The sequence below is a fragment of the Schistocerca serialis genome, chromosome 3, assembly GCF_023864345.2.
Source record: "Schistocerca serialis cubense isolate TAMUIC-IGC-003099 chromosome 3, iqSchSeri2.2, whole genome shotgun sequence".
Lineage (NCBI taxonomy): Eukaryota > Metazoa > Arthropoda > Insecta > Orthoptera > Acrididae > Schistocerca > Schistocerca serialis.
The window spans coordinates 825,176,379-825,464,736 of NC_064640.1; the positions used below are offsets into that span (position 1 = coordinate 825,176,379).

The 288,358-nt window shown below is 42.6% G+C and overlaps 1 protein-coding gene across 1 annotated transcript; it reads left to right on the top strand.

The window, feature by feature from the left end:
* Nucleotides 1-25,673: 25,673 nt before the first annotated feature.
* Nucleotides 25,674-222,107, top strand: LOC126471248 (heat shock 70 kDa protein 14-like). Its single transcript, XM_050099365.1, has 9 exons — nucleotides 25,674-25,834; nucleotides 25,980-26,214; nucleotides 124,635-124,833; nucleotides 166,299-166,460; nucleotides 183,531-183,789; nucleotides 193,934-194,149; nucleotides 213,741-213,932; nucleotides 221,641-221,699; nucleotides 221,956-222,107. Exons 1-9 carry the CDS (start codon nucleotides 25,799-25,801, stop codon nucleotides 222,044-222,046), a joined length of 1,449 nt encoding a protein of 482 aa, XP_049955322.1. The 5' UTR covers nucleotides 25,674-25,798; the 3' UTR covers nucleotides 222,047-222,107.
* The last annotated feature ends 66,251 nt before the right edge of the window (nucleotides 222,108-288,358 follow it).

A 288,358-nucleotide genomic window follows, 5' to 3' on the forward strand; every position in this document is an offset into this window, starting at 1 on the left:
AATGTGAAGGTCCTGGGGTAACAGTAAAGCTGCCGTTGTGCCTCGGAATCCACTATTGTACACCCAGGAAAAAGCACAGGCTGATTGATGCGTTACACCCACCGGATATAAGTCGGCTTTGTGATATTTTGTATTCAATCCAGATGGAATTTGTGTGTTTAATTGTCAGTATGAATGTAGAAGGTATACAGTTAACCCGCAGTGGTGCATCGGAATCTAATACTGGACTCCCAGGAAAGTTTCAAATTACACACTGTTTGAAGCGTTACTCCTCCAGGTCAGAAGTCGGCATTTTGTATTTTGTATTCACTAGAGATGCAATTTCCGTGCTTCATCGTCAATGTGAAGGTCCAGTTGGTATAGAAATACTGCAGAAGTGTATCAGAATCTAATACTGGGCTCCCAGGAAAGGTTCAAAGCTCAGTGTATGAAGCGTCTCTCCCTGTGGACAGAAGTCGGCATTGTGCTTTTCGTATACAATCACGATGCAATCTCCTTGATTTATCCTCAATGTGAAGGTCCAAGGATTTCGGTAGACATGCAGTGGTGCGTCGGAATCTACTACTGGATTCCAATGAAAGGTTCTAATCAGACAGTTTGAGGCGTTACTCCCCCTGGACAGAACTCGACATTGTGGCTTTTGTTTTCAATCACGATACAATTTCTGTGTTTGATCGTCTATATGAAATTCGAAGGGCTACAGTAATTCTGCAGTGGTGCATCGGAATCTAATACTGGACTCCCAGAAAAGGTTCAAAGCACAGCCTGTTTGAAGCGTTACTCCCCCTGCACAAAAGTTGGCATTGTGTATTTTGTATTCAATCCACATGCAGTTGGTGTGTTTCATTGTCAATGTGAAGGTTTAAGGGTAACAGTAAAGCTGCAGTGGTGCAACGGAATCTACTATTGTACTCAAAGGGAAGGTTCAAAGCAGCGACAGTTTGAAGTGTTACTCCCCCTGGACAGAAGTTGGCATTGTGCCTTTTTCATTCAATCGCGGTGCAATTTCTTTGTTACATCGTCAATGAGAAGGCCCAATCGTTGCTGTAAACATGTCGTGGTTAATCAAAATATAATACTAATATCCCAGTAAAGATTTTAACACAGAGTGTTTGAAGGGTTACTCCCCCTTGACACAGGTGTGTATTGTGCCTTTTGTATTCAATCCTAATGCAATTTCTGTGTTTCATCGTCAATATGACGATCTAAGGACTACTGTAAACCTTACAGTGGTATATCGGAATCTACTACCAAACTCCCAGATAAGATTCAAAGCACACACTGTTTAAAGCGTTACTCCCCCTGGAAAAAAGTTGGCATTGTGCCTTTTGTATTCAATATGGATGCAGTGTGTGTGTTTCATCGTCAATGTGAAGGTCCAATTGATACAGAAATGCTGCAGAAGTTTATCAGAATCTAATTCTGAACTCCCGGAAAAGGTTCAATGCACAGACTGTTAGAAGAGTTACTCTTCAGGACAGAACTTGGCATTGTGCCTTTTCCATTCAATGCAACGGAATCTACTATTGTACTCAAAGGGAAGGTTCAAAGCACCGACAGTTTGAAGTGTTCCTATTTTAAAAAACGCAGTTGAGATCCTTTTGACCTATGGCAGCGCCATCTAGTGGGCCAACCATATTGCCATCTGGTTTTCCCCTTCAAGCTAGACAAGTTCCATTCTTTGTAGTTTTCTTCGTTTGACGCTTATTTTGTGAGATATTTGGCCCGGTCACGATCAATGGACCATCCTGTATATGAGTATCTGTTAGTACTGACTTAAGGGTTAACGACCATATAAACTCGAGCCTTGGGAAGAAAGATGCAAGACTGGTATTTAAAGGAAGAGTTTCATCGATGCATGGGCGTCTGTAGAAATTTACCTAAGTATGAATGTAAGGAGGGGCGAGTTCAATTAATAGACGTTTTAGTTTAGAAGCGAAGAATACCATCTTCTCTGTGAGAAAATACCGGTAATGAGAGAGTCGAAACAAGGCACTCGATTGTGGAGGGCTGATTTCTTTCCTTTGAGGTTCTTTTCTCTTCATTGTTTTTAAACTGACTGCTGTTTAGCTTAAGGCTAAGGGTAAGGCTATATGGGCGTTTTTCACTGTAGCAGTTTTAGGAAAAATGCCGCAACGTTTTCTTACTGCAGATACGTGGCTATACCATACGTTAAATAACGAGTTTTGTGCAATAAAGGACACAGGTTAGGGAGCATACCGGCTACACCATGTATTGTTGACGTACCGGGTGGTTATAATTAAACTTTCCCTACTTAAAACGTTATAACACGGAACTATCAATCAATCTTGGAAGCATTAATGTCAAGTACATGGGAAAGAGAAATAATACAGATTCACTTCAACTGAAACACTTTTAATGTGCTGCTATCTTTACATAGCAGCATAACATTCGTACCTGTACCATTACTGCTACAAAAGGATCTCAATATTTCACTATTTCACTGTCACACTTCCCACAATTTGCATTTTTTACCACAAAACTGTAACTTTTTTTCGCTTGATCACTATGAACAACCACACTAGACGGCACCTTGCCTGAGTATGTTGTCAACTAATTTCCAAGTGATTTATTTAATTATTCTGGAGTTTGAGATAAAATATCTCTCAAGTTCATTGTCTATTATATATAAAACTTTATCATATACTAAATATTTGAAACCAGTTGGTTATACAGGTTCCAGACTGTCTTTATTCAGCAAATCACAAACCTATTAATCACGATGTTTTGGCAGCTTTCGAATTCTACCAAGAAAAGCAGAGTCTTTGGGAACATCAGCACCTAGTTTTGTTGCCATATCTACACTCTCTTTCCATACACAAGTGAAACCTAAGCCTGATCTATGCATTTGGTTGAAATGATCACTTGTAGCTTCTACTAAGTTGATTGCAGCAACAATATCACAGTCTTTGCCCTGAAGGAAACCATATACTGATGCACTTTTCTAGCAAACTTGAGAACAGACATAAAAGAAAAAGAAAATAAAAATTGAACTTTGCACAAAACCCTAATGCTTCTAAATCTCGTTCTGAATTTTCTGTCAGAATGAGTATTAGGGTTACAATGGTACCTTCAACTGTCTTATACATAGCCAAACATAAGCCATAGTAACAAGTCCATCTAGTGTCACAAACTTTTTAATTTCATTTCTCCCCTCTTCAGTTTTCTTGTGCATCAATAAACATTTTCTGCACTGCTCCCCTACTCATAAAAATTCCTGCAGTGTCATACAAAAAGAATCTGCTGTGTCTTGATCCCTCCACATGTTGCTACTATGATGAAATTCAACTTATGGTTCATACAGCATGTATATATGGCTTGTGTGACTTCCCTGCTTAAAAGAGCTTGAACAACTACACAAGAACCACTCAGAACTGTAGTTTGTGCAACACAGTAATTTAAATTATCTTCACAGTGTGCTACTTTTTTTTATATGCAGACTATCAAAGGAGACGCGTGTAGTTATTTTGATGGTTCAAAGCCTAGATACCTTCGAGCGTGTTACCATGTAAATAGTATTCAAAAATGGCTCAAATGGCTCTGAGCGCTATAGGACTTAACATCTGAGGTCATAAGTCCCCTAGAACTTAGAACTCCTTACACCTAACTAACCTAAGGACATCACACACATCCATGCCCGAGGCAGGATTCGAACCTGCGACCGTAGCAGTTGTGCGGTTCTGCACTGAAGCACCTAGAACTGCTCAGCCACCGTGGCTGGCAAACATTATTCAATTACAGTTGATAGTTACTCAGTTTTTGAACAGTCTTTTGACTCATCAACTCAGAATACTGGGCTTGTTTTGCTTCATCTTGGATATGTTCTAGCACGATCATGATTATGGTGCTAAGAATTTCATTTTGTAATACGATGACCGGAGCGAGTGTCGTGGTTGGGGTTGTAAGGCGTGGCTGGGTAGAAGAAGGTGGCTGTTATTAGCTATCTTCCTCTTTATTGTTGGTTCTCCCAATACATTTTCCGATAGCTCAACCCCACCGCTCGTGTCGTGGTGGAGACATGCTGATGCGCGCAGTCCGGGGAATGCGACGCCGCGCTGGGTCAGTGGCTGCGCAGGCGTTCTCATGCTACTTATAGGGAGAATTAGACCCAGTTGCTCTTTTGCAATTACTGAAACACTCACTCATAAAATTAACCAATTCTGTTTTTCTGTCTTCAGTTTGGGCATGCAATAATCGATACATACAACAAAATGCAGCATCATGTATGATACTATATTCCAGCCATGGGCGAATTTCGTACCAACCTGGCTGGAATTTTCATTTGTCTCAGTACAAGTGAAAAGGAAAATGCCATAATAGAGGTTGTTTTGATTCATCAGTAGGTTTTGTGGATGTATCACAAACTCAAGCAGATGCTGGGGCTATTGCTAGGAATAGAAAATAAATTGTTAATTTTATTTTCATTCAGATTTTCATTTTACAACTGTTTTAATTCTTCTGCTACTGTTTCATGATGATAAAAAGGTTTTTATATACTTCATTTCCTGGATCGTGAAATTTAAACTCTTCAGTTACAGACAAAGAGATTGTAATGTCCTAATTTGGTTTAGTAACTTTTCGTTGGCGGCTCAAGAAAACTGATATGCTAAGCTGTTCTGTCATGTTACTATGATCACATACAATTCACTACAATAAACAAATCACACACCATGATGATACTAAATATGATTATATTGTTCACAATTAATGCAAACTATAAAACTTACGTTCCAATAGAAAACAAAAATTGGGGAAGAACTGTTGGTTCGATAGATCGATCGACTGGTTTGTTCACTTGTAGCTCAGCATGTAGGCATCAATATATAGGTTGACGTTAGCTTTTTTCATAAAATTCACTTCAAATATATTTGTTTCGGTTTACAGCTGTAATACCGGACAATACAAATCTGTTTGACAAATTGATGGAGTGCTTTACCTGATGCCTATAAATATATACAGTTTATTTTAATTTTAGCTTTAGTCTTTTATTCTGAAATTTGACCATCTTTTTTGTGTACATCAGAAGGTGGGCCAAGAAAATTATAAGTGAGCCTGGGCCCACCCTGTTTAAAGTCCAAACAACACAAATCACCACTTGGGGCACCATCATGAGAGAGGTGCCAATGTGGAAGGGGCATCAGAGGCGTCACAACCAAATATTTCTATACACGAAATATCACAATTAGTCCTTTTGCTGTTGCAGACATGCTCTCTCCATTATATGGCGAGGGAGGCTTTTTTTACGGCTCTACTACTCACTAAATGTTGGAATGCCCGTGCTGAGAGGTAGCGTTCTGGCCGATACGAAATAGTTACTCTGGTGTCACCGCCAGACGCCACAGTTGCTAGGTGGTAGCCTCTAAATCGGCCGCGGTCCGTTAGTATACGTCGGACTCGCGTGTCGCCACTATCAGTGATTGAAGACCGAGTGCCGCCACACGGCAGGTCTAGTCTAGAGAGACTCCTTAGCACTCGCCCCAGTTGTACAGCCGACTTTGCTAGCGACGGTTCACTGACTACATACGCTCTCATTTGCAGAGACGACAGTTTAGCACAGCCTTCAGTTACGTCATTTGCTACGACCTAGCAAGGCGCCATATTCAGTCACTATAATTACTGTCTTCAAGTATGTATTCTGAACAGATAATATTGTGAATCATGTAAGTCAAGAGCGACGTTCATCATTAATGGATTAAAGTTAAGTATCAAACTAATTACGTCCGCTTTCTGAATTCTCATTCCTTGCCATGTTCCAGACCTCACGTCAGTATAGTTCTTACCTCCTCACGCCAGCCTGCGTGAGCTAAAACGCGTGCATTTCGGCCTCCACTCGTAACACGGTGTTGGCTCTTCTGCTAACACAAAAGTTACCATTCGATATTTCGAAAACAATCAGATGAAAAAAATTGATGTTTGCGCATCTTATAGTCGGATATCTTCACTCAATAAGGATCTGAATTTCTTTTCGCTATCCATCATACTTACTGCGCGACGTCAAATTAAGTAAAACATTGCACAAAGTTTTTAAGAGTCTGCAGAGGTAAAAGTGCATTGCGTCAACGTTGTATGTGGTTAATTTTAGCCCTAAAATTGCTGGGAATGAAATGTATGTAGGATATCGAAATTTTATTTAAAATTGAGAGGAGAACAATATCTCATTTCGTTCACTAGTTATTGGGTTTTATATCCGACGGACGGTCGGGCGCAATGAACTCTTTCACATCCTTGCACATCGGGAAACATGTGGTCATAACAATAGTCATACCTCATAAACGATACAAGATATCGAAACGACGTTTTTTGCGAATGATAACACGCACTAAGGCACATACGTTGTATAATAAATACACCAAACATTTTTATTCAGCAAGACGTGTAAATAACTCGTCCACAGCAGCGGGAACTCAACAGGTCATGACGCAGAAGTCCACAGCGCAATAGGAAAGCCCAAACGGCGAGCTTATACACGTCCACAGCACCTCGAGATCGGCATAGCAGGATGTGTATACACGTCCTCAGCAGAGAACGGGTTAGTAACGAAAACTAACATGGTCAGATGAGTATGATAGAAAAGGGGAAGTGAGGTGGGGCACCAAATCATGAGTCACTTGTGTGAAAAAATATTCTCAAACCAGAGATGGGTGAGACACACTCATCACGAAGTATCACTACAAGTAAGAATTTTCAAATTACTAACATATGATAAAGATCACAGCATTCATGAGTAAATGATTTTCATGAGTAAATGATTTCTATTCGAAATATTGGTCTTTCTTCAATGTGACTGACTCCGTACATATTTTTGTAGTTTATCAACAAAACATTCGTTTCCAGACTAAGTTGTCCAGGTCTCACTACTTTCCTACAAAATTGACAGGTGCAATTCTCTAATACAAGACAGCGATTGTTGAACACTGACACTGTATTGAGCTAATAGTGCTAGGGACATCAAAAGTGGAAGTAGGTCACTGCATCCACATTCCTACTCCCCATAGTGGGAATGCAAATTTTGACAGGGACAGGGATTCCGAACAAGGCAACTGCAGTATGTAAAGAGGCATCTCACACCCTCTTGGTAGGAAGTTCAAAATAATCCTATAGACCAAATTAGCAACTGTGGATAAAATTTTGGCAGGGGCAGGAAAACTCGAAACTAGTTCATGCGTACTTAGTTACAATGGAAGATGACCAATATCACCAAAACTTATGCCAATGCCTGGGAGGCCCTTGTTCAGTATTAGGTGATAGTATTTTTAAAAATTTTAATTTTTCTTCTATTACCCATGTTTCTGGTATTTAACGAATGGTTACGAATGTCTTCTTATCTCTAACCTATCAGGATTGTTTCTCAAATGATAGATTAGAGTCTCAGTAATGGTATTCTACCTAAATGCTATTGGTGGTCTTAAATTGTAGAGCAAAGCAATTTCTGGGACAAAATGTTTCTTTGTATGTTACATCACGGTCCAAGAAAATGGTAAGCCACGTCCTCTTCCTAAGCCCTCCCCTCTCCAATCCCTATCCTTCTCCTCCAACCACTGCCCAGTATTATACTGGCTATTAAAATGGAACAGCCAATGATATCCTAGTATTTTACCAACCATTGAAACGAAATAGCTAGTCCTTATCTTTATTCCCTGTACCTCACAGTGGTCAGTGAGCATAGTTCGATCTGTATACTACTCTTGGTGCAGGGTATACTGAATGCTAAAGTTAAATATTCTCACATCTAAAATATCTTTATAATATATCAAAATGCTTCTGACACTACCACTGATCAAACTTGCAGATTAAGCTACACTTCACAAAGACCATATTTCGATCACTGCACCTCACTTGGTGTAAGGCACAATGGACCCCCAAATTAAATATTTACACATCTAAATTGTCACCAAATGAGGTAGCGCAGTGGTTAGCACACTGGATTCACATTCGGGAGGATGATGGTTCAAACCTGTTTAAGGCCATACTGATATAGGTTCTTCATGATTTCCCTAAATCGCTTCAGGAAAATGCCGGAATTGTTCCTTTGAAAGGGCACAGCCAACTTCCTTCCCCATTCTTCCCTAATTTGATGGGACTGATGACCTCGTTCTTTAGTCCCTTCTCACCAAATCAAACAACCAATCTAAATTGACAGTATTATTATTCTGTAGCTGTACAAAGCACATGTTAGTTAAAATAATATGCCTATCAAAGGTCATAATGTTAATTTCAAGTCTAAAATATATCTAAAAAAATACATAAGCTTCATTAGCAACATAATGTTTATGGTGATATTTCCATATCCAAAATGTCTGTCAAAAATACATAAAGTGTGTAACTTGCAGTACTTCCATGTCTTGTAGTATTTATCAATAATTTCTAAGCACAAACAATTGTTTCCACGTTTATATCATCTGTATTATTGATCTATAAACACATGTTAGTTAAAATGATGTGTCAGTTACTGAAAGAGTGCAGTTATTGTATAACTTACACTTGACACTTAAAAAATGATTATGGTCTCTCAAATTAAGTGTCATAGTGCTATTTCCAAGTCTAAATTGTCTATATTATTAGTCTACAAAACACGTGCAAGCTATTATAATGTGTCAGCTACAGCAAGAGCGCAGTTACTGTGTAACTTGGACCTGACGCATAAAACACGACTGTTGGCTCTAAAATTAAGTTTGCAATGCTATTTCTATGTCTAAATTTTTCGATAATAGTACAAAACACATGTGGCTGAAAATAAAATGCTGCAGTAGCCGTTGACGCTTCATCCTACACCTAATTGAGGCTGTGTTGCAAATATAAACTGAGCAAGCATCAGTTTAGGAGAAAAGAAAATAATGCACCAAGAAAAATATAATTAATGTTATTACCTGGCTACTATAGCTTTTTCAATTACTTTTGATCTGGGATCTATCTTTGGTAGCATGTTTAGATACCATTACGTTTTCTGACCCTTGAACATACCATACTGCATCAAAAATGGCACAGTTTAATGAGCTCTTTAATGCGTTGTATAGCTTAAACTGCAACACACAAGTATAACTATGAAAACTGGATAAGGTTCCATACAGAGCGGAAATTTCGATACCCCAAAAATTCGATTATTGCACCAAAATAAAATGACTTATGAAAATATGTAAAGATTTTTTGTACAAAACACACATGGACTGTATATCATAATATGCAAGTATAAGTGCAGGTCACTGAGCATGGTCGAAAATTCAGTCTTTGGACCAAAATAAAATCGTCTGTTTTATTTATCAAAATATGTAAAGGTTTCACTTACCAAACATACATGTCAGTACTGTCAAACTTTATATTGTTCTATAACATTTTAAAAAAATCACATGGTTCACTTATTTGGACTACTGACATAAGTTATAGGCAAAACTGCGCTTGGCAATGAGTCTAAATCGATTGTTGTACCACACTTTAAAAACATTAAAAATTGTCTATATTATTTATCAAAAAATATTAGGGTTTGTTCCATAATTTTACAAAACACACTGTCACTGTTGCTGATCTAACTTATAGCTTAAAGTGTGTACTTGTTGAGAACTGCTGTCTCACAGTGGAAAATACATGACACTTTGATGAACTAGCACACTGAACAGTAATAATAGACATTCATATAGGTAAAAAAATGCGGGTTGTTAAGCTGTTGACTACCCACTTTCAACAACTTTTGAGTCATCCAAATACTATAGTGACTCCAAGTTAGTGTATCAACTTCATTTTGCAGTACAAAATGTTTGGCATCTTCTGCTGATAATGCTAATTTATGATACTGCACAATGGAGAGTATATGACAATTTGCCCCATACATCGCCATTTTACAGTAAAATAGTAACAAATTGACCCACTACACTGCTGCGCAGTCGAGGGCGTCTGGCCATGGTTTGCACTGCTCCCTCCGTTGCAGGTTCGAGTCCTCCCTCGGGCATGGGTGCATGTGTTGTCCTTAGCATAAGTTAGAGTAAGTAGTGTGTAAGGCTAGGGACTCCCCCCATGAACCATAGACCTTGCCGTTGGTGGGGAAGCTTGTGTGTCTCAGCGACACAGATAGCCGTACTGTAGGTGCAACTGCAACGGAAGGGTACCTGTTGAGAGGCCAGACAAACGTATGGTTCCTGAAGAGGGGCAACAGCCTTTTCAGTAGTTGCAGGGGCAGCAGTCTGGATGATTGACTGATCTGGCCTTGTAACATTAACCAAAACGGCCTTGCTGTGCTGGTACTGCGAACGGCTGAAAGCAAGGGGAAACTACGGCCGTAATTTTTCGCGAGGGCATGCGGCTCTACTATATGATTAAATGATGATGGCGTCCTCTTGGGTAAAATATTCCGGCGGTAAAATAGTCCCCCATTCGGATCTCCGGGCGGGGACTACTCAGGAGGACGTTGTTAACAGGAGAAAGAAAACTGGCGTTCTACGGATCGGAACGTCGAATGTCAGATCCCTTAATCGAGCAGGTAGGTTAGAAAATTTAAAAAAGGGAAATGGATAGGTTAAAGTTAGATATAGTGGGAATTAGCGAAGTTCGGTGGCAGGAGGAACAAGATTTTTGGTCAGGTGAATACAGGGTTATAAATACAAAATCAAATAGGGGTAATGCAGGAGTAGGTTTAATAATGAATATAAAAATAGGTGTTCGGGTAAGCTACTACAAACAGCATAGTGAACGCATTATTGTGGCCAAGATAGACAGGAAGCCCACACCTACAACAGTAGTACAAGTCTATATGCCAACTAGCTCTGCAGATGACGAAGAAATTGATGAAATGTATGATGAGATAAAAGAAATTATTCAGGTAGTGAAGGAAGATGAAAATTTAATAGTCATTGGTGATTGGAATTCGAGAGTAGGAAAAGGGAGAGAAGGAAACATAGTAGGTGAATATGGATTGGGGCTAAGAAATGAAAGAGGAAGCCGCCTGGTAGAATTTTGCGCAGAGCATAACTTAATCATAGCTAACACTTGGTTCAAGAATCATAAAAGAAGGTTGTATACATGGAAGAACCCTGGAGATACTAGAAGATATCAGATAGATTATATAATGGTAAGACAGAGATTTAGGAAACAGGTTTTAAATTGTAGGACATCTCCAGGGGCAGATGTGGACTCCGACCACAATCTATTGGTTATGAACTGCAGATTAAAACTGAAGAAACTGCAAAAAAGTGGGAATTTGAGGAGATGGGATCTGGATAAACTGAAAGAACCAGAGGTTGTAGAGAGTTTCAGGAAGAGCATAAAGGAACAATTGACAAGCATGGGGGAAAGAAATACAGTAGACGAAGAATGGATAGCTTTGAGGGATGAAGTGGTGAAGGCAGCAGAGGATCAAGTAGGTAAAAAGACGATGGCTAGTAGAAATCCTTGGGTGACAGAAGAAATACTGAATTTAATTGATGAAAGGAGAAAATATAAAAATGCAGTAAATGAACCAGGAAAAAAGGAATACAAACGTCTCAAAAATGAGATCGACAGGAAGTGCAAAATGGCAGTAGACGAAGAATGGATAGCTTTGAGGGATGAAGTGGTGAAGGCAGCAGAGGATCAAGTATGTAAAAAGACGATGGCTAGTAGAAATCCTTGGGTGACAGAAGAAATACTGAATTTAATTGATGAAAGGAGAAAATATAAAAATGCAGTAAATGAACCAGGAAAAAAGGAATACAAACGTCTCAAAAATGAGATCGACAGGAAGTGCAAAATGGCAGTAGACGAAGAATGGATAGCTTTGAGGGATGAAGTGGTGAAGGCAGCAGAGGATCAAGTAGGTAAAAAGACGATGGCTAGTAGAAATCCTTGGGTGACAGAAGAAATACTGAATTTAATTGATGAAAGGAGAAAATATAAAAATGCAGTAAATGAACCAGGAAAAAAGGAATACAAACGTCTCAAAAATGAGATCGACAGGAAGTGCAAAATGGCTAAGCAGGCATGGCTAGATGACAAATGTAAGGATGTAGAGGCTTACCTCACTAGGGGTAAGATAGATACTGCCTACAGGAAAATTAAAGAGACCTTTGGAGAAAAGAGAACCACTTGTATGAATATCAAGGGCTCAGATGGAAACTCAGTTCTAAGCAAAGAAGGGAAAGCAGAAAGGTGGAAGGAGTATATAGAGGGACTATACAAGGGCGATGTTCTTGAGGACAATATTATGGAAATCCCCCTGCGGGTCCGGGGTAAGAATAGGCCCGAGGTATTCCTGCCTGTCGTAAGAGGCGACTAAAAGGAGTTTCAACCGTTTTGGCCTTTCATGCGATGGTCCCCCTTGGGGTTTGACCTCCATTTTTCAAAATTCTACGGAAGTACGAGCCTTTTGGGGAAGGACGCTTTACATGGTGTCTCACTGGTCCTCAGTGCACTAAGACCTTGGCTCTCAGCATTGTAATGGCATTGTAACCACACCCACTATTCCTCAAATTGGGCCTAAACGCCTGATGTGTTGCATAAGTTATGCCCATAGTGCGTCCCCATCTGCACCTACGATCATGATGGACTTTCCATGGCACCCGAAATCCAGCATGGTAGCCAGCCCGTTGTGGTGGGGTCGTCATGTACCCTCTAGGTTATAGCCCCCTGACAACACAGGGATCGTACTGCCGATAACTGAACTGCACCCTCCCCACGTCGGCCAAGGAGTAGATGCCCGTCCCCTTGGGGCATCAGGACTCCTGGCAACGGTCATCCTGCCAGGTGGCCCTTGCTGAGGCTGGGTGGCGCCTGTGGGGAGAGCCCCGGGTCGGAGTGGGTGGTATCGGGGCGGACGTTTCGCAGATGAAACGTCAACATGTATCAGGTTGCTCTGTGGCCGAGTCTTTTAAAAAGAAAGGTACTGTCTCTGGTTCTGGTTCTCCTGCCCTTTCCCTCTTGGCCACTCCCTGGGAGGAAGGACAGGCCCGCCGGCTTGGGGCGAAGTACTTCCCCCGCTATTTAGTCTGTTCTCGGACCGATGGGGGGACGTTCGCCACCTCCAAGCCCTTCCGGCGAGTCCAGCGCAGCCCCAAAGACCGTCGCATCGACACCGGGGCATTTATCCTCGCCTTTGAGGGGGACGTTCTCCTGGAGAAGGTAAAGGTGATGTGCTACCGGTGCGACGTGCGACCTTACGTCCCACCTCCTATGCGCTGCTTTCGGTGTTTGCGCTTTGGGCACATGTCGCCTCGGTGTGAGGCTGAGCCCCTTTGTGGCGATTGTGGACGTCCTCTTTGTGAGGAACATACATGCACCCCAACACCTCGGTGCGTCAATTGTCCTGGCATCCACTCGCCTAGATCTTTAGACTGCCCTGCGTATCAGATGGAGATGAAGATTCAAAAATTAAAAAGTTTGGATCGCCTCTCTTATTCTGAGGCCAGGAAGAAGTATGACTGCCTCCATCCCATGACGTTGACAACTTCGTTTGCCTCAGTCGTGTCCACTCCTTCCACAGTATCCTCACCCCTATCCTGTCCCCCCTCTACCTCCTCACCCCATCCGGGGTCTATGCCTCCGCCTCCCAAATCCCTCCCTTCCAAATCCTCCTCCCTCATTGCCCCTGCCCCCTCCGCCCAGGGGCCACCCTTCCTCCTTCTCCCCCTCCACCGCCTGAGGAGCGATCTTCTTCTCAGGCGTCCATCGGGGAAACGTTCTGGACCCCGGCTTCGTAGGTCCGGCGTTCCAAAACGGACCACGCGCGTGAGGACCTCCTTTGGGTCCAGCCCACCATCCCCGTGCGTCATCAGACTTCCCAGAAGGCCTCCAAGAAGAAGTCTTTATGCACCTCTCCACCCCGGCGCGTTTCGTCTGACGCTCCATCCGTGAGTCGCTGCTCCTGGCCGTCCTCAGTTTCGCTGGGACGCTCTGCTGCCAGGCGCTTAGCTGGCCTCTCGTCGGCGAATGATGCTGCCCCTCCTACGCAACCCGGGAAAGCGGCCGCAGCTGGCGACGACTCGATGGAACAGGATCCGCCTCCCGCCGGTTGTAGCGTTGTTCCCTCGAAACCTGGCCCTCCGTGGCCGTCGAGGTGACCAGCTCTTCACCCGTTTCGTTCCCCCTTTTTTTCTGACTAGCGATGGCTTTGTTACATTGGTACATAAGAGGTATTCGATCTAATTGGGAGGAATTACAACTGCCCTCCGCCTGCACTGTCCGCTCGTCCTTGGTCTCCAGGAAACCAAGTTGCGCCCAACTGACCGTTTTGCTTTTCCCCACTGTACCTCGGAGCGGTCTGACCTCACCCCTGTGGACGGTATTCCAGCTCATGGTGGGGTCATGTTGCTCGTTCGGGACGATGTCTATTACCATCCCATCCCATTGACCACCCCACTCCAAGCAATAGCTGTCTGTATTACTCTTTCTGCCTTTACTTGTTCCGTTTGTACCATCTACACTCCATCGTCATCCGCAGTTAGTCGGGCTGACATGATGCACCTAATTCTTCAGCTTCCTCCGCCGTTTTTATTGTTTGGCGACTTCAATGCCCATCATCCCCTTTGGGGCTCTCCTGCATCCTGTCATAGAGGCTCACTCTTGGCGAATGTCTTCAACCATCTCCATCTTGTCTGCCTCAATACCGGCGCCCCGACTTTCCTCTCGGACTCTACTCATACCTACTCCCACTTGGACCTCTCGATCTGTTCTACCACTCTTGCCCGTCGGTTCGAGTGGTATGTCCTTTCTGACACCTATTCGAGCAACCACTTCCCCTGTGTCGTTCGTCTCCTGCAGCACACCCCATCCCCACGTCCTTCGAGCTGGAACATACCGAAAGCTGACTGGGGACTTTACTCCTCCCTGCCGACCTTTCCGGACCACGACCTTCTCAGTTGTGACAGTCAGGTCGAATACCTCACGGCTGTTATCATCCATGTTGCCGAACGTTCCATTCCTCGTACTACCTCTTCTTCACGTCGCATTCCCGTCCCCTGGTGGAATGAGGCTTGTAGAGACGCTATCCGTGCTCGACGACGTGCTTTACGCACCTTTCGCCGCCATCCTACGTTGGCGAATTGTATTGAATACAAACGACTCCGAGCGCAATGCCATAGAGTCATCAAAGACAGCAAAAAAGCTTGTTGGGCCTCTTTCACCAGCTCCTTTAACAGTTTTACTCCCTCTTCTGTCGTCTGGGGTGGCCTGCGCCGGCTGTCGGGCATTAAGGCCCACTCCTCGGTACCTGGCCTGACTTCAGGTAATGATGTCCTTGTTGATCATGTGGATGTCTCCAATGCCTTCGGCCGCTTTTTCGCGGAGGTTTCAAGCTCCGCCCATTACCACCCTGCCTTCCTTCCCAGGAAAGAGGCAGAAGAGGCTCGGCGACCTTCCTTCCACTCGCTGAATGTGGAAAATTATAATGCCCCCTTTACTATGCGGGAACTCGAACGTGCACTTGCACTGTCCCGGTCCTCTGCTCTGGGGCCAGATGCCATTCACGTTCAGATGCTGGCCCACCTTTCTCCGGCAGGCAAAAGCTTCCTTCTTCGTACCTACAATCGCGTCTGGACCGAAGGTCAAGTCCCCATGCATTGGCGTGACGCCGTTGTTGTTCCTATACCCAAACCCGGGAAGGATAGACACCTTCCTTCTAGTTACCGCCCCATTTCTCTTACAAGTTGTGTCTGTAAGGTGATGGAGCGCATGGTTAACGCTCGGTTAGTTTGGATTCTTGAATTTCGATGGCTACTTACCAATGTTCAATGCGGCTTTCGTCACCGCCGCTCCGCTGTTGACCACCTTGTGACCTTGTCGACATTCATCATGAACAACTTTTTGCGAAAGCGCCAAACGGTAGCCGTGTTCTTAGATTTGGAGAAGGCTTATGATACCAGTTGGAGGGGAGGTATCCTCCGCACTACGCACAGGTGGGGTCTACGCGGTCGCCTGCCCCTTTTTATTGATTCCTTTTTAACGGATCGAAAGTTTAAGGTACGTGTGGGTTCCGTATTGTCCGACGTCTTCCTCCAGGAGAACGGAGTGCCTCAGGGCTCCATCTTGAGCGTAGCCCTTTTTGCCATCGCGATCAATCCAATTATGGATTGCATTCCACCTAATGTCTCAGGCTCTCTCTTTGTCGATGACTTTGCGATCTACTGCAGTGCCCAGAGAACATGCCTCCTGGAGCGCTGCCTTCAGCGTTGTCTAGACAGCCTATACTCATGGAGTGTGGCAAATGGCTTCTGGTTCTCTGAAGAGAAGACGGTTTGCATCAACTTTTGGCGATATAAAGCGTTCCTTCCGCCATCCTTACATCTCGGTCCCGTTGTTCTCCCATTCGTGGACACAACTAAGTTTCTAGGGCTCACACTGGACAGGAAACTTCGTTGGTCTCTGCACATCTCTTATTTGGCTGCCCTTTGTACATGTTCCCTTAATGTCCTTAGAGTTCTTATTGGTTCATCTTGGGGAGCGGATCGCACTGTCCTGCTTTGCTTGTATCGGTCCGTAGTCCGATCAAAGCTGGATTATGGGAGCCTCGTCTACTCGTCTGCTTGGCCATCTATCTTACGCCGTCTCAACTCCATCCACCATTGGGGGTTACGTCTTGCGACTGGAGCATTCTACACTAGTCCCATCGAGAGTCTCTATGCTGAAGCTGCCGAATTACCATTGACCTACCGGCGTGACGTACTGCTTTGCCGGTATGCCTGCCGGCTGTTGTCAATGCCCGACCACCCCTCTTATCAGTCCTTCTTCGCCGATTCTCTCGACCGTCAGTATGGGTTGTATGTGTCTGCCCTGCTGCCCCCTGGAGTCCGCTTTCGTCGCCTGCTTCGACAATTGGATTTTGCCCTCCCTACCACCTTCAGAGAGGGTGAGAGCCCGACACCACCGTGGCTCCAGGCTCCGGTTCATATTTATCTCGACCTCAGCTCGCTCCCAAAGGAGGGTACTCTGGCTGCAGTGTATTGCTCACGGTTTGTCGAACTTTGTGTGTGACTTGCCAGTCACACCTTTATTTACACTGATGGCTCCAAAACTGACGATGGTGTCGGCTGTGCCTTTGTCGTCAGTGCCGGCACCTTTAAATACCGGCTCCTCGACCAATGTTCGAGCTTTACGGCCGAGCTTTTTGCTCTCCATCAGGCCGTTCAGTATGCGCGCCGCCACCGCCATTCATCGTATGTACTCTGCTCTGATTCACTCAGTGCTCTTCAGAGCCTTGGAGCTCCATATCCGGTCCATCCCTTGGTGCAACGGATCCAGCAGTCACTCCATTCTTCTGCTGCTGATGGCTCTCCTGTCAGCTTTCTGTGGGTTCCCGGCCATGTAGGAGTACCTGGGAATGAGGCTGCTGATTCTGCAGCCAAGGCTGCAGTCCTCCTGTCTCGGCCAGCCTCCCATTGTGTCCCGTCATCTGACATTAGTGGTGTTGTTTGTAAGAGGCTTGTGTCTTTGTGGTGGGATACTTGGTCATCACTTCAAGGAAACAGGCTCCGGGCAGTAAAACCGTTCCCAACTGCTTGGACAACCTCCTCCTGACCATCTCGGCGAGAGGAGGTCCTTCTGACCAGGTTGCGGATTGGGCATTGCCGGTTTAGCCTACCTGCTCTCCGGTGACCCAGCCCCGCAGTGCCCTTGTGGTCATGCATTAACAGTGCGCCATGTTTTATTGTCGTGTCCCCGTTTTAGTCAGTCTCGTGTTGTCCTGTCTCTGCCATCTACTTTACAGGATATTTTAGCTGATGACGCTCGAGCAGCTGCTCGTGTTCTTTGTTTCATTGCTTTGACTGGCTTGTCCAAAGACATCTAACTCCTTCACTTATTTTATCTGCATCTTTGTAAGAACTTTCTAGGGTCCCCCCCCCCCTTTAGTTTTACTAGATTCTATGTGCTCTAACACTTGTGACTGGGCGCTAATGACCTCAGTAGTTGAGCGCCCTTAAACCCCAAACAAACAAAAAAAAAAAAACAAAAAAAAACAAAAAAAAACAAAAAAAAATTATGGAAATGGAAGAGGATGTAGATGAAGATGAAATGGGAGATATGATACTGCGTGAAGAATTTGATAGAGCTCTGAAAGACCTAAGTCGAAACAATTCCCCGGGAGTAGACAACATTCCATTAGAACTACTGACAGCCTTGGGAGAGCCAGTCCTGACAAAATGACAAAACTCTACCATCTGCTGAGCAAAATGTATGAGACAGGCGAAATACCCTCAGACTTCAAGAAGAATATAATAATTCCAATCCCAAAGAAAGCACACGTTGACAGATGTGAAAATTACCGAACTGTCAGTTTAATAAGTCACGGATGCAAAATACTAACGCGAATTCTGTACAGACGAATGGAAAAACTGGTAGAAGCTGACCTCGGGGAAGATCAGTTTGGATTTCGTAGAAATATGGGAACATGTGAGGCAATACTGACCCTACGACTTATCTTAGAAGAAAGATTAAGGAAAGGCAAACCTACGTTTGAAGCATTTGTAGACTTGGAGAAAGCTTTTGACAATGTTGACTGGAATAATCTCTTTCAAATTCTGAAGGTGGCAGGGGTAAAATACAGGGAGCGAAAGGCTATGTACAATTTGTACAGAAACCAGATGGCAGTTATGAGTCGAGGACCATGAAAGGGAAGCAGTGGTTGGGAAGGGAGTGAGACAGGGTTGTAGCCTCTCCCCAATGTTATTCAATCTGTATATTGAGCAAGCAGTAAAGTAAACAAAAGAAAAATTCGTAGTAGGTATTAAAATCCATGGAGAAGAAATAAAAACTTTAAGGTTCGCCGATGACATTGTAGTTCTGTCAGAGACAGCAAAGGACTTGGAAGAGCAGCTGAACGCAATGGACAGTGTCTTGAAAGGATATAAGATGAACATCAACAAAAGCAAAACGAGGATAATGGAATGTAGTCGAATTAAGTCAGGCGATGCTGAGGGAATTACATTAGGAAATGAGACACTTAAAGTAGTAAACGAGTTTTGCTATTTGGGGAGCAAAGTAACTGATAATGGTCGAAGTAGAGAGGATATAATATGTAGACTGGCAATGGCAAGGAAAGCGTTTCTGAAGAAGAGAAATTTATTAACATCGAGTATAGATTTAAGTGTCAGGAAGTCGTTTCTGAAAGTATTTGTATGGAGTGTAGCCATGTATAGAAGTGAAACATGGACGATAAATAGTTTGGACAAGAAGAGAATGGAAGCTTTTGAAATGTGGTGCTACAGAAGAATGCTAAAGATTAGATGGGTAGATCATGTAACTAATGAGGAAGTATTGAATAGGATTGGGGAGAAGAGCAGTTTGTGGCACAACTTGACAAGAAGAAGGGATCGGTTGGCAGGACATGTTCTGAGACATCAAGGGATCACCAATTTAGTACAGGAGGGCAGTGTGGAGGGTAAAAATCGTAGAGGGAGACCAAGAGATGAATACACTAAGCAGATTCAGAAGGGTGTAGGCTGCAGCACGTATCGGGAGGTGAAGAAGCTTGCACAGGATAGAGTAGCATGGAGAGCTGCATCAAACCGGTCTCAGGACTGAAGACCACAACAACAACAAGGCAAGGGACCGATGACCTTTGCAGTTTAGTCCCATAGAACTTGACACAAATTTCCAAATCTACCCCATACACAGGCCTGTTACAGCAAAATGGTAACAAATTGCCCTATGCATCATTATGTTACAGCACATTTGTAGCTGATTGCCACAATACATCACCATGTTACATAAAATTGTAACAAATTCCACCATACCCCAAATCAATGGTGACAGTGTGTGTATGTGATATAACCAGAGAGTGGGTGTCAGCTACTGAATCCCAAATAGTATTCTTAACACTGGCGGCTGCCATTATCCCAATTAAGGTGTCTACCATGAGCTGAAACGCGTGTTGGATACTACTGGTGTCATGATAGTAAGTTTACATGATGATTGCTATTATCCTGATCAGTACAACTACCATTACTTGTAATGTATGATTTTACTCAACAATTAAAAAAATAATGCCCTGTCAGTTGGTCTCAGCTACTGGATCTCAAAACTGTATTCTAATACGAAAAGCTTGTAGTGTATGTGGCATAACCTGACAGTGAGTGTCAGCTACTGGGTCTCAGCTATTGGATCTGGATCTTAAATAGTATCCCAAATACCAAACAAAATTCAAAAAAATGGGTCCATTCATCAGCACTACTTTACAAAATTGTAACAAATTGCCCCATACATCTACGTTGTTGCACGAAAGTGCAAGATATCACAACTCTTACACAAAATTATCAAAAATAGCCACATACATCAACATTCTTGCACAAAACTGTTGTAGTCAGCCCTTTTCATTGTCATTGTTACACAAACTGCTAAGAAATTGTTTCATACATTGTCATTTATGCTGATGTCATTTATACATATTCTTAGTTAGCAACATATGGTGCAATGTGTTACAATTTCATGTCATAATGATGACGTACGATACAATTTGTTAGTTTTGTGAAACACAAGGTGTATTGGGGCAATTTGTTATAATTTCGTGTACCAATGACAATGTATGGGGCAATTTGTACAATTACATTTTTGCCTAATCTATAACTGTCTGCCTACATAAGTGACTGGTCAGCATAAATGGTTGGCACACAGAGGACCTGGGTTCAAGTCCTCCATACTGCCAAGGATTTTTCCTTGGTGGAGGACTTGTATGGGATGTACTCAGCCTTGTGATTGCAACTGAGGAGCTACTTGACTGACTAGTAGTGGCTCCACTATCCAGAAAATCTGCCAAAAGGCCAAGATAGCAGTGCGCTGATCACATGTCCCTCAATAACACATCTGCTTGTATGTAAAATGGGAGAACTGGTTACAATTTTGCTGTGTCATGGTGACATACAGGGTATTACAAAAAGATACGGCCAAACTTTCAGGAAACATTCCTCACACACAAAGAAAGAAAATATGTTATGCGGTCATGTGTCCGGAAACACTTACTTTCCATGTTAGAGCTCATTTTATTACTTCTCTTCAAATCACATTAATCATGGAATGGAAACACACAGCAACAGAATGTACCAGCGTGACTTCAAACACTTTGTTACAGGAAATGTTCAAAATGTCCTCCGTTAGCATGGATACATGCATCCACCCTCCGTCGCATGGAATCCCTGATGCACCGATGCAGCCCTGGAGAATGGCGTATTGTACCACAGCCGTCCACAATACGAGCACGAAGGGTCTCTATATTTGGTACCGGGGTTGTGTAGACAAGAGCTTTCAAATGCCCCCATAAATGAATGTCAAGAGGGTTGAGGTCAGGACAGCATGGAGGCCATGTAATTGGTCTGCCTCTACCAATCCATCGGTCACCGAATCTGTTGCTGAGAAGCGTACTTATACTTCATCTGAAATGTGCAGGAGCTCCATCGTGCATGAACCACATGTTGTGTCGTACTTGTAAAGGTGCATGTTCTAGCAGCACAGGTAGAGTATCCCGTATGAAATCATGATAACGTGCTCCATTGAGCGTAGGTGGAAGAAACTAAAATGAGCTCTAACATGGAAATTAAGCGTTTCCGGACACATGTCCACATAAAATCTTTTCTTTATTTGTATGTGAGGAATGTTTCCTGAAAGTTTGACCGTACCTTTTTGTAACACCCTGTATAGAGGCAAAGTGTCAAGTAGCCTCATACCCTAACAGTACCCATCATACATTCAGGGTAATGGTAGTCACAATGTCAAATGACAATCATTACGCTCAGTAGTATCAACCATGGCAGTCACCATAATTAAGGTTGTGGCAGTTGCAGTCTACTGTTCAGCATGTTATTTCATCAAAGATTCTTGTAGTCTCCACTATGTAATAGCATAAGTTAGCAATGTCAGCAGAAGATCAAGGGGGGGGGGGGGGGGGGGAGTCAAATGGGGGCTGAACTGCACAATAAATCTGGGTTTGGTGTGGGGCGGCAGTGGGGTGGGTGGTCTGTTGTGGGGTTGTGAACTGTTAGGGCTATGGCAGGACGAAGCCTCTCCATCGTTTCCTAACTGCCAACTCTGGCAGCACAGGCTGGAGTGCAACTATACTGTGAGATAGAAGCAGTAATTTGAATGGGGTGAGGGAAGGGGAAGTGCTAGCAGTGTATAGGTTAGGGAAGAAAGGAGTGTCATCTTGCGAGGTGTGCAGGTACTAGAACGCTATCACGCACAGCGTCAGGAGGTTGTGGAGCAGGGAGGTGGGGAAAATGGAATGAAAAAGGAGAGGAGCAGAGAAAGATGGGCAGGTGCATTAGCAGAGGATGACAAAGAAAGAGTGTAGGTGATGAGAATGGGGAGGAGGTAACAGGACAGAGAGGGTGGGAAATGTTGGGTGGAGTGAGTCCGGGATAATTACAGGATCACAGAATGTGTTGTAAGGGTAACTCCCATCTGTGCAGTTTAGAAAATCTGGTGGTGGATGGCTTGGTTGGTGAAGCAGCCATTGAAATCAGGCATGTTATGTTCAGCTGCATGTTGTGCCACAGGGTGGTCTACTTTCCTCTTGGCTATAGTTTGGTAGTGGCCATTCATCCAGGTGGACAGCTGGTAGGTAATCTTCATGTAGATTGTTCTTATTCCTATGACATTTAACTGGTGAATAAATAATGCTGAAACTTGTAGTGCAATGAAAGATAGATAGCTCCATGTCATGCATTTAAAAATGTATTAGTCATTTACAATAAAATTCAGGTACAATGTGAGATATACAATCACAGCACATTACAATGTGTAAATACTCTGATTTCCTAACCATATACAAATTACAGGGTGGTATTTCTGTTGTCACAATAAACTGCCAGCACATACAAAAATAAGAACTTGGAAAAAATATATATAAACCAGGCCAAAGATATAGCTTGTTAGCCACGCTTTAAAGTTCTCTGTAGAACATTGTGTGTGAATTCCCAGTTATAATTTAGTTATCAGAGGAAGACTAAATTATTTTTATTTTGGGATATATCTACTTTTGCATGGATGGGTACACATACAGCAACCTAGAGCACTTAATACATTACATTACATTACCTGAAATGTCAGCAGCTGTTTCCAAAGTGGTAGCTTCAATGTGAGCAATGTTTGACATTCAACTAAATCAGTTTCCAGAGGATTAGATCAGATGAGGGGAGGAAGGCGGGAAGTATTTGCTTCATTCTGTGAGGAATGTAATGAAAAAGGACAATAGTGGATCATTCTATGTAAACAACACAAAGCAATCCTTTCAAGTTAAACATCTCTGATTTCTGCCACATTTTCTATGTTCAATCATCTTGGTAAGAGATGAACAGCTACCGATCTCTGCCATACACTGTCAGATGGCTTGCGGAGTATGGATGTAGATGTATATGAGAACCCTGTGGAAATTACAGGCCTGCAAACTGAAACTAAAATTTACTAGACTTGTGATTCTAATCTATATAGAGCAATGGACTTACCACCAAAAAATTAATTTAGTAGGCCCTTGCATTAATATGCGGTATGACTTCACATTCTCCAATTAATCTTTTCCCTTCCTATCCCAGACTGTCACCAGCCAGCAGTCAAGGTGACCCCGGGTGTAGGGGAACCTTTCTTAACTTAAATGTGTTGTCTCCTAGAGACTTCCATAGAATAACATGAAAGTGTGTATATGTGCCACTTCCATTTTCATTTATCAGTGCAATATAATGAAACTATCAGGTTTCTTTCCATTCGGAAGGAGGTGTGCTTAGTAACTACTAATTTCAAGTAGTAAAGGGTACCCCTTACTACTTGACATTGAAACTAAACAACTCAAAATATACCACACACAGAATATATAAATATACTTTTATAAGGATTGGATAGGAAATTTACGCTTGTATTATAGATTTTAATTAAAATTGTACCAACCATCTACATCTCACACATTATCATTGGCACTTTCGTCAGTGAAATTAATTTCATAATTACGTTCTTGAATGCACAATGATAGAACAAGCAGTGGCAATGGCCAACCTAAAGTATTTTTTTTTTGTTTTGTTTATGCCTTCTGGCTGGATCAACGGAAGCGTCCGATTCCACCCGTCTGCTTTGACCCGTGACGTAATGGTATTGTGGTGTGTGACGTCAAGACGATGTGGAGTTTTTGAGTTGGTTGTGTTTCTAGGTGCCATGTTGTTATATTTGCTGGTGCCCTCTGCTGGTAAAAATAGACGTGCTGAGTTTAACGGGTAACATTGTGTTCATTTGAGTTTGGGTTGTCATCATGCTAAAGTAGTTTTGAGTTTCTGTTGTTAGTGCGATAACGTGTGTTGTGAAGTATTTTCAGTGAATTATTTAGGCGAATAGCCTAGGAAGAAATTGACTCCTTGCGAGAAAACGTAAAAACTGAAAATTGTGACCGGAATGTTGCGGCATTTTTTGTAACACAACTAGAAAAAAAAGGAAGACCTTAAAGAATATGGTACCATTGTCTAGGTGAAAGATACGTATGCATGAGACAATACAAATTTAGGCTGAAGTTCTGTAGAAGCCAAATTATTTTATTGTTGCCAGTGCCACATAAGCTTTCTGTGTATGTGATTCACACACTTTTAACTTTTGCTGCAGAGTTTTAAAGGTGGAAAGAGAATGTAGCAACGCATCAGGAACATTCGTTATGGTCATACAGTGCAGTATTTGTTTCATGCAGTCCCGCACTGCTAGTATGTTCTTACATCCATGTCTCAATTATTAAAGCACGATAAGATGGGTTGGAATGACACTGACGAAATTACATACAAATAGTGTTTAACAACAGAGATCAAGGTACTGCGGTGTTTGCTACGACTTTAAACAGCTTCTACAACACTAATTTATCACCCAGCAGGAGCTGGAAATCTTTCGGATACTAAAGACGAACGCAAAGTAAAATGATCTCGCGTTCGTAATACGCAGGTATCACAACAGTTCACAGGGAAAAATTCACCCATTACAAATGCAAATACTAATGAGGTCTGTCATATATGGAAATATCCGACTTATTTCATTACACATTTCTACATGATCCCACTCTTTTGTTCTTTAATTTTGGTGAGATGATAACAAATAAATAGGCAAAACGATTTTGGCTTATTTATGCACAGCCTTGACTTATCCGCGTTATTACCGACAGACATTCCTTTATGTAATTAATTATACTAAACGAGTTGATGGAAAATTGCGCTCATTGCAATTAACAAATATCAGATTTTTAAGCTACACAGAAAAAACACCATGAAACGCTAAAGATAATGTGGATCACAATTTCATTTTTGTTTTTTATGAAAATGTTTTCAATTAACAATTTAGTATTGATATTTTTATTTCTTTAATAGTGCGCTATTTTGCTAGTGGCATCTGGAAAAATGAAATTCGTACTAATTACTTAACATTTTCGTATTTCTTATATTTATGACTGACATATCTCCCCTTCTAACATCCTTGATTACGTCTTTGACAGCAGAATACTTCTTTGAACGCTATGCAGAGGAAAACAAAGACGCATGAATATTTGAGTTTTGGCGGCAGTAGTGTGTTGTTCGCGCATCGTGTACGGTTTGTTGTCGTCGAAGACTAGCAAAATGGCTGGTGTTTTTGGCATTCACGTGGGTAATTCATCAGCCTGCTTGGCGTATTGTAAGGTTGGTAATGTTTTTCATATTTGTTGTTCACTGAGAACTTCTAATGTGCCAGAAGTGAAGTCATAAACGATTATTCTTCTAGCTCGAATGTATTCGTGAGAAACGTTCTAATAAGATCATATCAATGTAACTTTGACATTATTTTACGTTTTGTTTCTCAGGATGGGAAAGTTGATATTATAGCCGACGACAGTGGCAACAGAATAATGCCTGCAATAGTCGCGTTTGTAGACGGTGAAGAGGTAAGGAAATTTTGTACTAAGCAGCAGTTTATTTGAATAGTGCCCTCTAAGCTGAAATTGCCTGTTACTTCTTAATTTAGTTGGTTTACCACTGTTCCGTAATTCCGCTTCGTGATCAAAATTTAAGAGATCGAATGTGTTTCAGACTGTTGGACTCCCAGCGAAGGCAGCTCTTGTTAGAAATGCCACATGTACAATCGTTCGCAATAAGAAACTCTTAAATGACAGTATTCCTGACGACGAACTTGAGCATCATATAAAGTCAGTGAAATGTAAAATAGTGACTGAAGGAGGCCTGAAATATGAAATCCGAGATGAAGACAAGATTGCTGTGTATACCCCAGAAGGAGCCATGACATGCATATACAAAAAGCTGTTTGGTATGTAGAAATGTTTTTATGCGTATCGCTCCGATTTCATATTCCTACGAGTAGCTAGTGTGGTTCATTCCGTGTAATCTCACAGGGGGTGAAAATGTGGCTATTTCAGAATTTAGTCATATTTGGAACATGGATGCCCACATGTCTCAGTAGTAAAACTGCCAAATAGCACTGTTCTAACTCTTACCATTTTTGATAAATTCAGGTTTGAAGATTCATGGATGGGTACCCAGTCATTAGTCCGTATTCTCAGACACTTGCTATTCAGTAATGAGGTGACCTACAGACATCAAGTATTTTAGTCATGTACTGTGTGAGTCATTAAGTTGATATATTGCATAAAAAGTAGGATACATCTCTGTTTTTTATGAATAACGTTGAGAATTGCTCTTTCTCCGTGATGTGCTTTACATGTGTGATTTTTTAAAAATTATAACTTCACAGAGGGAAAAAATGCAGACTTCATCTTACGCACTATAACTCTTTAGTGCTAGCATTAAGTATAAATAACAATGACAAGCTTTTGGCACTGAAATTAGTAGTTCTTACCTTCACTTAATGATGACTCCATCACAAAAAAAGGGCAAATTTGACGAATTTCAAAGTCCTGTGGGGTACATAGACAATTGAATCACAATATTATTTTTTGCTGAAATGTTTATATATCTGTCAGCAATCTTATCTGCAAAGAATACAGGGCATTAATAATAAAAACGTGTATTCCATGAAAAATTGACCTGTAGGTCAGAACTGTAAACAATTTAGAGCTGAAAACAGTTATGAATCATTTTTCTCAGTGTGTATGTTGTATTTCTCTGTTAAGTGTCTTTCCTGTGTAAAGTATTAAGGGACAATGTGGGTGCACAAATGAGGTGATACATCCATATTCTGTCACTGCAACTTAAAAAGACAAGTTAAATGAAACATAAGAAATGGCGTAAGCAGTAATGAGACACAGTAATAACTTTAAATATGTACTTATATGTACAGATATAAAAATTTTACAAAGAACATTTTGATAAACAAATTCAAATATAAAGAAGGAAACTAACTTTAAAACCCTTCCACTTTGCATATAACTGTTTTCCTCGACGTCTTGATGCAGAAGCAAAATGAGTTCACTTAAATGTGAGAGATATTATTTTTTTCCGAAGCACTTGTTGTCATGTTTATACAACTCCTCACTGTGTCTTTGTAATGATGGGAATCTGCCTGACATGTAGTAGCATTGGATAAGGGGACCAAAACAGCATCATTCCAAGCTAGCCATGAAGGGAATTGTAAATCAGCAGTAGGCATGCAGTTAATCTCAACATCTTTAAACTCATGTGATGCCTGGGAAATGGGTCCTGTGTGCCAGATTTTGTTGTATTTGAAAGCCACGTTCTGCCTGACTTGCAACCTTTTCTGCAAACCATTTCATGAGCTCCCATTGCGACACTGCTCCTTTTTTATATGTTGGAAGTCTCTTTATTATAAAGGTGTTAATTGCAGTGAGTAGTAATGTGTGGTGCAATCATATTACAGGAAATGTCATTGCTATACTGTACCTGTGTTCTGAGAAACCTTAATGTTACTTGATCTGTGAAGAAGCAGAGCATATTAGCACCTTGTATTGTCTGGAGTGCCCTGTGAACAATGCAACCAATTTTCCGATATAAGGAGCTCCTAACTCAGAAATGTAGAATTCAGCTCGTAATGGACAGTTTCAAGTTTTTATTGTCTGCTCCACCTTTATTAAGTATTGTCAGAGTAACTTCTACTGTTGGTGTCCTAGAGCACATCGGACTTGGAGAAAGAACAATTAAAGAGAGTCATGGTTTAATTGCTGCTCCAGAATGCAGGAGTGGTCAAAAGATGTTACCTGGAATTGTCAGAGCAGAAGTAGTGATATCTTACGAAAATGATAATATTTCAAGACTTTGTGCAAGGAATTAAAGACGCCTTCCACCATGGTTCATAACAAGAAGATTCACATAAAATTGCATGAAGGTTTCTTGAAATACAGGTACAGCGCAGTGACAGTTTCAGAAACCCAATTGAAACAAGCATTTCTAGTCATTGCTACTATCACCTTTCTAATGAAGAGACTTCCAATGAATGCAAATGGGAGCACTGTTGCTATGGAAAGTCGTGAAAATGCATTTTGGGAACAATTGCAAGTTGAGCAGAATGTGGCTTTCAAATACTAAAAAATCTGGTACACAAGACACATTTTCCACCAATCACGTGAATTTAAAGATGTTGAGATTAACTATATGCCCCCTACAGATTCAAAGTTCCTTTCATGGTCCAGTTGGAATGATGCTGTTTGGCTACCCTTTGCCATTGTGACGTCTAAGGCAGATGTCCTATCATTACAAAGACATGGTGCACAGTTTTATAAACATGACAATAAGTGCTTTGGAGAAAAATCATACCTCTCACCTTTAAGTGAACTCATTTCATTTTTGCATCAAGATATCAAGGAAAACAGTTATATGCAAGGTGTGTGTGTTTTAAAAATGCAGTTTCCATCTTTGTATTTGATTTTTTTATTTTTTTTTATGAAATTTTTCTTTGTGGAGGTTTTATATCAGCATATACTGGTATATATTCAAAGTTCTTAACGTCTCTCATTGTTGCTTGCTGCTTTTCTTACTTTTCACTGAAGTTTGTTTTTAATTTACAATAACAGAATAAAAATATATCACCTCATTTGTGCACCAAAGCTATCTATTGTAATTCTTTACACTGAAAAGACAACTAACAGTGAAATAATAATAAAAAATCCCGTGGAGGCCCGGGAAAAGAATAGGCCTCCAGTATGTTCTGCCAGTCGTAAAAGGCGACGAAAAAGAACAAACCACTAATAGGGCTAATCCCCCTTTTAGTGTGATTAGTTGGTTCAGGACAGAACGAAAGAAGCCTCGGACAAGCGCCGTCATGGTCGGGGATGACGCTTGAACCCTATGCCTGCCCACAATGGTAATGACACTGCTAGCCAACTGGAAAATGATTCAAATCCAAATAGAGGTGTTTTGCAGGATATGCTTCCTGCAACCACCCTAGAAGGAAAACAAAAACAGAGGATGAGATGGTCAGATGAAGTTAATCGACACCTCATGCTCTGTTATTACCAAGCAACAAACCTAGGAACCAACACAACTGGATACAGATCACAAGTATACACAACATTTATAATCAGATACCCAGAATTAAAATTTTTTACAGAACGACGACTAGCTGATCAGATCCGTGTAATAATAAAAAATAACAGGATACCCCAGTCAAAATTTGAAAACATCAAACAACAAGTACAACAAATACTGGAACAAAATAATGTGCAATCAGAAGAAAAAGAAAATACAGTAATGGACTCAAACATCCCAGAGCAAACAAACAAAGGACAACACGCATCAATTAAACAATCAGAGGAAAACTAAATCTTAAGACAGCCACCAGAACAAGCACAAATAGAACACGAAGTGACACACATGTTAGATATAGAAGAAAAAATTCAGCTGACATATATAGAATACAAAGACACAAATACAGACATTAGACCATTCTTGCATAGACCACCAAATAACCCACAAGTCGAAACAACAATAAAAACTATCAACACAATCATACACAACAAAATAAATGAAAACACAACTATGGAAGAGTTACAACTACTGGTTTATATAGGAGCACTCACTACACTAAATATACACACTAGGCAGAGATCAGAACCAACCAACACACAGAAGAAACCCACAAAACCAGCATGGCAACACAGGCTACAGAACAGAATAGAAAAACTGAGAAAAGACATCGGACAGCTAACACAATTTATAAGAAATGAAATGTCAGAAAAAAAACGGAAAAGGTTAGGTAAAATCTCAAAACAAGAAGCGATAGAGCAATTAGATGAAAAGAAGCAGAAATTACAAGCATTGGCCAAACGACTTAGAAGATACAAAAAAAGTGAAAATAGAAGGAAACAAAACCAAACATTCAACACAAACCAAAAGAAATTTTACCAGACAATAGATAACACACACATTAAAACAGACAATCCACCAAACATAACAGACATGGAACACTTCTGGAGCAACATATGGTCAAACCCGGTACAACATAACAGGCATGCACGGTGGATACAAGCAGAAACAGACACATACAAGATGATACCACAAATGCCTGAAGTGATAATTTTGCAACATGAAGTCACCCAAGCAATTAATTCTACTCACAATTGGAAAGCCCCTGGAAAAGATAAAATAGCAAATTTCTGGCTGAAGAAGTTCACCTCAACACATTCACATCTAACTAAATTATTTAACAGTTACATTGCAGACCCATACACATTCCCTGATACACTTGCACATGGAATAACTTATCTGAAACCTAAAGATGAAGCAGACACAGCAAACACAGGTAAATATCGCCCCATAACATGCCTACCAACAATATACAAAATATTAATTTTAGTCATTACACAGAACAAAATTATAAATGAAGAACAAAAAAGGCTGTTGCAAAGGAGCACGAGGATGTAAAGAGCAACTGATAATAGATGCAGAGGTGACATATCAAGCTAAAACTAAACAAAGGTCGCTACACTCCGCATACATTGATTACCAAAAAGCTTTTGATAGTGTACCCCACTCATGGTTACTACAAATATTGGAAACATACAAAGTAGATCCTAAATTGATACAGTTTCTAAACATAGTAATGAAAAATTGGAAAACCACACTTAATATCCAAAGAAATTCAAATAATATCACATCACAGCCAATACAGATTAAGCGTGGAATATACCAAGGAGACTCATGAAGTCCTTTCTGGTTCTGCCTTGCTCTGAACCCACTATCCAACATGCTAAATAATACAAATTATGGATACAATATTACTGGAACATACCCACACAAAATCACGCATTTGCTATACATGGATGATCTAAAACTACTGGCAGCAACAAATCAACAACTCAACCAATTACTAAAGATAACAGAAGTATTCAGCAATGATATAAATATGGCTTTTGGAACAGACAAATGTAAGAAAAATAGCATAGTCAAGGGAAAACACACTAAACAAGAAGATTACATATTGGATAACCACAGCGACTGCATAGAACGATGGAAAAAACAGATGCATATAAATATCTAGGATACAGACAAAAAATAGGAATAGATAATACAAATATTAAAGAAGAACTAAAAGAAAAATATAGACAAAGACTAACAAAAATACTGAAAACAGAATTGACAGCAAGAAACAAGACAAAAGCTATAAATACTTATGCTATACCAATATTGACCTACTCATTTGGAGTAGTGAAATGGAGTAACACAGACCTAGAAGCACTCAATACACTTACATGATCACAATGCCACAAATATAGAATACGTCACATACATTCAGCAACAGAAAGATTCACATTAAGCAGAAAGGAAGGAGGAAGGGTATTCATCGACATAAAAAACCTACATTATGGACAGGTAGACAATTTAAGAAAATTATTTCTAGAACAGAAGTATTCAGCAATGATATAAATATGGCTTTTGGAACAGACAGATGTAAGAAAAATAGCATAGTCAAGGGAAAACACACTAAACAAGAAGATTACATATTGGATAACCACAGCGACTGCATAGAAGCGATGGAAAAAACAGATGCATATAAATATCTAGGATACAGACAAAAAATAGAACGAGCAGAAACTAGCAAAATACACAAAGCGATCACTCGTATAAATACATCGACTACACCACTGCAATTTCATAACCACTTCTACAACCCTTTAGATCACATAACATCAACAGATACGAAGAAAGTAAATTGGAAAAAGAAAATACTACATGGCAAGCACCCGTATCATCTAACACAGCCACACATCGATCAAGACACATCCAACACATGGCTAAGAAAAGGCAATATATACAGTGAGACGGTAGGATTCATGATTGCAATACAGGATCAAACAATAAACACCAGATATTACAACAAGCATATTATTAAAGATAACAAAACCGCAACAAATAAATGCAGACTTTGCAAACAACAAATAGAAACAGTAGATCACATCACAAGCGGATGTAAAATACTAGCAAATACAGAATACCCCAAAAGACATGACAATTTAGCAAAAATAATACATCAACAGCTTGCCTTACAACATAAACTTATAGAACAACACGTTCCCACATACAAGTATGCACCTCAAAATGTACTGGAGAATGATGAATACAAATTATACTGGAACAGAACCATTACAACAGATAAAACAACACCACATAACAAACCTGACATCATACTCACCAATAAAAAGAAGAAATTAACACAACTAATTGAAATATCCATACCCAATTCATCAAATATACAAAAGAAAACCGGAGAGAAAATTGAAAAATACATCCAACTGGCTGAGGAAGTCAAGGACATGTGGCATCAGGATAAAGTTGACATTATACCAATTATACTATCGACTACAGGAGTCATACCACACAATATCCACCAGTACATCAATGCAATACAGCTACATCCAGACTTGTATATACAACTACTGAAATCCGTAATTATTTATACATGTTCAATTACCCGAAAGTTCCTAAATGCAATATAACATATACCGCACAGTTAAAAGGAAGTCATGCTTGATGAAGGTCCGCGTCACTTTCCATTTTTGACCAGACATAACGTCTGAGAAAAGAAAGAAAGAAATAATAACAATAATAATAATAATAATTTATTATCATTCAGCTCTTACAGCAATAGACAGTCATAAGCGTACATTTCTATATGAACTACTATATCAATGTAATTTAGTTTACATGAAATAGGTAAAACTAGAAATTATATGTTAGAGAGCAGCATTTTCATTTCCAAAACATTTGTCAACTGGGTAAAGAGGTTGTTTACTAGTAGCTTATACAGAAGCGTCTGATTTCACCCGTCTGCTTTGACCCATGACGTCACAAATATGGCGGAAACGACCGTCCACTATGACTCCAATATGGCGCCTATGACTTCATTACGTAAACATGACGAACATGAAAATACATCGCACACACACACACACACACACACACACACACACACACACACACACACACACACACACACACACACACACACACTCTAGGAAATCAAAATTGCAATCAAACACTTCCCTTGACCTGTTATCCTTACGACATATCCACATATAGCCATCCCTGGTCAGAGACGCCAAACCTTTAGTAAGTCTCATTGCTTCACGACACACTGAACACTTCACGACTTCAGCCAACAGCCCGCATTGCTGAAGAAATTCTATTAGAGACAACGCACTGTCCCCCATCATCGCAGACAACCAAAAACTGTTGACCTTGTCAGTCATATCCATACCTACCAAAGACATAAGCAAAGAAATTTACCAAAATTTACACATGAACAGAAAAGAAACTACAGTAACATCATCATAACAAAACCAAAATCATTAATTCATTGAAATATATTCCACTGAAGGCACAGTCATCACTGATACTACACACATGCAATGCTACCACACAAGTGAACCCCATATGCCACATAACACGCTACCCATAGACACACCACCAGAGAGAACCACCGACCGCAACAATACGCCACCTATAAACACGCCACACACACACACTAAACCAAAAACATCACCTAACATACAAATACACCACTGGAGACCACCACCGATCACATCAAAACAACGCCTACAAACACGCCACTCTCACAAACTAAACTCCGCGCCGTGGTGACATCACACACCACAACAGCCTTACGTCACGAGTCAAAGCCGACGGGTGGGATCGAACGCTTCCGTCGACCCGCTTATACAATTTAGCTTTAAAAATATTTATAGGCAATTCTGTAAAATCTACCCTTGGCCTATTAAACATCCTTAATCCAAAGGCTAGGTAGGAGTTACGTGATTTAGATGATGTGTGGTATGGTATGTCTACATGTGTGCTGTTTCTAGTGTCAAAACTATGTACATCAGTTCTCAGTGTGAAATTAGAAACGTTGTTTCTAACATAGAATAAAACATTATAGATGAATAAGTTTACTGTTGTCAGACATTCCAGTTTAATGAACAGAAGTTTACAATGTTCTGTTTTATCAGAATCTGTCATTATTCTTATTACTTTCTTCTGCAACAATAAAATGTCATTTGCTTAACAACTGCTACCCCATGAAAAAATTCCGTATGATATGATACATTGGAAGAGAGCAAAATTTTGTGATCTTGCATAGTTATTTGGAACATATCTTTTTAAATTTGTGGTTATGAATATAATAGAGGGAAACATTCCACGTGGGAAAAATATATCTAAAAACACAGATGATGTGACTTTCCAAATGAAAGTGCTGGCAGGTCGATAGACACACAAACATACACATGAAATTAAAGCTTCCACAACAAACTGTTGCCTCATCAGGAAAGAGGGAAGGAGAGGGAAAGACGAAAGGATGTGGGTTTTAAGGGAGAGGGTAAGGAGTCATTCAAATCCCGGGAGCGGAAAGACTTACCTTAGGGGGAAAAAAGGGGTATACACTCGCGCGCGCGCGCACACACCCACCCATCTGCACATACACAGACACAGCAGACATGTCTGTGTATGTGCAGATAGATATGTGTGTGTGTGTGCGCGCGAGTGTATACCCATTTTTTCCCCATAAGGTAAGTCTTTCCGCTCCCAGGATTGGAATGACTCCTTACCCTCTCCCTTAAAAGCCACATCCTTTCGTCTTTCCCTCTCCTTCCCTCTTTCCTGATGAGGCAACAGTTTGTTGCGAAAGCTTGAATTTCATGTGTATGTTTGTGTTTGTTTGTGTGTCTATCGACCTGCCAGCACTTTCGTTCGGTAAGTCACATCATCTGTGTTTTTAGATATAAATTTGTAGTTAAATAAATAACTCTTGAAAAGTCTAGAAAATTTATTTTTAATATGTGGTTTCCAGGCCAATTTATTGTCAGTAAGAACACCTAAAAGTTTAGTAGTTTTTAATTCATGATGGTTAGGAATCTCTTAGAGGCTAAAATTAAGTATGTGTGTTTTACTTTCATTTAGTAAGAAAACATCGCAGTACCCACATCCTGCGAGGCCTCACTCAGTGAAAACTAACCAATATGCAAAGATGTTTTGTGTTGGCCTTGTAGGTACTGCGATGTTTGCATATGTCTGGTTATGATTAACCAATCATATCCGCTCATCTGAAGATAGATTGAGTCGAAAGTTGATCGAAAGGTAGCGATTTGAAGGGCAAAAGGGAAAAAAGTGCCAAGGCAAGAGCCAAGGGAAAGAAACCTGTGTGATAGTTGGGTCAGATTTTACGAGCAGTAGCAGTTTTCTTGCTGTCTGCAACAGGTCACGCAAGGCTAGATTTTTATTCTAGTGGGTATCTTGCATGCAGATGCCTTTGATGTTGTGCAGTGGTGTTTCTCGGCGGCTGCAGCTTCTTGGTCAGTGTCAGCATACCAGTAACAGTTAGGTTCATCATCATTTAGTGTCTTGATAGGTTGTATATTGGATTAACAGTGTAGGGCGGTGTTGGCGGTTTCTTTGTGCGTTAGTGTGCGAGCTTGTCAGCTTCCCTGTTGTAGCCTGTTGGTCGGCTATAATAGCAACTGGCATATCCAGTCAATGTTGCTGATGTTGTCATGTGAGAATTTATAAATAAACACGGATTAGTAATAAAAACAATAAAGGTCTGAACACCGATCCTTGTAGCACTCCAGGCCTAACATAAACCAAATTTGACTTCTCGCTATCAATGCACACAACTTGGTGTGTGCCCCCCTGCGGGTCCGGGGGTTAGAATAGGCCCGAGGTATTCCTGCCTGTCGTAAGAGGCGACTAAAAGGAGTCCCTCCCCTTCAAGGGGGTAGTTAGCGCCTGTGTCCTGAGACGGATGGTTCCACGACCTATATTTGTGGTCATTTTGGTTTTTCACTTCTTCTCGTTTCTTCCTTCCATTGTTGATTCCTTTCTTTGTTCTTCTCCATCTCACTGTCTTCCTTACTCTTTCCCTTGCCTTCTTCTCCTTGCCTTCTTCTCCTTGCCTTCTTCTCCTTGCCTTCTTCTCCTTGCCTTCTTCTCCTTGCCTTCTTCTCCTTGCCTTCTTCGGTCTCCGTCTCAGGGTTTGAGACAGTCTGTCCTCTCTCTCCCTCTCTCTCTTCTTTTTCCTCTTCTTCCTTCCTCCCTGTGCGCGCCTGAAGGCCGACCCACACGTTCGCATGCGTAGCCGGTGACGGGGTAACGCGTAATTCCCCGCCCTGGGTAGACAAGTAAGGCACGCACGTACCCCCTGGTAAAGGCCAGGCCCAGGGAGGGGTGATTGCCTGAGCTGATACCTTCTGACCATGCCGATTGGTCCCTCTGTCTGTTTCTCGGGAGGTGTGACCTGAGGTGTAAATATTCACTTAAGGCGGGAGTGCCCTCTGAGAGGGTCCCCACAAGGAAGGAGCGTGCCATCGGAGACGCTGGCAATCGTGGGGGATTCCTCCGCAATGGATTTCTCTTCTTCTTCTCTCTCGACTTCTGCCCACAAACGGAAACTTGACCAGCCACCAGTGACAAAAGTACTACCGCCTGCCCCACAGTTCGTGGTAGTTTTTCGATCTGAGGACGGAAAGGATTTTTCCTCTGTCAACCCTTTCGTTATCCAGAAGGGCGTAGATGCCATAGCCGGATCGGTCAAGTGTTGTACCAGGTTGCGTAATGGTACCTTGTTACTGGAAACTGAGAGCGCCTTTCAGGCACAAAAACTGCTTCGGGCCACACTCCCGTACACGTTCCCTGTCCAGGTGGAGGCTCACCGCACTTTGAATTCGTCTCATGGTGTTGTATATACTAGACCACTCGACGGATTGACTGACGAGGAGATTCAGTCTTTCCTCGCTGAGCAGGGCGTGACGGCTGTCCGTAGGGTCATGAAAAAGGTCAACAATGACCTTGTACCGACCCGGACACTTTTCTTGACCTTTGATAGTGTTCAGCTGCTGTCGCACATCAAAGCGGGCTACGAGGTTATTTCTGTTCGCCCCTATGTCCTGACACCTACGCGCTGCTACCAGTGTCAGCATTTTAATCACACTCGCCAGTCTTGTTCCAATGCGGCTAAATGTGTCACTTGTGGCAGGGATGGCCATGAGGGTGACTGTCCACCTCCGTCTCCTCGTTGTGTGAACTGTCATGGTGCCCATGCAGTGTCCTCCCGCAACTGTCCCATCTACAAGGAAGAACGCTGTATCCAAGAAATTCGGGTCAAAGATAAAGTGTCCACCTCGGCTGCTCGCAAGCTATTTGCTAGTAGGAAGCCCACGCTGCTCCCAGCGGGGAGATACAGTACTGTCCTTGCCTGTCCTCAGACTACCAGGGAGGTGGCGACACAGGCATGCGATCTGACCTTCAGCACCACGGTCGTCCGTTCGGCCAGTGCTAAGATCGCGCGGTCGATGTCTCCTCTTCCTCCCGTCACCCCTCAGACACAAGCACCTTCATCAGCTTCTGCCAAGACGAAGACCCAGAAGTCAGATGCATGGGCCTTCAAGAAGGAACCGTCCCGTGCAGACTTCCTACGTACCTCGAACTCCCAGCCATCAACCAGTACTTCAACTAAACGACCTTCCAAGAAGGCTCATAGGAAGCACAGTTCTCCTTCTCCGCCACGGCACATTTCTTCTCCTGCACCACCACCGCCCGGCCATCTTAACAAGATGGCTGATGAACCTATAGAACCAATGGACGATGACTGTCTGCCTACTGATAGCGGCGGCAGAGCTCGCTCGAAGCCAGGCCCTCAACGGCCTTCGAGGTGACCCCTTCTTTCATCTTCCTTTTCTTCTCACGATGGCACTTATTCACTGGAATATTTGCAGCATTCGCTCGAACCAAGAGGACTTAAAGTTGCTGCTCCGCTTGCACTGTCCGCTCGTCGTAGCCCTCCAGGAAACGAAGCTACACCCATGCGATCAAATTGCCTTGGCACACTACACCTGTGCGTTTTGACCTACCCCCTGTGGTAGGTATTCCGGCTGATGGAGGGGTTATGTTGCTGGTCCGGGATGATATTTACTACGATCCCATCACATAGCACACCGGCTTGCAGGCAGTTGCCATCCGAATTACTCTCCCCACTTTTACATTTTCCATTTGTACCGTTTACACTCCATCGTCGTCTTCCGTTACCAGGGCAGACATGATGCAAATTATTGCTCAGTTATCTGCACCATTTTTGTTAACTGGAGACTTCAATGCCCACCATCCCCTTTGGGGCTCTCCAGCATCCTGCCCGAGGGGCTCTCTGTTAGCAGACCTTTTCAACCAGCTCAATCTTGTCTGCCTCAATACTGGCGCCCCTACTTTTCTTTAGGACACATATCACACCTATTCCCATTTAGACCTCTCTATATGTACTACCCAACTTGCACGCCGGTGTGAGTGGTATGCACTTTCTGATACATATTCGAGCGACCACTTCCCGTGTGTTATCCATCTCCTGCATCATACCCCCTCTCCGTGCTAAACTAGTTGGAACATCTCCAAAGCAGACTGGAGGCTCTTCGCTTCCAGGGCGACCTTTCAGGATCAAACCTTCACAAGCTGCGATAGTCAGGTCGCACACCTCATGGAAGTCATTCTCACTGCTGCTGAATATTCCATCCCTCACACTACTTCTTCTCCACGTCGCGTACCGGTCCCCTGGTGGACAACAGCATGTAGGGACGCTTTACGTGCTTGTCGACGTGCTTTATGCACCTTTAAACACCACCCTACAGTGGCGAATTGTATCAATTATAAACGATTACGTGCGCAGTGTCGTCATATTATTAAAGAAAGCCAGCTGGGCTGCTTTCACAAGCACCTTCAACAGTTTTACTCCTTCTTCTGTTGTCTGGGGTAGCCTGTGCCGGCTATCTGGCACTAAGGTCCACTCACCAGTTTTTGGCTTGACGGTCGCGAATGACGTCCTTGAGGCCCCTGAGGATGTCTCCAATGCCTTTGGCCGCTTTTTCGCAGAGGTTTCGAGCTCCGCTCATTACCACCCTGCCTTCCTCCCCCGAAAACAGGCAGAGGAGGCTAGGCCACCTAACTTCCGCTCCTCGAATCGTGTAAGTTATAATGCCCCATTCACCATGCGGGAACTCGTAAATGCACTTGCCCGGTTACGGTTCTCCACTCCAGGGCCTGATTCTATTCATATTCAGATGCTGAAGAACCTTTCTCCTGCGGGTAAAGGTTTCCTTCTTCATACTTATAATCGCGTCTGGATTGAGGGACATGTTCCCGCATGCTGGCGCGAGTCTATTGTTGTACCGATTCCTAAGCCGGGGAAGGACAAGCACTTGCCTTCCAGTTATCGACCCATCTCGCTTACCAGCTGTGTGTGTAAGGTGATGGAGCGAATGGTTAACTCTCGTTTGGTTTGGATGCTCGAATCTCGACGCGTACTTACCAATGTACAATTTGGATTTCGTAGGCGCTGCTCTGCTGTTGACCATCTGGTTACCTTGTCGACCTTCATTATGAATAACTTCTTGCGGTAGCACGCGACCGTGGCTGTGTTCTTTGATTTGGAGAAGGCTTACGACACCTGTTGGAGGGCGGGCATTCTTCGCACCATTCATACATGGGGCCTTCGCGGTCGCCTCCCACTTTTTATTCGTTCCTTTTTAATGGATCGACAGTTCAGGGTACGTGTGGGTTCTGTCCTGTCAGACACCTTTCGCCAGGAGAATGGGGTGCCACAAGGCTCAGTTTTGAGCGTCGCTCTCTTCGCCATAGCGATCAATCCAATAATGGATTGCCTCCCAGCTGATGTATCAGGCTCCCTTTTCGTGGACGATTTTACCATCTATTGCAGCGCGCAGCGTACATGTTTCCTGGAGCGCTGTCTTCAGCGTTCTCTTGACCGTCTGTACTCCTGGAGTGTCGCCAATGGCTTCTGTTTTTCTGCCAAGAAGACGGTCTGTATTAACTTCTGGCGCTACAAAGAATTTCTCCCACCATCCTTACGACTCGGTCCTGTTGCTCTCCCATTCGTGGAGGCAACAAAATTTTTAGGTCGTACATTTGATAGGAAACTTAGCTGGTCTCCACATGTGTCATATTTGGCTGCCCGTTGTACCCGTTCTCTACATGTCCTCCGTGTTCTCAGTGGTATGTCATGGGGAGCGGATCGAACCGTCCTACTTCGCCTATATCGGTCGATCGTCCACTCCAAGCTGGATTATGGGAGCTTCGTATACTCCTCTGCACGGCCGTCCATCTTACGCCGCCTCAACTCCATACAACATTGGGGTTTATGTCTTGCGATCGGAGCGTTTTGTACTAGTCTTGTCAAGAGTCTTCATGCCAAAGCCGGTGAATTGCCACTCACATACCGGCGCGATATACTGCTTTGTCGGTATGCCTGTCGGCTACTGTCAATGCCCGACCACCTGTCTTATCGTTCCTTTTTTGACGACTCTCTCGACCGTCAATACGGGTTGTATGTCTCTGCCCTGCTACCCCCTGGAGTTCGCTTTCGTCGCCTCCTTCAACACCTTGATTTTTCACTCCCTGCATCCTTTAGAGTGGGCGATAGCCACACGCCACCTTGGCTCCAGGCTCAGGTTCGCGTTCACCTTGACCTCAGCTTGCTCCCAAAGGAGGTTACCCCCGGTTCGGTATACCACTCCCGTTTTGTCGAACTTCGTTCGAAGTTCATTAATATGACCTTGATTTATACAGGTGGCTCTAAGACCAATGACGGGGTCGGGTGTTCTTTTATTGTCGGGGCACAAAGTTTCAAATACCGGCTCCATGGCCATTGTTCGGTCTTCACAGCTGAGCTCTTTGCCCTCTACCAGGCTGTTCTTTACATCTGCCGCCACCGACATTCTGCTTATGTCATCTGCTCTGATTCCCTGAGCGCCATCCAGAGCCTAAGTGATCCGTATCCAGTTCACCCTTTCGTGCACCGGATCCAACGCTCTCTTCAGCAGCTGGTGGACGACGGTTCTCTGGTTAGCTTTATGTGGGTTCCTGGCCATGTCGGTATCCCTGGGAACGAAGCTGCAGATGCTGCAGCCAAGGCTGCGGTCCTTTAGCCTCAGACAGCTTCTTGTTGTGTCCCTTCATCAGATTGTAGCAGGGTCATTTGTCGGCGCATTTTATCGCTGTGGCATGCTGATTGGGCTGCACTTACGAACAACAAGCTTCGGCCCCCCAGGGGGTCCACAACTCTTTTGTGGATACGTGCGTAGCGAGCACGGGACCCCGAGCTAATATGGCCCTCCTTCCTATCCGGGCTGCATACCTTCCTTTTCCGCATCCTTCCCTATCCCCCGTCTTCGCCCCCCTCCCCTCACCTCTGGCTCTTTCCTTCCATTTCTCCCCCTCTGGGAGTATGGTTTGTGCCTACGTCCGGTGACGGACGTTCGTAAATGTAACGCATTCTTCGCCGTCTCTGCTTGTATGTCTTCATCCTTCCTTTGTCCTTCTCTTTTCCTTACCTCTTCTCTTTACCCTTTTCTCCGCTGCGGCGTTTGAGACCTCTCTTCTTTCCTTTCCCTTTCTTTGTTTTTCCCTTTCTCTTTATTCCTCCCTGTGCGTGTCTGAAGGCCGACCCACGCATTTTCGTGAGTAGCCGGTGACGGGGTAACGCGTAATTCCCCGCCCCGGTTAGACAGGTAGGACACGTACATACCCCCTGGTAACAGCCAGGCCCAGGGAGGGGTGATTACCCGAGCTGATACCTTCCGAAAGTGCCGATTGGTCTCTCCGTCCGTTTGTCGGGAGGTGTGAACAATCACCTAAGGCGGGAGTGCCCTCAGAGAGGGCCCCCACAAGGGAGGAGCGCGCCATTGGAGACGCCGGTAATCACGGGGGATTCTTCTGCAATGGTTTCATCACCTTCCACTATGTCTGCTCACAAGCGTAAGTTCACTGAGTCTCAGCCACAGACAGTTCTTCCATCGTTACCACAGTTCCTTGTTGTTTCTCGGTCTGATGAAGGTCACGACTTCTCCACGGTCAACCCTTTCATTATTCAGAAAGGTGTCGACGCAATTGCAGGTCTTGTAAAGTCTTGTTCCAGATTACGGAATGGCTCCTTGTTGTTAGAAACAGTCAGTGCCCTCCAGGCACAAAAATTGCTGCGTACTTCACTTCTCCACACCTTCCCTGCCCACGTGGAACCGCACCGTACTTTAAATTCCACGCTTGGAGTCGTTTATACACGCTCCCTCGATGGATTGTCTGACGACGAAATTCAGCACTACCTGTCTGACCAGGGTGTAACGGCTGTTCATAGAGCTATGAAAAGGGTTGACACGAATATCATTCCAACCCGCACTGTCCTCTTGACATTTGACAAAGTTCAACTCCCATCCAAAATCAAAGCAGGCTATGAGATAATTTCCGTTCGCCCTTGCGTCCCAAACCCTACGCGTTGCTATCAATGTCAGCGGTTCAATCACACCAGCCAGTCCTGTTCCAATCTGGCCAAATGTGTTACGTGTGGCAAGGATGCCCATGAGGGTGCTTGTCCATGTCCATCCCGTCGCTGCATCAACTGTATGGGTGACTACGCTGCTTCCTCTCGAGATTGCCCCATTTTTAAAGACGAAAAGCTCATCCAGGAAATCAGAGTGAAGGAAAAGCTGTCAACCTTTGCTGCTCGAAAATTATTCGCCAGTCGACAGCCCACCATGCCTCAGACAGGAAAATACAGCACTGTCCTTGCTTATCCGCAGCCAACAAAGGAGGCGGCCACGCGGACTTGTGACCTCACCTTTAGTGCCACGGTCGTCAGATCGGCCAGCGCAAAGATCGCCCGTTCAACCTCACCACTTTCGCCTGCCCACTCTATGGCTCACTCTTCATCGGGTTCTGCTAAATCTCGAGCCCAAAAGTCAGACACCAAGACTTTGAAAAAAGAGCGTACTCATGAAGATTTTTTACGTACCCTAACTTCACAACCATCGGTTCCTCTTTCATCTAAACATCATATTTCCAAGAAGGCTAATAAGAATCCCAGTTCATCTCCTTCTCCACCAAGGCGTGTCTCATCTACAGCACCACCTGGCGGAAATCGCCCTCGGCCGTCTTCTGTGTTGCCGAGGCGCACTGCTGGCGGCCGATCAACCGGCCGATCGCTGCTCCTGAACAACCTATGGATCAGGATCTTCTGCCTTCGGCTGAATGCCATTCCATGCTGTCGGTCGCAAGCTCTGAGCAGTCGTTGAGTTGACGGCAACCTTGGTCACATTCCTCCATTTTCTGTTCACCCTATGTCCATTATACACTGGAATATCCGCAGCATTGGAGCCAATCGGGATGAAATGTCGATCCTCTTACGATCCTACTCGCCGGTCATCTTCTGTCTTCAGGAAACAAAGCTGCGTCCCCATGACCGCTTTGTTCTCCCCCATTTTTCAGTCCGTCCGATTTGATCTCCCCTCTGTTGAAGGCGCTCCAGCCCATCGAGGACTCCTGATTCTTCTCCGTGATACTCTCCATTATCACCCAATCCACTTAAACACTTCCTTCCAAGCTGTCGCTGTCCGTCTTTCCCTTTCTGGATATACCTTTTCTCTTTGTACTGTATACATTCCATCATCCACACCAATGGCACGAGCTGATCTCCTTCATCTTCTTGGTCAGCTTCCACCCCCCCTATTTGCTGGTTGGGGACTTCAATGCCCACCACCCGCTTTAGGGATCTCCACATCCTTGTCCACGTGGCTCACTATTGCTAGATGTCTTCCACCAAGCGGATCTAGTTTGCCCCAACACTGGGGTCCCTACATTTTTGTCTGCCTCTACGATAAATTTCTCTCATTTGGACCTTTCGGTCGGTACTGTTCCGCTAGCTCGGCGCTTCGAATGGTTCGCCCTTGATGATACACACTTGAGTGAACACTTTCCATGTGTCCTTAGACTGCAGCCCCAACTGCCCTATATGCGCCCGCGACGCTGGAAGTTTGCCCAAGCCGATTGGACACTTTTTTCGTCTCTAGCGACATTCGATGACCGTCACTTTCCCAGCGTCGGCGATGAGGTCTCATATATTACCGACGTTATTCTTACAGCTGCGGAACGTTCAATACCACGCACCTCTGAATTGCCCCGGCGCCCCCCAGTTCCTTGGTGGAACGAGGCATGCCGTGACATAATACGTGAGCGGCGACGTGCTCTTCGCGTTTTCCGCCACCATCCTACTTTGGCCAACTGTATCCGCTATAAGCAGTTCCGTGCGCGATGCCGTTGCGTCATCCGTGATAGCAAGAAGGCAAGCTGGAAATTCTTTATTAGCTCATTTAACACCTTCACTCCCTCCTCCGGAAGTTTGGAGTCCGATTCGACAGTTATCAGGCGCGCCTAGTTTCTCCCCGGTCTCTCGGCTCACTGTCGCGTGTGATACGTTAGTGGACGCCGTCGCAATTTCTAACTCCTTGGGTTAACACTTTGCTGAGATTTCGAGCTCTTCAAATTAGCCACCAGCGTTTCTCCCGAAGAAACATGCAGCGGAAGTGCAACCTCTTGCTTTCTTCTCTCAAAGTCGCGAGAGCTATAATACTGTTTTCTCCATGCGGGAACTCCAACATGCACTCTCTTCTTCTCGCTCCTCCGCCCCAGGACCAGATGGTATCCACATCCAAATGTTCCTGCATTTATCAACCCATAGTCTGCGTTACCTCCTTCGCCTTTATAATCGAATTTGGACCGACAGTACTTTTCCCAGACGATGGCGGGAAGCTATCGTCGTTCCTGTTCCGAAACCTGGAAAGGACAAACATCTCCCCTCTAGCTATCGCCCCATTTCTCTCGCGAGTAGTGTATGTAAGGTTTTGGAGCGTATGGTGAATTGCCCTTTAGCTTGGTGGCTGGAGTCCCGCAGTTAACACCTGCCCAATGCGGTTTCCGAAAGCATCGTTCTGCAGTTGACCATCTTGTTTCTCTCTCCACTTATATCATGAACAATTTTCTCCGGGAATGCCAAACAGTAGCAATATTTTTTGATCTGGAGAGAGCATACGATACCTGTTGGAGGACAGGCATCCTCCGCACACTGTTCTCTTGGGGCTTTCGAGGTCGGCTGCCCCTTTTTCTTCGCTAATTTATGACAGAGCCCACATTTAGAGTGCGGGTGAACACTACTCTCTCCCGTACTTTCTCCCAAGGAAACGGGGTACCCCAGGGCTCCGTGCTAAGTGTTGTACTGTTTGCTATTGCCATAAATCCAATTATTGATTGTCTCCTTCCTGATGTCTCGGGCTCCCTCTTTGTGGACGATTTTGCGATCTTCTACAGCTCTCAACGGACCAGCTTTCTTGAACAACGTCTTCAAGGATGTCTCGATTGCCTCTACTCTTGGAGCACCGAAACCGGCTTCCGTTTTTCTCCCAGTAAGACCGTTTGTGTTAATTTTTGGCGACGTAAGGAGTTTCTTCCACCGTCTTTACATCTAGGACCTGTCAACCTTCCATTTTCGGACGTCGCTAAATTCTTGGGTCTTATGTTTGACAGAAAACTGTGCTGGTCCTCCCACGTTTCCTATCTTTCGGCTCGCTGTCTGCGATCGCTCAACACCCTCCGTGTCCTGAATGGTACGTCCTGGGGAGCAGACCGAGTGGTCCTTCTCCGCGTCTATTGCGCCTTAGTGCGCTCGAAATTGGACTATGGAAGCATAGTTTACTCCTCTGCTCGCCCGTCTATTCTTCGTCGTCTCGACTCTATCCACCGCCGAGGATTACGTTTAGTGTCTGGAGCTTTTTACACCAGCCCTGTGGAAAGCCTTTATGCTGAGACTGCTGAACCTCCGCTGTCCAATCGGCGAGCAGTCCTTCTGAGTCGTTATGCTAGCCATCTGTCTTCCATGCCTGCTAATCCAGCCCATGACATTTTTCTCGACACCTCCTTTGATTTAGGGTATGCAGGCCGCCCCTCCTCCCTACTACCACCGGGAGTCTGCTTTCGTCAACAGCTCCATTCTCTTTCCTTCCGCTTTCCTAAAACCTTCCTGACAACTTGGGGTACAGCACCGCCTTGGCTCTGTCCCCGGATCTGCCTGCTCTGTGACCTTTGTCAATTTCCCAAGGATGGTACCCCTTCACTTGTTTATCGTCGGGCATTTGCTGCTCTATGTGCACAAATGAAGGAAGCCACATTTATTTACACTGATGGCTCGAAAACATCATTAGATGTAGGGAGTGCCTATATTGTTGGCGACACCCTAAATCAATTTCGGCTTCCTGACCAGTGTTCGGTTTATACTGCGGAGCTTTACGCTGTTCTCCAGGCTGTCCACTACATCCACCGCCATCAGCGGATACAGTATGTTATCTGCTCAGATTCTCTCAGCTCTCTCCTCAGTCTCCTAGCTCTTTACCCTGTGCACCCTCTGGTCCACCGGATTTAGGACTGTCTGCGCTTGCTCCACCTGGGGGCGTCTCGGTGGCGTTCCTCTGGCTCCCGGGACACGTTGGTATCTGTGGAAATGAGGCGTCTGATATTGCGGCCAAGGCTGCAGTCTCTCTTCTTCGGCCAGCTATTCAATCGATTCCCGTCGCCGATCTACGGAGCGTTTTATGTCATCGTGTTGTTCTTTTATGGCACGCAGATTGGTCGACACTTCCCCATAATAAATTGCGGGACGTGAAAGCTCTTCCTTGTGCTTGGACCTCTTCCTCCCGAACGCGTCATCAGGAGGAGATAATTTTAACTAGACTCCGGATAGGGCACTGTCTTTTTAGCCATTGACATCTTTTAAGCGGCGATCCTTCCCCACTCTGTCCCCACTGCTCTCAACTTTGGACGGTAAGACACCTTTTAATTGAGTGCCCCCATTTTACTCCGTTACGCGCCTGTCTACAGCTGTCGCCTGATATATCGTCGATTTTAGCAGATGACACGCGCTCGGCCGATCGCGTTCTCGAGTTTATTAGTGCCAGTGAAATGACGTCAGTCACTTGAAGCTTTTTTTTGGGGACAACCAACCCCTTTCTGTAGTGGATTTTTAAGCCTTCCTTCTGCTTTTAGTTTCTCCAATTTTTTGAGTTTCGTTCCCACTTCTCCTGGTTTCCATTTTCGGTTTTTACTGTTTCCTAAGTCATGGACCGGGCGCTAATGACCATAGCAGTTTTGCGCCCTAAAAAAAAAAAAAAAAAAAAAAAAAAAAAAGCTTTGGGCCTTGAAACCTCTTCCCGCAGCTTGGACGTCCTCCTCACGCCCTTCTCGGCGGGAGGAGGTCGTTATGGCCCAGTTACGAATTGGACACTGCCGGTTCAGCCATCGCCATCTGCTGACGGCTGCGCCGCCGCCGTTCTGCCCACGTGGGCAATTGCCGACGGTCCGCCACATTTTAACGTCCTGTCCAGATTTTAATACACTGCATCTTGATCTTGGCCTGCCATGTACTCTAGATGCCATTTTAGCGGATGACCCAGGAGCAGCTGCTCGCATTCTTCGTTTTATCAACTTGACAAACCTGTCTAAGGGCATTTGATTATGCTGTTTTTTAAATCCTATGCCTGTCAATCTGTCTTTTATCGTGTTTTCCCTTTTAGTTGCTGTTTTAAACTTGTGCCTCTGCTGTTTTAAACTTGTGCCTTGTACCCCTTAGCCTCGAACACATCTAGGACAAATTTTACTAGAGAATCCATTGCATCAGTTGTGGATTTACTAACGTAGTCTGGGCGCTAATGACCATTGACGTTGTGCGCCCTAAAACCACAAAAAAAAAAAAAAAACTTGGTGTGAAGTTCTCTAGCAAAGATTGAAACATATTTAAGCTGTTGCCATCAAAACCATAGTAGAATAGCTTATTGAACAAAGTATCATGCTCTGTGCAGTCAAAGCTCTGCTCAGGTACAGAATGTAGCTTGGGAATACCCCTTAGCCTCGAACACATCTAGGACAAATTTTACTAGAGAATCCATTGCATCAGTTGTGGATTTACTTTTTCTAAATCCAAATTATTTGTCACTAATTGTATCCAGTTTGTCCAAGTAAACACTAACTTGGAAGAAAGGACAGATTGCTGCTTACCATAAGGAAGATACATTAAGTTGCAGACAGGCACAGTTAAAAGACAGCCTTCATCAGTAAGAGAGACACACACAAACATCGTTCACACACACAAGCAAGCACACGTGACCGCCAACTCCAACATCTCGAGCCAGAATGCTGGAGTTGGTGATGGCGGTGTGTGTGTGTGTGTGTGTGTGTGTGTGTGTGTGTGTGTGTGTGTGTGTGTGTGTGTGTGTGTTTATATATTCCTACCTGCAGTTTCCATTGTTTGATAAACACTAACTTGATCATAAAAAATTTTGTAGAGTACAGGGATTATGGATATAGGCCTACAACTAGCAGGACTGTTCTTTTTGCCTTTTTTATATATAGGCACAACTCCAGAAATTTCTAGTAGATCAAGAAACTTACTATCACCTAGACATATATTTTCACAGTAAGTTAGGGGATAAATTATATAGTCAATAACGTCTTTCAACAAATTGCAAGACAGTTTATAGGTATCAACACTAGCTTAGCTTTTGAAATTTTTCACTGTTTTCGGAATGGTTTTTGGACATTCTTCCGTGTAAGTAAACATGCCCAGGGGATGCTTTTCGAACCAGTTATCCATTATACTAAGTGCATTTTCATGGAGGTTTATTTGTGGTACTACTAATATTTTCAATAGATTGGATGCAAAATTTATTAAATTCTTCTTGGGTTATGGCAATATCATTTTTTTTCGTGTGTACAATAGAGTTGATTACACTCCTGGCTTCTTATGTTTGTTATGGGACTTTTCAGTTTGCTATATTATGTAGTTCATTTGCTTCATCGATTACCTATCTATACTTGTATATAGGCACAATAAAAAAACACACACAAACACACACACACAAAATTTCGAGCTTTCGCAACCCACGGTTGCTTCGTCAGGAAAGAGGGAAGGAGAGGGAAAGATGAAAGGATATGGGTTTTAAGGGAGAGGGTAAGGAGTCATTCCAATCCCGCGAGCGGAAAGACTTACCTTAGGGGGAAAAAAGGACAGGTATACACTCGCGCACGCACACACACACATATCCGTCCACACATATACAGACACAAGCAGACATATTTAAAGGCAAAGAGTATTGGCAGAGATGTCAGTTCCCCCTAAGGTAAGTCTTTCCGCTCCCGGGATTGGAATGACTCCTTACTCTCTCCCTTAAAACCCACATCCTTTCATCTTTCCCTCTCCTTCCCTCTTTCCTGACGAAGCAACCGTGGGTTGCGAAAGCTCGAAATTTTTTGTGTGTGTTTGTGTGTGTTTTTTTATTGTGCCTATCTACCAGCGTTTTCCCGCTTGGTAAGTCATGGAATCTTTGTTTTTAATATATTTTTCCCATGTGGAATGTTTATTTCTATTTTATTTATACTTGTATATACCTTTATACCTATATATACCTTTAGCATACAATACTTTATGCAGTTCAGGATAATTTTTATATTTGTACCAGAATACATTGACAGTATTGTTCAATTGCCCTAACTCTGGAGTACACCAATCCTTTTTTTTTTTTTTAAGCTGCTACTAATATTCCTGTAATTTTTCCAGAGGAATGTTGCTTTCAAACATATTTAAAAACGCAGAGAAAAACTCAGTGAAAACAATATCAGAGGAACAACGTTGAAGCCTACTGAAAAGGGAGTCCCAGTTTTAACAAGTGAGGGCATGTCTAAACCTATCAATCTTCTCTTTACTAATTGCTCTAGTAGTCACAGTTTTAGATTTTGGTTTGGAGGTGTTGGAAGTTACAATACTACATCTAATAAATACTGCATCATGATTGAGAAAGAGACACTAATTACATTAGAGGACATAAAAGTTCTCTTAGTATTTGTAAATATATTACCAAGACAGGTAGGGCCTCTAGTAGGTTTACAGTTAACATACAAAAGGTTAAGTTGTTGAAGCACATGTTTGAGCTCAGTCACAGTTTTTTTGTGCTGCAGTATGTCAAAACTTGAACTGACATCCCCACTGATGAGAATTTGTCTGTTTCCCATTTTGGTATAGTACAGATGTACATTAAGAGGCCATCAGTGGCCTGTACACTACTCCTACATCTAGCTCAAGACTCTGTTACTAGATGTGATATTTCCAATTGCATTAATGCATTTCAACACAGAGTGTTGAGATATGACCTACCACAGTTTGGCCCAAGAGATGTTTTTATGTGTATTGCTACCTCCTCCTCCCCCCCCCCCCCCCCTCCTTCCCTCATGCAAGTGATGAAGACGAGTCCTCTATTATACCAACTAGGTAATGTGTAATCATTCAGTACTTTGTACCTAAGCCCTTCCTTTTTACACCAATGTTCACTTAAATATAAAATGTCCAACATGTTTTCATTTGAAAAATCATTAACTATTAGATTTGTATCTGCCATACCTTGAACATTGAGGTAGCCTGTCCTAAACTCTACTTTTGGCATTACTTTTTTCGTATATACTTAATTGACGTAGGCCAATGTTACTATGTAAAAGTTGATCAGGTTGTGTTCATGTGGCACTGGAACATCCAACCTGGTCTAATCCTGTAAGTTTTTTATCATCTCAGTTGAAACATAACCCAGAGTATTGATCTGTCTTCCTACCTAAGTTTATCCAATAATATTCTTAGACTTGCATCACTTAAAACACATTTACCTAGTTTGTTGAGATGTTGGCCATGCTTGGTATGCCAAACTCTGCGGTAACTACTAGTGTTAGGTAAGGAAACATTCCTAAAGTGTTTACAGATAGCTTTGTACTTCTTCTTGGTTTGCTCCACTTCCTTAGTCACACATGACTACTGAGGCAAATCATGTTGATGAAGCACATTGATGATAATCATATTGGTGTGAGTTAACACTTAGTGTCTTCTTCAGTGTCAATGTAGCTGTCTTCCTCTCATTTCTGCTGATGTTGTTCGCTCCAGCCATTACAACTACAAAGTCTTTGTACTAGGGGGCTGTGCTGCCTTTCTTAATAGATGTTGAAACATCTTGCAAACCAGCCCCTAATTTAACAATTCCTTCTATTTTAAACTCTTCCGGCACAGAAGGCCCACTTTCCATTAACATAACTGATAATCCTCGCGCATAACTGTCTGTGTTAATCTTGATTTTACATTTCATCTTATATACTAGTTTGCTATTTACTAAGTTTTGAGTGTCTTGCATTGCCTTATCAGATGATTGTGCTGATGCAATTTCAATATCATCCATGTTTTGCAATGAATTGTGTTTGTTGTTAATTGATAGAACAAAATCCTTGTCATGTTAATGGGTTTGTAAGGACTCCTCTTTGATTTCATAGTTTCCCATGCTCTGCTGGACCTGTTATTGTGAGTTATTAAAGTCCTACCCTTGCTTTCTGGCAATCCTTCTGGTTTAGATATATTGAGACATACCTGATGATTACTCTCTTCCAAGGTATGCTGGAGTCTTTGGTTTTCATCACTCAGTATTTTAAGTACTCTTGTAGCTCAGCAATAATTCATAACAAAGAATGTTTATCTTCATCAGATAAGTTTTACAATGTTACCTAGGACAAATCCACTCTGTGCTTTCTTCAGGTTGGTCATTTGTGGTAATGTTTGCACAAGTGAAGTGATTCCAATGATCCCACAAATCACCCAAGATACCATTTCTTACATTTCTGTTACATTTTACACACATTTTGGATCAACCTGTTTTTTACGGTAGCTGAATCACTACCTACTACTTCGATCAGTGCCATGTTGTGCAACATATGTACTGAGAAAAAGACTGATAACTGTTTTCAGCTCTGAAGTGTTTACAGTTCTTATCCACAGGTGAACCACATATATATTTAGGGAAAAAAAATCAAAGAATACACGTTTTTATTTATCGGTGGCCTGTAGTGTTGAATGTGGATGGCATGTGTAAGTGGCATTTTCATTTTCTTCTTTGCACCTAACATTGTTTCCCGATATGTAAAAATTTCAGCAAAAAATAAAGTTGTGATACAGTTGTCTATGTACCCCACAGGACTTTGAAATTCGTCAAATTTGACTTTTTTTGTGATGGAGTCATCTTTCAGTGAAGGTAAGAACTACCAGTTTCAATTGCCATTTATACTTGATACTAGCACTAAAGAGTTACAGTGCATAAGATGAAGTCTGTACTGTTCCCCTCTGGAATGTTATGATTTTAAGAAATCACAAACGTAAAGCACATCATGGAAAAGTGTGTTTCTCAACATTTTTAATAAAAAACTGAAGATGTATCCTACTTTTTATGCAATATATCAACTTACTGACTGGCGTAGCAGATGCCTAAAAAACTTGAGGTCTGTAGGTCACCTAATTAGTAAGTAGCAAGTGTGTGAAAATACAGAAATTGGTTCTTTACTAATGACCAGTACACAGCATTGTGTCTTCAAACCTGAATTTATCAAAAATGGTTAGAGTTATAACAGTGCTATTTGGAAGTTTTCTATTAAGATATGAAGGTACCCATGTACTGAATATGACTAAATCCTGTCATGGTCGCCTTAGGAGCTACCAAAATATAATTTTAAAGGAATGACCCGTACTGCTCTTGGATCACAGAGATGTATTAGTTTTCTCATCTTGACATTAAGATTTATAAGAAATATAATTATCAGCTTGAGCTAAATTTTCTTCTAGGTATGGCTGCTTCACACTATTTAAAATTAGATCACCAGCTGCTGGCTGGAGTATGGTAGTGCCACCTATCCCGAAACAGTGATTTTCATGACAGGTTTACATTAATTTGGAAGGCTGCAATTTGATCGTGAGCAGGCAAAGACAACGAATGTGTATCAAACATAAAGATTTTGATAACAGATTGATATACGGTGTAGCCTGATGTGTACATTTCCACCATATCTAATGCACTTTGGCATATTTGACCTTTCTTGTCATGCAAACTAGAACTGGCGGCTGAAGTCTAAATACCTTTATTGAGTAATAGACATATCTTCTCCTAGTATTCTGGTACGTACAGTGTGGGGCAAATAAAAGTAGCTCGGGCAAGAATATATGATTAGACGACCATTTGTGGCAGCATTGACAGAGAGGGAAAAGACATACAGTTACTTCCAGCACGATGGAGCAACTCCCCATACAGCCGGCTGAACCTTTAGAGCACATTTACACAGTCTACATGCCTTACTGAGTTGTTAGGAGAGGTCAGTCTTGTTGTGGCCCTGGCTGGCCAAGCAGGTCACTCGATCTATCATTGTGTAATTAATTTGTGTGGGGAGCCCTCAAGTCTAAGGTGTATTGCCACAACCCTCGTTGTCTTCAAGAACTGCAGCAGAACATATCAGATGATATTGCAGTAATTCCAGCAGATCAGCTTCGATCCATCTTCAGCACCTTGCTGATAAGGGCCCAAAAGTGCCAAGAGATAAATGGTGATTACTTTCAAGATCTGCTGTTTTCTGTTAGTACTGTATTTCCTTTTCTCTGCTGTGTTTCATTGTACACTGGAACTATGTTCCCAGTGCTACTTCTGTTTGCCTCACCCCGTAGATTGTAAATGAAATTTAAAAAAAATTGCAAGAGAAGGGGTAAGTTATGTTTCCTGAAAATTTTTTATCCAGTTTAATTCTAATGCACAGGAAAGGGGGGGAGGGAGGGAGGGAGGGAGGGTGGGTATGGGTAATGTCTGACACTGCAAATTTTGTTTTACTAGTGATGCCAGTTAAGGGAGATTTGGCGAAGAAAGTTTGATCATAACCAAATCTCTCAAAACTAACTGAAGCTTCCCCACATTTGATGGTTAATCAACTGATTCAAAACCATGTGGTGGTCTGGGTAATGTATCACTACCACTCCAGTGTCTGCCAGAAAAGTCTTCTATAGTAGCATAGCTAAGTTGGTGGTGAGGAGGAGAAGGTCAGTTCTCCCTGTGCTACATCTACATCTACATTGATACTCCGCAAGCCACCCAATGGTGTGTGGCGGAGGGCACTTTACATGCCACTGTCATTACCTCCCTTTCCTGTTCCAGTCGCGTATGGTTCGCCGGAAGAACGACTGTCTGAAAGCCTCCGTGCGCGCTCTAATCGCTCTAATTTTACATTCGTGATCTCCTCGGGAGGTATAAGTAGGGGGAGGCAATATATTTGATACCTCATCCAGAAACGCACCCTCTCGAAACCTGGCGAGCAAGCTACACCGCGATGCAGAGCGCCTCTCTTGCAGAGTCTGCCACTTGAGTCTGCCACTTGAGTTTATTAAACATCTCCGTAACGCTATCACGGTTACCAAATAACCCTGTGACGAAACGCGCCGCTCTTCTTTGGATCTTCTCTATCTCCTCCGTCAGACCGATCTGGTACGGATCCCACACTGATGAGCAATACTCAAGTATAAGTCGAACGAGTGTTTTGTAAGCCACCTCCTTTGTTGATGGACTACATTTTCTAAGCACTCTCCCAATGAATCTCAACCTGGTACCCGCCTTACCAACAATTCCTTTTCAAATCGTTCCGCACGCATACTCCCAGATATTTTACAGAAGTAACTGCTACCAGTGTTTGTTCCGCTATCATATAATCATACAATAAAGGATCCTTCTTTCTATGTATTCGCAATACATTACATTTGTCTATGTTAAGGGTCAGTTGCCACTCCCTGCACCAAGTGCCTATCCTCTGCAGATCTTCCTGCATTTCGCTACAATTTTCTAATGCTGCAACTTCTCTGTATACTACAGCATCATCCGCGAAAAGCCGCATGGAACTTCTGACACTATCTACTAGGTCATTTATATATATTGTGAAAAGCAATGGTCCCATAACACTCCCCTGTGGCACGCCAGAGGTTACTTTAACGTCTGTAGACGTCTCTCCATTGATAACAACATGCTGTGTTCTGTTTGCTAAAAACTCTTCAATCCAGCCACACAGCTGGTCTGATATTCCGTAGGCTCTTACTTTGTTTATCAGGCGACAGTGCGGAACTGTATCGAACGCCTTCCGGAAGTCGAGAGAAATAGCATCTACCTGGGAGCCTGTATCTAATATTTTCTGGGTCTCATGAACAAATAAAGCGAGTTGGGTCTCACACGATCGCTGTTTCTGGAATCCATGTTGATTCCTACATAGTAGATTCCGGGTTTCCAGAAATGACATGATACGCGAGCAAAAAACATGTTCTAAAATTCTACAAGAGATTGACATCAGAGATATAGGTCTATAGTTTTGTGCATCTGCTCGACGACCCTTCTTGAAGACTGGGACTACCTGTGCTCTTTTCCAATCATTTGGAACCCTCCGTTCCTCTAGAGACTTGCGGTACACGGCTGTTAGAAGGGGGGCGAGTTCTTTCGCGTACTCTGTGTAGAATCGAATTGGTATCCCTAATGTCTTCTTCTACATGAATTGCCAATTAGTTGTTTGCTCATCCTCTGACTATGTATGCACACTGTTGCTGCAACTTCATTTTTACAGTGATTGCTATTCAAATATCGCCATAAGGAGACCATGCCTTTCAGTGGCATACTTATGTGACACTACTTCATCTGATTCATACAGCTGTTAGTGGTACAGTTTTAATTATCTGTTGTTGGTGATTCAGTCATATGTGTGTAGACTGTTTGCAAGTGTTCTTTTGCTGTGATAGACCAAGTGATTTGAACCACCATCCTCCTGAATGCAGGTCCAGTATTTATTACTGGGAAAGACCAAGTGGAAGTTGAACTTTCTTTCTGAAAGATTGTGGTTCACACAATCATCCAATCATTCAGATACAGATCTTCTGGGGTTTCCCTAAATTGTTAAAGACAGATGCTGGGGTTGGTCCCTGTAAAAAGGATGTAGCCAACTTCCTTCCCCACCCTTCTACTTCCAAGCTTGTGCTTCATCTCTAATGACATTTTATTGTGAGACTTTAAATCCTACTATTTGCACAGAGAGAAAAATGTGTTCCCTCTCTTAATGTCCCAAATTCTCGGTTGATTACAGTTTGCTGCACTTTCTTAAGAGAAAGCTAACTTTCCAAACTTGTTCACGTATTCTATACTGTTTCTTAATTTTGAGTCAGCTTGAATCAGTCCCAAGATAAATGTACACAGAGGGGGAATTACATAGGAAGTGTATGAATTTATTTATTTTTTTTTTATTTTCACCTCAAGCTCCGTATGACCAAATTGAGGAGGAAATCTCCAAGGTCATGGAACATGTCAGTACATGAAATTAAAACATAAAAGTAATAACAGATAAAAATAAATGCTTATGAACCCGAAAAAAGTTAGTCCATAAATTTAAGTAAACGCAATCAACAATACAACAAGAAGCAGCTTAAGTTTTCAAGGAACTCCTCAACAGAATAGGAGTAGTGACCCACAAGGAAACTCTTCAGTTTTGACTTGAAAGCTCGTGGATCACTGCTAAGATTCTTGAATTCGAGTGGTAGCTTATTGAAAATGGATGCAGCAATATACTGCACACCCTTCTGCACAACAGTTAAGGAAGTCTGATCCAAATGCAGGTTTGATTTCTGCCAAGTATTAACTGAGTGAAAGCTACTTATTCTTGGGAATAAGCTAATATTGTTAACAAGAAATGACAGTAAGGAATATATATATTGAGAGGCCAATGTCAAAATACCCAGGCTCGTGAACAGGGGTTGACAAGAGGTTCGTGAACTTGCACCACTTATTGCCTGAACTGCCCATTTCTGAGCCAAAAATATCCTTTTAGAATGTGAAGAGTTACCCCAAAATATAACATCATACGGCATGAGTGAATGAAAATAAGCAAAGTAGACCAATTTTCGTGTCGAATGATCACTCACTTCAGATACAATTCGAATAGTAAAAATGGCAGCATTAAGTCTTTTAGCAAGATCCTGAGTGTGGCCTTTCCATGACAGCTTACTATCTATCTGAACACCTAGAAATTTGAACTTTTCAGTTTCACTAATCATATGCCCATTCTGTGAAATTAAAACATCAGGTTTAGTTGTATTGTGTGTGTCTTACTGTGATTTGGAGATAGTTTATTTTCTACAAGCCATGAACTTACGTCATGAACTGCTCTATTTGAAACCAAGCCAATGTTGCACACAACATCTTTTACTACCAAGCTAGTGTCATCAGCAAACAGAATTATTTTAGAGTTACTCGCAATATTAGAGGACATATCATTTATATGAATAAGGAACTAGAGTGGCCCCAACACTGATCCCTGGGGCATCCCCACTGAGACCCCACATCACAGTCATTCTCAACATTATGAATAAAGACCTTTTACTCTCTGTTGCTAAAGTAAGAGGTGAACCAATTGTGAGTAAATCACCGTATTCCATAATGGGCCAACTTCTGGAGCAATATTTTGTGATCAACACAGTCAAATGCCGGAGTTAAATAAAAAAATATGCCTGGCATTCGAGACCTTCTGTTTAACCCATCCAGTACCTCATAGAGGAAAGAGAATATAGCATTTTCAGTTGTTAAACAACTTCTAAAGCCGAACTCTACATTTGATAGCAAATCGTGTGATATAAAATGATCAATTATCCTTACATACACAGCCTTTTCAATAACTGTAGCAAACACTGATGGCATAGAAATAGCTCTAAAATTATCTACATTATCCCTTTCTCCCTTCTTATAAAATGGCTTTACTACTGAGTACTTTAATCGTTCAGGAAACTGACCATTCCTAAAGGAAAAATTACGAATATGGCTAAATGCAAGGCTAACATGTGCAGCACAGTATTTAATATTCTGGTAGGCACTCCATCATAACCATGAGAGTCCTTAGTTTTCAGTGATTTAATTATTGACTCAATCTCCCTCTTGTCTGTTTCACAGAGGAGTATTTCAGACATCAATCTCAGAAAGGCATTTGCCAAGAAAGTTATACGATTCCCTATAGGAACTAAATTTTTATTTAATTCACCAGCAATGCTCAGAAAATGATTGTTAAATACCGTACATATATCTGATTTATCAGTAACAGAAATATTTTTACTGCGAACTGACTTAATATTGTCGAGCTTGTGCTGCTGACGGGACGTTTCCGTCACAACTGACCATATGGTTTTAATTTTATCTTGTGAATTAGCTTTTCTGTTTGCATACCACATACTCTTAGCCTTCCTAATAACATTTTTAAGCACCTCACTACTGTCACTTGGTTGTGACTACTTCTAACATTTTCATATAATTCCTGCTTTGTTCTACATGATATCCTTATCCCACTAGTCAGCACCCAGGCTGCCTGTTACTGGTAGTACCCCGTTCAGAATGTTCTAATGGGAAGCCACTCTCAGAGAGCACGAGAAATGTGTTACGGAAAGCATTACATTTATCATCTGTTATTGGCACTATAAACATCCTGCCACACTTGTTCCTAAAAGCCTTTGAGTGTTAGGATTTGTGCATAGTGGTCTGAGAGGCTGTTCACCCTTTTCCTAACAGAATGCCTATCCTAGTAACGAAGAAAGAATAAAAATATTGTCTATGGCTGTGCTACTGTTCCTCTGCACCCTAGTTGGAAAAAACACAATCTGCATCAGATCATATTAATTTCGGAGCTCTACAAACAGCCTCTTTTTTTTCTTTCTCCCCACCATCATATACAAAATTTATATTGAAGTCACCACATATAACAAATTTCTGGTACTTCCTGCAAAGTGAATCAAGAACACTCTCTAGCTTGAGCTGTCTTTGTGACAGGTAATTCCAGAAGTGTAAAACCCTGTTGACCCTGCAGATTCTTCCACCAAAAGCATGTGATGTTTTACTTTGAGTAGCTCAGAGAAAATGTGCATAAGCACAGAAACTGGAAATCTGTGATAAAGAAAATAGGTTTCAGTTTTTGAGGATAAACGTTACTGGAAGATGAACTGTTACTGATTTCAACAATTTCCAGTAGGTGGTTTTTGCCAAAACTGTTTTACATTTCTGTAATCACAAGTATTCCACACATGGAAAAATTGCTACCTGAAAAAATGTATTGAAAGAAAATTCATTTGTGGAGAAAACTGTGGAATTACCGATGCGTGCCTGAGCATTTGTAAAGGCTTGGAAGGGCTTGCCTTAAAATCTACTAAGCGGTTACGAAACGGTTCCTTATTGGTTGAGCAGAACTTCTTAAGAACTCACAAAAATTGGGTGGCTATGACGTAACTCGAGCAAGGGTGTGGTCACATGCAATGATATTATTGACACAGATATCTCAGAACTAAAATGAGAATGGCATCACAGGAGATAATGGATGTGGAACAAGGACATCAAGGAACAATGGGGCAATTGAGAAGACTGCCACCTCAACTGCAACCTTCATTTCTCCGATGCTGCATTATGGCAAGGTTCCTCCGACTTAGGCATTATGTACCTAACCCTATGTGTTGCAATAAATGGCCATACAATACTGAATTGTGAAGGTTAAGCAACCTGCACTGCCCTGGTCTTGAATTGGTACCCTCCTGGGCTCTGCTGTGCTGTGGCCGGAATGCCCTGGAAGGCAGATCACTGGTGGGAAGGTGTAAAGTCTAAGAAGGTGGACTCGGGGCCTGCAGTCAGACTGATTGTGGTGAAGGCTCAGACTCATGGTGGTTGCTTGTAGAACCATATCACCTCTCTTCATGGTTGGTGCTGCCAGATTAGAACCCTTTGGCTAGAAATACTGGGTGTTTGTACTCGTTAGGTGCTCATTTGTTGAGCCAATGCACTGCTTCTAACCACGTATGGTGTAAAAAGTCCATCACTCAAAGTTGTGGAAACTGCCCAGCCAGTCCTGCAGAAATCCTGTCCTCTTGCTGTGTCATCAGTATTGCAATGCTGAGGCTGGATCGGCCCAGAGTGTATGAACAGGCCAGTTGCCACAACTGCCATGACAGTGTTTGGGCTCCCGCCAGCTTAGAAGGCTTTTTGTACCTACTGAGGCAGAGCTACTATTTTCATAGTAGTGCCCCAAAAATAGTGGCTGCTCTACATACCTCCCTTCTTCAGTATACCGGGTCTCTGCCTCTGGTTGATCTGCAAAGACTCAACGTACATGAAAAACAGTGTACAATATATTCATTTGCTCCTTATGTGCTTGTCAGCTTGAACCGCAGTGTTCAGCAGCTGTGAACTCAATCTACAATTCTAGCTAACTGGTTTTCAGTTTATGTGTATCTAGTAACGTAGTAACGTGCCTGAAATCTCCAGTGCAACTGACAGGATAGTGTGCTCAAATGCCCACTCTTGCTTACAGTTACTTGACAGTAAATTCATCTCATGGACTCCTTGTAAAATTGCACAACAGAATTCTACTGTTAGCATTGTTGGCACTTATGCAAAATGTCGTTTGCCATAAAAAAAGAAATAAAAGCCACTTAAGTGTACCATGCTGTTAGGTGCATCAACATTCTGTCACATAAGTAAAAAATCTGCAGACCATTTTAAATGCTAGGAAACAGATTCCATAGCTTTTGTACATTAAATGCTCACATATAACAACAATTTTTAACCCTTCATTTCCCACTTTTTTGTGGATTATACATGATTGATAATCCAGTCTGCTGGTAGCTGGTGTAGTGGGGGTTCACATGGATGGGCAGCCCTCCATTTAAGGCAGATGAAGGCTGCACAGAACAGAGTCAGAAGTGTTGTGGTGCTGGATACTGTGAGACTAATGATCATAATGGTCATAACTGTAAGACACTTTTTCCTGCTACTGCTGCACATGCTGAAGGATTTATTCCACAGGTATATACTCCCTCCTGGGTTGCTACAAGTTGGTTCAGGCAGAGGATGAGGTCAGATTCTAATGTACCATTGAGTTAGGTCAGATTTAATGCTGGGAGCACCACTAGTGGTTTGTCCGGCTAGTACAACTGTGTTTATGTTATGTTCATACTGGTGGTCACCATAACAGTAGCTGTAAGGTGAAATGTAGGCCCCGTTATTTTGTAAATTGTCTCGCTAATTAGCAATCCACAGCCATGTAATCCCAGTCACATTGTTCCTGGGTCATTCCATGTCAGACTGCCAAATTTCAGAATGTTTTCCTGCTCGGGCATCACCTTATGTAAACATTTTTTCATGTCCCTGATGAACACTGGTTAAGTTTAACATTCCTCGAAGCAATACTGGCTGGGATATAGTTGGAGTGAGTGTGAATTTCTGGCACCTTTGAGCTGTTATATCTTGGACAGCATTTTGTTGGAAGAAATGGAATGTGGCCATATGAAAAGAATTTTAAGAACCATATTCAGCCAGAAAAATTAAGACAAATTCGCTCAGAAAAGTCAGCCCCCCCTAAAATTGCTGGGACCACAATTAATGCTTACAGATACCGTGAGACTGAAAAAACTCAAACAAGCAATTCAGAACCAGAGAAGAGGAATGTTGAGCAAGGGCGTACACATTCTCCATGACAATGCTCGCCCACACATCGCTCGGCAAACCGTTGCCCTCCTGCAACAGTTTCAGTGGAACACAATCACCCACCCACCCTGTAGCCCTGACTTGGCACCCAGTGACTATCACCTGTTCCCTGGGTTGAAAGGACATTTGGCTGGAAAGCGATTCAGTTCCAACGGTGTGGTGAAAGAAGAGGTTCATAACTTTCTGAACAGCATGGCGGCGAGCTGGTATGACATGGGCATACAAAAACTGCCACAGTGTCTACAAAAATGCATCGACAGAATTGGTGATTGTTGAAAAATAGCTAAATGTTCAAGCTGTAAACTGATGTAAACTATTGTAGAAATAAACAGGTCTATGTACTTATAAAAAAATAGGAGACCTTACTTTTGGGATTACCCTCGTACAATATCCCCTGTTAGTCGTATTTGGTACGGGTCACAGACATATGAGTGGTATTCTAGAATAGGTTGTATGAGTGATTTGTAAGCAATCTCTTTCATAAACTGGTTGCATTTCTCCAGTATTCTACGAATAAACCAAAGTCTACCACCTGCTTTACCTGTGACTGAGACTATGTGATCATACCAGTTCATAACCATACAAAGTGTTAAAACTCGGCTTTTTGTATTAGTTGGCCAATTCCATCTGTGACTTGTTGATATACCAGTCATAGGATAACGCCCTTTTTTATCATTTTGTGAAGACACAATTTTACATTTGTGAACATTTAAATCAAGTTGCCAATCTTTGCATCACTTTGAAATCTTACCGAGATCTGACTGAATATTTATACAGCTTCTTTCAGACAGTACTTCATTGTAGGTAACTGAATCATCTGCAAAAAGTCTGAGGTTACTATTAATACGGTCTTCAAGGTCATTAATATAAAACATGAATAGCAAGGACCCCAACACACTTTCCTGGGGCACACCTGAAGTTGCATGTACTACATCTGATGGTGATCTCCATCCATGACAACATGCTGTGTCCTCCCTACCAAAAAATCTTTAATTCAGTCACAAATTTCATTTGATACCCCATATGAACATACATTTGACAATATGCATAGATGTGGTTGTGATTCGGATGCCTTTCAGAATTCAAGAAATACTGCATCTACCTGACTGCCCTGATCCATAGCTTTCAGTAAGTCACGTGAGAGAAGTGTGAGTTAGGTTTCATATGTTCGAAGTTTTCATTCTGTTTGTAATACCACATTATGTTTGAGCTCAGGATATGTTCTAAGATTCTACAAGAAATGAATCTCAAGGATAATGGACGGTAGTTTTGTGGATCATTTCTACTATCCTCCTTGTAAACATATGTGATATGTACTTTCTTCCAACTACTGGACACAGTTTTTTCTTTGTGATATTAGATAGGTTATAGTTAGAAGGGGGGCTAACTCAGTCCCAAATTCGGGATGGACTCTGATAGGGATTCCATCAGGCCATCAGCTTTGTTCAGTTTTCATGCTTTCAGCTGTTTCTCAGCTCCACTAACACTTACTGCGCTCATCTTTTCAGTGGTAGAAAGATTAAACTGGGGCAGTTCTCCAGGGTTTTCCTGTGTAAAGGAACATTTGAAAAACAGTTAATCGTTTGTGCTTTTCCTTTGCTACCCTTAATTTCAGTTTGCATCTCATATGCAAGTGACTATACATTATCTTTGGTGCCACTAACAGCCTTTACATACAACCAGAATTTCTTTGAGTTTTATATAAGATCATTTGACAGTATTCTGCTGCAGTAGTCATTGAAGGCTTCATGCATTCCTTTCTTGACAGCCTAGTATGTTTCACTCGGCATCTCCTATCCATAGCCCTATGCTTTCTTTTACACCTGTTATGTAGTAGTCTCGGTTTCTTTAGAAGTTTCTTTACGGTGACTGTAAATCGTGGAGGTTTCCTCCCATTATGAACTGTTCTACTGGGTACATATCTTTCCAGTGCCTGGCCAACTATTCTTTTAAACTTGAGCCAGAGTTTCTCAACATGCTCCTGCCGTGTACTGATAGTTTAAAGTTCATCATTGAGATATGGCACTACTGATTACCTTTGTACTTTGGTAATCATTGTTGCAACATTCGTGTCATGATCACTAATACCAGTTTTGATGTAGACATTGTCAAAGAGATCAAGTCCCTTAGTTGCTTTATTGATCCAATATATTTCCGTCATGAGTGGGGTTCTGAACTATTTGTTCTAGGTAATTGTCAGCAAAGGTATTTAGTACATGATGTCTGGTCATGTTCACTACTAATAAAACTGCAAGTTTCCCAATTTATTGTTGGATGATTACTGTGTGTTTGGGGAACTTAGGCATAAGTTAACTGAGGTTTGGTTTAAAATTTTCAGTTAAATCAGGAGGGGAATGTGGCAGTCGATAGAAGGATCCAATCACCACTTTATGCCCACTCCTGATACTGAGTCTTGCCAAGTCAGCTCTTGGATATGCCCATCATCTACAGCCCCATCACTCTTTTTTAAAATCCCCCTCCCCCAGCACCCAACCAACCACATTTGTGCTGTTGCAAGGTATTTAGTACTACGAGGTCATGCCAAAAAGTAATGCCCCCGAATTTTTTATGTGAAAACTCTTAAAGCTTGCTATATAAAACAGATGTTATTACCATGTCTTCATGTCTAAATATTTGTTTCTCACCATACACACAGGTGATGGACACATTTCCACAAATGAGATACAAGTTTGTAATTTAAAAAAAAAATTTTTTTAATTTATGGACACAATCACATGTTTATGACACAGTCGTAACCGGTTTCAGCCATGCAATGACCATCTTTAGATTCTAAAGGCGGCATACACTGAACACAGGTTCATGGGTTCGACAACGCATGAACCTGTGTTCATTGTATGCCGCCTTTAGAATCTGAAAATTGTTATTGTATGGATGAAACTGGTAATGACTGTGTCATAAATATGTGATTGCGTCTACAAATAAACAAAAAAAAATTTACAAAATAATCAGTCACGCATTCCATAGACAAAATGTCCTTTTTTCCAGAGACAAGTTTGTTGATACCGCCACTGTAGAATGTTTGACTTTGTTGATGGAGCTACAACCTCACCTCTGCTTGCAACACTTCATCACTATCAAAGTGAAGGCCTCGAATGTATTCTGTAAGTTATGGAAACAGATGAAAATTGGATGGGGCCAAGTTGGACTGTGTGGAGGATGATCAATACCAATGAACTCGAGGCATTGAATTGTTGCAGATGTCGCAGTGCTCATGTGGGGTTTGGCATTGTCATGCTGAAGGAGTGGGTGATTCATGTGTGGACAGGCTCTTCAATTTCAGAACCCGATTACAGCGCGCTGTTTCTCGTGCACAAACTTGTTTTATGCTCAACTCTGAGACCTCTAGTGGCAGATGGCTGCAAACATGTAGACATGAATTATAAAGATGTAGAATATTCATAATTTTCGTTTTATTTAAAAAGTGTTAAGAGTTTTTATATAAAAGTGGAACTTGCCCTAGTGGACGAAGGTGCTCAGCACCAGGATACCTGCAGCAGCGTAGGACCCCGCTGTGGTTCCAGGGGTTAGAATAGGCCCAAGGTATTCCTGCCTGTCATAACAGGCAACTAAAAGGAGCCTCAAACGTTTTGGCCTTCAGTGAAGGCCCCCGTAGGGTTTGATCTCCATTCTCCAAAATTCTTGTGAAAAGCGAGCTAATTGGGGAAGGGGGCCTTACATGGTGCATCGTGTCCCTAGTGCACTGAAACCTTCAGCGTTCTTTATCACCGTGACTTTGCAGTTCCACTCATTCTCCATATGTTTCGTGAGGGTATCTTCCCGCGTGCCTTTTCCTCCATCCACTGTGCGGTGTCTCTTTCTATGCTGACGATGATCGTGGACTTCTTTGCACCTCATATCCAACATGGTAGTCAGTCCGTTGCGGTGGGGCTGCAGTGTACCCTATTGGTTGTAGCCCCCTGACAACACAGGGATCACTGTGCTGATGCCTGCGCCGTTAACTCCTCACATATACCAAGGAGTAGATATCCATCTCCCTGGTGCCTTTGCTGAAGCTGGGTGGTGCCCGTGGTGAGGACCCCTGGTCAGAGTGGGTGGCATTAGGGCGAATGACATGCCATGACGTGTACTACATCATCTCTTGCTGGTGGTCCAACACCAGCGTTCTCTATATGGTCGAGATCTAACTTTAATGCGAAGAAGTAGGACTCCAAATCGTGACCACACCAAGGGAGGAACACCTGGCTAAGTATGGCAGTGACCTTAATTTGCCCCAGTATCTCGTACGTACGAGAGCTGATGGGGAATCTTTCATCTTTTTTGTGGAGTATTTAGAGGACAAGTTTGGGTAGGTGGAGGGATTGTCCAAAATGCGATTCTATTTCACAGGGACTTTCTTTTGCAGCCTGATGATGAGCTGCATTCCAATTTAGAGCGGCGAGGGGTTCATTTTGTGCGGCGCTTCCATCGGGGTCCGAGGGATAATCAGGTTGCCACCAGTGCCTTCATCTTGGCCTTCGAGGGTGACACATTACCTGAGAAGGTCAAGGCCTACTGCTGTGATGTCAAGCCATATATTCCTCCCCCAATGTGGTGCTGGAAGTTCGGCCATATGTCTTCCCATTGTACTTCCAGCGTCACCTGTCGAGATTGTGGATGTTCTTCACATCCCAATACTCTATGTGCACCCCCCCTCCCCCCCGCCCCATATGTGTCAACTGCAGAGAGCACCATTTGCCTCGCCAGACTGCAGGATTCTACAGAACGAAAGGAAAATCATGGAATACAAGACACTGGACTGACTGACCTACACTGAGGCTACGAGAAAATTTGAACAGCTACATCCTGTGCATATGACATCCTCTCATGCCACCACTAAGACAAAGGTTGTAGCCCCATCAGTTCTGCCATTTACAGTTGGCTCTCAGAGCTGTAAGACTCCACCTGCACCTTGATGGTGGGGGGCACTTCTGTCCCTGTTGCTCCTGCAGCACCTACTTTGGAAGCAATGCCCCCTCAACCATCAGGGCATAGTCCCCACTTCTCAACTGGAGAAGCATCAGTCTTCTTCAGCTCCTCTCACTAAGAAAGGGTCTCTTGGGTCGCTCCCTTCCCAGGTTCCTACCAGTTGGAAAGTGGACACCCACCAGTGGCTGAAGCACCCACAGGCAGCTGGTCATAGGGCTTCATGATCCTCCTGTGTCCCTTAGTCTGAATCAGCGAAGCTCTCCCAGCCAGAGAAACCTAAGGAGCAGCGAGATAAACCTAAAAAGAAAAAGACCCCCAAGAACCAAGACACTGCGGTGGCACCCACACTACCACTACCTACAGGCTCTGCATCTGAGTCTGAGGTGGAGATTCTGTCGTCCCCCGAGGACCTATATCTCGCTGGCCGCTCGGACACAATGGATATTGATTGCACAGGTACTCAGTAGGTGGTAGCAGGTGACCCTGAGGCGTAAATTGCCTCCTTGAGTGCTTCATGCCTTCCCAGCCTCATGATAATGTCATCCACCAGTGGAATTGCTGCGGTTTTTTCCACCAGCTGGCTGAAATATGGCAGATGTTAAGCTTGCATTGCCCTCCAGGAAACCTAGTTCCCGGCAAAGCGGACCCCTGCCCTCCGCAGCTATAGGGGATATTACAAGAACCATACCGAATATAATAGTGTCAGGTGTTGTTTGCATCTGTATCCTGGACTCGGTATGTAGTGAAACTGTGCCCCTTCAAACTCTTCTTGAAGCTGTGGCTGTCTGGAAATAACAGTCCGCAATGTACATCTTCCTCCAGGTGGTGCCGCATCCCTGAACATATTGGCTGCACTGATTCATCAACATATTTTTATGCCCATAACCCCTTGTGGGGTGGCATCATGCTTACTAGTCGAGGTCGAAAATTTACTGTCTTAACTCGACCTCTGCCTCTTAAATACTAGGGCCCCCACACATTTCAGTGTGGCTCATAGTACTTACTCGGCCATTGATTTATTACTTTGCAGCCCAGGACTTCTCCCATCTGTCTACTGGAGAGCCCACAATGACTTGTGTGGTAGTGACCACTTCCCCATCTTCCTATCACTCCCCCGGCATCATTCCCCAGATGTCTACCCAGGTGAGCTTTAAACAAGGCAGACTGGGAAGCTTTCACCTCTGCTATTACCATTGAATCTCCCCCACATGGTACCATTGATGTGGTGGTTGAGCGGGTTACCAGAACAATCATTTCTGCAGCAGAAAATGTAATCCCTTGTTCCATAGGGCGCCCCCAGTGGAAGTCAGTACGTTGGTGGTCGCCGGAAATTGCTGAGGCCATTAAAGAGTGTCGATGAGCTCTACAGTGACATGAGTGGCACCCTTCCCTGAAGCACTTAATAGCTTTTAAATGTCGCCGTGCCCACATTTGCAAACTTATAAAAATAGCCGGCCGGAGTGGCTGAGCAGTTCTAGGCGCTACAGTCTAGAACTGCGCGACCACTATGGTCGCCGGTTCGAATCCTGCCACGGTCATGGATGTGTGTGATGTCCTTAGGTTAGTTAAGTTTAAGTAGTTCTAAGTTGTAGGGGACTGATGACCTCAGCAGTTGAGTCCCATAGTGCTCAGAGCCATTTTTTTTTATAAAAAGACGAAAACAGGTGTTTTAGGATAGGTACATCTCAAACATTGGGTACCATACATTGCCTTCACAAGTCTGGACGAAGATCAGACGTGTCTTTGGGTACCAGACCCCGACAGGTGTCCCTTGCCTTAATATCAATGGAGTGTTATCTACCGACGCAAACGCAATTGCTGAGCTCTATGCTTGAGTCTCTGCTTTGGAGAATTACTCTGCAGCCTTTCGTACTCTCAAACGGCGGATGGAAGGGAAATTCTTCTCATTAACTGAACATCACAGTGAACCCTATAATGTTCCATTTACTTAGTGGGAGCTTCCCAACGTCCTTGCACGTTGTCCTGACACAGCTCCTTGGCCAGATCAGATCCATGGTCAGATGATTAAACATCTCTCATCGGACTACCAGCGAGACCTCCTCATGATCTTCAACCAGATCTGGTGCAACAGCATATTCCCATCACAATGGTGGGAGAACACCATCATTCCAGTGCTAAAACCCAGTAAAAACCTGCTTGATGTGGATAGCTACCAGCCAATCAGCCTCAACATAATTCTTTGTAAGCTGTTAGAACGTATGATAAGTTGGCAGTTGTGTCGGCAGTTGTGTTGGCTCCTGGAGTCACGTGGCCTACTGGCTCCATGTCAGGGCCACTTCCGCCAGGCTCGCTCTACCACTGATAATTTGCGAAAAGTGTATGACACTACATGACGACATCATATCCTTGCCACATTGTATGAGTGAGGTCTCCGAGGTCCACCCGTGATTTTTACCAAGAATTTCCTGTCACCTCGTACTTTCCATGTCCAAGTTGGTGCCTCCCATAGTTCCCCCATATCCAGGAGAATGGGGTCCCGCAGGGCTCTGTATTGAGTGTCTCTTTATTTTTAGTGGCCATTAATGGTCTAGCAGCAGTTGTAGGGTCGTCCGTCTCACCTTCTCTGTATGCAGACGACTTCTGCATTTCATACTGCTCCACCAGTACTGGTGTTGCTGAGTGGTACCTCCAGGGAGCCATCCACAAGGTGCAATCATGGGCTCTAGTCCACAGCTTCCAGTTTTCGTCTGCAAAGTCGTGTGTTATGAACTTCTGTCAGCGTCGTACCATTCATCCAGAACCTAAACTTTACCTTAATGACAATCCACTCACTGTAGTGGAGACATATTGATTCTGAGGACTGGTTTTCAACATTTGATTGACTTTGCTCCCCCACCTTCGTCAGCTTAAGCGGAAGTGCTGGCAGCCCCACAGTGCCCTCCGGTGCCTGAGCAACACCAACTGGGGTGCAGATCGTTCTACACTGCTGCATCTCTACAGAGCCCTTGTTCGGTCCTGCCTTGACTATGGGAGACTGGTGTATGGTTCGGCAGCACCCTCAGCCTTGCAGTAACTAGACCCAGTGCACCACTGTGGAGTTCGACTAGTGATGGGAGCTTTTAGGACAAATCCAGTGACCAGTTTACTGGTGGGGGCTGGAGTCATTCCATTACAGATCAGGCGTGCACAACTGCACGTGAGTTAGATCACACACATTCGTAGTTCTCCTGAGCATCCAAATTACTGTCTCCTTTTCCCAACCATCGTGGTTCATCTCCCGCATCGGCGGCCCAGGTCAGGGCTTAAGATTGCTGTTTGCATCCGATCCCTTCTGTCTGAATTGGAGTCCTTCCCTTTACCACCTCTACTCAAGGTCCATTCACATACACCTCCACGGTGTAAACCTAGGCCGTAGCTTTGTATGAATCTTTCACATGGCCCTAAGGACTCAGTTAAACCCGTGGCTCTCCGCTGTCACTTCCTCTCGATTCTTGACATGTCCCGGGGCTCTGAAGTAGTTTACACCGATGGCTTGATGGTCACGTTGGCTTCGCCTGTGTTCACAGAGGACATATTGAACAGCACTTCTTGCCAGATTGCTGCAGTTTCACTGCAGAGCTGGCGGCCATATCTTTTGCTCTTGACTGCATCTGTTCATGTCCTGGTGAGTTGTTTCTTCTCTGTAGTGACTCCTCAGCCTCAAAGCTATCGACCAGTGCTACCCTTGCCATCCTTTGGCAGCGACCATCCAGGATTCCATCTATGCCCTGGAATGGTCCCATCATTCAGTGTTGTTTGTCTGGATCCCAGGGCACGTCGGAATCCCAGGCAATGAACTTGCTGACAGGCTGGCCAAACAGGGTACATGGAACCCGCTTTTGGAGATCAGCATCCCTGTAACTGACGTTCATTCATTGTTACACCACAAGTTTTTCAGCTTTGGGATAAGGAATGGCATAACCTCGGCACGCATAACAAAGCGCATGTCATTAAGGGGGCTGTGAATGTGTCGAAGTCCTCCATGTGGGCCTCTTGCAGGGACTCTGTGGTTCTCTGTCGACTCCGCATTGGCCACGCTTGGGTGACCCATGGCTATCTCCTGTGCCATGAAGACCCACCTCAGTGTCGGTGCGGCATCCAGTTGACAGTGGCCAATATTCTGTTGCACTGCCCTACTTTGGCTGCCATATGACGTAATATTCGGTTTCCAGACTTGTTTCCATTCATTTTAGCTGACAATGCCTCATCGGCTGATTTAGTTTTATGTTTTATATGTGAGGGTGGGTTTTATCATTCTATGTACGTTTTAGCGCATGTCCTTTGTCCCTCTGTGTCCTCCACCCTAGTAGTTTTATGCTGGAGGTTTTAATGTAGACTGATGACCATAGATGTTAAGTCCCATAGTGCTCAGAGCCATTTGAACCATTTTAATGTGTTGCAGAGTGGTTGCCTTATCCTCTCATGATCAGCCAGCCATGGTCATCTGCTCTCTTGTTTTAATCCCTTCTACCTGTTTCTTGCATGTCTCTGTGGTTTTCTTGTCCTATTTTGTCAATTGTAGTGTTCATTGCTCTTCTGTCTTTCTTGTGGTTTTTTCCCTTTCTCCCAGTTTTGTGTTGTAAGTCGCATTTGTTTTATTATCGCCCTTGTGGAATTGTTTTAATAGGAACAAGGGACCGATGACCTAGCAGTTTGGTCCCATGCCCCCCTCTTTAAATCAATCAACCAACCAACCAACCAACAAACCAATGTGGGATGGTGAATGACTGCATTGTCCTGGCCTTGAATTGTTGTCCTCCAGGGCAGAAGTCCGCTGTGGCCATGGCAAGTTGCAGGGCAGCTCGCCAGTGCGAGGGCACCAAGTCCAAGAAGGTGGACTGTGAGTCTGGTGGTGAAGGCTCAAACTTGTGGTGGCTGCTTGCAGGACCAAATTACCTTGTCAACTGACATAGCCCTCTCCTCATGGTTGGCACTACCAGAGTGGATTCCCTTTAGCTAGAATTACTGGGTATTTGTACTGGTTCTGTGCTCATTTTGTTGCTGCGATGTACTGCTTCTAACCATGTACAGTATACTAAGTCCAGTACTCAGTGTGGAAACTGGCCATCCACCCCCACAGTAGCCATATCCTCTTGCTGTGTCATTGGTATTGCAATGCTCAGGCCAGTTCAGCTCATAATGTGTGAATAGGCCAGTTGCTGCAACTGCCATGATGGTGTTTTGGCTCCCGCCAGCTTCTAAGGCTTCTCACACACGCTGTGGCAAAGCTGCAATTTTCGTAGTAGCACACAAACAGTAGTGGCTGCGCTACATACATCATCAGGCCTGCAAATTAAAGACGTCCTTCCCACCCCTCCTAAAGTAGTATTCAGCTCCTCACCCAACCTCCACAATATCCTGATCCATCCCTGTGACACTCCCACTCCCAACCACTGTCGCGGGGGTCATATCCCTGTGCAAGATCCAGGTGTCAGACCCGCACCATTCACTCACACAGTACACCCTACTCTAGTCCTATCCCAGGCTTATCCTGTCCCACCAGTGGCAGGGCCACCTGTGAAAGCAGCCATGCCATATACCATATTTGCTGCAATTCCTGCACAGCGTATTACCCATGTATGACCACTGCCAAACAGCAACCAGGAGCACAGTTGACCGACCACCCAGTGGCAGAACACTCTGCTGAGCACAACATGCTAGAGTTCAACAGCTGCCTCACAACCCATGCCATTTTAGTTCTTCACCCAGGTATCAGCTTTTCTCAACTACATGGATGGGAGCTATCCTTGCAACATGTCCTCCATTCCCACACTCCTCCTGGCATCAAATTTCTGCTAACCCACTGCACCCACACCCTCTACGCAAGTCTCCCCTCCATCTGCTCTGTCACCCCTCCCAGTGCACTTCTCCATATTATCATCATACACCACGACTCACTGGCTCTGGTGCCTGTATGTCACATTCCTATCCTGCATACCAGCTGCCTCCCTCTTAGCCATCGGCTATCTTTCCCCAACCCCTCCTGTCGCTTCCTGCCTCCTTACTTCTTCACCCATCCACTCCCTCCCTGACAACACACAAAACACTTAACCCCAGTATACTTCCTAGACTGCAAGCCCAGTGATATGTGTTCAGCTGGCCCAATGTAACTGCAAGAGTATGTGGGTGTGTGCGCATATATATGTGTACTCTAGTTTGTTAAATGATTTGTCCCTAAGCTAGTAAAGTTTTCATTCATTTTGTGTGCATGTCTGTGACTCAGCACTTATACTATTCAGTGAAGTGCCTCATTGATTTCTTAATTATTTACTTCAAGAAAGAAATAGGTATGGCATTTCTGAAGCTACTTACATTATTTTCAAGTTTTAGAGTGACAGTAACTCATGTTTTTTCCCTGATGTGGTATTCTGCAGACATTAAGGGCATTACTAAATAGCTCCAAGAGCCACAGGAATACTGTGTGATGAGTGTTTATTGTCAGGAGTGCCCTAGGGCAGTGTAATAGGACTGATCTTACTCCCTATATGCATAAATGATCTGATGGACAGGGTGAGCAGCAGTCTGTGGCTGTTTGCTGATAATGCTGAGTTGTACGGGAAGATGTCATTGAGTGTCTGTAGGAGGATACAAGATGACTTAGACAAAATTTGTAGTTGGTGTGATGAGTGATAGCCTGCTCTAAATCTAGAAAAAATTTAAGTTAATGTAGATGTGTAGGTAAAACAAGTCCATGATGACCAAATGGAGCAATACCAGTGTGCTGCTTGATACAGTCATGTCGATTAAATAGCTTGGCATAATGTTTCAAAGTGATATGAAATGGAACAAGCACATAAGGATGGTAGTAGGGAGGGCAAATGAGTGACTTTGGTCTTTGGAAAGTGGACATCATATGTAAAGGAGACCGTGCAAACCATTCTTGAATACTGCTAGAGGGCTTGGGATCCCCACCTGGTTGGGTTGGACATCAAAGCAATACAGAGGTGGGCTGTTAGATTTGTTACTGGTAGGTTCAATCAGCACACAATTATTATGGAGATGCCTCATGAACTCAAATGGAAATCCCTGGAGGGGAGAAGATGTTTTCGCAGAACACTGTTGAGGAAATTTAAAGAACCAGCATTTGCAGCTGACTACAGAAAGATTCTGCTGTTGCCAACATACATTTTGCATAATGACCATGAAGATATACCCCCTGCAGGTCCGGGGGTTAGAATAGGCCTGAGGTTTTCCTGCCTGTCGTATGAGGAGACTAAAAGGAGTTTCACACATTTTGGCCTCCATTCTCCAAAATTTTCCCGTAGAGCGAGCCAATTGGGGAAGGGCGCCTTACAAGGTGTGTCGTGTCCATCTTGAATTGAGATCTTTAGCCCACTTTCTCATTGTCGCTTTGCAGTCCTGCCCATTCTCCATCTCTTGGGTGAGGACATCTTCCTGGGTGCGTTTTCCACCATGCACTATGCAGTGTCGATTTCTGTGTCGACGATGACCATGGACTTCTTTGCACCTGATATCCAGCATGGTAGCCAGTCGGTTGTGGTGGGGCCATCATGTACCCTGTTGATTGTAGTCCCCTGACAACACAGGGATTGCTCTGCTGATGCCTGCGCCGTTACCTCCCTACGTATGCCAAGGGGTAGATGCGCATCCCCTGGGGCATCGGGACTCCCGGCAATGACCATCCTGCCAGGTGGCCTTTGCTGTGGCTGGGTAGCGCATTTGGGGAGGACCCCTGGTCAGAGTCAGTGGCATCAGGGCGGATGATGCACGATAAAGCGTAGTCCTTCATCTCTTGCTGGTGGTGAAACACCAGCAGTCTCCAAGCAATGACGAGCTCAATTCAACGCACAGAGTACGACCCCAAATCGTTCCACTCCCTGGCCACACCATGGGAGGAACAGCAAGCAAAGGATGGCAGCGGATATTATTTGCTCCGGTACCTTGTATGTTCGAGAGCTGATGGAAAATCTTTCAAGACGATGAAACCTCAGTTTTTTGTTGAGCATTTAGAGGACAAGTTCGGGGAGGTAGAGGGCTTGTCCAAAATGAGATCTGGGGCAGTCTTGATCAAAACAGCATCCTATTCCCAGTCACGGGAGTTACTTGTATGTGACAAGCTGGGGGGATGTTTCTGTAACCAACACACCCCATAAGAGCTTAAATATGGTCCAGGGTATCATATTTCACAGAGACCTTTTGCAGTCCGATGATGAGCTGTGCATCAATTTAGAGCGGCGAGGTGTACATTTCGTTCGGCATGTCCACCGGGTTCCAAAGGATAATCAGGTTGCCATCGGTGCCTTCATCTTGGCCTTCAAGGGTGATACATTGCCCGAGAAGGTCAAGATGATGGATTACCTGTGTGATGTAAAGCCCTATATCCCTCCCCCGATGCGGTGCTTTAAGTGTTTCTGTAACCATCTGTAACCATCACACCCCATAAGAGCTTAAATATGGTCCAGGGTATCATATTTCACAGAGACCTTTTGCAGTCCGATGATGAGCTGTGCATCAATTTAGAGCGACGAGGTGTACATTTCCCGCTGTACTTCCAGCATCACATGCCGAGATTGCGGACGCCCGTCACATCCCATTACACCATATGCCCCGCCTCCCATCTGTGTCAGCTGTGGAGAGCACCATTCGCCTTGCTCGCCTTTCTGCAGGATTCTCCAGAAAGAAAGGAAAATCATGGAGTAAAAGACCCTGGTCAGACTGACCTACACTGAGGCTAAGAGAATATTTGAACGCCAGCATCCAGTGCATATGACATCGTCTTACGCCACCACTACAACAGTTCTGGCACCATCAGCTCCACCAACACAGGTCACCTCTAAGAGCCGGAAGACTACAGCTGCCCCCTTGATGGTGGAGGTCATTTCCCTCCCTGTTGCTCCTGAACCACCTACTTTGGGAGAAACACCCCCCCCCCCCAATCATCGGGGACATCCATCCCCACTTCTAAGCCGGAGAAGCGTAAGTCTTCTTCGGCTTCTCTCGCTAGGGAGGGGTCCCTTGGGTCCCTCCCTTCCCAGGTTCCTTCTAGTGGGAAAGACGACACCTGCCAGTGGCTGAAGAGCCCAAAAGGCAGCTGGTCATACGGCTTCACACTCATCCTCAGTCCTGGAGATTGAGCCAGTGAACTCCTCTGAGCCAGGGAAACCCAAGGAGCAGCGAGGGAAATCCAAAAAGAAAACCCCTAAGACCAAGGAAATTGCGGTGGCACTCACACCTCGGCTACCTACAAGCTCTGCAGCTGACGATAGGGTGGAGATTTTGGCATCCACTGAGGACCTAGGTCTCTCCAGACCCTCAGACACAATGGATATAGACTGCTCAGGCAATAAATCGGTGGCAGTTGGTGACTGTGAGGCGTAAACTGCCTCATTGAATGTTCCATGCCTTCCCAGTCTCACGATGTCATCCTCCAGTGAAATTGTGGCTGTTTTTTACACCGCATGGCTGAGCTACGGCAACTATTAAGCTTTACACCTGCTATCTGCATTGCCGTCCAGGAAACCTGGTTCCCAGCAATGTGGACCCCTGCACTCTGCGGCTATAAGGGCTATTACAGGAACCGTAGTGACTATAATCGAGTGTCAGGTGGAGTCTGCGTTTTGTCCTAAACTTGGTTTGTAGTGAACATGTGCCACTTCAAACCCATGTTGAGGCTGTGGCTGTCAGAATGACGACGACACAGGAAATAACTGTCTGCAATGTTCCTGTGGATGGTGCAGTACCCATGAATGTATGAGCTGCATTGATTGATCAACTCCGTAAACCTTTCCTACTTCTGGGAGATTTTAATGCCCATAACCCCTTGTGGGGTGGTACCATGCTTACTGGTCGAGGCAGAGATGTTGAAACTTTACTGTCTCAGTTCGACCTCTGCCTCTTTAAATACTGGGGCGCCACACATTTCAGTGTGGCTCATGGTAGTTACTCGGCCATTGATTTATCAATTTGCAGTCCATGACTTCTCCCATCTATCCACTGGAGAGCACATGATGACCTGTGTGGTAGTGACCACTTCCCCATCTTCTTGTCACTCCCCCAGCGTCAGGCACATGGATACCTGCCCAGATGGGCTTTGAACAAGGTGGACTGGGGAAATTTTACTTCTGCTGTCACCACTGAATCTCCTCCACACGGTAACATTGATATGACTAGCACAATTGTTTCTGCCACAGGAAACACGATCCCTTGCTCTTTAGGGTGCCTGAGGCGTAAGGCAGTCACTTGGTGGTTTCCGGAAGTCGCTGAAGGAATTAAGTAGCGTCGGCGAGCTCTACAGTGGCATAAGCGGCACCCTTCTCCGGAGCACCTCATAGCCTATAAATGGCTCTGGGCCCGTATTCGCTACCTTATCAAACATGGGAAGAAGTGTTGGGAGAGATACGTCTCAACCATTGGATCCCACGTGTCACCTTTCCAAGTCTGGGCAAAGATCAAACGTCGTTTCAGGTATAGGCCCCAACACCTGTCTCCGGTGTTACCATAAATGACAAGTTATGTACTGACGCAAACGCGATTGTCTAGCACTTTGCTGAGCACTTCGCTCATGCCTCTGCATCAGAGAATTACCCGCTAGCCTTTTGCACACTCAAACGGCGGCTGGAAGGGAATATCCTCTCATTGACTGCACCCTGCAGTGAAAGTGAATCCTATAACGCCCCATTTACGGAGTGGGGAGCTCCTCAGTGCCCTTGCACATTGCCCCGACACAGCTCCTGGGCCTGATCGCATCCACAGCCAGATGATTAAACATCTCTCATCTGACTACAAGCGACATCTTTTCGTCATCTTGAACTGGATCTGGTGCGATGGCATCTATCCATCGCAGTGGCGGGAGAGCACCATCATTCCAGTGCCCAAACCCGGTAAAAACCTGCTTGATGTGGATAACTATTGGCCCATCAGCCTCACCTGTGTTCTTTGTAAGCTGCTGGAACGTATGGTACGTCAGCAGTTGGGTTGGGTCCTGGAGTCATGTGGCTTGCTGGCTCCATGTCAGAGCAGCTTCTGCCAGGGTTGCTCTACCACTGATGATCTTATGTCCATCGAGTCTGCCATCTGAACAGCCTTTTCGAGACGGCAAGACCTGGTTGCCATCTTTTTTGACTTGCGTAAAGCATACGACATGACTTGGCGACATAGTATCCTTGCCACATTGTATGAGTGGGGTCTCCAGGGACCACTCCTGATTTTTATCCAAAACTTTCTGTCGCTCCGTACTTCCCGTGCCCAAGTTGGTGACTCCCATAGATCCATACATGTCCAGGAGAATGGAGTCCCGCAGGGCTCTGTATTGAGTGTCTCTCTATTTTTAGTAGCCATTAATGGTCTAGCAGTAGCTGTTGAGCCCTCCGTCTCACCTTCTCTGTATGCAGACAACTTCTGCATTTCGTACTGCTGCTCCAGTACTGCTGTTGCTGAGCGGCGCCTCCAGGGAGCCATCCACAAGGCGCAGTCATGGGCTCTAGCCCATGGCTTCCAGTTTTCAACTGCAAAGTTGTGTCTCATGCACTTCTGTCAGCAGCGTACCGTTCATCCGGAACCCACACTTTACCTTAATGATGATCCACTCACTGTAGTGGAGACATATCAATTCCTAGGACTGGTTTTTGAGGCCCGATTGACTTGGCTCCCTCATTTTCCTCAGCTTAAGCCTCATTTTCGTCAGTTTAAGCGGAATTTCTGGCACCACCTCAATGCCCTCCGTTGCCTGAGCAACACCAGTTGGTGTTCAGATCGCTGTACGCTGCTGCAGCTCTACAGAGCCCTTGTCCAATTGTGAATTGGTTCAAATGGCTCTGAGCATTATGAGACTTAACATCTATGGTCATCAGTCCCCGAGAACTTAGAACTACTTAAACGTAACTAACCTAAGGACATCACACAACACCCAGTCATCACAAGGCAGAGAAAATCCCTGACCCCGCCGGGAATCGAACCTGGGAACCCAGGCGTGGGAAGTGAGAATGCTACCGCACGACCACGAGCTGTGGACCAATTGTGAATTGACTATGGTAGTGTGGTTTATGGTTCAGCAGCACCTTCAGCATTGCATTTACGCGACCCTGTGCACCACTGTGGGGTTCGACTAGTGACAGGAGCTTTTAGGATGAGTCCGGTGACCAGCTTACTGGTGAAGGATGGTGTCCCTCCACTGCAGATCAGATGTACGCAACTGCTCGCTAGTTACGCAGCACAAATTCATAGTTCCCCTGAGCATCCAAATTACCGTCTCCTTTTCTTGCCCGTGGCAGTCCATTTCCCGCATCGGCGTCCAAGATCAGGACTAACGGTTGCAGTTTGTGTGCGGTCGCTTCTCTCCGAACCGGAGTTCTTCTCTTCACCACCTCTACTTGCGGTCCATTCACGTACACCTCGGCTGCAGCTTCGTTTGGATCTTTTGCGTGGCCCTAAGGACCCCATTAATCTCGCCGCTCTCTGCTGTCACTTCCTCTCGATTCTTGACGTGTTTCGGAGCTCTGAAGTGGTTTACACTGACGGCTCAATGAGTGTTGGTCACATAGGCTTTGCATATGTTCATGGAGGACATATTGAGCAGCACTCCTTGCCAGTTGGCTGCAGTGTTTTCACTGCGGAGCTGGCAGCCATATCTCGTGCTCTTGAGTTCATCCGCTCATGCCCTGGTGAGTGTACTGACTCTTTGAGCAGCCTGCAAGATATGGACCAGTGCTACCCTTGCCACCCTCTGGTAGCATCCATTCAGGAGTCCATCTATGTTCTGGAACAGTCCCGCCGTTCCGTCTTGTTTGTGTGGACCCCAGGACACGTCGGAATTCCCGGCAACGGACTTGCCGACAGGCTGGCCAAACAGACGACGCCGAATCCACTTCTGGAGATATGCATCTCCGAAGCTGACTTGCTTTCTTTCTCACACCACAGGGTTTTCCGGGTTTGGGAGACGGAATGGCATAACGGCATGCACAACAAACAGTCATTAAGGAGACTATGAATGTGTGGAAGTCTTCCATGCAGGCCTCTCGCAGGGAATAAGTTGTCCTCTGCCAGCTCCGCATTGGCCATACGTGGCTAACTCATGGTTACCTACTCCGACACGAGGACCCACCTCAGTGTCGCTGTGGCTCCCAAATGACAGTCATCCACCTAATGCTGGACTGCCCACTTTTAAGCCGCTTTGCGGCAGACTCTTAACTTTCCCAGCACCCTGCCTTCGGTGTTGGACGACAGTGCCTCCACAGCAGCTTTAGTTTTACGTTTTATCTGTGAGAGTGGGTTTTATACTTCTACGTAGGTTTTAGCACATGTACTTTGTCCCTGTGTGTCCTCCACTCTAGCGCTTTTAGGGTGGAGATTTTAATGTGTTGCAGAGTGGCTGACTTTCCCTTTTTATTCTCGTGGTTGACCAGCCACTGTAATTTGCTTACATGTTTTACTCTCTTCTGTTTCTAGTGTCTCTCTGTTGCTTTCTTGTCCTCTTTTGTTCCTTTTAGTGTTCATTGCCTTCCCTTCGTTCTTGTGGCTTTTTCTTCCTTTCTGCTTTGTGTTATATGTTTCGTCTGTTTTATTCTCACACTTGTGGCATTGTTTTGTTAGGAACAAGGGACCGATGACTTTGTAGTTTCGTCCCTTCTCGTGCCTTTAAACCAACCAACCAGCCAACCAATAAACCATGAAGATATATATGGAAGCATATAGATAGTAGTTTTTCCCTCACACTATTTGCGAATGGAACTGGAAAGGAAGTGACTATAGTTCAATTCTTTTATCTTGGCGGTTCGCGCATGCCCGCCCAGATGCGGGAGATTGCTGCGTTGCCAGTTGTACGCGCCAAGAGAACAGCGCCATAGTATAGTTCGCAAACTTACGTTTAGGGGGGAGCGAGCAGTTTATGAAGTAAAGCCACCACGGCCGCATTAACCCTTTCGCTGCTGCAGAGACGTGCTCCCCGCATTCCGGGCTGTGCGCGATTTTGTCATCACTGCACTGCTCGCCTGCGCAGACACGTGGTGTTTCGACTGCTTTGACACACTTTATCATTCGATTTCACAAAAACTATTTGGCCCAAAAATTTGATTTTTACACATCTTCTTGACTGATACCTCCTCACATAACTGACTTAATTTTGTTTGGATGTTCAACGCAGTTATTGTGCAGCATTACATGTAGTAAACCACTGCACGAAATTTTGAAGAGTTTGCAGAGGTAAAAGTCCATAGCATATACTTTCCATATGGTCGATTTTAGTTGCCACTACAAATTTCAAAAAATTACATTCAAACGAATAAAATTCATAAAGTAAGAAACTTCGATATTGTTTTTAAATAAAGAAAATATTAAGCATCGAACAAGATTTGAACTCACAACCTTTCGCTTGGCAACCAAAATATTTAACCATTACGCTAACGCAGCTCATCCTTCAATAAATATCCGGCAGGACTTTAAAATGGCACGCAAAATACCGACAAACACTGCTGGTATGACTATGAATTACTCACATTTCGTCGAAGTACAATAGGAAATAAACAATTACCGCTCTTCTTTATTGCGAAAAAGAGGTTAGTGGGAATGATACAGACACCTTTCCTTGTTATCGCCTGAATTGGAGGCTTATTGCTTGTTTGTTTTAATTAATTAATACAATATGAAGCAATTGGTATAAAGAATGCTTTTTCCAAACTTTCTGTAAAAGAAAGCCTGCTATCAAGACATTGCTTTTGTTCAATTACTTTATTTATGACTGAACGTTTCTAAAACTGAAGTCACTCGTCCGTGCTCTGCACTGCAGTCGAGCTCTGGCAACGTCGTTCTCTGTTCATTGGCTGACTATGTTTTGTGACGTCAGATGCGCTGAACGAACCTAAAGTCAGCCACCGTCGTAAATGATGTGCACTTTAGTAGAGGGACAAGATGTCCTCCGCCATGCACCGTGAAATGGCTTGTGGAGTATGTATGTTAATGAAGGTCTAGTTAATGAATATTACTAGGGGTGTTCAATGTGTAATGCAACACTTTTGTTCTGAAAACCAGTTGGTTTTTTTCAGGATTCCAATACATCAGAGCCGGCCACAGTGTCCAAGATTCATGTGTGCAGCATGTGCAGGCTGTGGGCAGGCCAAGACTCAGCCTCCCACTCTGCTTTGCTCAGTCCTTAGAAGTACGTGGAACAGTGCTATGTTTCATTTAGCATTGCAGTGCGGTATTTTTCAGTTGGTGAAACTCGGAGTTCGGCAGAATCGTACTGTCAGCGCCATTTAACCTTCGCTGTTTGATCGTGGCGTGAAGGTCCAGTGGCTGTTTGCTCAAAAAGAGGCAATCTAGCGAACTGTCTTCACAATCTGTTAAAATGAATGGGAATGACAGGAGAGAGGGATGAGAATTAGCAATTTGCATAAGCAACAGATACTACATATTTGCTATGAAATGACATTACAATACCATGCAGAAAGAATTTAAAGATTTAGTTGACAATGAAAGAGCAAAGAATTACAATGATCAGCAGATGTAACTCATTGTTCTGTACATCAAAAAGCACTTTCTGCTAAATTTGCTGGCCTGCAGCATGTGAAGAAATTGGTGATACAAATAATAAAAATTTCTGAAGTCGCACGCATTATTCCATTCAGAATCAACAGTTTTCAGTGGAACTGAATGAATAGTATGGATACTTCATATATTACTGCAAAGTATGTTGGTTAAGTCAAGGAACATGTCTGGAATGATTTATCAATTTAAAACTTGCTATTGTTTAATTTATTAAGGACAAAGGTGTGCAAGAACAAAAATTAGAATGGAATGTAGACTTCGCGTTTTAAATGGATTTCACTGCACATTGCCCCCAGCAAGATGTTACAAGATATTACAAAGTAACTTATTTCTGATTTGATGGGGATACATTTAAAAAGAACATCAAATTGTTGAACGCAAAGTTTGAAGAATTCAGTGTGGCCATGAAGGAATTACAAGAATAGTTTTATAAAGATCTTGAGGGCACTGTCAATCTTACATCTGTTTCTGATCTGTTTTCGAGATCGTTTGCCATTTCAGTTGAAAGCACCACTGTGCATGTGCAGATGTAACTGATTGACCTGCAAGGTAATTCTGGTTGTAATGAGAAATCTTTTTGTGCTAAAACTGCCCAGCATGTCAGCATTGCTTTCCTCAGGTAGAGTTTCCAAGTCTCCATAATGAGGTTGCAAAAACGCTACAATACTTTGATTGACATATTTGTGTGAAGGACCTCTTTTCAATTATGAAATTAAGTAAGTTGTGATATGTGGCAAATTATGTGTCAAACTCAGTGAAATTGTATAGATCTGTCTATACACCAACAGTTTGTACCAGTTAAAAATCATATTATGTCTTCAGTGCACCAAAAATAATTAAAAAATACTGGAAATTTGTTTTGTGTGTGTTCTATGTTGTTGAGAAATGTAAAATATAAAACCAAGTAGCACACAGTGCGACTGTACTGACATTTTAAATGCAGCACATTCACAGTTTTCCCTCTTACCCCTCTTTGTGCTCAGACAGCGTGGTGTGGTAGTGGGGGAAATGTGAAGGAAAGCTAAGCACTTTGGCACTCGTGCCCGGGCCAGGCCCATGAGCTGAATTCTTGGCCATCCATGCAATACATCATTTTATTCCCCACTCTTTTGGCTACAAAACCCTATTTTACAACGTAATTTCAGTTCAGTGTGGCAGCCTTATGCCATCTTTCAGGGAGGGCTTGTATGCCCGCATGGTACTACTCTACTGGTCGATGTCAGACCTAACATCTTGCTGCATCAATTACCGCCCCATCATCTATGTACTGCTTCCCGTGGAGTGCATCCTTCATTAGGCCAAACAGATGGAAGTTGGAAGGTTCAGCACCTGGGCCGGGCTATAGGGTGGATGAGGAAGAACAGTCCAATGAAGTTTTGTGAGCTCCTCTTGGATGCACAGCCGTATGTGAGGCCTTGCAGTGTCATGAAGAAAGATAAGTTTTTTGCATTTTTGTGACACTGAACACTCTAAAGTCATTTCTTAAATTTTCTGAGGGTAATGCAATACATTTCTGAGTTCACTGTTATGGCGTCAAAATGTATAGGCTCTAGGACAGCCACTAAATCTGGTAAAAACCCTGGAATTTCTTAGAAGTCTGGGCTTTTGGTTTTGAGTTAAATTATTGTCATTGTGACTGGTAAGAACTGATACACTAACAAAGAATTTTACTTTAGCCCACTACTACAGCAAACTACTGCACCAATAAAACATAAATGAGAGAAAAACACCAATATAAAACTTAAGTTACAAAGAAAATGCACCACTTGCAACAAAACACGGTGCACACAACTGTCTGCCAGCAACAAAATGTGTCAAAGGCTTTAGGACAAAGACTATGCAATACTCCATAACAACAAACTGCTTTCAATGAGCGTGGCATCACAACAGTTTAAATTCTAACAGGTTGCGGGAAAATTTGTGAAACGTAGTTTGAGAAACTTTACTTTAAATGTAAATATACTTTTATACAAGATAAATTGTGTTAAGTGTCGGACTCTGCAATGAATTTTTTAAATCACAGAGTGTTTGACTTTCATTCAAACCTTAACACTTTGTTGACCAGTCACTTGGAAAAATTTTGAGCACAGAAGACCAGCCATTGATGCCACTATTTCAAATTTTACCAGCACATTTGCGTTTGATATGTCGTGCGGTAGCATTCTCGCTTCCTGAGTACGGGGTCCCGGGTTCAATTCCTGGTGGGGTCAGGGATTTTCCTTGCCTCAAGATTATTGGGTGTTGTTGTGTCATCTTCATAATCATCATTCGTCCCCATTATGGTCAGAGGAAGGCAATGGCAGTTGCGATGACCGGGTGGACTATCTCACAAGTGTTATCCTTACTGCTGCAGAACTCTTTGCACTTCTTCAGTTCCACGTCATGTCCCATTCCCTTGGTGGACTGAGGCATGTCACAACGCAATTCATGCGCGGAGACGTGCTTTCTGCATTTTTAACTGCAACCCTGTGCTGGAAAATTGCATTCATTATTTCCAGCATGCAAAGTGTCGTCGAGTTCTTCGGGATAGCAAGAGAGCTAGTAGGATTTTGTTCACTAGTTCTTTTAACAGTTCCACACCTTTCTCTGTTGTTTGGGCCAACCTCTGATGGCTCTCTGGAACAAAGATCCATTCCCCCATTTCTGTCCTGACAGTAGGCGCCGCTGTCATCGTGGATCCTGTTGCTATCTCCAACACCTTGGGCCGCCATTTTGCGGAAGTTTTGATCTCTTCCCACTATCACCCTGCCCTTATCCATAGGAGGCTCAGGTGATACCCTCCTCTTCTCAGAATCGTGAGTGCTACAATGCCGCCTTCACTATGAGGTGGTAGCTAGATCATGCTCTCAGTTCATCCCGGTCCTCCACCCCAGGACCAGACACTATCCACAGTGATTTCCCTACATCTACATCTACATTTATACTCCGCAAGCCACCCAACGGTGTGTGGCGGAGGGCACTTTACGTGCCACTGTCATTACCTCCCTTTCCTGTTCCAGTCGCGTATGGTTCGCGGGAAGAACGACTGTCTGAAAGCCTCCGTGCACGCTCTAATCTCTCTAATTTTACATTCGTGATCTCCTCGGGAGGTATAAGTAGGGAGAAGCAATATATTCGATACCTCATCCAGAAACGCACCCTCTCGAAACCTGGCGAGCAAACTACACCGCGATGCAGAGTGCCTCTCTTGCAGAGTCTGCCACTTGAGTTTATTAAACATCTCCGTAACGCTATCACGGTATAGGTCGAACGAGTGTTTTGTAAGCCACCTCCTTTGTTGATGGACTACATTTTCTAAGCACTCTCCCAATGAATCTCAACCTGGTACCCGCCTTACCAACAATTAATTTTATATAATCATTCCACTTCAAATCGTTCAGCACGCATACGCCCAGATATTTTACAGAAGTAACTGCTACCAGTGTTTGTTCCGCTATCATATAATCATACAATAAAGGATCCTTCTTTCTATGTATTCGCAATACATTACATTTGCCTATGTTAAGGGTCAGTTGCCACTCCCTGCACCAAGTGCCTATCCACTGCAGATCTTCCTGCATTTCGCTACAATTTTCTAATGCTGCAACTTCTCTGTATACTACAGCATCATCTGCGAAAAGCCGCATGGAACTTCCGACACTATCTACTAGGTCATTTATATATATTGTGAAAAGCAATGGTCCCATAACACTCCCCTGTGGCACGCCAGAGGTTACTTTGTCTGTAGACGTCTCTCCATTGATAACAACATGCTGTGTTCTGTTTGCTAAAAACTCTTCAATCCAGCCACACAGCTGGTCTGATATTCCGTAGGCTCTTACTTTGTTTATCAGGCGACAGTGCGGAACTGTATCGAACGCCTTCCGGAAGTCAAGAAAAATAGCATCTACCTGGGAGCCTGTATCTAATATTTTCTGGGTCTCATGAACAAATAAAGCGAGTTGGGTCTCACACGATCGCTGTTTCCGGAATCCATGTTGATTCCTACATAGTAGATTCTGGGTTTCCAAAACCGACATGATACTCGAGCAAAAAACATGTTCTAAAATTCTACAACAGATCGACGTCAGAGATATAGGTCTATAGTTTTGCGCATCTGCTCGACGACCCTTCTTGAAGACTGGGACTACCTGTGCTCTTTTCCAATCATTTGGAACCCTCCGTTCCTCTAGAGACTTGCGGTACACGGCTGTTAGAAGGGGGGCAAGTTCTTTCGCGTACTCTGTGTAGAATCGAATTGGTAGCCCGTCAGGTCCAGTGGACTTCCCTCTATTGAGTGATTCCAGTTGCTTTTCTATTCCTTGGACACTTATTTCGATGTCAGCCATTTTTTCGTTTGTGCGAGGATTTAGAGAAGGAACTGCAGTGCGGTCTTCCTCTGTGAAACAGCTTTGGAAAAAGGTGTTTAGTATTTCAGCTTTACGCGTGTCATCCTCTGTTTCAATCCCATCATCATCCCGTAGTGTCTGGATGTGCTGTTTCGAGCCACTTACTGATTTAACATAAGACCAGAACTTCCTAGGATTTTCTGTCAAGTCGGTACATAGAATTTTACTTTCAAATTCACTCAACGCTTCACGCATAGCCCTCCTTACGCTAACTTTGACATCGTTTAGCTTCTGTTTGTCTGAGAGGTTTTGGCTGCGTTTAAACTTGGAGTGAAGCTCTCTTTGCTTTCGCAATAGTTTCCTAACTTTGTTGTTGTACCACGGTGGGTTTTTCCCGTCCCTCACAGTTTTACTCGGCACGTACCTGTCTAAAACGCATTTTAGGATTACCTTGAACTTTTTCCATAAACACTCAACATTGTCAGTGTCGGAACAGAAATTTTCGTTTTGATCTGTTAGGTAGTCTGAAATCTGCCTTCTATTACTCTTGCTAAACAGATAAACCTTCCTCCCCTTTTTTTTATATTCCTATTAACTTCCATATTCAGGGATGCTGCAACGGCCTTATGATCACTGATTCCCTGTTCTGTACATACAGAGTCGAAAAGTTCGGGTCTGTTTGTTATCAGTAGGTCCAAGATATTTTCTCCACGAGTCGGTTCTCTGTTTAATTGCTCGAGGTAATTTTCGGATAGTGCACTCAGTATAATGTCACTCGATGCTCTTTCCCTACCACCCGTCCTAAACATCTGAGTGTCCCAGTCTATATCTGGTAAATTGAAATCTCCACCTAAGACTATAACATGCTGAGAAAATTTATGTGAAATGTATTCCAAATTTTCTCTCAGTTGTTCTGCCACTAATGCTGCTTAGTCGGGAGGTCGGTAAAAGGAGCCAATTATTAACCTAGTTCGGTTGTTGAGTGTAACCTCCACCCATAATAATTCACAGGAACTATCCACTTCTATTTCACTACAGGATAAACTACTACTAACAGCGACGAACACTCCACCACCGGTTGCATGCAATCTATCCTTTCTAGACACCGTCTGTACCTTTGTAAAAATTTCGGCAGAATTTATCTCTGGCTTAAGCCAGCTTTCTGTACCTATAATGATTTCAGCTTCGGTGCTTTCTATCAGCGCTTGAAGTTCTGGTACTTTACCAACGCAGCTTCGACAGTTGACAATTACAATACCGATTGCTGCTTGGTCCCCGCATGTCCTGACTTTGCCCCGCACCCGTTGAGGCTGTTCCCTTTCTGTACTTGCCCAAGGCCATCTAACCTAAAAAACCGCCCAGCCCACGCCACACAACCCCTGCTACCCGTGTAGCCGCTTGTTGCGTGTAGTGGACTCCTGACCTATCCAGCGGAACCCGAAACCCCACCACCCTATGGCGCAAGTCGAGGAATCTGCAGCCCACACAGTCGCAGAACCGTCTCAGCCTCTGATTCAGACCCTCCACTCGGCTCTGTACCAAAGGTCCGCAGTCAGTCCTGTCGACGATGCTACAGATGGTGAGCTCTGCTTTCATCCCGCTAGCGAGACTGGCAGTCTTCACCAAATCAGATAGCTGCCAGAAGCCAGAGAGGATTTCCTCCGATCCATAGCGACACACATCATTGGTGCCGACATGAGCGACCACCTGCAGATGGGTGCACCCTGTACCCTTCATGGCATCCGGAAGGACCCTTTCCACATCTGGAATGACTCCCCCCGGTATGCACACGGAGTGCACATTGGTTTTCTTCCCCTCTCTTACTGCTATTTCCCTAAGGGGCCCCATTACGCGCCTGACGTTGGAGCTCCCAACTACCAGTAAGCCCACCCTCTGCGACTGCCCGGATCTTTCAGACTGAGGGGCAACCTCTGGAACAGGACAAGCAGCCATGTCAGGCCGAAGATCAGTATCAGCCTGAGACAGAGCCTGAAACCGGTTCATCAGACAAACTGGAGAGGCTTTCCGTTCAGCCCTCCGGAATGTCTTTCGCCCCCTGCCACACCTTGAGACGACCTCCCACTCTACCACAGGTGAGGGATCAGCCTCAATGCGGGCAGTATCCCGGGCAACCACAGTCTTAGTCCGATCAGGGGATGCGTGGGACGAGCTGGCCGCCCCCGACAAACCCCCATCCGGACCCCCACAGTGATGTCCATTGGCAACAGCCTCAAGCTGTGTGACCGAAGCCAACACTGCCTGAAGCTGGGAGCGAAGGGATGCCAACTCAGCCTGCATCCGAACACAGCAGTTGCAGTCCCTATCCATGCTAAAAACTGTTTTGCAAAGAACGTCTGAACTAATCTACAGAGAGAGCAAACAAATCAACAAAATTTAAACGGTTATTAAAATACAAGATTGCCTAGTACATGCAGTAATGCTGCTACTTGCGCTCCAGGCAAATGCCGGGATGGTTCCTTTCAAAGGGCACGGCCGACTTCCTTCCCCATCCTTCCCTAATCCGATGAGACCGATGACCTCGCTGTCTGGTCTCCTTCCCCAAAACAACCAACCAACCACTATCCACATTCAGATGTTACAGCACCTCTCTTGCGGGCAAGCACTTCTTGCTTAACACATACAACCACATCTTGGCTGAGGGCACATTTTCTGGATGCTGGCGTGAAGCTACTGTCATACCCAATAAGGACAAAAACCTTCCTTCTAGCTACCGCACCATCTCTCTTACCAGTTGAGTTTCCAAGGTGATAGAACATATGATTCATGCCCGGCTGGTGTGGTGGCTCGAATCTCGCCATTTACTCAAGAATGTACAGTGTGGATTTAGAGCGCGGCGTTCTGCACTTGACCAACTCATTACTTTGTCCACCCATGTCATGAATGGTTTTCTGCAGAAGTCCCAGGCTGTGGCTGTGTTTTTCGATTTCGAGAAGACTGACGATACCTGCTGGAGAACTGGTATCCTCCATACTCTTTACACGTGGGGCTTCCATGGGGGCCTACCCTGTTCTTTTCGGGCATTTTTACAGGACGAGTTTTCAAGGTGCGTGGAGGTTGTGCTTTGTCGGACACTTTTATTCAGGCAAATGGTGTACCTCAGGGTTCCGTCTTGAGCATCATCCTCTTTGCTATCGCCATTAACCCTATCATGGCCTGTCTCCTGCCAGGCATAGCCAGCTCTCTTTTTGTCGATGATTTTGCCATCTATTGCAGTTCTCCACAGACCTGTCTCATTGAGCGACATCTTCAGTGCTTTCTTGATCGTCTTCACTCCTGGAGCATCGCCGATGGCTTTTGCTTTTCCACTTACAAAACCGTCTAAATTTCTGGCAGTGAAAATGGTTTCCCCCACATCTCTACATCTTGGGCCTGTTGCCCTTCCGTTTGTTGGCACTACGAAATTCCTTGGGCTAATGCTTGATACAAAACTCGCTTGATCCTCCCATGGATCTTACCTGTCAGCCCGCTGTACACAGTCCCTCAATGACCTAAGTGTCCTCAATTGTACTTCTTGGGGTGCCGATCGAACAACCCTCCTTCATTTGTACCGGTTCCTTGTCCATTTGAAACTCAGCTGTGGGTGCTTTGTTTATGCACCCAGCATGCCCATCCCTTTTACGCTGTCTCTACACTATCCATCATCGTGGCATCCGTTTGGCGACAGGCATATTTTACACCAGCCCGGTTGAGAGTCTGTATGCTGAAGCTGCTGAACTACCACTGTCGTACCGCCGTGACTTTCTCCTCAGCAGGTATGCGTGCCGTTCGTCTGCCATGCGTGGCCACCCTTCCTATACTTCCTCCTTTGATCGTCAGTATGGGGCTCATCCCTCTTCTCTGTTACCTCCTGGAGTCCGTTTTTGCCACTTGCTACCGGTGGCTTAACTTCACGCTACCTGCAACTTTCCCTTTGGGTGTGAACCCTTCACCACCTGGGATTCGTGAAGCAGCCAATGTTAACCTGAGCCTTCATTTGCTTCCTAAGGACACTACTCTAGCCTTGGTCTATCGCCTTCAGTTTCACGACCTTTGCATGGAACCTAGTGATAGTACCTTTGTATACACTGATGGCTCTTGGACAGACCATGGGGTTGGGTGTGCATTCGTCATTGGCACCTATGTCTTTCGATATCGGGTTCTGGCTAACTCCTCAGTATTTACAGCCGAGCTTCTCTCCTTGTATCAGGCCGCAGAGTACATCCGGCGACACAGCCTTCCCAACTGTGTCCTCTGCTCTGAGTCACTCAGTGCCCTTCAAAGTCTCTCTGCTCTGTACACTGCTCATCCCTTAGTGCAGTGGGTACAGGAAAACTGTCACTTGCTCACTCTTGGTGGAGCCAATGTCATGTTTCTGTGGGTCCCTGGTCATGTTGGTCTGCCAGGAAACGAGGCTGCAGTCCTCTTACGTCAGCCCGTGAGTACCTCTATTCCCTCCGATGATCTCTGCGTTGCCATCTGTAAGGAGGTGGTGTCCCTTTGGCATTGCCAATGGTCCCCCCTTCATGGGAATAAGCTTGCATATTAAGCCTCTCCCAGCACCTTGGACGACCTCCTCTTGGCCCTCCAACTGAGAGGAGATTATTTTAACTTGGCTGCATATTGGGCACTGCCTTTTTTAGCCATCGTCATTTGCTCAGTGGCGCTGCCCCACCACTGTGTACACATTGTGCCCAAATTTTAACTGTCTGCCACTACCTGCTGGAATGCCCTTTTTTTACTAATTTACGTTCCATCTTGGGTTTGCCGTGTAATTTATCAGCTGTTTTAGCAAATGATGTGCAGGCTGTTGCCCACATTTTACTTTTTATCCACAGAAGCAATATGGCGAAATCCATTTAATTTTTAGTTTGGGATCTCCATTTTTGTATGGCATTTTTTTTAGTCCTTTTTCCATGTGCCTTGTTTAGATTTCTTCTATTCTTTCCATTGGGACTGACATCTACTCGTTTCCCTTGTCTCTGTGTTTGCGTCCTATAGTTTTGACTTGGGTGCATCTGACCTCAGTTATTTTTTGCATCCTAAAACAAAACGAAACAAAACAGAACAATGAACTGCTTTCTCAGTTACCTGCCTTATCAATTTCTCTTGAGTATTGAGTCCCTGGTATTTGGAATTGATGCAGGTGAACACAAAGCTCTGCTGTAATCTTGGATTAACACTTTTTGGATGCTTGTATATTACTCAAGTCGAAAGTAATATGTCAAGTGTTTGAATTTTTTTTCCCAAAAGAAATTACGTAAGTTTTAGTTTAAATTTAGTATTACTTCAGGCTACCAGGAAATAAAACATTCTATCAGCTGTTATTGGAAAGTTCTTGTAGAATTTAAATACTGATGACCATAGATTTTAAGTCCCATAGTGCTCAGAGCCATTTGAACCATAAAAAAAACCACAACACACACACACACACACACACACACACACACACACACACACACACACACACACACAATCTATGCTCCTACAGGGTACTGTCTGGACTAAGACTGCAAGTGCTCTTTTTTGGCAGTCGAATTGGCTGTTGTCAGGGTAGTATCAGGTGGAGTGGGTAGGGAGGCAAGGAGAGAGATTGGTGATGGGTGGCTAGTGGCTCAGAGGGATGCGGCCAGTTTGCCTGCTTGGAGTGTGTGAGGGAGGGGTGGCAAGTACATGGGCTGGCCTGATTGTAGCAGCTGGTGGGAAGCGGCACATGCTGAAGGTGATATGGGTACATGAATTAGAAGGGGATGACAGGTTGGGGTCGCACCTACAACTACTTTTCCTTTGAGGGGAAAGTTAACGAACAACTTAGTGGCACAACCATGGGCACCTTTATGACACCCTCCTATGCCGACCTCTTTATGGGCTATCTAGAGGAAACCTTCCTACCTCCAAAAACTCTCAACCCCTAGTCTGGTTCAGGTTCATTGATATCTTCATAATCATTCCTTCACAACCTCAACACCTTTTCTCCCATCCCCATCACTTGGTCCTCCTGTACCCAACATGCTGCCTTCCTGGACGTTGACCTCCACATCTCTGATGGCTCTATCCACACCTCTATCTGCTTGAAACCCACTGACCCCCAGCAGTGCCTGAATTTTGACAGCTGTCATCCTTTCCACAGCAAGAAATGCCTGCTGTACAACCTAGCCATATATGAATGACATACCTGTAGTGACAAGAATTCCCGTGTCCAGTGTGCTGAAGGCCTCACAAAGGCCTTCACAGACAGGCAATACCCCCCAAACCTAGTCCACAGAGGGATTTCTGTGCCATATTGACACATGCAACCAGTCCTCCCACCACACCCAAGAATCAGCTACAAAGGAGTGCCCCCAATGTCACCTATTATACCCCAGACTGGAACAATTGAACCATTTCCTTTGCCAAGGCTTTAACTATATCTCATCCTACCCAAGATCCTTCCCCCCCCCCCCCCCCCCTTTCTTCCACAATCCTCTCAAAGTGGTGTTTCATCGCCCATCAAACCTACACAACATTCTAGTCCTAACAATGTGCCTCGGGGATAATATCCCTGTGACAGACAAAGATACAAGACCTGCCAAATCCACCCACCCAGCACCTCCTCCTCCAGTCTTATCACAGGCTTATCCTACCCTATCAGAGACCGGACCACCAGCAAAAGCAGCCATATCATATTTCAACACCGCTCAGCTCTTTATGTTGGTATGATTGTCTATCAGCTGTCCACCAGGATGAACGGCCACCGCCATACTGTTGTCAAGAACAAAGTTGACCACCTAGTGGCCAAAATGCAGCTGAGCACTGCATGTTTAAATCCAATGGCTGCTTCACAAATTGAGCCATCAGGTGCCTTCCCTCCACCACCAACTCCTCTAAACTATGCGGGTGGGAGTTACCTTTACAACACATTGTCCACACCCATAATCATCCTGGACTCAATCCGATATCTCACTGTCCCTGCACCCTCCTCCCAACAGTTTCCCTTTCCTCCATCCTGTCACCCCTTCCAGTTCATATCCCCAGTTCACCTTCAGCATGTGCCGCTTTCCACTGGCCAATACAATCATGCTACCTATATACCTGTCGCCTGTCCCTACTGCATTCCTAACTGTCAAACTGGCTGCCTCCCTGCGAGCTGCTAGCCACCCACCCCCCCAGTGCCTCTCCCCGCTTTAATCTACCTCTCCTGATAGTGGCCCCACCACAACCAGTCAACCTGCCAAAAAATAGCATTTGCACTGTTAGTCCTGTCGCCACCGTGTAGGGGCATAGGCATGTGCGTGCGTGTTACTGTAGATCATCAAAGGATAACTTTGAAAGCTAGTCAGTTTTCTTTCTTTTGTGTTTGCCTATCAACCACTGTAACACTTCTGCCGAGTGGGGTCTTCAGGGCCTGCTCCAGATTTTTATCTGCCAGTTCCTGTTCCATCGGTTGTTCAGGGTTCGGGTTGGTACCATTTTCAGTTCTCCAAAGACCCAGGAGAATGACATCCCACAGGGTTCTGTATTGAATGTACTTCTATTCCTCATTGCTATAAATGGACTTGTGGTGTCTGTCGGTCCTTTGGTCACCCCTGCTCTGTATGTGGATGATTTCTGCATTTGGGTTGGTTCCTCTTTGATGGCCTCTGCAGAGTGGCAGCTCTAGGGAGCTACACGGCATGCCTCTGCATGGGCCCTCTCACACGGGTTTCAATTCTCTCCTTTAAAATCGCAGATGGTCCACTTCTGTCTCTGTACTACGATCCACCCCGATCTGGAGCTCTACCTCGATGCATAATGATTACCTGTGGTCCCACAGTTTCGTTTGCTGGGTCTTCTTTTCGACAACAAGCTCACTTGACTGCCTCATATTAGACTTCTGAAGGTAGGATGTTTTTGTAAACTCAATGTCCTTCGCTTACTTGCCCACATCTCTTGGGGTGCGGACCGCTCCATCCTTCTCCGCCTTTATCGAGCCTTGGTGCTGTCTTGCTCGGACTATGGTTCTCAAGTTTATGGTTCAGCTGCTCCTTCCACACTGCGCTTTCTGGATCCCATCCACCATCATGGTATCCGTTTGGCCACTGGTGCCTTCCCTACTAGCCCTGTTGATAGTCTCCTGGTTGAAGCTGGGATCTCCCCCCTTTCTGTTTGGTGGTCCCAGCTTCTGGTTTCTTATGGAATTGCTGTCCATTCCTCCCCCACTCATCCTTCCTTTCCTGTTCTGTTCCCAGACCAAGGACGTTGCCCACCTGATTCCCGCCCTCAGGCGGGTTTACCAGTTGGGCTCTGCCTTGCGTCTCTCCGCCATGATTTTAATGGTGTTCCATTGTGCTTTCGACCAAATTTTATGGGAGTTTTTGGGTGCTGTTGTTTTTTACACTGATGGCTCTAAATCTGCTGATTGTGTGGGATATGCCTTCACGTCCTCTGTTGGCATGGAAAATCATCTCCTGCCAACTACATGTGCCGTGTTTACTGCGGAATTGATGGCAATTTCCCAGGCCCTTACCTTTATTAAACAGTTCCAACTCCACCATGTTTTGCTATGTACGGACTCGAGTGGCCTTCTTGCTATTGACCGGGGTTTTTCCTGCCATCCCTTGGTCTCGACCATCCACAACTGTCTCGCTTATCTTCACTGTGCTGTTGTTCCGTTGACTTCCTTTGGGTCCCTGGTAATGTGGGTATACCAGGTAATGAGCTTGCTGATTGTTTAGCTCTGTGAGCAGTCACTGACGCTCCCCTTCTCTGTAACCCCTCATGGGGCGGATTTACGGCTTCACATCAAATCCCACTTCACACAATCATGGGCCAACTCTTGGGAGGCTACCTCCCTCTCTATTAAACTTCATGCAATTAAGGTGACACCTGTCCTGTGGCGTTTTTCCTTCCATCTCTCCCAAAAGGACTAGACCACCCTGTGTCATCTCCACATTGGCCATACCAGGCTGACCCATGGTTTTCTTTTGCGTAATGAGCCACCACCACTTTGTGATTGTGGAGCCTTCCAGTCAGTAGCCCACTTTTGGTGGAATGCCCCCTTCTTTTGGCTCTGCGTACTAAGTACAGACTTCCCCACACTTTACCTTTAATGTTGGCAAAAGATTCGCGGATGGTCGAACTGGTTCTCTGTTTCCTCCATGAAAGTGGTTTTTATTCTCAGTTTTAAGGTTTTTAATCTCGCTCTGGAGTACCGAGCGAGGTGGCACAGTGGTTAGCACACTGGACTCGCATTCGGGAGGACGACGGTTCAAACCCGTCTCCGGCCATCCTGATTTAGGTTTTCCGTGATTTCCCTAAATCGCTTCAGGCAAACGCCGGGATGGTTCCTTTGAAAGGGCACGGCCGATTTCCTTCCCAATCCTTCCCTCACCCGAGCTTGCGCTCCGTCTCTAATGACCTCGTTGTCGATGGGACGTTAAACACTAATATCCTCCTCCTCCTCTCGCTCTGGAGTAGGGGCAGGGTGATGAGGGTTGGGGTGTCTCCCACTGTAAGCTGTGTTTGGAGATCCCTGACTCCCCTCCTTGGCCAAGATCCTCTTTTCTTTCCCTTTTACTCTGTTTTTATCACTTTTTAGAATTGGTTAGTCTCCTTTTACAATACACACTTCTACATTCTAGCAGTTGAACACTTTTGAATAGCAGGTGGTCTTGCCTGTACTGCATCAGATGTGGAATATTTCCTGCCTCTAGCATAGCCTTAGAGTTGCTCACTTCTTGACTTCCCTCATTTTGTTTTCACCATTGACAACACGACTGCACTTCTATGTTTTTTAGCCTTTTAGCTTTTATTGTTTTGACTTTTCTGAGATGTCAGTCTGTCTCAATGGACCACATTTGAAACAAGGGACTGATAATCTTGCTGTTTGGTCCCTTCAACCCCAATCAAACAACCAACCATTTCTTGCATAGTTTTCTGCTTGTTGAGTTCCTTCCCAGATGTGAAATCCTCAGTGCAGTACAGTACTGTGGAACATGGAGGAAACTTTGATGTGCAATTCAAAACAAAAGGTGTGGAATGCTCAGTCCTGGCATTGTGTTGCTTCATTAAATGCATGTCCCCATTCTGCTGGTTTCACACAAAACCTTGTTCAGAAATTCGGTTGGGAGCGGTTCGATCACCTTACTGTACAGCCCTGACCTTGCACCTTCTGGCTATCATTTGTTCTTGAATGTAAAGCTCAAGTTTGGAGGAAGGTGCTTTGACAGCGTTGATACTCAGAAAAAACTCTGTTCATCATTGACTGTCTTCACTGGCAAACATCTTTCTATGAACTGGACATAGAAAAGTTGGTTTCCCTCTATGACAAATGTCTGAACAATGGTGGCAACTATGTAGAAAAATAGTCTAAGAAATGCTCTTTCTTGTAAAAATAAATTTTAGTTTGAAAAAAATGTTTTATGAGGTTTTTTATTTTTTTATTTTTTCCCCAAAACAATACTTACATTCCAGACATGCCTCATAAATTAATTTATTTATGCAATAATATATCTTTAATAGTATAATTGATATTACCTATCCCATGTGCGAGATTGTCCTCCTCTATAGCTTTGTGCTCTATTCTGTAAGTTAAACAGCCAGATTAAAAAGGGGTGATTTCCAGTGTACTGATATTTCAGTGAGTGTGACCACCTTATTGCAGCAACTTTCCCAATTTCTTATTCTACTTGGGTACTTCAATCCACACTACCTCCTTTACGGGCATACCACTTCTTCTGGTAGGAGTCTTCTGACTGACCAACTTCTTATTGGCCGTGAACTGTGCATCAACAGTGAATCCACTTCTGTGCCCCCATGACATCTTTTCGCCTGTCGATCTACCATCTCTTCCCCCAATCTCATGGCTTTTCTGTGTTGGTCACTACATGATACTGCCAGATAGATTGACTACCACAGCGGCTGCTTTGAAGAGCCAACTGGCAGATGTATAACTATACTGTTAACTTCGCCCCCTCTCTATTAGACTGCATTGATGAGGATGTGGAAGATCTCTGATGCGATCACCCATGCTGCTAGAGCTGCTGTTCCCCATTTTACGGGTCCCCTCCATCACCGACTGGTGCCATGGTGGACTAAAGACATTTCAATAGCTGTTCAGGATTGCCAAAGTATGTTGCAACATTTCTAGCAACATCTTTCGCAGACGATCTGTATCACCTTTAAGTGACTTCATGCTAAGGCTTACTATCTAATTAAACACAATAGTAAGAAATTCTAGGAGTGCTAAGTCTCCTCATTGGGAACGTATGCCTCTGTACCTCAGGTGTGGGCCAAGCTCTGTAGTTGACTGGACTGCCAAAGATTTACAACTTTCCGTCCCCCTTCATGACGATGGTGGTGACCTCTTCTTATGCGACTGCTTTCAAGATGCGTAAGCGACGAAATGAAAACATCCCCTTATTGTTCACATCTTGGCATGCCGAATTATGTAATGAATCTTTCACTGATACAAGTCTGACTGTTACTCAACTGCTGCCTTTTCTCAGGATATTAAGCCGTATTTGGCTCAATGGTGTCTTCCCTTCACAGTGGCAAGTTAGTGTCATTGTTCCGTCATTAAGCTGATCAAAATCCAATTTCCATTGATAGTTACTATCTGTTTAGATGGACCGATGGTCTCTGCAAACTGGTTGAAAAGTTGGTTGCCTGCCAGTTATGCTGGGATCTTGAATGTTATGACCGCTCTTTCCGTGTGCCGCTCTTTCCGTGTGCCGCTCTTTCCGTGTGCCGCTCTTTCCGTGTGCCGCTCTTTCCGTGTGCCGCTCTTTCCGTGTGCCGCTCTTTCCGTGTGCCGCTCTTTCCGTGTGCCGCTCTCTTTTTCCTCTGCTGGGGTGTTTGGGGCCATTCTTTCTTTCCTCCTTTCCTTCATATCTTTTTTTCTCCTCCCTGTGTGTGCCTGATGGCCACCCATGCGTTTGTTGCATTGCAAGAGACTGAGTAATTGGTAATTCCCAGCCCTGAGTTGGAATATAGGCCCCCCATGTACCCCCTGGTACAGGCCACGCCCAGGGAGGGGTGATTGCTTGAGCTGTTACCTTCCTCTTCTGCCGATTGGTCCCTCTGTCTGTCGTTCGGGAGGTGTGACCTGAGGTGAGGACAATCACCTGAGGCGGGGAGTTCCCCTTTGGAGGGCCCCTGGCTGGAAGGAGCGCACAATCGGAGACGCTGGCAATCGTGGGTGACTTTCTCCCAATGACTGACTTTCCTTCTCTTTCTCTGAGTGTTTCCCGTAAACGAAAGTGGAATGAGGCTCCTGCCTCAATGTCTCTTCCTGTTGCGCCTCGATATCTAGTGGTCTTACGTTTAGACGAAAACCAGACTTTTACTACTGAAAACCCCTTTGTTATACAGAAAGGCGTTGATGGCATCATCGGCCCGGTGAAGTCATGCTCTCGACTCCGCAGTGGTACTCTGCTTTTGGAAATTGATAGTGCTCTCCAGGCCCAGAAACTATTCAAGGCCCAAATCATCCACAAATATCGTTTAAAAGTGGAGTCTCACAAGGACACTTAACTCGTCCCGTGGTGTTATCTACAACTGGCTGTTGGATGGTTTGACAGAGTGTGAAATAACTAATTATCTATTGGATCAGGGTGTTAATGCTGTTCATCGAGTTATGAAAAAGGAAGCTGCCTCGCACACTGTTCCTGACTTTAGTTCAGTTAACGATTCCTACCAAGATAAATGCAGGCCCCATGCGCCTGTAAATTCCCAATCCGTTCAGATGTTATAAATGCCACCAGTTCAATCATACCAGAACGTCATGTAGAAATGCAACCAAATGTGTCACTTGCAGCAGGGATGCACACAAAGGCACCTGTCCACCTCCTTCCCCCCACTGCGTTAATTGTCATGGAGACCATGCTGCTTCTTCTTGTCTTGTCCCATCTATCAAGACAAGCGGGCTGTTCAGGTGATAAGAGTGAAGGAGAAGGTACCTTTTCCTGTTGCCCGGAAACTGTCGGCAAGCCGTAAATCGACTGTCCCTTCATCTGGAAGCTACAGCACCGTGTTAGCCTCTCCCCATCCCACGAAAAACATGGCTACTCAAACTTGTAACTTACAGTTCAGTTTGATGGTGGCCTTCAAGCTGACACTCCATCTCCCGCTTCCCTGGCTGCGGATTCTGCTACCCGTTCTTCACCCTCACTGACGAAGACAGTTGCAATGCAGCCAGTGAACCGTCAATTCATAAAGGAATATTCCCAAGAAGATTTCTTGCGTACCTCGAGTTTGCAGCCGTCTGGCCATTCTGCCAATTGCCAAAAGCTAAAACAATCATCTAAAGGCAAACAGTCTTCCCCCTCTTTGACTCGTCAGCCCTTTTCAACTGATCGACACCGGGGAAGCTCCATTGATCCTGCTGAATTGATGGACAAAGATCCTCCACCCGTGGATTCCAGTGGCCATCCTCCCTCGACGGCTCACCCTAAGCGGCCGTCGAGGTGAGTGTTTCTTCTTCATTCTCCGGTTTTCCTAAATTTTATGGCCCTTTTACAATGAAATATCCATGGCCTTCAGTCTAACAGGGTGTACCTCCAGCTGCTCCTGCGATCGCAATGTTCGCTTGTAGTTGGGGTCATGCTGCTTCTACGAGATGATGTTTGTCATCATCCTATCCCATTGCACACCCACCTGCAAGCAGTTGCTGTCCGAGTTTTCCTTCCCGAATTTACCTTTTTCCTCTGCACTATTTACATCCCTTCGTTTTCTGCTGTCACTAGGGCAGACCTGATGTAGCTTGTTGCTCAGCTTCCTCCACCCTTTCTACTCCTCGTTGACACCAGTGCCCATCATCCTCTTTGAGGCTTGCCTGTCGCCTGCCCGAGAGGTTTTTTTTTTTGGCAGTTCTTCTTAATCATCTTAATCTTGTGTGCCTTAACGCTGGCAAAGTCACATTTCTCCCTGATTTCACGCACACTTATTCCCACTTGGACCTTTCGATCTGCTGTGCCCAGCTCGCTCGACTTCTCAAGTGGTGTGCTCTTTCCGATACTTAATCGAGTGACCACTTCCCTTGTGTGACTCGCCTGTACACTCATACCCCACCACAGCTGCCCGTTCATTGGTAATTCTCTCTTGCTGACTGGAGGTTATATTTCTCCTTGGCAGTCTTTGACAAACGGCCAATTCCAGCTGTGATTATCAGGTCGAGCACCTCATGGATGTTATTCTCTCAGCTGCCAAATCCTCTAGCCCTCATACTACTACTTCTCTTCACTGGGTCCGGGTCCCTTGGTGGATTGTGGAGTGCGGCAATGCGATTCGTGTCCGACGACATGCGCTTCGTGTCTTTCACTGTCGTCCTATGTTAACGAACTACATCCGCTACAAACAACTACGTGCACAGTGCCGTTGCACTATTAAGGAAAGCAGGAAGGCATGCTGGGTTTCCTTCACCAGCTCGTTCAACAGATTTACTTTACTTTACTTGGGGTGTCCTGCACTGGCTTTTCGGGACTACCACCCCCTCCCTGATTCCTGGTCTGACTGTGGCGGGAAACGTCATAGTCGACCCTGTTGATATTTCCAGTGCTTTGGGCCGGTACTTTGCGGAGGTTTCTAGCTCCACCCACTACCATCCTGCCTGCCTTCCTCGGAAACAGGCGGAGGAGGCTCGTGCAACCTCTTTTCTCTCTTTGAATCGAGAATGCTACAATACTCCTTTTACTATGAGGGAGCTCGAGCGTGTTCTCTCCTCATCCTGGTCTTCTGCTCCTGGGCCCGATACAATCCACGTCCTCATGCTGCAGAATCTTCCTCCTGCGGGAAAACGCTTTCTCCTGAATACCTACAACTGTATTTTGCCTGACAGTGTATTTCCCACGCTTTGGCATGGAGCTACTATTGTTCCCCTACCTAAGCCTGTTAGAGATAAAATCTCTTCCTTCCAGCTATCGTCCAATTTCCCTTAGCAGCAGCGTTTGTAAGGTGATGGAACCCATGATAAATGGTCGATTAGTGTGGTGGCTCTAGTCACACCATCTTCTCACTAATGTTCAGTGTGGGTTCCGAAAGCGGTGCTCAGTGGTTGATCATCTCGTCACCCTGTTGATGTTCATCATGAATAATTTTCTGCAGAAGCGATAAACAGTGGCCGTTTTCTTTGATTTGGAGAAAGCCTATGATACGTGTTGCCAGACAGGCATTCTACGTTCTACGTACTATGCACACATGGAGCCTCTGTGGTCGTCTTCCCACTTTCATCTTGGAATTTTTAACGGGTATGTGTAGGTTCCTCCTTATCTCACACCTTTACACAAGTAACAGGGTGCCTCAGGGCTCCTTACTGAGTGTCGTCCTCTTCGCCGTAGCCATCAATCCTATTATGGACTGCCTTCCAGCTGGCATTTTTGGCTCTCTTTTTGTTGAAGACTTTGCTATCTATTGCAGCTCCCAGTGGATGTGTCTCCTGCAATGCTGTCTTCAGTGTTGTCTGGACCATCTCTATTTGTGGAGTGTCATAAATGGTTTCCACTTTTCTACTACCAAATCCATTTGCGTCAACTTCTGGTGGAACAAGGCGTTTCTTCCACCGTCCTTGTGACTGGGCCAAAATGCTCTCCCGTTTGTGGATGCAATAAAGTTCTTAGGGCTTATGTTCGATAGGAAACTCAGTTGGTCTCCCCACATGTCCTACCTGGCCTCACGCTCCACCCGATCCCTCAATGTCCTTCATGTATTGAGTGGTACCTCTTGGGGAGCTGACCGGACTGCCCCCCTCCGCCTCTATCAATCTCTTGTCCACTCCAAGTTGGATTATGGATGCATTGTCTACTCCCCTGCACGGCCTTCTATCTTAGGCCATCCGAATACACCATTCGGGGATCTGTCTCTCCGCCGGTGCCTTCTGTACTAGCTCCGTTGAAAGTCTCTACGCAGAAGCTGGTGAACTACCACTGTCATACCAGCATGACATCATACTCGGTAGGTATGCGTATCGGCTTTCTTCCATGCTGCCAGGCCACCCAACCTTTGACCTTTTCTTGACCGCCAGTACGAGATATATATTTTTCTTTTCTGTGGCCTCCCGGTGTCTGCTTTCGTCACCTGCTTCAGCAGCTGCAGTTCACATTTACTGCCACTTTCCGAATGGTGGAGAGCCCTTCACCACCTTGGCTTCAGACACAGGTTTGTTTCCATTTTCACCTCAGCTTGTTCCCGAAGAATTTGACTCCCCAGCTGACCTATCGCTCACAACTTGCCGATAGCATATTTTTGTACAATGATGGTAGAACGGGCCACAACAAGAAAAAAATTGTCAGATAAACGTGGACTCTAAATTGCACATCTTTAATAGCTTTGCTACTGTGAAAGACATCTTTTCTACTGAACAAGGGTTCACAGCTCTTAAGGTATGAATTTTAGAGGCTATGTTTACTACACAATTTTTTTTTGGTTTGGTCCATGCTACCCCCTACCAAAATATGGAAAGCAAAGAGCTCATGGTAGAAGAGATTTGGTTCACAGTATCGAATATGAGGTGTTCATAGCTCTTAAGACATGCGTTTTGGAGTCCATCTTTACCAGATTATTTTGCTTCGAATGATTGTTCCTTTAATATCCCTGAATATAGACCATTCGGTGTTGGCTGTGCTTTTGTCGTCGGGACCGATAAGTTTCAATACCGGCTTCTTGACCAGTTCACAATTTTTACAGCAGAGCTTTGTGCCCTCTATCAGGCTGTTCACTGCGTCCGTAGGCAGCAGCTCACTCGTTGTGTGATCTGCTCCGACTCTCTCAGTACCCTTCAGAGTCTAGATGATCCCGATCCAGTCAACCCCATCATCCGGCGGATGCAGGACTGCCTCCATTTGTTCCCGGATGGGAGAGCCCAAGTGATGTTCATGTGGGTTCCTGGTCATGTTAGTTTGCCTGGGAACGACGCAGCTGATGCTGCAGCCAGGGCCGCCGTCCATCGTGGTCAGCCCGCCTCTTACTCTGTTCCCTCCCAAGATATTTGTACTTTCCTCTATTGGCGCATCATCTCACTTTGGCATGTGGTGCTCCCTTCATGGGAACAAACTACGAGAAGCCAAAGCTCACCCACCAGCCTGGTCGACTTCGTTCTGGCTGTCTCGCCGTGAGGAAGTACTGTTAGCTTGGTTACGAGCGGGGCACTGCCGCTTTAGTCACCACCATTTGTTGAGTGGTGACCCTGCAACCTGCTGTCCTTTCTGTAGCCAGCCATTAACGGTCAGACATTTCCTGGTCCTCTGCCCAAATTTTAGCCACGTACATCTCAGGGTTGCGCTACCACCGCTTTGCCAGACATTTTGGTAGATGACGTGCGAGCTGTGGCTCGCTTTTTAAGTTTTTTAAAAAGCAGTAATATGACAAGAGATTTGATTTCAACCTGGTGACTCTGGTGTCTTGTCAATGTCTTTCAGATACTCTTCCATAATGTCTTGATGTTTTAGATTTTTTTTTCACCTCGCAACGATTTTTTACCCTTGCGGTCCCAGCATTCTGTGGTTCTCTACTGGGTGCCCATGTCCTTAGATGTTTTGTGCCCTAAAACCCCACAAAAAAGAAAAAAAAAGACAAATTGGTTAACTTCTGCAGAAATTGTTTTCTTACCACCACAAACAACAAAGCAGTTTAAATCATTTTTAGGACTGTGTAATTACTATAGGGAATTTGTTGAGAAGTTTGCCAAAATTGCTAAGCTGTTGAATCATTTGTTGAAAAACGATGTGGAATTTCCGTAGTTAACTTTCAGACAGCATTTGAAAAATTGAAGGGAGCATTGACAACGAACCTGGTACCAGTGTTCCCAAACTATGAGTGAGAATTTATTCTGTCGTGTGACATGAGCAGTCAGGTGATTGAATGTATTCCCAGTTACGATGTAGATGGCAACGAGCACTTGGAAGAATATGCATTGACACAGATGAATAAGCAGAACAGAACTATTCAACCACAGAGATGGAAATGTTGGCTGTTATTTATGCTATTACGTATTTCCATTGTTATTTGTACACGACAAAGTTTAAATTTGTGAAGTGATTGCTGGGACCACAAGAGGCTCGCAAGTATGTCAACATATTGTGCTCTGAAATGAAGTGAATTCAACTATGAAGTCATACACCAATCAGGAAAGAAAAACAGAATTCTGAGAGCCCAAGAAGGAAGATTTGATTTAAAGTATTTAGGGCACAACTGCAGTCCGCAAAGCACTATGGCCTGTTGTGTAGGAAGATGAAATACAGCCCCAGTGTGGTGCCAACTGCGCTTGACATGATTAACGACTATCATATGACCTTATACATGGTATTTCATTACGAATGGTCTATATCCAGTGATATTAAAGGAACTATCACTCGAAGCAAAAAAATCTGGTAAAGATGGACTCCGAAACGCATGTCGTAAGAGCTATGAACACCTCATATTTGATACTGTGAACCAAATCTCTTCTACCATGAGCTCTTTGGTTTCCATATTTTGGTAGGGGGTAGTATGGACCAAACCAAGAAAAAATTGTGTAGTAAACATAGACTCTAAAATGCATACCTTAAGAGCTATGAACCCTTGTTCAGTAGAAAAGATGTCTTTCACAGTAGCAAAGCTATTAAAGATATGCATTTTAGAGTCCACATTTACCTGCCAATTTTTTCTTGTTGTGGTCCATTCTACCTCATGCCAAAATATGGAAAGCATGTTACATAGTATCAAAGATGAAGAAAGCTCATAACTGTTGCAGTATGCATTTTAAAGCAAGTACAGTGGCAAAGACAATGGTGAAAAGCTGGTTGCTGAAGTTTAGTGTTCCTGATACAATAATTACAGATCTACATCTACATTTATACTCCGCAAACCACCCAACAGTGTGTGGCGGAGGGCACTTTACGTGCCACTGTCATTACCTCCCTTTTCTGTTCCAGTCGCGTATGGTTCGCGGGAAGAACGACTGTCTGAAAGCCTCTGAGCGCACTCGAATCTCTCTAATTTTACATTCGTGATCTCCACAGGAGGTATAAGTAGGGGGAAGCAATATATTCGATACCTCATCCAGAAATGCACCCTCTCGAAACCCGGCGAGCAAGCTACAGCGCGATGCAGAGCGGCTCTCTTGCAGAGTCTGCCACTTGAGTTTGCAAAACGTCTGCGTAACACTATCACGGTTACCAAATAACCCTGTGACGAAATGCGCGACTCTTCTTTGGATCTTCTCTATCTCCTCCGTCAACCCGATCTGGTACGGATCCCACACTGATGAGCAATACTCAAGTGTAGGTTGAACGAGTGTTTTGTAAGCCACCTCCTTTGTTGATGGGCTACATTTTCTAAGGACTCTCCCAATGAATCTCAACCTGGTACCCACCTTACCAACAATTAATTTTATATGATCATTCCACTTCAAATCGTTCAGCACGCATACTCCCAGATATGTTACAGAAGTAACTGCTACCGGTGTTTGTTCCGCTATCATATAATCATACAACAAAGCATCCTTCTTTCTATGTATTCGCAATACATTACATTTGTCTATGTTGCCACTCCCTGCACCAAGTGCCTATCCGCTGCAGATCTTCCTGTATTTCGCTACAATTTTCTAATGCTGCAACTTCTCTGTATACTACAGCATCATCTGCGAAAAGCCGCATGGAACTTCCGACACTATCTACTAGGTCATTTATATATATTGTGAAAAGCAGTGGTCCCATAACACTCCCCTGTGGTACGCCAGAGGTTACTTTAACGTCTGTAGACATCTCTTCATTGATAACAACATGCTGTGTTCTGTTTGCTAAAAACTCTTCAATCCAGCCACACAGCTGGTCTGATATTCCGTAGGCTCTTACTTTGTTTATCAGGCGACAGTGCGGAACTGTATCGAACGCCTTCCGGAAGTCAAGGAAAATAGCATCTACCTGGGAGCCTGTGTCTAATATTTTCTGGGTCTCATGAACAAATAAAGCGAGTTGGGTCTCACACGATCGCTGTTTCCGGAATCCATGTTGATTCCTACAGAGTAGATTCTGGGTTTCCAAAACCGACATGATACGCGAGCAAAAAACATGTTCTAAAATTCTACAGCAGATCGACGTCAGATATATAGGTCTATAGTTTTGCGCATCTGCTCGACGACCCTTTTTGAAGTCTGGGACTACCTGTGCTCTTTTCCAGTCATTTGGAACCTTCCATTCCTCTAGAGACTTGCGGTACACGGCTGTTAGAAGGGGGGCAAGTTCTTTCGCGTACTCTGTGTAGAATCGAGTTGGTATCCCGTCAGGTCCAGTGGACTTTCCTCTGTCAAGTGATTCCAGTTGCTTTTCTATTCCTGGGACACTTATTTCGATGTCAGGGCACTAATTTTATATCCAGTATGATTAAGCACCTATGTCATTTACTAAGCACTCACAAGCACAGGACTAGCCCTTGGCTCCCTCAGTCTATCAGGAAAACAGAATACATTCACTGTACCGTTGGTAAGATGTTGAGTAGTTGTTGTGAACTTCCATCACAATGATTGGTACATTTACCTTCCATATGTCGTGTCAGCTTACAATTCTGATGTCCAGTGTAGTGTTGGTCTATCACCATGTGAGGTAATATATGGTACAAACCTGCCTTCTCTTTTTGAGGTGATTAAGCCTAAAATTGGAAAAACTGGGAATCAGTTACGAAGTTTGCAAAGACGTTACATGATGTTTGTAAGAAGTTAAAGAAAGCAAACACAGAAGCACTCGACCGTCAAGAGCAAGCAGGATGACATATTGGCCAATTACTGCAGTTTGGAGTTGGCCAGTGGGTCTTAGTGACGAATCCCTGCTCACCTAAGGACAAAGCAAAGAAATTCCTGACAACACCACGGACCATAGCAGATCATAAAAATGAATTCACTCATTAATGTAAAGTTGTAATTACCAACAAAGACCCCCTCATTGTTCGCGTTGGACATGTTAAGCCATTTAAGGGAACTGCGATGCTGCGCTGCAGATGCTGACATCACCGCCAATAGAGGGCACTAAATCTAAGAAAGCAATGAAGGAAGGATCAGCAAAGTGTGCATTAAGTGCCTTACGCAATTAGATCACAATGAGGAGTATTAATGATTGTTTTGTTTTTTTTTAAGGTGCTAAAACAACTGTCATACACGCCCATCTCAGAAGAGGAAAAAGGAGTTAAATGCGACTACAAGCCCAATTGATGGACAGCCATTCCCTTGGAGAAACAGCCATAAAATATGGAGGTCCTGAACTAAAGATTAAATGTCCTTCGCCATACTGCTACAACGGATAAAAAGTAAAACACGGTTGACGGCTCTCTCGCTGCTCACTAAAATGGCCGATAATTCAGACAGCAAACATACAGTAGAACATAGGTGGTTAAAAAATAGGGACATTCCATCCGGAAATGGCGAACCATAAAAGTTTGATGACAATGAGCATACAGTGGTGAGGGATTCCACTTAACAAATGGCGATGGTTAAAAAGACAATGCCCAACATGCAACCTAGCTAAAATGATCTTATCATGGTGAGATGACCAAGAGGAGTTCGGCCAAGCTGCTGGGAGAGTTTTAATTCCCCGGATCTTGTTCGCATGAAGGGAAGACCAATGGTCTTACCAAAGTGACACGACTTGCTGACAGATGGCAATAAGGAGATCATCAGAAGGAATGGAAGAACAAGCTAGTCAAGATAGGAGGACTGCAGCCTTGGCAGCAGTAACAGCAGCCTCATTTCCCATCAGACTGACGTGACCAGAAACCTGCATAAACATCACAGTGGCCCCATCAAAAGTGAGGAAATGAAAGCGTTCCTGGACCCACTGCACTAAGGGGTGGATGGTGTGCAGCACGCAAGAGGCTCTGACCCACCCAGGGGGTCCACAACTGTTTTGTGGATGTGTGTGCGGCAAGCACGGGACCCTGAGCTAGTGTAGCTCTTTTTTCCTTTCTGGGCTGCATACTTTCCCTTTCTGCATCCTCCCCCCACCCCGCCCCGCCCCTTCCCTTCCTCTTCCCCTTCTCCCTCTCTTTGGAAGTATGTTTCGCATTTACATCTATAGACGGACGCTTGTAATTCTATGACGTGGTTTCTCTTCTTTCATCTCTATAATGGAAAGTCTCTGTCCCTACTTTGTCCTTTTCTTTTCCATGATTCTCCTCTTTATCTTCTTCTCCACTTGGGCTTTTGAGAATTCTTCTCTTCTATCCTTTTTCTTTGTTACTCCCTTCCTGTTTCTTTCCTCCCTGTGGGTGTCTGAAGGCCGACCAATGTGTTCTCACGTGTAGCCAGTGATGGGGTAATGCGTAATTCCCCATCCCGGGTAGACAAGTAGGACATGTACGTACCCCCTGGTAAAGGTCAGGCCCAGGGAGGGGCGATTAGCTGAGCTGGTACCTTCCGAACATGCCCATTGGACCCTCTGTCAGTTCTTCGGAAGGTGTGATCTGAGGTGTGGACAATAACCTAAGGTGGGAGTGCCCTCAGAGAGGGCCCCCACTTGGAAGGACTGCGCCATCAGAGACGCCAGTAATCGTGGGTGATACTTTGCAATGGTTTCTTCTACTTCTACAAAAGAAAGCTAGTGAGTCTCAGCCACAGAAAACTCTTCCCTCACTGAGAAAGTTCCTAGTTGTTTCTTGATCTTGTGAAGGTCAAGACTTCTCAACAGTAAACCCTTTCATTTTTCAGAAAGGTGTCCTGTAAAGTCTTGTTCCCAGTTATGCAATTGGGACCTTGTGGTTAGAAACAGACAGTGCCCTCCAAGCACACAAATTGCTTCGAACTACACTGCTACACACCTTTCCTGTCCGGGTGGAAGCACACCATAGATTAAACTCATCGCGTGGGGTGGTTTATACCCGATCACTTGACGGATTATCAAATGAGGACATTCAAAATTACCTGTCTGATCAGGGAGTAATGGTAGTATATCGAGTAATGAAAAGAGTTGAAAAGGAATTGGTACCAACCCACACTCTCTTCTTGATGTTTGACAGAGTTCAACTTCCATCGAACATTAAAATGGGATATGAGGTAATTTCACTTCACCCGTACATCCCCAACCCTACATGTTGCTATCGGTGTCAGAGGTTTAATCATACCACCCAGTCGTGTTCCAATGTGGCCAAATGCGTTACCTGTGGCAGGGATGCCCATGAGGGTGATTGTCCACCCCCCATCCTCTCACTGTGGCATTTCTCTGGATCCCAGTGCATGTTGGTATCTGCGGAAATGAGGCAGCCAATATATTGGCAAAGGCTGCTGTCTCTCTTCCTCGGCCCACTGTTCACACGGTTCCCTTTGCCGATCTACAGAGCATTTTGTGTCATCGTGTTGCTCTTTTATGGCACACACATTGGTCTGCACTTCAGGATAATAAATTACGGGACATAAAACCTATTCCCTGCGCTTGGACCTCTTCCTCCCAGCCTTGCTGTTGGGAGGAGGTAATTTTAACTAGACTCCGGATTGGGCACTGTCTTTTTAGCCACTGACATCTTTTAAGTGGCGATCATCCCCCATTTTGTCCCCACTGCTCTCAATTGTGGACGGTGAGACACCTTTCACTTATGATGCACGCTCACCTTATCGCATCCTTGAGTTTATCAGTGTTAGTGAGAAGACATCGGTCATTTGAAGCTTTCTTTTGGAGAAAACAACTCCCGTCAATAGCAATTTTCTAAGATTTCCTTCCGTTTTTAGTTTCCCTCCTACTTGAGTTTTGCTCCCATTGCTGCTGATTTGACATACGGTTTTTTACCCTTCACTAAGCCACAGAATGGGTGCTTATGACTGTAGCAGTTTTGTGCCCTAAAAGATGATGTGACTTACCAAACGAAAGCGCTGGCAGGTCGATAGACACACAAACAAACACATAAAATTCAAGCTTTCGCAACAAACTGTTGCCTCATCAGGAAAGAGGGAAGGAGAGGGAAAGACGAAAGGATGTGGGTTTTGAGGGAGAGGGTAAGGAGTCATTCCAATCCCGGGAGCGGAAAGACTTACCTTAGGGGGAAAAAAGGACAGGTATACACTCGCGCACACACACGCATATACATCCACACATATACAGACACAAGCAGACATATTTAATATATATATATAGGGCCAGCTCTGTTGTAAATACTGAGTAGTGTTCTGAAAGCTGATATCAAAAATGTTTAGTGCCAGTGATGAAGGCATACCTAATATCGTGGTCAGTCAGAGAGCCATCAGTGTACACCAAGGTACTACCATGAAGTTCCGTGCGAATATCAAGAAACTTATGGGGACAGAGCAAGTCCTTAGGAATCCAATGAAGTAAAAGGTGAACACAGACCACTGCACGAAGCCAAGGTGGTGAAGGGTTCACACCCAAAGAAAAAGTAGCAGGTAGCATGAAGTTAAGCTGCTGTGCATTAGCCGAAAGCAAACTCCAGGAGGTATTAGAGAAGAGGGGCATGCCCCATGCAGGTGGTCAAAGGAGTTATTGCAGGAGGCATAGGATGAGTGGCCAGGTATGGCAGACAAACAGCATGCATATCAGCTGAGGAGAACATGATGTCGGAATGACAGTGGTAGTTTGGCAGTTTCAGCATAAAGACTCTCAACCAGGATAGTGTAAAAGGCGCCAATGGCCAAATGGATGCCACAGTGATGGATTGTACTCAGACAGCATAAGATGGACGGACGTGCAGATGCGCAAACAAAAGACCCATAGTCTAGTTTGAAATGTACAAGGGACCGGTACAAGCAGAGGAGGGTGGTCCATTCCGTTCCCCAGGAAGTACCACAAGGAACACACAGTATACTGAGGGACAGGGTACAGCAGGCAGTCATGTAAGACACATGGGAGGACCAAGAAAGTTTCCAATGGAGCATGAGTCCTAGTAATTTCATAGTTTCAACGAACGGAAGAGCAACAGGCCCAAGATATAAAGATGGTGGAAGAAACTCGTTGTGCCACCAGAAATTCATACAAACTGTTTTGTCAGTGGAAAACTGAAAGCCATTGTCGATGTTCCATGAGTAAATAAGATCGAGACAGTGCTGAAGACACTGCTCAAGCGGACAAGTCCATGGAGAATAACAATTGATGGCAAAATCGTCAGTGAAAATGGTGCCGTAAACAGTCGGGGGCACAGTGTCATCGGCTTCTTCGGGACAGCAAAAATACTAGCTAGATTCCATTTACTTGTTTTCTCTCTTGGACCTAGGTCCATTCCCCAATTTCCGGCCTAACAGTAGCAGATGGTGTCGTCTTGGACCCCACAGCTGTCTCCAACACCTTAGGTCGCTATTTTCTGGAGATTTTGAGCTTTACCGACTATTGCCCTGCCGTCTTCCATCCGAAATGAGTGGAGACGGCTCGGGTGATACCCTTCTCCTTTTATAATTGTGAATCCTGCCACCTTTACTGTGAGGGAGCTAGATCACACTCTCGCTTCATCCCAGGCTGGACGATGTTCACATTCAGATGTTGCAGTACTTTTCTCTTGTGGGTAAGGCATTTTCTCCTCCATACATACAATGACATCTGAGCAGATTTCCAGCGACTGCCCCATTTCTCTCACCAGCTGTGTTTGCAAGCTGATGGAATGTATGATTAATGCCCGGCTGGTATGATGGCTTGAGTCTCGCAGTTACTAACTACTGCACAGTGTGGATTCCTAGCCTGCCGTTCGGCATCGACCATCTCATGACTTTGTCAATCCATGTCGTGAATGGTTTTCTGCAGAAGTACCAGACTGTGGGATGTGTTTTTTGATTTGGAGAAAACTTATAACACCTGCTGGAGGACGGGTATCCTTCATACTCTCCATACGAAGAGCTTCAGAGGCTGCTTGCCCCATTTCCTTCAGGAATTTTTACAAGACAGAGTTCTCAATGTAACTGTGGTTTCTGCCTTGTTGGACGCTTTTAACCAGGAAATTGGAGTGCCTCAGGGCTCCATCCTGAGTGTCATCCTTTTTTGCTATAGCCATTAACTCTATAATGGCTTGTCTCCCGCCAGGCATCTCTGGCTCCTGTTTCAGTAATGATTTTGTGATTTATTGCCTTCAGAGGCATCTTCAGCGATGTTTCAATCGTCTTACTTATGGCACATTGACAATGGCTTTTGATTTTCCACTAACAAATCCGTTTGTATGAATTTGTAGTAGCGCATTGGGTTTCTTCCACCATCTTTAGATCTTGGGCCTGTTGCTCATCCGTTCACTGGATCAATGGAATTCCTCGGGCTCGCACTTGATGGGAAACTTTCATGGTTCTCCCATGTGTCTTGCCTTGCTGCATGCTGCACCTGGTCCCTCAGTGTCCTGTGTGTCCTCAGTGGTACTTCCTGGGGAGGGGATCGGACGTTTGTACTGATCCCTTGTCCATTCAAAACTAGGCTATGGGTGTTCCTTATATGCATCTGCATGTCCATCCTTCTTACACTGTCTAAAAACTCCCCTGCGGGTCCGGGGGTTAGAATAGGCCTGAGGTATTCCTGCCTGTCGTAAGAGGTGACTAAAAGGAGTCTCACATGTTTCAGCCTTTGTGATGGCCCCCTGTTGGGTTTGACCCCCATTTTTCAAAATTTTCCTGAAGTGCCCCTTACATGGTGCATCGTGTCCATCGTGCGCTGATACCTATCACATCCTTAGTTGACGTGGATTTGCACTTCTGCTCATTCTCCAACTGTTGGGCGAGGTCACCCTCCTGGGTATGTATTTTTCCATCAACTGTGTAGTATCATTTGTATGCTGACAATGATGATGGACTTGTTTGCTTGGTTGCACCTGATGTCCAGCACCATAGCCAGTCAATTGCGGTGGGGCCACCATGTTCCCTGTTGGTTGTAGCTCCCTGACCACACAGGGATCTCTCTGCTGATCCCTGCGCCATTAACTCTCCTCATATGCCAGGGGTAGATACCCATCCTCCTGGGGTATCGGGACTCCTGGCAATGGCCATGCTGCCAGGTGGCCTATGCTGTGGCTGGATGGCACCCGTGGGGAGCCCCCCTGGTTGGAGTGGGTGGCATCAGGGCGGATGACACCCGATGAAGCGTAGTACATCATCTCTTACTGGTGGTCAAACACCAGTAGTCTTTCAGCGTTCACAGGCTCAATTCAACACACAGAATTAAGACCCCAAATTGTTCCCCTCCCTGACCACACCATGGGAGGGACATCAGGTTAAGGATGGCAGCAGCTCTTATTCGCCCCGCTACTTTATATGTTTGAGAGCTGATCGGGAATCTTTCATGATAATGAAGCCTCAGTTTTCTGTTGAGCATTTAGAGGAGAAGTTTGGGGGGGGGGGGGTTGAGGGATTGTCCAAGATGAGATCTGGGTCAGTCTTGATCAAAACAGCATCCTCTGCCCAGTCACGGGTGTTACTCAGTTGTTGTGACAAGCTGGGGGATGTTTCTGTAATCATTGTGCCCCATAAGCGCTTAAATATGGTCCAGGGTATCATAATTCACAGGGACCTTCTTTTGCAGTCCGACGATGAGCTGTGCACCAGGTTAGAACGGCGAAGTGTACATTTCGTTCGGCGTGTCCATCAGAGTCCGAGGGATAAGCAGGTTGCCACCGGTGCCTTCATCTTGGCTTTCGAGGGAGATAGATTACCTGATAAGATCAAGGTGATGGTCTACTGCTGTGATGTGAAGCCCTATATCCCTCCCCCAATGTGGTGTTTTCAATGTTGGAAGTTCCGTCGTATGTCCATCCAGGGGGCCGACAGTCCCTTTGTGGGTACGTGTGTGGTGTGCACGGGACTCCGAGCTATTTGCAGTCTCCTTCCTTTTCCCAGACCTGCATTACCATCCCTGTTCCTCTCCTTTCCTTTCCTGTCCTTGCTCCTTTCCCCCTGGCCCCTCCTTTCCCTCTTGGTGGAATTCATGTCGACTTGGCTTTCCTCCCGGCTTTGTTTTGGTATGTGCAATTATTTAGTTTGCTGTTTCCATCTCCTTTTCAGCGTTTTGGTCCCCTTGGAGTTTGACCTCCATTTCCAACATTTTCCGTCAGTGTGAGCATTTGGGGATGAACTCCCTACCTAGTTTCCATGTTGGAGGCTCATCTCACCCTCCCCTCCCCACCCCTCCATTTTCCCCCTTGCACCCTGGCCCCCCTTCACGCTAGGTCACCAGCATGGTAGCCAGTCCGTGTGGTGGGGCTGTTAAGTACCCAACTGGCTGAGCCCCCTGACAACACAGGGATCACACTGCTAGTACCTGAGCTGTTAACGGCTCGTGTATGCCAAGGAGTTGATGCTCATCACTTTGGGGCATCAGAACTCCCAGCAATGGCTGCCGTGCCAGACGGCCCTCGCTATGGCGGGGTGGTGCCCACTGGGCGAGCCCCTGGTCAGGGTGGGTGGTACTAGGGCAGACGCCTTGCATATGAAGTGGGAAAGGCTTCAATATCCTGGCCATTCTTTGGCCATTTCTAAGAGTGATAGTAGACATGATAGTCCTTCTGATCCTTTGGCCTTCCCCTCCCTCGCCACCCCATGGGAAGAAGGTCAAGCTTGCCGACTTGGGTTGAAACCTTTCCCTCGGTACCTGGTTTGTATCAGGACAGGTGGTGAGAGTTTTGCCACGACCAAGCCTTTGTTTTTTTGTTGAGGCGATTGAAGATAAGTATCATGAAGTGGAATCCACGAGTAAAATGCAGTCCGGTTCTTTGCTCATAAAGACATCTTCTCCTGCCCAGTCTGCAGAGGCTGGCCAGAGTGGCCGAGCGGTTAAAGGCGCTACAGTCTGGAACCGCACGACCGCTATGGTCGCAGGTTCGAATCCTGCCTCGGGCATAGATGTGTGTGATGTCTTTAGGTCAGATAGGTTTAAGTAGTTCTAAGTTCTAGGGGACTTATGACCACAGCACAGTCTCCATCGCACCCCACCAATCTTTGAACTCGGTACACGGTATCATTTTCTACTGGGATCTTCTTCTCCAAACTGACAAGGACCTCCATGCAAACCTCGAGCGGCAAGGAGTCCGATTTATCCACATTGTACAGCGAGGCCTTAAAAATAATCACACTGATAGAGACTCCTTTTTTCTGGCCTTCGAAGGGGATATCCTCCCAGAGAAGGTAAAGGTGGTGGTGTATCGGTGTGATGTAAAACCTTACATTCCACCACCGATGAGATGCTTCAAATGCTTACGGTTTGGACACAGGTCTTCCCGCTCCACCAGTTATCACCTCTGTGGTGACTGTGGGTGCCCCCTCCATGAGGGGAGTGCCTGTGGTCCTCCGCCTGTGTGCATCAGTTGTGATGCGCAGCATCCTCCGCACTCGCAAGCATGCCTGGTGTATGTGAAAGAATGACGGATTCAAGAGTACAAGACTTTAGATCGACTTACCTACACCGAGGCTTGTCGAAAGTATGACCGGCTCCATCCTGTGCCTCTAACTTCTGCTTTTGCTTCAGTTACGTCCACTCCCCTTCGTACCCCCTCCTCTTCCAAGCCGCGCCCAAATTCCCCCTCACCCTCACCCTCACCCTCACCCCTTTGGGTGCTAATCCCCCTCCCCCGCCAGAGAAGCGCTCCCCTTCTTCGGCAGCCGATGGTACTGGAGCTCCCTCCCGGGACTCCTCTTCCCGGCACCCCCTGAAAGGCGATCTGCAGCTCCACATAGGCCGCACGATCTGCGGCTGGTGGGGGCTGCTATTGTCAGGTGTAATTCTGTGTCCTACCACACTGCAGTCTGCCCTTCTGTTCCATCACAAGAGAAGCAGCAGAAACACAAGAACAAGGGAACAAGCGCAAGGCCCCTCAGGTACCCCCCTGATGTGCCACCTTCCCTTCTTCCAGCCAATGAACCAACAGTCTGACCCCACCTATATGGACATTACTCCATCCTTATCGGTGATGGATGGCGACTCGGTGGCGTGACCGGCTCCAGTCCGTTCGCTTGCCATTTGGACTCCAGCTTGAGAATCCTCCAGTGGAATTGTAATGGCTATTTGCGTCACCTCCTGGAGTTGCAGCCCCTTCTTTCCTCCTACTCTGCTGCTTGTATTGTTCTCCAAGAGACCCATTTTGTCAATTCTTACTCACCCACCCTTCATGGGTTCCATGCTTTCTGTTGAAACCAGATTGGCCCTGTGCAGGCTGGTGGTGTTTGCACCTTGGTGCGCAAAGACAATTTTAGTAAATGGGTTCCCCTCCATACCACTCTGGAAGCAATTGCTGTCAGGGTTGATCTCACCACTCCAATCACAATCTGTAATCTCTACCTCCTGCCTGACAGGCCACCCACATCCCTTGCCCTAACCACCCTTCTTCAACAACTCCCTTCTCCCTCCCTGCTTGTAGGGGACTTCAATGCCCACAACCCTCTTTGGGGTAGTCACCCGACTATTGCCCTGGGCAGGACAGTTGAATCTGTTCTGGCAGCGCTTGACCTCTGTAACACCGGTACTCCCGCAGACTTAAGTGTGGCACACGGCACTTTCTCTTCCATTGGCCTCATCATCTACAGTCCCAGCCTTCTTCCCTCCATTCAGTGGGGTGTCCACGATGACTTATGTGACAGCGATCATTACCCGATTGTTTTGACCTTCCTTCAGTATGTCTTGCTCCGTCACCCTCCCAGGTGGGCCTTCTCTACAGCTGATTGGGGTGCCTTCTCTTCTGCTACCATCCCCCCATACTACCACACCGTAGTATTGATGAGTCTACACAGACTTTAACTGCCGCCATTCTTGCCACAGCGGTTTCAGCCATCCCTTCTTCCTCGGGGTTCCCCCCTCCCCTGTCAAATGATGGTCCCATAATGGACTCTGGAAATTGCTGCAATCAAATTTCAGAAACGGATTTGCTGGTAATGGTATGTATCTGCCATAGGACCACACACCTGCTCTTCACAAGACTGGGCAAAACTCAGGCAAATTTTTGGCTATTGTCCCGTTGCAGGAATTTCTGTGCATGGTGTTGTCCTTCCCATCTGTACTTTGTTGCAGAGTGTTTCGCTCAACACTTTGCCCAAGCCTCTGCGTCGACTCAGTATCCGCCCTTGTTCCTCCTCCTCCTCCTCAAACAGCGCTCATAACGACTGCCTTTGTCTTTCATTTCTCGCTGCTTGGAGCTTTGTAATGCCCCATTTAGCGAGTGGGAATTCGCCAGCACCCTCACCCTTCGTCCTGACACGTCTCCTGGACCGGATTGGATACATAACCAAATGCTCCATCACTTATCGGTGGCTGGCCACCGTCGTGTACAGACCCTTTTCAACCATCTGTGGAGTGAGGGGGTATTTCCTACCCAGTGGCAGGAAAGCATTGTTATTCCGGTGTTGAAGCCTGGGCAGCCACCTCTTCAGTTGGATAGCTACTGTCCAATTAGCCTTACCAACACCCTCTGCAAGCTCATTGAACGCCTGGTGAGTTGGCGGCTGTTTTGGATCCTCGAATTCTGTGACCTTTTGTCATCGACTCAAGGTGGTTTCTGCCGTGGCCACTCTACATTGGATAACTTATTCCACCTGGATTCTGCTATCCGGTCGGCTTTTGCCCATTGGCAACACCTCACTGCAGTCTTCTTTGACCTGCATAAAGCCTACGGCACCAACTGGTGCCACCACATCCTCACCACCCTTCACGACTGGGGCCTTTGTGGTGCTCTGCCCATTTTTATCCATAACTTTCTTTCATGTCGCTCTTTCCGGGTCCAAGTTGGTTCCTCCTACAGCACTTCCCGTCGGTAAGAAAATGGGGTTCCACAGAGTTCTGTACTGAGCGTCCTTCTTTTTTTCATCGCCATTAATGGACTGGTAGTGGCTGCTGGGCCGACAGTGTTCGTGTCTTTGTATGTTGACGATTTTTGTACGTATGTCGCTTCCTCTGTCGTGGGCGCTGCAGAAAGCCGTCTACAGGGGGGCAATCTACCGGGTGCAATCTTGGGCTCTCTCCCATGGCTTTCAGTTTTCGGTGACCAAATTGTATGTCACGTATTTCTGCCGTTGCCATATAGTCCATCCTCATCCGGACCTGTTCCTCGATGGCCAATCCCTCAAGGTGGTGGACACCCGTCTCTTCTTGGGTCTGGTCTTCGATGTCCGGTTGACACGGCTCCCTCGTCTTCGCCAGCTGAAGAGGATGTGCTGGTTACGTCTCAATGTTCTCAGATGTCTGTGCGATACCACCTGAGGTGCAGACCACTCTATTCTCCTGCGATTGTACAAAGCACTGGCCCAGTCTCGTTTAGACTACGGGAGTCTTGTCTATGGTTTTGTGTCACCTTCAACATTGCAGATACTAGATCCCATCCACCATTGTGGGGTCCGACTTGTGACTGGCGCCTTCCGGACTAGCCCCGTGATTAGTCTTCTCACAGAGGCAGGGGATTCCACTTCTGCAAGTTTTGCACCAACAACAGCTGATATCTTATGCGCTCTGCATTTGCTGCACCCCAAAACACCCTAATTATGGTCTCCTTTATCCAGACACTCCAGTGCTGTAATTCAAGAAAAATAAAATGCACTATACCTGTCCATCCCTGGCCAGCACCACTGCTTCCACAACCCACCACTTCACAGCCTCTGTACCTTAGAGGCCCCAGTGACCCCAGGTCGCTATAGTATCGTGCACACGTGTGACCACATTGACGTAATCACTAATATGTTGGCCACTACTGACCTTAAGCAGCTAGTTGTTTCTGGGTAGAATCATGTTCTGTGCCAAGTTTATTCCCTAGGTGGCACAAATCACAGATCCCCTAGATCGACTATGCAAGAAGGGTGTCAAGTTTGTGTGGTTGACCACCTGCCAATTGGCATATCAGAACATTAAGTACAGTTTCAAGGTGGCATTGTGACTGACACTATATTCATTGGACCTGCCCTTGACACTCGAGACAGACACTTCCCGATATGGTATAGCGGTTGTTTTGTCCCATAAGGTGTCGGGTAGTAGTGAATGGCCAGTTGCTCTCACCTCTGGAATGTAGACTGTATGGCAGCAAATTACACCTGTTGAGCGACTGCAAAGCTCAAAGCCTTGATTTTGTTGTTTGTGCATTGTTCTAAACTCCTGGAAAAGATGATGCATTGTATGCAGAATTGGGCATTGTTTTTGATTGGGTATCAATTAAAATCCACTTTCACCCAACTCACCAACGTGAACACCCTACCCCCAATTCCTCTTGGTGCCAATGTGCAGTTCAACCACAAGGAAACAGTTTGTTTCCCCTGGACCAACATCCACAATAAATCCTGGTTCAATTCCTTCTGACTGCACGTGAGGTATCCACTGTGTTGTTTCACGATCCTGTCCTGTTGAAAGTTTTGTCTGAGGTACTGGAGAGGTGTCCAGAGAATGTTTTGAGCCTTACTGATCTAGCCTTTCACAATTATTTCATGTTATGCTACTGATTCAATGCTACAAATGATGTTTTAATGATGGCTGCAGAGGACTCTCGAAAACCTGACCATCATTCTATCCTCGCTCTGTCCCCGCATCCTCCAGCTCCTTTGTGCTTGTCATTGGTGGAGGACATGTATGGAGGCACTAGCCCCACAGCACGTGTACTGGCCCAACATCAATGCAGACATTGAATGCGCATACGGCTCGTGTCATGCCTGATCTCTCAATCACTTGTCCCACGGTCAAGGTTCCTCGTCGTGGCCCCATCCTGATAACTTGTCGGAGAAGGTCCTCGTTGATTTTACCGTGACATTTCAGGTTGTTATGTGGCTTTTGGTGGTGGCCACGCTCTCAAAACTTCCCTTACGTGGCGTGGATGCTGTTCATTACCACCATTTCTACCACTTGTGACCTCATGATGGTATTCTACCTTGAGGGAGTGCCACTTATTCCCTGGTGTTGGAAAGTTAGCCCCCATTTACGTAGATGCAGCTTTAGGCTGTCTGTGGCTGTAATGCGATCACCACCCTGTTTCACCATGCTCCTAATGGGGAGATTGAGCAGATGGTCCATACATTTAAAACACAGCTGCTGAAGACCTTGCAGACATCATCTGGCTGAAATACTGCATTTGAGTTGGTATTGTACACCATTAGACCTCCTGCATCCTGTGCTGTGTGCCAAACCTGCCTATAGGCCTGCCTGTGGATGGAATGTCTGTCTGGGCATGCATATGCAGTTGGTGTCTGGGATGGACCCAAGGGGTCATCAATTGGTGACAGAGAGCATCAGTGGCTTGATGTTAAGGCCAGACATGACTGTCTGACCCACCAACACGAAACAGCTCTGGCTGTGACCACAGTCGCATTTGGCACCCTGTCGTCACTTCTGATGCTCAGGCTGGAACTAAGATGACCGCCACCTGTGCCTCGTGTCCCTTCTCACTGGAGGATGGTTGAGAGGATCACAGTGTGTGTGCCTGTGGAGGTGGGGGACCAGTCCCTCTGTCCTGACCTTCCATCACTCTTGTTGTAACTGTGCAATCTGCTGGCCTCTGCTACCCATGCAGTCCTCGGGCCTGGGTTTGTGTCGTAAGAATGAACAAGAAGTAATAATTGCTTTTGCTACTTTTTTTTCCATTTGAAATGGCTGATATGATTACGTGTGTTTAATAAAAATGAATCTTTCACTTTACATTGGAGTGTACATGTAATGAAATTTTCCTTCAGAATAAAACTTTTCACTTGACTGAATCTCAGACTTGAACCTATGCCTTTCGTAGTCAATACTTCTACTCCCTGAGCTGTATGACCACAGGTGCAGTGTGGCTCTCACAGTTTGTCTGCGAATACCTATCCTCTCATTCACATGCTGTAATAGTTTAATTTCTGTACCTCGTGCTATTTCTGTTGAATTTATTTAAATTTACGTAATACACATTTATGGGAAGAAATGTGGAGAACTGCGGGATGAACCACTTAAAGTTTCCAATATTCATTTTCATCAATTTGTTGACATATTTCTCACAATGTCTGCCAGATCACATGTGTAGCCTCTGACTTTATCAGAGCTTCAGTCACTCACCCCAGATGGTTGAGGAATATTCCATAGTAAATTTGTAAGGATACCACAGTTTTCCAATATTTTACTAATAAACTGAAGCCCACCATGGACTATGATCATGATGGGACCGTCAGATTATTGCTTTGCTTTGCAGTTGTTATCCCCCATGTGACTTGCCGTGAAATGCTTGTTACTGACATAACTCTGGTTAAATATCTGAGATGAATCTGTCTTTTTAATTACCTTGGGAACTTACTGAATTCAAGCATAATTTATCTGTTCAACAAACAGTTATGATCAGGAGTGGTTTTAGATTTGTACATCAAAAACTGTATAGGGAGTGTAAAGAATAAGATGGAGTTTTACCAAAAGTGTGTGTAGACTTCTTTAGGCTTCACTGATGGAATGTGGTGGTTAGTGATCAAGAATGCTGTTCTTGTATTTTGGAGGAAAGTTGTTTGGATCCCAGTCCAGCCAGCCTGACTTAGGTTTCCTGTGGTCCCCCAAATTCATTTTAGTTGTATACATTCAAGTGTACCATGGAATGGTTGTTGACACCATCTTTGGCCAAATAAACTAATACTTCACCTTTTATGACACAGAGGGGTGATGACTTTTTAAACTTTCCATTCTTTACAGTAGAGCTCACCAATGCCGCTACTAAACTAAATTCACAGAGATTGTTCTTTTGTTAGAAAGTAGTGCAAACTTGGTTTTCAGTTAGCAAATTTGTTTCTTGATTAAATGTATTAAGCTACTCTAAGAAATGTATCAAACTGCTTTGCTCCAAAGTAGAAAAATTGTAATTACATTTTATACTGTCTAGTGTTGTAAGAGTTGTAACTTGTGTGTGTGTGTGTACACAACTTGAGTAGGCAATACAGCTTACTCAGACATCACTGATCACTGTCCACCCTACCTTAGACATTATTTTTCCTTCTTTTCTTTATCTTTGTCTGAAAACATGGTTGACTGGATTTCCATTATTCACTAATTGCTAGTGTAAGCATAAAAACTACAGACAGAAGCTACAGACATTATTAAGAAAAGATACTAAGAGCACTGACCTTCAGGCACTTATATATGTCGTCTGATAGTTGTTTTCAGAAATCTGTAGCAGTATATTTACTCATATTATTATGATTCTTTGTTTGTCAGTTATGTATTAATACTGTCTGTTTCATGTTTTTCTTATAATACAACTAGTTTATAAACTGACAGTAGGATCTTAACTACTTAATGATCCATTTGGGCATCATAGGAGATATTCCTCAGAGTATAAATTGTATCATTCGACACTCCATTCTTAATACTATACCCGCATTGTTAGATTGTGAGTAGTAATTACTTAAAATGATTCTGTTGTTCAACACACTAGCTGGAAAAAATTGCAACATATCTCTGTTGTAATTAATCCAGAGACTGACAAAGGTGTTATGCACAATCCAGTAACAACAGTGTGACCACTGCCTATGTTTGGAATCAGCATGAATAACCACTCACAAACAGCAGGTGGCAGCGCCAGCGGGGGAGGGTATATAAAGTGTGTTGGGGAACATGGAAAACATTGCAGTCGTTATAATGTGGAAACAGAGCGGTTTATCTGACTTCCAGAAGGACATGATCATTGACTTTCAGGCCAAGGGTGGAAGAATTTCCAAAACAGCTAAGTTATGAAACTGTTTGTGTGCCATTGTGTTTAAAGTATACCGTGCATGATAAAATAGGTGCTATACAAAACCAGCACAACGGTAGCTATAATGCACTACGGGCCAGAGATGACGGGGTGAACAACAGCTGTGTAGATATGTATGGGTGAGCATCAGACTGCCCAGATAAACCCATGGCTACCAAAAATGTCTCCTCAATGACCGTTCAGCAAACATTGCTGTGTATGGTTCTCTGCAGCAGGTGCCTGGTTTGTGCACTCTTGCTAACTGGTGTTCATCGGCAACAAAGACTGGAATTAGCTCGCCAGCACTGCAGCTGGGTGTCCACTGAGTGGTGACAGGTTGCCTTTTCAGATGAATCATGTTTTATGCTCCATTGGACAGCTGGCCATTGGTGTGCACAGTGTGAATCATCTGAAAGCAAAGGGGTCCAGGCTGGAGGAGGGAGCTTTGTGGTCTGGGGAATATATTCAAGGCATTACCCGAGTTATTTTGTCATTCTGAAAGGCACAGATGATTGATATAAGTATGCATCTAGCCTTGGTTACCATGTTCACTCATACATGCAGTTCGTTTTTAAGAGCACCAGGATGAATTTACTGTACCCCCCTGGCCACCAGACCCTCTGGATTTAAACCCGGTTGATAATCTGTGGGACCACCTCGATCGAGCTGTTCTCGCGGTGGATTCTCAAGAGAAACCTGTCAAATTCTGGCCATGGCACTGGAGTCTGCATGGCTCCATATCCGTGTCGTTACCCTCCAGAACTTCACTATCACTATTCCTGCATGTCTCGCAGTGGTCTATGCAGCAAAAGGTGGTTATTCAGGCTTTCGACTGATGGTCACATTAATGTGACTGGACAGTGTATATGTAACATGTCAAAATTACAATCTTACTTTGGTTGCTATCTTTGCGAGCAATCTGTACAGAATTGGATCCTGACAAGGCAGCCAATTTGAAGAAGTTTTGGGCTTTAAAATTTTATACACATTTTTTGTGCAGGATAAAAAGACATAGCCACCAAAGAGTGGCTACAGATTTTATCAGGTAGTGCAATGGTTAAATACATCCATCCTGTATTATCACAGATATACTTTTATCTTCTAAATGCTGACTTCCTTTGATGTAGTGCTTTGACATGTTTTGCTTGTAGAAGCTGTCAAGTGGGAATATGATTGCTGAAATAGAGAGAATGATTTGGTCTCGGTGACTTTTCACTCATTTTTTCACACTGTCCTATTACAAAAAATGATTAAACTATTAGAGTTTTCCTTTTGAACATGTAACTAATAAGTACTCTCACAGTGGAATCAATACTTTGCAGTAACAAAACTCTTTGGCCCATTCACAAAATGTTCCTGCCCCTAAAAAAAATGAATTACAAATTTTTGATGCAGGTACCGAACTAATCTATGGGTAGCTTTTCTGATTCTGTAACTTTCGAGGAATTTGGTGGTAGAACAAAGCAATTTACAGGAATACTTATGTTGCGAATGCAAGATCCTGCTTTTAATGGGGTCGCATGTCAATTTAACAAGTTTTCCAGTGCTGCATCATATTTGTACTGTGAGTTTTTTAAGTGTTTCAAATTATTTGATGGAAAAGAATAAGCTGTAGGCATTGACTCTACTGATGACCAGCCAGCTAGCTGTCAATCAACAATAAATATAGTGTTTGTATACAAATATGAAGCTTGTGGTTTGGTAGTAATGTAAAGCATTTCTTTATTTTTTGTTATTTGTTTCAGGCTTTGCTTCCACATGTGTACCTCCAGATACAGATCTGCGCACAGTCCTGTGTGTCCCCTTAAATTTTTCGAAGTGTAGTCGTCGGGCAATGGCACATGCAGCGGAAGATGCAGGATTCGATGTTCTGCAAGTAATTAGTGAACCTATAGCAGCCTTGCTTGCTCAAGGCTATGGTGTTGAGTCTCCAGATGAGAGAGGGTGAGTGCTGTAATGCAGTATGTTATTCTTGGTGTTGGTGATAAGTTATGAAACAATCTGCATGATCTTTAGCTACTAAATGAGGTGTTCAACATTGTTAACATATATTTTAGGGCGAATATGCTGCTCATTATTGAAATTGTTGTTTCCACTATTGACTAGCCTACATAAGATTGGAGGAATGCATGTTTTCTCCTTAGACTTTACTCTGAGGGCTTTGGCCCCAAAACACTGCATAGCATGTGCACATAGGCTGATGTTTTCATCAATAGAGCTGATAAACATTCCACAGTGATACGTTTCAGTGCTGTGTTTTGTGGGTTACATTTCTCCAAATAAATTATTAATTTCTTATTAACAGATGAATCTTTTATGTTAAGATGTCAGTGGTTCAGTTTGTTGAGGAAATCTGCATAAATAGCAGTAAAATATTATTTTATAGTGAAGTGTATATGAGAAAGACATGTTTACTGTTGTTACATGAGCCCACATCAGTTGCTTTATCTTTTGACCCTGAGGTCAATGATCCTGCATGATCTAGACTATGGTCAGATTGCCCACTATTAGGTTTCCAATTTAACGCAGATGATGATGGATCTCCTCGGGGAAATAACAATCAGATCATAAAGGAAGTCCTTTGGATATCCCATATGTTTACTGTGGGAAGGTCTCGTCTGAGATATAGAAGCAGCTCTGCAGCCATCTGTTTAGTGCAATGGTTACAGCTGGTTGTAACTAATGCTTGTCATCATCTTAGTTCCTTTTGGTGGTGAACAGGGTTACTGTCACTCGTCCAATGGAATCACAGTTCACAATTTGTTCTTTCATGCCCAGTATTGACTGGAATCCTTGGTTTGGAGCCAGGTGGATTTAAACTAGAGGCTCCATTGATTTTTTGGTGATCTTGGGTGCAGATTCCTTGACTTAATCTGTATTGGATGTAGAATTTTAAAGTGCCTCGCTGAATTGGTTTGGCATGCAGTACCCGCAGAAAGGATTTCCTTCAATAGCGCAATATGTTTAGTTTGCAGTATAGTTTGCATCCTTTTTTTTTTTTTTTTTTTAGATAAATTACTTTGTAAGCCTGTGTACCTTTAGATGTTGAACACCAAAGAGCCATGATCACTTCACATGTATTTCATATTGAGGAGATCAAATAGCCATATAAGTCAACTGTGAAAATGAAAACTGAATATTAGGTAACTGGACAAGTATTCAAGGCAAGATCACTGAATTACTGTGACTTGCTTAAACAGCATTGCTTGTGTAGCAAGTGGAACAGAAAATTGGGTAAAACTAGAAACAAAATCTTAAACTCTGACTGGAATATATATGTGACAAGTCTCTTTTTGTGTAATGAGATAAATGCAGTCAACAATAGATAATTTGGGTAAAGTTAAGCCTTAAAGGTGGGCCAAAATTTCTTACTAAAACTATCTATTGGTGACACACTACATCAGTTGAGATGGCATGGAATGCTACGGAAGATTTGTGGAAAAATATTTCTGATAAATTACCTGATCGTGTTTTAGCCATAGGAGAGGTTCCTGTTAGCCAGCCATGCATGACACGGATGGCAGGGATGGCGGTTCAAGTGAAATTGTACTAAATATCTTATCTGAAAATTATCTTGGACAGCCAACTAAGTAGAATACATATGATGTAAGTATACAATTTATGCTGTCAATAAAAAAATGTGAACTTTTCAATTCAGTGAAAATAAATGGATGAATCAACAAACACAGAGCTACAGCAGCATCATTGATCAGTGGTGTTGAATGAAAAGTTGTGCATGATGTGTCAATAAAATGACAACAAACTATCTGAGCAACTATTTACATCTGGGAAGGAGAATATTGATTAATGGGAGAAATTCACAAGCCTTGTCAGAAACATGCTGGTTGAGTTTGTGTGATGGGATGTAATGAGATGTGGGGAAGGACCCACCAAGGTTCAATGACAATATTACTCATTTAGCCCCTGAGGGCTCACAACTCTCGTGTCAGTACCTACCAGCTTGGCTACCATGGGGCCCCATGCTTTGCAGCATTACTTCGTTTCTGTCCTGCAAGCTTATACTTCCACTGTCCCTTTCTCCCTCTGCCTCTCCATTGTATGGTTTTCTTGATGCAGACCCAGCTCAGACCTCGTTTGTGACTGGGATTAGAGTTTCCGCTTTTTTTTGTTTTCTACAACTTTTCATTAAGTAAAGACATAGTCCCCGTTGTTAGGTTTGACCTGCCATCAGTTTTCAGTTTCTCCAGAAATGTTTACCATGCAGGGAAGGTCACCCAATGCAGTGCAAGCTCCAGCATGGTGGCCATCCTGTCATGGTGGTCATCAAATAGCTGCACAGTGGTAGCCCCCTGGCCACGTGGGTATTGTATTGTTGGTGTCTGAGCTGAAAACTTCCTATGTATGCCAAGGTTTATGTGCATGTGCCCATTGTGACTGGGACACGGGGACTCCGAGCAACGGATTACTGGTCACGTAGCCATCTTCTGCGGCTGGGTGGCGCACATGGCAAGAGCCCCCATTCGAAGTGGGTGGCACCATGGCGGATGAGCCGCAAATGAATCGGATGAAGTTATCTTCCGCCGGTAGCTGTATGATCCCAGCAGTCTCTATGGAAGGAAAGTACTATTTAAGTGCAGAGAGATATGACCATAAAATGTTTCCTTCCATAGGGCTAAGCGGCAAGCAGAGAAATATCCCCCCCCCCCCCTGTCCCCCCAATAATTAGTTTGCTCAAGGATTGATGGGGATTCCTTCTTGGCCACAGAACCCTTCTTCTTTGTGGAGAACATAGAAGTCAAGCTTGGGGAAGTGGCAGCCATTTTTAAAATGAAAAGTGGGTCAATTTTGATCAAAACAGTATCCTCTGCCCAATCACGGGTGCTACTAGCTCTTAACAAGGTGGGTGACATACCGGTGACTGTCACTCCCCATAATAGTCTAAATATGGTTCAGGGACCTGCTCTTACAATCTGATGCTGAGCTATGCACCAACTTGGAGTGCCAGGGTGCACACTTTGTTAGTCATGTACATTGGGGACCAAAGGACAACAGTGTCGCTACCAGTGCCTTCATGTTGGCCTTTGATGGTGATTCATTACCTGAAAAGGTCAGGGTGACATTATACCGAAGTGATGTGAAAGAGAGCGTCACTCCCATGGACGCCTGCCCAGATGGACTCTCAGCCGTGTTGACTGGGATGCTTTTGCCTCTTTTGTTGCCCTTGGCTCCCCACTGCATGGAGATATTGATGAGGCAGTCCAGAATACAACTACAACCATTATTTGAGCAGCTGATTTTGGCGATTCCCTGTTCCTTCTGTGCACCCCGACAGAAGACAATACCTGGATGGTCATCAGAAATTGCAGAGGCCATTAGAGATCATAGGCAAGCTCTCCAGCACCATAAGTGGCACCCATCGATGGAGCACGTTATTGCCTTTCAGTGGCTCCATGCCTGGGTCTGCCATCCAATAAAACGATGGAAACAAGAATGCAAGGAACAGTACGCTTCAACCATCAGACCGTGAACCTTCCCTTCATAGGTTTGAGCCAAGGTCAGATGTATCTACAGATACCAGACACCTGCAGGTGTACCTGGTGGTGTTCTGTTGAATGGTGCCATCTACACTAACACAGATGCCACATTTTTCTCTGTATTATGCTAGAGCCTCTGAGTCTGAGAACTGTCAACCCTTTTTTGTGTCCTAAAAAAGTGGGTAGAGCAAAAGCAGTTATCTTTTACTGCACACCACCTGGATCCGTATAATGCTCCATTCAGTGAATGGGGATTTGTCAGTGTCCTAGCCCACTGCCCCAGGATCGGACCACATCCTCAACCAGATGATCAAGCACCTATCTGTGGATTGTCAGTGTCATATCCTTGCCATCTTTAACTGCATCCTGGAGTGAGGGCGACTTCCCATTGCAACAGCGACAAATCATCATCATCCCAGTACTGAAACAGGGCAAGCACCCTCTAGAGATGAATTGGCTCCTTGAGTCTCGAGGTCTTCTGCCTCCATCCCAGGGCGGTTTTGCCGAGGTGACTCTATACTGAAAATCTGGATTGCCTGGAGTCTGCCATCCAAACAGCTTTTGTCCAATATCAACACCTTATAGCCATCTTCTTCGACCTGAAAAAGGCTTAAGACCCCACATCCTAGCTACTGTACACATCTTCTTATCCCACCATACTTTGCAGGTTCAACTTGCTGCTTCCCACAGTACCACCCCCCACCCCCCTCCCCTCCTCCCCCAATCCGACGAGAGAATGGGGTACCACAGGGCTCTGTTAGTATGGATGTCGCTGAACATCGACTGCAAGGTGCCATAGGAAAGGCGCAGTCATGGGACCTCACCCATGGCTTTCACTTTACAGTGTCAAAACTCATGTTATGCACTTCTGTCAACATTGTAGTGTTCACCCACAACCAGAACTTTACCTCAACAGCCAACTACTCAATGTGGTAGGAACATTTTGGTTTTTTGGACTGGTCTTAGATCCTAAGTTGACGTGGATTCCCCATCTATGCTAGATTGATCGAAAGTGTTAGCTGCACCTTAATAGTCTTCACTGCCTGAGTAACACCAGCTGGGATGCAGATCGTACTACCTTTCCACAGCTTTACAAAGCCCTGATACAATCCCGTCGAAACACCGGAATCCATCCCCTGCAACAGCAGTCCAGATCAAGGATTACAATCGCAATCCACATCCTGTCTCTCCTCTCTGAACTCCAGTTGTTTCCTCTATCACCTCTCCTCCAGGCCCATTCACTACACATTCGTGGTGCATCCCTCGGCCACAGCGTTGTCTTGACCTATCACCAGATCTGAAAGACTCGGTTCCTTCTGAGGCCATCTGCCACCAATTTTTAGCCATTCTTGTCATATCTTGGGGTTCAGAAGTAGTCTGTACTGATGACTTAATGGGTGCTGGTCATGTGGGCTTTGCTTATACTCGCATGTGACACTGAACTGTGCTCCCTGCCAAATGGTTGTAATGTTTTCATTGCGGAGTTCGTAGCCATCTCTCGTGCTCTTGAACATATTAGTTTCTGCACCGGTGGATCCTCTCTCATCTTCAGCAACTCCTTGTGCAGTTTGCATCTCTTGACCAATGTTACCTTCACCGTCCCTTGGTAATTGCTATCCAGGGTTCCCTGTATGTCTGGACCCCAGGCCACATCAGGATCCTGGGAAATGAACTTGCTGGTAGCCTGGCCAAACTGGCTACCTGTAAACTGATTTGTGATGTTGGTATTCCAGTAATGAACCTCTGATCGGTATTATGCCATGAAGGTTAGGGAATCAGGAATGGCTCACTCTGACTTTGCCAAACAAAATAGGGTGATGAAGGAGACTATAAATCTGTGGAGGTCCTTCATGTGGGCCTCTCTCAAAGACTTGATCGTCCTTTTGCTGGCTGCGTATTGGCCATACTTGGCTAACTCTTGGTCATCTCTTCTGTCGCAAAGACCCACCTCTCTGTCATTGTGGTTCCCATTTGCTGGTGGTCCACATTTTGCTGGACTGTCCGAAGTTAGCCACCATGCAGTGGTCTCTTAATCTCCCTCACGCGCTGTCTCTGGTGTTAGGAGACAGTGCCTCAGTGGCTGACTTAGTTTTACGTTTTATTCTTGAAGGGAGCTTTCACCGCTCTCTTCAAGGTAGGTCCACTTACCCATATTGGCCCATTGATGGGTTGGCAGAACACTCTTTGCCTCCTCTGCCAAGTCTGTGCTGTGGCTATCTGGGCATTGTGGTGCAGCCTGGTCCTCACCTTACCTGCTCTTTTACTCCCCCCTCCCCCCCCCCCCCCCCCCCCATGGTGTGTTAGACTTGTTTGTCTTTTGTCTCTCTGTACTTCTCCTGTCGTGTCCATGTTGCTAGTCTTTCCTAGGTGATTTCTGAGTGGGCTAAATCTGGTAAGGGGGGGGGGGGGGGACTGGGATGTATGTTCCCTCATTGCATTGCACTGTGCTTTCGGAGGCTTCTGGCTGCTCCCTAGAGGGAACACCTTTCTTGTGCTCTCTCTCTTTCTTTCTTTCTTTCTTCTTCTTGTCCATTATCTCACCTTCATAGACCTTATGGTTTTCCTCCCCTGGGTTTTGTGTGGTAGGCTATCTGATCTACAGGCATGTAGACCTGTCTGTCTGAGGAAAAAGGGACTGATGACCTAGTAGTTTGGTCCCTTTAATCATCCAGTCAACCAACCAACTCCTCTTAAGAATGTTATATTCTGAAATATAAACTGCTGATTGAATAGGTCATCATCATGAGTCAGAAATTGTGAATCTAGCATACCTAAAATACATAAAACCAAGTCAGTATTATGAAAGGGATAGAGTGCTACTCTCCATGTAGCAGAAATGTTGAATTGCAGATAGGCATAATTAAAAGACTGTCAGACAAGTAAGTTTTCACACACACACACACACACACACACACACACACACACACACACACACACACACACACACACACACACACACACAGACAGAGATAGAGAGAGAGAGAGAGAGAGAGAGAGAGAGAGAGAGAGAGAGAGAGAGAGAGAGAGAGTCAGTCACACACAGTCTCTGGTTGTCGAGACCAGATTGCAACTCAAAATCTCTGCTATATGGTGATTGGCAATCTATCTTTTTCATAATACTGACATTATTCCATCCTGGATTTTCCATTGTTAGATGTTATAATGTCATCATTAATTAAATAAGAATGGTGGTGTTTTTATTGTAGTCATAATTAAGAACAGATTATTTAGAATAGTAATCCACCAGTCACAAGCTGTGAACAGTTGTTACAAACTACTTGCAAAAAGAGGAAAAAGAAATAATTTCTGTTGGCACTCCCGTCCCGCATACAAACTGTAACTTCAACAACACACTAAAGTCATACACGCCCATGTCAGAACCTTTGAACACCAAGATGAAAAAGGAATTAAATGTGACTGCACGTTAAGCCCAATCAACAGAAGGAAAGGCAGGCAAAACAAGGACTTACTCTTGGAGAAAGGTACACGAAATATGTCATAGAGACTATGAAGACCATGAATTAAATATTAAATGTCGTTCGCTATATTGCTAAAATGGATAAAAAGTAAAACACAATCAACATCCAATGTGCCGTTTGCTAAAACGACCGATAACTCAGACAGCAAACATACAGTAGAACGTAAGTGGTTAAAAGAGAGACATTTGGTCAGGAAACAGCTAATGGTCAAAGGTTGATGACAGTTAGCACAAATTGATGGTGGGTCACCACTTGACAAATGACGATGGCTAAAAAGACAGTACCCAGTACGTAACCTAGCTAAAATCAGCTCCTTGCGGCGAAAGGGCTGAGAGAGGAGATCGGCCAAGCTTCTGGGAGATGTTTCATTCCCTGGAGTTTGTTCCCATGAATGGAAGACCAATTTTAATGTCAAAGTGACACCACCTTCTGATAAAAGACAACATGGAGATCATCGGAAGGAATGGAAGAACTAGCTGGATGATGTAGGAGGACTGCAGACTTGGCAACAGTGTCAGCAGCCTTGGCAACAGTGTCAGCAGCTTTGTTTCCTGTCAGACCATCCATCAAGACAGAGCAAGTGGAAGCTTTCTTTGACCTGTTGCACTAAGGGATAGACAGTGTACAGCATACAGAGGCTCTGAAAATCACTGAGAGAATCCGAGCAGATGACGAAATTGAAAAGCCTGTGTCGCTGGATGTACCGTGTGGCCTGATACAGAGCAAAGAGCTCTGCTGTTAATACTGAGCAGTGTTCTGGAAGCAGATATCGAAAATGGTCGGTGGCAATGATCAGGCATACCAGACACCATGGTCATTCAGAGAGCCAACAGTGTACACAAAGGTAGTATCACTAAGTTCCGTGCAAAGGTTGAGAAACTTACACCGATAGATCGAATCTAGAGAAGTTTCCTAAGGAAGCGAATCAAGTTCAAGGTGAACATGGGCCACCACAGAAAGTCAGGGTGGTGAAGGGTACACATCCTTCGGGAAAGTGGCAGATAGCATGAAGTGAGGCTGCTGGAGCAGTAACCAAAAGTGAACTCCAGGAGGTAACGGAGAAGAGGGACACACCTACTGGCGGTCAAATGAGCCGTTGAAGGAGGCGACATAAGATGAGTGGCCAGGTATGGCAGACAAATGGCATGTGTATCTGCTGAGGAGAACATCATGTCGTTATGACCGCAGTAGTGAGGCAGCTTCTGCATAGAGACTTTCAACTGGGCTGGTGTAAAAGGTGCCAGTGGCCACATGGATTCAATGGTGGTAGATTGTATTTAGACAGTGTAAGATGGATGGATGTGCAGATGCATAAACGGAGCATCCGTAGTCTACTTTCAAAAGGCCAAGGGATCTGTACAAACAGAGGAGGGTGGTCCAGACCACTCCCCAGGAAGTACCACTGAGGACCCGTAGAACACTGACGGACAGGGTACAGCGGCAGCCAGGTAAGACATGTGGGAGGACCAAGAAAGTTTCTATCAATCATGAGCTGCAGGAATTTCGTAGTTTCAACAAACGGTAGAGCAACAGGCCCAAGACCGGGTGATCAAAAAGTCAGTATAAATTTGAGAACTGAATAAATCACGGAATAATGTAGATAGAGAGGTACAAATTGACACACATACTTGGAATGACATGGGGTTTTATTAGAACAAAAAAAAATCCAAAAGTTCAAAAAATGTCAGACAGATGGCGCTTCATCTGATCAGAATAGCAATAATTAGCATAACAAAGTAAGACAAATCATAGATGATGTTCTTTACAGGAAATGCTCAATATGTCCACCATCATTCCTCAACAATAGCTGTAGTCGAGGAATAATGTGAACAGCACTACAAAGCATGTCCGGAGTTATGGTGGGGCATTGGCGTCGGATGTGGTCTTACAGCATCCCTAGAGATGTCGGTCGATCACGATACACTTGCGACTTCAGGTAACCCCAAAGCCAATAATCGCATGGACTGAGGTCTGGGGACCTGGGAGGCCAAGCATGACGAAAGTGGCAGCTGAGCAAACGATCACCATCAAACGACGCGCACAAGAGATTTTTCACGCATCTAGCAAAATGGGGTTTTTTTTTTTTTCTTCGGTTATAATAAAACCCCATGTCATTCCAAGCATGTGTGTCAATTTTTACCTCTCTATCCACATTATTTCATGGTTTATTAAGTTTTCAAATTTATACTGACTTTTTGATCACCCGGTATAAAGAAGGTGGAAGAAACCCATTGTGCAGCCAGAAATTCATACAAATGGTTTTGTCAGTGGAAAAGCGAAAGCCATTGTTGATGCTGCATGAGTAAAGACAATGAGACAATGCTGAAGACTTCGCTCAAGGAGACAAGTCCATGGGGAACTGCAATAGGTGGCAAAATCGTCAACAAAAAGGGACCCGGAAATACCCAGCGGGAGACAGGCCATAATAGGGTCAATGGCAATAGCAAGGACAACGAATGTCAGGATGGACCCCTGAGGCATCCAATTTTCATGGATAAAAGTGTCCTACAAGTCACATTCCACACGTGCTTTGAGAAGTCTGTCTTTTAAAAATTCCTGAAGGAAACGTGGCAGGCAGACTGGAAAGCCCCACATGTAAAGAGTACAGAGGGTACCGGTCCTCCAGCTGGTGCCGAAGGATTTCTCCAGATCAAAAAGCACATCCACAGTCAGTTATTGTTGCAGAAAACTGTTCATGACATGGGTTGCCAAAGTGGTGAGATGGTCAACTTCAGAATGGCACGCCTGAAATCCACACTGTGCAGTCGTTAGTAATTTGCGAGACTTGAGGCACCATACCACCCGGGCATTAATCATATGTTCTAAACCTTGCAAACATAGCTAGTGAGGGAAATGGGGTGGTAGCTAGAAGGAAGGTCTTTGTCCTTACTGGGCTGAGGAATGGGTATGATGAAGGCTTCATACCAGCGTCTGGGGAGCATGCCATCTACCCAGATGTGGTTGTATGTATTAAGCAGAAAATGTTAGCCCGCAAGAGAAAGGTGCTGCAACATCTGAATGCAAACATCATCCGGCTCTGGGGTGAAAGATAGGGATACAGTGAGAGTGATCAGCTCCCACATAGGAAAGGCTGCATTGTAGCATTTAAAATTCTAAGAGGAGAAGGGTATTACCCAAGCCTCCTCCATTTGTTTCCAATGGAGGAAGGTAGGGCGGTAATGGGTGGAGCTTGAAATATTTGCAAAATAGTGGCCCTAGGTGGTGGATATAGCAATGGGTTCCACAATGACATCATCTGCTCTGATCAGGCCAGAAATTGGTGAATTGACCTTGGGCCCAGAGAGTCGTTGGAATTTAGCCCACACAATGGAAGACAGAGCGGAACTGTTAAAAGAATTAGTAAATGAAATCCAGCTAGCTCCTTTGGCATCCCAAAGAGGGTGATGACACTGCGCACGCGACTGTTCACATCAAATGCAGTTCTCCAGTGTTAAAAACGCTGAGAGTGTGTCTCTGCACATGAATTGTCACGGTACGCGTCAGTCCACCAAGGACTGTGACATGATGTGGTAAAGTGGAAGTGTGAGGAATGGAACAGTCTGCAGCGGTAAGGATAACGTTTGTAAGGTCATCACAACTGGGGAAATGTCGTTTGTCAAAGGTCACCAGGGAGGAGTAAAGCCTCCAGTCTGCCTTTGAAAGCTGCCAATTAATTTAGTAAGTAGATGAGGGAGGAGTCGGCAGATAGGATGTGGTGAAATGGTTGCTCAAGTATGTCTAAAAGGGAACACACCACTCGAGACGACGGGCAAGCTGGGCAGTGCAGAATGAGAGGTCCAAATGGGAATAAGAGTGTGTCGAGTCTGAAAGGAACGTTGGTGCTCCAGTGTTCAGGCAGAAGAGGTTGAGTTGATCGAGAAGGTCAGCCGAGAGGGCACTTTACGGACAGGTTCACAAAGAGCTGCAAAGGGGGTGATGCGCATCAAAGTCACTGAGCAGCAAAAAGATTTGGGACTTTCCCAACGAGCTAGAGGAAGTCTGCCCTGCTGAAACCGAATGACAGGGATTTAGGCGGTACAAAGAGAAAAGGTGAAGCGAGGAAGGAGAATGCGGACTGCAACAGCTTGCAGCCGGATGTTGAGTGAGATGGTTTGACTACGAATGTCATCACGAATAAGCAGCACGACTCCACCACGAGATGGATTGCCATCCTTGGCCATATGTTCCTTTTTTCATAAACATTTTCTTCTCCGGAGAACAAAAAAAAAAAAAAAAATTACTGATAGAAAGAAAATTGGCTTGATATTGTCTACATTGTCTCCATAAGTTATAAAGTGATTGAGTCCCCTGTTCAGCATGTCTTTGAGACAGAGTACCTCTAACATAATTTGTACAGGTCATTTCCAGCCTAATTGATACATTTTATTTACAGACGAGTCTTTCCACTATTTTAATAACTGATTAAATGTTCATGCTTTTGTTGGGTAGCTGCAGAAAAGAAGGCTGTCTCAAAACATGAACCATGATGAGATGTAATATGATGAGCAGCCACCTACTACTGTCAAACTTCTTTCATTACTTGCATTATAGTTTTAATTTTGTTTAGAGGTCTACTTACTGTGTTGATGCAATGAATTGTTTTATCCTGTATTTTTGTAGAGCTCTTGCCAGATATGCTCTGCAGTATTAGATTTAAATGCCTATGTTGCAATAGGACCCATATCTCTAAATCTGTTGTTTGCTGTTGTGGAATGTGAGTCTGTTTCAGTGTTGGGGCCACTCCTGTTCCTTGTTTATATAAATGATATGCCGTCTAGTATTATGGGTAACTCTAAAATATTTCTGTTTGCTGATGACGCTAGCTTGGTAGTAAAGTATGTTGTGTCCAACATTGACCTAAGTTCATGGCTTGTAGAAAATAAATTAACTCCAAATCACAGTAAGACTCAGTTTTTACAGTTTCTAACACACAATTCAACAAAACCTGACATTTTAATTTCACAGAGTGGGCATATTTAGTGAAACTGAACAGTTAAAATTTCTAGGTGCTCAGATAGATAGTAAACTGTCGTGGGAAGCCCACATTTAGGATCTTGTTCAAAGACTTAATGCTGCCATTTTTACTATTGGAACAATATCTGAAGTGAGCGATCATTCGACACAAAAATTAGTCTACTTTGCTTATTTTCATTCGCTTGTATCATATGGTGGTATATTTTGGGGTAAGTTCTTGTTGTATTGTAGAGTGCATTTACTTAAATTTATGGATTGACTTTTTTTGGGTTCATATACATTTTATTTTTATCTATTATTACTTTTATGTTGTAATTTCATGTACTGACATGTTCCATGACCTGGGAGATTTTCTCCTCAGTTTGGTCCTATGGAACTTGACATGTAAATAAAATTAATTTGAATGTTGATTTTTGTGCATCATTATCTGACAGGCCATTACTAAATTTGATCACAATGTGCTTCTCAATTTGAAGACAAGCTATTGAAAACAATACGTATGATCCTGCGACTATTTCCCCACGCTGTAGTTGCAAAGTGTGACATCTTTATCAGATTGGAAGTTTATTAATGTTATTTTTGCTGTAAATTAGTCAAAAATATAATATTGAAATCTTTACCAAATTAATTTGACGTGTATCTTATAAACTGAGATTGACAAAGTCCTAAGTGTGGAAAGTAAAGTCATCTCACCGAACTGAGAGGTGAAGTGAAAACTATACTTAAAAATAACCCATCTTTAATCCAGTTTCTAAAAATATGGATTGTACCTAGTAAGATGTCCTAGGTCTTTGAGGCATGTGGTTTACAATATATCACGTGAGTTTGGAGTGAATTATTACAACAGTGTAATCACATTATTAATGAACAGTGCAAGAAACACTCCAAAATGTATAACTAAGACGTTGTGAGAAACCATTCATTGCAAAGCATGGTGTTACCAACACACACAAATTATTATTTGACAACACTGAAATCCTGGCACACACCTTGTGTTACTGGGATTCATTTATCAAGAAAGCAGTGGAGATCCACAAGTGTCCTAAATTTTTTAATGGAGTTGATGGCGTCACCTGAATCCCAACATGGTGGAAAGATCTAGAAAACAATATAAACCCCATACTAATGTGAGTGGCTGATCTGTTTCCTTATCATTGTTGTGGTATTATTGGTAAAGCGAGCATAAGCATGAGCATGAGCAGTACTAAAGAAAGCACGAGAGCTTTAAATCTGACAGATATGTGTTGACTAGAGTTTGTTTACATCTTACAGTTTGTCAAACCAAGGTATTAAGGAGACATTTTGGGAACTTGCTTACCTGTTTTACCTGTTTTGGTGAATTTCAGTAGTTGTTTCTGTTCGAGTGAGTGTATGTTCAGTGAATTCTGGAAGTAGTCAAAGTTACAGGTTTTTAGTTATTCCAAGATAGATACCAGAGACTTTATGCTCATTTCATTAATAATGTATCAAGTTACATCTTCATTTTAATATTTGGTGGCTAAAATCTGCTTCATTTTAAATGATCAAGACTTTTTTTTAAAAAAAAAAAAATTACACGGACATGATCAAATCTGGTAGAAGTAATATTGCTGAATATATTGCTGTGTTAGTCTAGAACAAAATTAGGTAAGTAGAACCCAACAACATACAGATACTAACTTTATATAAATTAATCCATTGAGTAGGAGGAGTTGTCAAACAGAAATTATTTCAGTTGTTTTTAAAACTTTTATTATGTGCCTGCACCCTTAATTTGTAGGTGATGTTTTCAAATATTTTTACAGCTGAGTAAGTTAAGTTGTGAATAGTGGAGGCAATTCTTGTTCCAAGTGTTAGACTTACAAACAATACTACTATTTTTAAATTGTGCCTGATGCCTCACAACAAACTTCATAAGAGAGGTTGTTAGGATGCCTAAATTTTTAAACAATTGCCTTCATGAAGTTTGAGGATGACCACCAGATATCCTTACAGAATATTTCTGTATGATGAATACTTAGTGTCTGTGTGTAGAATTGCCTCAAAAAACTATTTCCAGTCACATCAATGAATGACAGTGTGCAAAGTAGGCTGGTTTTTTAATGCTATCATTAAAAAAAATCAGCAATTACATGTAGAGAAAATGTTGCTGAATTCAAGCATTTTAAGAAATCTGTAATATGTGATTTTCTATTCAAGTTTTGGTCTATATGTGCACCTAGGAATTTTGAACAATTGATTTTACATGCTTCCCATCTGCCAGTGCTCTATTATTGTTGCTGGTGATATATCTTGCCTTGTACAGATTTCAGTGAAGTGTATGTTTTCTAAGTAATATTCCAAGAATCAATATTTTTTAGCATTTCTTTTATTGATCAGTCTGTTGTCACACCTCTGAAGGTCTTGATTGTGATTGTTGCATTATCATCAAAGAACACCATTTCTGCTTTATTACTGTAAGGTGGAAGATCATTTATACATATCATGAACAGGAGTTTTCCCAGAATTGAACTCTATGGAATGCCTGTAATAATTTGTCCACACTCAGGGGGAGATTCATCATTAAAACTTCATGAGCTATCTAACATGGCCATTTTCTTCCTGTCAGTGCAGTATAAATTCAACCACATAAAGCATTGTACCTTGAAAACTGAACTTTTTAAGTTTATCCAAAACAATGTTGTGATTTACAAAATCAAATGTCATACATACATCACAAGAACGTCCTGGTAGGTATTGACTCGCCAGTCAGATATTTCAGTATGTGGTCAGTGAAACGGTAGATGCCATATTTAGTGGAGAGACTCATCTGGCATTCAAATTTTGACTGACAGTATATTTGTAGATAGGCATGACCATTCTTCAATACATTACCTTTTGCAGCAACTTTAGAAAATGAAGTTCATAGTGAAATTAGTCATTAGTTATTAACGTCTGTCCTATTACCTTTCTTAAAAAGTGTTCTAATATTGTTGGGCTTTGGCTGGTCTTGAAAGATACCTTGTGAAAGTGATGCATTAAAAATATGGATGTAAACATCAGCTGTAACTGAAGTATATGCTTTTAATATTTTGCTTGAAATACTATCATCCTTATGGGAAATTCTTACTCTTGAGAGTTAAAATCCTGGTATCTATTGAAGAAGTTGGAGTGATCTGAAATTTATGCTTGTGATACTGGTTATTGCATATGCTGCAATGCTTTTTCCTTTCTTGAATTTTATGTGATTGGCTGTTCGAGAACTGACAATAGTACTGATGATGTATAGGATAGGTGGGCAACCAGTTGCCTGCAGGCCGGATTCGGCCCATCATTGGTTTCAGTTTGACCTGCAGAAGAAATTTTTGGGGAGAGTGTGAGGCGCTCACATTGTACTCCATCCAAGACCTATTTTTGGATATTTCTGCTGATGCTCACCTTGCCTCGGGTTTGCAACTCGTGACACAGACCACTGTCAGTTTTGCTTACTCTGCACATGCATAATGCAATTATACCACCGCTGACTCCCCCCACATGTTACTTATTGCGTACTGCCTACATCTGTGTTACACATTGATGGATTGTAAACATTGGTAACAGGTGACAATGACATGAAAACTACTGACTACTCAGGAAATGTGCTGATTTAAATGGCAGCAGGGTGCCATTCATAGTGGTGTGTCACTCCCATAAACATTGTCACAGGTGCTACAGTTGTCACTTCCTGCACCTGAAGCACTACTATTGCATCACTTGAAAAGTGGTCTGTGAGCTTTAGTAATTATGTGAATTAGGCCCGCAGGTTACCCGTGCCTATCCTACAGCAATGTAGGAGTGTCTGGGGGTGGCACCTAGTAGCTCGAATTCGATTTCCTGTCTATATGGGCGAGAAAATTGAAAGCATGAGTTTCAACTTTTGATTTGTCACAGTTAAATAATTTTCATTTCAGGAAAACCTTGTGATCAGATGTGCTGTGCAGTTCTACACTGTTGCATAGTAAATAAGCTATATGCTTTTAAAATATCGGAACAGGCATGAAGCAGGATTGAAGACTTGCTTGCAAATAAGAGTCCACTATGTTGTTAGTAAAGGGATCCACAGATAGAAATAAAGTAGCATCCTGTGTACTGAATGGAAGTGCAGTAGGAATATCATTAGAACTGTGGGGGGGTGGGGGGGGGGGGTGTTGCAAGTCGTTTCTGGATAACTCCCTTGGTAGAGCATTTACCCATAAAAGGCAAAGGTTCCTAGCAGTTCAGATCTTAATTTGGCACACAGTTTTCATCCACCAAGAAGTTTCAGTAGGATTACTGTTCACTTTATTGTGTTATGTTGTGCCAGATAATACTGACATTAGGAAATTGTTACAAATTCCAGAAAGACTTGTAATTTATCAGTACTTGGTGCAAAGACTGATTACTGACTGTCAGTATAAATAAATCTAATATTGTGCTTCTAGATAAATGAAAAGTATAATAATGTTTGAGTACCCAATCAGTGATCAGTCATAGAAATCAGGATGTAGAGTTCATGTGCTTAGTGATATAAGGTGGAATAGACACAAAAATCTGACTTTGGGGAAATCAGATGCCAGCCAGGCTTTTATTTGTTGAAAGGATTTGTAGGAAGTGCAATTTATTCACAAAGGAGCTCACCTATGAAACCTTCATTTGACCAATTCTTTGGCAATTTGGTGTCCTTACCAAGTTGGGTTAATGGATGAGATTCAAATAAGAGGTTTACAATTTACATTTGTTTAACCATACCAAGAACATCACAGAAGTGCTTAATAAATTGTTCCAATACAGGGTTGCCCTCAGGAAGTAGTACTTTTCATTTGGTTATTACAAAGTTTAGCTTATATTTAGACCAGTATAACTTATAGGTAACTGTTCTACACACATTACCATTATTGAAAAGCCAAACAAAAGTTTATTTCATAAAATGTACATCATTGGTGATACATTGCTAAAGAGGTTTGTGGAAGGTCCTTGTTGAATTCTCAACTATTTCTTGAAGAATTTTCTCTGTGTCTTTATGTATCATGGCTTTCAATTGATCAGTATTGTGGAGCCATGAAAAAAGCTTTTTTCTTAAGATGATCCCACAGAAAAAAATTTGCTGCCGAAAGATCAGGTGCTCTCACTAGCCATGGGATAACACTGAATCATAATAGTAATCGATGTGGAAAGTGGCACCTCAGTTTAGTAATTGAGTTAAAAGCCCCATCTTTCTCAAACCATATTGTGTTTAGATGAAAACTTCCCTGCACTGTGTGGACTGAAGAAATTATTGATAAAGGCCGCATACTGCTCAGAACTGACACGTACTGACTTCCCATTGTTGTTGTCTTCAAAAAAATATGGCCCAATGATTCCAGTGAACTGTCAAAAAGCACACCAGATGATGACATGTGAGCTATCCTGCAACTTTTCATGAATGAGCTACAGATTTGTGTCTAGAGTAATATTGAAAGATTGATTTATTGATAAACCTATTCATATGAAAGTTTGCTTCATCAAACATCACGAGATTCATCAGAAATACCTCTTACTGGTCAATTCTATCCAGTAACATTGCGTAGAAATTGTACCAACTCACTTTTATCTCCCCGCTGTAACTGTTGAGCCACTTGCATCTTATAAGGAGGAAACTTCAAATCCTATTTCACAATCCCCAGCAAAGACGTGTGAAGGATCTGTGATGGTCTGGAATGGTGACAGACTGATCACTGTGGGCTTTGTTGCAGAGCTGCATGAAATCATTGGATATTTACTGGCATTCAGATTGTCATTTCAGGTCCCTTATGTTTCACACTGGCTCCACAGTCTGTCTTACACCATTGTTTCATCTGTCTGGAACATGGAAAAGGCAGACTCTACCATGGAGCACAGACTGCTGCAATGCTCTGCACGTGACATAACTCCCCTATAGCCTCAGTATGCATATGCACTGGCCAGCGTTCCATACTGAACTGAATGGCATATGATGTGGACCTGATTAGATGCAGTAGATGGTGTGAATAATCTACACCTTTGCAGGGTGGCCAATTGAAGATATACTATTTCCTGTGGGCCAACCTTTATAAGTATTTTATAGAAAAAAGAAGTTAAACAAATTTTCTTTAAATATCTGAGCTAGCAGGGGGAAAAAGTGGCTAATATGGTGGTCTGACATTCAAGAGGTCAGTTTTTCAAATCCCCATATGGCCATCCAGAGTTCTATTTTCTGTGGCTTCCCTAAATCTCTTAAGACAAATCTCAGGATGGTTCCTTTGAAAAGGACACTGCTGATTGCTGATTTCCTCCCCCCCCCCCCCCCCCCCAACCAATCCAAGCTTTTGTTCCTACTCTGATGACTTTGCCCTTGAGAGGACATTAAATCATAATTTTTGGTCCTTTTAAGTATCTTCACAGAGATTAAAAAATGTTACTTGCTCTTTTCATGTCAAAAATTGTGCAGTGGTTGTAGGTTGTGGCACTTGAATAGATGGCATATTTCTTGATTTTTGGAAACTACAATATATTAACAATTTTGCATGTAATGAATAGATGAGATCATGGAATGTGTTTCCAACAATTGTCTTTTCACTTTTTCTCCCTTACGGACATTTTAGCATATTGTACATTTGATGAGTTTATTGGAACATCATTTATTTTTTTCTGTGTGTTTGGTATATGTGATAGACTGTTTCTGTTTATACTGCACATGAGAATCTCAATAAACAATTTAAGCAGCACTTACAGACAGTCCCTTGTTTTGTAGTTTATCAATAAATACTTTCCTTAGAAAACAGAAGTGAAATTGTGTATCTATAGAAGATTATTATTATACACAATGTCTTACGATAGTCTGTAAATGAGGATGAATGGACTGCCTTGAAACATATTGTTGATAAATTCCTGAGTTCAGTTTCCAAATACTGGTATAAGAAGCAGTTTCAGGTAAAAGGGCATATGAAACTACTAGTGTATAAAACAAATTACAGATTGCTATTCATTGAGAGAATATTGAAAGTGTTGATTCGCCAATGGTGAGGCTGGATTTGAAATCCCAGTGCTGCCCATGTCCCATTCTAACCAGCTCTGATAAATGTTTGACAAATTTAGTAATTACTGCCATGTTACAGTATTTGAAGTGGTTGTGCAGTTTGCTTATACTGTAATACAGTGCTAAAATTTGGAGATGTTTTTCTATTGCTTTGTTGAAATTGTCGTGAAATGTACTGCTTACTCATCCAATACTGTTTAGGGGGAAAAAAATTGGAACACACCAGAAAGCAGGTATCTTACTGTGAATGGTCAGTCCAGTGGAACTATAGAAAGGAACTAAAAATTATCTGCATTCTCAGCCAGTTCATTATGAATCATTTGGTTTTGTTTACCTGGGCTTATAACCTGGGAATGCATATTCGATTGTTGCTGTTTACGCTAGGTATTATCAGAAATAATTGGTAGGCTTTGCTGTATTGTTGAAATATGCAATACTGCCTGTATTTACTGTGTGGCTTTAAAAGTGATAACTGCACAAACAGTCATGTTGTATATTGCCACAGTTAGTTACTTTAAATTTGCTCACACTTTTCTCAGTCCACAGTTGTGGAGAATATTATATGGGAGGATCAATGCAAAACTGGATGAGCCAAGTATTAAACAATGCGTGGTCTTTTGTGTGACTTTACTTCTTGACACAGTCTCTTAAATCTCTTAAATTCAGTGAATATTTCCTGCACTGCTCTTGAACTTCAAATTTTTTGAATGGAAGCTCTTCAAAAGAGCGATGTGCAACAGTCACCAAATTGTAATATGGCAGAAATGTTTTTAGGAGCTGGGATTTTGTGCAGATTGTGGCACATAACAGGCAAAGGTAAAATTAAATTCAGCATAATGTTGATGCTATAATGTGTCTGTAAACTGAACAGTAACAAAGTGAGTCCCCACTCTGTGTACACAGCTACATCATAAGTCTGTTTTGCAAAATCATACTGCTCCTGCCAGATTGTCCCTTTGAATTAGTGGTGATGCAGATGGATCCAAGGAGTGTTCATTTTATATTAACACTATATGTTTTTTTGATGTTGTTGTAGTCTTCAGTCCAGAGACTGGTTTGATGCAGCTGTCCATGCTATTCTATCCTGCGCAAGCTTAATCTCCCAGTACCTACTGCAACCTACATTCTTAACACTATATAGAGTATAGAAATTAATAACTAATATAACTAACACAAGGAACACACACAAGTAGAATATACATTAATCACAGCGAACTTCACTGCACTACTAGGATTCAAATGTCACTGCACTACTGGGATTCCAATACAATTCTAGCATTTTCTGGCATTAGCACCCCTCCCCCCCCCCCCCCCCAATTGAGAGTTGAAATAATGGTAACGATGATTGTAATGGCTCAACAGCATCCAAGTGAAATATCTGTAGAGTTTTAAGTGGGCAGTACCAGTGCATATTGTAATGACCACATTGGTCGACTGTTGAGGTCCCTGTCAGTGATGGGTAGATCAAGGTCAGAAGGTCATTATTAGTCACCCAGGTCAGGGTGAGCAGCTGTGAGGTGAGTGGATACCTGGCAGATTCCTTTTGGGATGTTACGAAAACGGTATTGACAACGTTAACATTTGTTATTCAGAGAACAGCAGTAGTCAGGATTTTGCTCCAGGCCAATAGTGCTTGTAGGTCGAGCAGTACGCGCCCAGTCGAGGGATGCTATTGTCAGCTCATGGCCAGTATTGTCGTGGTGATTGATGTCAGAAGCAGCAGGTCATTCTCCTGCTTGTCTGCTGCACTGCCTAGTTGTAGCAGAACATCTCGGCACAGGGTTCGCAGAGGCGTACCAGACCACGTTGCGGCTCCCAAAACAGGAGATGCAACCCCCAGCATTGGAGTCTGCCAACAGAAGCAGAAGTGGATAACAGGAAGCCCACTTACCCTTGCAATGGTGGAAGTCTGGCTGCAAGTCTCCACGCTCATACTGTAGGCCACCAGGAAACCCGCCGGAAGAGAGGCACTAATATTGTTACATCAGACACGGCACGAATAGTGGCACTGTGACTAGCAGTAGTAGAGTTCCCAGATGGGATTTGTGATTCTGTATAAGCTTGCAGACTGTTAGATGAGTAGACAGCAGATCAACATAGGTTGCTCTTCGTAGCTGGGTGTCAGTAGACTTAGCATGTCTGGGAACATCTGAGAATAGGGATCCGATACAGGGGCGGTGAAGGGACTAGAGAGTCTGCTGGTCACTTCAGACAGCGGCACCCCAAGCCTGGAAAAGGCAACAAACCGTAGTAGCCTGAAACCACTTTCAACTGGTGATAAATAAATTCGTTCTGCCGTTCTTGTTTTGTCATGTCCTGAAGGAACATAACCAGAGAGGTAATATTAACCAACTTCACTCTTTGGAGGCACTGGCTAACATCTTCTGCTTTGTCAGATCCCTGAATGAATGTTCTTACACTCTGAACAAGTTTTTTTTTCTTCATAGTTTGTGATCAACAGAGTGCTGCCACGTCTCTCCATATGTTGTCGTTTTACAGAATTGGCGTCAGACTAGGGCATTGCTTAACACTCATGCTTTCTATGGCTTCTTGCAATACCAGGGAAGGTGTCTTAATTTTTACCTGGCTACACCAAGTACAATATTTTGTGGTGCCACACACCCCTCTCCTTTAAAAAGTATGCCCCAGATTTTGTTTAAATTGCTTCTGTAACTCTTGATATATATTCACAAAATGACCTTTGTATATGGGACACTTTGTTTCTTCCTTATTCTAGTCTGGTCTAAATCACAAGTTCATTGACCATATTCTTAATGGTGAAACATCTTAACTAAGGTCAGTCCTCTGGACAATCTTGTGCCCCCACGAAAATGTCTTCCCACTGAGTTATTTAAAAACTAGTACAATCGTTTGATCCCTTTCTCGCATCTTAACACATTCTCTCAAACATTTTACAATTAGCAATCACACTTATTCCTTGTCATTTAAAAAGTAGGTTGTACTTCTATCTTACTTGGGTAATCCTTAATTGCTAACAGTTATCCAGTTGATTGGTGTTTGATGTACTTCTCAGTTCAAGGTTGGTGTTTGGGTTTCTATTTAAGGTAGATATAGAGAACAGAAAATTCTGTCAGAATCAATACAACACTAGAAACTGATGTAGTTAAAACACTGTGGTGTTGCTTATTGCGATGCTCCCATACATACTGTGCCATGTGTTCAGTGGCTGTCTGTCCCCCTTGTGATGCTGTCAACTCATCTAATGAATTGAGGAGATCCTGGGTGTTTCATTCAGAAAGGTTAGGTTCTTAGTAGTCAACATGTCTGGCTGTATCTCCAGCCAATACAATAAATGCTGGGTCAGATTTCTCATCGTTATTCCAGTGATAGTAGCTGGAAGCCGAAACATTGTCCCTGCTACATACCATTGACTAGCATTCCGTCGTCCTGTAACTCTAACCTTGTGATTCCCTTCGGCCTTTCTTGCTCTTAGCAGTTCACTGTTGCCACCTGTGGGGGAAAATACATAGTGAACCTAATTTTGGAAAATATGGGTGCAATGTTAGTGCTCCCTTCTGACATCTGGCTACTTCTGGCTCCTCTGAAAGTAGTTGTATTTCACATGCCAGCACACTAGCCTGAACCCACCTCTTCAGACATACTGTACCGTTCCCTCATCGGCACGATCGTATGCCAACGTCAGTACGTAGGTTTCCTTCCAGTCTAATACTAGTGACACTTCCTCTGCTTTACCAATACAAATTGTCCTATGGCTCTCCATTTCACTGAGCGCAGATGAACCGTGTATCCCCACTCAACAGTGGGAACTACACTGATATTTGAACTGTTACCCCATCCTTGTTAATCTCACCAATGCTCGTCGTGCTAAGTCCGTTACCTAATATAACTGTTCTCTCTGTCTCTCGTACAAAAGTCATAACCGCTGGTATTCTCCCTGTATTTTTGTTAATACTCCTTTTTCTGCTTCCCAATGCAATTCCACAAATGTTTCCTGCAGTCTTTGTATTTTGTTCCTTATCTCTTGTGCATCACGTCTCAACTTCAGTAGCAAGAGGTTAAAACTCTTGTTTTGAATTGTCAGTTTTGTAATGTGTCCACTACACCTCCCGTGAAGGGATGTGGAATCACGAGGGTTATTGCACCCATTTGAATGTTTGTGAAGGAAGCCCCAAAACACAATGCGCCCCCACCCACCCCCCAGGAGTGTCGTCATTCTTTGGCGAGTTCATGCTTGGCTACCACGAAGCCCCAGCCTTTGCAGCATCTTTTCCCTTTCGTGCTGCACGTCTATCCTCTTGCTTTTCTTTTTCCCCTCCCTTGCGGAGCATGTACAGGATAATTTTGGGAATGTATCCTGCATTTTCAGTAGCCTGATATCATAACAGTCATTCCACTGTTTTTTTTCCCCATTCTCCTATCTTTCCTCCACTTCAGTGTTTGAGAATCCTCTTTTTCTTCTTCCTCTCTGCGCTCTCCTGAAGGCTGGCCCATGCATCTGATGCATAACAGATGACTGGCTAATGTGTAATTCCCATCCCCGGGTCGACAGGTAGGGTTCACACCTATCCCTTGGTACAGGCCGGGCACAGGGAGGGTTGATAGCCTGAGCTGTCACCATCCCAAATTGCCAATTGGTCCCTCTGTCAGGCATTTGGGAGGTGTGAACAATCACCTAAGGTGGACGTGCCCCCCCTCTGAGGAGGGCCACCACAATTGGAAGGAGCGTGCCATCAGAGACACTGGCAATCGTGGGGTATTTCCTTCAGTTAGCCAACGTCATCATCTCAGTACACAAAACATAAACTGAAAGAATCTAACGATTCAATGACCCTCCCAGCTGCACTGCAGTTCCTTGTGGTTTCGTGTACTGAAGACGTCAGTCTTTTGCAACGATTAATTCAGTCATTATTCAGAAAGGTATTGATGCAACCACTGGCCCTGTAAAATCCTGCTCTCGTTTACATAGAGGCACTGTACTTTTGGAAACTACTTGTGATTGTTAAGCACAACTGTGACGAGGCCCGTGGAACACTGAATTCTTCGTTGGTGTTATTTACAGTAGGCTGATTGATGGTCTGTATGAGGCAGATATCCAAACTTATCTCTTTGATTAAGGCTTCATTGAAGTCCATTGGGTGACACTCAACTGTCCTGTTGACACCTGGCCAAATGTTTAACCTGTGGTATGGATGCTCACAATAACAAGTGTCTGCCTCCTCCTCCTCGCTGTATCATTCCAATGGCTACCACGCAGCCTCCTTCCTTGATTGTCCCACGTATCTTGATGAGTGGGCTGTCCAGGAGATCTGGGTGATGGAAAAAGTACCTTACCCAGTCAGTCGTAAGTTATTGGCTAGTCAGAAACCCTGCATTTTACCATCCGGCAGTTAACGATACCATTCCTGCTGCATCTCGTTCCACAAAAGATGTTGTAAAATCGCCCTGTCATGGTAGCATACCAATCTCTTTCTGCTCCAACTGTGCAACCGGCCACCAAATTTTCACCTCACTCGGCGAAATCACCTGTTCCACAACCAGCAGGCTGGAAAGAACAGAAGGAATACTCCTACAAAGACTTTTCACGTCCCTCCAGCCAACAAACACCTGAATCATCATCTGCCAACCACAAAGACTCCAAGAAGTAAAACAGAGGCAAACGGTCTTCTCCTTCGCCTGCATGGAGATCCTCATCAATGGTTTCACCATGTGGTACCCTCACCTGGCTGACCTCCGTGTCACCAGTGCGCAACACCAAATGTTTTTCTGCCCTGGACTCCACAGAGTGACTGTGGGAGAATGTCGATGCCTCTGTAGATCTCGTGGAGCAAGATCCTCCAGCCTCTGCGCCATTCCCTGTAGCAGAGTATCTTCGAAGGCTGGCACTTGGCAGCTGCCTAGGTGACACCCCTTCACTTTTTCTCCCCTCCCCTTTCCCCGTTAAGACCTCTCATCCAGTGGAACATTCACGGCCTTAGATCCAACAAGTAGGAATTATGGATGCTCTTGGAATAGCAGTGTCTTCTTATTCTGTGCTTCCAGGAAACAAAATTGTGTCCTTACAATCACTTTGACCTTTTGCATTTCTTTCTGGTCCACTTTGACCTCCCCCATGAGGATGGCATTCCATCTCGTAGGAGAGTCATGCTGCTCATCTGGGATGACTTTCATAGTCACATCGTCTCCCTGAACACCTAGCTGCAAGCTGTTGCAGTCCGCATTTTCCTTCCTTGCTTCACCTTTTCCCTTCGTACTGTTTACATTCCTCCATCTTTCGGTGTCACCAGGGCAGACTACCTCCAGCTGATTGGGCAACTCCCTCACCCCTTTTTGCTGCTCGATGACTTTAATGCACATCATCGCCTTTGGGGCTTTTTGCAAACCTGTCCTTGACATGCCATCTTGGCTGACCTCAATTAACTCAACCTCATCTGCCTTAATGCTGGAACACCCATGTTCCTGTCAGACTCGACACCCACTGATTCCCATTTGGACCTCTTATTCCGCACTACCCAGTTTGCCCGTAGCGTCGAGTGGTCTATTCTCTGTGATAAATACTTGAGTGACCATTTACTACTGTGCACTATCCATTTGCTGACTCTTACACACTCCCCCCCCTCTCCCCCCCCCCCCCCCCCCCCCAATGTGCAAACCAAAATGGCTGCTTTCTAAAGCCAACTGGTGGCTTTACTCCTCCGTAGTGAACTTTGGCAAACAACTTTTCCACAATTGTGATGACCAGGTAGAATCCCTTGCCAAAGTTATCCTAACCACCACAAAATATTCCATTCCTCGCACCTCGTCTTCACCACACGATGTCCCTGTCCCATGGTTGACTGAGGTATACTGTGATCCATTTCGCACATGGAGACATGGGCTCCTCGTTTTTGACCATCATCCTATGATGCAGAACTGTAATTGTTATAAACACTTGCATGTGCAGTGTTGTCGTGTTCTTTGGGATGGCAAAAAAGACAGCTGAATACTAGTTCTTTTAACAGTTCCACTCCCTCTTCCATCGTGTGGGCCAAACTCGGGCGGCTCTCTGGGACCAAGGTCCATTCCCCAGTTTCCGTCCTGACCATAGCAGATGATGATGTAGTGGATCCTATTGCTATCTTCCAACACCACTATTTTGCGGAGGTGTTGAGCTCCACCCACTGTCACCCTGCCTCCATCCATCGGAAACGAGGGGATGAGGCTCAGGTGATACCCTTCTCTTCCCAGAATTGAGTGTTACAACACTGCTTTTACTATGAGGGAGCTAAATCATGTTCACATTTCATCCCACTCCTCCACCCCAGGGCTGGACGATGTTCACCTTTCTATTTTGGGCAACCACTTTCTCCTTCATATGTACAATCGTATCTGGACAGTGGGCATGTTTCCCAGATGCTTACGTGAAGCCACTGTCATACACGTACCTAAGCCCAGTTAGGACAGACGCCTTCCTTCTCTCTATTGCCCTATTTCTCTCACCAGCTTTGTTTGCAATGTGATGGATTGTATGAGTCATGACAGGCTGGTATGGTGGCTTGAGTCTCGCAATTTACTAACCACTGTACAATGTGGATTTTGAGCACGCCGTTCTGCAATGGGTGCTCAGTGGGGCCAACTGGACACTTCATAGCCAGTTGGCCCAGTTCGAACACTGTGCGAATGTTGAGGCGTGGGTGGATCATATTACAAAAATGGTCCACCATGCCACTGCAGCATCCATTCCACAGTCCACAGGCCACCGGAAGAGGCAACCTGTCCCTTGGTGGAGTGCCGAATGCTGCTCTGCAATCAGGACCAGGCGTGCGGCTCTGCGCCAGTTCCAGTGTCAGCCGACTGCTGAGAATCTTGCAACCTTTCAGGTAGCGAGGGCAAAATGTCGCCGCATTATTAGAGAGAGCAAGATGAGGTGGTGGCAACAGTGCCTGAACGCCATTAATCGTTCCACCAAAAGTTCCATTGTGTGGGAGACCATCAGGAGAATTTCTGGGAGAGGAGGGAGGTGACCCATGGCTGCTGTAATGAATAATGGCACTCTCCACACAGATCCACGAGACATTGCCCACGCTATGGCAGCGTATTTTGCCACGGTTACTGCAACAGCCAGCCAGGATCCGGGTTTCCAGTGCCATAGAGCGTTTGCTGAGAGGTATACTCTGGACTTCCAGTCCACTTCTAATGAAATTTACAATTGCCCATTTTACATGTGGGAGTTGGATTCTGCATTATCGTGACACATCACCTGGTCACAACAGGATCCATTACAGTATGCTACGGCACCTCACAAGGCGCAACAAAGAAATTCTCCTCGCACTTTTTAATGCCATTTGGGCGTCATGTCACTTTCCTGACTCGTGGCATGAGGCAGTTTTAATTCCCATTTTAAAACCTGAAAAGACCGCACGAGCCCAAGTAGCTACCATAGTGTTGCCCTCACTAGTTGCACAAGAAAGACCTGGGAGCGGATGGTCAACCGGCACCTTGTCTGGATGTTAGAATCCCGGCAAGTCCTTAGTCGCTTTCAGTGTGGGTTCAGGAGGGTTTGTTCCACCTTCGATAACCTTGCCCTCCTGGAGGCGGCTATACAGCAAGTTTTCCACCACCATCATCACCTTCTAGGTGCATTTTTTGACATCGAGAAGGCCTACGATACCACTTGGAGGCGTCTCATCCTGGAGCAGCTTCATGAATTTGATTTTCGTGGTTGTCTTCCTCTTTTTATTCAGTCTTTCCTCTCGCCACGATATTTTAGATACCAAATTGGTGACTCCTGTTTGACTGCTTTGAGCAGGAGAACGGTGTCCCTCAGGGTAGTGTTTTAAGCTTTCTATTACAGGGGGGAGGATCCCCCGTTTTGTGATGCTTGTGGTGCGCACATCTCTGTCTGGCACGTTTTAACAGACTGCATTTCATACCGTGATGCAAGGGCAGAAGCACAAGTTGATGGGGATCTGCCCTGTGTTTTAGCTAATGATGAGACGTATGTGTCTAGGATTTTAAAGTTTTGTGAGGTGTCTGGACTCTGGTCTAAACTTCTAGGCTGGAGGTTTTTGTGCCTTGCAAAGTGGCTGGCTCCTCCATTTTTTCCTTGTGGTCAGCTAGCCACTCCCATCTGCTATATTGTTTTAGGTCCCTCTACCACTTTCTTCCTGTGTTGTCCAAGTTTCACTGCTGACAGCATGCTTCGTCCCACACTTCGGTGTGGGTAGGCACATATTTTTCCAAGCTTGTTACCTGTATTTTATGTTCTGTTTTATCTTACTATTCTGAGTATTTTCTTGGCACCCATCTTAATCTGTTACTGGGAGCGGGCGCTGAAGACCTTGCTGTCGTGCACCCAAACAACCCACTACATACTGTACATACATGCTCTCCTCAGCAGGTATGCATGCCGTTTGTCTGCCGTGCCTGGCTACTCGTCCTATGCCTCCTCCTTTGACCGTCAGTATGGTGCATGTCCCTCTTCTCTGTTATCTCCTGGAGTTTGCTTTTGGTTATTGCACCAGCAGATTAACTTAAAACTACCTGCCACTTTTCCTTTGGGTGTGAAACCTTCACCACCTTGGCTTCATGCAGCGGCTCACGTTCACCTTGTACTTCATTTGATTCATAAGGAGACTACTCCAGACTCGCTCTATCCCCATAAGATTTTTCGATCTTCGTACGGAACTTCACGGTAGTACCTTTTTGGAATGCTGATGGCTCTCCGACTGACCTTAGTATTGGGTGTGCTTTCGTTATTTCCACAGAGCATTTTTGGTGTCAGCTTTTGGAAGACTGCTCAGTATTTACAGCAGAGCGGTACCCTGTATCAGGCCACATTATACATCCAGCGACACAGGCTGTTCGATTGTGTCATTTGCTGTGACTCTATACCCTCAGAGCCTGTGTGTGATGCGGGGACCTATGACCTAAGATGTTGAGTCCCATAGTGCCCAGAGCCATTTGAACCATTTGAACCTGTGTGTGATGCACATCATCCATCCCTTAGTGCAGTGGGTCCAGGAAAGCTTTCACTTCCTCACTCTTGATGGGGCCACAGTGATGTTCATGTGGGTTCCTGGTCACATTGGTCTGATGCGAAACGAGGCTGCTGATGCTGCTGCCAAGGTTGCAGTCCTCCTACCTCAGCCAGCTAGTTCTTCCATTCCTTCCGATGATCTGCTTATCGCCATCTGTCAGCAAGTGGTGTCAGTTTGGCATCACCACTAGTCTTCCCTTCACACTAATAAGCTGCAGGGAATTAAACCTCTCCCAGTAGCTTGGACAACTTTCTCTTGGCCCCCTTGCCATGAGGAGATCATTTTAGCTAGGTTGAGTGTTGGGCACTGTCTTTTTAGCCATCATTTGTTAAGTGGTGTTTCCCACCACTTTCTTAATGCTCATTGTCATCAATGTTTAACTGTTCGGCATTTCCTTATGGGATGCCCTTTTTTAACCACTTAAGTTGTACTGTATGTTTGCTGTCCAATTTATCGGCCATTTTAGTGAACAGTGAGAGAGCTGTTGACCGTGTTTTGCTTTTTATCTGTTGTAGCAGTATGGTGAAAGATATTTAATCTTTAGTTCAGGACCTCCATTGTCTTTATGGCTGTTTCTCCAAGAGAGGCTGTCCGTTGATTGTAGTTGCTTTTAACTCCTTTCTCATCTTTGTGTTCTACTGTTCTGACATGGACGCATATGACCTTAGTTGTTTTAATGTCTTAAAACAAAACAAAACAAAACAATCATTGTTACTCCTCATTGTGATCTAATTGCATAAGGCACATAATGCACACTTTGCTCATCCTTCTTCCCTTGCTTTCTTAGATTTAGTGCTCTCTACTGGCAGTGATGTCAGCGCTTGCAGTAGAGCATCACAGTTCCCTTAAATGGCTTAACATGTCCATCATGAACAATGGGAGTCTTTGTTCGTAATTATAACTTTACATTAATGAGTGACTTCATTTTTATGACCTGCTATGGTCTGTGGCGTCATCAGAAATTTCATTGTTTTGTTCGTAGGTGAGCAGGGATTCATCACTAAGACCCATTGACCAATTCTGAACTGTGGTAATTGGTCTATATGTGATCCTATTTGCTATTGACTCTCTAGTGCATCTGTGTTTGCTTTCTTTACCTTCTTCCAAACATTGTGTAATGTCATTGCAAACTTCGTAACTGATTCCCAGTTTTTCCAATTTTAGGCTTAATCACCACAAAAACAGAAGTCAGATTTGTACCATATATTACCTCATATGGTGATGGACCAACACTACACTGGACATCAGAATTGTAAGCTGACATGACATACAGAAGGTAAATGTACCAATCATTGTGATGGAAGTTCACAACAACTACTCAACATCTTACCAACTGTACAGTGAATGTATTCTGTTTTCCTGATAGACTGAGGGAGCCAAGGGCTAGTCCTGAGCTTGTGAGTGCTTAGTAAATGACATAGGTGCTTAATCATACTGGATATAAAATTAGTGCCCTGATCTGTAATTATTGTATCAGGAACACTAAACTTCAGCAACCAGCTTTTCATCATTATCTTTGCCACTGTACTTGCTTTAAAATGCATACTGTAACAGTTATGAGCTTTCTTCATCTTTGATTCTATGAAACATGCTTTCCATATTTTGGCATGAGGTAGAATGGACCACAACAAGAAAAAATTGTCAGGTAAATGTGGACTCAAAAATGCATATCTTTAATAGCTTTGCTACTGTGAAAGACATCTTTTCTACTGAACAAGGGTTCATAGCCCTTAAGGTATGCATTTTAGAGCCTATGTTTAGTACACAATTTTTTCTTGGTTTGGCCCATACTACCCACCTACCGAAATACGGAAAGCAAAGAGCTCATGGTAGAAGAGATTTGGTTCACAGTATCGAATATGAGGTGTTCATAGCTCTTACGACATGCATTTTGGAGTCCATCTTTACCAGATTTTTTCGCTTCGAATGATCGTTCCTGTAATATCCTTGAATATAGACCATTCTTAATGAAATACCATGTATAAGGTCATATGATAGTCATTAATCATTTCAAGCGCAGTTGGCACCACACTGGGGCTGTATTTCATATACCTACACAACAGGCCATAGTGCTTTGTGGACTGCAGCTGTGCCCTAAATACTTGAAATCAAATCTTCCTTCTTGGGCTCTCAGAATTCTGTTTTTCTTTCCTGATTGGTATATGCCTTCATAGTTAAATTCACTTGATTTCAGAGCACAATACGTTAACATACTTGGAGCCTCTTGTGGTCCCAGCAATCACTTCAACACAGCATGGTCTGTCACAACTTTAAACTTTTTCGTGTACGAATAACAGTGGAAATACGTAATAGCATAAATAACAGCCAACATTTCCATCTCTGTGGTTGAATAGTTCTGTTCCACTTATTCATCTGTATCAATGCATATTCTGTCAGGTGTTCCTTGCCATCTACTTCCTAACTGGGAATATATTCAATCACCTGACTGTTCATGTCTATTTGTTTTATTTATTTATTTATTTACATGTCAGGTTCTGTAGGACCAAATGGGGGATCAAATCTCCAAGGTCATGGAAAGTGTCAGTACATGAAATTAAAACATAAAAGTTATAACAGATAAAAATAAATGTTTATGAACCCGAAAGTCAGTCAGTCCATAAGTTTAAGTAAATGAAATCAACCATACAAAAAGTATCAACTTAACTTTTCAAGGAACTCCTTGACAGATTAGGAGTGAGTTATGAGGAAACTCTTCGGTTTCGATTTGAAAGAGTTTTGAATTTTTGTGGTAGCTTATCGAAAATGGATGCAGCAGTATACTGCACACCCTTCTGCACAACAGTTAAGGAAGTCTGATCCAAATGCAGGTTTGATTTCTGGCAAGTATTAACTGAGTGAAAGCTACTTATTCTTGGGAATAAGCTAATATTGTTAACAAGAAATGACTTTAAGGAATATATATATTGAGAGGCCAATGTCAAAATACCCAGACTCGTGAACAGGGTTCGACAAGAGGTTCATGAACCTACACCACTTATTGCCTGAACTGCCTCTTTCTGAGCCAAAAATATCGTTTTAGAGTGGGATGAGTTACCCCAAAATATAATACCATATGATATAAGCGAATGAAAATAAGCAAAGTAGGCTAATTTTCATGTTGAATGATCACTCACTTCAGATATCATTCGAATAGTAAAAGTGGCAGCACAAAGTCTTTGAACAAGATCCTGAACTTGACTTTTCCACAACAGTTTACTATCTATCTGAAAACCTAGAAATTTGAACTTTACAGTTTCACTAATCATATGCCCATTCTTTGCAATTAAAACGTCAGGTTTTGTTGAATTTTGTGCTAGAAACTAAAAACTTAGTCTTACTGTGATTTAGCGTTAGTTTATTTTCTACAAGCCACAAACTTAGGTCATGACCTGCACTATTTGAATCCGAGCCAATTTTGCACACAACATCCTTTACCACCAAGATATTCATCATACAGAAATATTCCGTAAGGATATATGGTGGTCATCCTCAAACTTCATGAAGGCAATTGTTTAAAAATTTAGGCATCCTAACAACCTCTCTTATGAAGTTTGTTGTGAGGCATCAGGCACAATTTAAAAATAGTAGTATTGTTTGTAAGTCTAACACTTGGAACAAAAGTTGCCTCCACTATTCACAACTTAACTTACTCAGCTGTAAAAATATTTGAAAACATCACCTACAAATTAAGGGTGCAGGCACATAATAAAAGTTTTAAAAACAACTGAAATAATTTCTGTTTGACAACTCCTCCTACTCAATGGATTAATTTATATAAAGTTAGTATCTGTATGTTGTTGGGTTCTACTTACCTAATTTTGTTCTAGACTAACACAGCAATATATTCAGTAATATTACTTCTACCAGATTTGATCATGTCCGTGTAATTTTTTTTTTTTAAATAAAAAGTCTTGATCATTTAAAATGAAGCAGATTTTAGCCACCAAATATTAAAATGAAGATGTAACTTGATACATTATTAATGAAATGAGCATAAAGTCTCTGGTATCTATCTTGGAATAACTAAAAACCTGTAACTTTGACTACTTCCAGAATTCACTGAACATACACTCACTCGAACAGAAACAACTACTGAAATTCACCAAAACAGGTAAAACAGGTAAGCAAGTTCCCAAAATGTCTCCTTAATACCTTGGTTTGACAAACTGTAAGATGTAAACAAACTCTAGTCAACACATATCTGTCAGATTTAAAGCTCTCGTGCTTTCTTTAGTACTGCTCATGCTCATGCTTATGCTCGCTTTACCAATAATACCACAACAATGATAAGGAAACAGATCAGCCACTCACATTAGTATGGGGTTTATATTGTTTTCTAGATCTTTCCACCATGTTGGGATTCAGGTGACGCCATCAACTCCATTAAAAAATTTAGGACACTTGTGGATCTCCACTGCTTTCTTGATAAATGAATCCCAGTAACACAAGGTGTGTGCCAGGATTTCAGTGTTGTCAAATAATAATTTGTGTGTGTTGGTAACACCATGCTTTGCAATGAATGGTTTCTCACAACGTCTTAGTTATACATTTTGGAGTGTTTCTTGCACTGTTCATTAATAATGTGATAACACTGTTGTAATAATTCACACCAAACTCACATGATATATTGTAAACCACATGCCTCAAAGACCTAGGACATCTTACTAGGTACAATCCATATTTTTAGAAACTGGATTAAAGATGGGTTATTTTTAAGTATAGTTTTCACTTCACCTCTCAGTTCGGTGAGATGACTTTACTTTCCAGACTTAGGACTTTGTCAATCTCAGTTTATAAGATACACATCAAATTAATTTGGTAAAGATTTCAATATTATATTTTTGACTAATTTACAGCAAAAATAACATTAATAAACTTCCAATCTGATAAAGATGTCACACTTTGCAACTACAGCGTGGGGAAATAGTCGTAGGATCATACGTATTGTTTTCAATAGCTTGTCTTCAAATTGAGAAGCACATTGTGATCAAATTTAGTAATGGCCTGTCAGATAATGATGCACAAAAATCAACATTCAAATTAATTTTATTTATTTTATTTACATGTCAAGTTCCATAGGACCAAACTGAGGAGAAAATCTCCCAGGTCATGGAACATGTCAGTACATGAAATTACAACATAAAAGTAATAATAGATAAAAATAAAATGTATATGAACCCAAAAAAAGTCAATCCATAAATTTAAGTAAATGCACTCTACAATACAACAAGAACTTACCCCAAAATATACCACCATATGATACAAGCGAATGAAAATAAGCAAAGTAGACTAATTTTTGTGTCGAATGATCGCTCACTTCAGATATTGTTCCAATAGTAAAAATGGCAGCATTAAGTCTTTGAACAAGATCCTAAATGTGGGCTTCCCACGACAGTTTACTATCTATCTGAGCACCTAGATATTTTAACTGTTCAGTTTCACTAAATATGCCCACTCTGTGAAATTAAAATGTCAGGTTTTGTTGAATTGTGTGTTAGAAACTGTAAAAACTGAGTCTTACTGTGATTTGGAGTTAATTTATTTTCTAAAAGCCATGAACTTAGGTCAATGTTGGACACAACATACTTTACTACCAAGCTAGCGTCATCAGCAAACAGAAATATTTTAGAGTTACCCATAATACTAGACGGCATATCATTTATATAAATAAGGAACAGGAGTGGCACCAACACTGATCCCTCGGTCTGCCCCCACTTGACTGTACCCCACTGAGACCCCCACATCACAGCCATTCTCAACATTGTGAATAATAACCTCTTGCTGTCTGTTGCTAAAATAAGAGGTGAACCAATTGTGAGCTACTCCCCGTATTCCGTAATGGTCCAACTTCTGGAGCAGTATTTTGTGATCTACACAATCAAATGTCTTAGTTAATTTAAAATACATGCCTACTACAGTAGTACAAGTTTATATGCCAGCTAGCTCTGCAGATGACGAAGAAATTTAAGAAATGTATGACGAAATAAAAGAAATTATTCAGATAGTGAAGGGAGACGAAAATTTAATAGTCATGGGTGACTGGAATTCGGTAGTAGGAAAAGGGAGAGAAGGAAACGTAGTAGGTAAACATGGATTGGTGCTAAGAAATGAAAGAGGAAGCCGCCTGGTAGAATTTTGCACAGAGCACAACTTAATCATAGCTAACACTTGGTTCAAGAATCATAAAAGAAGGTTGTATACATGGAAGCAGCCTGGAGAAACTGACAGATTTCAGATAGATTATATAATGGTAAGACAGAGATTTAGGAACCAGGTTTTAAATTGTAAGACATTTCCAGGGGCAGATGTGGGCTCTGACCACAATCTATTGGTTATGAACTGTAGATTAAAACTGAAGAAACTGCAAAAAGGTGAGAATTTAAGGAGATGGGACCTGGATAAACTGACTAAACCAGAGGTTGCACAGAGTTTCAGGGAGAGCGTAAGAGAACAAATGGTAGGAATGGGGGAAAGAAATACAGTAGAAGAAGAATGGGTAGCTTTGACGGATGAAGTAGTGAAGGCAGCAAAGGATCAAGTAGGTAAAAAGACGAGGGCTAGTAGAAATCCTTGGGTAACAGAAGAAATATTGAATTTAATTGATGAAAGGAGAAAATATAAAAATGCAGTAAATGAAGCAGGCAAAAAGGAATACAAACGTCTCAAAAATGAGATCGACAGGAAGTGCAAAATGGCTAAGCAGTGGTGGCTAGAGGACAAATGTAAGGATGTAGAGGCTTATCTCACTAGGGGTAAGATAGATACTGCCTACAGGAAAATTAAAGAGACCTTCGGAGAAAAGAGAACCGCTTGTATGAATATCAGCAGCTCAGATCGAAACACAGTTATAAGCAAAGAAGGGAAAGCAGAAAGGTGGAAGGAGTATATGGAGGGTCTATACAAGGGCGATGTGCTTGAGGACAATGTTATGGAAATGGAAGAGGATGAAAATGAAGATGAAATGGGAGATACGATACTGCGTGAAGAGTTTAACACAGCACTGAAAGACCTGAGTCGAAACAAGGCCCCGGGAGTAGACAACATTCCATTAGAACTACTGACGGCCTTGGGAGAGCCAGTCCTGACAAAACTCTACCATCTGGTGAGCAAGATGCATGAGACAGGCGAAATACCCTCAGACTTCTAGAAGAATATAATAATTCCAATCCCAAAGAAAGCAGGTGTTGACAGATGTGAAAATTACCAAACTATCAGTTTAATAAGTCATGGTTGCAAAATACTAATGTGAATTCTTTACAGACGAATGAAAAAACTAGTAGAAGCCAACCTAGGGGAAGATCAGTTTGGATTCCGTAGAAATATTGGAACACGTGAGGCAATACTGACCCTACGACTTATCTTAAAAGAAAGATTAAGGAAAGGCAAACATACGTTTCTATCATTTGTAGACTTAGAGAAAGCTTTTGACAATGTTGACTGGAATACTCTCTTTCAAATTCTAAAGGTGGCGGGGGTAAAATATAGGGAGCGAAAGGTTATTTACAATTTGTACAGAAACCAGATGGCAGTTACAAGAGTTGAGGGGCATGAAAGGGAAGCAGTGGTTGGGAAAGGAGTGAGACAGGGTTGTAGCCTCTCCCCGATGTTATTCAATCTGTATATTGAGGAAGCAATGAAGGAAACAAAAGAAAAATTTGGAGTAGGTATTAAAATCCATGGAGAAGTTAATAAAAACTTTGAGGTTCGCCGATGACATTGTAATTCTGTCACAGACAGCAAAGGACTTGGAAGAGCAGTTGAACGGAATGGATAGTGTCTTGAAAGGAGGATATAAGATGAATATCAACAAAAGCAAAATGAGGATAATGGAATGTAGTCAAATTAAGTCGGGTGATGCTGAGGGTATTAGATTAGGAAATGAGACACTTAAAGTAGTAAAGGAGTTTTGCTGTTTGGGGAGCAAAATAACTGATGATGGTCAAAGTAGAGAGGATATGAAATGTAGACTGGCAATGGCAAGGAAAGCATTTCTGAAGAAGAGAAATTTGTTAACATTGAGTATAGATTTAAGTGTCAGGATGTCGTTTCTGAAAGTATTTGTATGGAGTGTAGCCATGTAAGGAAGTGAAACATGGACGATAAATAGTTTGGACAAGAAGAGAACAGAAGCTTTCGAAATGTGGTGCTACAGAAGAATGCTTATGATTAGATGGGTAGATCACATAACTAATGAGGAGATGTTGAATAGGATTGGGGAGAAGAGAAGTTTGTGGCACAACTTGACTAGAAGAAGGGATCGGTTGGTAGGACATGTTCTTAGGCATCAAGGGATCACCAATTTAGTATTGGAGGGCAGCGTGGAGGGTAAAAATCGTAGAGGGAGACCAAGAGATGAATACACTAAGCAGATTGACAAGGATGTAGGTTGCAGTAGGTACTGGGAGATGAAGAAGCTTGCACAGGATAGAGTAGCACGGAGAGCTGCATCAAACCAGTCTCAGGACTGAAGACCACAACAACAAGAAGCAACTTCCCCACCCCACAAAGAACTCCTTGAAAAACAGCCAGCTAATCTGTATCCTGGTAAAGGAAGCCCCTGAATTGTCAAATTATTTTGTGGTACTCCAATATACCAATAATTCCAGAATCACATCTGTAAGCAGTTCACTAACTTTATCTCTAATACCTTTTATATTTTGATGAAATATGCTAATTCCTTCTCTTCTTGGAAACATGACTTCCTCTGAATATAAGCCTTTAGTTAGAGGGACTTCCTTTTAGCAGTTATACATATCAGCTGTCTTCACTCTAAAATAAGTGCAGCTTCAACATCAATTACTACAGGAATTTTTCCATGAGTGATCCTACCAACACCCACTACACTGTCGTCTATAAGCTTTTCCAGCTTCCCCTTCCCATACCTTCTGAGGTGGAGGCCATGCCTAGTGAAACATGACAGAATAAATTGTCCCTCATAGTTTGGGAATATCAGTACCAGGTTTGTTGTCAATGCTCCCTTCAATTTTTCAAACGCTGTCTAAAAGTTGACTATGGAAATTCCACACCTTTTTTCAACAAATGATTCAATAGCTTAGCAATTTCGGTAAACTCTTCAATGAATTCCCATTATTAATTACAGAACCATAAAAATGATTGAAACTGCTATGTAGTTTGTGGTGGTAAGAAAACACATTCTGCAGAAGTTAGGCGTGCGTCAATATTCACATCTTCCTCTCATTACAGAGTGTTAACTGTGCTGGATTTAGCCTCTTAAAGAATTCCTCTGACCATTGCATGTGCTCTTCCATATCCTTAGAAAATGCAGTTATGTTGTTGAGATAAAAAACAGTCTTGATTTTAATCCTCTGAGCACTCCATCAGATACTAATAGCCTCCGAGATAGCTGGCACATCCTTCAGACCAAATGGCAGCCTAAAATATTGATAGTGACTCCAAGGGACAGTAAATGTGGTCTTTGGCCGCCCTTCCAGAACCACTTCCAACAGTGATAACCACTCCTCATACACATTGTGAAGTATTTACATTGACTTAAGTTCTCTCTAATCTCCATTATATTTAGTACAGGATGTCTGTCCATCACCGCTCATGCAGCAAAATCTATGCTTTTTTGTTCCATTCTATGATTTTTTCAGGACTATTACAATGGTAGCTGCCCATGGACTGTAACTTGATTCAGTATTGCCCTCAGCCAGCAGTTGATCAATAAATTCTTCCAGTATAGGTTATAGGTGCCTAGGTATCCTGTACGGCTTCTTATACACTAGAGCATTGTTAACCATTGGTATGGTATGGCGAGTTACCAGTATTGCAGGTAATGATTGACTGGGATTGAACAGGTTGACAAATCATATTAACAAGACTTTCATTGTTGACTTATCTCTTCCCTCCAAATTGTTTTACCTTCTCGCATAATGCAATTGTGTTGATGGTCTGGTTGTGGCAAAGGTCCTCACACGACCTACCCAGATTATACTCGTCCATGATCTCGAAGTTTGCAATCTATAAGCTCAACTTATCAGAGCTAAAATCATCCACACTTTCCAAAACCATACAATCCCCATCTATTTCCTTCACATGTACCAGGCTTCAGTGCACAATATAGTGCAACATGTCCATCTTGTTATTGCATTCCAGTACCTCTGCAACACGCATCATCTGAAGGTCAGTACCCACCCACATTTGTAACACTGAAGTTTTCTGCATTGCTTTTTAACATGGTCCATATGTCCACAGCTGTAGCATTTCACCTTTGTGTGGAAAAAGAAACACACAACCCTTATCTTGTCCTCAGGCCACAATATTGATCTCTTCCACTTGCTTAGCAGCCATAATGGTGGCAGCAAAATCCTTCGGGTTTTCCATTGTCGCTCTCCTTGACATGTCTGCTGGAAGTCCTCTTAAAAACACATCTGATTCCTGTTCTCCTCTTCTTGTGGAGTAATTCTGTCTGCTTCTACTTTCTGTGTAAACTCGTACAAGTTAGCATTGATTTTCCTAATTCTGCCTATGAATGCCTCTACCAACTCACTTCACTTTTGAGACAACCCATTAAGCTGTTCTCTAAAAAAGCCTTGCAATATTCTGCTTGCGATAATGTGCTTAGTGGGCCTTCTTAAGCTGCTTAAATGTCTGTACTTTATCCAGCACTTGATGGTACTGATGTATGCTGCTTGCATCACAACCAACTGTAATTTAGACAAATCCAAGAATGTCTTGTCTGACCAACTGCCCAATCTAGCGGCAGCTTCCAGGTCATCACTGAACATTGAGACATCCTCGGTTGCCCTATCCGAAAAAGGAGTTGCTAGATTAGCTGTGACAGGATCCAGAGAAGGGATAGGTGAACTAACCAAAGCTTTTGCTTCCACTACATCCACTTGTTTATGCTCATTCTCGCTATTAAAAGTCTCCTTCTCTTTGCAAAGCTTCATTTATCTCCTTTAGCTCGGCAAACTGCCTTGCCAAGAGTTCATCCATTTTCTGGATTGTCATTGTTTCTGTTTTTGGCATTGTGCAAACTCTTAACACACCACTCTAATGAAAGCATCAACCACAATACACACAGGCATGGTTACAAGAACAAACTACACTATTCCTTATGAAGGATAATAGCCCACTGTTATTCAGAACACTGATGCACTTTGTGGCCATTGCTTCGTCTTGTGCTGCACACAGCTGGCACCACTCACATGCATAGGAAGTCATTCCCAGCCAAATTACAATACTGGCACCTCACTGGTTGTAAGTAACATTCCTTATAATTACCCCTATACAACAGAATCCCAATCCCTGAAAAGGCAGCAGGTCATAGTTAACGGGCAGTGCCATTGGCTGGTGATGACTTCATTCATTTCTGGTTGTTTGGTTTAGTTGGCTCCGGAAGTAACAGTTTAGAATCGCAGACAGTCTAGTACCGGCTGTACAGCTGTTGTACATTCTGAGGCTCAGTCTCTTTTGCATTTTATGCTAAGGAAAATTCAGTAACAGGGTGTAATTTTTCAGAACTGTAAAATGCAGATATTTGGTTATGTTATCTATGTAAACCAAAGTGTGTTTGCTGAGACTGTGGTAGATGTTATAGATTTTGATAATGATCTTAAACCTACATAGATGTGTGAAAAAATACTAATATAATTTAGGTGCAAATCCCCATGTCCTGTATGGGCATCCGTTGTTCAGTGTGTTTATGGTGGTGAGGTATGTGGATGCTTCAGACTTTTATTGAGAGAGAGACAGAGAGAGAGAGAGAGAGAGAGAGAGAGAGAGAGAGAGAGAGAGAGAGAGAGAGAGAGAGAGATCTGCAAAAAGGGATATAATTGAAATGTAATCATCAAATGATTCTCTTAAATTTTTTCAAATTGAGTTGATATAACAAACCAAAATCTGAACTCACTTTCAAGATGAGTGAGGTTCAAATCACCACCTGGCCATTTTAATTTAAGTTTTCTGTGATTTCCTCTTCTCACTTCAAAGAAATGCAATAATAATTTGATTCCAGTGCCGTTTCCTTCACATCTCCTCATGAGCTAATGTTCTGTTCCTAATGTTCTGGGTTGACAAAATGTTAATCTTTTATATTTCTTCCTTTTTATCTGATAAAATAAAGAAACCACATACAGAAATATGTGCATGTGTTATTCAGTTGTTTCTGCTTGGACTGTGTTATAATGAAATATGTTGTTTTAATGGTGACAGCATCTTTCAAGAACCTAGAGGACAGATGTCAAGTGAGAAAATTTATGTATTCTTCTTGTTATTTTGTGTAATCCTTAATTTGGATGGTAGGATGAGGAATCAAACCTGTATACTCCCATATATAAATTAGTCAGTTCTTGTAAATAATTACTGGATTTAATTTTTTGTGTTTTTTTATCCAGAAATTGAGTAATCGTTGTTTAGTATAACATTGTTTGTAATTATATAATTTGTATTTATAAATAATTTATGAGTAATGATTACATACCTCCTGCAGGATGTGCCTCGTTTATCGCCTGGGGGGAGCTACAATGGATGTTACAGTTGTATTGTGCTGTGCAGGAATGTACACAGTGAAAGGCCATGTGTATAAAGCAAACTTCGGAGGGGACAAGTTCACAGATATACTTGCCAACTTCCTCGCCGAAATATTTCACCAGTGAGTTCAATTGGTCTCTGTTATTACAAGATGTCTCTCTTCTTGACACTGTGTTATTGTAATATTGTTGATAATTACCCTATGTATGATTTGTGATCAAAAAGTAATGGAAATTTTTATTTTCCTAAAGAATCTTTGTTTATTCATAATCATCAGCCTTTTCCGCTTCAAAGTAATCCCCCTCAGATATGATACACTTACGCCAGCACTTTTTCCAATCCTGGAAGTGCTTCAGAAATTCACTTTTCGTTATGATGTTCAGCTCCTTCAGTGATTCTGTTTTTATCTCATCGGGGTGGCAAAACAACGTTCTCTCATTGTTTTCATCGACCTCAGGTATAGGAAGAAGTTGCATTAGGCCATGTTTGGTGAGTATGGTGGCTGAGGCGACATAACGTTTTTGGCTTTTGCCAAAAAATCGTGATCAAGCATTGAGATGTGAACGGGAGCATTATCGTGGTGCAATTTCCACGAGTAGTTTTGCCACAGTTCTGGCAGGTTTTTTTTAGGACTGCTTCATGCAAACAGCACTTAACTTACAGGTAGCGTTCCTTATTGACTGTACAACCATAAGACAAGAACTCTTGATGCACTATCCAATTGTCATTGAAGAAAACAGTGAGAAGAACCTTGGCATGTGATCGAATTTGTTGAATTTTTTTCAGTCCTGGCTCTTCAGGCAGTTTCCATTGGGATGATTGGGTCTTGGTGTTAGTGTCATACCCGTATACCCATGTTTTGTCACCTGTTTTAATCTTATTTAGAAGTTCTGGATTGTTGTCAACTTTGTTCAGCATTTCCTGAGTGAAGTCTAGGTGGCGACGTTTTTGGTCAAAATTCCATGATTTTGGAGCAAACTTTGCTGCTGGTTCACGTTTAATTCCCAAAACACCCACAAAAAAAAAAACTTGGCATGAGCCAAAGGATACGCTGACATCATCAGCAACGTCTCTGATGGTGATTTGGTGGTTTTCCAGAGCCATTTTCTTTACTACTTCCACTTTATAAGTAATGATGTGCTAGAGCATCCAGAACGGTTACTGTCTTTGTCTTCTCAACCCTCTTTGGAATGTCCATACCCCTCATAAATTCTTGTCTTACTCATAGTAGAGTTGCCAAAAGCCACAGTCAGTATTTCAAATGTTGTGCTACACTTTATTCAATTTTTCAAGCAAAATTTAGTGCAACAGTGTGGGGAAAACATAGATTGCTACTTACTGTAAAGATAACACACTAAATTGGAGACAGGCACAGTTAAAAGACTCAAATAACCTTTTAGCAATGGCCTTCATTGGAAAAATAGAAACACACACCATTCATTCACACAAGCAAGCACACCTCACGCACACATGACCACCAACTCCAGCATCTTAGGTCTGACCCCAGCTGCCAGAGTTGGCGGTCAGTAGTTCATGAGGTGTGCTTGCTTGTGTGAATGAATGGAGTGTGTGTCTCCTTTTGCAATGAAGGCTGTTGCTGATAGCGTATTTGTAAGCATCTTTTAATTGTGCCTATCTGCAACTAACAGTAAGTAGCAGTCTATCTTTTCCTATGTTGGATACTCCTGCCTGGAGTTTCCATTGTTTAAAATTTAGTGTAAATTCTTTGATCCACCTTTTTCGAAAGTAAAACATTTTCCAGGGACTCTGAAAACACGTATAACCTTTTCGACTGTGAACAATAAAATAAATATTTAAAACAGCTGAAAATCCCAAACATATATCAGGAACATGTGTATCAACAAGAGAAAAAAAGGAAAGAAATTGAAGATCAGATGTATGAAGCCCACGAAATAAAAAAATTCCCATTACTTTTTTTATCACACTTTGTATTATGTGTAGTGATGATTGTTGTCCCGCTCCTAGTAGATGGTCATTTTGACAATATGTGCAAAATGCACCTGTCTCCTTTGAAAATATAATATTTTACTGTTAATTCTTTTCCAAACACTACAGAAGACTGCCAGTGGTGTATGAAATACAGTAATATTGTTGTTGTTGTTGTTGTTGTTGTTGTGGTCTTCAGTCCTGAGACTGGTTTGATGCAGCTCTCCATGCTACTCTATCCTGTGCAAGCTTCTTCATCTCCCAGTACCTACTGCAGCCTACATCCTTCTGAATCTGTTTAGTGTATTCATCTCTTGGTCTCCCTCTACGATTTTTACCCTCCACACTGCCCTCCAATACTAAATTGGTGATCCCTTGATGTCTCAGAACATGTCCTACCAATCGATCCCTTCTTCTAGTCAAGTTGTGCCACAAGCTCCTCTTCTCCCCAATTCTATTCAATACCTCCTCATTAGATATGTGATCTACCCATCTAATCTTCAGCATTCTTCTGTAGCACCACATTTCGAAAGCTTCTATTCTCTTCTTGTCTGAACTATTTATTGTCCACGTTTCACTTCCATACATGGCTACACTCCACACAGTAATATTATGAACAGTAAATTGTCTTGGGTTTATTAATGAGTTTTCAGTGATGATGAAAAGTATAAATTGCCTTGAAGTAGAATACATGTATGATGCAATTTGAAACAGTATTGAGATGTATTCATAGTCTTACGTTTGTTGTGTAAACTGTGTTACTAAACATCTAACCCACTATTTGGCATATGGTTCATGATGCCAGTTACAGATTGCCTATCTGATGGCTTCCAAGGGCAACAAAAATTTGACTTTCAGTATTTCATTTAATTATTGGCCAAATTTAAAACATTAAAATTCTGTCATAATTTACTCATTAAGAGGTATAAATCTTATGTTAAAAGTCGGGCACAGTAATAAAAGTCTTATAGTTAGAAATGATGCACGTATCTTGAGGCAGCATAACTCAGGGCGTGCAAGTTGTCCAGGCTATATTCACCCAGAATTTGAGAATGAGAGCACTTAGCAACTTCCAACTAACTTTACACGTAATTTCAAATCTTTTCTAAACTTTTCTCACTTACATGATTAATGTCAAATATATTTAACACATTAACTCGTTTGTAGAGTAATCATACAGTCTGAAACTGTTTTATACATGAGTGTTAGATTCTTTAAAGAATCTTCATTGAGGTTTACTGTTAATTACTAGGATGTGATCAGAAAATTGGCTATAGCAGTTGTCAATGCTAGTATTGCAAACCCATGCAAGGTTGCATTTATATGGTGAAATGTATTATAATGTGAGATAATGTAATGGAGAAAAACTGTGTAGCTTTAATACAGGGTGTACATAAAGTCCGGGAACACTTTCAATTATTTATTGCGTAAGAACCAAACATTGTACAGATATCATACATGTCGTCTTGAAGAGAAACCCTGTAGGTTTTTTTCCATGTATACCATGTAGTTTGGTAATTTGCCGATAGTCAGGGCTAGTCGCAAACGTGGCAGGTTTTCTGTGTGTTGGAGTTCGACAAAAACGAGTGTACTACAGCTGTTCAATGGATGCTTAAAACCAAGTATGGTAAGAAGCCACCAACAAGGAAGGCCATTTAGCACTGGTACAAAAAATTCATGAGGATGGGTTGCTTGTGCCCAGATAAGAGAAGCATGTATGAGAGACTGGGAAGGCAATTTAATCAACCAAGATAGCATAACTCTTGTTACAGATCCTTACCATTTTGAAATGATGGGAAACATTAGCTCAGAAAATAACTGGATATGTAACCAAATATTTGCTAAGTAAATGTTGATAAATATAAAGATAGAAGGAACCAGGGCATAAACAGTGGAATTACATCTTGATAGCAAAACGGACAGTGTGTGACATAAATTTGAGCCCTGTGCATGATTACCCGTAAACACTATTTCTAAGTTTTTCTTTGGTTTCCTTCACTGCTTGCTCATTGTACCAGTTGAATAACACCAAGGATAGGCTAGAGCCCTGTCTCTTTCCCTTCTCAATCACTTCTTCCCTTTCATGCCCTTCAACCCTTATAATTGCTATTAATCTTTCCTGGTGTTGGCTTCTACCAGTTTTTCCCTTTTGTAAATAATTTCAGTATTTTGCAACCGTGAATTACTATACTGATATTTTGGTAATAGTCACACCTGTCAGCAACTGCTTCCTTTGGAATTGGAATTATTCTTCTGGAAGTTTGAAGGTATTTTGCCTGTTGTCTCATATATTTTGCACACCAGGGTGCGTAGTTTTGTCATGACTGGTTCTCAAAAGGACATCAGCAGATGTTACTGATAAAAATGTACCTAAGGGGCCTTGTTTCAGCATAGATCTTTTGGTCCTAGGTCAAATTACCCTTGCAGTATCATAGCTCCCATCTCATCTTCATCTACTTCCTTTTCCCCTTTCTATAATACTGCCTTCAACTTAATTTCCCTTGTATAGCTCATCTATATATTTCTTCCACATTTCTGCTTTCCCCCGTTTGCTTGGTACTGGTTCTCCATCTAAGCTCATGATATTCATATAGCTGCTTCTCTTTTTTTCCAAATCCCTCTTAATTTACCCGTAGGCAGTATCATTCCCTTGCAAACATTTGCTCATGCCCTGGTGGAATGTCCGCTTTTTAACAATATCGTAATCTAGTCAGTTACTTTATATTTTAAGATTAAAAAAGAAATATTTATAGATTTTTAATGAATTCTTCTACCAGATTCTGCAAATGCTTTAAAATTTTCAGTTAAACTTACCCCAAAAATTTAAATCTTAGGATTAGATGTCACTTTCCCAGTGAATGTCATACTAAATATTTTCAGGTTTAGGTCCATACTTGCACATCAGTAACTATTTAAGTAGTATGTTGTAAATAAAAATCTTGATGAAATTTCCATTTCTTAAATTATTTTTATGGCGGGCTTAAAGTAGCACTCATTGATAGCCCACATTACTGAAAGTGCGTTGATATTACTAAGAGTTTGGTAAAAGATATTTTTAGGTTCTGGACCCTACTTACATATTAGTATGTATTTAAAAAGTATGTTGTTGATGCAAGTAAAGAACAAATAATGAATATTTCTGTTTAAAAATTTTTTTTAGGGCAACTGTCGGGAAAAATGTGTTGGTATTGCTAGAGTTAAACAAATGTCTTCAAGATGATCATTAGTGAACATTACATAGTATTCTGGGCCCACATTTTTGAGCAACGAAGACTTACAAAAGAAAGATGAGTTACCCTAGGACATTATTCCATATGACATTATTGAATTAAAGTATGCAAAATATGTCACCTTACTGATTTGTCTCCCCAAGGTTTACAATGATTCTAAGTGCAAATGCAGCTGAACTAAGCTGTTTTAAGAGTTCCAAAATTAAATCCCTGGAATATATTGCTAGACTTACTAAGTACAACATTCTGCAGTCTTTTGTGTAGCTATGGCATTGATTGGTTGGTTATACCATCAATCCCACCAAACTTCAATTTATCTAAGAGAATGCTGCGATTCACATAATCAGATGCCTTAGTTAAGTTGCAGAAAATACCAGATGGCGCTATTTTATTATTTAGTGCTCGTAAAATTTGGCAAGGGAATATGTAAATGGCATTCTCAGTAGAGCAACTCTTCTGAAACCCAAACTGTGGTTCGTTGAGGATATCAGTGCTGCTAAGGTGAGATAATATTCTAGAATACATCACTTTCTCAAACATTTTGGAAAATGGTGTCAGCAGTGAAGCTGGTCAGTAGTTATTGAACTGACATCTCTTTTTATCACCTTTCTTAAAGAGAGGTTTGACAACAGAATATTTCAGCCTCTTTGGAAAAATGAGTTATGTTAGTGATACATCACATATTTCAGATAAGACCATGCTTTTTATATTGGAACAAAACTTTATAATATTGTATTGGAAACACTATCTAAACCAGATGAGCTTTTATTTTCAAGAGTATGGATAATTTTCTGAATTTCAGAAGGAGAAGTTGGTAATACATTCATATGATTGAATTTTATGAGAGTTTCAACACACTGCTGTGATTTTCCCCTTTAACTGTTTGTCCCTATACTTTCTACCAGTTATTAAATGTACTTACTACCCGTGACTCATCATTACATCACTGCCATTCAGTTCAGTAGTGGTGATATCCTGTGCCTCGTTGTCCTGTCTCTCGTTTCACTGCATTCCATAAAGCCCCAAGTCTGTTGTCAGAATTACTGATTTCTGACGTGATGTGAAGGTTTCTTGAATTTTTAATAATTTTTCTTAGTAATTTTGAGTAGTTTTGTTGTGTGCAACTACAGCTGGATCAATACTTGTTCTTGCTAATAGGTACATTTTCCTTTTCCTTGAAGATGATATTTTAATCGCTGTAGTGATCCATGGTTTTCATATGGCCATTTAATATTCTTTCTAATTAGCATATATGGAAAGGTATTTTCAAATAATTAAATGAATTTATCATGGAATAGATAAAATTTAATTTAGCATTTGGTTCAGCATAAATTTCATCTCAGGTTATCTCTTGTAAGCTGTTCTTAAAAACATCTGTTGTGGAGGCATTAATTATTCTGATTTCCACTTAAGTGTATCCATACTGTAAGGCACTAGGTAATTTATCCTAACAAACAGTGCATCATGTTCAGAGAGAGCATTTGTTACTGGGTAAACGGTATTTTTCTGGCTTTGAGCTTTAAAACCAATTAGGGTCCTACAGTCTTTATCCATCTGTGTTGGAAAGTTAATTACTGGAATCAAATTGTGTGATCCAAATAAAGTTCCCTATTTTTCCTATCAGGATCCTTTAGAAAATGTGCATTGAAGTCACCACAGACCATTAACTGCTTGCTGCTGCCTGACAGATAGCACAGTAAGGAATCCAGATTCCTTATAAATAGTTTAAAATTTCCTTGTGGGTATCTATATAATTCACAGATACACTTCTCTGTATGCTGATCACTTCAAAAACTACTTGCCTTAATGTTTTTGAACTTGTGTTATGTCTTAATATATGTAACAAATCTTCCTTTTCATATATTATTTCTGCATGAGTAAGCTGCTGGAGTTAATGTTTTATACATAATAATAACAAGGAGCATATTAAGAGTATTAGAAAATAGTCTTGCTGCATATAATGTTAATTTATAGCAGTGCACTTTAGTAGTATCTTTACACACCTTGTGATCACATGGTTTCTTTGTCAATGAAAGTCTCTCTATTGTATAACAGATTTGTTTTCGTGACCACTCACACCATTAATCCTCACATAAATCCATATTTTATGATTTTAGTCTCATTTTCCATTTCTTAATAGCTGTACTTTATTTACATGTATCATCTTGAACATGCAAATCTGAAGTGTCCTCCAGTTTCCCCCGTTCGTGTTCTGTGAGAGCCTACACTCATCTACTTTGTCTTATTTGTTGCTGACAGCCACCTTTACCTGTGCACTCTAATATGCATAACAAGAAGTTACAAGCAGAGGATTTGAATGTAATTTTTAAAATATTAAATGTAAATCACACCATTTCACATAGTTTTACACTTCCAATTATTATCTCTCTTATTCCGTCGTCATTCTATCATTTACAAAATTCAAACGAATAAAGAAATGTGTTGATGAACTGCTATGATAAAAATGTGTCTTTGCTTACAGTATGAACGTTACAACAGCTACTAGTGATAGTTAGCGCTCTAATCAACCTACCATATGCGGCCGATCACTACACACACTCCCCCCTGCGGGTCCAGGGATTACAATAGGCCCGAGGTATTCCTGTCTGTCCTAAGAGGTGAGAAAAATGAGTCTCATACGTTTCGGCCTCTATGGGGTGGTCCCCTGTAGGGTTTGACCTCCATTTTTCAAAATTTTCCCAAAGAGTGAGCGAATTGGGGAAGGGCGCCTTACATGGTTTATCCTGTCCATTCTCTATAGAGATCTTTAGCCCACTTCCTCGCCGTTGCATTGCAGTCCAGCTCATCCTCCATCTCTTGGGCAAGGAACCTTCCTGAATGTGTTTTCCACCATGCACTGTGCAGTGTCGCTTTCTGCACCAACGATGACCATGGACTTATTTTGCACCTCATATCCAGCATGGCAGCAAGTCCGTTGTGGTGGGGCCACCATGTACCCTGTTGGTTGTAGCCCCCTGACAAAACGGGGATGGCTCTGCTGATGCCTGTGCTGTTAACTCCCAACATATGCCAAGGATATGCCTGTCACTCTGGGGCATCAGGACTCCCGGCAATGGCCATCGTGCCAGGTGGCCTTTGCTGTGGCTGGGTGGTCAGAGTGGGTGGCATCGGGGCAGATGATGCGCAATGAAGTGTACCACATCATCACTTGGCGGTGATCAGCCACCAGCAGTCTCTAAGAGTTCCACGTCTCAGTACAATGCAAGAAATTCTGACCCTAAATCATTCCCCTCCCATGGGGGAACGCCAAGCTAAGGATGGCAGTGAACCTTATTCACCCTGGTACCTCGTACGTAAGAGAGCTGATGGGGACTCCTTTGTTTCGATGAAGTCACAGTTTTTGTAGAGCATTTGCAGGAAAAGTTTAGGGAGGTGGAGGGCTTATCCAAAATGCGTTCTGGGTCAGTCTTGATAAAAATAGCATCCTCTGCCCAGTCATGGGCTTTACTCACTTGTAAAAAGTTGGGGGATGTTTCTGTTACCATCACACCACATAAGAGCTTAAATATGGTGCAGGGTACTATATTCCACAGAGGCCTTCTTTTACTGTCTGAAGATGAGCTGTGCGCCAATTTAGAGCAGCGAGGTGTACATTTCGTCCGGCATGTCCTCCGGGGTCTGAGGGATAATCAGGTTGCCAACGGTGCCTTCATCTTGGCCTTCGAGGGTGATACATTGCCTGAGAAGGTCAAGGTGGTGGTCTACCGCTGTGATGTAAAGCCCTATATCCCTGTCCCGATGCGGTGCTGTAAGTGCTGGAAGTTTGGCCATATGTCTTCCCGCTCTACTTCCAACGTCACATGTTGAGATTATGGATGTCCATCACATCCCAATACTCCATGTGCCCAGCCTCCCATCTGTGTCAACTGGGGTGAGCATCATTCACCTTGCTCGCCAGACTGCAGGATTTTACAGAAAGAGAGGAAAATTATGGAATACGAAACCCTGGACTGACTGACCTGGACTGAGACTAAGAGAAAATATGAGCGCCTACATCCTGTGGCTATGACCACCTCACACGCTGCCGCTATGAGAACAGTTGTAGCTCCATCAGTTCCATGAATTCCACTCGACTCTTGGAACCAGAAGGCTACGCCTGCCCCCTTGGTGGGGGGGGGGGGGGGAGGGGGGGGGGCAATTCCCTCCTGTTGCTCCCGCATCGCCTACCTCGGGAGCACTGCCCCACCAACCATCGGGGACACCAGCCCCACTTCTCAGCTGGAGAAGTGTAAGTCTTCTTCGGCTCCTCTCGCCAGGAAGGGATCCCTTGGGTCACTCCCTTCCCAGCTTTCTGCTAGTGGGAAAGATGATGCTGCCAGTGGCCAAAGTGCCCAAAAGTAGCTGGTTGTAGGGTTTCACAATCATCCTGAGTCCCGGAGACTGAATTAGTGAAACCCTCTCAGCCAGAGAGACCCAAGGAGCAGAGAGATAAGTCCAAAAAGAAGACCTCTATGACCAAGGAAATTGTGGTGGCACCCACACCACCGCTACCTACAAGGTCTGCATCTGGGGATGAGGTGGAGATGCTCGCATCTGCTGAGGACCTACAGTACTGGCCATAAAAATTGCTACACCACGAAGATGACGTGCTACAGACTCGAAATTCAACTGACAGGAAGAAGGTGCTGTGATATGCAAATGATAAGCTTTTCAGAGCATTCACACAAGGTTGGCACCGGTGGTGACACCTACAACGTGCTGACATGAGGAAAGTTTCCAACCAATTTCTCATACAAAAACAGCAATAGACCGGCGTTGCCTGGTGAAACGTTGTTGTGAAGCCTCGTGAAAGGAGGAGAAATGCCTACCATCACTTTTCCGACTTTGATAAAGGTCGGATTGTAGCCTATCGCGCTTGCAGTTTATCGTATTACTACATTGCTGCTCGCGTTGGTCGAGATCCAATGACTGTTAGCAGAATGTGGAATCGGTGGGTTCAGGAGTGTAATACGGAACGCCGTGCTGGATCCCAGTGGCCTCGTATCACTAGCAATCGAGAAGACAGGCATCTTATCTGCATGGCAGTAACAGATCATGCAGCCATGTCTTGATCCCTGAGTCAACGGATGGGGACGTTTGCAAGACAACAACCATCTGCATGAACAGTTTGACGACGTTTGCAGCAGCATGGACTATCAGCTCGGAGACCATGACTGCGGTTACCCTTGACGCTGCATCACAGACTGGAGCGCCTGCGAATGTGTACTCAACGACAAACCTTGGTGCACGAATCGCAAAACATCATTTTATCGAATGAATTCAGGTTCTGTTTACAGCATCATGATGGTCGCATCCGTGTTTGGCGACATCACGCTGAAAGCACATTGGAAGCGTGTATTCGTCATCGCCATACTGGCGTATCACCCGGCGTGATGGTATGGGCTGCCATTGGTTACACGTCTCGGTCACACCTTGTTCGCATTGACGGCACTTTGAACAGTGGACGTTACATCTCAGATGTGTTACGACCCGTGGCTCTACCCTTCATTCGATCCCTGCAAAACCCTACATTTCAGCAGTATAATGCACAACCGCATGTTGCAGGTCGTGTACAGGCCTTTCTGGATACAGAAAATGTTCGACTGCTGCCCTGGCCAGCACATTCTCCAGATCTCTCATCAATTGAAAACGTCTGGTCAATGGTGGCCAAGCAACTGGCTCGTCACAATACACCAGTCACTACTCTTGATGAACTGTGGTATTGTGTTGAAGCTGCATTGGCAGCTGTACCTGTACATGCCATCCAAGCTCTGTTTGACTTAATGCCCAGGCATATCAAGGCCGTTATAACGGCCAGAGGTGATTGTTCTGGGTACTGATTTCCCAGTCTCATGATGTCATCCTTCAGTGGAATCACGATGACTTTTTCCACCACCTGGCTGAGCTACAGCAACTGTTAAGCTTGACACCTGCTATCTACATTGCACTTCAGGAAACCTGGTTCCCGGCAGTGCAGACCCCTGCACTCCATGGCTATAAGGGATATTACAGGAACCGTAGCAACTATAATAGTGTGTCAGCTGGAGTTTGCATTTATGTCCTAAACTCAGTCTGTAGTGTAACAGTGCCCCTTCAAACCCCTCTTGAAGCAGTGGCCGTCAGCATAAGGGCGACACAGGAAATAACTGTCTGCAATGTATATCTTCCTCCAGATGGTGCAATACCCCTGAATGTATTAGCTGCACTGATTAATCAACTCCCTAAACCTTTCCTACTTTTTGGATATTTTAACACCGATAACCCCTTGTGGGGTGGCACCGTACTTAGTGGCCAAGGCAGTGATGTCGAAGCTTTACTGTCTCAGTTCGACCTCTTCCTCGTAAATACTGGGGCCACCACACATTTTATTGTGGCTCATGGTAGTTACTCAGCCATTGATTTATCCATTTGCAGCCCAGGACATCTCCCATATATCCACTGGAGAGCACATGACGACCTGTGCAGTTGTGACCACTTCCCCATCTTCCTGTCACGGCCCTGGCATCAGGCCAACGGTCACTTATCGAGATGGGTTTTTAAACAAGGTGGACTGGGAAACTTTCACCTCTGCGGGCACCATTGACTCTCCCCCACAGGGTAACATGGGTGTGATGGTTGAGCAGGTGACTACAACAGTCGTTAATGCAGAGGAAACGCAATCCCTTGCTCTTTTAGATGCCCCCTTGGTGGTTGACAGAAGTCACTGAGGCAATTAAGGAGCATCAGCGAGCTCTACAGCAGCATAAGTGGCACCCTTCCCTGGATCACCTCGTAGCCTTTAAGCGGCTCCTTGTCGGCGTTCGCCAGATTATCAAATTACGGATGGAGGAGTGTTGAGAGAGATAAGTCTCATCCATTGGATGTCGTACGTCACTTTCCCAAGTCTGGACGAAGATCAGACGTCTTTTTTGTACCATATCCCAACAGGTGTCCCTGGCATTAACATCAATGGTGTGTTGTCAACCGGCGCTAACGCGATTGCTGAGCACTATGCTTCAGGCTCTGCTTCGGCGATCTAACCCCCCCCCCCCCCCCCCCCCTTTTGCACCCTTAAACGGTGGATGGAAAGGAAAGCCCTCTCGTTCGCTACACCCCACAGTGAACCCTATAACGCCCCATTTACATAGTGGGAGCTCCTCAGTGCTCTTGCACATTGCCCTGACACAGCTCCTGGGCCAGATCAGATCCATGGTCAGATGATTAAACATCTCTCATCTGACTACAAGTGACATCTCCTTGTCATCTTCAATCGGATCAGTTGCGTCTCGTCTTTCCATCCCAGTGGTGGGAGAGCACCATCATTCCGATGCTTAAACTCGGTAAAAACCCGCTTGAAGTGGATAGCTATCAGACCATCAGCCTCACCAATGTTCTTTGTAAGCTCCTGGAGTGTATGGTGTGTCTGTGGTTGTGTTGGCTCCTGGAGTCACGTGGTCTACTGACTCCATGCCAGGGCGGCTTCCGCCAGGGTTGCTCTAACACTGATAATCTTGTGTCCCAAGAGTCTGCCATCTGAACAGCCTTTTCCAGATGCCAACACCTAGGTGCCGTCTTGTTTGATTTACAAAAAGCATATGACACCACCTGGCAACATCATATCCTTGCCACATTATACAAGTGTGGTCTCAGAGGCCCACTCCTGTTTTTTTTATCCAAAATTTCCTGTCACTTCATACTTTCCGTGTCTAGGTTGATGCCTCCCATAGTTCGCCCCATTTCCAGGAGAGAGGGGTCCTGCAGGGCTCCGTATTGAGTGTATCTCTATTTTTAGTGGCCATTAATGGTGTAGCAGCAGCTGTAGGGCCATCCGTCCCACTGTCCCTGTATGCAGACGACTTCTGAATTTCACACTGTTCCACCAGTATTGGTGTTGCTGAGTGGTGCCTACAGGGCGCCATCCACAAGGCGCAGTCATGGGCTCTAGCCCACGGTTTCCAGTTTTCGGCCGCAAAGTCGTGTATAATGCACTTCTGTTGGTGTTGTATTGTTCATCTGGAACCAGAACTTCACCTTAATGTCGATCCACTCACTGTAGTGGAGACATATCGATTCTTAGAACTGTTTTTTGACGCCCGATTGACTTGGCTTTCTCACCTCAGTCACCTTAAGCAGAAATGCTGGCAGCACCTCAATGCCCTTCGCTGCCTGAGCAACACCAATTGGGGTGCAGATCGCTGTGCGCTACTGCAGCTCTACAGAGCCCTTGTTCAATCCCGCCTTGAGTATGGGAGTGTGGTTTATGGTTCGGCTACACCCTCAGCATTGCGTTTGCTCGACCCAGTGCACCACTGTGGCGTTTGCCTAGTGACAGACGCTTTTAGGATGAGTCTGGTGAATAGTGTCCTGGTGGAGGCCGGAGTCCCTCCATTGCAGGTTAGGCGTGCACAGTTGCTCTCCAGTTACATTGCATACGTTTGTAGTTCTCTTGCGCATCTGAATTTCGGTCTCCTTTTCCTGCCCGTGGCGGTTCATCTCCTGCATCGGCGGCCCAGGTCAGGGCTTACACTTGCAGTTCGTGTTCAAACCCTTCTGTCTGAACTTCAGTTGTTGCCTTCACCACCTACACTTGAGGTTCATTCACGAACACCTCAGTCGTGTACATCTAGGCTGCAGCTTCGATTCTCGTCACGTACTGGGGCCACGAAGTGGTTTACACCAATGGCTCGATGGCTAATGGTCATGTTGGCTTTGCCTATGGTCACGGAGGACATATAGAGCAGCATTCCTTGCGTGATGGCTGCACCTGAGCTCAGTATTACGCCGCAAGGTTTTGTGGCTTTGGGAGACAGAATGGCATAACCTCAGTACGCACAGCAAGCTGCGTGCCCTTGAGGAAACTACGAATGTGTGGAAGACCTCTGTGCGTGCCTCTGCGTGCACATAAGGAAACTACGAATGTGTGGAAGACCTCGGTGCGTGCCTCTCACAGGGACTCTGTGTTTCTCTGTCGGCTCCGCATTGGCCATACGTGGCTGTCTCATGGTTACCTCCTCCTTCGTGATGACCCACCTCAGTGTCACTGTGGCTCACGAATGACAGTCGTCCATCTCTTGCCGGACTGCTCACTTTCCGCCGCTCTGCAGCGGACTTTTAACCTTCCCAGCACCCTACCTTCAGTGTTGGGCAATAATGCCTCAACAGCAGCTTTAGTTTTACATTTTATTCTTGAGGGTGTGTTTTATCATTTTCTCCAAGTTTTAGCACATGTCCTTCATCCCTGTGTGTCCTCCACCCTCCTGCTTTCAGGGTGGGGGTTTTAATGTGTTGCAGAGTGGCTGGCTTTTCCTTTTTATCCTCATTGTCAGCCAGCCATGGTAACATGCTTTTTTGATTTAAGATCTTCTACCTGTTTTTTGCGTCTTTGTGGTTTTCTTGTCCCCTTTTGTCCATTTAAGTGTGTTGACCTTCAGTCGTTGTCATTTTTCCTTTCATTCTGTTTGGTCTTGTCTCATTGTCTTACTCTCACCCTTGTGGCATTGTTTCCTTTGGAACAGTGGACCGATGACCTCATAGTTTGGTCCCTTCCTCACTCTTTTAAACCAACCAACTAGGCCACTCTTTGTGCAGTCTGTTGATTACTGGCTTGCCCAGCATTATTTGTGCCAGGTTCACTTAATTGGTACACTACATGGCTATGACAATTGAAACATGATGTCCTCCCTCTCTCTAAAAAAAAAAAAAAAGAAGAAGAAGAAAAGACCTTATAGATGTGTGCTGATAGGATGGATGACCATTGAGGCGAAATGGCCGTTAGTGGTAACCTCAGGTGAACCTGCCACACCGTAGTTTTATAACACCTACATAGGCAGTCAGTGCCCTCTATCTGGGTGGACTGTACAGAACCCAAGCTGTTTGTGGGAATGCATGTGGATCCCAACTAAGACGAAAGAAATATCTTCATGTTACGGGTGGGTCATTAGCAGTCACCAAAACCCTCTGGAACTGCACCAGGAAATTGAACTTTGATCATTGTTGAAAGGCACAATCTTGTCAGAATGTCTTTGTTGTGGAGTAGAAAAACACGATACCCTCAGCTACCATAAGGCCTTGTAAGTTGTAGGGACATCATGGACATTGACACTGCTGAACTGAAAAAGTAGTGGGGAATCGGAAGCATAACAGAAGAGAGGAATTTGATGATGTAAGTGAATGGTGAACTGTAGAGAACTGTTGCCTTCAGCGTAACATTCAGTTGGCTATCCTAGAACTCATCAAGGTTTTATTTATTATACTAAAAGTAAAACTTTAGGTACCCAATCTAATGTGGTGCTACAAATGCCAATGGTGTGGTAACACCACAGGAAAGACACCTTCAAAGCCACGACATTATGTTCAGTGCCAGACTTCTGTCTAAATTGCTCAGATAGTCAGCTGCTAGGAGCAGGCATTGTGTGGTATTTTTAGAAGAAACGAAAATTAAAAAAATTATGTTGGTCATTAAAATTTCCTGTACTGAGAAAGAAATAACATAATACCTTGCAACCTCCTCTGTTCTGCATCTACATACATACTCTGCAGGCCACCTAATGGTGCCCGACAGAGGGTAACTTGTACGAATGTTAGTCATTTTCTTTCCTGTTCCACTTGCAAACAGAGTGAGGGGAAAATGACTGTTCATATGCTACCATACGAGTCCTAATTTCTTTTAAATTGTCTGTGCAGTCCATATGTGATGCTATGTTGGTGGCAGTAGAATTGTTCTGCAGTTGGCTGCAGATGATGATTCTCTAAGTTCTCTCAGTAGTGTTTCGGGAAAAGAATGCCAGCTTTCCTCCGGGGATTACCATGTGGGTTCACGAAGTATCTCTGCAATACTTTCATGTTGATTGAACCTACTGGTAACAAATCTACCGACACGCTTTTGAATTGCTTTGATGTCTTCCTTTAATCCATCCTGATGTGGATCCCAAACACTCTAGCAGTACTCAATAATGGGTCTCACAAGTGATCTATACACTATTGCCTGCCCCCCCTCCCGTTTCCAGGGAAGAGAATGTTTTTATCACTTATATGAATGATATTCCATAACAGAATATTTGTTTGTAACCTATATAAAATCAGGTCACAGATATCAGGATATTTAGACTCAAAACTAAAGAAAATCCACTTCCGAACAACACTGTCTTCCATGCTCATGTGCAGTCAGGTGTCTGCTTATATGAACATGGTCTCCTATATAACGGACTTGTAAGAACTTTACAGTTAGTTGACTAGTTTTTGAAGCGATTGTCTCTGAAGCTGGGCGTTTTGCATTGAAATGCAATTTTGACGTTATTTTTGAATAGACTCGTCATTGATTTTGAAGGATATTATTGCGTTTTACTTAATAACGTGTACACATTTTATGGAAGCTTTAATGCTGCTTGGAAGTCCATGTTCAAAAGAAATGGACTTGGCTGTCTTTTAATCTAGGTACCTTAAATATCCTGTTAAATCATTGGGTCTTATCAATTGGTATGAGCCTCTTATGGTGGCTGTGAACCAGCACGCAATTAAGTTTTGCCATTTCATTCCCCCCCCGCCCCCTTTTTGTCATCTCCGCCTTTTGTGGTGCTACAATAAATGCAGAACACCATGTATTAAGAGATACAGTCTAAATGTGTGTATTTTTAAACAGTGGAGACATTGGGCCATAGTGTGTAGATGGAGGGGGGGGCGGGGAGGAGAGAGAGAGAGAGAGAGAGAGATTGTCTACATCTGACAAAGGACTTAGTATTTTAGCTTACAGTGTCAAACAGTCTTCTTTCAGTGTGCCTGTTTGCCACCAAGCACCTCCCATATGTGGTGAGTAGTAATCTATCTTTTTGATATGTAATTATCAGTTCCCTTAATTCTACTATAGAGTTTCTTATTGGAACACATCAAAAACTGAGCAGTTGTTGTGGTGAAAAACTACTATAACAACCTTAACTGTTTGCTTTCCAATTTTTTAATAAAAGAAGGAAGACTGACTAGTGATACCATTATTCAATATGTGTGGGCCATTTAAACATAATACTTTCTTCTTATTGCAGGAAATGGAAGTTGGATCCAAATGATAGTCGGCGTGCTATGGCTAAATTGTACAATGCTGCAGAGCAGTGCAAACACATTTTGTCCACAATGAGTACAGCTCATTGTTTTATTGAGTCTTTGTGTGAAGGAACAGACTTTAGCTACAATGTTACAAGAGCACGATTTGAAAATTTGATTAATGCAGCTGTGAAAATGTGCACTGCCCCCATAGAAGAAGCACTGAGCCAAGCAGGTATCGATTGCAGAGACATAAACAAGGTGAGTCATCTGGTAGAGTTACTACCATTTTACAACATTACCCTTTCTCCATCCCTTCCCCAGTCCCTCATACCCTTCCATGCCCCCAACCCTCCCATTTACCATTCCCTTTTGCACTGTGTAACAATTCTGAGTCAGGTGTTTCTTCTTGTGATAATGCTCATGTTCTATTTCTTATTTTTTATTTTATTTTATTATACTGTATTGCTCTTCTGTGTCAGTGATTCAAGGCTATGACCATAGCATCATACTTTCAGGTGAATTTTCAAGCTCTATGTCTACATATGTACTCGGCAAGCCATCTTATGGTGCATGACAGAAGGTACCTTGTACCAACACTAATCATTTCCTTTCCTGTCCACTTGCAAATAGAGCAAGGGAAAAAGCAACTGTCTACGTGCCTCCATATGAACTGTAATATCTCTTATCTTATTGTCATGGTCCTTAAGCAAAATGTACTACATTGATGGCAGTAGAATCATTCTTCAGTCAGCAGCAAATGCTGATTCTCTGACTTTTCTCAATAGTATTTCACAAAAAGAATGTGGTCTTCCCTCCAGGGATTTCCATTTCAGTTCACGAAGCACCTTAGTAATAATCATTTGTTGATCGAACCTACTGGTAACAAACCAAGCAGCCTGCCTGTGAATTGCTTCGATGCTTCCTTTTATGCGACCTGGTGGGGATCCCAAACACTCGAGCAGTACTCAAGAATGAGTTGTACTAGTATTCTATACTTGGTCTCCTTTATGGATGAACCACACATTCCACACGATATTAGGCAAGTGTACTAGTTTCTTTGGCTCTTCATTGTATGTCACAGATGCAAGGTTGTTGTGGTGGTGGTGGTGGTGGTGGTGGAGGTGGTGATGGTGATTTTACATTATTCTCCAGTCTTTTCACTTACCTATGTTTCCTGTTGTGTGTGTGTGTGTGTGTGTGTGTGTGTGTGTGTGTGTGTGTGTGTGTGTGTGTGTGTGTGTGTAAATTCTCAAAATATGTGAATGCATAATGTTTGCCTAAAAGAACAGACACCACAGTGCAGAATCTGCAGCTATGAAAAATTATATGTAAATTGAAGGGGGATAACTGCTGTCAGCTGCCGCAGGACGTTAAGTGGAATTGGTGGCGATGAGCGAAAATGTGTACTGGACCGAGACTCAAATCTGGGCTCTCCTGCATACTAGACAGGTGCAGTAACCACTGAACCATCCGGGACACAGTGTGAAATTTAAACTTCTGTGATTTCTCCAAATAAATGTAGGCAAATGCCAGAACAGTTCCCTTGAAAAGGATGTGGGCGATTTCGTTCCCGATACCTGCATACACTGAGCTCGTACTCTCACTTCCTTGTCATTGGTGGGCTATAAGACCCTAATCTTCACTTCTTCTTTTATTTACCATGAATATTGCTGTCTAGTGTATACCAGCAGCAAGTGCAAGGCAAATAAATGAGAATATTAGTTCATATGTCTTAGCTGCTTCAGTTCAATTGTCAAGATTTTCAGCTCCGATTAGTCTGTCGCAAGCTGTGCTGCTGTATGTAAGAAAGCAAAATGAGTGAACTCTGGAAGCACTCAGTATTTTTAGATATGTTGGTCACAGAATATGGGAAGTAGGCAGAACTTAAGAGCTCTTTTTTTTTATAGTGCATTTTGCCTGGTCTCAAGTTGATTATGGTTGTCTGATGTGTCAGTATGCTCAGTCATTCTAGATGAAAACCTGTGAAACAGTCAATCATGCGGAAATAGTGTTGGCCACCAAACCTTTTATGATCAGCTCCACTGTATGCTCTGAAGCTAGCAAACCACCTCTTGTAATTGCATAGCAGCTCATCATGGTGTGAGAAGATTATAAAGTTTCCTCAGTGCAGAAGACACAGGCACACCATATCGTCGGTCACCCATTGACAGAAAAACACACTGAATAACAATTTGTGAGCACGTATCGAGCCTTTGGAATACATAGAAGTCAGGGGAAGCTCATGGAGGCCAGACGGATTGAACTTTAAAAAGGTAAGTAGGTTATTAGTAAATGTTACTACATGCGACATAAGAGGGTGAACCTTCCATCTACTAGCCACAATTACAAGAATTGTGCAGTTAAACATCTCACATACAAAGTTGTAATTGCCGCATGTGCCTTTAGAGTTGTTACCAATGCAGAATGTAAAATTTATTAATCAAACTCTAGAACCTGACCTAATCCATTCCCTGGAATGATTTATTGCTGTGCAGGAAGGGGTCATTTCAGCCAAGCACTTAATGCAACACGTAGAGCATTTCAGAGAAGGATGACGACATATGACAATGATTGTGAGTGCTGCAGTACCAAGTGCTACAGTGGCTCTGACTCTGGTGCGTGTAGCTTTTATTCTTTTGAGGTGGAGAGCCAGTCATCAGCATAAACCACCAATACTCCAGGCTTTAGTAGACTAGATTCATAGAGCATAAGAGAAAGTGAGAGTATAACTTTGTAGTGTGAATGTAGAGTAGGTGTAAATTTAGGAGTAAGAGAAAAGGAAGCACTGGGACAAGCCATGAAGGTTTAAATTGCCAGAAGTGAAAACAAGTGCAAAAAGAAGACTTCTAAGCAAATAGCAATAAGCAGCTTAGTAAGAAAGATTTGATGCCGTATCTAACACGTCAGCAACTTGCTAGTTGTTTTGGGTATAAAATTTATTTGTAATTTGTACAAACAAGTAGTGTGATATGAAAATGGTGCGTCTTGTTCGTGTGCGTGTGTGTGTGTAAGGGGGGGGGTGGGTGCTTGTAAAGTAGTATAACACAATATAGTTAGCCTTTCTCAAATTCAAGGAAGCCATCGAGGCAACTATTTAATATCGGAAGAATTTTTTAATTAATATTGTATTTAACTTTTCTTGCAATATAAGACACACAGATAAATAACATTTACACTACCAGAAAAAAACTTTAATAATGAATGTAAAGTACATTCTTTTTGAAGCATGCAGAAATTTTTTAGATCTTCACTAATTTGTCAGGTCCTTTCTCTCCTAAATTATTTCTTAATTTTGACCAAACAAGCCAGTAGGTGGAGAAGATCCTCTCAATGGATGCAGTGCTAGCAGGGCAAGAAAAGGGGCCTAATAAAGTAATTGTAAGAATGGGTTACATTTTGAATAAGTTAATAATAGGAATTTTAATTGAACTATCATCAATGTGAAAAATAGAAAAAAACAATAAAACCCACAAAAACTAAATTTGACCCACTGGGTTGGATTTTTTTTTTAAATACCCATGTTTATCTCAACTCTCATGTATGGCCATATTAGAGTAAATCTGAGCAGTGCATTGCCACAGCTATGAAAGCAGGCGAGCACGGGATGTTGTCACTGTAATAATTCAACAAGGCCAGTGCAGTGTTTTGATGTAGGTTAGCTTGTTGAAACAGTGAACTCAGCAGTACTGCATATACTAATGCAGCAAAGGGCAAGGCAGTTGTCCAAACTGACAGTGGCAGTGGAGTTTTTGGATACGTGACTGATAGTGCTGCATATGCATGAATTCATGGTGCACTGCTATTGACAATAAGTACAAGTAATTTTTGTAATGGATTTATTCTTAGTCTTGCAGCCGAATTGGGGCGACAGGGTTTTGCCAAATGAGGATACCACGTGGACCTGCCAATAAAAAGTCACTGGTTTGAGGCCACAGATGGACAACAGCTCTATACACTAAGTCCCTCCCCACAATTAGTCCCAATTTGCAGTGGACTACACCAGGTCATCTCCAGTAGCATGGCTGGACCACTGCTCAGAGTGCAGCAGGTATCCACACTAGGCATCTTCACATGGTAGGCATCCCCTACTGTGACTCAGCTGGGTGTCAGCCAGGGCCACACAGCATCGTCAAGAACATGCTGCAAACGCTCGGGGCAAAAGCCGCATCAGTATTGTGTGGAATGTGAGCAGCCAGCACAGTGGAATTCAGTGGCCAGCTGGCCACTGATAGAGTCTATCGAGCAGCTGAGATGCCTCTATGTAAGAACTTGTTAGATTTGCAGCTGCCTTTCCTTGGAACCTCTCTGGCTCCCACCTCGCCTCCGTCGCCTGTTTGCACCGTGCTGGCTCGTAGCCACTCCACCCTGCACCAGGGAACACTGTAGTTAGCACACTGGATTCATATTCAGAAGGACCAGAATTCAAATCGACATCGAGCCATTCACATTTAGGGTTGTCATAGTCCCTCCCTCTCCCCCTCTGAAATAGATATAGCATTTGCTGGGATTGTTCGTTACAGAAAAGCTTGTCCTATTTCCTTCCTCATTTTGATCATATCTGTGCTTGTGTTCTCTCTCTCTAATTACAGTGAACGGTACATTGCAATCTATTATCTTCCTTTTCCTTTCTTTGTGGTTTTTGAGAAGGACAATGAGTGCTATTGCATCGGTTGTCACTTTGATTCCATACTAACCTGCAAGCACAAGGCTTCATTTCATATCAGTGTGATTCAAAGGAAGAATTTCACAGTAATTAAATTTCCAGAGATTTCCATGAATTTTGCGTTTAAGCAGGCAAAATATCTGCTTGCCATCTTCTTCCAGCGCAATGATGTGGAGCACATTTGGTAATGCACAATTCATCAGTTGTCATTTATAGAGTCTACTTTTCACAAATTTTTAATCCTGAAAGTGGTTCTTCATGTCAGAAGGTGACACTGGCATTGACAGACAGTCTGTCACTCCCTTGCCATTCCTAAAGCAGTTGACCTGATCTTAAACATATTTTATGTTGGCATCTTCTATACTGTTGCTGTTTTCCCCAATCTGTAAGACATGGTGTATACGACCCGGGACAACCGGGAGATCTGGGAAAAACCTGGGAATTTGTTCATCCAGGAGAAAACCAGGAAAAACCAGGGAATTTTTTAGAATTCTGGAAATTTTTCGTTGTTTTAGTTTCCAGTTAAATTTGTGTAACTTTGACTGGTAAGAACCAATACTCTAACAAAGGATATTACTGTATCCCACTACTCCAGAATAATACTGCAGCATTAAAACATGAACGAGAGAAAAAAATGAAAATAAAACTTAAATTGCAAACGAAATGCGCCATATAAATTAACACAGTGCACGTACAAGCGTCTGTCAACAGCAAAATGTGTTAAAGGCTGTAGGAAGACTATGCAATGCTTCATAACAACGAATTGCCTGCGATGAGTGTGACGTCACAACTGTTTAAATTAGATTCATTTAAGTAGTTACGAGCGGGCTCGTGCACACACGTATGAGTAATACCTTCTCCCGCTTCTGGCTACAGAAATGTGGCTGTTGGCTGTGCAAGCAGCAGTAGCAGCAACCAGTCACATGGGGTACCTGGAAAAAATTTACTGGCGCGCCCAAGCTGCCACATTCACGCGTGCGCAGCAGTCCTGGATCTGGTGGAGGGTGGAGGGGGGGGGGGGGGGCGGCAAACAGTTGTATCTGAACCGGGCAACAGTTGTGGGGGGAGAGGGCAGATTCATATTCTTGAGGGGGAAAAAACCTTTTACAAAGCACCTAACATCCAGCGCACGTCGGTCTGTCGATTGTTCATATGATTTTGAAATACACCTCTGCTGATTTTTGGACATTTTTGAACACATTCTAAGTTGATTTTTGAATGCGTGCATAGTGTACATGATATCTCTGCCAGGGGAATCCTCATCACATCTAGACATGAACTTTCCTCCAGACAAAACGGGACGGGGCTATACGAGCTGAGCGGAATAAAGCCGAACCGGTGAATGCCAACTGCTGCTTGTTTATGTGGTTGATTTGGTTTGCAAATGTTCAGCGTTGTTATAATTACTAGCGAAATCCATAGATTCAGATTACCAGAGTTGAAATAAATGACTAACAGGAATAACAGGTAAGAAAGTTTATGTATTACCTTCTCGGTGTATCCAAGAAAGTGAATTTTGACGGAAAATTTTTGGCCACATCACTACATTAGACAGGGCCAGTTGTAGTCACGAGCTAGCAGCTGCTTAAGTTCCATTCTAGGAGTAGTGCGGAAAATGCATTGTACGAACACATACTAACACCTAACCGGAGAATAATCGCTGGATAACTAAACCAGTGATTGTGGCAGGGTTAGTAAAGTTAAACGGAGAATGAGTTTTGACAGTAGTAGGAATAGTTACAGAGTTAGTGATGACAAGATTGTTTGTTAGTACGAGGAAGGAGAAGAAATGGGGACATCACACAAATTATGGAAGAATATGACGATTCCAAATTCATAAAAAAATTTTATTCTCGTGCATGAAACTGGAGCATATGAATGAAATTTGAAACTAGTTCCTAACATAAAGCTTTTTGATTGTAGTAGGAAAATAGATATTTTGTGTTGCTACTTCGTGAATTATATTGCTGTAATATAAAAATGATCATTATTGCCAAAAACAGTCTTCCTTATTTGGTGTGTGTTACAATTGCTGCAGTATTGGAATGGCCTATTTCATTTTATCCAGGAAACAGTGACAAAACAGATGTAGTTAGATTGAGAAACCACACCATTCTTGGGTACTATTTGTATTAACAGCTTTTTCAGTATTAGACGACATTTCGATTTATCATGTAGCAAAATGTTTGACAAACTTTGATGAGGTAATAGCTCTTTCGCAGAAAGGAAAGCACACCATGTAAAGCTGTAGCAAGATTAGAGAGAAAAATCACTAGGACCTAAGGATTGAAGAAATGTGTACTGTCTTGCATGTCTCTTGTCTTTACTGGTTTTAGGTATCCTATATTTAATTTTATGTCACACAGAAGAGCAAGTTATTAGCTAATAGGTAATAAAGAGTCCTGATTTTGTGAATAGTTCTCGTTCTCCTGGTTACAAATAATCCCATCCAGTATTAATTGCATTGCATGTTTTTTAAAAATAAGAGGGGCAGAATATCAAACTGACTGACTGGGAGAAGGAGAGACACTACAGGAATTTTAATTTCCACAGTCCTGAAATAGTTTGATGGGATCCGTTACAAAATATACACCTTTGAGTTACACAGAGCGAAATACAGTGATCTGTGGTATAAGAATGTTGTTTGAAGAGGCGTGGCACTGCACTTCGGCACACTTCAGACCAAATAACATCTCTTACATTTCCTCTCAGATATATGTTTTATGTATCAGACTCTTCAGAAAGATGTGCGCTACAAAATGAACTTTTTTGAAAATTTTTTTTTTTTTTTTATGTGTGCAGAGCAGTCTGAGCTATAGTGGAGGGTCTCTACGTGACACGTGTTTACGTTTAGTGATTTTTGTGTTTCCTCTTCGTTTACTGCTCTCACGTCAAATGAAAACAAGACAGATTTCTGTGGTTGGGAGCTATCAAGTGAATTAAAATACATTCACATAATTATGGTAGGCCAAAATGAGTTACTAGTTTCAGAATTTATTTTATTTCCACCTTTCTGACAGTCAAGCATTAATCACCTTGCAGAACAGTGTAGTTATTTTTGTCGGTTTTCTAAAGAAATTTGGCTTTTATTAAGCTTTCCTGCTGATGCAGTAAATTTGACACGCAGTGTTTAATTCCACTCCATTGGCTAGTTTCAACTGTTCACTGCATTTCAAGTGCACGATTCCATCTTCTAGCACGTACGGAATTATGCCATAATAAAGATCCAAACATGAGATAATACAGTACTGGTACTCCAAGAAAATTTACATCCTGAAAACCACACTGAAAAGCTTAATATGAGGTTGAGGCCTACATCATTGGGAATCTGGACATGCGAATGTGCGCTTTAAGTCAAACTGTGCTTTTTAGTATGGTTCACGAACTTCCGATGCTCTTGGTGTGTCCTCTGATGTCTTGTTTCTCTTATGACATAATGTAAGAAAGATCTTTTAATGTTTTAAATCTACAAACATACGGGCTTCCTACGTCACCGTAGCTGTGCAAGCGTGGTGACGCCTCTTATCTGGTGCTCTCTGGCAACTGCTGAAATGAATCTATTTTTAACAGGTCGCAGTAAAATATTGAGAATTGCGGTTCGAAAAGCGATATTTTCAAAGTAAATTTCCTTTTACGCAAAAGGAACTATGTGCAAGAATGTACAATGAATTTCTTAAATCGCAGAGTGTTTGCTCTCATTTAAAAATCAACTCTTTGATGACGAGCCATTTAGAAGAATTTTGAGCCCAGAAGATCAGAGATTTATGTCGGTATTAAAAATTTTACTGGCGTATTTGTGTGATGTATCTTAAAGTGGAACATGCACTAAACAGATCAACATTATATGTGAAAGCTTAGCTTCTCCTGTAGCTTATTAATATTCGAGACAAATATTCTATGTGAAAGCTTTGCTTTTCGTGTAGCAACACTATGGATATTAACTTAAGCCATCAACTTTTTCTTTGGTGGAATTCGAATTTATACTTTCTTAATACAAAAATATGCAGCATACATGTTGCTGCCCAGAATGTGTTTTTTTCCCCCTGAGTTTCATTTTGTAAAGTGCTGAGAAATTCTATGCTGCTGTATAAAACCATATCCGTTGAAAGGATTGACAAGTTTTACAGTTCTGACGGAAAGTATAATGTCACTTAACAGGGAAAAAGTGTATTTTCACACGGGAGAAAATGTATTTTTCACTGGGAGATCCAGGAATTTTTTCTCCTTGTCCCCGTATACACCCTGTAAGAGATCTGTGTGTTCCATAATTGTTCTATTCCAATGTTATAAGACTTATTCCACTGTCTACAGTAGATACCCTGTGGAGAGTTTGCTGTGTGAATGCCATGACATGTATCAAAATGGCCATGTGCACTGATGTACATCCAGCACACATTGACACTGATATAAAGGAAAATTGGCTGCTCTTTTGGCTAGGCCATGTACCTTTTGTAGCTCATACAGTATATTCTGTATATTGTGTCTTTTGTGATGTACGTAGATTGCTGGGCTTCGTTTAGAAGGAAGATATCAACTCAAACTAACATTTATTTGTCTTGTAAAGTAGTTTTTTCTGTCAGATTTATACCTTTTGTGTTTATATTTTGAGATGTCTTACACATGAAGCTGTTCTCATCCTTATTGGTAACAGGTATAGTTGATTTGAAATAAATTTGTGATTGACTGTTCAGTGAGTCAAAATATGGGGAAGAGGCAACATACAATTGTTGTTCTTTGTTGCACTGCACATGCTTATTGTGATGCTGTCTCTAGAGAGCATGAGGATTTATAAGTGATACCATACTGCAAATTGTCTAGCATTGCTGCTGCTCCTCCATTGACTCACTTGTGAAACACAAAGCTGTTTCTGTCAAACAAAGTGTGCTACTTTACATATCATTTCACCTCTGTTATGATCTCTTCAAATACTAGTGTCTCCGTTTTCTTGTAATGAAGACGAAATACAAATTGAAGCAAACCGTTCTCTTATTTTTGTACAGCAAGTAAATGAATGATCTCTCATCATCCATTTGCACTTTTTGTACATCATCCACCTTTAATATACGTCCATGATTCTGCCTGAGATTTTGTATAATGTTTGTATGAGATTTGTCTTAGTGGATGGCGCACTATTGTTTTCCAGCATTTGTATACAAGAATTCGTTTCCTGACGGATGCATCATTGTAGCACCTGGTTATTGAAATATATTGTTCTGTGTCAGTTTTGGGACAGAATGATCCATAAAGTGAAACAGCATGACTCTGTTATAGTTATGCTAAATAGCTTACAAATTACTGACAGATTGCTATTTACCGTAAGCATTGTGGCCCGAGATGCTGGAAATGGTGGCTGTGTGTGTGTGTGTGTGTGTGTGTGTGTGTGTGTGTGTGTGTGTGTGTGTGTGTGTGTGTGTGTGTGTGTGTTTGCCTTCTACTTATGAAGCTGTGGCCAAAAGCTATAAGTGAGTGTCTTTTAATTGTGTTGTCTGCAACTTGTTGTTTCTTCTTCACAGTAAGTAGCAATCTGTCTTTTCCTACATTGCTGATATTCTTTTCTGGAGTTTCCATTGTTTGATTACACATTACTGAATTGTTTAAGAATTACTATATTGACGAGAGTAAGATTTATGTTACTAGTTACATAAGCTCCCACTTGTATGTCTATTTAACTTTTCAGACCTTTTCTTATTTCTACTAATGTTATGAGTGTACTACAGAATTGTGAAATATTTCTTTTAGGTGCTCCTGTGCGGTGGATCTGCGAAAATCCCGATAATTCAGCAATCTGTCTCAGAAATGTTTCCCAATTCAGAGTTATTATGTAGTGTAAATCCTGATGAACTGATTGCCCTGGGTGCTGCGAAGCATGGTAGTTATCTGAAAGAACCATTTGACCCAGGTTGTGATCATCTATCATATGATATCCCAGTTGTAACAAAATCAATTTTTATGAAGGTAAGGAACTCAGTTAGTGTAGTTCTGATTTAGTCCTATATCATCACATGATCTCCTTGTGAAGATCAGCAGTTAGGAACTTCTTGAGTGGCTTTGAATGGTTGGTGTGCGTAAATACTTTTATTATTATTATTTCTTTACTTTCTCAGACGTTAAGTCTGGTTAAAAATGGGACGTGACGCGGACCTTGATCAAGCGTCACTACCTTTTAACTGTACGGTATATGTTATATTGCATTTAGGAACTTTCGGGTAATTGAACATGTATCAATAATTACGGATTTCTGTAATTGTATATATAAGTTTGGATGTAGCTGTGCTGTATTGATGTAATGGTGGATATTGTGTGGTATGACTCCTGTAGTTGATAGTATAATTGGTATGATGTCAACTTTATTCTGATGCCACATGTCCTTGACTTCCTCAGCCAGTTGGATGTATTTTTCAATTTTCTCTCCGGTTTTCTTTTGTATATTTGTTGTATTGGGTATGGATATTTCAATTAGTTGTGTTAATTTCTTCTTTTAGTGGTGAGTATGATGTCAGGTTTGTTATGTGTTGTTGTTTTGTCTGTTATAATGGTTCTGTTCCAGTATAATTTGTATTCATCATTCTCCAGTACATTTTGTGGTGCATACTTGTATGTGGGAACGTGTTGTTTTATAAGTTTATGTTGTAAGGCAAGCTGTTGATGTATTATTTTTGCTACATTGTCATGTCTTCTGGGGTATTCTGTATTTGCTAGTATTGTACATCCACTTGTGATGTGATCTACTGTTTCTATTTGTTGTTTGCAAAGTCTGCATTTATCTGTTGTGGTATTGGGATCTTTAATAATATGCTTGCTGTAATATCTGGTGTTTATTGTTTGATCCTGTATTGCAATCATGAATCCTTCCGTCTCACTGTATATATTGCCTTTTCTTAGCCATGTGTTGGATGCGTCTTGATCGATGTGTGGCTGTGTTAGATGATACGGGTGCTTGCCATGTAGTGTTTTCTATTTCCAATTTACTTTCTTCGTATCTGCTGATGTTACATGATCTAAAGGGTTGTAAAGGTGGTTATGAAATTGCAGTGGTGTAGCCGATGTATTTATATGAGTGATTGCTTTGTGTATTTTGCTAATTTCTGCTCGTTCTAGAAAGAATTTTCTTAAATTGTCTACCTGTCCATAATGTAGGTTTTTTATGTCGATCAATCCCCTTCCTCCTTCCTTTCTGCTTAATGTGAATCTTTCTGTTGCTGAATGTATGTGATGTATTCTATATTTGTGGCATTGTGAACGTGTAAGTGTATTGAGTGCTTCTAGGTCTGTGTTACTCCATTTCACTACTCCAAATGAGTAGGTCAATATTGGTATAGCATAAGTATTTATAGCTTTTGTCTTGTTTCTTGCTGTCAGTTCTGTTTTCAGTATTTTTGTTAGCCTTTGTCTATATTGTTCTTTTAGTTCTTCTTTAATATTTGTATTATCTATTCCTATTTTTTGTCTGTATCCTAGATATTTATAGGCATCTGTTTTTTCCATCGCTTCTATGGAGTCACTGTGGTTATTCAATATGTAATCTTCTTGTTTAGTGTGTTTTCCCTTGACTATGCTATTTTTCTTACATTTATCTGTTCCAAAAGCCATATTTATATCATTGCTGAATACTTCTGTTATCTTTAGTAATTGGTTGAGTTGTTGATTTGTTGCTGCCAGTAATTTTAGATCATCCATGTCTAGCAAATGTGTGATTTTGTGTGGGTATGTTCCAGTAATATTATATCCATAATTTGTATTATTTAGCATGTTGGATAGTGGGTTCAGAGCAAGACAGAACCAGAAAGGACTTAATGAGTCTCCTTGGTATATTCCACGCTTAATCTGTATTGGCTGTGATGTGATGTTATCTGAATTTGTTTGAATATTAAGTGTGGTTTTCCAGTTTTTCATTACTATGTTTAGAAACTGTATCAATTTAGGATCTACTTTGTATATTTCCAATACCTGTAGTAACCATGAGTGGGGTACACTATCAAAGGCTTTTTGGTAATCAATGTATGCGTAGTGTAGTGACCTTTGTTTAGTTATAGCTTGATATGTCACCTCTGCATCTGTTATCAGTTGCTCTTTACATACTCGTGCTCCTTTGCAGCAGCCTTTTTGTTCTTCATTTATAATTTTGTTCTGTGTTGTATGTGTCATTAATTTCTGTGTAATGACTGAAGTTAATATTTTGTAGATTGTTGGTAGGCATGTTATGGGGCGATATTTAACTGGGTTTGCTGTGTCTGCTTGATCTTTAGGTTTCAGATAGGTTATTCCATGTGCAAGTGTATCAGGGAATGTGTATGGGTCTGCATTGTAACTGTTAAATAATTTAGTTAGATGTGAATGTGTTGAGGTGAACTTCTTTAGCCAGTAATTTGCTATTTTATCATTTCCAGGGGCTTTCCAATTGTGTGTAGAATTAATTGCTTGGGTGACTTCATGTTGCAAAATTATCACTTCAGGCACTTGTGGTATCATCTTGTATGTGTCTGTTTCTGCTTGTATCCATCGTGCATGCCTGTTATGTTGTACCGGGTTTGACCGTATGTTGCTCCAGAAGTGTTCCATGTCTGTTATGTTTGGTGGATTGTCTATTTTAATGTGTGTGTTATCTATTGTCTGGTAAAATTTCTTTTGGTTTGTGTTGAACGTTTGGTTTTGTTTCCTTCTATTTTCCGTTTTTTTGTATCTTCTAAGTCGTTTGGCCAATGCTTGTAATTTCTGCTTCTTTTCATCTAATTGCTCTATTGCTTCTTGTTGTGAGATTTTACCTAACCTTTTTCGTTTTTTGTCTGATATTTCATTTCTTATAAATTGTGTTAGCTGTCCGATGTCTTTTCTCAGTTTTTCTATTCTGATCTGTAGCCCGTGTTGCCATGCTGGTTTTGTGGGTTTCTTCTGTGTATTGGTTTGTTCTGATCTCTGCCTAGTGTGTATATTTAGTGTAGTGAGTGCTCCTATATAAACCAATAGTTGTAACTCTTCCATAGTTGTATTTTCATTTATTTTGTTGTGTATGATTTTGTTGATAGTTTTTATTGTTGTTTCGACTTGTGGGTTATTTGGCGGTCTATGCAAGAATGGTCTGATGTCTGTATTTGTGTCTTTGTATTCTATATATGTCAGCTGAAATTTCTCTTCTATATCTAACACGTGTGTCTCTTCGTGTTCTATTTGTGCTTGTTCTGGTGGCTGTCTTAAGATTTCGTTTTCCTCTGATTGTTTAATTGATGCGTGTTGGTCTTTGTTTGTTTGCTCTGGCTTTTGTTGAAGTTTGGAGAACAAACCTTCACCAAGGAGTCAAAAAGTATATTGCTCCCTCCTACGTATATCTCGCGAAGAGACCATGAGGATAAAATCAGAGAGATTAGAGCCCATACAGAGGCATACTGACAATCTTTCTTTCTACACGAACAATAAGAGACTGGAATGGAAGGGAGAACCCGATAGAGGTACTCAAGGTATCCCCCGCCACACACAATCTGGTGTCTTGCAGAGTATGGATGTAGATGTAGATATTACTATATAACTCATTCCTTGAATATAATAGAGGGAAACATTCCACGTGGGAAAAATATATTTAAAAACAAAGATGATGTGACTTACCAAACGAAAGCGCTGGCACGTCGGTAGACACACAAACATGCACACAAAATTCTAGCTTTCGCAACCAGCGGTTGCTTCGTCAGGAAAGAGGGAAGGAGAGGGAAAGACGAAAGGATGTGGGTTTTAAGGGAGAGGGTAAGGAGTCATTCCAATCCCAGGAGCGGAAAGATTTACCTTAGGGGGAAAAAAAGGACAGGCACACACTCGCGCACACTCACACATATCCATCCGCACATACACAGTCACAAAACTGTGAGACTGTGTATGTGCGGGTGGATATGTGTGTTTGTGCGCGCGCGCGCGAGTGTATACCCCTTTTTTCCCCCTAAGGTAAGTCTTTCTGCTCCCGGGATTGGAATGACTCCTTACCCTCTCCCTTAAAACCCACATCCTTTCGTCTTTCCCTCTCCTTCCCTCTTTCCCGACGAAGCAACCGCTGGTTGCGAAAGCTAGAATTTTGTGTGCATGTTTGTGTTTGTTTGTGTGTCTATCGACGTGCCAGCGCTTTCGTTTGGTAAGTCACATCATCTTTGTTTTTAAATATAACTAATTCCTTGATGTGATAACAATCCATTTTTATATTTCAAGAAGAAAACTTAAGTTCACATTGTCATAAACAAGGGTATTTCATATAAGGAGGTAAAAAGCTAATAATTATAGTGGAAAACTAGTTGAAATGGAATTGTTGCAATTTACATCACATAAAGAACTTAAACTTTAGGATTAAAGACCACTCGATGAAACGCAGAAGTGTTGGGATGTTGACAGGCACAGACAAAAGAAAGAACACTTGCAGACTTTTGTAGTTATCCATTGAAGAGTTAGAGTATAACACACACACATATACACACACACACACACACACACACACACACACACACACACACACACACACACACACTCACACACACACAAAATAGACTAATGGTGCCAATGCTGTTTTGCGGCAGATGCAGTGGTTGTGATGGGGGTAGAACATGCTGGGTGCTTGGATTGGGCCTTGGTCTGCCACAGGGATATAATCCCTGTGTCATGGGGTTGGGAGTTAGGGTTGGCATAGGGATGGGCTAGGCTGTTCTGTAGTTTGGGTGAGCGACAGAACACCACTTTAGGAGGGATGGGAAGGATCTCTGGTAGGATGTCCCTCATTTCAGAGCAGGATGAGATATAATCATAGCCCTGGCGATGGATATGGTTCCATTGTTCCAGCCAGGGTGATGCAGGTTCACAAGGGAAGTGCTGCTTTGTAACTGACTTGTAGGGATTGTGGTAGGATTGGGGATGTGTGAGGCAATGGCACAGTAAATATGTTTGTGGACTAGGTTTGGGGATGGGGGTTGTATCATGTGTCTGTGAAAACCGTTGTGAAGGCTTCAGCATGTTGAGCAAGGGGGTTCTCACCACTGCAGATATGTCATCCTTGGGTGGCTACACAGCATGCGAGAGATTTTTTCTTGTGAAAGGGATAACAGCTGTTGAAATACAAGTATCGTTGGTGGTTAGTCAGTTTAATGTGGACAGAAGTGTGGATGGAGCCATCAGAGAGGTGGATGTCAGCATGCAGGAAGGGTACACGTTTCATAGAGAAGGACCAGGTGAAACGTAGGGGAGGAAAAGGCGTTAAGGTTGTGAAGGAATGTAGATAAGTTTCAACCCCACCCCCACCCCACTGAACCTAGTCAATGAACAGATTTCCTGTGCCATATCCTCACACACCCTCAATCCTTCCACCACCCCAAAAATCAGTTACAAAGAACGGCCCCCTTTGTCACCCAGTATCACCTTGGACTGGAACAACTGAAATATACCTTTCCCCGGAGCTTTGATTATCTCTCATCCTACGCTGAAATGAGGGACATTCTATCCAAGATCTTTCCTACCCCTCCTAAAGTAGTGTTCTGTCACCTATCCACCCTACACAACATGCTAGTCCATCCCTATGCCACTCCCAACCACTTGACACAGGGATTATATCCGTGTAGCAGACAAAGCTGCAAAACCTGCCTAATCCATCCACCCTGCACCACCTCCTCCAGTCCTGTCACAGGCATTTCCTACCCCATCAGAAGCCAGGCAACCTGTGAAAGCAGCCATTACTCTGCTGCAAACGCAGGACAATCCTTTATGTCAGTATGACTACCAAGCAATAGTTGCAGATGAGTCATCTTGAAAACACATCATCCAGTCCCATAATCATCCTGGCCTCATTATTTGGTAACCCACTGCCCCTGCACACTTCAACTAACATGCCCCAGGGGGCTCAGAATTCTTCCATGAGTTCGTGCATGGTGCTCACAGGGCCCCAAGTTACTGCAAACCATTCTTCCTTCCTGGGCTGCAGTTCCTTCCCAGTGTCCTTTCATTGCCTTCTCTCCTTCCCCGCTGCCACCTCCTCCCCCTTCCTCGATTATCTTATTTACGTCGACCTGGCTATCTATCTGGTTTCCTGTATTCCTTGCAGTTTTGTTTCCCTCGCTTTTTCTCTTTCATCCTTTTTGGCGTTATTGTTCCCTCTTTGTGGTTTGACCCCACTTCTAAATTTTCTTATATGAATGTGTAGTGTCTGTTCTTTTGAAGCAACAGACACCACACAGATCCCACAGCTGTGAACACTATATGTAATTGGTAGGAGACATTAAGTGGAATCAGCGGCATCAAGCGAAAATGTGTACTGGATGGGTATTTGAGCCCGGGATCTCCTGCTTACTAGGGAGGTGCGATAACCATTGCGACATCCAGGACACAGCATTATCGCAACTGCGTGAACTACTTTGGTACGTCTCATGGCCAATCCACACTCCCGCCAAGCGGTAACTATCTGCAGTCCCTGTCAATTATACTCCCGTCGCTACTCAGTTTCCCACAGGAGGTCAGATGTATTTCATGCATTCACACTGAAGAAAGTGGATCCATTGCCCGTCCAGACTTACGTGAATGCGTAGTGTTTGTTCCTTCAAAAGAACACACACCACGTAGCTACTGCAACTGTGAACACTATTTGTAAATGGAAGGGCGGTCACTGCTGTCAGCTACACAGGGACATTAAGATGATTCCACTTAATGTCCCACTGCAGCTGACTGCAGTTATCCTCCTTCCATTTACATCTAAATTTTCTGTTTGTAGTGTGAGCCATTTGGGGAAGAACTCCCTCCTTAGTGTCTATGGCATGGATTCCTCTGCCCACTTCCCTCCTCTCTTCCCTCCCTGCCGTAGCCCCCCTCCACTTCGATCACCAGCACGTCTAGCCAGCGCATGTGGTGGGACTGTTATGTACCCATCTGACTGACCCCCTTGACAACACAGGACACACTTCTGATGCCTGAGCTGTTGCCTCCTCATATGTGCCTAGGAGTGGTTGCTTGTTATTCTGGAGAATCAGAACTCACTGCTATGGCCACCATACCAGATGCTTCTTGTCATGGCTGGGTGGCGTCCATGGGGAGAGCCCCTGATCGAAGTGAGTGGTATCGAGGTGAATACTTTGCACAAGAGGCATATCGAGCTCCAAAAACCTGGCCGTTCTCCTATGGCCGTGTCTTAAAGTAGTAATGTATCATTGAATGCTGCTTCTTATGATTCTGCCACCTTCCCTTCCCTGGCCACACCCTGGGAGGAGGTCTAGGCTCGCCGGCTTGGACTGAAACACCTTCCCTGCTACTGGGTCTGCACTAGGATGTGACAGGGACACATTCACCCCCACAAATCCGCTATTTTTTGTGGAAAATGCAGTTGGGTTCCCTGTCGATCAAAGGTTCTTCTTCCACCAAATCTGCAGCTATTCTTGCTTGTGATCATCTTGGCAATGTCCCGCTGTCTGTTACACATCACCAGTCTCTGAATATGGTCCAGGGAGTCATTTTCCATAGGGGCCTCATCCTTCAAACTGATGAGGAACTGCAGGCTAATCTGGAACAATGGTGTGTTCATTTTGTTTAACATGTGCAGAAAGCTCGTAAAAATGCCCACACCAATATCGCCGCCTTTATTCTGGCTTTTTGGGGAGATACAATCTCAAGAGTTCAAGGTTATGTGAGATTGGTGTGACGTGAGCCTGTATAGCCTGCCACCCACGAGTTGCTTTTGGTTCTTGGGTTTCAGGCACATGCCTTCCCAATGTACAGCAGACCCTCTATGTGGTGGCTGTGGCCACCCACTTCATGGGGGGAGCCCCTGTGTACTGCTACCTGTGTCCGTAAATTGTCATGACCATCACACTTCGTGCTCACTAGATTGCCCAGCTTACAAGAAAGAAAGGAAGATACAAGACTATAAGTTCCTGGATCGACGATGTGTTGATGTCTTCAATTTTTGCCTCTGTTATATCCTTTCGCCCTCTTATGTGTCTCTTATCAGAGTCCTGCCCCCTCTGCTTGGCCCCTCCCATGTGGTTCTCATGCTCTGCCTTCTGGGTGCCACTCCACCTCCTCGGTCATAGAAGTGCCTCCCTTCTTCAGCACCCAAGAGTGACGGGTGTCCCTCCCGTGACCCCTCCTATCAGCATCAGCTACCACAACTCGGCTACAGGACATACAGTCTGTGCTCCCCAAGGTTGCCTCCTCTTTCTCAGTTCTGGATCTTTCAAATCGTGCTCTCCCTCTGTGCTCTGCCCTCCTCAACCTATGAAAGAGAAGAAGAGAAAACATAAATACCAGGACAAGGCCCCCTCCTTCAATGTCTCCTGTAGGTGTCATCTCCCCCGCTCACAACCTGAGTCTGACATCAAATTTATGTGACGTGACTGGCTCCAGCCCATTCAACTCCCATTTCGATGCCCGCTCAGTGAGGAACTGTAACGAATACTATCTTCACCTCCCAGAGTTGCAATCCCGTATTGCCTTTCACTCATCAGCTTGTGTTGTTCTTGAGGAATCTCATTTTACTAATGCTCACTCACTGTCTCTTACTGAGTTCTGTGCTTTCTGTCAGAACCAGGTTGGCCCATTGAGGGCTCCTGAGGGTGTCTGCATGTTGGTCTGTATGGATATTGTTAGTACATGGGTCTCATTCATACCACATTGGAAGCGGTTGCCGTTTGGGTCCACTTGGACTCTGCCATCACAGTTTGCAATCTCTATCTTGCTCCCTGCCAGGCCACCTATATCTGCAGCCCTAAATGCTCTCCGGCAACTCACCCCTCCCTTCCTCCTCCTTGGGATTTTAGTGCCTATCACCCTTTGTGGGGCAGTGCTTCTTCATCTAGTCAGGGGTTCCTCCTCGACCAGTTTCTTGCAGACCATGACCTGTGTCATCTTCATGATGGTTCCCCTACTCTTTTAGTGCTGCATGTGGCACCTCTGCCACTGATTTCCTCTCTTCCCCTCTCCTCCTTCGTTCCTGGCCGCCACATGATGACCTCTGTGTAGTGACCATTTCCCGTTGGTTCTCTCATTCCCTCTCCACCTCCTGATGACCAGGTTTCCTTGCTGAGATTTCTGTCATTGTCCTACTTACACACATACACACATAAGTACACATAACAATATCCAAATTGAAGGAAAATTGCAATATATGAAAAAAAATTACACTTTATATAATATGGAGCAACTTGTACAGTGCATGACATATGAACAATTTCTTACCTCTGTCACAACCAAATTAACTCAATGTAGAAATACATAGCAATTTGTTTATAATATTTAAACATTTTGTCAAAAATCAATATTGTCAATACTGCACAAAATGCTGGTGCTGCAATCTGCATTCAAGTTGATTCAGAACTACACGTGATGAGACCTTTCAATGCTTAGATAATATTTTTTTGTATTAGAACCCCTTTTCTTCCACCAACTTTGAGGACTCTTTGCTCGGAGAATAAGTATGGCATGTTGCTGTGGGGACATCAACTTCACACAGAATATGAGAGAAAGAAACATCACAAATATCATTATCAGGCCAATAGGAGGACGGTGATGCATGACCTTACTGTAACATATCCTTCACAAATAACCTTATCAACAATTCCCAAATACCAAGAAGAGTCTCATGCACATGCAGTATAGCAGTTGGGCTGCACAGTGCATTCTGGCCTTAGTGGCAGAAGTGCATCTGAGAAATCATCCACAATACTAAAATCTGTATCACAGCTCAGCCTTTTTGCTCCAATCTTGGTTGGTGATATTGGTACAATGTGATGCATAGATCGTGTTCCAGCAATTGTTTTTGCACTTGGGAAGTGCTGAGAAAGATAATGTCTTGCTTGTACCATTTAATTTTTTGAAACAAAGAGAATTGAAATGCCTTGCAGGTTCTCGTGACAGAATTCAAATACCTGTGAAGCTGTAAGTATTTGATCTTTATAAACTCTTTGCAAACTTGTTTTTGTGACAAGTCTTTCAACACTGCCACCAGTACAATCACAGGGAGATTTGCCATGGCGGGTAGCAAAAAATGACCCACTGCACTGTACGTTGAAGTTGTGTTCGTGGTAGCAGATATTTCTGAAATCCTTACCATTTTTGTATTGTGTAGTACAACCATCAGTGAAATATTCAACATACACAAGATGAATTTCAGGGAATTCACACTTTAAAAAATTCAATACAGTTTCTGAGGCTGGTAAACCAAGGCAACATCATGTTCTAGGTCATCAGAAACAATGCAAATACTTTTTGCATGCAACTGTTTGTCCTTTTTGTAATATACATGGACAGTGTGAAGAGTGCAGCTGCCATTGATCCAATGGTACCCCTGTACTTCATCTTTAAGAACAAAATTGAGAGTTTCACTGAAATCCATTAAAGTTAACACTGATTCTTCCTCATTTTCATATAATCAGGCTGTGATTGAGAAATAAGAGTGTGGAGTAATTTTTCAATTTTCTTAGTTTGTCGCAGGATTCTGATAGAGAAGTGATGTGAACAGTTAGTCATTCTATGAGTTGATACCCATTGACTGTATTGAACCATCTCATCAGGAGCATAGTCTTCTATTTCATTTTCTAGGTGAGTTTGAAGCAATGAACTGGTGGGGCATTTTTCACACAGATGAAGCATAAAGACTGTTATTTATATCACATGTTATTATTTTAATTAGATCTTGGTATGTTTCCTAATAGAAATGGAATTTAGAAGCAATTTAACATTTTGGTGGTAAATGCACACACATACGGTATGTGTTCCTGATGATCCTGCAAGCATACATTGTTTTGGTCGAAGAGAAGCAAATTTTGAGAATCATACTTTGCTTTCAGGATAGTTTTTTTTAAATAGAGAGAATACAGCAAATTTTCTTATGTAGAGAGAATCTGTGCAGGTACTTGTCTTTGTGTTTAACACACACACACACACACACACACACACACACACACACACACACACACGAAACACTTAAATCACAGTATGAATGACCATTGCTTTGCCATAATAAAAGCTCTTATTCTTCACTAGTCAGTTCATTCACACAAGTTAGGGCATTATCACATATATCTTGCAGATACTGTCCAAGAAAAGACTGCCTACTTGTACTTTCCATGATGCTTCAGTCATAATACCAATATTTGTCGTAAATAGTTCAAAAGATGATTGGTGTAACCTAAAAAGTAATTAATTAATGAAAAATCATTCTATCCCATTGTTTCATTACAAAAGTATTTCACATTATTATTGTAACATTAGGGGACTTACTTTTGTTTTGGAATGAATAGTTAAAAACTGCAACAATTGAATTTTTAACCAATAATTGTCTCTGTGTACAGCTCGGTACAAGAGCTCAGAACTGCATGCTCAGTGGACACGTGACCCAAAATCAAAGGAACTGGATGATGCAATACATATAGTGGCAGCAAAACGGTGTTCTCAGATATGATTTGTTCCCAGGGAAATCCAGCGTAGCCAACTCCAGCAATTTAGTGGTGACATGGTAGTCATCAATTAGCAACTTAAGTGTTTCTTTTACAGTAATGTTGGTTTTTACACTTCGCATTATTTCTACAAACTGATTCGTTTTGCATGACATAATGGAATATGTAGTGTGTTCATGGTGTTTGTAAATTTTTCAAAAGTATCTGTGAGGAGGCAATACCTTTAAAAAAAAGCTATAATGTCCATGCATGGATTTTGTTTAAAACAAATTATTTTCAATTTTTTCTGAGATGTAGATGATGGATATGTACTATAGGAAACATGACTATAAAAATATAAATATTCCTCCTTAACCCTTTAACTGCTCTGGACATGTTAATGCGTGTGCCTTTGTACCTGTCCGTGTGTGCTCTGAATGTGTTTACTCGCGCCACCAGTCCTTCTATCTGGTACTGTGAACGTGTCTACGCGTAGGCATGTTCAGAGTACCAGGTAGGAGGACTGGTGGCGTGCATAAACGCGTCCAGAGCAGTTAAAGGCTTAACTAAAAAAAAATATCAAGTTTCCACTGCAAAAACTGTACAAACTATTGCATTTTTAAATTATAAAGGAGCTCGTTTATGAAAGCTTGAATTCCTGAATCTATACAACTTCTTTTTGTGATAAGTGAAAAAGTAATTTACCTACAACATTTACATTTTGAAAATGTGAATATATCTAGGTAAACTTCTGCTACCCAAAATTTCAAGGATTTGCTTGTCAATGGGTGTCATTTCCTAAAAGTTCTGGATGATTTGATGGGGAATGACCCCTATGCAATATTGGGACATGCGTTACCATGAAGTAACAGCACCCTTTGTCACACACCATTAGACAACAGTGGTTTTTGACGGACATGCTGCTTCATAAATATTCTTCATTCTCCGATGTGATGTCTACCGGTATGTGTTTACTGATATGTGTTTTTCCGTTGCTAAGAAAAGAACACCACCACATTGATCCTGTTTGGACGCATTGGGTAATAATGTCGCCATTGTTTACCTTGCTGCATTTACTGCACGAATGTCAGAAAGGCACGAATGCCACACTAATACCTTGCCAACAAATTGGTACTTATATGTCCGCATCAGACTCACCACACACAATTCAACAAAAACTGACATTTTGCTTACACAGAATGGGCATATGATTAGTGAGTCTGGACAATTTAAATCTGTAGGTATTCAGATAGATGGTAAGTTGTCATGGAAAGCCCGTGGGTAGGATTTTGTTCAAAAATTCAATGCTACTACTTATGAAGGTCAACCATTAAAGATGTTTTAGAACCTGTGACTGTTTATTCAATGTAAACACACAGAACTGGAACCAATCACTGTTTTGCAATAGTTATTTATTCATTCCATGCACCAGTTTTCAAGCCTTTTCAGGCTCATCTTCAGATGGTTTTCAGAAGTTGCATAGCTATTTCAAGCATAATGCTGGATGCTGGTTTGCAACAGTATGGGCCGCTTTTGTTGTTAGTATCCATCTGTTTGCTTCCATTGTGATGACCAGTTGGTACCACAACACTCACTTTCCCACAATATGTATGCACATGCTAGATGCTGGCAAGGTTTCATTATCACAGTGTATATGCGCAATATTGTGTAAAATTGAGTGATGTGGGATGAACTGGCCATCACAATGGAAGCAGTCAAATAGATACTAACAACAAAAGCTGCCCATACTGTTGCAAACTAGCACCCAGCATTATGCGTGAAATAGTTATGTGACTTCTGGAAAACCATCTGAAGATGAGCCTCAAAAGTTTTGGAAACCAGTTCATGGAATGAATAAATAAATATTTCAAAAAAGTGACTGGTTGCAGTTTTATGTATTTACTTTTAATGCTGCTATATTCTCCATTAGAACAGTATCTGAAGTAAGTGATAGCCCAACATGAAAATTAGTCTACGTTGCTTATTTCCATTCACTTGTGACCTATGACATTGTATTGTAGAGTATTTTTGGCTTAGAAAAGAGAGTTCAATCAATATGTTGTGTAAGTTTGAGAATCTCTTGTCGACCCTGTTCAGGAGCCTTGAAACTTTGACATTGGCATCTCAATATATACACTCATCATAAAAAGTTAAGCATATTTGCAAATTACCTACCAATAATCACTATGAGCATTACTTTTGTGTTTATGTAGGAAGGTGGTTGTGTAAATGTTGTGAACTCATTTGTCGTTGCCACTTTCCCTCATGGGCGTTCCTTTTATGTGTATGTATGAAGGTGGTTGTGTACATAATGTGAACTCATTTGTCGTGGCCACTTTGCCTCATCAGGGGCAGTGCAATCACGGCTTGTAAACAAATACAGTACACCAGAGCTATGAATGCACAGTTGTCCGTGTGCTTCTTAATGCAGCAGAATGCCTCAGCACAGGCTCTCCATGGCAGACTGTATCAAAATTGTCACATAGGTGGGATTAAACACAAGACAAGTTGACATTGTGAATATTGTTCATGTTAATCAAAGTGTTGTCTCCAGACTGTGGAAAAGTTCCAGGAAATGGATTCAATAGTGGATCGACATCGCGAAGACCGTCCACGCAAAACTACAGCAGCTCAGGACCGGTATGTAATGATATCTGCACAGAGACACCCTATAAGGAGAGTGACTACTCCGTGTCATGAGCTTCAAGAAGCCACGGGGGTTACCGCAAGGACCCAATCTGTGCACAACAGACTTTATGATAGGGGTTCGTACAGCTGAAGACCTCTCAAGACTCTAGCACTTCGTCCACATCACAGGGGTGCTTGCGTAAGAGGGGCTAGAGCACGTGAACCTTGGATACGACTCCAATGGACCAAAATGCTGTTAACAGGTGAATTGCAAATAGGCTTGCATCCTGACAACAACTCTGTTTGCATATGGAGGCGAAAAGGGGAATATAGACATCTCTAAATGACTGTGGAATGTCACCAACAATCCGGTGGCTCAATTTTATTATGGCCAGGTATCGTGTAGGGCCACCGCACACCACTCATTCCAATTGAAGGCAACATGACTACTGCAGTGTATGAAAACAACATTCTACAACCCATAGTCAGTTGTTTTGCAGAGACTTCACAGTGTGTGTTGGTATCTGACAGGATGTGAGATCTGAGGAATGGATTGGTTAGCATGCTCCCCTGATACAACTGCATAGAGCATACATGGAGCGTGTTCAAAAGAGCGATTTCTAGTCGTCAGTATCCTCCATTAATGACTGAAGCTCTCAGGAATGCTGCCATTGAGGAGTGGGACAAACGTCCCAAGAGGCCTGCAATGATTTGGTACTGAGCACGCCCTGTCCCATTCAAGAGTGCCTGAGGGTTCGTTGAGGACCTACGCATTACTGAACAGTGTGCTATACAAACCATTTAATGTTTTTTGATGTTGGAGGTCATTGCAACTTTTTTTCCCAAATGTTCCTTTTTCATTTCATAATTGGTTCCAAGAGAATGTATATTTTTCATTTGCATAATACTCCGTGACATCAAAAAATACAGTATAAGATATCTGTCTTATTTTGAGATGCAAGAACCAATTATGTGCTTAACTTTTTTTAATGGGTGTATATTTTCTTTAGTGTCGTTTGTTGTTAACAATATGAGCGTATTCCGAGAATTAGCAACTAGTAGGCAGAAATCGAATCTGCATTTGTATTGCGCCTTGACTCTTGTACAGAAAGGCATGAAGTATTCTGCTGCATTCATTTTCAGTAAGCTGCCACAAGAATTAAAAAACCGTAGCAGTAATCTTTGCACTGTCAAGTCTAAACTGGAGACTTTCCTCATGGCTCACTCTTTTCAATTTTTCAGGGAGTTCCTGGAAAACAATTAAGTTAATTCTGTATTATATTGTTGATTATGCTAGTATATACTCGCAGCTTGTCATCTGCATGGGATTTGTGTGTATTTTATTTTTTGTGTTATTACTTTTCTGAAGTCAATTTCATATACTGACTTCATTCCATGACCATGGAGATTTGCTACTTAATATGGTCCTATGTAGTACATGTAAAATACATTATAAATAAATAAATAAAACAAAGAAGATGAGCTCAATACCAGGGATGAATTTCAGGCTGAACTGAAAGAAACTTTTGGTGACAATCAACAGAATGTTACAACAACAGAAGAATTCATCAAGTGGTACAAGCACATCAAGGAAAAGCAATAGAAAGGAAGATGGTTGATTCCTGAAAGTAGTCCCTGTGGAAGTTAAAGAAGAACACCATGATCTCACTACTCTCATATACCAGATTGTAAGAGAAGAGAGACAGCATTTTGTGGCAGCCAGAACTGTCAGACCAAGTACACTCAAGAATTGGTGACCAGTAATGTAGACCCCATACATCAGGAGGTAATAGAAAATGTTGAAGGAGAAGTGTATTGTTCTTTGACACTAATCTCCACCACCTGTGGGATGTGCCATGAAAAATGGACTTGGACTTATGTTGCTGTTGTCAGATGATAACCCAGCATCCAACTAACACAGGTACAACCAACTAATCCACCATGTAAAATGCCCTGCAGAAGAACAGACATTTGAGGGTGGAGGACAACAAACAGTTTGTTTTCACTGTTGGTGGCATGGATACTTTGTACGCTACTGCAGCGGAAGAAGACTATTAGATGACTATTATGCCACAAGACATCAGCAATCACAACAGTGCTATTCGTACCAGTCAACTGCAAACGATTACAGTCGATCTGTGGACCGAAGCTAATCACTGTATCCACAATGGGTCACTCCCCAACACGCTATAGGCATTTCCTGTCACTGTACGGAGGTACTGGCCACTCGGCTAACCACCGAAAGGCTGCCACAGATGAAAATCGTCTGCGGACAACAGTTATCGAGATGTCAGGAAAACTCACTGACATCATTCACGGCCGACTGCGTCAGGTGCTAGTGAACTCTGGGGCTTCTTTTTCTGTTATGTCAAATGCTTATTGCTAGCTAAAGAATACTGCATTCTGTGATATGAAAATAATTGTGTGGAAGTCACAAAAAGGAAATATGTGTAGCTGACAGGAACACGTATTGCAGGAATAACTATCGATAACAGAACACAGCCTTTAAAATTTGTCATTTAAACAGAACAAAGTCACGATATTATTTTCAGGGGAAACTTGCTGCAGGCATCACAGTGTGGAAGATCAGAGCTCCAGACTGATAAAGCTATTTCAACAACCACAGATAACAAAGATTGCTTCCGGGCATTTGTTCGCCACCGAAGTCGTCGTTACCCCTTCCTCGACGTCGAGACATCTCCCGAAAGAAATCTACAAACCGGTAGTGACAATAAGCATTCTAGATGGGCGAGGAGTGTCACGAGCAGCCACAACTCGTCCCTAAAGGTACATGCTCAGAGATAGCCGAACCAGTCCAGGAGGGTCAGCTTAGTGACGCCGGTGAAGAAACGTGCTCTACTACCACTACAGACGACACAGGGAAGGAAGCTAGTATCAAACTGCCGATAGGACCTGACGTCACCGAGGGACAGTGTCAGTTGTGGTCCTTCTGCATCCGTTTTCGGATGCTTTCAAATCCCGAGTGAAGAGCAGCCAGGGAAGCAGCCTATGGTAAAACACCGTATCGACACTAAGGATAATTCACCGACTGGCCAGCACTCGTATAAAGTTTCTCTGGTAGAATGACGGATGATCCCGGAGGAAGTGGAGATGATGCTGCGAGGTAACATCATTGAATGTTTAGTGTGTCCTCGGTCCTCTTTGATGGTCTTCTCTGACAGTCCTTGTGAAGAGCAAAGATGGCACATGGCATTTCTGTGTCAGATCTCGGGTACTGAACAATATCACAAAGGAAGATGTCTGTCCGTGCTGTGTGTCGATGACACACTGGACTTCTTCGACGGAGCAAAGTATTTCTCAGTTACGGACGTGCTGACAGAACATTAGAAAATCGAGGCTGACTGGGAAAATACTGCACGCCTTCCACACGCGAATGGCCTCGCAGTACACTTTAGTAACAGGTTGGCAGGTACGGTCTCGATGTACGTCAACACGGAACAGAGAGAGTGGGATCGGTACTGCCTGTAGTGACATTCGCACACGACTGAGTGAAGCGAGAAACTGAAAGCTTCTCACTTTTCTTTCTGTTCTGTGGTTGCGAGGCCAAAATGACTATGGATACCCTATTACTGTTTCGGCTGGACGATACTCGGGATGACTAAATGAAACGCATTACAAAGACCGAAGGAGCAAAGCAGCTGGCTCGAATATAAACCCTGTATGCCCAGATTAAATACCGAATGCACTCTTAACGCCGAGCACCGACCGGTGAAGTACAGCCGAGGGGAGTCGGTACGGAGTTTTATACCTGTGCGGATAGTGAGACTATTGAAAATGTTACTGTAGTCCTAGTTTGGGTCTCGTCGTATCCTTAATCGTGTGTCGCATAATAACGTATGACATTGAGGACTGTAACCCTTTGTCACGAAGACGAAAGCACGAGTCCTCTGTGTGAAGCCCTGGTACACTCCAGAGACACACACTGACAGTGGGAGGTTCGAGAAAACTGAAGACTGACTCGAGGATCCTGGAGCTTTGAAGGGAGGGGCTACTTTCGATGCTCGTACTAGTGAAGGGGATATAATGACGTGACCACAACGTGAGAATCCACCAGCACTGCCATACGGAGGACCGTTGACGAGATCTAGATCTAGGGTGCTGTAGTCTGCTCCAGTGAGAACTAATGATGAAGCGAGCTGTGGCACGTGAAGTGTAGTGGTGTAGTGTAGTGGTTAGCATCATCAGCGGGTGTGCTGTTGCTCACGAGTTCAGATCCGACCACCAGCAATTATTTGTTATTTAGTGTTTATCATTTCTGGGAGGTTCTAGAAATATCTTATGTTTGTAATGTTTTAATAATCTGGAGTATTAAATGTCTGTATAAATAGCTGTAGTCTCTATGCAGGAGGTCAGTTCTGGTCTGGGTACTTTGGTGTCGATAATAAACATGCTTTGAGTTCTAAGTGTCGTGTTTTTGTTGTGATGTGACAATATTTCTCACAGACAGCAGCAGTGATCCACTACAATTCCAAACTAAGTTGGCACCATAGCATTGTTTAAAATGAAATGCAGCATCCATGCAGACAGGGGAAAGTTGTGGATGTATTTTTTAATGTTCTATGACTGGGTGTCATTGACAGAAAAACTGGTTATTCTGGAAACAGCTGCCGGTCATCTTGCAGGAAAATTGTTGGTTTCTGTTTTGAATGCTGACACTAATGACTGAGTTTGCATATTCTTCCAGTAGTTTCATTCAATGATGTTTTAGGCGGTAGGTGAAACAGTGAAGGGTTGGCATTGTGTGGTCACCTAGGGCTGATGTCTTATCAGGTTTTTTTTTTTCTGAGATAAAGAACAGTGTGCAGTAGTACAAACATCAGGTATTAATCTATAAAATTTCTAAACTATGAGCAGTTATATAGGTTTATGACCAAGGAATAATGGATAAAAATGATAATGTCCTAATTTCTTCTCATGTATATGACAGAGAGGTGTATGATGCCTTTTGTTAATACATTTGTGCTTAATAGATTTAGTGATAGTGGCTGTGTTGGAGAGACAGCATGATTGTAATCAAAACAAATGGAATAATTAGGTATAATGTGATAAGGATGCTGTGAGATCTTCTATTGGTTGCTGGAGTAACAGTTACGTGCCCTATTACAAGAACAGACAATTTTGCCAGAAAATGCTTCAAAAAGTAATAGAGAGAGAATCCTAATTAATAACTGATTTTTAAGTAGACCAAAATAATAATATTTAAATCAATTGAACAAAAAGTGTGAGAATACCTTGAATGCACCACATTTCCTGTATTGCTATTTTCAAGTTCAATTCATTGTGACATAACCTTCATCCACTTTCATGTGAGATAACATAAAACTATATAAAACCAACAAGAAATCAAATTTTTTAAAACTTTTGTCATATTTTTCTGTCAGTTTTCTTCCTAACTTCTTTTGTGTGTTTCATTTTTATCTACTAATTCACTTTGCTGTGGTTCTTATTTCTTTACTGAAATAAATATTAAAAATGTTGAATACTTTGTCATTTGGCAGTTTCATGTGGTCTGTGCATTTCAGGCAAACGATGATAAAGTGTTGGTTATACCAGCACAGACACCTGTTCCGGTCAAGGTCACAAAGAGACTTCCATTGACACTCTCAGGAGAGAGTATAGTAGTTCAGGTTCTTGAAGCTGATGATGATGATGATGATGATGATGATGATGATGAGGATACAGACAAAGAACAGGGAGCTGTAGTTTTGGGAAATGTAAGTAAAAGTTTGTACACATTCCGTCTAATAATTTTAGTAGATTTTTTTTGTAAAAATTTAGCAGACAATTTAATTTTAATTTATAAAAGTGATAACTTGCATGAGAATATTCCTTGGTACACCTATAGGCAGTGCCGAACCCCTCCCCCCCCCCCCCCACCCTCCCCTCCAGTCAAACACACACACACACACAAATCATAGTCGAAGTAATGAAAAACCCTCTGTTTTAAAATATGAAACTGTGGGTACTAGCAGAGATCACCCATGAATTTCAACCACCTTAGTTCTATGAGGAGGACACTTGATTCCAAGATGATTGTGTCCCAATTCAAAGAGTGGCATTCTTAAAGAATGGTTTAATCAATATGTGAATAATTTGTTACTCTGCTAAGTTCAACAGGCACCATATTTCAACATTATTGAACACCTTTTGTGATGGGGCCCTCACACACTTAATATGTATGCGCAGTAATATTGTGCCAATATATTCCAGGAAAGTGCAAGGCCAAGAACAGCACAATACAATTGCGCAATATTCATGCCTTTGTAGTGAACATGTTGGTGCGCAAAAATGTGGAACCCATGTGTATTGTTGCTTGCCTTGCAAAACACTAGCAGAAATTATGCAGAATAGATGAAATTAGCCTGAAAATCTTCCAGTACATGTTTCAATGGGCCACTGGCTCATTCACTGTGTCGTAGCTTCATAAACAACAAAAACTAATTAAAAATTAAACAAGGAAATTGTAAATTATTGTGTACACATGCTGTGTTTTCTGTGTGTCCTCTACTGTAACAACTGTTGCAAAAAAAATAAAATAAAATAAAATAAAACAATTATTTACTGATTACTAATTGAAAGCTTATGTGATCTGATGTCTGTGGAGTGCAAGGAAGGAAAACATTTATGCTGACAGGACAGCTGCCCTGATCCTATTTGCCAATTCTGAAAACTGCTATAAGTAAAATAAACTTTTCTGCTGACTATCATGACACATGGGCTTCAGTTCCCTCTGCCATTTTGGACAATGAGGTATATGGCATCTGAGAAATGAAGTTTGTGCCTGTTTACAAAGTACTGCATGATGCTTTAATATACATACTCCAGCACACGCCCTGATCTTTTGTCATCTAATTTTTTCATTTCTCTGCAGAAATTCATTCAGTGTGAATTGAATTTCTCTTGATCTCAGTAGGAACTGCTGTTTATTGCACATCACTGCCCTTACATGGTACAATATACATTGCCATATAGTGAATGTGTGTCAGAATTGTTTAAAGCTCTCTAGCCTCCTTCAATATATTGTACAGACTGTCAATACTGCTCATAGAGGGTCAGTATTATTGCAAAATAAATATTGAGCATGGGAGGGCTTCTCAAGTTTTTGAGCAGATAATTCAGTACGTGCTTCCTCCTCAGTTAAAGGTTGTGAAATCCCTCTGTGGGTCCGGGGTTTAGAATAGGCCCGAGGTATTCCTGCCTGTCGTACAAAGTGACTGAAAGGAGTTTCACACGTTTCGGCCTTTATGTGATGGTCCTCTGTAGGGTTTGATCTCCATTCTTCGGATTTTCCCGAAGAGCGAGCCAACTGGGGAAGGGTGCCTTATAAGGTGGATCGTGTCCATCGTGCATTGAGATCTTTAGCCTACTTTCTTGTTGCTGCATTGCAGTCCTGCCCATTCTCCATCTCTTGGGCGAGCACACCTTCCTGGGTTCATTTTCGACCATGCACTACGCAGTGTCAATTTCTACGTCGACGATGACCATGGACTTCTTTGCACCTGATATCCAGCTCGGTAGCCAGTCCGTTGTGGTGGGGCTGCCACATACCCTGTTGGTTGTAGCCCCCCGACCACACAGGGATCGCTCTGCTGATGCCTGCGCCATTATCTCCCTATGTATGCCAAGGGGTAGATGCCCATCCTCTGGGTTATCGGGACTCACGGCAATGGCCATCCTGCCAGGTGGCCTTTGCTACGGATGGGTTGCGCCTGTGGGAAGCGCCCCTGGTCAGAGTGGGTGGCATCAGGGCGGATGGCACATGATGAAGCGTAGTCCATCATCTCTTACTGGTGGTGAAACACCAGCAGTCTCTAAGCGATCATGAGCTCAATTCAACGCACAGAAGTATGACCCCAAATTATTCCCCTCCCTGGCCACACCATGGGAAGAACGTCATGCTAAGGATGGCAGCGGGTCTTATTCGCGCCAGTACCTTAGATGTTCGAGAGCTGATGGGGAATCTTTCATGACAATGAAGCCTCAGTTTTTTGTTGAGCATTTAGAGGACAAGTTTGGGAAGGTGGAGGGCTTGTCCAAAATGAGATCTGGGTCAGTCTTGATCAAAACAGCATCTTCTGCCCAGTCATGGGAGTTACTTGCTTGTGACAAGCTGGGGGATATTTCTGTAACCATCACTTACATGGTCCAGGGTATCATATTTCACAGAGACCTTCTTTTGCAGTCCGATGATGAGCTGCGCACCAATTTAGAGCGGTGAGGTGTACATTTCGTTTGGCGTGTCGACTGGAGTCCGAAGGATAATCAGGTTGCCACCGGTGCCTTCATCTTGGCCTTTGAGGGTGATGCATTGCCCGAGAAGGTCAAGGTGATGGTCTACCGGTGTGATGTAAAGCCCTATATCCCTACCCTGTGCTGGAAGTTTGGCCATATGTTTTCCCGCTGTACTTCTAGCGTCACATGCCGAGATTACGGACGCCCATCACTTCCCAATACTCCATGTGCCCTGCCTCCCATCTGGGTCAGCTGTGGAGAGCACCATTCGCCTTGCTCGCCTGACTGCAGTATTCTCCAGAACGAAAGGAAAATCGTGGAGTACAAGACGCTAGACAGACTGACCTACACTGAAGCTAAGAGAAAATTTGAATGCCTGCATCCTGTGTGTATGACATAGTCTTAAGCCGCTGCTACAGCAGTTCTGGCACAGTCAGCTCAGTGGTGAAGGCTGGAATTTGCATGCCAATACCACAATTGGACATTCACTGAGTGACGATAAATGGCCTTTCCAGATTAATTGGTCAGGTGACCGTTGGTGTGTATGGCATGAAACATCTGAAAGCAAGGGGTATCAGGCTGGAGGTGGGAATGGGGGTGTGGGACATTCCAGCAGAAATGCGATCTATTGGCTGGAGCCCGCTGACATCACAGTGAGGCAGCACAGCATAGCATAGCACAGCAGTTTGATTATTCAGTAGATGTACTGCACCACACTTGCTTTGGGGTGTTATTCATTCATTTTACTTTCAATTTGGTTCAATACATAGTTGAACAAATTAAATAAAGTGGCATGACAGATGTATTACACATTAGGAAATGATAATTAAGATGAAACATAACTCACTTGTTTGGTGTAGAAACAGATGGTAGTGTAGACCGTTCCACATTTCTGTTGCCGTTTATCAGATGAAGGTGAAATCCATAGCAGCTTCCTCCTTGTGCATATCTCTTTATAGTTTCCAATTTTGCTTATTGATTCAGAGACCTAATCCTTAAATGAATGTTCTTTTTCCTACATAAAGAGCAATAACTGTGTGGAAACTGTTTCAAAATAGAGCACAGACACTTTACAACATTTTTTTGTTTGCGCACTCCGTTTCCATTAAAATCAACAAATTCTCCTTCAAACTGCAACATGTTGTTTTTCCGTGCTCGTATTGGAGAGTAATGATCATCGTGAGATGTAATTGATATCCAGTCTGCAATAGACTCTTCTAATTCACTTTTTGCTACTGGAATACCTAACAATTTATCATTGTTTTTGTACTTAAATGCAGTATAACTTGCAATGTATTTCACTGCATCTGGAAGAACATCCAGAATTGCTACACAACCACACAGTTTTACCTCATCCATACAAATTATAAAAGTGGGTGTGCGTATATATGTATGCATGTATGGGGCATTCAGAAGCCAAGCTGACTGACTCCATCAAATGAAAATGTTCAGTACAAACAATTAGTTATTGAGTTATTTTAAAAAAAGCTCTAAAATTTTTCAGCATATTTAGAATAAACTGATGTTAAGGTTACGTTTTCAGCACTTTATAAATATATAAAAAAATTCAATGGCTGTCTCTCCCATAAGAAAAACTGCTTTGTATGGAGTGAGTCACATTGCCGACTGAAAGGTGTTGACAAAATATTGTGTGGTTTGAATACAGGCAATTTTATGAAACAAATAAACACAAGCAGGACCATTTTACATGAAAAAATCACAAGTATTAATGTAAGTAATTAAATAGTACTTAATGTACAAGTAGAAAATGCGGTCTCCCCCCCCCCCCCCCCCCCCCCCTCTCGCACACCATGGAGATCAGTCTTCATGTACTATAAAGAAGACCATGTGGAACATCAGCTAGACTTTCTAAAGGTCAGTTTCCATTTTTTGTGGGGATATTAATTTTTCCAAATGGCATTTCTGGCGGGAATGTAGTTTTATATTGGATAGCAAATGGTTCAGCCTTATCAGTATTGATCCATCTCATTGTCAGCTAGTTAATTGTTTCACCTTCAACATTTCTTTTCCTATGGGTGATACATTTTTCTAAGTTTGCTGTTGAATGGAAGTTTTCGTGGTTCATTTCTGTTAGGTAATCAGTGTTACTTTCCTTGCAGCTAAGAACATCATCATACTGATCTCTTAGACAAAAGATGTGATGACTAGTTTTTAGTCTCTTTTTAATAAAAGAAAAATCTGTATCATTTGGAAGGTAACTGTGTCCTGGCGGAAGGAACTTTTAAGACAATAGTTTGTGTTACCTCTCGTATTTTGCAGGTATTTTATAAGACGGAGAAAAACATTTGTGTTGCAGTTTTGATTGCTGCATGAGCGAGAGTATGTGAAAATATGTTTGCCATTACTGCCATGGAGAGTCAGGTGTTCTATTAGACAAGAGCTTATTTCTTGCAAACCTCTCGAACCACCAGTTTGGGACCATACATACATACATACATGTAATCTATTTTGTAATTAAACATGAACACCAAAATCATGGACATAAGAGATCTGTACGACATTTAGTTCGGGAGGTATGAGGTCATAAACAGTGAATGCGTGAAAAACTACTGCATCAAGCATGATGGTTAAATTTATTACATCTTTGCTGCTAACTCAATTTGCAACACATTTCGGAAACAGTAATCGCATGTGCCACTGAATGTACCTAAAAGACTGTATCATTACATGACATACAGTACAGGAGATATGACATTACACACAGAGAGATGCTTGAGAAACGGCCACACCATGCATGATTTTTTAATTTATTACTTCATTACTACTAACTCTATTCACAACACGTTTTGCACACTGTATCACATATGCCACTTTATGTACCTGCAAAATTATGTCATTATACAGCACGTAGCTCAGCAGATACGATATAAACATTAAGATGCCTGAAAATGAAACTGCAGGTTGAAATTCGCTAGACATATAGTCGAAATATATGTACAAATATGCATGAAATATGTTAAATATGTGTGAAATAAATTTGACATGTAGATATACGAGCAAAGCCGTCTGTAAACAACTCATCGTAAACCCCTGGAAAAATTTCTGATTTGGTAAACACACTGGTTACAATTTGGAAAGAAATACTGATGGGGTAAGAACTGCCAGTCTCTTGTTTGGATGACTGTGATAATGTGGGGAGAGAAAGGAGGAGGAGGGCAGATACTGAGGGGGGAGGAGGAGAGAGGCACAGATAGGAGGAGACGGACAGAGCTAGGGGGCAGAGAGGGGAGAGGAGGAGATTGACACAGAAAGGAAATGGCAGGAGATGAACATAGAGGGGGGGGGGGGGGTGGGGGGGGGGGGAGGAGACTCATAGATAGAGGGGGACGAGGAAATGGACAGAGAAAGGAAAAAGGATAAGATGAGATGAACAGAGAGAGGTGGAGGAGGAGAGGGAATGAGCAGATAGACGGAGGAGGAAGCAGCATATTGACAGGGTGGGGGGGGGGGGGGGAGGATATGGACAGAAGGAGGAATGGGAGGAGGTGGTTAGACAGAGACAGGGGGAAGGAGGTGGACTAATAGAAGATTGGAATAAATACGTACCATGGCAATTCCAAATACTCAGCTAGCATGTTAATAAATTTTCTTAGACATTCACAGCTTCTGGGATTTCTCGTGTTGGTGATCCCTCGACAACATTTATACAGAGTTAATTTGTAATAAAACTTAGGGATACAGAATCTGGGTCGACATTACACTGAAAAAGACTCTGCATTTAATTCTTCAGTAATTGGTGTGTTTCCAGAGAAGGAAGTATCACTTGCATTACCTGGAAATTTAAGGAGACACACCTCATTTCTCTCTTCAAATACAAAATATTTCTAATCCTCATACCCTAGGAGAAAATTTTTCCAAGCGATCTTCATTTAGTCTGGAAGTTAATATGTAGCTGACTTTCATACTTTTTAGACTTTCAAAAAGTCCAAAGAGAGATCTTATTGACGTAATGAAACATTTTTCGAAAGGCAACAAACTGTCTCTATCACCACCTTGCACTCGGGAACAAATGTCTAGGAGTCTCTTTAGAGTAATCTTCTGAATTGTGACATTCATTCCACATCCCCGTTGCAGAGGTGAGCATTCGTCTTTTGGAACTCTTAGAGCTCGAGAAATCAAAGACACCAATAACGAATTCATTCTGCTTTGCACTTCGTCTTAGATTTAAGTGTGCTTCAGTAATGTGGTGTGTTGTCATTAGGTCACTTTTTTATGTTTAAAAATTTATTTTAAGATAATTTTTTAGCTATAATTAATTGGAGTGTTATTTATGCTCTTGCTTCTTACCTCTTTGCTTACATCCTGGCTTTGTTTAGTTTATTCTCCATGTCAGTTTGTGCTGGGGATTGCTTTGGGTAGTAGCTTCCTTCTGGAAAGTAACCGTAGAAGTTTGTTTCTTGAATCTCATTCATAATCTTCAGGCCAAAATTGAATTGAACGTGCATGTACAGTTACCACATTCACTTTGGCTGCATGTTTGTGTCGAACTGTTGCTCATCTTTGGGAAATGCGTGATAAATAATGTTTGTTATCTTTTGAGCAATATTAATGCATTGTGCCACAGCCCAATTTCAGTGACCCTTGCTCACGATTGACACAAAACAAGTTATTTTCTTTACACGCACAGCCACAACAGTTCTCAAAGCGACATCAAGGCATCAGAGGTGTCGAAGAACTTCTTGCTCACCAGGAGCCAGAATGGTTTACCTCCTTATTCTGTTGTCCGTGGGAGGAGGGAACATTATGGTCTGGGGAATGTTTTCATGGCATTCCCATGATGATCTTATCATTGTGGAAGAGAGAGTGCAGCAATGAAAGTATGCATCTATTCTTGGGGACCATGTTCGCCCTTACTTGCAATTTGTTTTTCCTAGGCACGTTCACATGTACCAGCAGGACAAGGAGCATGTCGCACAGCTCACTTTACACATGTGTAGTTCGAAGAGGGCCAGGATGAGTTGACTGTGCTCTCCTGGCCACCAAACTCCCCAGATTTAAACCCGATCAAGAATCTCTGGGACAACCTCGATCAGGCTGTTTGTGCCATGGATCCTCGACCGTGAAACCTAGCCTAGCTGGCCACAGCACTGGAGCTGGCATGGCTCCACATCCCTGTTGGCACCTTCCAGAACCAATGTGCTATACAGTAAATGTAATAAATTGTTTCAGCTGACGCTTGATGATGTGTCGGCTTCCAGCAGTTTAACTGCTGAAATAAATGTAAACAGGTATGTAAATTTCATATTTTTGATTGTGAAGAGGGAGGTGGTTGTTGTTATTTCAATGTATGAATAGTCAGCAAATAAATGTATGCCTACCACATATTTGACCAGTTGACTGACCCGCATTTTTTTCTTTTTATTTTTTTAAATTTTTATTATTTGCTGATGTTCAAAGTTTAAAAATTTATTTTTATGGTATGTGTTGCAACTTTGCTTTGCTACTCTGTTGCCTTTGATATTCATTCACTTTTCTCCCTTTTAGTATTGGAAGTTTGCATGCAAGCATAACTGATACTGCAACACAGAAGAAATCTTCCTTTCGACGAGGTCCTCCGGCATCAGATGGACAATAATTCATTTGAAAAATTATATGTTGATATTGCCTGTGATATTAAAATAAAATGTTTTCATATACTTATTGAGCATTCAGCCATCCTCTCCCCTTTCTCTCCTTACTGTTAACAGTAGTAATTAGAGACTGGTTTATATGCATTTGGATGTTGCTTATGCATTGGCATATTTGGCTCCTTCTCACTGGTTACTGCTTATTTTGACTAAAAACTAGTGACGATGCATATTTTCACCTATGTTTACAATATTTTAAAAATTTAGATGGGCAGTCTCTAGCTTGATCTAGTTTTGATGTCTTACAGATTGACCGCAACCTAGAACTGCATGCAATCACTAACCAAGAGGCCACTGCATAGTGAAATCATTACAGAAGAGGAACAGGAACAGGCAGACAGTCAATGCTCCTGCACTGGCTAATCCAGGTTAATCCCCTCCACTGTCATACCGTACGCGTCGGTAACAGTTGAATTAAACTAATCAAGCTTTCAGTCGCATGTCCGTGGTTTCAGTTTAGCTTTCCATTTACACACAGTTGAACGTGTTTACAACATGTTGTGTGCCATGTTGCCTGAAAAAAGAAACGTCATTTCGTGGATAGCTGACCATCCTGAAACATTTACATATGACGAAATTGCTTTATATTGTCAAGTTTGTGAGAGAAACGTTCCGTGCAAAAAAAAAAAAAGTGTCAAATAGACCAGCATGTCAAGACAAGTCGTCGTATCACAGGAATGCAGAAGAAAGGACCAGCAAGTTGCAGTACCAGGGATTTGTCCAAAGGAAAACAAAAAGTTGGTTGAACATGGATGTGTGTGAAGCATTCACTGCAAGCAACATTCCTCTTCACAAACATACAAACCCTATCCTCAAAGGCTTCCTGCACAAATAAGGCTTAAATCATAATATATACCAGATGAATCAACACTGCATAAAAATTACATACTGACAATTTACGTAAATGTTCTGGAAGAAATACACTATGAACTTGAGGACAGCATTATCTGGATTTCAGTTGATGAAACTACAAACACTTGTGGCCTTTACATTGCAAACTTAATTGTAGGTGCTTTAAAAGAAGAGCCTTCTTCTACCTATTTAGCGGCCTGCAAAGAACTTGAAAAAGTAGATCATCCTATGATTGCCAGATTTGTGAATGAGGGTATTAGAAAAATATTTCCAGAATCTTCTGCAGATGAAAGGGTGTTTGTGTTTATTTCAGATGCTGCTCCCTATATGATCAAAGCAGGAAAAGCCCTCAGAGTGTTTTATCCCAATTTGATTAATGGGACGGGCTTTGCTCATTGAGTACATCACCTTGCTGAAGGAGTACGTTCCACATTTGTGAATGTCAATGAACTGATTTCATCCTCAAAGACAGTGTTTCTAAAGGCTCCTGCTTGCATCAAGACGTACAAAGAAAAAAACACCAAACGTGCCTTGACCTCCCGAACCAGTGGTAACTCGTTGGGGTATGTGGGTTGAAGCTGTGTTTTTTTAAATGAACATTTTGAGGCCATTAGAGGGATAGTAAACAATTTCGATAGTGCAGAGACGTTGGCAGTTTGCCAGTGCAAGGAAGCTTTTAATGATTCCTGTATTAAAAAAGACATTGCTTTGATTAGTACTCATTTTTCCCATATACCTGCAAGTATTAAAAAGCTTGAAACTCAAGGTTTGGCATTGAATGAATCTATTCAGTTAATGAATAAAATTATTCTAGTGAACTCCTCATTGCCGGAGGTATTCCCAAGAAAAGTTCGAAAACATTTTAAACAATAATCCAGGCTTTGAACCCTTGTGCCAATTTGAGTTTTATTAATGCAACAGGTGAACTTTTACCAGAAACAATAAGTGCCAACATATTGTAACTGTGGGCATGTATAGTGTCAGTATAAGTGGGTATAATTTATCATCTTACACTTGTAGATATAGGATGGATGAAGGAGTTTCAATTTTCATAAAACAAGGGTTAAATGCAAAACTGTAGAAGTAAGCAAATTTTGTGTTGATCTGCACTTTGAGTTTTGTGCATGTGAACTTCAGCTAGATAATGTAGTATTGATATTAGCAACAGTCTACAGGTCCCCATTAGGAGACTGGGAGCTATTCATGAAAAAGTCTGTCGGACAAAAAGTAGTAGTTATTAATCTGTGGTGATTTCAATGTAAACTTTCTAAGTAATTCTCATAGGGAAAGTGAACTATAAGTGTTATTAACAACATATAACTTAGAATCAGTGATCAGTTTCCGTACATGTATAGCGCAGGACAGTAGCTCGCTAATAGATAATGTATTTGTACAGAAAGAGGATGTATAGCACACACTTTCCCTGTGGTATTTGGATTGTTAGACCATGATGCACAACTGATTAACTTACAGAACCTAACAGGGTGTAGAGTCCAGAAACCATTAAGTAAAAGTGTGAGCTCGCTCAACCCGGTATCTATAGAGCACTTCAGAGAAAGCTTAAGAAATGTTAATTGGGGAGATGTATATAATGAGCCAAATGCTAATGATAAATGCAACACATTTCTTGATAAATTTATATCCCTTTTTGAACATTGATTCCCAAAGAAAATTACTAAATGTAACACCACACACTTTTCAAAGAAACCTTGGATTACTACAGGTATTAAAGTGTCTTCATAAAGGGAAAGAAAACTGTGTGAGACAGCAAGAACTAGCAAAGATCCAGCAGTAGTTTTACACTATAAAAATTATTGTAACATACTAAGAAAAGTTGTAAGGGAATCAAGAAATATATATGTTAGAGAAGAAATTAACAACTCCGTAATAAAATCAAATTGATATGGAATGTTGTTAGGAGGGAGACACGAAAAGCAACTGCTGGGGTAGAATGAGAGCATCCTAACCAACAGTACACAAGTAGCTAATGTATTTAACAACCATTTCTTAAGTGTAGGAGAAAAAATTGGTGAGAGCAGTTCAAAAGAAAAAGCCAGACAGTACATGGAAGAGTCTGTTTTGAAAAAATGTAGTCACATTAACTTTCACCTAACAGCCTCTTGTGAAATAAGTAAAATTATTAAATCTTTGAAAAATAAATGTTCTGTTGGAGTAGATGAATCTCTAATAAGATATTAAAACAATTGGAGCAATTACAGCTAATGTTCTGATTCACACATGTAATGCATCACTAACTCGAGGTATTTTCCCAGACAGGTTAAAATATGCCATTGTCAGGCCTCTCTACAAAAGGGGGACACCACAGAAGACAATAATTATCGGTCAGTATCCTTGCTTAGAGAATTTTCAAAAATCTTCGAGAAAGTAATGTACTCGAGTGGTTAGCCATCTCAACAGTAATGGGATACTTAGTAAATCACAGTTTGGATTTCAAAAATGCTGTTCCACTGAGACAGCAATATACAATTTCATTGTCCACATAATATAGTCTTTAAATAGTAAAATGTCACCAATAGGAATTTTCTGTGACTTTTCCAAAGCATTTGATTGTATGAACCATGACATTATGTTACAGAAATTACAACTATACGGTATAAATGGAATAGCATACGAGTCATACCTACGGAACAGGAAGCAAAAAGTTTCCTTACATAGGTCCAGTGATTTAAATAAGTTTGCCACTTCATCTAACTGGGATGAAATTACATTAGGTGTTCCACATGGTTCAATCATGGGTCCCCTTCTGTTCTTGATATATGTGAACGACCTCCCTTCCTATCTGAAACAGGAAGCTGAACTTACACTGTTTGCTGATGATACAGGCATAATTATTAATCCAGTTAAAGAAACTCCAATTGAAAATTATACAAATAAGGTCTTTGGAAAAGTCATTAATTGGTTTTCTGCGAATGGGCTTGCTCTAAACTTTAAAAAGCACAGTAAATCCAATTTTCTGCTGCAAAAAGTACAGTTTCTTCAATAAATATAACACATCAACAGAAGTCAGTAGACAGGGTAGAGCATACTAAGTTTTTGGGTGTACATATAGATGAGAATCTTAATTGGAAAATTCATATTTTGGATCTTCTAAAGCGACCAGGCTCAGCAACTTTTGCAATCAGAATAATTGCCTATTTTGAGGATATAGAAATTAGTAAGCTAACATGCTTTGCATACTTTCACTTTCTGATGTCATACGGAATAATATTTTGGGGTAACTAAACATTTAGACAAAAAGTATTCACTGCTCAAAAGAAAGTGGTTAGAATAACTTATGGGGTTCATAGTCGCACATAATGTAGGCATCTTTTTAAAAGATTGGGAATTCTTACAACAGCCTTGCAGTACATTTACTTACTAATGAAATTTGTTCTCAACAACATGGACCACTTTAAAAAGTACAGTGACATTCATGATTATAATACCATAAAAAAGAAAGACTTACACTATCCTTTACTCAACCTATCTTTGCCACAGAAAGGGGTAAAATATGCTGCTATAAAAATTTTTGACAAATTACCAGATGAAATAAAATGTCTGACAGACTGCAGTAATAGCTTCAAAAATAAATTGAAATCATATCTCCTTGACAACTCCTCCTATACCATAGATGAATTCTTGAAGAGGAGTAAATAAATACATAAGTATAGTATATCCATTTTGTGCAATTTAAAGGAATGGGGTAAATAATAGAAATATTACTCTTTAACTTAGTATTGTGTTAAAAAATCTTATTTCATATGTGCATTGCTTGTGGACTTGACACGTTCCACATGATAACGGCTACTGTACCGTGTGATTGATCAATGGAACATGTAAAAAAAAAAAGAACAGCAACCCAAATTCAAATACTGCTCGGTTATCTCAGTTGATGTAGAAAGGTCCTTTTCTGCTTATAAAAATGCTCTGAGTGATCAAAGACACAATCTTACTACCGAACATTTGGAACAGTACGTGGTTGTTTATGTTTACAGTAGTAGAAAAACGTAAAATAAATTGTGAATGATTTGGTCCAATAGTATTAACTAAAAGTTAATGCTGTTCAAAAAAATTTGTGATTGTATGTTGTTTTTTAAATAAAATATTTCGGAGTTTTTGAGCATGCCCCTCTGCATGCGATATATCTCGAAGTTGGTCCTGTACATATCGATTTTTTCACTGCGACTCACTCGTACCACATCTGCTTGTTACCGACAACAATAGCAAAGAAGGAACAGTTCTTCAAACATGGTATTCATCCCCATTTTGCAAATTTTTATAAAATAATTCCAGAAAGGTCTCCTTCCTAACCTCTACCAGAAAGTATTCGGAAAATGATGTCAGCTTTCTAAATGTACAGATTTTTCGTGTGGCCAGTGCTCTTCCTCATAATTGATAGGCACAGGTTCGACTTTGAGATATAATGCACACAGTAACCATGTTTTTTTTATTATTTGTTCTTGCATATTTCATCAATTTTCATACATTTTTAAGCACGTTTCATGCATATTTTAAGGTTTTTATTATGCATATAATCCAGTCTCTAGAAATAATACTTTAAATTGCAAATTATGTATCAAGAAAACATAGGTGTGTGTTCGTTGATTCATAGGGTTTTGGTAGAAATGTAATGTACCATTGATCATGTTTCTTGAACACTAGTAAGTGTTACACATATCATGGATTTATTTCAGGATGCGTCAGGATGAGTAGTTATGGGGTGTGGGAACATTAATGCCAATATACGTAATTCAGTTTGTTGTAAAAGTCTTTACTCCTTACCGCTATTACATGTATGTGTGATCACATTGAGCAGAGTGCTGGAAAAATGACTGATAATTACAAGCCTATACATGCTTCCACACTTCTAGTCATTTGCTTGCAATGTCTCTGACATGTTCATTGCTGCTGCCTCTTGCTGATGTTGCAAAGTCAAACTGCGAGGTCATTCACACACTGTAGATAGTTTCACAAGAGCTGAGTGGCAGTATGAACCTTCATGTTGTAAACACAGGATGTATTGTGTGTCCCACAAATCATGCCCACTGACAACATAATAACTTCCAATTTTCACGGTGGTTCGATGAACTGTTTCGAGCTGTACATTCCCCTCAGGGAATTTGCGTCACCATTAGCTCATTAATTATCAGCAATCTGCGTACTTGCTGTAACAAGTTGGAAGTAAAATTGGAAACTTGGTTGCTACTTGTAGAAGACAGTGAGCTCTATTGGAAGATCCAGTGTAACTAATAATACACACCACTTTGGTCCAGAATTGGTACCATTATCTTGAAAAGTGATCTAGAATGGTCAAAATATAATGATTCTCATTTTTTTGATTTTGCTAAGGAACAAGTAATATCCAAATCAACACATTCAAAAAGTTTCTAGGAGTTCTTGTAGAGATCGTTTTGTTTTGCCCATATCATTCTGCTTATTCCATAATCATAACATGGAACATAACTGTAAGCATCTGCTTTCCAGTTTGACTGCCAGTAGAGTTGCACTACTCATAGGTTACTTGCTCTTTCGCGTCTGTCTTGGGAATGGACTGCCATGACTTTCTGTTAACACTTGTTCTCATAGGCTTTCAGGTACAACAATAAGGTTACATTTATCACTGCTCTTGTAGGGTGTTACGCCAACTACTTCAAATGTAGGATCTTGTTTCCAGGATTGAAAGTACATATTGACCTATCACATGTTCATCAATTGTTGTTCTCTGCCTTTTGGGGAACACACTCTGACGCTCTTACTTAATTAGTTCACATTACTGTGTAGTTTTCAATGTCGATGAACTACTGTGAATTGGTACTCACCTAAATGTGATGCCCACCTAGGTAATCTACTTCTGGGATCCTTCAGTTTTAGTAGCCAATTCAGTTCTGCATGATACGTGATGGCAGTGAATTCTTTTCTCACTGTTGTTGTTGTTGTTGTTGTTGTTGTTGTGGTGGTGGTGGTGGTGGTGGTGGTGGTGGTGGTCTTCAGTCCTGAGACTGGTTTGATGCAGATCTCCATGCTACTCTAGCCTGTGCAAGCTTCATCTCCTACTACCTACTGCAGCCTACATCCATCTGAATCTGCTTAGTATATTCATCTCTTGGTCTCCCTCTACGATTTTTACCCTCCACGCTGCTCTCCAGTACAAAAATGGTGATCCCTTGATGCCTTAGAACATGTCCTACCAACCGATCCCTTCTTCTAGTCAAGTTGTGCCACAAACTTCTCTTCTCCCCAATCCTATTCAACACCTCTTCATTAGTTATGTGATCTACCCATCTAATCTTCAGCATTCTTCTGTAGCACCACATTTTGAAAGCTTCTATTCTCTTCTTGTCCAAACTATTTATCATCCATGTTTCACTTCCACACATGGCTACACTTCATACAAATACTATCAGAAACGTCTTCCTGACACTTAAATCTATACTCGATGTTAACAAATTTCTCTTCTTCAGAAACGCTTTCCTTGCCATTGCCAGTCTACATTTTACATCCTCTCCACTTCGACCATCGTCAGTTATTTTGCTCCCCAAATAGCAAAACTCCTTTACTACTTTAAGTGTCTCATTTCCTAATCTAATTTCCTCAGCATCACCCGACTTAATTCGACCACATTACATTATCCTCGTTTTGCTTTTGTTGATGTTCATCTTATATCCTCCTTTCAAGACACTGTCCATTCCGTTCAACTGCTCTTCCAAGTCCTTTGCTGTCTCTGACAGAATTACAATGTCATTGGCGAACCTCAAAGTTTTTATTTCTTCTCCATGGATTTTAATACCTACTCCAGATTTTTCTTTTGTTTCCTTTACTGCTTGCTCAATATACTGATTGAATAGCATCGGGGAGAAGCTACAACCCTGTCTCACTCCCTTCCCAACCGCTGCTTCCCTTTCATGCCCCTCGACTCTTACAACTGCCATCTGCTTTCTGTACAAATTGTAAATAGCCTTTCGCTCCCTGTATTTTACCCCTGCCACTTTCAGAATATGATAGAGAGTATTCCAGTCAACATTGTCAAAAGCTTTCTCTAAGTCTACAAATGCTAGAAACATAGATTTGCCTTTCCTTAATCTTTCTTCTAAGATAAGTCGTAGGGTCAGTATTGCCTCATGTGTTCCAACATTTCTGCGGAATCCAAACTGATCTTCCCCGAGGTCGGCTTCTACCAGTTTTTCCATTCGTCTGTAAAGAATTTGCGTTAGTATTTTGCAGCTGTGACTTATTAAACTGATAGTTTGGCAATTTTCACATCTGTCAACACCTGCTTTCTTTGGGATTGGAATTATTATATTCTTCTTGAAGTCTGAGGGAGTTTCGCCTGTCTCATACATCTTGCTCACAAGATGGTAGAGTTTTGTCAGGACTGGCTCTCCCAAGGCTGTCAGTAGTTCTAATGGAATGTTATCTACTCCCGGGGCCTTGTTTCTACTTAGGTCTTTCAGTGCTCTGTCAAACTCTTCACGCAGTATCACATTTCCCATTTCATCTTCATCTACCTCCTCTTCCATTTCCATAATATTGTCCTCAAGAACATCGCCTCTGTATAGACCCTCTATATACTCCTTCCACCTTTCTGCTTTCCCTTCTTTGCTTAGAACTGGGTTTCCATCTGAGCTCTTGATATTCATGCAAGTGGTTCTCTTTTCTCCAAAGGTCTCTTTAATTTTCCTGTAGGCAGTATCTATCTTACCCCTCGTGAGATAAGCCTCAACATCCTTACATTTGTCCTCTAGCCATCCCTGCTTAGCCATTTTATGCTTCCTGTCGATCTCATTTTTGAGACGTTTGTATTCCTTTTTGCCTGCTTCACTTACTGCAGTTTTGTATTTCCGCCTTTCATCAATTAAATGCAATATTTCTTCTGTTACCCAAGGATTTCTACTAGCCCTCGTCTTTTTACCTACTTGATCCTTTGCTGCCTTCACTACTTCATCCCTCAAAGCTACCCATTCTTCTTCTACTGTATTTCTTTCCCCCATTCCTGTCAATTGTTCCCTTCTGCTCTCCCTGAAACTCTGTGCAACCTCTGGTTTAGTCAGTTTATCCAGGTCCCATCTCCTTAAATTCCCACCTTTTTGCAGTTTCTTCAGTTTTAATCTACGGTTCATAACCAATAGATTGTGGTCAGAGTCCACATCTGCCCCTGGAAATTTCTTACAATTTAAAATCTGGTTCCTAAATCTCTGTCTTACCATTCTATAATCTATCTGAAACCTTCTAGTATCTCCAGGGTTCTTCCATGTATACAACCTTCTTTCATTATTCGTGAACCAAGTGTTAGCTACAATTAAATTACGCTCTGTGCAAAATTTTACCAGGTGAATTCCTCTTGCGTTTCTTACCCCCAATCCATATTCACCTATTACGTTTCCGTCTCTTCCTTTTCCTACTGTCAAATTCCAGTCACCCATGACTATTAAATTTTCGTTTCCGTTCACTACCTGAATAATCTATTTTATCTCATCATACAATTCATCAATTTCTTCATCTGCAAAGCTAGTTGGCATATAAACTTGTACAACTGTAGTAGGCGTTGGCTTCGTGTCTATCTTGGCCACAATAATGTGTTCACTATGCTGTTTGTAGTAGCTTAGCCGCATTCCTATTTTTTATTCATTATTAAACCTACTCCTGCATTACCCCTATTTGATTTTGTATTTATAACCCTGTATTCACCTGACCAAAAGTCTTGTTCGTCCTGCCACCGAACTTCACTAATTCCCACTATATCTAACTTTAACCTATCCATTTCCCTTTTTAAATTTTCTAACCTACCTGCCCGATTAAGGGATCTGACATTCCACGCTCCGATCCGTAGAACGCCAGTTTTCTTTCTCCTGATGACGACGTCCACTTGAGTAGTCCCCACCTGGAGATCCGAATGGGGGACTATTTTACCTCCGGAATATTTTACCCAAGAGGATGCCATCATCATTTTTTTTTTTCCTCACTAGAAAATGTCAATTGTAATTTATTGCATAGAGAAGCTCACATAGTTCCTTTTTCCATTGTCATTCCGCTCTGTTCAGAAAGTGAGAAGCAAATGCTCTCACATTCAGTCAAACGTGTGTCAATTCGGTATACCATAACTGTGTTGTTTCACAGGTTTGGTATTACCTCACAGACACTAGCATTCGTTTGAGTCTGATTTTTAGAATTTCCGTTGCAGCCATAATTGGGAAGACCAAATTGGATTTCTCATTGTGCTACATTGATCTGAGCATGGTTAGCTACTGGGAAATCTAACACCAACATGTACTTTTCTCATGTTTTTCTCTGTTTATCACTTTTCTGAAGCATATTCATCTTGGTCTGTCAGGAAGTCAAATCACAACTTCCCTTCAGTTGTGCACCCAGGTGCCATTTAACCCTTTAGCTGTACAACTTGGCCGCCACCAACTTTCTTCCTTGATTACACAGAACATATCACAGAAATCTGATCCCCTGTGTTTTCACCATGATAAATTGCATTAATCAGCAGACCTTTGTGCGGTCATTAGTTGAGCTCACAGTAACTTTTGCTTTTTGGTAGGCTGAAGTAATGTTGGTCCTTCCTTTCCCTCTATCATTTAACATACTCCTACCAAAGCCCCCCCCCCCCCCCCCCCCATTCGTGGCCGTGTCTTCTGTGTTCCCCTTCTTGTAGTTTTGTGAAATGTGTCCTCCACTCTACAGGCAAAACATTGAATTTTGTCTTACATGAAGTTGTACTTTGTTGGCTGCTCCTACAATAGTTTGTTTCTGGTTATGGTTTGAAAACAGGATGATCCAGTTTCTCATTAAGTTGAGGCCTCCATAGCTCTTCTATGAATTGAGCTGCCATTTGTATTGTTTCTTCAAATGTCTTGCAGTGTTCCAGTCTAACCGTGCGACCAGCTTTACTGTGTAGACCATTCAAAACTGTATGTTATGCCCTTTGTTCAGCTTCAAACAGTTCTGCCTCATTGCGTGAATTGTTCTCTCTATGGTTCTGTGTGTTAACATTAATTTTCCTATTGATGCTCAGTGGCATCTCTGTCCAAAATATGCATATTTTGGAGTAGCTCCCGTGCTTTTCTTCTTGTACTGTTGCACAAGTGACTGTTTAAATTGGTCCTATATAGCTTAACAACTGTGTATATAATCACATGTGACAAGACAGATTGCACCATCATGGATTCAAAGCTTTGCCATGGTCCTTTTCTGAGAGTCATTCCAGAATCCTAGGCTGCTGCATTCTAGAATTTACCAAAAAGCAGGTGAACATCCCGATCTTATCTTCAGAAAAAAATCGGAAATGTAGGGATCAAAGAAATGTTCTCCAGATCCAGAGTGGTGCACAGTGGCGTGCTTTTGCGACCCAGTTCACCACATACGACACGGCCATTCAGTGCTATGGAGGGGCACGAGCGCTGAGTGACGTGCGGAAGCAGCACATGTGTCCTGCCATCAGCTACCCTTACTTTTTTGTTCTCAGGCACTATGCTTATATTTATGAGATATATTTTAAATGACTACAGTGAGTGTTTCATGATGGCTTCATGTGTTACTTTTGAAACAACATTCTTGATTTTTTGTTCTGATTATTACTCATTGCAGTGGGTCATCAGGCACATTTTTTCTTTTATTTTCAGCAGGTATTTGCAGTTTCGTTCTTGCAATGTGTAGATGGGGTCGACCTGAACAAATACTTCTCATTAAGTCTCTCGTGCAACGAGGTCCTGTCAGAAAGTGTCGGCTTCTTTTCTGTTACAAGGAAAATTATTTCTAAATCAGAATTCTACATGCCCATTCAACAGAGTGGTCCCAAATTAGCCTAATGCAATATTCACTGTATAGATATGTATTATTTCTGCTGCATGGTGTTAGCAGTAAGTGGGAATCAGGACGGTGCTGTCACTGCTGGAGTACTGGCTATCTTGTTTTGCTGTCCTTGTTAACACATATTGGTAAAACGAATATCCCACTATACTAATTTGTCATCAGTCTGTCAAATGGGCATGTAAAATTCATTTTGTTTGTAATGGGAAACAAAGCGATGCTTTCCATTGAAGCTGGACATTGCTTGAAAGACGTGACAAGTACCAAAACATATGCGGAAACAATAGAGAAAATGTGCCTGCTGACTCTCGGGTGAGACACCCTTACAAAAATTACAATCAAGACACTTGTGATTAAAGACATATATTGTTCAAAATACTAACTTCAAAACACAACTCCCCCTGCAGGTCCGGGGGTTAGAATAGGCCCGAGGTATCCCTGCCCATCGTAAGATATGACTAAAAGGAGTGTCTCATTGTTCAGCCCTATAAGTCCAGGTCCCATGTTACGGGTTGACCTGCCACTTTCCAAATTCTACAGAAGTGTGGGCCATATGGGGAAGGACACCTTAAGTGGCGCATGAGTGCCCTTAGATTCAATCTCCTGAACCTCTTGTCATGGCTCTGCATCTTCACCTGCCATTCAACTATTTGGGTGAGGACACTTTCTGGGATATGTCATCTTCTTCCATTGTTTCCTGTCCTCTTTCACCCCCATGACAGGATTGGATTTCTCTGTACCCAATATCCAGCACGGTAACCAGTCCGTTGTGGTAGGGTCGTCATGTATCCATTTGGTGGTGCCCCCCTGACAACACAGGGATTGCACTACTGATGCCTGAGCTGGAAACGCCCCACGTATGCCAAGGAGTAGATGCCTGTCTTCCTGGGGCATAAGGACTCCCAGCAATGGCCATCATGCTAGGTGGCCTTTGCTGTGGCTGGATGGCACCCATGGGGAAAGCCCTTGGTCGGAGTGGGTGGCATCAGGGTGGATGACCCGCAATGAACCGGACTAAGTCATCTCTTCCTGGCGACTGTATTGTGCTGGCAGTCTCCAAGAAGGACAAGATTGAGTACAATGCTGACAGATATGACCCTAAATCGTTCCCGTCCCTCGCTATGCCGTGGGAGGAACGTAGGGCTACAGTAAGAAGAGAGCTATATTCACCTCAGTATTTTGTCTGTAGCAGAATGGTCGGGGACTCCTTTCTACCACTGAAGCCTCAATTTTTTGTTGAACATCTTGAGGATAAGTTTGGGGAAGTGACAGCACTGTCCAAGATCAGAAGTGGTGCAGTCTTGATTCGGATTTGTGACCGGCTGGGTGATATTCCTGTTTCTGTCACTCCCCATAAAAGCCTCAACATGGTCCAGGGGATTATTTTCCATCGTGATTACCTCTTGCAGTCTGACAACAAGCTCCATGCCAATTTAGAACGTCAGGGTGTTCATTTCATCTGGCGCATTTACAGGGGACCCAAAGACAACAGGGTTGCTACCGATTCCTTCATCTTGGCCCTCGAGGGTGATTCATTGCCAGAAAAGGTCAAGGTGATGGTTTACCGCTGTGACGTTTAACCATACGTCCCTCCCCCTATGCGGTGCTTTAAGTGCTGGAAATTTGGGCACGTCTTCCCGCGGCACTTCCAACGCCACATGTTGAGACTGTGGACGTCCACTGCATCCAGATATTCCCTGTGCACCTCCTCCCACTTGTATCAACTGCGGAGAGCAGCACTCCCCCTGCCCGCCAGACTGCACAGTACTCCGAAAGGAGCAGAAAGTCGTGAAGTACAATACTTTGGACTGATTGACTTACCAAGAGGCTGAACATAAATTTGAACGATTACACCCCGTTTGGTTGACATCCACGTACGCTGCAGCTACGTAAACATCACCATCACAAATAACAGTCGTGCCACACTCTGTGCCATGAACAGTTGGCCCTCTGGGCCTCCAGACTACATCTGCCCCCCTTGATGGTAGGGGGAAAAAATCTCCTTCCGTTGCTCCCAAAGTACCTTCTTTGGGAGCAAGGCCCTTCCAAATGCAGGGGACATTGGTCCCCTCCACCCAGCTGGAGGAGCAACAGCCTTCTTCGGCTCCTGTCATGTGGAAGGGGTCCCTTGGTATCCTCTCTCCCAAGTTGTCCACTAATGCCACAGTGGACACTCGCCAGTGACTAAAGGAGCCAAAAGCTGCTGGATGAAGAGCTTCTCGGTCTTCCTCCATGCCTGAAGCTACTTCAGAGAAGTCCTCCCAGCAAGCCCCTAACGAGAAGTGAGAGGCTAAGCAAACAAAGAAGTCTGCTAAGAAAAAGGACCCTCTGGTGGCCCCAACACCACAACTTCCTACCAATTCTGCACCTGCAGGTGAGGTGGAGATCTCACTATCCCCTGTGGACCTGGATCTCACTGATGGCTCATCCACAATAGGAATGGATACAAATACTTAATCGGTGGCAGCAGGTGACCCTGAGGCGCAACCTGCCTCATTGCATGCTTCATGCCTTCCGAGCCTCACGATAATGTCATCCTCCAGTGGAATTGCTGCGATTTTCTTCACCACCTGGCTGAGCTATGGCAACTGTTAAGCTTCACACCTGATTTCTGCATTGCCCTCAAGGAAACCTGGTTCCTGGCAATGTAGACCCCTGCCCTTCGCAGCTATAGGGGATATTACAATAACTGTAGCGACTTTAATAGTGTGTCACGTGCAGTTTATGTCTATGTCCTAAACTCAGTATGCAGTGAACCTGTGCCCCTTCAAACCCCTCTTGAAGCTGTGGCTGTCAGGATAAGGATGATGTGGGAAATAACTGTCTGCAATGTATATCTTCCTCCAGATGGTGCAGTACCCCTGAATGTGTTGGCTGTACTGATTCATCAACTCCCTAAAACTTTCCTACTTTTTGGAGATTTGAATGCCCATAATCCCTTGTGGGGTGGCACTGTGCTTGCTGACCGACGTAGAGATGTCAGAACTTTCCTATCTCAACTTGACATCTGCCTCTTATATATTGGGGTCCCTACACATTTCAGTGTGCCCTTAACTCGGCCATTGACTTACCCCTCTGCAGCGCAGGACATCTCCCATCTGTCCACCGGAGAGCCCACGATGATGTGTGGTAGTGACCACTTTCACATCTTCCCGTCACTCCCCCAGTGTCATTGCCCCGGACATCTACCAAGATGGGCTTTAAACAAGGCAGACTGGGAAGCTTTCACCTCTGCTGTCACTGTTGAATCTCCTCCACATGATACCATCGATGTGATAGTTGAGCAGGTCACTAGAACAATTGTGTCTGCGGCAGAAAACACGATCCCTTGTTCCTTAGGGTGCCCCACCCCCCCCCCCCCTCCCCAGTGAAAGTCAGTACCTAGAGCACCTAATAACTTTTAAACGGCTCCGTGCCTGCATTTGCCAGCTTATAAAAAGATGGAAACGGGCATGTTGGGAGAGGTATGTCTCGACCATTGGGTGCCATATGTCACCTTCCCAAGTCTGTACGAAGATCGGGGTACTAGACCCCGACAGGTGTTAGTGGCATTAACATCAATGGCGTCTTATCTGCCGATGCAACCGCTGTTGCCGAGTGCTTTGTTGAGCACTATGCTCCAGCCTCTTCATCAGAGAATTATCCCCCAGCATTTTACACCCTCAAACGGCGGATGAAAAAGAAAGCCATCTCGTTCACTGAACGTCACAGTGAACCCTATAATGCTCCATTTACAGAGTGGGAGCTCCTCAACGTACTCGCACATTGCCCCGACACAGCTCCTGGGCCAGATCAGATCCACAGTCAGATGATCAAACATCTCTCATTGGACTACAAGTGGCATCACCTCGTCATCTTCAACCGGACCTGGTGCGATGGCGTCTTTCCATTGCAGTGGCGGGAGATAACCATCATTCCTGTGCTCAAACCTAGTAAAAACCTACTTGGTGTGGATAGCTATTGGCCCATCAGTCTCACCAACGTTCTTTGTAAGCTGCTAGAATGTATGATAAGTTGGTGGTTGTGTAGGGTCCTGGAGTCAAGGGGCCTCCTGGCTCCATGCCAGGGCGGTTTCCGCCAGTATCGCTTTACCATTAATAATCTAGTTTCCCTCTAGTCTGTCGTCTGAACAGCCTTTTCCAGTGCCAACAGCTGGTAGCCGTCTCTTTTTATTTACGAAAAGCTTAAGACACAACCTGGCAACACCATATCCTTGCCACATTATATGAATGGTATCTCCAGGTGCCTCCGCCTGATTTTTATCCAAAATTTCCTATCGCTCCGTACTTTCTGTGTCAAAGTTGGCGCCTCCTACAGTTCTCCCCATATCCAGGAGAATGGGGTCTCGCAGGATTCTGTATTGAGTGTCTCTCTATTTTTAGTGGCCATTAACGGTCTAGCAGCAGCTGTCGAGCCATCAGTCTCATCTTCTCTGTATGCAGACGACTTCTGTATTTCGTACTGCTCCTCCAGTACTGTTGTTGGTAAGCGGCATCTACAGGGAGCCATCCACAAGGCGCAATCATGGGCCCCAGCCCACGGCTTCCAGTTTTCAGCTGTGAAGTCATGTGTCATGCACTTCTGTCGGCATCTTACTGTTCATCCAGAACAAAAACTTTATCTTAATGACGATCCACTTACTGTAGTGGGACATATTGATTCTTACGACTGGTTTTTGACGCCCGATTGACATGGCTTCCTCACTTTCGTCAGCTCAAGTGGAAGTGCTGGCAGCACCTCAATGCCCTCTGCTGCCTGAACAACACCAACTGGGGTGCATATTACTCTATGCTGCTGCAATTCTACAGAGCCCTTGTTCAATCCCACCTTGGCTATGGGAGTCTGGTTTGTGGTTCGGCGGTGCCCTCAGTGTTGCGTTTACTCGACCCAGTACACCACTGTGGCAATCGACTGGCAACAGGACCATTTAGGACTAGTACGGTGACCAGCGTCCTGGTGGAGGCCCAAGTCCCTCCATTAAAGGTTAGGGGTGCACAACTGCTCGCCAGCTACGTTCTGCACATTCATAGTTCTCCTGAGTATCCGAATTACCATCTCATTTTCCCATCCACGGCAGTTCATCTCCTGCATCGGAGGCCCAGATCTGGGCTTAAGATATCGGTTTGCGTCCAATCTCTTCTGTCTGAAGTGGAGTCCTTTACCACCTGTTCTCAGGGTCAATTCACGTACACCTCCATGTACACCTAGGCCAAAGCTATGCCTGGCTCTTTCACATGGTCCTAAGGACTCAATTAACCCCAGAGCTCTCTGCTGTCACTTCCTCTCAATTCTTGACATGTACCGGGACCATGAAGTGGTTTATACTTACAGCTCAATGCCTGATGGTCACGTTGGCTTTGCATTTGTCCATGGAGGACATACTGAACAGCACTCCTTGCAAGATGGCTGCAGTGGTTTCACTGCGGAGCTGGTGGCCATTTTTCTTGCTCTTGAGTGCATCTGCTTGTGCCCTGACGAGTTGTTTCTTCTCTGTACTGACTCTTTGAATAGCCTACAAGCTATTGACGCTCGCGATCTTTTGGTAGTGACCATCCAAGAGTCCATCTATGACCTGGAATGGTCCAGTCGTCCTGTGGTGTTGTGGAGCCCAGGCCACGTCGGAATCCCAGGAAATGAACTTGCCAACATGCTACATGGAAACGGCTTCTGGAAATCGGCATCCCTGTAACTGACTTGTGATCATTATTACACTGCAAGGTGTTTCACCTCTGGGAGGGGGAATGGCATTGTCTAGGTATGCACAACAAACTGCGTGCGATTAAGAGACTACGAATGTGTGGAAGACCTCCATGCGGGCCTCTTGCAGGGACTCTGTGGTTCTCTGCCGACTCCACATTGGCCATACGTGGGTAACACATGGCTACCTCCTCCGTCGCGTGGACCTCTCTTTGGTGTCACAGTGGCTCACATATGACTGTCGTCCACATTTTACTGGATTGCCCACTTTTATCCACTCTGTGGCAGACTTGTAACCTTCCCAGTGCCCTACCTTCGGTGTTGGGTGACAATGTCTCAGCAGCAGATATAGTTTTGCGTTTCATTCGTGAGGGGGGTTTTTATCGTACCATCTAAGGGTGAGCATTTAGCCTTCTCTCTAAGGTCGCCACCCTCCCTCCATTTTAACTCTGTCGCACTTTCTTTGCATTTGTTTGTCTTGGTGGTCATGTTTTCCCTATATATGTTTATCTTGCCTTGTCTTTTTGGGATGGACATTTTAATGTGTTGCAGAGTGGCTGGCGCCTCCTCTTTCATTATTGTGATCAGCCAGCCCAGACTATATGCTCTAAGGTTTTAAGACTTTCTTCTTCTTTTCCTTGTGGTGTATGTTTCCCCTGTTTTTTGTTCGTTCCATTCGTTTTCTTTTTAGGTGTGGGGTTGGGTGTTTTTATACCCCAAACAAACAAACCAACCAATCAACCAAAACGTGATAAGCTAAGGCTGATGTAAAGCTCCCAACATTGGCCCTGTTGCTCAACAATATTTTGGATACAAGCTAAGTTTTATTTCATACCAAATAACAAAAGTAATATGAAAAACTGCATATGTAACTCAGAAATATGCAGCAAAATGTGCAGTAAACAAAAACCTTTCACCACTACATACAGCAGAAACTGAAGATTAATGTCTGAGTTCCAGCATATATATCACTCATTTGTCTCTGACAGAATTATTATGAATAAAAAGAAGAGCATAAGCACTGTGTGGGTGTAAAAGCGACTGTGGTGTTGAAAATGAAACCAGCAGCAGTAAAATTTCTTTCAGAGTCAGAGGTAGATGCTGGTACGCACAATATTGTGCTGGCGATCTTCTGAAGAGTGAGAAAATTTTGACTGTTCATTTTCCAATAAGAAGCCACATTTTCTTCAATTTTGCCGCTTTGATTTAAATAGTACGCGTGTACACATTCAGAGTACCAGGTAGGACGAGTGGTGGCACACATAAAGACATTCCTAGCACACACGGACAGGTACAAAGGCACGTGCATTAACACATCCAGAGCAGTTAAATGGTTAATGCATGAGTACGCAAATGCAGAACAGTCATTGGAAGCAATCATTTCATAAAATATTTAGGAGTATGTGAATGGAGCAATTTAAAGTGAAACAACCACATAAAAGTAATCACAGGAAATGCAGATGTGAGACAGGTTCATTGTAAGAATCTTGGGAAATTTTGTCCGTCAACAAATGAAGTAGTATTTCAAATCCTTTGTTCGAAGAATACTTGAATATTACTCGTCAGTGTGGGATCTGTACCAGATAGGATTGATAAAGGAAATACAGAAGATCCATTGGAGGACAGCACGCTTTGTTACAGGTTCATTTACTGAGCATGAAAGCATCCTGGAGATGGTCAACTGGCTCCAGTGGCAGATGCTGCTGGAGAGGTGTGGTCTACTGTTGAAGTTCTGAGAGTGTACATTCCTAGAAGAGTCGAGAAATAGATTGCTTCCTCATACATATATCTCGTGAAAATACTGTGAAGAAAAAATTAGATGGATTCGGGCCATGTGGAGGCTTACTGGCAGTCATTGTTCCTGTGAACCATTCCTACCTGGAGACAGGAAAAGGGGGAAGTGACAGTGGTACACAAAGCCCTGTGACTTGTGCTACATAGATGTATAACGAACACGGGTAGCAGTACAGGAGTATTTGCATTTGATTGTTGTGTCTACTAAAAATAAAAAAAAAGAACCATTGCTGTAAACATTGTGAAGGCATTTCCTGTAATCAAGTTTTGGAGCTGAAGGCAACTGTTAATGGATTATGGTTGATGAAAAGAAACAGCTGTGTGTTGTAAAAGTACGAGGTGCTACCCAAAATATCTGGGATTAGTGCTGCCATCTGTTGAAAACCTTACCTTTGGACTAATGGTCACCATAACCCTCGAAGTAGTTCCCGTCCACACGTACACACCAGTCCCAGTGCTTCTGCCACTGGTCAAATGTTTCCTGGAAGTCCTGTTCTTTGAGAGTGTTTATCACTGCCAGCGATGCTTCTCAAATCCTCTCTAGAGTGTCGAACCGACGGTCTTTCAACTTGAGTTTCAGTTTTGGCAATAGCGCGAATTGCAAGGTGCAAAATCTGGCGAGTACGGTGGGTGCCATAAAACCACCGTGTTGTTTTTTGCCAAAAAAGTTCCTGGTGAGCAAGGACGTGTGACAGACTGCGTTGTCGTGATGCAGCAGCCTGTTCCCTCGACATCAGATTTTGGGCCATCGTCACCGTACATTTCCACGGAGCCATCGCAAAATGTACCAGTAGTACACGGAATTCACTGATTGGTTGGATGTATCGAATACTTTGTGCACAATTCCCTCGGTATCAAAGTAAACAATGATCACACTCCTCACCTGTCTCACTTTTTTGTGTCTTGGAGAGCCTGGGCTCTTCCCCCAAACACTTGTTGAATCATTGCAAGGGTCTCCGTAGCACTTTTCCTGAGATTCACACAGAATTTGATAAACATGTGCTGTTCTGTTCATGGATCCATCATAAAATCACCACACACCAAACGCATAGTATTATGGAAATCACTGTGGGCACACAACACATCCTCCCAGCTTAATGCCACTCCGCACAGACTCATCAGATATCCAGCTGTTGCCACTTAGCAGTGCAAAGATCTACTACTCTTACTTTCCAGATGGTAGCACCAGTCCCAAAAATTTTGGATTCCACCCCATGGAGTTTTAAATTACGTAGGGTATCACTAATGTCTATTTTTCAATACATGTATAATTTTATTCCACCATCATTACCATTCTTCATGCATAAGGAGGTCTGTCTATGGATAGTCATTCCCTGATGACAGAAATCTGGACTGCATGTGGATGTGCCTGTTGGATGATTTGTTGTTACGTCATATATATATATATCTGTGCACGTACACGTGGGCGTGGGCACCCTGGCAAGGGCATAGCAGCCTGGACCCTCACATTGTACTTCAGGATAACAGCAAAGTGTGAGCCTGCCCTTGGTGCCCGGCACTTAGGTGGGATGCAGTGGTTCGTGTGGCAGTGGAGGCAAAGGTGTCTGCATCATCAGCACAGCATGGAGCAGTGGAGTGGTGGCATCACATAACTGCCTAGCTGTTCAGTGATGACAAGCTGGTTCGTGCACCCTTAAATACCGCAGCCCCATGCTGATTTCACACTAGTAGTGGAATTAGTGTGTTATAAAGAATAGTCTAGAACAGGCAATGGCCCAGTTGTTGCTGTCAGGCTGCAATACTCCCTGGAGGCTGGTGCACTGTCAGCACACGTGACCTATCATCATGGAGGCGTTGCAAAGCTGCCAGCCACGCTGTCCACTGGCAATCACTGACTGACCTTGGAGGTGTCCCATATTTTCATTCTGCACTTCAAAGTCTCGTTTATAGTTCTACCCATTACATTTTCTCCCACCTACAGAGAAAATTTGTCCTCAGATTTTGCAGAAACACAGGTACTGGTTTATTTACAACTATTCACAATTCCACCTCCACTCACAGTATCCCTTTGTCCTTTGCACTATTTACATTATCTGTCTGACTTCACTAACATTTGGCTCTACATTGAGGTCTTCATTTATGGTTAACTTTGTCCCATGTCAAGTTGCTTCTGGTTGTGACTGGTTTGAACCCATAAGTTGAAGGTTGACAGAGATAGGATTTGCTTTTTGTTTGAATTTGTGGTATATGATTCCTGTTTCTGTGAAAATCAGATTTCTGGGGCTGACGATCCCATAACCAGTAATTACAGCTCCCAGAATGAGACTTTCACTCTGCAACGGAGTGTGCGCCATTATGAAACTTCCTGGCAGATTAAAACTGTGTGCCGTACTGAGACTCGAACTCGGGACCTTTGCCTTTCGCAGGCAAGTGCTCTACCGACTGAGCCACCCAAGCACGACTCACGCCCCATCCTCACAGCTTTACTTTTGCCAGTACCTCGTCTTCTACTTTCCAAACTTTACAGAAGCTCTCCTGCAAACCTTGCAGGTCCTGAGTTCAAGTCCCGGTTCGGCACACAGTTTTAATCTGCCAGGAAGTTTCAGTCATTACAGCTGATTTTTGGTGTTGTATTTCTGTTATATGCTCTAAAAGATGTTCCATCAACATGCGGCCGTGCTACTTGGTTAACATTCAATTAAGGAGGCAAGCAGGGTGAGGTCTAACATGTTATTAAGGAAGGTTAGATTTCCGTGGATAAAATATCAAAGGCACGATCAGGTACATAAATCAATGTGTGGGTTGTATTCAGGGTGATGGTTCCTGTCACAATGGTGGATAATCAGAACATTGGTCCATTATGTCCCATTGGGTACCACTGATTAACAGTTCTTGACCTTGTAGTTCTGTCTGCTGTGTGCCACTCTGTCGACCCTGCTTGTAATGAGCACAGACACCAGCTGCTTGGTTTGCTATGTAGTACAACCAGTGTAGACCCGCTCTTTGGAAACATACTGTTTTTTTTTTTTCTGGCATTACTTCTTTTGGGCATTCTGTAGCAGAATTTGAGAGGGGAACAACAAAAAGCCACAGGACCTCAGAATGTCCCAGGCCATCAGGACTCGCAGCAGTGGCAGCATACTGGGATCCTGTCACGCACCTGGTCAGCTTGATGGAGCAGGACAATCAGCTGTTATTGTCGGTTGAAGACACCCAGCCAGCCCCTGATTTGCTGAAGTGCACCGGGGCTCCTAATCAGCATGAAGCAGGTCGGTACTGGCCTCTATCATACGCGCCATTGCAGAATATTCCAGTGGTACTGGATGGACAGAGTGAGGATGTAGTGGATGAGAAGATACCAATTAAGTCCTGTGCACCACTACTCTTCTTTTCAGTGTATAATTTAATCGCTAGCGGTTCGAAACGCTTACATATTGGTACAGAAGCAACCACAGACAGAGAGTGGCGTATTCTGATAGAGATTGAGAATGCAGCTAAAAGTATTAAGAGTTCGGTTTATGGAGGTGGAATGGGATGAACTCTGTCGTGCAAAAGCGTATATCATGCAGCAGTTGACCGCTGGCTATCACCCTAGCCGTCCTCCTCCGGACACTTACAATACTGCTCTAACCCTATCCATCACAACAGATACAATGAGTCTGCACTCCGTGTGAAATCAGGCAACACATCCATTTATCTACAGTATTCCACCAATCAAAACTTTTTCGATCTACAGATGGTACTATCCAGTGTGTTGGAAAGACTGAACAGATGGCTGCCTTGTGTTAAAGCTGTGTACAGAGATATTGCAGAGTATCTAAGTATGAACAGTGTGCATGTAGACGACTCCTAACAGTGGGTCAGTATGGTGCTGGCGAAAGCTAATGTACCGGCAATAAGTTTGAGAGAAAACCGTGCTGAATTCTATGCTTACAAGAAGGCTTTATTTTTTATACCCTGTAATGGCGTTAAGATAAAGAAAGAACCAGTTGATGTAGTGCATCCTGTGTACGATTACTGAATAAGTAAATGTATATGACCATGTATGTGTTTTTCATTTCTTACCTCTTATTATATTGCAAGTACTAAAGCTATTGCCCCACTATTTTCACTGGAAACATGCAACAGCAGAAAGTTATGTCATTTAACTAAATTCTCATTAAAACCCCATTGCACGCCAGTACTTGAAATGGTCGGCATCATAGAAAGGGCATAGTGTTCATTATCTTCTGTAAAAATGCATTGCACGCCAGTACCTGACGTAGTAGGTATCATGGCAGAGTGGGTGAACAATCTAGACTTAGTTGTAAGCGACTGGAGCTGTGACGGTGCACAAGAAGACCGGATGGAGAAGAATGGCGCACTCCTTCCCCACAACATAGTGCAATACAGTAGAGACCCATTAATCCGAGCTAATTGGGACTGGACCTTGTTCGGATTACCGATTTGTTCGGATTAGCCGGAATTATGGTGACGAGTTTCTAGAATGAAGTATACCAAGCAGATAATAGGTACACCATGGTAACAAATGGGAACAAGTGTGGAAACAATGGCTCACTCTCACTCCCTGCCCTTGTTGTTGTGCATTGTTGAGACCTTTGTAGTGTCTGAGGTCAGTGCACTGGCAGCTGGCTTGCAAAGTGCTTGGTTATGTTAGTTATCGATCGCTGGCACGCATAACAGTTGTATTGTATTCATTCAGGTGTAGTGGTGTACGTATTTTCGTCATGAGTAAACGGAAACGTACAACATTAGCTCTCAAAGAAGAACTGAATGCTTTGAAGCGGATAGACAAAGGTGATAATGTATCTAAACTGGCAACGGAGGAGTGGCCGAGCGGTTCTAGGCACTTCAGTCTGGAACCGCGCGACCGCTACGGTCGCAGGTTCGAATCCTGCCTCGCGCATGGATGTGTGTGTTGTCCTTAGGTTAGTTAGGTTTAAGTAGTTCTAAGTTCTACGGGACTTATGACCTCAGATGTTGAGTCCCATAGTGCTCAGAGCCATTTGAACCATTTTGGCAACGGAACTGGGTGTTGGTAAAGCAACCATTTGTGATTGGAAGAAGAACCGAGTGAAGCTTGAACAGTCCTGTGCAACGTCTTCGAGAAAAACACTCCACATTCGGCAGACTTTGAAACAGTCCCAGTACGATAAAGTGGATGAAGATCTTTTCCTTTGGTTTACGCAGGAAAGAGAAACAACTCCGTTGAGAGGAGAAGGCTGTTTACCTGAACAAGTTAATGAAAGGTGATGAGTCTTTTAGTGCGAGTACGGGTTGGCTGGACGGATTCAAAAAACGTCATTGAATCCGCCAGCTAACAATTAGTGGAGAGAAGCTTTCTTCTGACCATGATGCATTGAAAGAATACTTGGGTGAGTTTGAAAACATGATAAGAGAAGGAAAGTATTCTCCCCAACAAATTTATAACGCTGACGAGACTGGCCTTAATTTTAGGGCATTTCCAATAAAAAGCCTCGCATCAAAAGCAGAAGACCATGCTCCTGGTTTTAAAATGTACAAAGATCGTGTGACCTTATTAGCGTGCAGCAACGCTGCTGGTAATCACAAACTGCCTTTAATACTGATCGGCAAATCTGCTAGGCCCCGAGCTTTTAAAAACTGCCACATGAAGTTCTTGCCGTATACAACCAGAAAAAAGCACGGATGGATGGTAAGCTGTTCAAAGGATGGTTTCGCGGTCAGTTTGTTCCCTCTGTTCGACGGTTTTCTAAGGAAAATCGTTTGTCTCCCTGTGCAGTTATTTTGATTGATCGAGTGCCATCTCACCCCAGCACTGAGGAACTATGTGATGGAGAAATTGTGGCGAAGTTTTTGCCGCCGAATGTTACACCACTTCTACAGCCGATGGACCAGGGCGTACTGCTAGCATTAAAACTGATTTACAGAAAACAATTTTTAAGAGTGCTGATCCAAGATGATAGCACTCCTTTACTGGACAAAATTAAAAAGACCAATATGAAGGATGTTGTTTATTGGGCTGCTGAGGCATGGCAGAATATTTCAGAAAATACTCTGAGAAAACCGTGGAGAAAACTGTGGACATCTCTCGAATTTCAGGACAACCTAGTTGAAAATGAAGAGGAAGATGTACTACAAATGATACAGACAATGCCTGGATGTGAAGAAGCTAGTGAAGGAGACGTAGATGAGTGGATGGCAGCGGATGGGGCACAACCTTACTGACGCTGATTTAGCTGCTGTTGTGACTCATGACCAGGAAGTAGTGGACTACTGTGACGGAAGTGACAACGAGCCTGAAAGTGATAAAGGAGAGCCGGTGCCACACAGTGACGCAGCAGAAGTTCTCGACCTCGCGTTACGTTATTTGGAGCACCAGCCCACTGCTACACCTGCTGATTTGATGTTTAACAGACGATGGCGCAACTATGTGTCATATAACAAACTGTCTTCATTACGCCAAAGAACAATGAGTTTTTGTCATCTAAAAAGTAGGGATAAAGTGTCCGCTGTATTTTAGTAAGTTTGATAGCTTTCCGTTCATTGTTATGCATTGTTTAAACCTAATGTTTTCTTGCCAATTTTTCTAATACATATTTACTATACTGTGTAAATTACAATAGTGTGTATGTACAGCAGTTTGCTATACTTAGACTAACATTCTTAATGTTCGGATTAAATGAACGTTCGGATTACCAGGGTTCGGATTAGCGGGACTCTGCTGTAATTGTAGGTCCATCCAACTGTGGCAAGACACATGTTCTCATGTTGCTGCTAACACATCCAGATGGAGTCCGCTTTGAGCATGTATGGGTATTTTCAAAAACACTGTTTCAGCCCAAATACCATCTATTACAGGAGATTCTGCAGGGTGTGACATACGCGACATTCAATGAGAGCAGAGATATCCCTCCACCGGAAAAAGTAAAGCCAAATACAGTGTTCATATTTGACGATGTTGTTGTGGGAAACCAAGATCAAGGTAGGCGATACTTCTGTTTCTGTCGCCATATGGCTGTTGATGTATCTTATCTGAGTAAGACATATTCCAGAATCCCAAAACAGCTGGTGAGGGATAATGCAAACATAATTATAGCATTAAAAGAGGACAATCTGAATTTCAAACACATTTACCACGCTCATGTAGGAACCGACATGTCATTCAATGATTTTGTAAAGATATGCGCAGATTGCTGGAACCACAGTATGGGTTTCTCCTTACTGATAAAACAAGAAAACTGAATGATGGTAGGTACAGACGGAACTTCCATGAGTTGCTATATATACAGCCATGCAAAGACTTTAGTACATCAGTACACGCATCACCATGGATAAATTCGCACGCATGCCGGGAGCTCAGTTTGGTAGGAAGGGTGTACATAGACATAACATTCGCTTTTACGTGGACGCGAAAATTCAAACTCTCGAACATAAGGTTGGAGCTGTACGCAAGGTACTAGAGACGTATTGTCAAACTCTTCTGAGGCTGAACAATACACGGAATGATCGGGTTAGTGTAACCGAGAAGAGAGAAGAAAGTAAACAGTTTAACTGGAGGGGGAATAGCTGTCATTGAGAACGGGACAGTGTACAAACGGGTTAACGCAATTGAAAAGAAGATAGGCAACTTAACTGAAGGGAAAATAGCTGTTGCCGAGAACATTGACTAGCATAAGAACAAGAAGAGCGGATATATACAACCTCACGCTGCACAGAAGTCCGATTAGTATACACCGAGAAGTTCACTAAGCGTAAAGTCATCGATGCACGGAAGGCCGTTTGCGACAAGTTACGGTTGCTGAGGTTAGGCCATTTGAAGCAAGAGCTGCCACTGCGATAAACCTTTAAACCAGTTACTGAATCCGTCGATGAACCCTCAGCGAAATTCCGCTACGACGACGATGACGCTATTGCCGATTCCATTAACCGTCACAGGATAGACAAAACATTCGGTATTAGTCGTGAGAAACCATACATGTTCGGCACACAGCCTATAACTTTAAATGAAAAAACTATACAAATCGGCGATAAACAATTTCAAAGAACACCCAGTCTACTGAACCTTATTTTCCTAAGACCCACAAAAACTGTAAATTATTCGCCTTAGATCTGGAAATGTTTCGCGAAATAATGCTTTTAACTGATTTACATAAGAATACAAAAACCAGAAGCAATGTGAAATACAGATCCCTTTAAGAACTATTTTGGATGGTGAAAAAATAGCAGTGGTGATGATACTGACATGCAGCATAAAAGAGTGAGCAATCGACGCCCGCAGTGTATGTATATTACGACGACGCCATTGAGCTAATAGACAGCCTACGACTGCTCATGGCATCAACTGCCGCTGGTAATATAGCTCATTCGAATGAAGTTTTTTCAATAATTTCTGAGCTTAGAGAGACAGGCATCATCGAATAAGTAGCTAGACAACTGCACAAACCAGCAAACGACCTGTGGCAGGCGGATCTTGTCGACATGAGGGAATATTCAAGTGTGAACAACGGATTCAAATATATTTTAATGGTCATTGATACTTAATATAAATATGCCTGGGCATTACCTGTGACAGCGAAAACAGGAAAGGAAGTCGCGCATGTGTTTGATGGAGTGCTGCAGACGGGGACAAATCGAAGCCCAGACAACCTTCCAACAGATCACGGCGCTGAGTTTTTCAATAAATATGTCAAGGCTGTGATGGAATGGTATGGAATACATCACTACTCGACGTTCATCCACCTGAAGGCGAGTATTGTGGAACGTCTGAACATAACAGTGAAAACCCAGATGTGGATGCAATTCATCTTTGTGTTTCACGCAGATGGATCGATATCCACCCGCAAATGATTGCACAGTATAATTGAACCAAACATCGCACAATAACAATGAGACCAATCGATGTTCGTGATATTTTCATATTTATTTCATATTTATTTGGTTGCCTGTAGACAACTGTTGTGTTGTATAGGCATCGTTAGATGGTTATACAAATGGTTATACATAAGGTCAGTAGTTACATAGTTATACAGATTCTGGTACAAATGATTACACAAAAGTTAACATATGGTATATGATTATATAAAAGGTCAGTATGGTTGTATGACATAAATTACAGTTTCTTTGATCACATTCACATTTATAATAATAGAGAATCGTATTTTTTCATTATGTAGGAATTCACTTATGCTATAGAATGTTTTCTCTTTCAACCATGTCTGTACCACCATTTTAAATCTATTCTCATGCAATTCCCTCGTTCCATGTGATGTATTGTTGTAAAATGTTTTGCCACCATGTAAAAAATTATTCTGGATTTTACTCAAACGTGTCCAAGGAATGTCTAATAAGTTCCTATTTCTGGTTTCATAAGAGTGCACATCTGACCTGTTTTCATACATGTGGGCATTCTCTTTGGCATGCATAATAGCTTTAAGTATGTGTAGACTGGGAACTGTAAGAATTTTGTGCTCCCTGAAATACTGTCTGCAAGAAGTTAAATTGCTCATACCAAATATACATCTAATGGCTTTCTTCTTCCAGAGGGAAACATCTTTTGCCCCAGCAGAGTTTCCCCAAAGAGGTATTCCATAATACAGATGAGTATGGAAAAAGGCATGGTATGCCATAAGTATGCACTCCTTACCGACACAATCCTTTAGTTTTCTAAGGAGATATACAGGGTGATACAAAAAGGTACGGCCAAACTTTCAGGAATCATTCCTCACACACAAAGAAAGAAAATATGTTATGTGGACATGTGTCCGGAAACACTTACTTTCCATGTTAGAGCTCATTTTATTACTTCTCTTCAAATCACATTAATCATGGAATGGAAACACAGAGCAACAGAACGTACCAGCGTGACTTCAAACACTTTGTTACAGGAAATGTTCAAAATGTCCTCCGTTAGCGAGGATACATTCATCCACCCTCCGTCACATGGAATTCCTGATGCGCTGATGCAGCCTTGGAGAATGGCGTATTGTATCACAGCTGTCCACAATACGAGCACGAAGACTCTCTACATTTGGTACCGGGTGTGCGTAGACAAGAGCTTTCAAATGCCCCCATAAATGAAAGTCAAGAGGGTTGAGGTCAGGAGAGCGTGGAGGCCATGGAATTGGTCCGCCTCTACCAATCCATCGATCACCGAATCTGTTGTTGAGAAGTGTACAAACACTTCGACTGAAATGTGCAGGAGCTCCATCGTGCATGAACCACATGTTGTGTCGTACTTGTAAAGGCACATGTTCTAGCAGCACAGGTAGAGTATCCCGTATGAAATCATGGTAATGTGCTCCATTGAGCGTAGGTGGAAGAACATACTGACAAAACTAAAATGAGCTCTAACATGGAAATTAAGCGTTTCCGGACACTCGTCCACATAATGTCTTTTCTTTATTTGTGTGTGAGGAATGCTTCCTGAAAGTTTGGCCATACCTTTTTGCAACACCCTGTAGAACTCTTGCCAACTTACTGCACAGCTTTTCTGTGTGCGTATTCCAGCACAGTTTGGTATCAAGATGAATGCCTAGCAGTTTTACTGAATGTCTGAGTTCATTAGGTCCATCATTAATATCTCTAAGGGAAAAAGAGGATGTGTTCAGTGTTATTGCTATACTATTTTAAGAACTATAATTAAATAATACTTCCGACAAGCGTTTAACATACACTCGTCGATGCATCTCGTTTCTTAACGATTTTTATAATCAGTGTGGCGAACACCATAAAACAGTTCAGCTTTTCAACCTCCATTATAAGCACTTGGCTGTGAATAAACTCCATTGTGAGTATCGGACTACCCACGTGTACTAATGGGAAGGTAAAGCAACCCTCAACAACTGTGGCCACTGGTAGTCGATGGCCACAACACTGTTATTTAACGCACATGTAGCCGCTACAAGTTGCGTCTTCAGACGTAAGAAAATGGGCCCGGACCCATCCGTCTGCGGTACGACCTTGGGAACACGCCTATCCTTATATTAAACGCTCTGAGTAACCGGATATCACCCACTGGGATTTTTTGTGATCTCTCAAAGACTTTTGATTGTGTAAATCATGGAATACTTCTAGATAAGCTCAAGTATTAATGGGGCAGCGCTCAAATCATTTAAATCATACCTAACTGGAACAGTGAAGAAAGTTCAAATAAGCAGTTCACATAATATGCAAAAAATAGGTGATTTCTCAAACTGGGGAACAGTCAAGAATGGGGTGCCTCAACGTTCGGTCTTGGGTCCTCTGCTGTTCTTAATATATATTAATGACTTGCCATTCTATATTCACGAAGATGCAAAGCTGGTACTTTTTGCCGATGATACAATATAGCTATCACACCCAACAGACAAGAATTAACTGGTGAAATTGTAAACGATGTTTTTCAGAAAATCATAAAGTGGTTCTCTGCAAATTGGCTCCATTAAACTTTGACAAAACACATTATATACAGTTCCATACAGTAAATGGAATGACACCAGTAATAAATATAGACTTGGATCAGAAATCGGTAGCTAAGGTAGAATATTCAAAATTTCTAGCTGTATGCATTGATGAGGGGTTGAACTGGAAAAAGGTCTGCTGAAACGTTTGAGTTCAGCTACTTATGCTATTAGGGTCATTGCAAATTTTTGCGATATACATCTCAGTAAATTAGCTTGTTGTTGTTGTTGTGGTCTTCAGTCCTGAGACTGGTTTGATGCAGCTCGCCATGCTACCCTATCCTGTGCAAGCTTCTTCATCTCCCAGTACTTACTGCAACCTACATCCTTGTCAATCTGCTTAGTGTATTCATCTCTTGGTCTCCCTCTACGATTTTTACCCTCCACGCTGACCTCCAATGCTAAATGTGTGATCCCTTGATGCCGCAGAACATGTCCTACTAACTGTTCCCTTCTTTTTGTCAAGTTGTGCCACAAACTCCTCTTCTCCCCAACTCTATTCAATACTTCATCATTAGTTATGTGATCTACCCATCTAATCTTCAGCATTCTTCTGTAGCACCACATTTCGAAAGCTTCTATTCTCTTCTTGTCCAAACTATTTATCGTCCATGTTTCACTTCCACACATGGCTACACTTCATACAAATACTATCAGAAACGTATTCCTGACACTTAAATCTATACTCTATGTTAACAAATTCCTCTTCTTCAGAAACGCTTTCCTTGCCATTGCCAGTCTACATTTTATATCATCTCTACTTCGACCATCATCAGTTATTTTGCTCCCCAAATAGCAAAACTCCTTTACTACTTTAAGTGTCTCATTTCCTAATCTAATTCCCTCAGCATCACCCGACTTAATTCGACTACATTCCATTACCCTCGTTTTGCTTTTGTTGATGTTCATCTTATATCCTCCTTTCAAGAGACTGTCCATTCCGTTCAACTGCTCTTGCAAGTCCTTTGCTGTCTCTGATAGAATTACAATGTCATCGGCAAACCTCAAAGTTTTAATTTCTTCTCCATGGATTTTAATACCTACCCCGAATTTTTCTTTTGTTTCCTTTACTGCTTGCTCAATACACAGATTGAGTAACATTGGGGAGAGGCTACAACCCTGTCTCACTCCCTTCCCAACCACTGCTTCCCTTTCATGCCCCTCGACTCTTATAACTGCCATCTGGTTTCTGTACAAATTGTAAACAGCCTTTCGCTCCCTGTATTTTACCCCTGCCACCTTTAGAATTTGAAAGAGAGTATTCCAGTGAACATTATCAAAAGCTTTCTCTAAGTCTACGAATGCTAGAAATGTAGGTTTGCCTTTCCTTAATCTTTCTTCTAAGATAAGTCGTAAGGTCAGTATTGCCTCATGTGTTCCAATATTTCTACGGAATCCAAACTGATCTTCCCGAGGTCGGCTTCTACCAGTTTTTCCATTCGTCTGTAAAGAATTCGTGTTAGTATTTTGCAGCTGTGACATATTAAACTGATTGCTCGGTAATTTTCACATCTGTCAACACCTGCTATCTTTGGGATTGGAATTATTATATTCTTCTTGAAGTCTGAGGGTATTTCGCCTGTCTCATGCATCTTGCTCACCAGATGGTAGAGTTTTGTCAGGACTGGCTCTCCCAAGGCCGTCAGTAGTCCTAATGGAATGTTGTCTACTCCCGGGGCCTTGTTTCGACTCAGGTCTTTCAGTGCTGTGTGAAACTCTTCACGCAGTATCGTATCTCCCATTTCATCTTCATTTTCATCCTCTTCCATTTCCATAATATTGTCCTCAAGTACATCGCCCTTGTATAGACCCTCTATATACTCCTTCCACCTTTCTGCTTTCCCTTCTTTGCTTATAACTGTGTTTCGATCTGAGCTGTTGATATTCATACAAGTGGTTCTCTTTTCTCCAAAGGTCTCTTTAATTTTCCTGTAGGCAGTATCTATCTTACCCCTTGTGAGATAAGCCTCTATATCCTTACATTTGTCCTCTAGCCACCACTGCTTAGCCATTTTGCACTTCCTGTCGATCTCATTTTTGAGACGTTTGTATTCCTTTTTGCCTGCTTCATTTACTGCATTTTTATATTTTCTCCTTTCATCAATTAAATTCAATATTTCTTCTGTTACCCAAGGATTTCTACTAGCCCTCGTCTTTTTACCTACTTGATCCTTTGCTGCCTTCACTACTTCATCCCTCAGAGCTACCCATTCTTCTTCTACTGTACTTCTTTCCCCCATTTCTGTCAGTTGTTCCCCTATGCTCTCCCTGAAACTTTCTACAACCTCTGGTTCTTTCAGTTTATCCAGGTCCCATCTCCTTAAATTCCCACCTTTTTGCAGTTTCTTCAGTTTTAATCTACAGTTCATAACCAATAGATTGTGGTCAGAGTCCACATCTGCCCCTGAGATGTCTTACAATTTAAAACCTGGTTCCTAAATTTCTGTCTTACCATTATATAATCTATCTGATACCTTCTAGTATCTCCAGGATTCTTCCATGTATACAACCTTCTTTCATGATTCTTGAACCAAGTGTTAGCTGTGATTAAGTTATGCTCTGTGCAAAACTCTACGAGGCGGCTTCCTCTTTCATTTCTTAGCCCCAATCCTTATTCACCTACTACGTTTCCTTCTCTTCCTTTTCCTACTCTCGAATTCCAGTCACCCATGACTATTAAATTTTCGTTTCCATTCACTACCTGAATAATTTCTTTTATCTCATCATACATTTCATCAATTTCTTCATGATCTGCAGAGCTAGTTGGCATGTAAACTTGTACTACTGTAGTAGGCGTGGGATTCTTGTCTATCTTGGCCACAATAATGCGATCACTATGCTGTTTATAGTAGCTTACCCGCACTCCAATTTTTTTTATTCATTATTAAAGCTACTCCTGATTTACCCCTATTTCATTTTGTATTTATCACCCTGTATTCACCTGACCAAAAGTCTTGTTCGTCCTGCCACCGAACTTCACTAATTCCCACTATATCTAACTTTAACCTATCCATTTCCCTTTTTAAATTTTCTAACCTACCTGCCCGATTAAGGGATCTGACATTCCACGCTCCGATCCGTAGAACGCCACTTTTCTTTTACCTGATAATGACGTCCTCTTGAGTAGTCCCCGCCCAGAGATCCGAATTGGGGACTATTTTACCTCCGGAATATTTTACCCAAGAGTACGCCATCATCATTTAACCATACAGCAAAGCTGCATGCCCTCGGGAAAAATTATGGCCGTAGTTTCCCCTTGCTTTCAGCCGTTCTCAGTACCATCACATCAAGGCCGTTTTGGTTAGTGTTACAAGGCCAGATTAGTCAATCATCCAGACTGTTGCCCCTGCAACTACTGAAAAGGCTGCTGCCCCTCTTCAGGAACCACATGTTTGTCTGGCCTCTCAACAAATACCCCTCCGTTGTGGTTGCACCTACGGTACGGCCATCTGTATCGCTGAGGCACGCAAGCCTCTCCACCAACGGCAAGGTCTATGGTTCATGGGGGGTAAATTAGCTTACCACGCCTATTTTCATTCTCTGCTTTCGTATGGAATCATATTCTGGGGTAAAAGAGTGTTCATTGCACAAAAGCGTGTAATCAGAATAATTGCTGGAGCGCATCCAAGATCATCCTGAAGACAATTATTTAAAGAGCTAGAGATCCTCACTGTAGCCTGTAATGGTCGCCTAGTCGTTGATATGGCTAATTGCTGTAATCGCACTATTTCACTCCCATTTACGGAGCTTGTTAGCACTTGATGTTAGGTTGGCACCATTAAAATGCGTTGTAGTAATCGCTGCTGCCTGCTGGATCGCTGCTGTGTCTCGATGTTGATGCTGGCTCTAAATCTGGTTGTCTAGGGTTAAAAACATGAGGTCCCGTGTTTTTTTATGTGCTTTTGATGATAAAGAACGAGCGAAACCAACAAATATGTAACCTTCAAATATTTATTATGGTGGCCATCTTAATTCCACTGTCTACCAAAGACCATGACACAACACAAAGTAGTACTTCCATTACATGATCTTTGCATTGTTTATCCACCTCAAACAATAACACACAAACACACTTTACCAGAGTGACATTCCAACTGCCTCCCGACCGTTCTTGCTGCTTGTATTTATAACATTGTCAAAGAACTACTAAAAAGAGATATAGTTTACAAGTCACATGTACATCTGTTATCATAATTTGTGCAGAAAAGTTATTAATTTGCATCGAGTGACATAATTTAACATGTTATTAAAATGACAGACAGATTTGTAGACTTGACAGAATAATTCTTTGTTACAAAAAGGCCGTTTTTTAGAAGTTTGTCAATTGACTTCTCTAATTTGCATAAATAAGTAATTAACATGAATTATTAAGAATTACATTGGTTTTCGTCTAAAATAGGATTGATTACGTGAATACTGAGTGAAAACACTCCTAGTGAACAAATAGGTTTCACTGGGTGATTTTTATTTAAGGAGATCCAAAATACCTAAGTTGGCTACTATTTTTCGTACTTCATATTAATTATTTAAGATAAACTTAGTGTTTTTACATGATGACATTTGCTGTATCAGTGATCAAGTGATATTAACTTTTGTGTGGGTCAGTTATTCAGTATGATTTAATGGGTTGACTGTTTATGGAGACATGTTGTGCAATCATTGTTAACATACACAATAACTTTTCTATAATCATAAATACTCGTTAAACTGGTTGAATTTGGCGGGTATCACATACTTCGGTAAAGTAAAGCCTTTAATATGTTCTATTACAATACCCCCCTCGGGTAATATCATTTACAGAATGTTAATGATATTAGCCGACTAGGACAAATGTGTCAAATGCTTAAAATTACTACTTTAATAATTTTTTTTTTGTTTTACTATGCATAATGTGTATGTATACCGTGACCGTTACACCGTTTCAAAATGACTTTTTCCTGTAAATATTTTAGTTATGTTCTTTCAAATGCACTTTGTGTTATGGCTCTCAGTACGACAGCATAATAAAAATATTTAGTAATATATGAAAGTAAAAAAAAAAACTTAATCTTTGCTCCCAGTGAGCCACATGGAAAATGATGAAAAACAGACACAAATATATCACATGCGATCTTAATATATATAAAAAAATATATGTAAATTATTTCAAAGCCAGCTCTCATTGAGTCACAGAATAATCAAGATAATAGAAGGAACATAAATATATTACATAGATGGACAGGTCAGATGTCCATAGGAAAATATTGCAACTGTCTGCTCTTTTTGAGCCACATAAAGGAAATGAAAACAAAAAACATAATTAGAAGTATGGACATGATATATAAACACAAACACTAGAGAAGTCACATGTATGAATATAATATGCATTTTAAAAAAAAGAAAATATTTAAAAAACTTGTCTCCCATTGAGACAGTCAAGATAGTACAAGAACATATTAATACTAAAATTGGAAACTTAAATTGGTCACAACATAACACAAACATCAAACTTGGTGAACATCTGATTAGCTGTAGAAAATTGTACACAAATCTTATGCTTAAGAAAATAGTAACAAAATGATGGGTCTTGCACAACAATTTTTACATTGTCTTTTATATTTGGTGCAAGTATGTCCCATATTCAACAATACAAACAGAAAGTAATAAATGTTTGTCACCTCTTTGGGTGCATGTTTAAACTTGCCCCTTGCAAGTAAAGAAGATGTCTCCAAATTTAATATTCAATAGTGACAATAAAAATATAAAAACATTGTCTCAGAGATCTGGAACTTTTCCAGGGTCTGTAGGATGAGTGGTAGTTGCTATTTGACACACCCAGTAAAAATCTTTGCTGATAAAATGCTTTACGGAAAATGGGTAAGTAACTGTATTCAAACAGGGAAATGTGCTTAATCATGTTTATATGGTTTCAATTCATGGATGTTTCTTAATCCAAATAACCTTCTTGATCTGGGAAAGATAAGTCTATATGCATTAGGATGTGGGCTTTCTTTTATTTCAAATGGACCAATGTAAATATCAAAAAACTTTTTAAGTTTGGCTGACAATAATTTTGATTTCTCTTGTGTCTTGACGAGTACGAGGTCCCCTGGTTTGAACTGTGTAGCTTTTCCTTTGGCTGCATGTCGCCTTTTTCTCAATTCCCCTTGTTTTTTCATGGTTTCCCGTACACAGTCTTCTCTTTCTTGTGGCGACATAATTTTGCAAGGTGGATACTCTATGTTTTCAGTGAAGAAACTAGCAGGGTATTGGTTGTACATTATTTCGTGTGGGGAAAACCCAGTGGAAGAGTGCTGTAAGCTGTTCATTATTTCTTCAAAACTATTTATGTACTCTAACCAATTAGTGTGGTTCTGGCTACAGTAGGTTCTGCACAGTCTTCCAATCTCTCTCATGTATCTCTCAGCCGGATTGCTTGATGGGTGGTAGGCAGATATTAAAATGTGTTTAATTCCCGTGTCTTCAATATAAGTTTTCCAGTATTTAGAGGTGAACTGAGACCCATTGTCTGAAAGTATTGCCTTAGGTTTTCCCACAGTGTTGAAATAATTACTTGTAATTTTTGAAACTATTTGTTTGCTGGTAGCTTTCCTTAAGGGATAAAGCTTTATAAATTTGGAGAAGATGTCTACCATGACATAAATATAACTGTAACCCCCCCTTGTCTTGGGTAACGGTCCGTAGATGTCAGTTGCAACGAGATCGAGTTTATTTGTGGGTAATATGTTCTGCATTATTCCCCTGGTTGTTTGGTTTGTCACTTTTACCCTCTGACATCTGTCACATGTTGATAACTTTTTCGTTACTCTTCTGCTAATGTTGTAAAAATAAATGTTCTCCTGTATTTTTTGAATACACTTAGTGGTGCCACAGTGGCCAAAGCTTTCATGTACATAAGTAATGAGCGTATCTATTTGTTGCTCAGGCCAACACAGTTTCCAATAGTCTAAATCGGGTTTAGGTCTTCTGAATAGTATCCCCTTGTGTACTTTATAGTATGCTTCTACCTTTTCTCCCCCAGTTTTTCCTATGTAACTTTTGACTAGTTTCCAGTTTTCATCGTGGTTCTGAAACCTCCTAATGTCGTTACAGATTTTTTGTATTTCCTTTTCCTCTTTAATGCCCTTTAGATACATAATTTTGAAAATTTTCTCATCCTCTCCACTACTTCCCTCCAAATCACTTCCCAAAGGTAGTCTTGATAAAGCGTCTGCTACCACATTTTGTTTTCCCTGAATGTACCTCACTTCGTAATCAAACTGCTGGAGAAACATGGCCCATCTGGTAAGTCTGTTATGGTATAACCTGCACTCTTGGAGATAGCTTAATGCTTTGTGGTCTGTCTGTACTATTACTTTATGTCCCAAGAGGTAATTTCTAAATTTTGTAAAACCCCAATGTATAGCTAGTAATTCCTTTTCTGTCACTGTGTAGTGTTTTTCATGTTTTTGAAGAATTCTGCTGGCAAATGCGATTGTTCGGTGTTCCATTTTTCCATTTACTTCCTTTTCTTGAAATAAATGTACTCCTAACCCTGCATCGCTGCTGTCAGTAGCTAGCCAGAAAGGACTTGACATGTCTGGTCTATGTAGAAGTTGGTTGTTACATAGTTGCGTTTTGATTTTGTTAAAAGCATCTTCACATTCTGGTGTCCAATCCCACACTACATTTTTTTTAAGTAAGTTATACAAACAAACTGCATTTAATGCTTGATTACTGATGAATTTTCTGTAAAATCCTGTGAAGCCGAAAAATGATTTGAGTTGTTTCTTGTTTCTAGGTGTTGGAAAATTTTCTATGGCTTTTATTTTGTCTTTGTCTGGCAAAATCCCTTGTTCTGTAATGATGTGTCCCAAAAATTTTAACTCCTCTAGCCCAAATTTACATTTTTCTAATTTTAATGTCATTCCTCCCTTTCTGAGTTTTATAAATACCTCCCTTAATAGTTCAAGGTGTTCTTCCCAAGTTTTCCCAGTGATTAAAATGTCATCTACATAAATGGTTAATTTTGAACTAGTCTCATGACCAAGTACAAAATCTAATGCTCTGATGAATTCCGCAACTGATACATTGAGACCAAATGGAACGACTGTATACTGATAGCATTTACCATTATATAAAAAGGCTGTATATTTTCTCGAATCAGGACTAAGTTCAACTTGATGAAAACCAGCGGTGAGATCTAGGCTTGTCATATGTTTGACACACTCAAATTTACCTAACAGCTCATCTATACTTTCTGGGTGGTCGTTTTCTCTGATGAGATACTTGTTCAGATGTCTGGAGTCTAATACAATCCTAATGCTATTCTCTCCCTTTTTTACAATGACCAACGGGTTGTTGTAGGCACTGCAACTTCTTTCTATAACTTCCCAATTTTCCATTTTTTGTATTTCTTTTTCCACAGCGTCTCTTTTTGCAAATGGTATTCCATACGGTTTTATAAAGAAAGGCTCATGAGGTTTTAACTGTAATTTACATTGATAATATTTCACTCTACCAGGTCTATCATCAAACACATCCTGGAATTCCCATAATAACTCTTTTAATTTTTTCTTCTGTGTACTATTTAGGCTTTCAGCTTTCCCCAGTTTTTTCTCTACTAACTTCTCAAACTCTTGACCCTCTGCATCATCCCCTAAGTTCTCATCCGGGTAATAAACATCATCATTTTCATGATGCACCGATTGAATGTGGTTACAGCTGTCACCACAGTTTAAAATTAACAAATTCACTACACAGCTTTGTTGCTTAACAGGTTCTATAATACACATTTGTTTTGCTGTAAAATTAAACCCAGCATTCACTTTTAATATCCAATCCATACCTAAAATGAAATTTTCATTCAGGTCATCTACTACTAAGCATCCATGTTCAAAGTTTAGGTTATCAATTTTAAAAGTAAGTAACACTTGTTTCTTAACTACCTTACTGGCTCTGCCTGTAGCTCCTTTCACTTTTAATCCAACAACTGGCATCTCAGGAAAATGTTGAGAATTTCTGAGCTTATCTCTAAGTCTAGAAGTGATGGCAGAAACAGGACTTCCTGTGTCTACTAACACTCTTCCTTCCCACTTGTCAATGTTTACTTTAACATATGGACAACCTAGCTCAACATCTTTGTCTATTTCAGTATTTTCAAACAATAGATCATTTTCAATTTCTTTAGTTCCTAAGTCTAATGTCTCTTTCCTACACTTAGACACATCCCTCTCTGTTTGCAAAGCATTGACATTTAAACATAAACCTTTGTTTTCATCTGTTCCTCTTAACACTGTGTTGTCACTTAACAAACTACTGTTTTCACCCCATTTTTTATAAAGTCCACTACGGATTCTTGTACACCATGTAGGATACAAGGTTGCACTTACCTTTGCTAATTCTTTTTTTAAAGGCATCTTTGTTTATACAGTTTCCATAGTTGTTCCACAAAACTTCCAAAAACTTTTCCCCTTTTTCTTGAAAACACACATTTACATTCCATCCCTTTATATTTTCTTTATTATTATTACCATTCTCATAGATTAGTGTTTCATAGTTCCCAATAGGCAATAGCTTGTCCTCAGATACACATTCCCTAGTCTGCATTTCACTTAAATTAACCTCATTATTACCCATGTTTGTCACATCACTTACCTTTACTACATAATCACTTTTCAATTCTACAAATACTTTTATTTCTTCCTCCACACTCTCATCAATAACATCACTTGATTTAGGATCATTATTTAAATGTCCCTCTATTACTTCTTCCTCCTCCTCCACAACAACCCCATCTTCAGTTTCCCCCCTATGTATCTGAATCTCAGCAATTGGGCCTTTGGCTCCATTAAACACTTCGGCATCCCCCTTCATATCAAATAAACCCCCCAAAATAGATTCTATTTGTGGTGTGTCTGACTTGTTATTAACACCAGTATCTTTTTCAGCCCAACTAAGGAACTCTGCAATACCTTCAACTTCTGCACTTTCACTAACTACCTGTGCTTGAACACTGTTTTTATTAACTGTATCACTTTTACTCATAGTATCCCAAAACCTTTTATTAAATTCTAATTTATTCATTCTAACAACATCAGTATTTTCATGGTATTTACTCTTTACATTGTATCCTCTCCTTTTCCAGTTTCGGTTATGTGTTGTCCTATCATAATATTGTCTAGCCCCAAAACTACGGACATCTAGTGGGACTGTCCACCGTTTCCCGGCTGGTTCCCTCGGTCTGTCCGTTTGTAGTTGTCGTTTTGTTCACTAGTTTCAACAAACCCCCTTCTATCTTGTTCTCTTCCCCAATACCTATTTCTATCATTCCTGTTATCTCTCCTCCATCCTCCCTCCTGTGTATTGTTTCTGAAATCATTTTCATATCTCCTATCTCCCCTATTTGGAGCATTATTTCCAGAATTTTCAAAGTCTCTCCTCCCATAATAATCTCTATTTACATTCCTGTTCCACCCCCCATACTGATTGTTGCCAGAGCCAAAACTTTGGTTATTCTCTCTTTCCAAGGCCCTATCTAATCTATCTACAAATTTCAGGAACTCTTCCATTGAATCGTCTGGTCCATGGACCAATTCCCACTGCAGTCTCTCTGGTAACCTTCTTTTTAAAACATCAATTTGTGTCATAATATCAAAAGAGTTATTCAAGTTAGCAAGTTTTTTCAATTGATCTCTGCAAAATTTTTGCATTCCCCCTACTTTCCCTCTATACACTGGTCCATTTAGAAATTCTGACTTTAATCTGGCTTGTATGGATTGTGACCAAAATTTGCAAATAAATTTAGCTTCAAACTCTTCAAAAGTATTCCAAGAATCATTATTCTCATTTGCCCAGGATAGGCCTCCCCTTCTAGAAACCGTTTTACTAACTTAATTTTTATGTTATCTGTCATTCCTACAACAAACATATCCTTACATTGATGAATAAAGTCAATAGGGTGCAGATTTTCACCAGGAAAGCATTTCACTTGGATGTGCCCATACATTGTATTTTGATTGTAAAACATTTGTTTTGACATCAATGCATCTTCCAATTGTGTATATTTAGTGTGTATCTTTTCTACTTTTGTATCTACATTAGTGGTATACAGGTTGTACTCTTGTTTAAGGTTTTCTGATGTTTTGTCTATTCTCTGATCTAATCTTTCAACTTCAGTATCTACTCTGTTGTAGATGACAGCAATACTGTCTGTGTTAGCTTGTATATTTTCATTTAAACTTTCAACTTTAATTTGAAATTCTTTTCTGAAGTGTATCAGCTGTTCGCTAGTGTCCTTACTGAGGGTAGTTTTAATTTCCTCACACTTCTCATTGAGATGAGTAGTTAATAGATCAAAATTCAAACTTAACTTACCCAGTCTATCTGTGTTTTCTTTAAGTTTCAAACTTACTTGTTCACTCGATTGTTTAAGTTGCGAGCTTATTTGAGTTGCAAACTCTGCTAGCCACTCTGTTAAGTTTAATTGTTCACCATCCCCTGGTTCAATTTTTACATTTCCTACGGTCTCAGGTAGAGACATGTTAACTATAAATTTTTTTTTTTTTTTTTTTTAATGACAACAACAAAATACCTTGCTTTATGTAGCTATACTCTGATGTGATCGGTGTTCTTGTTGGCTTTTTTCACATCTATTCGGTTTTATCTTGATTGATGAATTCCATTGACAATCCAGACGTTAATCTTCCGAGCGGTGTGATGATAGTTTTTCGTAATCTCACATACACACGTTTTTTTGTTTTTCACTTTGACATATCTTCACTGTTGCCACACTGCACAAATAAACTTTTTTTTTTTTTTTTGAAGTGCTAAGCACTTACGAAATTTATCGCTGCACTATTATCATCGATGCACTTAAAGATCCCGGATGAGCCCCCACTTTTGTAATGGTCGCCTAGTCGTTGATATAGCTAATTGCTGTAATCGCACTATTTCACTCCCATTTACGGAGCTTGTTAGCACTTGATGTTAGGTTGGCACCATTAAAATGCGTTGTAGTAATCGCTGCTGCTTGCTGGATCGCTGCTGTGTCTCGATGTTGATGCTGGCTCTAAATCTGGTTGTCTAGGGTTAAAAACATGAGGTCCCGTGTTTTTTTATGTGCTTTTGATGATAAAGAACGAGCGAAACCAACAAATATGTAACCTTCAAATATTTATTATGGTGGCCATCTTAATTCCACTGTCTACCAAAGACCATGACACAACACAAAGTAGTACTTCCATTACATGATCTTTGCATTGTTTATCCACCTCAAACAATAACACACAAACACACTTTACCAGAGTGACATTCCGACTGCCTCCCGACCGTTCTTGCTGCTTGTATTTATAACATTGTCAAAGAACTACTAAAAAGAGATATAGTTTACAAGTCACATGTACATCTGTTATCATAATTTGTGCAGAAAAGTTATTAATTTGCATCGAGTGACATAATTTAACATGTTATTAAAATGACAGACAGATTTGTAGACTTGACAGAATAATTCTTTGTTACAAAAAGGCCGTTTTTTAGAAGTTTGTCAATTGACTTCTCTAATTTGCATAAATAAGTAATTAACATGAATTATTAAGAATTACATTGGTTTTCGTCTAAAATAGGATTGATTACGTGAATACTGAGTGAAAACACTCCTAGTGAACAAATAGGTTTCACTGGGTGATTTTTATTTAAGGAGATCCAAAATACCTAAGTTGGCTACTATTTTTCGTACGCCGGCCGAAGTGGCCGAGCGGTTAAAGGCGCTACAGTCTGGAACCGCACGACCGCTCCGGTCGCAGGTTCGAATCCTGCCTCGGGCATGGATGTGTGTGATGTCCTTAGGTTAGTTAGGTTTAAGTAGTTCTAGGGGACTTATGACCACCGCAGTTGAGTCCCATAGTACTCAGAGCCATTTGAACCATTTTTCGTACTTCATATTAATTATTTAAGATAAACTTAGTGTTTCTACATGATGACATTTGCTGTATCAGTGATCAAGTGATATTAACTTTTGTGTGGGTCAGTTATTCAGTATGATTTAATGGGTTGACTGTTTATGGAGACATGTTGTGCAATCATTGTTAACATACACAATAACTTTTCTATAATCATAAATACTCGTTAAACTGGTTGAATTTGGCGGGTATCACATACTTCGGTAAAGTAAAGCCTTTAATATGTTCTATTACAAGCCTCACAATAAATAAATAAATATATATATATATATATATATATATATATATATATATATATATATTCACTTACGAAATTTGTTATTAACAGTCCGAACGAATTCAAAAGTAATAGCAGTGTACATGGCTACAACACTAGGACAAAGGATGATCTTCACTACTCAAGGTTAAAAAGTAATAGCAGTGTACATGGCTACAACACTAGGACAAAGGATGATCTTCACTACTCAAGGTTAAATCTAACTTTGGCTCAGAAGGAGGTAAATTATGCTGCCACAAAAGTCTTTGGTCACTTACCATTGCATCATAAGTCTGACAGATAGCCATACAGCAATTAAAAGGAAATTAAAAGAATTTCTTAATGGCAACTCCTTATACTCATTAGATGAATTTATGGGTATACTAAGTGGGTAATTCCCCCCCCCCCCAAAAAAAAATTAAAAATATTAAGTGTCATGTAATATTTTGTGTAATGTAATATCTTGTATAGATACCTTTTATTAACCTGACACGTTCCACATCATTACGAAGTGTCGTATTCATGATCTATGGAACAAGTACTCATCTAATCTACAATGTGCATTAATATCCGTACCATGTAATCACGTCATATACCACAGCGCTGGGTCCGTATTTCTTGCATTATTTATCGCTCGAAAGTTGCGTTAACAATCGCCGATGTACCTGAGCCTAAGGTTACATTCACAGTGGCAGCGACAACGGTCGTCAGATGCCACGGCCAGAGGTCGCCCGATAACATCGGCCGACAGCTTGGCCACAGCGCGTCCGATCTCCCTCTTCAGTGTTTGATGGGGCCAAGGAGAGGTTTGATTTTAACCTTCAAGGATGAGATGAATAACACAACGTCTCTGTGTGCTTGGAGACGAGTGCTACAATGCGGCTTTTGCTATCAAAAAGATGCCGAATGCATGTGCATGAGCTATAAATCTGTCTTGAAAAGAACGTGGCGAGTACTGTATCCTCTGCCCTTAGTTTCTGGAATTAACAGACATGTTTTACAAACATATTACATGAATGAAAAATTTTCTGTTACTTACTCCAGATGATTCGTAGTAGCCTTGAAAAGCATAATTAAAACACCCTGTTTTGCTGAATTTATTTTAAGTTGTGCAGACATACGTTAATTAACCTTCAGCGGCTGTCATTCAGAATACTCGTGAAAGACAAACATAAAACTTCGAATAAGATACTCTGAACACCTAAACCACTGAAAAGTGGAAAAGGATATGCCACATTTGCAAACCACTTCATGTAAGAGAATCACCATCCTACTGGCACAAAAACACCACTAAGCTGAAGTAATAATTTCTAGGCAATTAATGTACACCTATTACAACCCACAACAGTTTCACTGCAGCGACTTTAAGACATCATCCCTTTCAAGTGAACAAATTATTTTTGAGGTTAAATTTCCAACACAAATTTTGCCTGCTTGTGATTCGCAATAAACCTGCGATTTCAGTCCATATATTCTGAATTATATCCAGATTATATATGTCATCCTCAGGATACCACAATCTCCTTCTTTGAATGAAATTGTCAGTTTTCACAGTCTATATTTCGTGTTACGTCAGCCAGTATTACTTACGAAAACGAACTGATTTGATTTAGGCCGGCCGGAGTGGCCGAGCGGTTCTAGGCGCTACAGTCTGAAACCGCGCGACGCTACGGTCGCAGGTTCGCATCCTGCCTCGGGCATGGATGTGTGTGATGTCCTTAGGTTAGCTAGGTTTAAGTAGTTCTACGTTCAATGGGGCTGATGACCTCAGAAGTTAAGTCCCATAGTGCTCATAGCCATTTGAACCATTTTTTTGATTTGTATTTCATCGGTTTTCGTCCTAAGTCTGTACGTTCGATCAGCTACATTGTGATTGTGCGCATAGTAGCGTACTGATTTTAAAAATGGCTCTGAGCACTATGGGACTTAACTTCTGAGGTCATCAGTCTCCTAGAACTTAGAACTACTTAAACCTAACTAACCTAAGGACATCACACACATCCATGCCCGAGGCAGGATTCGAACCTGCGACCGTAGCGGTAACGCGGTTCCAGACTGTAGCGCCTAGAACCGCACGGCCACCCCCGCCGGCTGATTTTAAAAGATCAGACATATTCGTCCGATGTCGGTAGCCAGCGGAATCCACCGATATCGGCGCCACTGTGATCGCAGCCTGAGGCTAAATATTCTTCTTTTAATGCAATTTTTGTGCGACAAATAAGGCAAAGCATATGGACCCAGTGTTGTAGTATATGACGTGGCTACGCTGCATTTAAAATATAAAATTCCCCACACCAGTCTGTTGTCCTACAATGCAGCAGCTCCCTTCAGCTCAACCATTTCCTACTCTGAGGGACATCAATCTCGCCTCATTGTCGAGCCTGTGAATTCCATGAACTTTCCGTGCTTCAGTATGGTACAATTTCGCCAAAACCTGGGCAAAGTATCCAATTCAGCAGTGTGTAGTGAACCGATGACAATGCTTCCATTGTTTCCACATCTACCACGCCAAACTCACGTCACTTCACACCAAACTGGCCAATTAAATATTTTGATTTCCCTGTGTGCCTTATCAGGGACAGCACTGTAATGATGCCAGGTTACTATTTGCCTAGAAATTCGGCTATGACAATGAATGTGATTCCAGCTGAACAATGGCTTCCTGCTGTACCATTTCTTAGTACAAATAGTACTTGAGCTCCCATGTGGGAAATAATGACACTTATCCCCATATACACTCTTTAAGTCCAAACCAATTTACAACAATTTACTGCCTCATGGACAAAATAATATGGGTTCAAGTGATCTTCCTGGACATAAAAGCAAACTACCCGACACATACTATGTTTTCATGCAGCATTCGCCCATATCATCTGCATCGCAATTGCTGCCACGTCACCTGAGTAACATCACATCTACACCCCTCACCCACGTTCACATGTATCCACTAGCGCTACACGTGATGCTCACACACTGCAACTACTCTATGCATGTGTAACGTCCAGATTCAACAAACTGCCTCAATAGATTCATTACCTCATGAGGATACCATGTACTCACAGCATCCAGCAGCTCCCGTGCACCTGCCGGTCACGCCCACCTCCACACTTGGCTCATGTCTATTGCAACGCATATTCATTTATCTCCTCATGACACAATCCGTCCGAATGCTTCCATACCTGCCACGCATATTGTGTCACATTTCTCTTTCCCATGTTATGATGCGCTGCTTCCCAATGCTTCCATGCCTACTGTGCCTACAGTGCTGTGTATCTCTTTGCCACTTTATGATGCGCTACTCCATGACACCTCTGCTCATGCTGCATCTACCGTGTCAGGCAGTGCTTACCTCATGTTGCTGCCAGCCTCACATAACCATGACCCTTATCATTCTGCGTATCCTCTGCAAGACTCCATCTGTTGAACATGGACTCGCCTATGCTGTGGTTCACTCTTAGTGAGTGCATAATGCAGTCCACAGGCATCACTGAGGACAATGACAAATTTGCAGCACTTCTTAAGCACCTCAGTGATAACGCCGATCCCATTAGTGACTTTCTGCTTGATGTCCACACACAAACAAACAAATACAAGCGTCTCAAGGCCCTACTGTTTCAACGCCTATCCCACTCAGCAGAGGAACAACCTCATCTAGTGATAACTGAACCTCACTCTATCGCAGAAGGCCTTTCACACTGTGGCACAAGCTTCACCTGCAAACTGATATGAGCCTACCCTGGATTATGCCCTGTGGAATTTGTGACTATTAAAACTGATGGAGAGCATTCAATCAGCGATGCTCATGTACAAGGATGCTTCACCATATTTCAAACTATGCATGGCTGACAGAATGTTAGCGCTTGCACAGAGCTGCCTCTTCATTAATTCTCATTGTAAATGCGCTACAGCTGACAGCATCCCCACCTAAATTTCGGCAACAAAAGAACCCAGCTGAACCTAGCAAACACACTGCCTGTGATCTTGGTCACCACAGTGCACTTCCTACCACGCAGAAGCCAGCCACCCAACGTCTACTGGACTCGCTGAACCTTACATTCACTACTGCTCCATGAGGTTTTCTGGGTGCCAAACATAAAAAAATGCCTACAGTGCAGACTATCACTGGTGCGCCTCCGCCCGGTCGCTGATCCTTACCTGCCAGTAAAAACAGTGCGGGTCGGCTGGGCACTACACCTGCTAGCATGCTCTGCCTCTGCTGGTTCCACCCTCACTTTAGCTCTGACACACTACGTTGCATACAGCCTTGTTCATACCCAAACTGATCTCACGGCCTGGTACCAGTGCATCAGGTCACTCGTCCACTTCAGGTCTCCACAAATAATCACTTTTAACACCATCTGCTGGTCTCATCTACTACCAGATGGCTCTCGCCTCTTTGTTTAAGATGCACAACTAAATTCTTTCCTTCTAATCAACAGAGCTATTGTCAGCTGATTACGCAATCTCTCACTCTTGCTACATTTTCACCTTCACCCATGCAACTTTGCACAGCTAATGACTGGGATACTGGTGGTTGGCACCACCTCCATCACCTATGCCCTGGAAGTTCTTGGTGGCTGAAATGGTGGAACCCATCTTAGTAGTTGACTTCCTCAGGCCTTACTGTTTACTCCCAGACCTGAACTGTGCTCTGCTCCTGCACCACGATGGCCAAAAGCTGATCAGCAGCAAGTCCAGTGACTCGCTTCCTGCGAATTATATGCCATCATATCCTACTTCGCAGTCAGAGACGCCCCTCGATGTTATCTTGAAATGCCAAATGCTTACTGGTGAGCTCCACATGACATCTGTCATGCACTCTGAATTGTGGTGTTCCAACTGAGATATGCGAGCAGCCAATGACATTCTCCATTTATGCATCGTCAAGACATTTAGTGAGCTTCATACAGCACAACAACTCATTGTTCTGCCACATCTACACCCATTTCCTGATGATGAAGACATTGCGTCGGCCTCGAAACAGTTCATTCAAGTTCCATTACCTAAATGTTCTCCCCCAACCACACCCAGTGTTACTGACAGTGCCTCTGCGACCAGGTTGTCTGTTGATGATGGTGTTACAATAACACCTATCACTATGTCCTCAGATCCCACATCATGCCGGACCATCTGGCCACAGACTATTTGTACCATCTCTGACAGGATAGTTCACTGCATCAACAACAACCCCAGCCTGCTAGTCTGCCATCATCTTCGTTTCCTACCTCCCAACAAACTGAAAGCGGCAAAAGCCACCATGGACAAACTCTTGCATGCTAGTATTGTACAGAGCCATCCAAAATGCCTGGGCTTCTCCTATCAAGCTCGCTGTTCGTTTTTGGAATACAACCTACGACCAGCTTAGAGACAGAAGTGATGACACTTTCTGCAGGACGTGACCATCATTTTGCAGGACAATGCTCAAGCACGTACAGTGCAAGCTGTTACTGATTTGTTTGACTGATGGGGCTGCTAAGTGCTGTGCCACCTACTGCATGCCCCTGACTTAAGCCCTCGTAAGTTCAACTCGATTTCTAAACTGGAGGAAACACTTCATAGCATTCACTTCAGAACTGCGACAAATTCGTCGGGCAATAGACTGTGTCGCTCGAGCAGTTAACACAACTGGCACGGCTAAGAGTCTCCTACGACTTCCACATCGCTGGCAATGGGTTATACACAATTCTGGTGACTACTCTGAAGGTCAGTAAAACTTTGAAACACGTATCTATTTTGCGCGAGCTGTAAATAAATAATTGCCATTATTAAAGTGCCGACCCTCGTACTTGGCGACTGTTTGGCGATTATCTGTACTTCAACGCCCTGATTGTAATAGACAGCTGCCCTGTACCGAACTTACAAGACTTCGCACATGAACTTGCTGGTTCAAAAAATGGTTCAAATGGCTCTGAGCACTATGCGACTTAACCTCTGAGGTCACACGTCGCCTAGAACTTAGAACTAATTAAACCTAACTAACCTAAGTACATCACACACATCCATGACCGAGGCAGGATTCAAACCTGCGTCCGTAGCGGTCGCGCGGTTCCTGAGTTTAGCACCTAGAACTGCACGGCCACTCCGGCCGCCCGAACTTGCTGGTACTACCATAGTCAGTGTTACTGAATCCAAAAGGATCTATTTTCGGATACCTATGGCTGATGAGGATATACCAAAAATTACAATAATCACGACATTCGGTCGTTTTTATTTTTTATTTATGACTTACAGGTTAAAAAAAGCGGGTCGGACCTGGCAGAGATTTACTGACAGCCTGCTATTTAATATCTGTTATGCTTACCTAGTTGACGTGATAATTTTCTCGCAGTTTCCTGATGAACATGAGATTCATTTACGCACCATGTTGGGCAAGTTAGTGGCACAATTAATAACAACATATGACAACTACAGTAACTGTGTCAACTTCGTTGGACATTTGGTTGACACTTTGGGGATATGCCCCACGCTGGAGAAAAGAAACAAATTCGCCTCCTCCCTCATCACTTGGACCATCAACACCTACAAAGTTTCCTCGGAGTCATTAATTTTTACAGGCATCCCGGCAAACGAGCATGACGTGGACGCCTGAAATGAAAACGGCCTTCGAAAAGTTTAAATCTGACCTCACACAAATTGTCACCCTCGCCCTTCCGTCGCTGGACGCACACCTCGTCATCTACATCTACATCTACATCTACATGGAGACTTTGCAAATCACATTTAAGTGCCTGGCAGGGGGTTCATCGAACCACCTATACAATTCTCTAGTATTCCCACGTCGTATAGTGCGTGGAAAGAACGAACACCTATATCTTTCCGTACGAGCTCTGATTTCCCTTATTTTATCGTGGTGATCGTTTCTCTCTATGTAGGTCGGTGTCAACAAAATATTTTCGCGTTCGGAGGAGAAAGTTGGTGATTGGAATTTCGTGAGAAGATTCCGTCGCAACGAAAAACGCCTTTCTTTTAATGGTGTCCAGCCCAAATCCTGTATCATTTCAGTCACGCTCTCTCCCATATTTCTTGATAATACAAAACGTGCTGCCCTCTTTGAACTTTATCGATGTACTCCGTCAGTCCTATCTGGTAAGGATCCCACACCGTGCAGCAGTATTCTAAAAGAGGAGCGACAAGCGTAGTGTAGGCAGTCTCCTTAGTAGATCTGTTACATTTTCTAAGTGTCCTGCCAATAAAACTCAGTCTTTGGTTAGCCTACCCCACACATTTTCTATGTGTTCCTTCCAATTGAAGTTGTTCGTAATTGTAATGCCTTGGTATTTAGTTGAATGTACGGCCTTTAGATTTGGCTGATTTATCGTGTAACCGAAGTTTAACGAATTCCTTTTAGCACTAATGTGGATGACCTCACACTTTACGTTATTTAGGGTCAACTGTCAATTTTCGCACCATTCAGATATCTTTTCTAAATCGTTTCGCAATTTGTTTTGATCTTCTGATGACTTTATTAGTCGATAAACGACAGCGTCATCTACAAACAACCGAAGACGGCTGCTCAGATTGTCTCCCAAACCGTTTATATAGATAAGTAACAGCAAAGGGCCTATAACACAACCTTGTTCAACGCCAGAAATCACTTCTGTTTTACTCGATGACTTTTCGTCAGTTACTACGAACTGTGACCTTTCTGACAGGAAGTCACAAATCCAATCTCATAACTGAGACGATATTCCATAAGAACGCAATTTCACTACAAGCTGCTTGTGTGGTACAGTGTCAAAAGCCTTCCGGAAATTCAGAAATACGGAATCGATCTGAAGTCCCTTGTCAATAGCACACAACAATTCATGCGAATAAAGAGCTAGTTGTACTGCACAAGAACGCTGTTTTCTATACCCATGTTGACTGTGTGTCAATAGACCGTTTTCTTCGAAGTATTCATAATGTTCGAACACAATATATGTTCCAAATCCTGCTGCATATCGACGGTGATGATATGGGCCAGTAATTGTGTGGATTACTCCTATTACCTTTCTTGCATGTTAGTGTGACCTGTGCAACTTTCCAATCTTGGGTACTGATCTTTCGCCAAGCGACCGGTTGTGAATGCTTGTTGAGTATGGAGCTAATGCATACTCTGAAAGGAACCTAACTGGTATACAGTCTGGACCAGAAGACTTGCCTTTATTAAATGATTAAAGTTGCTTCACTATTCCGAGGATATTTACTTCTACGTTACTCATGTTGGCAGCTGTTCTTGATTCGAATTCTGGAATATTTACTTCGCCTTCTTTTGTGAAGGCATTTTGGAAGGTTTTGTGAAGGCATTTAGGAAGGCTGTGTTTAGTAACCCTGCTTTGGCAGCACTGTCTTCGATAGTATCTCCATGGCTACTGCGCAGAGAAGGCTTTGATTGTTTCTTGCCCCTAACATACTTCACATACGAGCAGAATCCCTTTGGATTTTCTGCCAGGTTTCGAGACAAAGTTTCGTTGTGGAAAGTGTTATAAGCATCTCGCATTGAAGTCCGCGCTAAATTTCGAGCTTCTGTAAAAGATCGCCAATATTGAGGACTCTGCGTCTGTTTAAATTTGACATGTTTGTTTCGTTGTTTCTTCAACAGTATTCTGACCGGTTTTGTGTACTAATTAGGATCAACTCCGTCGTTTGTTAATTTATTTGGTATAAATCTCTCAACTGCTGCCGATACTATTTCTTTGAATTGAAGCCACATCTGGTCTACACTTACATTATTAATTTGGAAGGAGTGGACATTGTCTCTCAGGAAGGCGTGAAGTGAATTTTTATCTGCTTTTTTGAATAGGTATATTTTTCGTTTGTTTTTGAGGGTTTGGGGGTTACAATATTAAATCTCGCTACGACAACCCTGTGTTCGCTAATCCCTGTATCGGTTTTGATCCTCGTTTTTAGGATTGTTTGTTGCTAAGTGGTCAAGTGTGTTTTCACAACCGTTTACTATTCGTGTGGGCTCAGGAACTAACTGCTCGAAATAATTTTCAGAGAATGCGTCTAGCACAATTTCCGATGATGTTTTATGTGTACCTCCGGAATTAAAAACGTATTTTCGCCAACATATCGAAGGTAAATTAAAGCCACCACCAACTATAACCGTATGAGTCAGGTGCGAGTTGAAATCCAACTCAAGTTTTCTTTGAATCTTTCAGCAACTGTATCATCTGAATTGGGAGGTCGGTAAAAGGATCTAATTATCATTTCACTCCGGTTGCCAACTCACAGGAACTATCTACTTCAATTTCGCGACAAGATAATCTACTTCTAACGGCAACAAACACGCCACCGCCAATCGTGTTTAGCATATCCTCTCGGAACACCGTTAGGTTCTTCGCAAAAATTTCGGCTGAGCTTCTTCTCCCGCTTTCAGTGCCTATAACGATTTGAGCATCAGTGCTTTCTATTAGCGCTTGGAGCTATGGTACTTTCCCAACACAGCTACAACAATTTACAACTGTTATACCTATGGCTCCTGTATCTACGTTCTTCCTGTGTTCACCGTGCACCCTCTGCGACTGAAGCCCTTCTTGTGTCTTCCCGAGACCCTCTAACCTAAAAGACCGCCCAGTCCACTCCACACAACCCCTGATACCCTGTAGCCGCCTCCTGCGTATAGTGGACACCTGACCTATTCAGTGGAACACAAAACCCAACCACCCTTTGGCGCAAGTCGAGGAATCTGCAGCCTACATGGTCGCAGAACCGCCTGAGTCTCTGATTCAGACCCTCCACTCGGCTCTGTACCAGAGGTCCGCAATCGGTCCTGTCGACTATGCTGCAAATGTGAGCTCTCCTTTCATCTTTCAAGCAAGACTGGCAGCCTTTACCACTTTTGTCAGCCGCTCGAAACCAGAGAGAATCTCTTCTGATCCAAAATGACAAGCATCTTTGGTACTGACGTGAGCAACCACCTGTAGTTTGCTGCATCCTGTGCTCTTCATGTCATCCGGAAATATCCTTTCCACATCTGGAGTCACTCTACCCGGTATGCACACGGAGTACACATTGGTTCTTTCCTTCTTGGCAATCATGTCCCTGAAGGACACCATAACACGCCTAAAGCCGTCGGCACACGGGCCGTGCATTCCAACGTTGAGCGTTGAGTGTGCCGAGTCCACCGTGCTGCTGAACGCTCAGAAACGATGCGACTCGTGCATACGGTACGCGCGACCCAGCGTGCTCACATGCGACGGCAGCGCGCTCCAGCGGCAGTTGTTGACTGCAGTTGACGCGCGCGAGCTAAATAACATATAGACAAGTGTTTAAGAAACGAAGACGCCTAAACTGGCTGCTTTAGCTTTACTAACAACTATCGATGACGAGAGGAGAGGTAGTTGCATTAACCACTGCACCAACCAGACACACTGTTTACCACAATTGCATGGATTGTCTCGCCATGCCTCCCATCTGACCAAAACCCCCGCCCATGTCTGAAAGAACAGACCATGCGGAATATGCCGCTATGATACATATTATGTAAACTGAAGGTAGATGGAGAGGAAAGGAAAGAAAAGGGAAGGAACCATTGATGGCAGCTGTATCGGGAGTTCATGCAGAATCAGCAGCAACAAGTGAAAACGTGTGTCACACAGAGATTCGATCAGGGATCTACTGTTTACTAGGAAATTGCATTAACCACTGCACCACCTGTACACAGTGTTTCTGGCAACTGGGCGAACTATCTTGCCCCCCTCCCCCTCCACCATGGCTGACCCACACTCCCACCAGAACCAGCCTATCAGCAGTCACTGTTCGTGTCCTCCACACTCTCCATCTCTACTTTGAGATTTCTGCAGGACAAATGTAATTGTGCATCCACACTGAAGATGTGGATTCATTCTCTATTGAGGTAAATAAGTTAAATGAATGTATGGTGTCTGTTCTTTTGACATCTGTATAATTTATTCACCTTGATGGGCAACCAATTCACCACAGTCAGAGCAGATGCACAATTATGTTCAAGCTTCTGCAGCAATCTCGAGATAATGAGCATGGAGGATATGATGGGGACTGTGGATAGGTGGTACTAGATGGGTGAGTAGCTTGGCTATGAGATACTGGGAGATAGTCATGCAACTGCAATAAACACTGTGATAAACACTTTGTCCAGGTGTTCAGCGGCAACCAGTAGTAGACGTCTCCTCCAAATGATCAGAGTTAACCGTGTGGACCACTGGTTTACATCCTTCGACATTGTACAGCATGGGCAGTAAGTCAATGTTTACCACGCCTCACACATCCCCTATGTGGCACAAGTTTCTGGTCCCGATTACCCTCACACGTCGTAAGTTGATGACGATGGAATCCTTTGTCTGTACCGGGATGTTATTTAAAGTTCAGTATTCATCCTTGCCCTCCCACAGGAGGATGGTGGAGTGGGCTTATTCCATGTGCCAGACAGAGTTATGGCACTTTTTGTTAACTCCCGACTGAAAGTCTGGCGTCGCTGCCTGACGAGCCTGATCGGACTGTTTTTGCATGAATGCACGCCAGTCTCCATGTCAGTCCCAGTCATGTTGTAAGATATTACAACCCCCTTTTATCACTTTCGACACTTCTTTCTTGAATTAAGTTACATCCTGCACTCCTTACCCCTTTATGTGTACTCTGGACAAAGACTGTAGATGACACATTACAACTTTGTCGATCCCCCAACTTCATTGAACACGTTTCCCCAGATCACATGGCGTCGTGTGTGATAAGCGCAACACGCTGGTTATATTGATATCAGCGTCCAGTCCACCTGGAATATCACCATCAATGGCAACACAGGTCAACCAGTTTCATTTGCACCACATCCGCCTCACTGCACACCCACCTGCGTTTACTGTGGTGTGGAGGACACAGACGCTCCTCAGTTCTCATGTGGTCCATTGTCTGACGTCTGGAGGCTCGTGCAGCATATCTTAGCTTTCCTTACCCAACAGACACCTGCTCAGATCATTTTCCTGTTGCTTTTATTCCTGGATGTGATTCACTACCCTGCACTAAAAGCTATTGCTGTGAATTGGATACGCTGCCATACGGTCCGCTACATTTTTGGCCCTGACGAGAATTCAGAACTAGGTTACTGGACGTACCCTAACGATCGACACTGTACACTTGTTCACAACCCCAGATGCAACATGTTCTTTTCCAGTTTTCTACGGAGCGCCTTTCATGACCCGCCCTCCAGCCGAAACGCCCAAGCCATGAGATGCTGATACCTTTTTCCCGAAATGATGTTCTGAAGCCACTACAAACAGAATCTCCATTAAATTTTCGAGAAGACACATTTGGACGTTCCGCCAATCACAAGGCGTTAGTGACTCCTGGAATTCTGGTACATAGACTAATTTAATTTAAAACATTTATAAATTTAAAAAAAAGTAAATAAGTAAAAGAAAATAAAAATATATATACAGGGTATTCCATTGATTGTGACCGGTCCAAATATCTCACGAAATAAGCGTCAAACGAAAAAACTGCAAAGAACGAAGCTTGTCTTGCTTGAAGGGGGAAACCAGATGGCACTATGGTTGGCCCGCTAGATGGCGCTGCCATAGGTCAAACGGATATCAACTGCGTTTGTTTAAATAGGAACCCCCATTTTTTATTGCATATTCGTGTAATATGTAAGGAAATATGAATGTTTTAGTTGAACCACTTTTTTCGCTTTGTGATAGATGGCGCTGTAATAGTCACAAACATATGGCTCACAATTTTAGACGAACATTTGAGAACAGGTAGGTTTTTTAAATTAAAATACAGAACGTAGGTACGTTTGAACATTTTATTTCGGTTCTTCCAATGTGATACATGTACCTTTGTGAACTTATCATGTCTGAGAATGCATGCTGTTACAGCGTGATTACCTGTAAATACCACATTAATGCAATAAATGCTCAAAATGATGTCGATCAACCTCAATGCATTTGGCAATGCGTGTAACGACATTCCTCTCAACAGCGAGTAGTTCGCCTTCCGTAATTTCACACACGCATTGACAATGCGCTGACGCATGATGTCAGGCGTTGTCGGTGGATCACGGTAGCAAATATCCTTCAGCTTTCCCCACAGAAAGAAATCCGGGGACGTCAGATCCTGTGAACGTACGGGCCATGGTATGATGCTTCGACAACCAATCCACCTGTCATGAAACATGCTATTCAATACCGCTTCAACCGCACGCGAGCTATGTGCCGGACATCCATTATGTTGGAAGTACATCGTCATTCTGTCATGCAGTGAAACATCTTGTAGTAACATCGGTAGAACATTATGTAGGAAATCAGCATACATTGCACCATTTAGATTGTCATCGATAAAATAGGGGCCAATTATCCTTCCTCCCATAATGCCGCACCATACATTAACCCGCCAGGGTCACTGATGTTCCACTTGTCGCCGCCATTGTGGATTTTCCGTTGCCCAATAGTGTATATTATGCCGATTTACGTTACCGCTGTTGGTGAATGACGCTTCGTCGCCAAATAGAACGCGTGCAAATATCTGTCATTGTCCCGTAATTTCTCTTCTGCCCAGTGGCAGAACTGTACACGACGTTCAAAGTCGTCACCATGCAATTCCTGGCGCATAGAAATATGGTACGTGTGCAATCGATGTTGATGCAGCATTCTCAACACCGACGTTTTTGAGATTCCCGATTCTCGCGCAATTTGTCTGCTACTGATGTGCGGATTAGCAAAACGGCTCTGAGCACTATGGGACTTAACTTCTGAGGTCATCAGTCCCCTAGAACGTAGAACTACTTAAACCTAACTAACCTAAGGACACCACACACATCCATGCCTGAAGCAGGATTCGAACCTGCGACCGTAGCGGTTGCGCGGCTCCAGACTGTAGCGCCCAGAACCGCTCGGCCACTCCGGCCGGCGCGGATTAGCCACAACAGCAGCTAAAACACCTACTTGGGCATCATCATTTATTGCAGGTCGTGATTGACGTTTCACATGTGGCTGAACACTTCCTGTATCCATAAATAACGTAACTATCTGGCGAACGGTCCGGACACTTGGATGAAGTCGTCTAGGATACCGAGCAGTATACATAGCACACGCCCGTTGGGCATTTTGATCACAATAGCCATACATTAACACGATATAGACCTTTTCTGCAATTGGTAAACGGTCCTTTTCAACGCGAGTAATGTATCACGAAGGAAATACTGTCCACACTGGCGGAATGTTATATGATACCACGTACTTATACGTTTGTGACTACTACAGTGCCATCTATCACAAAGCGAAAAAAATGGTCCAACTAAAACATTCATAATTCTTTATGTACTACACGAATAAGTAATTAAAATGGGGGTTCCTATTTTTAAAAAAACCAGTTGATGTCCGTTTGACCTAGGGCAGCGGGCCAACCATAGCGCCATCTGGTTTTCCCCTTCAAGCTAGACGAGTTTCGTTCATTGAAGTTTTTTCGTTTGACGCTTATTTCGTGAGATATTTGGCCCGGACATTATCAACGGACCACCCTGTATCTAAGCATAAAGACAACAAAAAATAACATAAAAATGCAATAAAATAAACAAACTAAAACAAGCCCATACACAACTACTTTCATTTTCATCGCTACTCTCTATGTTCTTCCCCCTTACTTTTTTCTTTTCCTACACCCTTGTAGTAATAGGTTAGTTGTTTTGGGATAGGCCTAGATAGGCGCCAACGCCTGAAGAGGTGCATTTTTTTTTTTGTTAGGGACAAGTGGCGATGGCAAGTAGATATTTTTGTAGTTTTCCCTTTCTTGTCCAGGGGCAAAAAAGAAAACAAAAAAAGAAGGTGGCCCAGTTGTTACCACAACTGCCTAATAAGCAGGAGATCCCTTGTTGAATCCGAGTCTGGCACACACTTTCGCTCATTACCACTGAATCAACATTAAGTCCCAATTCAGCTGACATCAATAGTTCCCTTTCTTTTCTTTCCTTCTACCCCCTCCACCTTCAGTTTACATAATATTTGTTACAGCTGCGGATTCCACTTAGTGTCTGTCATTTTGGTCATTTCTGAAAGAACAGTCACCATGCGTTCATATAACTGATTCGTATCCATCACCTTCAGTGCAGATGCACAGTTACGCACAACCTTCTGCAGGAATCTCAAAATAGCGAGCATGGAGAACATGGACAGGGACTGCATATATGTGACACTGGGTGGGAGTGTTGTTTGGCCAGAAGGTGTGCCAAGATAGTCTGTGTCGTCGTGATAAACACTGTGTGCGCGTGGTGCAGTTGTTAATCCAACTGCCTGGTCAGCAGAACATTCCATGTTGACTTTTTCAGCACATATTTTCGCTCATCGCCTCTGATTCTACATAAATTCCCAATGCAGCTGACACCAAAAGTCCCTTTACCTTCAAGTTACGTAATGTGTTTTACAGCTGCAGATCCCGCGTGATGTCTGTCGTTTTCAGTGTGTCCGAAAGAATGGAGACTATGAATTCATATAACTGATTCACTTGATAGGTAATGAGTCTTCTACCTTCAGTGTGGATGCACAATTACGTTCAACCTTCTGCGGAAATCTAAGAGTAGCGAGCAAGGATGACATGGAGGGGGACTGCAGTTAGGTGGCACTCCATGCCAGTGTGGATCAGCCGGTATGTGTGCTGAGACAGCCACGCATTCGCGATGAACAATGCGTCTGGGTGGCGCAATTTCTAAAGCAAGTGCCTAGTAAGCAGCTGAGTCTTGGTTTGGCACACATTTTCTTTCATCACTGCTGATTCCGCATAAAGCCCTAATGCAGCTGACATCAATAGTTTCTTTCCTTTCTCTTCTACATAATGTGCTTCACAGCTGCGAATTCTATGTGGTGTCTGTTCTTTCAGACATGTCCAAACCAGTGTCGTAGCGTGAGGGGAGACTTTGAGACTTAGTCTCCCCTGTATTTGTGCTTAAAAAAGATTCAATAGTAATTCATAACAAAAATATAAATAACTTTCTGCTAAGAGCTCTAAATGTGACATCAGTCTTGTAGCCCGCACCGCACCCTGGGTATCGGCGTATTTGCCTGCTTGAGACTCGACTGCTCTGCCTCCCTTCCCTTACCTTCCCTTTCCTGGCTGTGTGCGCCTGCGCCACCTCCACTTCCTCTCTTCCACGAAGACCGGTGCGCTGCACTTGCTAGCAGGCATCGAGACTAGTCTCTGCCGCTTCTATGCAGTATTTTAACACAGAAGTGAACAGTCGCGCGGTTTGTGTTCGTAGTCATTCTTGTGAGATTTTAGTGCATAATTTCGTTGTGTCACCAACATGAGTGAGCGAGCAACTGAATACCTTACAGAATTTTTATTAAAAACGCCTTTTTCTACATTAACATACCGTACAAATAAAAGTCCGAATTGAAGGACAAACGACCTACTCCTATACTCAGTGTAGTTTTTAAGTGAAGCCAAACAAAAACTCACTTTTCAGACAGCCTGGTACGAAAAGTATACTTGGCTGACTGCGATTGCAGTTAATAACAGATTATATTGTTATATATGTCTTCTGTTTGGTGGTGAAAAGGAATAGTGCAATGAGGGCATTTGTACAATAAAAAACTTTGACCGGAATGCACCAAAGCACCAGATATCAAAACATCACCTGCAGAACAAAGAATCATTTCTGTTATTGGGCAAAAGTAGAATTGAGAACGCCCTTTCTGAAGCCGCTCGGCTGACAGCAATAAAATACAACGAACAAGTTGTATCCAATAGGAGAGTATTGGCTTGTATTATTCAGGCAATTGTAATTCTTTGTAAACAAGAACTAACCTTTCGCGGCCATCGAGAGGATGAATCCTCCAGCTACAAAGATAACTATCTGGAATTGTTGGATTTACTAGCTCAAGGAGAGCAGTTAATCCAAGACCATTTGTCATCTCTTCAACCTTTAAAGGAACTTCTCCAGATATACAGAATGATGTACCGGTAATAGAAATGATAACTCTGGCAGTTAATGAGAAAATAAGGTCTGAAATTCAGAACTGCAATTTCATTTCGATTGAAGCTGATGAAATATTAGACATGTCATGCAAGAGTCAAATGAGTATAATATTCAGATACTGTATTGCAGACAAAATTGAGGAAAGATTCGTTGGATTTTACGATGTTTATGGAGATATAACTGCTTTTTTCAGCAAATCATCAAAACGAACTGTATTGCTAAGAGAAAGGATTTAAACTGCCACATGCAAGCAATACTCGCTGGAACTTTCATTCCAGGGCAGTTTGAACAATATCTAGTCAGTTCTCAGAGCTATATAGTGTTTTAAATTATACAATTGATGATACAGACTCTCAGTGGGACCCTGAATCTTTGAGCTGTGCTGTGAGAATGAAACGACGGATGGATGATCCTACGTTTGTCTACTTGCTTTGTTTCTACCGAGACTGCTTTGTTTATGTTGTTCAATTCTTTAATGTTCTTCAGCCAAAATGTGTCAGTATAACTACTTGGCACGACGAAATAAGAACTGTTCTGAGAAACTTACGGCAATTAAGAAAGGAAACATTCGTTGATGAATGCATTAAATGCAGTTTGTGTTTGAATGGCAACTTATCATCCCGTGACAGTCAAAAGACATCTCTCAGGGCACTAACTTACGAGATACTGCATTTGCAAACTGTTCAGATGGAAAGAAGATTTCAAGCGTTTCCCCAAATTCAATTTGTGAACTTTAGAACGAAAAGTGTTTCTCGAACTATCAAAAAGAATTCCCAAAGTTGAAACTGCTTCAGTTATTAGAACAGTACCCTCTTTTCAAACAAGAACAACTTGAAAATGCACTCTGTAACATATACGCTGATGTGAAAAAACAACCATCTCCAAGAATCCTCTTAAAGTACACTGTCAACAACGATTTAGACTGTGTTTATGAAGAAACAACGAAGTTCCTGCGTTTGGTTTTGATCCTACCTGCAACTACAGCAAGCAGTGAACGAAGCATGAGTACTCTTAAACGAGTGAAGAATTATTCAAGGAATTCAATGTCCAACACCCGGCTGTCGTGTTTGAGCACGTTAGCAATAGAAAAGACACTAATTGGTGAGCTATCCAGTGATCAGATCTTTGTAGTCCGAGATATAGACTCATTTGTGGGAAGAAAAGACAGGCGCATTGCGCTTGTATACAAGAAAATGTAAGTGCTTCTTCTCTTGCTGCTAGAGTTCTACAAATTTGTCATCGTTTCTTGAACAAGTTAGTTATTATTATTATTATTATTGTTATTAGTGGCAGCGGTAGTGGTAGTAGTAGTAGTAATTGTTGTTTTATTTGATGCATTTTGTTTCATCTGTTTAAATTATAGTTTATTGTACTTTTTGTCTACCTATAATAAATATAGTCTCTCCCCAACCTTTACAACCACGCTACGCCACTGGTCCAAAGGAACAGACACCACTCATTCATATTAACGTCGTACATATCCGTAACGAAAAACGTGACACTAAATGAGAGAATGTGTACCAATAATTCTAATTTTCGGTTGCGGGATGAAATTTGCGCCGTATCATTAGTGGATGGCGAATTGTGTCTTGTTTCATGAATTACGGCTACAGTGCTATATGTGATATTTGATTCATATTCATGTGGGACAATTGTGCATGAACTCAAGCTGAATGGTCAGGGAAGCAAGCTGTATAGACAAAACAGCTGCTTCAGGAAGATGGCTACAATTACTATGTTACCGGTACATCAAAAGAGAGATGGCTCTGCACTAATAAAACGATTAGTTACTCCATGTTCGGAAGATGTGCTGAATCCGCAACCCTCTTCCTTTTTTATTGAAGATCGCTCAAGTTGGCATTGAGAACTTTATTGCGTCCACTACTGGTTTCGTATTTTGCAGCAGGCCATTTTGAAGTTCTTCGGAAAAATTTTGTGCAGAGGGACAATGTGGACGCAGTAGTTTCCAATAGCATCTGGAGTGGTTTTCATTAAATGAATGTGAAAACTGTATTTTCTTTCGAGTCCAACGATCGCACAAAATGTTTTTACTTTTCTGACCCTTTACTATCGCAGACTGCTGTCAACTGTTTCAAAATTGCAACCGACATTCACCACTCCAGTGGTAGGCCTTTGGTACTCGTGCTGGGACAGGTGCTACTTACGTAACGTAGAACCATGTTTATGGAAATAACTATGTACACAATGGCTTTGTTTGTCACTGCTTGGGGAGTTCTCTTTTCGTGCAGAAGATTTAAAATCGTTCTCCAATATTTCTTGGGTCAGCCAAGGGACCAAAAGCCTCAAGAAGACACACATCCAAATGAAGAAGAAAAAAGGGAATGAGTTTTTCTTTTAGTACTACGTTATGCAAGGTATGTAGGTCTATAAAAAACCGCACAATTGACACAGTCCTATCAGTAAAACATTCTCTGCTGTACTTCTCACTCACATTCAAGTACTCTTCCTGTTTGAAATAGGGCCAGGTAAGTTCACCTAGTTGCAGAAGCTTCAAGGATATGTATTTATGGGATTTCTGTTTACTGCAGATGTTTATGTGTAGTTTCATCATGTATTGATCATGATCTTGGAAGCAGTTTATGACACTAACATCCATCAGTCACAGTTGGAATCCGTCAATTCATACAAATACTTGGGTGTAACTCTTTGTAGTGACATGAAATTAAACGACGACGTAAGCTCAGTCATGGGTAAAGCAGGTGGCAGACTTTTGGTTATTGGTAGAATATTAGGGAAATGCAGTAAGTCTACAAAGGAAACACTAATAGCTTATAAATCACTCGTGTAGCCCATCATAGATTATTACTCATGTGTGTGGAACTTGTATACCAAATAGGACTAACAGGCGATAATGAACGTATAGAGATGATGGCAGCAGGAATGGTTACAGATTTGCTTTATCTCTGGATGAATGTCACAGAGATGTTGAAAGAACTGAAATGGCAAATCCTTGAGGATAGACATCAAGTAGCCCACAGAAGTCTGCTTACAAAGTTTTGAGAAGAGGCTTTAAATGATGGCCTGAAGAAAATACTACAATCCCTTGCTTATCACACCTATAGTGATCGTTAGGACAAACTTATCGATTAAGTACGGCACACACAGTGGCATTTCAAGAGTCATCCTTCCCACATTACATATGTGAGTGGAACAGTCAAAAGCCCTAGTAACTGGTGTTGGTATGATGGGACATACCCGATGCCATGCAGTTAGCAGTGGTTTACAGAGTATGAATATAGATTTTAGTACCATACAATTCTGCTGCCCATATATAGGTGCAAATTTTAATCTAACTACAGATATTAAATATTATGCCACAACAGGCTCACAGCCAGTTAGATGCAGTGCATCAAAAGCAGAAGAGAACATCATGCATATGTCTTTACACTTATTTGTTTAATTGTTCAGTAATATAAAAAAAATTATTTTCATTACTGTCTTTGACATGGTACTTAATAATATTTGATCTTGTCAATGACCACTTCTTGTCATAACAGTACTGCTTCCAACACACCAGGATCCTGCTGCCATTATTGTTTAAAGTTATGATTTACTTTAACTGTTTTGAAAAGTTTTAATTTATTATTGGTATCCAATATCTGTTACGATATTTCGTCCCTTATTTACAATCCAAGAAGTGTGTGAGCTTTACAGAGGTAGCCAATGGAGTTAGAGCAAATATGGATCATCCTGATCAATATACGAGGTATTTTAAGATCATGAGAATCTATCTTCAGTGAGGGGATAAATGGCATATATAGTTTTCTCTCACCACATACTACCACCACTCATCCTGTCCCAGCTGGCCCTTGCGGCCGAGCTGTTCTAAGTGCTTCAGTCCGGAACCGCGCTGCTGCTAAGGTCACAGGTTCGAATCTTGCCTCGGGCATGGATGTGTGTGATGTCCTTAGGTTAGTTAGGTTTAAGTAGTTCTACGTTTAGGGGGCCGATGGCCTCATACGTTAGGTCCCATAGTGCTCAGAACCATTTGCACTGTTTTTGAACAATCCAGTCCCACACACGTACAAACAAACACACATATTCATTCCTGTTTAAGAAATACACTTTTACATGATAACTCCCTGGCAGACACCATCTCTAATATGCAGCACCATACCTTGCAGACTTGTAACTCTCCATTTTAATAATCTGATATGTGTCATTTACTTCAAAACATTGCTAAAATCATCTTCAACAGCGTTTCAGCTAACACTGAGAAGATAATTTAGCATCCCACTGTCATTGAGTTCATTAGAAAAGGAGTCATAGCTTAGTTGTAGAAGGGTGGAGAAAGAGAACAACTATAGCTTAGATGAAGGATTTCTCAGTGTGAGATACTGACATAGATGTTTGCCCCTAAGTTTCGCCACAGTTACATGTTCTGTCATATTTTAACCAATGGTTGTGGGAAAATGAATGCTAGAAATGTGATTTTATGCCACTCAAAGCTGATGGAAAATCAGATGCTGTCTAATTTGTGTCTTCATTATTGATTTTATAGGCATAATGGTAATGATAAAGGCTACTTTCAACACTTATAGTAGTGGGAGTGAGAGAATTCTTACCAATTTCAGCTATAAGTAGCCTGTAATCAAACCCCATTCTTATCTACTATTGAACAAGTGCACTTCTGACCTAGTGTAGGTGCTGCTAAAGCAATTAATGCAATGTGTTCATGACACTGCCCAAGGAAATGTTCAGAATCTCTGTCAGTTTATTTAATTATCAGCAGTTTCAACTCATTTATTTTTGATGAGACACACTAATTAAACCTTCTAAATGGAGATTTGACTGCAGTTATGTTACATTCATGCTGCTACATGTTCCTTAAGTAGTCCTTCCTAAATAAACTATTGCTATGACACAGTTATGTGCCTTTTACATATGGGGGTGACATTGTTCTTTTATTGGTATAGACTTCCAACACTTCACTGTATGAATTATGACATCTGAATATCTTCCTAATGATAAATGTCCTTCTTTAGCCAGCTAAGGGCAGATTATGAAAGAAATGAATGATAATACCCATCAGTTCAACGTTTAATTGAAATAATTTTATGTCCACATCCCCCAACAATGTGTAATGTGAGGAACTTTAGGATGTTATTGGCATATTCAGTGAAAATTAGTTTTAGAATTTACTGAAACAAATTTATTATAGACAGATAATTGGTCACATTTCCATGCATCTACTACTAGACATGATTTTTTTTTTGCAGGGAAACAAAAGCATCACCACTAAGACAACCTATTTTCCCATTTCATCTATCCATTATCAGTTTCATCTGGATACATTGTACACTGTGCAGTAATCTGGTAGAGGCTTCATTATCGTTTTCTTAGCAATTTTTCTAATGAAGTATGTTAAAGTAAATAAAAACTGCTTTACATGTTTTAATATGAACATGACTAATTTGAGAGTGTAGAAATTGCTGCTGATTCTCCAAAACTTTCACAAATACATAGGTTTTTATCATTTCTTTTAACTGTAACTGACCTTAGAAAACCAACTTTATGTGTCAACCTACAGTGAGTTATTTTGTTTTTATTGGTACTCCAAATTGAGAGTCATTTTTATGAAGTGT

Coding starts and splice junctions, on each gene's coding strand:
- LOC126471248 (XM_050099365.1), top strand. CDS start 25,799: ATGCCTGCAATAGTCGCGTTTGTAGACGGTGAAGAG. Junction 26,215..124,634: donor CATATACAAAAAGCTGTTTG/GTATGTAGAAAT, acceptor TATTTGTTTCAG/GCTTTGCTTCCACATGTGTA. Junction 213,933..221,640: donor GAGCTGTAGTTTTGGGAAAT/GTAAGTAAAAGT, acceptor AAATTGTTTCAG/CTGACGCTTGATGATGTGTC.